Source organism: Lemur catta, chromosome 8 (assembly GCF_020740605.2).
Source record: "Lemur catta isolate mLemCat1 chromosome 8, mLemCat1.pri, whole genome shotgun sequence".
In the NCBI taxonomy this organism is placed as follows: domain Eukaryota; kingdom Metazoa; phylum Chordata; class Mammalia; order Primates; family Lemuridae; genus Lemur; species Lemur catta.
In genome coordinates this window covers 5969262-6246404 of record NC_059135.1, presented here as the reverse complement: position 1 = coordinate 6246404, position 277143 = coordinate 5969262, and the positions used below count along the sequence as shown (strand labels likewise).

The 277143-nt window shown below is 44.0% G+C and overlaps 6 protein-coding genes across 18 annotated transcripts; 5 read left to right on the top strand and 1 right to left on the bottom strand.

Moving 5' to 3' along the window:
- Positions 1-8111: 8111 nt before the first annotated feature.
- SAG (S-antigen visual arrestin) lies at positions 8112-35718 on the top strand. The gene is made up of 15 exons (XM_045559610.1): positions 8112-8205; positions 13057-13117; positions 14960-15004; positions 16638-16831; positions 18446-18505; positions 20894-20970; positions 22102-22237; positions 23051-23135; positions 23867-23939; positions 26580-26717; positions 29410-29487; positions 30898-30921; positions 32568-32623; positions 35087-35096; positions 35470-35718. Exons 1-15 carry the CDS (start codon positions 8134-8136, stop codon positions 35576-35578), a joined length of 1218 nt encoding a protein of 405 aa, XP_045415566.1. The 5' UTR covers positions 8112-8133; the 3' UTR covers positions 35579-35718.
- Positions 35719-42418: 6700 nt separating this feature from the next.
- On the top strand, positions 42419-146195 carry DGKD (diacylglycerol kinase delta). Of its 7 annotated transcripts, XM_045559597.1 has the most exons (30): positions 42423-42579; positions 70648-70758; positions 72622-72702; positions 111578-111682; positions 111987-112119; positions 113516-113622; positions 113922-114047; positions 114981-115083; positions 115771-115933; positions 119265-119373; positions 122670-122809; positions 123686-123767; positions 125518-125612; positions 125718-125817; positions 125898-126171; positions 126667-126816; positions 127575-127703; positions 128313-128409; positions 130973-131083; positions 132985-133081; positions 133259-133366; positions 134225-134338; positions 135431-135565; positions 135861-136012; positions 137668-137779; positions 137864-137956; positions 138804-138923; positions 141551-141668; positions 142714-142844; positions 143658-146195. In XM_045559597.1, exons 1-30 carry the CDS (start codon positions 42424-42426, stop codon positions 143745-143747), a joined length of 3642 nt encoding a protein of 1213 aa, XP_045415553.1. In that variant the 5' UTR covers position 42423; the 3' UTR covers positions 143748-146195. The 7 variants fall into 7 exon arrangements, with proteins under 7 accessions (XP_045415551.1, XP_045415553.1, XP_045415552.1 ...); XM_045559595.1 differs by having other exon boundaries at positions 42419-42579; positions 142714-143746; XM_045559596.1 differs by lacking the exon at positions 130973-131083 and having other exon boundaries at positions 142714-143746.
- A 3029-nt stretch (positions 146196-149224) lies between these two features.
- Positions 149225-232719, bottom strand: USP40 (ubiquitin specific peptidase 40). 6 transcript variants are annotated; one of them, XR_006736934.1, is made up of 33 exons: positions 232624-232719; positions 231268-231485; positions 229042-229109; positions 227698-227811; positions 224904-225068; positions 222887-223033; positions 219680-219823; positions 217318-217446; positions 213390-213485; positions 211476-211583; positions 203986-204286; positions 201371-201452; positions 199350-199521; positions 197424-197508; positions 196456-196526; positions 195412-195734; positions 193165-193285; positions 191781-191838; positions 185863-185916; positions 185038-185126; positions 183698-183784; positions 171589-171625; positions 170476-170540; positions 168784-168858; positions 166047-166173; positions 163747-163841; positions 162341-162459; positions 161554-161619; positions 159722-159932; positions 159488-159583; positions 154289-154383; positions 153067-153230; positions 151235-151322 (listed from the first exon to the last, which is right to left on the bottom strand). XR_006736934.1 is itself a non-coding variant. In XM_045559590.1 (32 exons), exons 2-32 carry the CDS (start codon positions 231464-231466, stop codon positions 151211-151213), a joined length of 3711 nt encoding a protein of 1236 aa, XP_045415546.1. In that variant the 5' UTR covers positions 231467-231485; positions 232624-232719; the 3' UTR covers positions 149225-151210. The 6 variants fall into 6 exon arrangements, 5 of the variants coding, with proteins under 5 accessions (XP_045415546.1, XP_045415547.1, XP_045415549.1 ...); XM_045559590.1 differs by lacking the exon at positions 153067-153230 and having other exon boundaries at positions 149225-151322; XM_045559591.1 differs by lacking the exons at positions 153067-153230; positions 232624-232719 and adding an exon at positions 232297-232339 and having other exon boundaries at positions 149225-151322.
- A 10871-nt stretch (positions 232720-243590) lies between these two features.
- On the top strand, positions 243591-253210 carry LOC123643805 (UDP-glucuronosyltransferase 1A8-like). Of its 2 annotated transcripts, none has more exons than XM_045559557.1 (2): positions 243591-244548; positions 253016-253210. In XM_045559557.1, exons 1-2 carry the CDS (start codon positions 243694-243696, stop codon positions 253187-253189), a joined length of 1029 nt encoding a protein of 342 aa, XP_045415513.1. In that variant the 5' UTR covers positions 243591-243693; the 3' UTR covers positions 253190-253210. The 2 variants fall into 2 exon arrangements, with proteins under 2 accessions (XP_045415513.1, XP_045415514.1); XM_045559558.1 differs by having other exon boundaries at positions 243593-244548; positions 253163-253197.
- Positions 253211-264042: 10832 nt separating this feature from the next.
- On the top strand, positions 264043-265130 carry LOC123643804 (UDP-glucuronosyltransferase 1A8-like). Its single transcript, XM_045559556.1, has one exon. It carries the CDS (start codon positions 264209-264211, stop codon positions 265088-265090), a length of 882 nt encoding a protein of 293 aa, XP_045415512.1. The 5' UTR covers positions 264043-264208; the 3' UTR covers positions 265091-265130.
- A 10955-nt stretch (positions 265131-276085) lies between these two features.
- LOC123643803 (UDP-glucuronosyltransferase 1A10-like) lies at positions 276086-277094 on the top strand. Its single transcript, XM_045559555.1, has one exon. It carries the CDS (start codon positions 276113-276115, stop codon positions 276992-276994), a length of 882 nt encoding a protein of 293 aa, XP_045415511.1. The 5' UTR covers positions 276086-276112; the 3' UTR covers positions 276995-277094.
- Positions 277095-277143: the final 49 nt, after the last annotated feature.

Below are 277143 nucleotides of genomic sequence, written 5' to 3'. Positions count from 1 at the left end.
CATCTGTGCCTCTGAACCCTTCCTGACATATTTGTTGGAGATACTTCTCCCATTCTCTACCTTCTCCAGCCATTGCTGTGCCCCTCAATACTCCCTGTTCCTTAGTGGATCTTCCCCTGGGCTGCTGCCCTTGTGTTCTCACCCTCGATTGGCAGGCACAGTGAGAAGGTCCAAGTCAGGATAGACCCAGAGCCAACCTAAGGAGGTAGCCAATGCTGTCTGCAGTGAGCCCTGATGTACACCCACTCAATTGTGCCGGCCTTGCTTATCTATTCCCCTTAGTGCTTTTTCCCAAGAGTGTTTCGTAGCAAGCTCCCAGCATGCCATTTTACCCATAAATCAGCATGCATCCCAAACTGATGAGGATACCAGGCCATAATTATGCCTACTGGAATTATTATAACCATAGCTCATTAGGATCACCCACTATCCAGTCTAGATTGTCTTGACTGTTGGAACGATGTTTTTTATGATTGGTGAATCTGGATCCAGTTAGCTTTGGCTGTGTAACAAACTGTTAATACTTCAAAGTTTCATGGCTTAACACAACCATCATATCTTATGGTTGTGAGTCAGCGGGCCTGGCTGGGTTGGGGATGAATGGCGGAGGGTGGCCTCTCATGCCTGGCTGTTGACACACAGTCAGCTGGGGCACGGTGGCCCAGCAAGAAAGCCAGCATCAAAGTGTAAGCCCTCGTCACTCTTGGCTCACCTTAACATACTATTGTCAAACAAGTGGGTGGCACAGGCAGCCGTGCCACAGTATGGGGCACTCCCCAAGGGTGTGGGTGCAGGGAGGGGCACCGGGGTGGCCATCTTGGTGATCGGCCCCAGTAGGGTCTACATTCTGTTCTCCCATCACCTGAGTCTATTTATTCTAGAACAGTACCTCTTGCCAACGTTTATTTAATGTCCCACACTGCATTTGGTTGACTTTCCTCCATGGGCAGACGTTTATGTCTCAAGTGGGAAACAGCCGACACGTTACTGAGTGCCAGGCTTCTGTGGACTTGCTCTAGCCCCAGGACACAGGGAAAAGACAGCAGGTGAATTCGGGCCATGGGCTTTATTTTTTCAGAGAACTAGTGAGGATGGGATAGGTAGGTATGCTTGTGAGCCTGGCAGTAGGAGGACAAGCTGTAACAGTCGGATTTCCAGTTACTTATAAGCCGTCAGCCCTGGTGGTTCCAAGAGTAAGTCAGGAGATCTCAGGGGCCACCATATTCTTAATACCCCATACGGTGCCTGGCACAGAGTGGGTGTTTACCAGTAGAACTGAATCAGTGGAAAACAAACCCAACAGCCTCAAGATGGTTCCAAACCATACCCAGCTGAAAGGAGGAAAGAGAGGGAGGAAGTCATTTAAAAATGTAAGAGTAACAAGTGTAAACATTTCATAGAAATTTCACTTTATATACATGTGTATGTCCTGGGTTGTGTTGAAAGTATATTTTTTATTTTTCAAGTTATTGAGTTGAGAGTCATGTAACATAACCTTTGTAAAGTAAACAATTCAGTGACGTTTAGTAGATTCACAATATTGTGTAACCACCACCTCTAATTCCAAAGGAAAAAAAAAAAGGGTACCAGTGCTGTTCAAACTTTTTTGATCTATAGCAGTGGATCTATCTGAAGAAAAGTATAGGCCTCTCCCCAGGAAAAGGCATGTCTACATAATTTTGCATACAACTTCAGAGGTTCACAGGGCCTGAAGCCCATCTGTGGATCCCAGGGTGAGGACCCTTGCTTTGTGGTTGTTGGCTCCAGATTGTTTTGTTGAAGCAGCCTCATCATCATCAACACCCCCTTGAGGGTGGGGCCCAGGTGGCATGACTGAGGGGTAAAGAAGCGCCCAGGACAGAGAGCCTCGCCTCCGGTGGAGGACAAGAGAAAATCTTGATCAGAATCCTTCTGCCTCTACCCTGTACAAGACTTCAGCTTCCTAAAGAACTCATCTGCGCATCTGTGAATCTTCCCGACCTGCAAGACATGACAGGCTGTGGGGTCGCCTTACACAGATGGAGAAAGGAAATAGGCCAAGCTACTTTCTCACGGTCGCAGTGGATTCATCAGTGGGCCACAGAACCCAGGACTCCAGCCTGGGGCTATTTGTACAAAAACGCTCCCACTACACAGAAACCTAGAGCGCTGAGCACCAGTCTTAGCATGATGCCTCCAGACAGACATTTGAAGTCTGTCCAGGGGTAGGACCCCAGGGTGGTGAGAGGGTTTTGATGCCCATGGAGAATGAGCACCTTTCTGCTAATCATGGAAGAATTCACAAGGGAAAGAGATTAACCTGGAGCAACGGAGAGAAGTAGAAGGGAAGCCAATTCCAGCCTAGCCATACTTTATACTGTTTCAAAGAAAAGTGGATATACAACAAGGTAGTGATTTCCCCATCCTTAAGAGCACTCAAGAACTTGTTGGGGATGTTACAGAGGAGATCCAAGTAAATGACGGAACGTGGGTGAAGTGATTTTTTAAAGGTCTCTCAATGTCTTGAGAACCCACGGGATTGCATTTATGATTTCAGATACTGCTAGCCAGCCCAACCCAAACAGTGCCTCTGTTCTTTACATTGATTGACTAAGAGATACACGTTGGAATTAAGGCAGCTTATAAAAGCCCCGATTCCCTGGCACTCTCCATAAATACCAGTTGCCTCAAACTTCTCAGGTGGTCTCTGCTTCAGTAAGGCAAAGAGAACACAAGGTTTTCATTTAGTAGCTGATGCTTAGCAGAGTGTGCCCATTTTCCTGTGTATGTGCCCTAGTAAACCCTTAAGATGACAACCCCAAAGCCCATAAGCCTCTTAGCCAAACGTCCCCACCACACCCCTCCTCCCTGCAAGCTGTGATTAGTGTTTGAAGATGAAACACGGCCTGTCGCTTTATCTCTCTGGAGGCCAGCTCCAGAGAAACAGGTATTGCTCTAGGCAGTGGTTCCTGGACCTCGGCAATTCATAGACCAGTACATTTTGAAAAGACAACGCAGGGAAAGGTTACCGACTTTTTATATTTGCCAAGTAAGGCCTTTTTTCTAAACTACTAAACACTAATTTTATTAAAAGAAAGGACATTTATGCTGCATTCTGAAATATTTGTGAGTGAAGTGTCCTGATGTCTGCATTTGCTTTCAGATAGTTAAAGAGGAAATCGAGGTAGACACAGATGCATGCATGCAGCAAAATGTTCATTGTCAAATCTTGGTGTCAGCTGTGGGGATGTATTATTCTTCCAACTTTTCTGTATTCTAAAATGTAATAATAGAATTCTAGAAATGCAAAACTAATGACAGAAAGCAGATCTGTGGTTGCCTCGGACTGGAGAGTTGGTGGAGCAGTTGACATAAATGGGTGCCAGGAAAGTTGTGGAATGTTCTATGGCTTGATCACAGTGGTAGTTACACAGCCGTGTACAATCACCAACACTCATCAAGCTGTGCACTTAAAATGGGTGGATTTTGTTGGATGTAAAGTTTTTCTCAATAGAGGGGAAGAAGAAGGACGTTTCAATACCAAAACATTGAGAACTTCCTAATCTTAAAAGGGAAATCCTTTACATTGAATAAATTTGGCTCTTAGAAAAAATTCACAAGACTGTCCTTATTTTTCTCATTTCTTCACCAAGAACAGAAAAAAGTCACCACAGCCCAAGAGTTGAGAATGGCATTTCCAAAAAAGGTGAGATCTATCCATCATGCAGTCCACCCCCAAATGTCCTCAGCTGCAAGGCACTGGCAGGTCAGTGACTTAGCTCTGCCCATCTGGGCCCTTTGGTGGCCTGGCGCCCTCGAGGCAGCAGGGGAACAGGGATTCCAGGAGTGGCCCGGGCCCTGCAGCCACAGCTCAGGCAGCCCTTGATGGGAACTGAGAAGAGCCCTAGTTACTTTTCTTTCTTTTATCTTTGTTTTGTCAAGGGAAAAATTAGCTACTCTAACATTTCCACTACACAGAGATATTGGTGAATGTTTGCTCCTTAGTGCACAGGTATGTGAACATGTGTGTGTATGTGTGTATATGTACATGTGAATAAGCATATATGCATGTGTAAGTATACATATATGTGTGTCTGTACATAACGTATACACATGTGTATTTGCAAAATGTGATCATATGACACATGGCATTCTACAACCTTCTTTGTTCAGTCACAATCTCTACCTTCCTATACCAATAATTTCATCTTAACTGTATTCAGATTTTCCCAATGGACCCAAAATGTCCTGCACATCCTGTTTGTCTAATTAAGTATCCAATCTGGGGCCACACATTACACCTGGATGTTGAGTCCCTTAGTGTCTTTTAATCTAGTACATCCCTTTTCTATGGCATTGACTTACCGATTTGTCTGGCAGCTCTCTGCTGTCATTTAACTATTCCTTGTATTTCCCATAAACTAGAGGTGAGGTCTGAAGGCTTGTGGATTCACGTTAACCCAGAGGAAACACATCACGTGTGGCTGACACTCCTGACGATGCTCAGGTTAACCCCTGGATCTGTGATGCACCTTTCGATGAGACCAGGATCCATGTGGCATCACTTTCATGGTGCCATAGGGACAGCCGTTTCCTCATGACTCTTCACCTGATGGCTTTAATACCAATGAATAATCCTTGTGTTTTAAAATATAGGTTTTGCTGTCATTCAGAAAAGGCGAGGCCAACAGACCAGGAGACAAGGGCCGTCATACAGTTTGCTCCATTCCCATGAGGAGGGACAAGCCATGCCCCACAGCCCATGGTGAAGCACTGGGGTTGGTGGAGGAGGGAGGGGAATGTGGGCCAGATTCTTTCTGTGGTTTCTGTGGGAAGGAATAGGCCAGGCAAGGGAAGCAGGCTTGAGGTGGCTGATTTGAGTAATTCGAGCCGGCTGGAGTGTAGCAGGCATCCAGTTGTCGGATACCTGTCCCTGAGGGGATTAGGTTGGCATGAGAGGGGCCCGGAGTGGAAGAGCCTGGGGAGGGAGGGTGGGGGCGTGGGCTCTGGAGGGGTTAGTTGTCACAAGGCCAGTGGTTCACTGTCGCTAGGAACTGGCCAGCCTGGGGGGTGCAGTCTCTCCAGGGTCAACAGGGCCCCAGATGCCAAAGCGTCAGAAATGCAAAACATAAAAAGGCATGATTAAGACAATCAGTTTGTCAGATGATGTTTTTCTAATTTCATCATTCCTTTCACATGTACTAGCTGGCATTCCTCTTTTTAAAATATTTTTTCCTTTGGAAATAAAACAGTTTTACCAATTTTAGGTAAAATTGAGGAATAATCACCAGCTATTACACTGTTGGAATCCAATGACTTGATTTGCTCGAAGTACATATATTGAGGATGGTGTTCTAGAACGCTGGAGATGGGATACGTACAAAACAGTGAAAAATCTCTACATCCCTGGAATTTACCTTCCAGTAAGTGTTGGGGGTCGTGGTGCAGAGAATAGACAGTAAACAAGGCAAGAAAACTGTCGTGTGGTGACTATTGCTACAGAGAAAATCACGCAGGGAGGGATAGACGTGTTGGGTGAGCTGAGTTGGTGACACCAGGGTGTATGATGGACACTAGAGTGAAGACTCAGGGAAGCTGAGGGAGTGAGCCCCTGGCTACGTGCAGGAGAGTGTTCTGGGGGAGCAAACAGAAGGGCAAAGGCCCTGGGGCAGATTTCAAGAAAAGCAGAGAGGCCAACGGAGGAGCAAAGCACGTCGTGAGGCAGAGAGCGGTGGGAAATGCGGTTGGAGGTTACTTTACGGGGCCAGCTCACGCGGGACCTGGCCGGAGCTGTCCAGCTTAGATGGAAGCCATGGAGTGTTTGGATAGCTGCTGACACCCCAAACATCAGGGGAGGCTTTCCATATCTACTTGCTTAGCTCCCAGGTCAAGTCCACCATGTGAGTGTGGCTACAGCGTCCCATCCATTCATTCCCCGGATGTTCTCGGGAGCAGGTGTTGTTCCAGGCACAGTGAAGGCAAAAGTGAAGGGCACAAGGTGACTTGGGCCCTGCCCTCATGGGGCCTGGAGTCAGGCAAGGGCAGAGGAACTAGAAAAATCTCCTAGGCAAGAGTGAAGTGCCACTGGGCCTCCAACCTGGTCCTGAAGGTTGGGGACGGCTTCCCTGAGGAAGTGACTCCCAGTCAAAATCCCAAGGGCCAAGAAGAATCAACAAGGTGGAGAGAGGAGAGGCTGGCTCCAGGCAAAGAGGACCGCAAGGTGGGAGCAGGATGTGGGCGGGAATGCAGGTGGAGCTGGCCCATTTCTGCCCGCGTCCTGGGAGCAGTGGGCGAGTGTCAGCAGGGGTGACAGGTCAGGGCTCGGAGGCTCTCTCTGCCCAGGTGTCGAGAAGGGCCTGGCGGGTAGAGAGGGATGTAGTTGGACAGTGGAGAGTCGCTGTGGTCCAGGGAAGCACAGGCGACCGTGTGGACTCACAAAGACTCAGGCTCCAGAGACGCGAGCCGGGGTGGGGAAGCCAATAGACAGGACTGACGCCATCAGTCGGACCGGGGCTGCAGGAGAGGGATGCACCTGGGTGCTTTGCATAGCACATCTTGAGGTTGACACTTCTCCTTGACCTTTTTGTTTATGTCCCCACACCCAAGGTCGCATTAGCGGCCTGCTGGGTTTAATCAAGTTTAATCAAGTCACCTGGTGATGCCAGGGGGTGAAGGGATAATCGGTCTATTTCCAGAACCCAAAGAGGTTTAGGATAAAAAGTAGCTTTGATTAGTTCTTGTCCCTCCCACCAGCCTCCCGCAGGCGCCGGATGACTCATGCATCCATGGGACTCTGTCTGGAGACAGGGGGGGTCTTGCTTAATGCTTAGAACTGCTGAAACCACCAGTTCACCATCTCAGGGTTAATCCAACCTGCTCCTTAAATGGGATTTGGCTCCTAGACATTGAGACCTGGGTGCCGGGTCTCCTCGCCAGATCCTCTACAAATCCCCGACACACGTCAGCCGAGGCCCTTGCCCGAGCCTCCGGGGGTTGCCTGGTGAGACAGGGCCAGCGTGCCTAGGACAGGGGCTGGCCGCTCCTCATCCAAGGGCATAGGGACCCTCCCCTTGCCACCCATCCCATCCCACCTGGTTGGTGACAAATCACAAGGTACGTGACCACCACGGCGTAGGGCAGGTGCGGGAAAGAGCAACCACGGGCATTTCCACATGGACAGTCTGTCCCTGTTTCACCTTTTCTGTGTGGTTTTCCGTAAGACGTGGCTGGTTAAGGGAACTGGGAATGGACTTAATTCCCGACCACTAAGATGGCCTCTGCGTTGTCTGTGAAACTTGGGAGCGGGGAAGGGGGAGCAGGAAAGGAAAGCCCTGCTTGGTGTGAATCGCAGAATAGAACTTGGGGGGTTTTAATACATTCTTGAAAACTCTATTAGTGAAGTGGTCCTGTTGTGGCTTTCAGGAACGTTTTCTGTTTAGTTGCCATGAGGCACAGTCACAATAGAACTTTAGATTCAACCTGGCTAAGTGTGACAACACCAAAGGTGCGTCAGAAAGTAAAACCTTCTCGTTGGAGTCTAGCTAGATTCCCTGCGAAATGTTTGAGGTTTACCAAGAAACAAGAAAGACTTTTCAAAAAGCACCCCACTGGCCGGGCGCGGTGGCTCACGCCTGTAATCCTAGCACCCTGGGAGGCTGAGGCGGGTGGATCGTTGGAGCTCAGGAGTTCGAGACCAGCCTGAGCAAGAGCGAGACCCTGTCTCTACTAAAAATAGAAAGAAATTATCTGGACAGCTAAAAATATATATAGAAAAAAATAGCCGGGCATGGTGGTGCATGCCTGTAGTCCCAGCTACTCGGGAGGCTGAGGCAGGAGGATCGCTTGAGCCCAGGAGTCTGAGGTTGCTGTGAGCTAGGCTGACACCACGGCACTCACTCTAGCCCGGGCAACAGAGGGAGACTCTGTCTCAAAGAAAAAAAAAAAAAAAAAAGCACCCCACAGTCAAACAGTCAAATACAAACTAAGCAAAGACTTTCTTTAATAAAACTTGGATGTTGAAGCAGGTAAAAGGAAATGTCCAGTGGCTGTACCCAGGATGTTCTCGACTTAATATTTAGGATTGTTTTACCTTCCCCAGCCCTCTAACACCTGACGTGCATCCCAAGGTGGAAGAAGTTGCCGGGGACAGGTGACATGGCGGCCAGCGGGAAGACCAAGTCTGCGCCAAACCACGTTATCTTCAAGAAGATCTCCCGGGACAAATCGGTAGGTGGTGCAGAAGTGAGCGGCTTGATGGGAATCACTGTAACAAAAAAAAAAAATGGAGTTTGTTCGAGTATAATATAGACGGGATCAACATCCAGGCCCTGTGCCGGCCGGGGAAGCTGTGCGCCCACTGTCCATCTGTGTGAGCCGGACGGTCAGGGAGATGTAAATGAGTGAGTTGCCGAAACACAGCTTCCCTTCAATCTCACCGAGACTCCGGTCCTGTGACCCTCAATTTTCTCCTAATTTCAGTCCCCACTCTCACCCCTACCTCCACTTCTTTTCTAAGCCGTGTGAGTCCGTCACTTACCATTTCAAACTATTTTGTCAGTACCTGTGGCTCACTTGGCCCTTTGTCTGTCCGTCCAGCCCCTGCCCGAGGAAAGCCCAGGTGCTGGTCAATGGGACACTCTCCTCTCCTCGCCCTGCCCCACCGCCAGCCTCTCAAACCTCAGCCGGCCCGCGGGGCACTGCGGAAGGGAGCTGCCCAATTCACTCCTTTTCCACCACTCTCCGGGGGCCCGTTAGAGGGTCCCAACATGCCCGTGACCTTCCCGGCCTGGGCCTCTGGGGACAGAGTCTCCTTGCCCCACTCGATGGCTCTGTAGGGGTTGACAGTCTAGCTCAGCACCCTCCGATGCAAGCCACAAATATAATTTTAAGTTTTCTAGTAGCTGCATTAAAAAAGAAAAAAGCAGCAGGTGGAATTGATTTTAATACTATATTTTATTTAACCCAATAGATTAAAAAAACTATCATTTTAATTTGTAAATAATATAAAAACTACTGATGACATATTTTGCACTCTTTTGCCAAGTCATTGAAAGCTGGTGTATATTTCATGTTGACAGCGCATGTCAGTTGGAACAGCCCTATTTGAAGGTCCAGGAGCCACCTGTAACTAGTGGCTACCAGGGTGGATCTAGATCATTCTAGATCATTCTTCTGGCTGATTTCTGAAGCCTATACTGGGCCCAGAAGAAACTGTCCATCCTTACTGTGCCACCCAAGAGAACTGGGCTTTGCACGTACTCTCCTTCTGCCCTTTCCTCTCCTGGCAGAGGAACTGTCGTTTTTATCTAGCCCTCTGACAAGTTGGGCCCCTCAAACTTTCATTCTTTAAACTCTCCCAACTTGTGTCTTTCCAGTCCACTTTATCTCAACTTCTGGCAGAAGAGGAAGCCGTTTGTGCTGGTTTCTTATGTCATTTCCCACTTTCCCCCCCTCACACCTAGACACTCTTTGAACCAAGAAATTTAGAATTTTTTGTATATAGGTGATCAAGAGGGAGGGTAGAATTTATCGATTCGTCACGTACTGGGATCATTTGAGCGGCAGCCACTGTACAGCTCCAGGCCTGGCGTGCCAGGGCCCTGCCTCCGTTTCTCTGCCATTCTCTTGACTCTGCCCTCGGCTGTGATCTTCACCCCCAGCTGGTGGGAGACACCTGCCCCAGCTCCAGGCGTCCCACCCTCACTTGACAACATCCGGAGGAAGGAAGAGGTTGTGGCTTCCTGGGCTGTCTTTTAAGGGTCAGAAAATCTCTCCCAGAATCCCTCCAGCAGACTGCTCTCACATCTCTTTGGTCAAAACTAGTCACATATCCACCCTAAACCAACCCTGAACCAAAGGAATTAGATGATCACAGTTGGATCAGGCCTTTGAAGAATCATCCCCTGGGCTGGCCTCCTCTTAGCATTCCGCCTCGTGGAGGATGACAGACGTTGAATACAGTCAGCCACTTCTATCTGGGGAGAAGGGGCGCATGGCTGTTGGGTGGACCCCCGTAGGGCTGGCTGCTGTCTTACATCATTAGGGCCCACTTCCCTGCCTGCCCCCGCCCTTCCCCTGCCCTTCCCGTTGTAGCCGAGGAGGGCCTTTGCTGCCACCTGAGGGTCACTGCTATTTACACCCTGGGTCCCACGGCCCACACCTCCTCGGGGTCCCCACCATCAGTCCCTCCCAGCCTGGGCTGCGTCTGCAGCCTCTCCCTCTCTGCCAGTACTTGGCCAGAGCCTTAAAACAAGTGCTGACCTCATGCATCTTACAAACAACCACCACCAACCCCCCTCGACCGTCTGTGGTTTCTCGCTCTCCTTCCCTTGCAGCCAAAGCTTGAAAGAGAAGGGGGCACTCTCTCCACCTACCTTCTGCCCTCTCACCCACTCTTCCATCCCCCTCCCCCCAGCCACAGTCAGGCTGCCTAACTGGCTGGCCCCTTGCCAAGCCATTCTCCACTCTGCTGCTCACAAGATCCGAGCCTCAGTGTTCCCCTCTATACAGTGGGGTTAATTCCTGTCTCACAGAGTGGAGGATTAAGTGAAAGAATGTGGCCCGAGCACTCAGCTTGGTGCCTGATACGTGATAAGCTCTCTAAACGCTATTTAATTCTTCCAAATCTTTTTCTCTATTTAACTCAGCTCTTTCATTCTGCTTAAGATGCTTCAGCGTCTTCCTAGAGATTCTCCAGGGTCAGGGCCTGTAAGACCCTTTCTTGTATCAGCCTGCATCCCCATTTGGTGGCCATTCACCTGAGATGGAAGCGTTGGCAGTTCTGGAGGCATTCTTTCGGCTCTGGGCTTCGCATATGTTAATCTTTTTTGCCCAGAGAGCAGCCCTCCCCTTCCCCTGTCCCCTGTCTGTCCTTCAGGTCTCCACTTAGGTAGAGCCTCTCTGAAAGGAGGAGGCTTCTCTCTCTCCGTCCCTCCTCACGCCCCTCCCTGCCTTCCTTTGCCCTGGCATTTGCCCCAGGGCTGCAGTTGCCAGTTCACCTGGGGGGTTCCCAGCCAAAGAGCAGGGCCCTCAAGGACCAATGGGGCGTCCTGTTTGGTTTTTATCTCCAATGCCCAACAGAGCTGCCGGGGCCTCCATAACTGTGAATGAGAGACGCATTTGCCTTATTTATGGAGCTGAAAGTCTAGCAGAGGGGACAGAAGCAGCCACAACACAGTGTGGCCCCCGCAGGGTAGGGTCGCAGGCCATGTGCTCCTGGGGCACCCCAGGCCAGGCTTCGTCGGGCAGAGGAGGGCTAGGGACTCTGTGGTGTCCCCTGAAGTGTGGACAGGATTTCTCCCGGTGGAGACGCAGCAGGCGGCCTTCCCCATACAGAAACACTCGGGGCAGGGCACACATCTGTGGTGGGTGGGGAACGAGGACAGAGCCCAGGGGAGGAGCAGGGCTCTCAGGGTGGCTTGGCACCAGGAGGTAAATGGCCCTGTTGGCCACGTGCAAGGGACTGGATTTTATTCCACAGGGAGCAAGTGAGCAGTTGCTGAGCAGCAGAGTAGCAACGCAAGCGTTAGGGTTCCTGCAAAACACCCCCCAAATAGGTGGATTTGATGAGAGTTTTTAAAAGAAGCTATTTACTCAGGTGTGACAGGCATGGAAGAGATCAAAAGAAAGAGCTCAACACGCCAGAGCAGGGCCAGTAGCAGCTGGGCACTGGTACCTCCCTGGGCCTAAGGCATGAGGACTCGAGCAGGTACCGGAACCCAGAGGCCGGCAGGGCCACTTGCCAGGAACAGTGACCCCAGGTAGACATCTGTGCCAGCCCCAGGCCAGTGGGGGACAAACACCTGCTTACCTTCTTCCCTCCCACCAACATCTGGCCCACCTTGCCCAGAAGCCAGAGACGAGGGCATCCACGGGGGTGACTCACCTGCGTCAGCACCCCAGGGTGCAGTGTGGATCTGCAGGGCAAAGCCAAGACTCCCAGGGTGTTTAGGAGGCTGGTGCCCACTGCAGGCAAGGGGCACGTAGGACTGTGTCTGGTCAGCCCCTTCTCTCAGATGCCTCCTCCCACATGTGCCCAGGCCACCAAGGCCTCCGTCAAGCACTTGGCGCTGAGTTTATGAGGTTTCCCATGGAATCTTCTCTGCGAACCAGGGTTCTGGTGGCATTTGCCTGAAATCATTTCAACATCAATCATGCGAATAATCTAGAGGGCACAGGGACCCACTTTGGGACACCCGATTTGGGGTGGAAGGGTAAAGTGTAGGGGATGATTTAACACCAACAGAAATGATTTGGGCTGTTCATGGAATTACAAATGTGCCTTAGAAGCAGGGGTGGCCAGGGTGTGTGCCCTCATTCACCGGCACACTCAGCAGTCACTGAGTGAACTCCTTTGTGCGCAGACACAGGAGTGGATACCGTGCTGGCTTAAAGATACTTGGCAGACTCCGACTTCTTACCATTTACCGTGGGTTAATGTGATGAGCTGGGGGACCCAGAGCCTGCTCTCCCACAAAGCGGGTGAGGAGACCTTCGCTGCCCAGGACCGTGGTCATCCCCTCCCCAGCCAGCTCCCCCCACCTTCCTCAGAGTGGGGGTTCAGGGGTACCTGTGCAGAAACTCACCTGGTAGGATTTCAAGGACTTCTCCAGAACTCCCACCTCTTTGCTCAGTCCAGAAATTCTGTTAACAAGGAGAGGAAACCTTTTATTCCACAGTGAGAAACAAAAGATTTAACATGAAAGTGAATGATAGTAGCCTCATTTGCATAGTTATAACTTTCAACTAAAGTGTTATCAGGTAACTTAACAAGTTTCCTCGTTGATATCAGACCTGGGCTCGATGGGGAAAGGTGGAGAGAGCAGGGAGCCCCCGACCATCCAAAGAGGTGGGAAGAATTCCTCAGAGCAGATGTGTGAGGACTGAGGCTAGAGCGCACCTTGCCTGAAATCCCTCGTCTCTGCCCGCAGCCCAGCCAGGAGAGAAGGGGGCGACGGACACGCTGCAGAGCCTCCTCTTTTCAAGACTAATGACAAAGTTTGTTTTTTGCTAGTTTTTAACACGGATGCCTTAGCTTAGTGTTCTCTGACCATTTAGAACCTACACCTCTTCCTGCAGGTGACCATCTACCTGGGGAAGAGAGACTATGTAGACCACGTCAGCCAAGTAGAGCCTGTGGGTAAGTTGTTTGGAGTAAAATTTTAATTCTGGTTTTCCTTTAAGTCATCAGACAACTGCTAGTTTTGTATTTTTAAAAATCGGTCTTGCTAGTAATCTAATTAAAGAAATGCAAATTAAAACATCAGTGAGGTGCCGCTGGCTGATTAGAAACAGTTTTAGAGTGTGAAGAGACAAAGGACTCTTCTAGAATATATGAAGAATGCTCAAAGCTTAACAGTAATAAAAAAGCAAAATCCAACGAGCAAATGGGCAAAAGACACGAAAGACATTTCACCTAAGAAGATACAGGGGTGACAAATAAGCACATGACAAAATGTTCACATTGTTAGCCACGAGGGAAATGCAAATTAAAGCCACAATGAGATATCATAATATGCGATCAAAATGGCTAAAATAAAAGTGACAATAGCAAATGCTGATGAGGATGCAGAGAAACTGGACCATTCACACATTGCTGGTGGGATGTAACATGGTGCAGCTACTCTGAAAACTAGTGCAACAGCTTCTTACAAAATGAACCATACGCTCCCCGTATGACCCAATGACTGTATTCCTGGTCATCATCTCAGAGAAATGAAAACTTATGTCCTCACAAAGACCTATACACGATTGTTCATAGCAGCTTTATTTGTATGATAATAGCTCCACACTGGAAAGAACCAAGGTGTCCTTCAAAATGCGCCATGTCAGCTTCCTAGTTTTGATATTGTCCTATAATTAAGTCAGATGTAACCACTGGAAGAAAGTAGATGAAGGATACTGTACTATCTTTGCAACTTCTTCTGCATCTATAATTATTTTGAAACAAAAACTTTTTTTAAAAAAGTAGAAAAACTGGCAGTTTCAGGCACCGAAGATGAAAATGCTTTTTGGCAAAACCCTTTTTTGGAAGGGTATTTGGCAGCATGTTATCAAAAAGCCAAATCCAATTCTATAGTTTTTTTTTAATTTATTTTTTATTTTATTTTATTTTTTGAGACAGAGTCTCGCTCTGTTGCCCGGGTTGGAGTGAGTGCCGTGGCGTCAGCCTAGCTCACAGCAACCTCAAACTCCTGGGCTTAAGCGATCCTACTGCCTCAGCCTCCCAAGTAGCTGGGACTACAGGCATGTGCCACCATGCCCTGCTAATTTTTTCTATATATATTTTTAGTTGGCCAGATCATTTCTTTCTATTTTTAGTAGAGATGGGGTCTCACTCTTGCTCAGGCTGGTCTCGAACTCCTGACCTCGAGGGATCCACCCGCCTCGGCCTCCCAGAGTGCTAGGATTACAGGCGTGAGCCACCGTGCCCGGCCCTATAGTTTGTTTTTTAAAAGTCATGGAGAGACATAAAGTTTATGTCTAAAGTTGTTCATCACAGTGTCATTATGATGGGAAAACTGGAAACAACCCCTAACAGCAGCAGGTCAGTTAGGTACTGGATGGCGCATCCATTCGGTGGAGTGATATGTAGCTAGCAAAGTGATTAGCATGTATTTTATATATGTGCATGTGTACATATGTGTGTGAACATGAACAGATGATTGCAATGTACAGTTGTTTGAGGAAAGCAGTTAACTGAACAGTATGTATAATAGGATCTTTTTCTATAGTAAAAATACTCATATAATTAAATGCATAATTGTGGGAAAAAATTCTGCACCAGTATCTTGACAATGGATATTTTTGGGTAGTGGGAATCTGAATGACTTTGTTCTGTCTTAGCTTAACTTCTCTTTCTAATTTTCCTGTAATGAACATGGATTATATGTGCAATTAAAAAACATACATAGTTTTTAAAGTAGCATCTGGTTTCTTTGACCTCCTCCACCCTCACTGTTCTCTCCCTCTTTTGCTTTAGATGGTGTCATACTGGTTGATCCCGAGCTCCTGAAAGGAAAGAAAGGTGAGCTGGTGCTCCTTGTCCTCCGTGGAGGGCTGGGCGGGTCCCCGGGCTGGTGCTGGGAAGGGGCGTTCGTGCGCAGGGATGGGTGGGAGGGCGGAGGGCAGCCCTCACGCACATGCAGTCTGCGCCAGGCCTGCGTACTCCCGCTCCCCTGCGTGATGCCCGGGACAAGGGTCCTGGTCATGCCAGAGCTGGCAGGAATCAGCGAAGCCATCGTCCAGGGCAGCAGATAAGTGGATGGTGGACGGAGCCCAGGTCTGTCGCTCTGTGTGCTTGCCCCTGTAGTCTGTGCTAGGGGCAGCTCAGGGCTCCTTGGTGGCTTTATCCAAAAAGCGGGAAATCACGCCTGCTGGGAGGCAGGGGGAGTAAAACCCGGAATTTATTTCTGTGCCTCCTTCCGTGGTTCTGAACCGCAGTGTCACGGTGCCCTTGAAGATCTCTGGCATTTGTGATGTGTGGGGCAAGTAACTTGTTACTAATCACAGTTGCGTAAACTAAATTAGAACAGATTCAAGCTATCCTTATGATAATGTCACTGACTCAGTTCCATTCTAAATATGCCTTTTTGAGTGGTTGCTACTGGCAACCACAGGGAATTGTTCTGAGCCCTAGATGTGCCAACTGGAACATGTCAGCTGTGGGGCTCTCAGCATCGAGGGGGCACGGCCAAAATGGGGTCCCAAGATGTCCCCTGTGTCATCTCCACCTTCCTCCTGGGTGCCCTGCTTCTGTCTGGCACCAGGAGGGGTCTGGTTGGAGTCCTAAAAGCCCTTGCCCTCGGCCAGAGAAGGGTGACTGCTTTCAGGACAGGCCACTCCTGGTGAGGGCAGGCGTGAGGCCGGCCATCTCTGGGCACCTGGAATGAGGGGTGGGCGAGTGGTCAGTGGTTCTTCTGAGTTGGTGGCAAGGGCCAGTTGCCCTTGGGGCTGACATGGACAAAATCCTCAACCAACAGCCAGGAAGCCTCAACCAACAGCCAGGAAGCACTCAGAGGTGCCACTTCTGATGTGCTTTATATTCGAGAAATATGTGCTTTGTGTCTTTTTCAAAAACTGTGCAGTGAGCTTTCCTACAGTTCTTTGGTCCACCGGGGGCACACTTTCAGTCTGTTTAATGAAACGAACCTTCAGAAGTGGCGGTTTGGAGAGTGCTCCGTGAGCGTGGGAGCAACGTGAACACAAGGGGGAACTAGTCTGTGCCCAGCAGTTCTCCTCTGCCTCCTGCCCCCGCCCTCCATCCCGACAGCCTGTCCCCCAGGACCCAGCAGCCGCGCTGTCTCAGAGCCTCCTGAGGTCACTGAGCTGGTGGATGAAGGGACGGAGGGCAGGATGGGGACAAGGGAGTCAGGTGGACGGGGATTCACATTCTCTGCTGTAGATTTCCACCATTTTGGCAAAATGATGCGGTTGGGAGAAAGATGCTTTCAAACCCTCTCACATACCCGGTAGAGTAATTAACAGTCACCCTCGGGCAGGTGCCAATTCTGCAAAACTGCGTGGACCAGCTGCATAGTATGGCTTCCTCAAGCCCCACTGCATCCAGATGCTAACAGCTGGAACCCCACTGCCCATGCCGCCTGCTGGTGGACACCCGGCCAAGGGCACACGTGACACTGTCTTTGTCTTCTTCCCAGTGTACGTCTCTCTGACCTGCGCCTTCCGCTATGGCCAGGAGGACATCGACGTGATGGGCCTGAGCTTCCGCAGGGACCTCTACTTCTCTCGGGTCCAGGTGTACCCTCCCGCTGGCGCCGCGAGCACCACCACGAAACTGCAGGAGAGCCTGCGGAAGAAGCTGGGGGGCAACACGTACCCCTTTCTGCTCACGGTGGGTGACTCCTGGCCCTGGCCCTGGCCCTGCGTCCTGCACCCACTGCACCGCACAGTGTGAACACGGGCACAGGGAAGGGGACAGAGGAAGGAGCTCACTTCTGTGGGCCTGTAAATTGCACCCTTGGAAGAAATTCTAGATTGCACGGTCTGTGATTGTCTTTTTTTTAAGTCCTTCAAAATAGCCTCTCGGCGTTTGAAGGCACCGCTTCAACCCACCGTTTGGATATATCCCTTCGCCCGACCACCTAATTACATGAGCACGTGTTCTCCTTCGCTTGCTCTGCCATAAAAAGAAAGGGCACAGAAGTGCCCCTTGGTTGGCCCTGGGGAGTCCTAAGCAGGAAAGTGTTCCCTACAGGACAGGGGATCTTCGTGAAAAGACGTCATCTTTAGCCTTGCCCACGGTTTGGGGGTCTCAGGACCTCTCTGGAGGGCTGTGTCTTGCCCAGTGAAACCTGGTGACCGTGGTGCCGGCGCACAGGCTCTCTGAAGTTTTGGGGTGAGCTGGATGTGGGGAAGCTACCACCACCCTCTTTACCAGCATGTTTAGTTGCCTTAAGAGCATATCCTCCTCCAAAGCTATATGGTTCAGCCTTAAAAAGGAAGAAAATTCTGACACGTGCTACAACATGGATGAAGCTTGAGCGCATTATGCTCAGCGAAGGAGCCAGTCACGAAAGAACAAATACCGTGCGGTTCCACTCACGGGGGTACCTGGAGTGGTCAGTTCACACAGACAGCAGAACAGAGGCTCCCAGGGGCTGGGCAGGGGCACTGGGGAGTTGGGGTTCAGCGGGTACAGAGCGTCAGTTTGGGATGATGGAAAAGTTCTGGAGATGGATGGTGGTGATTACTGCAGAATAATGTGAATGTCTAGCACAGGATGCCAATGAACTGTATATTTGAAATAGTTTAAATGATAAATTAAGTGGTAAATGGCATTCTATTTGACTACATCTTTTTTTTTCAAAATTGCATTTTATTATTTAAAAAAGTGATATGGTCCTGGGTGCTCCCATGCACCTGTGCTGGGAGTTTGAAGCACCATAACCTTTTGGGGACAGCATGTCAACATGTATTGAAAACCTTAAAAAATGTGATTTCTCTTCCTTGCCATATAGCTTATGGAATTAATTGGCTGAAACTGTGCTAAGGTATAGAAAGAAGGATATTTATTTTGGCATTGTCTATAAGGGCAAAACGTAAAGACTGAGCAGCCAATAAAGGGGATTGGCCATGTTGGGTGTGTGTTTCGGGAGCCCTGACAGTGATGGTGCAGAACTGTATTTCATGACGTGGGAAAATGCTCTCCGTGCTTTCTGCATAGGGTCAGGACACAGCAGACTAAGGCTGTGTTCATCACTCGGTTCTATTTCTGTAGAACATATACACACATGTGTACATCCTTATTTGTGCATCTGTGCACACGGAGAACATTGTGGGAAGGTCATGTTAGCAACGCTACTCTGGGTGTCGGCAGCTTGGGTGAATATGTTTTTTCTTTTTTCTTGCTTAACATCTTCATTTTCCAATTTCTGTGTGAGGATCCTATATTACCTGTGGAATAACCCCTCTGAGAGAATGATTTTTTATCTGTTTCTTTCCACAGTTTCCTGACTACTTGCCCTGTTCAGTGATGCTGCAGCCAGCTCCGCAAGACATGGGGAAGGTTAGTTCGAGAAGAAATGCCACGGATTTGTTCATTGCTTCGATAGACTTTTAAAAACAGACTTTTATCACGGAAAACTGTAGACGTTGCAGGGACTTGGAGTTTTGCTTGCGTAAAGTGGGAGCCGTCGGTGGGCTCTGAATGACAGGTTCTGACTTAGGTTTCCAGAGGGCCACCACAACTGCTGTGCTGAGGACGGGGTTGGGGCTGGAGCTGGCTGGGCACGAGCTATGGAGGGGCTGGTGTGTGAGGGAGGGGTGGCGGGACGGACCAGGGACCCCAGGCACGGAAGGCGGGTTGTGAGGACGGGAGCAGAGTGAGAGGCCCTGGGACCCATGGACTTCAGGCCTTAAGGCCCGAGTCACCCGTGTCTGGGATTCACAAGGGAGGGGGCTAAAAGGATAAGACGTGAGGGCAGACAGTGGGTTGTGGGGATGGGGGCGGGGGGGGGGGTAGCGACGGATGACAAGGGTTATAGCAGTGTTTTTCAGTGTGGGGGTCCTGACCCTTTAGTGGTCTGTGAAATCAATGCAGTGGATCAGAAATGGCATTTTAAAAATGGGATGGAATGGAATAGAATAGAGTAGGATGAAATGGAACGGAATGGGAGACCTCAGAGTGCTTCACACATAGCAAACCTAAATATGGTGTCACGAGAGTTGTTTCACACTCGCGTGTCTGTTCCGTGGGCCACATCGGAAATCTTACTTCTGAAACACTTGAAAGCCGCTGGCCCAGGAAAACGGGGTGTGGGCAGACAAGCTGGGGGAAGCTGAGGGCCCTGAGGAAGGGGAATGCAGTCGGCTTTGGCAGGTCTTACGGTGCTCTTAAAGAGAGGCCTGAAATTCAGAGTTTTTAGCAAATTTTCTTGATTTTTACAACACTGTACAGGCCAAACAAAGCACCACCTGTTTCCTCTGTTCTAGCAGAGGAGAGGGTAGGAAAGGGGTACGCCCTGAGCCCGGGGAGCCTGGGAGCAGCGTCCAAGTGCCTGGGGACCTGGTGCTCTGCAGCTGAGGAGTGCTTTGAGCTGGGGCTTGAAGGATACATAGGACTTTGCCAAATAAATATTAAATGTAAAGAGAGAGAGAGAGAGAGAGAGAGACAAGCGTCTCAGGAAGGAAGAACACCATGCCAGGGCTGATTCGTGAGCTAGTGTGGCCCATGCAGGGGCACTGGGTGAGTGGAGGGCAGTGGGTGAGCGGAGCGGAGCTGGCGTGGGGAACTGTGCGTATTTATTCTCAACCCAGAGCTTAGGATTGCTGTGATTCCACAGTTGCAGAACCAATAAATCTGTGGCTTAGATGCCCCTGTGGACACAGCTGGGTTCATGTACTTGGCTGCCAACTCCACTTCCCCTCCAGGCATTTGGTGCAGGGCATGTGGGCCCCCCATTCATGTGAATGTGCAGAGATGAGCGAGGCTCTGCAGGGTTTGTGTGGGAGGCCCAGGGAGTCACATGCCGGGGCTGAGAGCGGGAGGTCACTGACAGCTGTGTGTGTTTGGCTCCTGCAGTGCTTCAAAGTTTTTTTATTTAATTTAAAAATCAGGTGATTTCACCCCAATTTCCATGTCCAGTTTCTTTTTGAAATTCTAAGAACTGCCAGCATCAGGTGCTGTTGCTGCCTGTCCACGCTCGGCTGCAGCTGAACAGCCAGTGACACTGAGGTCAGGTGCAGACATCCCTGCGGGGTACTGTGCTGGCCCTGGGAGCACCTGTGCCTCTGGCCCCTGCTCTAGGCAGCAGGAAGCCAGGGCCATACATGTGGAGTCATGGTGGAGGACAACGGAGTCTGGGAGGTGGTGGGAGGTGGGGACCAGCCAGCATGCAAGTCACCCTCCATGGTTCCTGGCACACTAGGAGGCTGACTCCCCTTGCTTGGGGGGCTCTGGGTCCATGGCGCACTCCTGATGCTAATGTCATTATTTTGTTATTAGTATACTTTTTTTTTTTTTTGAGACAGAGTCTTGCCCTGTCACCCGGCTAGAGTGCTGTGGCATCAGCCTCACTCACAGCAACCTCAAACTCCTGGGCTCAAGGGATCCTCCTGCCTCAGCCTCCCAAGTAGCTGGGACCATAGGCGCGCACCATCACGCCTGGTTAATTTTTCTATTTTAAGTAGAGCTGGGGTCTCACTGTTGCTGAGGCTGGTCTGGAGCTCTTGAGCTCAAGCAATCCTTCCGCCTCGGCCTCCCAGAGTGCTAGGATTGCAGGCGGGAGCCGCCGCGCCCGGCCTAGTACACTTCTAAATGTAGGCTTCGTGGTGCAGCCTTGAATAGGATATGGCTAAGACAAAGAGAGGTTGTGCCCTGCACGGGCTGTGACCCTCTGTCCCTGTGTCCAGGAAGCGGGGTGCTGACTGCCTGTCTGCTCTCTGTCTCCAACAGTGCTGTGGGGTCGACTTTGAGGTCAAAGCATTCGCCACAGACTGTGCCGATGGCGAAGAGGACAAAATCTCGAAGAGGTGAGAGAGTGTTGTTGTGGGAGTGGGCGAGCCTGCAGGGCGTGGGGGGAGGTGAGGAAGTGCCCCACTCTGTCGCTGTGTGGCGGGACTCTTCCCACAGAGCCAGCGTGGCTGGGTGAGGGTGCCGCTCCAGGTCAGGGCAGTTAGGGACTGCCTGCCCACCGACAGTGACAGGAGTTCGCAACCTCAAGGACCCATGCAAGTCCCTAAAAGCTTTCAGACTTCCCCTTTCTTTAGTTTTCTTCTTTTAAAATATTTTTATTGTGGTAAAATATATAAAACATGAAGTTGATAATTTTAACCACTCTCAAATGTACAATTCAGTGGCATGAACACATTGACTGCCGTGTGAGTTGTATTTAACTCACGCTAGTTTCGAGCCCGGGGCCTTGCGAAGTGTATGTAATTCACATGTCTCTTCACCTTGGGAGCCGCGTGAACTATTTTTCAAGTTGCATATCACTCACGCATAGAAAACAATACACAATAACACATTTTTCATTAAATGAGAAAGGATTGTTTTGTTTTTAAAGTTTTTATTCCATTTTCGTAATAAAATACTGTGGCCCAAGGAAAAAAATTTTTTTCTAGTGTGGCAGTCAATGTGTTAAGAACATTCACCATGTCCTGTAACCATCACCACTGTCTATACCCGAAGCTTTCCCACCGCCTGGAACAGCAGGTCTGGAACCGCCAAGCAACAGCCCCACTCCCCCAGCTCCCAGTCCCTGCGCTCGGCTCTCCTTTTGTTCTGCGCCGTTCACGTTTTCTCCTCGTGCTCCACACACACATCTCTGGGCATTTACGATAACGCATGGTAGTAATAGTGCATCATGTGTCACATAAGGGACATGGTGCAGTCACACATCAGCCTCACCCAGGAGGCAGAGCCAGAGCCAGAGGCCGTAAGTGGCCCTCGAGGGCGTGGCCTGGCCCTGGGCCACCTGGCCATGGAATACCAAAGAAGGGACTGGAAACCAGATCCTCTGGCTCAGCCCAATGTTCTGTCCGTCTTCTGGTTCGTCCCATCTCTTGCTTCCTGAAGCATCCCGGCGTGACTGTGGGGACAGACCCGCGGCCCCCTGTGGCAGCCAGGTGCTCATCCTGGGTTATCCGGGACTTTCTCTGCAGGAGCTCCGTGCGGTTACTGATCCGGAAAGTACAACACGCTCCTCCTGAAATGGGCCCCCAGCCCCGAGCTGAGGCGTCCTGGCAGTTCTTCATGTCTGACAAGCCCCTGCACCTCACAGTCTCCCTCAGCAAAGAGGTAACACACCCACTGTTGCCACGCCCCATGGGGGAGCAGGCCCAGTACCCCCTCTTCTCCAGCCCCAGCCCCTAACTGTGTGGGGGCGTCGCAAGTAACCTTGTTTCTAGGATAACTGAAAAAACAATGTTTTTCATAATTCGGAGCTAGTCACTGTGACCCTTGGAATAGAGTCAGATCGGCTTGCATTCCACCCAGGAGCCGTCCTGACAGATGGGGACAGGACGGGGTGTTTTTCACATAACCGCCACCGCTGCCCCTGCCCTCCCTCCACCCCGTGGGCCTTGCTGGCTAGTGCAGCATCGCTAGGTGTGGCGTCCCAGGAAATTTAAGTTTCACAGAAGCCACAAGGGCGATGTCATCTATTAGAGGTGTCATGGTGGGAGGCTGTCTCTGGTCCCTCTGGTCACCAGCAGTCAGTCGTGTGCACACTGTGTGTGCATCTGTGTGTGGGTGGGTGTGCCCACACACAGGGTGTGCTCACCTGGGGCTAGACTGCACGGCGCCATGCTGGAGGATTGCTTTCCTGTCACTCGCCCTGTCCCTCATAACCTCATGACTCCACTGAAGAGCCCCTGGCTTCCCCCAGTGTGATGCTCAGAACTCTGTTATCCTCCCCTGGCTCCCACAGACTGGGCACTAGTGTTCCGGACCCTTCCCTGGAGGGTTGGCCGTCACTTCCTCTTCCTTAAGAGTATAGGAATTCAGACAGTTTTACTCTAGCTGAGGGGGTGGAGATGGACTGAGAAAGCCCTGAGAGTAAAGGTGCCACCACACTCTGTTCTTTTCTGACTTGTCTGCCGACTTTTCCAGATCTATTTCCATGGGGAGCCCATCCCTGTGACCGTGACTGTGACCAATAACACGGAGAAGACAGTGAAGAGGATTAAAGCACTAGGTTGGTAGGACCTTCTTCTCAAAACCAGAGTGCAGAGTCTTCTAGAATTTCTCAGCCTGACCATACTTCCTAAGGGGCACTTCTCTGGCCCAATAAGGCCCCTCTGGGTCCCTGGAACTGCCTGTGTGTCTCTGTTGTCATCAGCAGCAGGACAGCAGAGGCAGGAAAAGCTGAAAGGGCATCTCATTCAACCCCGTGCCCGCTTAGGGCTGGCCTTTCTTTGTCTTGGGACAATATCCCTGACAGGTGACCTTCCTGCCTTTCTGTGGTCATGCCCTCCCGGAGGGGCCCTCTGTGCCCGATGGTTTCTTGGAGAGCAGAAGGGAAGATGCTCATTAAATAAGACAGAAGATGTTGGAAGGGGCTGGGTTTGGGGCAAGGGAGCAGAGGGTGAGTTTTGGGACGCTGGCAGATAGTGTGGCTTTGAAGGACACCAGGAGTACAGCATGGGCTCCCAGGAGAGGAGGCGTCTCCCGGAAGCTGCGGTCTCAGGAGACTGAGTCACGGGTGGGAGATGACACAGAGCCAGTTACGGGTGACCAGAAACGGGCTGAGGACAGAACTTGGAAACTGCAGCCTTGAAGGCGTGGGCTGAGGGCCAAACTGGGGAAGTAGACTAAAATGGTCATCTGAGAGGCGAGAGTGGCATGTCTCTGGAAGGCCAGCAGGGACCAGGGACGTGCGTAGAGGGACCTGGGGCCGATCACCCGACTCCTGTCTTCCCTTTGCAGTGGAACAGGTGGCCAATGTGGTTCTCTACTCAAGCGACTATTACGTCAAGCCGGTGGCCACGGAGGAAACACAGTGAGTAGCTGGTTGGGCTTCCATTTCCGGGGCCGCCCGGCCTTCTTTGTCAAGTTCCTCTTTTTTTCATGGTTGAAGAGGGAACTAGAATGCTCAGCGAGCCCGCCGGCCTTCCACTTCCTTCCCCTTTCTCCCTTCAAGGGCTGCAGAGTGAGTTAGCATCTTACCCTGTGTTCGCCTTACACCTCCCTTGCCCCTCTCACGGGGGTTCCGAGGCTCAGGCCAAAGAATGACGGAGAGGAGAGAAGCACAGTCGGAAATGTCACCATGGGAACAGCAAGGTCTTTCTCTTTGTCCTGGGAATGAGTAGCTAGGAGTGGGTACTGTTTCTGCCCCCCACCAGACAGTCAAACGAACTATCCACCCAGGCTAGGGTTCCTCATCATTTGACCTTCTCAATTTGAAAATCTTGTACCAATAACAGCTAGATTAGAATGATATATCTATTCTTTCTTAGCCCGTTGCTGTGAATGACTTTCCTCCCTTTATTAGAATCAAAACCCAATAAGAATCCTGCAATGGCTCCTCCATGCTGGCATGAGAGCCCTGCCCACCTTTGCCCTGTGCCAGGAAGTCAGACAGATTTATTTACTACGCGGGCTTGGCAGAGGGTGGGAGAGGCACCCTGAGAGGAGAGCTCGCGCAGGTCTTTCTGCTTTGCCTAGCTGGCGTGTTCTAAGCACCATTGTATGTAACAAATATTTACCAAGGTTAGAGGAAGGTTGGGGTTGGTGGTGAGGAAAGACAAACTGATTCACTAAGATACTATTACATAATATTAAAAATGCAACTTTAAGAAAAACTGTTACTATTTACTCAAAACAGATTCAGCTTTAAGTTGCAAAACAGGTCCGCAGGGGAGGAAAGCAGGAAAAGCTGTCACTCACTAACTGCCTCCTTTTCTGCCAGGCCTGGGCTCTGCCCTCCCTTTTAGGGTCATCCCTGTGCACCCTGGTGCCCTGGGGGTCTTGGCCCTGGCTCACCTTTTGGCATATGCTCACCAGCAACAGGGGCAAATACTCCTGGCTAAATTTTCCTCTAACATATAGCCCACTATCTGGGCCTGTTTTAAACTCTTGGGTGCATTTTGGGCCAAATGATTCCCAGGAAACTGGAAATCATTCCAGGGTCCCCCCCAAGGGGAGGGTAGGCTGGAAGCTGGGCCAGATCATGCTAGCAGGTCTCAGGCTAGCGGCCACCAGAAGGCTGCAGAGCATGAGCCATCGTCCCAGAACCCTGTGGCTTCTGGGGCTCTGGTGGGCAGGCCTCCTTGGAAACAGGTCAGACCTGACTCCCAAGCCACTTCCCACCACCCAGTCCCAGATCCTGAGCGCTCTGGGAAGTGGCCCCAGGGCCTTGGCACAGTCCTCTGGCAAGCTCTGTGGCAGGAACGGCTCTCGTCTGAACCCAGCCCAGGGCCCCCTTCCTATTCCGGTCACCTTTATGATGCAATTTCTGCCTTTGTCAATGCTACTGCCCAGTTAAGCTTATAAAGAGAGGTTCCACCCCGACCCAGATGGGAGGACAGGCTCAAGCAAAATTCTGTAAAGAGCTGCCCATATACACTAGAGGCAGGTTAAGCTGCAGCTGCTGTAGACTCCCCAGGAAAATCAAATAAGGCAGTCCTTCCAGAAGGAGGCAGTTCAGACTTTCAGCTCTCTTGGAACAGGCGCAGGAAACAGTCCTGATGCCAGCTCCTGGGCAGGGTTTTCAGGCCACACCCTGCCTTCTTCTGGTGGCTATAGGATGGAGGGCGTGTTGCTGGCACACAAGGGCTCTGCCGTCAGAGAGTGTGCAGCCATGTGACCATGGGCACACTTCCCATCTGCAAAACAGGGATCTTGAGAGCACCTCCTTGGTATGTGGCTGTGAGAGGACAAGGTAAGAGGCTGCAAGGACAGGCCTGAGACCCGGCCTGGCACAGGGTGTGCACGCGAGTGGGACAGCCGACCTCCCAGCCTCAGAGGCTGCACTGTGACCCCAGCGATGCCGCCAGGCCCTGGAGAAACGCTCGCTGCTGTGTCCCCAGCTCAATCCCAGACCCACCTTTTGGCATGGGGTCCCTGCCATCTGGCAGCTCTTGGGAAACCCACAGCCCGACTGATAATCAAGAAGATCTGGTAGAGAAGGGCATGTGCTGCTTTGAGCCCAGGCCGGTCCTGTGTGGGGTTCACAAATGGAGGGCCCCGTGTCGGCCTTCTCCTCCACCCACCACACAGTCACGCTCGGTCCCCCAGTAGCGACAGTGTTCAGCGGCAACAGCCCCTCCAGCCTGGGCGTGTTGCGGACAGTAGCCACAGTGCTCTGCAGCCCACTGCATTGTTCACAGAGTCTCAGGAAGAGATTGACTCTTGTGCCAGTTGGTCTCATTTAATGCCATAGAATGTTCTAGAAATTCAGCAATTCAGAGCAGGTCAAGATGCTTGAGGAACGCCCTACTGTTGCTGCCAGCCCACTCTGGGATTTCAGTAACACTGTTCTGCTCCTCGTAAGGCAAGTTCATAGGCACCTGAACTGATCTTCCTAGTGGATCGATACGGAAACTTTGATCCTGGAAGATGCTAAATGGCAAATAGGGTCTGGTGGGGTTGACGGTGGCTTTTATGGTTATAAATCTCCTCCCTGTTTTTCTTTCTCCAGAGAAAAAGTGCCACCAAACAGCACTTTGACCAAGACGCTGACGCTGGTGCCCTTGCTGTCCAACAATCGAGAAAGGAGAGGCATCGCCCTGGACGGGAAGATCAAGCACGAGGACACGAACCTCGCCTCCAGCACCATGTGAGTCCTCAAGGCTCAGGACAAGAGCCGAGCCTACGGGTGGCTCCCCTTCTCCCTGTGCCCCCGGGGCTCACAGGCACGCACGGGCAGCACGATGGCCTGGTGTTTGCAGTGCGGAGTGCAGACTTAGGGGCCCAAACAGCGATCCCACTCCCACCCGGGTACGCGGTGGGGTTTACACCTGTGGGCTCTGGAGACAGCCCTGTGCTAACCCCAGCTCCACCGCCTGCCCTCCGGGTGACCCTGGGCCAATGACTTGAGCTCTCCGAGCACCTCAGTTCTCTCGTCTGTGAAGTGAGGGTGATAAGAGGCCAATCTCATAGAGTGGCTATTAGGATGAAGGGACAGTCCATGTAAAATGTGCTGCTTGTCACACAGTCCGTGCTCCAGAAATGTCAGCTACTGCTTTCCTAAGCATCAGAGCTAGCGTAGTACAAACTGGGCAATGCAATTGGCTACATTCATCCATTTGTCCATTTCCATCAGGAGAGGGGAGAACGAGAGGTCCTGATGGCTACAGCTGTTGATTGAATGCAATGCAAATGGGCACTGAGCTGCCGAGGCTGACTCAGAGAAGCACCGGCCAATTCAGGCAGCACATCTAGCGAGGACTGTGCAGGGAGGCTCCAAAGGCAGCGTCCACTGCTGCTCCAGGCTGCCTTTCAGGCCTCTGCTCTGGGGAGCATGTCTGGTGGTGAATCCTGAGTGTCTGGGTAGGAGACCCAAGCTCGAGGCCCGTTCGTTCACTGCCACCTCCCCGAGTGATGTGCTGGGGGCTCCCTCTGTGGCCCCAGGAGCCCACCTCTGAGGTGATGCCGGTGGGCAAGGGCACCACCTCTCCTGATGGAAATGGATAAATGGATGAATGTAGCCAATTGCATTGCCCAGTTTGTACTACGCTAGCTCTGATGCTTAGGAAAGCAGTAGCTGACATTTCTGGAGCACGGACTGTGTGACAAGCAGCACATTTTACATGGACTGTCCCTTCATCCTAATAGCCACTCTATGAGATTGGCCTCTTATCACCCTCACTTCACAGACGAGAGAACTGAGGTGCTCAGAGAGCTCAAGTCATTGGCCCAGGGTCACCCGGAGGGCAGACGGTGGAGCTGGGGTTAGCACAGGGCTGTCTCCAGAGCCCTGTTTGGCCCCACGGCCCCGACACTCAGGTTCTCTGAGACCAGCAGGGTGGACAGCAAACATTTTGGCATAAAGCAGACAGGAGTCAAAGAATAAACATATTTTGTCCTCTTTAACACATTAACTGCCATGTGAGTTATATTTGACTCACGCTAGTTTTGAGTCCGGGGCCTCGTGAAGTATGTGTAACTCACATCTCTCCACCTTGGGAGCCACGTGAACTATTTTTCAAGTTGCATATCACTCACGCACAGAAAACAAAACACAAATTAACAAGTTTTTCATTAAATTAGAAAGGATCGTTGTGTTTTTGAACTTTTTATTCTATGTTCCTAATGAAACACTGTGGCCCCAAGGAAAATTTTTTTTCTAGCAGGACAGTCAACGTGTTAAAGGTGCTCTAGGGCCCAGTGAGCCGAGGGAGTTCTTTGGGGAGCACGTGCCCAAGGTGCCTCCTATCAGAGGCACAGCACCTGCCCGGCCTCAGCTCCCTTCCCAGAGCTGTCAGCACAGCCTGCAGCCTGCAGGGTTATCCAGCACGTCTCCATCATCACTCACGGCGTCTTAGCTACATGTTCACGATATTCTCTCCATAGCTTAGTTCCTGCTGCTAGCACCCTGCAATACTCCTGCCTTCCGTGTTGGATCCCATGCGATAATAACCTGTGATGAAATGCCCCACACGGTGCCTGTTGGATAGTAGCAATTCAGTCCATATTAGTGGCATCCAAAATCAAGTTTTTGTCGAGGAAGGTCACCTTACACTGTCCTTGGGGCACACCTGAGGGTCTCATGCACCCTGTTCATTCACTTACACATTGACTGAGCTCTCCCTGGGTGCCAGGCCTGATGCTGGATGCCGGGGACAGAGAGCTGTCAGGTATGGCCAAGAACAATCAGGATTCCCCGTGCTGAGGGCTGTGACAGAGGGTCCACATGCACAGAGCAGGGAGACCCAGTGCTGCCTGCAGGTGTCCAGGAAGGCTTTGCAAAGGGGGGAGTACCTTAACTTGAGGTCCTGGGGCACAGGAGCAAAGGAGGGCGTTCTGGGGCAGGTTTGTGTTTGCCAGGGGTGGTGCACGGGGGGAGGGGGGGCTCTGGGGCACCGCCAAGGATGAGGGGCAAAGGCTCCCTGCGAAGAAGGAAGAAGGCGAGAACCTGGAAGATGTCTCAGGAGGAGGAGCCTGGGGTGTGGGAGATAAGTTGCTGAGATAACCCAGGTGGGCAGAGCCTGCAGGAGGACGGATGCCTTCCAGGGATGGCAGTTTGCGCAGGTGGGGAGGGAGGAGCCGAGAAGGACGAGGTTTCTAGTATCAGTGGAGGCTGAGCATGGGGGAGGGGAAGCACGCTCCATCCTCTGTGAACTTCTCAGGGGAAGACACCGGAGTTCCTCCAATGACCCAGACATGTAAAGTTCTAGGACTTTGGCAGCTCGGTTGAGTTCACCAATTCCTGGAGAAGACGCCCCCACGCCTGTGTGCCGGGATGGGAGGTTAAAGGCTTACTTTGCTGCTCTCCTGCATCCTTCTCCTTTTCCCTTCTCTCTGGGCAGCATTAAGGAGGGCATAGACCGGACCGTCCTGGGGATCCTGGTGTCTTACCAGATCAAGGTGAAGCTCACGGTGTCGGGGTGAGTGTCCCAGAGCCGAAGCTCGGTCTGTTCTGTCTTGGTCGCTCCTTTCCTGAGTGATTGGGAGGCAGAAAGCAAGGGAACGCTGCAGCTTCTACTGATGACCAAGTAGAGTTTGGGAGAGATTTTATTTGTCTAATTTCACAGTTTTGTTCAATATAATGTCATGTGGAAAAAGGTAGAAAAGCAGACTATGAAACATGTGTGCTACTAGCACCACTCTGCAAAAACAGGTGTGCATATGCCCAGGTGGTAGAAGTTGACAGGCAAGAGTGAAAATGAGTTGAAGTTATATTGTGCTTCAGAAAAAAACCGCTGTAAAATGAACTCTCAGTAAATCTTCATTTATTTACATCTTAGGAGGCAAACATCCATAAAGGGAGGACCTTCCCTTCCCTTCCCAAACGTGTAACCACAGGATTTGGGAGTCTCCTTTTCAAACAAGAGCGCAAATATCTGAGTTCTAAGAAAACAGATTTCCATTTTCCTGTGAAGCCAATTTCTTTCATTTCTTTAACCTCATAAAAAGAGAAAAACTTTAATCCCAGCACTTTGGGAAGCTAAAATGGAAGGATCGCTTGAGGCCAGGAGTTTGAGACAAGACTGGGCAACATAGCAAGACCCCATCTCTAAAAGAACCACAAGATTAGCTAGGTATAATGGCATGTGCCTATAGTCTTAGCTATAGGGGAGGCTGAAGCAGGATGATTGCTTGAACCCAGGAGTTTGAGGTTCTAGTGAGCTATGATCTCATCACTCCACACTAGCCTGGGTGATAGAGCAAGACCCTGTCTCTGGAAAAAAAAAAAAACCAAAAAAGGAAAAACTTGAATTCTCATTTTCCTTTCAAATACCATTGCCAATGGCTCTGGCCTTTTACCTTAATGAGCCTTGGGCAGTTCAGCCATCAAAGGAGAGTCTATTCATATGTTCCATATTTCCAAGTAGATAAATAATTCCCCAAATTTTGGTTGGGGGCAACAAAGTAGAATGCAGGTCTATTCTGCGTATTTTTTAGCACAATGTTTGTATTTGTTATATTTTTCAAAGTGGATAGTGCTTTTTTTTTTCTTTTCTCTAAGAGGTTCTAAAAACAGGGTAGAGTTTCTTTTAGCAGTCAAGAAAAGTGACTAGCAGGTATCTCACAATGCCCTCTGTGGCTTATTCTTGAATGTTATGGCTTGAACCTAAGTGAGTCCTCATTTTAACTAATCCTCTTGAGAAACAGATGAACTCACAGGTGAGAGGAGGAGTGAAGCTGAGCGTTAAAGGATGCAAAGATCCTGGAAGCTGTGAGTTAGGGAGCAGGGGCCATGAGAACTGGGCTGTGTCCTGCCCCTGAATAACGGGAAATGAAGTCACGTTCCCACTGTGGACAGTCGCCATAGCCATTTGTTTTGTGTTTTCTAGCTTTCTGGGCGAGCTCACCTCCAGGTAAGCCTCTTCACCTCCCTTCTCTGCTTGCTTCTCGGGGTATCAAAGACAACAAACCTGGGGATCCCAAATAGTAACCTGCAAAAGCTGGTTTCTTGCAGTCCTGCTGAGAGGTGTTAGAAAATGATGCCCACTGCCTTTGGAAGCATCCCCAAAACCCTGGCTAATGGGCGTGAGGCTCAGATGTTTCTTTGAGACCACAGCTAGGCCTACATCTGGGCAAGGACACACACATACACACACACCCAGAAAACGGGCACACTGCATATGGCCATTGTGTGTGTGTGGGGGGGGGTAAAATACACATAATATAAATTTTGCCATTTTAACCATTTTAAAGTGAGCGATTTAGTGGCATTAAGTATGTTTACAATGTTATGCAACCATCAACGCTACCTAGTTCCAGAACCCAGATAGTTCCTACCACCTGAAAAGGAAACCTCATACCCATTAAGTAGTCACTTCCGTTTCCCCTCCCCCCAGCCCCTCGCAACCACTAATCTGCCCTCTGTCTCTATACATTTGCCTATTCTGGATATTGCACATGCATGGAATCATGCAATATAAAATGTGGCCTTTTGTGATTCCTTTTTTTCACTTAGCGTAAGGTTCATTCATGTTGTAGCATGTACTGGTGTTACATTCCTTTTTATGGCTGAGTAATATTCCATTGCATGGAATATACCACATTTTGTTTGTCCATTCATCTGTTGGAGGACATTTGGGTCGTTTCCACCTTTTGGTTATTGTGACTAGTGATGGCTGCCTTTTAAATCATACACAAAGAAGCAGCAAGTTAAGAAAGGTTTGAGACAGGCATTGACCCTGCGTGATCCTTCACCCTAGCTCTCCTCACTTCCTTCCCTCCCCTGGAGCCCCGGTTTCACCTTCTCTCCCAGACCCTGAGGAGGGTGGCTTCACTGTAAATAGAGGTGGCGGGGCCCGAGGTAAGCCCTGGGGAGAAGGCCCCGGGCCTGGGCGAAGTGAGGAGCAACCCTGGCTTTCTCACTTTCCCTTCCCACCTGCCCACTTGTCCCTTCTCTGCCTTTCTCTCCCACTTTCCTTCCTGACTTCTTTCCCTCCTTCTTTTTGTGTAGATCCAAGTCACCCCAAAGCCCTTTAGCTTTTGGGATTTGGTGGTTCCTGCTCATCTCTGTTCTGTTCTGTAGCAAGGGAGTGTGCCCAGCCCACAATGCACCAGCTTCACAGAGATTTCAACATATTAAAAATGGTGTACCTTGTGCCAAAGAATATTTTTAGAAACTATCCTTTCTCCAGGATTTCACCTCTTCTTCACCCACAATATCACGTCACTGCAACCAATAACCACGAGTAAGAGGAACCTAAACATACTAGCTGCCTCAGTCATGCGTACGTGAGGTTTCTAGACCACATTCCAGGGAAGACATTTAAAATTCCTACTTGATCGCTTCCTGATTTCTGTTTTGTTTTGTTTTGATTTATTTATTTTTTCCCCTTGGTCAATTTGCATTGTTTTGTTTTCAATCCCACTGAATTAGTCGTCTTTCAGCTTGGGCCTTGGGGATCTTTCGGGAATCTCAGTAGCCACAGCTCTTTGCTGTGTGATTTACACCTGTGCATGTGCATGTGTGTTCTCACTAATCAGCGTCCTTGTCTTCCTCCAGTGAAGTGGCCACTGAGGTCCCCTTCCGCCTCATGCACCCCCAGCCTGAGGACACAGGTCAGTCGTGCCCTTCCCTGGCTTTCTCCAGCTCTGCACTACTTGCAGATTTATGGATTTTAGTCTTTCTTGACCACACCTCTGAGCATGGGCGTGGTCAGGTGCGATTCCTCACCTGCTCCGTCCTGAGCTCGCCCCCCTCTAGGTGGGGTGTGGAGGATGGAGCTTCCTTGCCTTGGAGGGGCACAATCTGGTGAGGTTTTACCAGGAATGATTTAAAAGTAGATGCTCTGCTGTCAATTTAGATTTAAAGTTGATTTAGGTAAAAAATAAATTTGAGAGCCTGAGTTTTTTGTACAACGAAAGCCCTCGTGTTTCATTTGGGAGCATTAACAGGCATTTAGAAGATGATAAATATTTTTGACAGGGGTGGTTGTGATGAGAATACAGAAAATACGAGAAAAGAGGGTCAGGCTTGGTTCCTGACACCTCAGCTCATTGGAACTGTAAATCCATTGGCTCTTGTGTGGATGTTAAGGCACTAGTTGTACAACTCTGTGCACATACTAAAACCACTGGACTGTACACTGTGAAGAGGGGAACTGTGTGGTGTGAGTTTTATCTCCATAAAGCTCTTTCTAAAAAGGTAAATGAAGCAGCAAAAATAATATAGTTGCAACCTCAGAAACTGTGAAAAAAAATTCTCCACTGTGTGTTAAGGCAGTTGAGTTAACAGGAAAGAAAAATGGACCTGTCTGAATGAGAACTCTCCATAGCTATAGTAGCAAGGAATATTTTAAGTAAAAGTGGTATAAACAAGCAGGGTTTATTTTTCTCATACTTTATAAATGGCTTTTCTACGTTGGTAGTGAAATGCCATTTAAACATTAGAATGAGCCCTCGTGTTCATTTTAGGTTTCCTCTCAAAAATATTTTGCCTGAAAGTGTCTTTTCCAAATATTTTGGATTTAAACCCTCAGTGCACTTTGCCAAAACCTTCCCTTGGAGAAAACTACAGTCTAGCCATACATTTTTCATTCATTTATGCTTATATCATTAGAAGACTATTTTTTAACTGTGTGAGATTAAGATGCCTTGTGGTTCCTTTCAAGGACACTAAAAAAGTGGTCACCTGAGGAGATGCCATAGTTTATATTGGGTTGTTTTCTGGAGTTTTGAACAGACTTTGTGACTTAATTTGGGAGAAATGGAGTTATTCTTCCTCCATGGACAGTTTCATATTCCAATCATAATGGCCCTGACATTGAACTTATCACAATGTCAGGACAAAACAATGATCTTTTGTACCATGAGACAAAAACCACATTTTCTTTGTCCATTCATCTGTTGGTGGACCTTTGGGTCCCTTTGCAGGGAGCAAGGATTAAGACAAATCACCCCATGGTCACAAAACTCTGATTTCTAGAGATCCATGAGTCATCAAATCTCATATCTTATATCTTCTCCGCCTAGTTCCTAGATTCTAAACAGAGAAACTCTGAGTTGTAGTTAAGCCCTCCCGGAGCCTGAGGCCGAGTAATTTGTAGGTAATAAGTGCCGTGGAAAGGCTAGCAAGTTTTTGTCTTCCCCTGTCAGGAGCACCTGTACCAAATCCTGTCAGTTTGATTCTTCCCGTCTTCTACCTCAAGGCAATGGACCCAGTTGGTATAATCTGATCCCTTAGCACTGTGGGCTGCAGGTTGTTTCTTGCCCAGGGGGTGTTTGGATGAGCCAGCCTCTCTAGGTCCCCTGAGCCTAGCGACCCTCCTAGACACTTCCCTCACAGTGCTGGGGATGAGACACAAAAGCTCTGGCTCACCATCCAGCCACTGCTGTGCTCCCAAACAGCGGCAGGTGCGGTTCTTTACACCAGTGCTTTACTAGGTGGGCAGAAAGCTACGAAGGAACAAAAACCACTCAAACCAATAGCAATTAATCTGGGGACACAAAACATACGCAAACAACCCAACAAAAAGAGATCAAGTGTTAACAGAAGTTGAAAACAGAGAGTGGGGGGTGGCTCTCAACCTTTAGCACACATTTCAACCCTGGGGTGCTGGTGAACTGTCCAGTCCCAGGTCCTACCCCTCCGGAGCCCAGCAGGGTGGAGGTGCCTGGACCGGGCACCCTAAGGGCACCCCGTGCGTCTGAAGGGCACTTAGGGAGAAATACTTCGAAAAGAGAAGCAACATCGGAGGCAGTGAGGATGATCAGGGCAAGTGTCCTAGGGGTGAGATTGCGGGGGTTTCCTTTGAGGCGAGAAGGTCTGTGGACATCGAAAGGGAAGCAGCGGTTAAAGATGCAGGGAGAAAGGGAGTGGGATCGGCAAGAAGCAGGAAGCTCACGTGGGTATCATGAATCACATGTATCTAGGCTGGATTATCCCTCAAACTATAAAGTCACCTAAGTAAGGTAGGAATTTTCCAGATACAAGTATGAGACAGAATTTATGCTAACAGATCTCTCTCTCTCTCTCTCTCTCTCTCCCCCTGCCCCCAACCCCTCCTTGCTGTGGGCTTCCAGCTAAGGAAAGGTAAGCCACTGGAACGCTGCCCTGGCTTTCCCTGTGGCCTGGGACCTCCCTCTCTAGCCGGAACCCCCCTTTGAGTCCTTGTGTCCGTGCTGTGGCTCAGGGCAGCCCAGGCGGCACAGCCCACGCCTCCCTCCCTCCCGTAAGGCCCACAGGGCGCGCTGGGTCTGCCAGCTGGCTCTGTGTCCCTCACGTGCTCTCGTTTGTGCTTGTTAATGGGATCTTAGCCGAAAGCCACGAGGAAACGGCATGCTCTCGTGTTCCATCATTGGCAAAACCTCGATCTGTTCCTTTGTTGCAAAAAGATCAAGGATCTTGTTTCAGCTTCAGCTTCAAAGAGCGTGCAGTGATCAAAATGTTGTCTGTTTTATTTCAGTTTCCAGGACGAAAATTTAGTTTTTGAGGAGTTTGCTCGCCAAAATCTGAAAGATGCAGGAGACCCTGAGGAAGGGAAGAAAGACAAGGATGACGCCAATGATGAGTGAAGACGTCGGCTCAGGACGCGTGAAAGTGGCCTGTAGTTATCAGTGCCACGAGCAAAGCCCCGCAGTGGGCCCTGCAGAGTTATGCTAAATACAAGATAACCGTCTTCTTCCCAGAAATAAAGCTTGTCCCTTCTCCCCTGTCACGAGTCAGGCTGACTTGTTGGGGAGGCCAAGCTGATGCCACTGACACAGAAGCTGCCACTTTCAGAGTCCCTGGAGTTGGGGGTGGCGGGCAACATCTACAGTGATCGCCAGCCTTCCATGGAAGGGCTCAGCGCTTGCCCATCAGGGTGAGAAGGTGACCAGAAATCAATGTGCTGACCCGGCGGGGACTCGGGCACCCAGGGGCTTTCCCAGGGGTCCTGGTCTGAGCTGTTTCTCTGGAAACACATAGGGGCGCATGTGTTTCTAATTACCTGACCAGTCCTAGCTCCAGGGCCCCTAAAGAGCCTCCTGAGATAAACAGGGCAGAGAATGAGTGGGCAAAAATGCTCTTTATTCCCGATTCAACTTTTGGTTCCAAGTCCCTGTATCTTGGAAGCAACAGAATCAGATTTGGTTCACTAAGTGGGGAAAAAGGAAGGAAGTGGAAGAACCCTGGAGCAGTGAGAGAACTGAAGGAAGACCTGGAGCTGCTACACCTGGGGTGGGCAGAGAAGCTCCAGGGATCTCAGCCTGGGAGCTCAGGGACCTGCTGTCTGGGGCCACCATACACGGGGCTCAGCGCCAAGCCCTCCCCATGCCTGCATCTCCAGGTCCCCGTCTGCAGCTCCTGGGAAGGAGAATCCGACAGGCCCAGCTTCAGCCAGGTGAATCACTACCCCATGGCCAGTAATGGTGGAACCCAGCCTGGGAAAAGGGGTTCACTGTGGGCCAAATGGGCTTCTTGGTTGGAGCGTGCCTCACTTGAGACTGGGCAGGGATGAGGGTGGGGGGAGGATGCTTGGTGTCAGGGAGGCAGGTGGAGCTGCAGGTGGAGGAGGGATAATGGAGGTGATACCAGGGCCCTGTCCTTCATGAGGTCCCTTCCTGGCCTGCGGTACCCACCAGCCTGGGGCCTGCTGCCGCTGGCACAGAGACTGAACAGTGCTTGCGGTGGCCGTGGAGGGGCTTGGGATGCGTAGGCTCTGGTCCACGCTTTTGGGGACAGCGGAAAACGGCTTTGGTGATTTCTCTGCCATTTGACCCACCCACAGAAAGCAGTGGGTTGAATGGACAGGGGTTTTGTTTGGGGTGTACTCTTGGATCAGGTTTCTGGGACTGAACACAGGAGCAGAGGGCTGGCCAGGGCATGGGTTCCTTGCATATGAAGCCTCCCAACATCTGGGGTTTTTTAGCAGGATTCCAGGCTGGTTTGGAGCCTGGGGACTGTGATTTAGATGAGGAGGCTCCACTTGGGAACCTTGGATGGGATCCACATAGACGAAGCAAGGTGTGGACCTGTGTGTTGTCTTTGAGGCATCCTGGTATTGGCAGGGATGAGGATTCATCATCATCATCCAGGTAGAAGATTCGTCCTTTAGCCTGTGGGTTAGCAGGGTCAGACAAAGTCTGTCATTCTTTTTTCTCCTGTGCTAAGGGAACAGCCTGTTACCCTTCCAGCCTACACCCCTCTCTCACAGGGCACCCGGGCAAAGGGACAGCCAAGGTGGCATGTTCCACTGGGGATTTCCCGTCACGCTGAGCCCTTTTTCTGCCCTCTGCCATGGCATACCGCCTGCTGTGGCTAGCTCCTGCTGCAGCTCTTGGGCGAGCCAGAGCCTGGGATTCCACCCTGCAGTGCCTGGTGAGAGGACTGGCCTATTGGTTCTGCATTGCTTGACCCTTTGGAACTGCATGGGTGGGAGAGCCATAGGGAAGGGCTGGAAGACCAATCCCTGGAGACCGGAGGTCAGAACGGCCCTTGCCCTCCAGGTTATTTCAGCATCCAAACATCCTGATACAGACCTCTAGGGGCCAGATAGCTTGTGGCCCGCAGCTGGCCACTGTGGGGAGGCAGGGGGGCAGGAAAAGAGCAGCCCACTGTCCCGAGTGGGATGTGGAATCTCAGCTCAGCTCTGCCTGCACATTTGTAGCATTGTCTCTCCTGGCGTGCAGACCCTCGGTGTCAGGAGACAGGAAGTCTGTGTGCAGGTTGAATGTGTGGCCCAGGGTTTGAGGGGCAGGTGCAGGGCAAGAAATAGGGTACAAAGGAGTTGAAGGTGCTGCACAGAGAAAGTGGTGGTTGAAAACTTGGGGCAACATTCTCCAACCAGCAACCAGAGGGCTGGAGAAGTAGGAATCCCTGCCATTTATTGAGCACATATGACATCTAATCATTCCACCAACACCTGGGAGTCAGTCCTGTTATTCCCATTTGTTAGATGAGGAAATTGCAGTTCAGAGAGCTTATGTACTTTATTCAAGGTCACACAGCTAGTGATAGTCAAGACTTGAATGCTGGTTTCCCTGAGTCTATAAACAGACCGCTGCACACTGTATGGTGCTGAATGGGAGTAGGAGAATTTGGAGGGTCCGAGGAGAGAGGTCAGCATTTATGATTCAACTATGTCTGCCCTTAAGTTCTTTTTATTTGGTTGAAATTTTTGAGATAATTGCGCATTCACATGCCTTTGTAGGGAATAATACAGAGAGATCTCCTGTGCCCTTTACCCAATTTCCCCCAATGGTAACATCTTGTAAAACCATAGTACAATATCACAACCAGGGTATTGACCTTGGGTACAGTCCACCCATCTGATTCAGATCTCCCCAGTTTTACTTATACTCGTGTGCATATTTAGTTCTGTAAAATTTTATCACATGTAGTCAACTGCTTTTTAGGGTGTCTGTTTTCCTACTCCTTTAACATTTTTTTTATTGCTTTACTCCCAGTTTAATTTCACAGGCACGAACAGTTCAATTAATTGATCCTTGGGGAGTGGGCAAGGTGGGGGTGGGAGTTGGCATGTTTGGAAATGTATGGGGCAGTTTTTGGTTGTCACGATGCCCAGGGACCAGGAAAGCTATATGTCACATGCAGTGAAGAAATGTCCCGCTTCAAATGTCAGTCATAACCCTAGTTCAGGGTAAAACAGGATTATTCCCGTGTTTTCAAGTCCCGCTTATATATTTCCACGGGAAGCAGTTCTTGACAGGAGTTGTGCCTCTTCACTGACATGTCAGTGAAGGATTAGCTTGGATGTGAAGTGTGCTATTACTGCCACCTTGATATGCCCTCAAGGTGGGGTGAACTCAGGGAGCAGCATTATCGTTAGAGATGATTCACAGCATGACTCATTCAATAAAGAGGCGCCGGAGGGAATGTGCTCTTCCAGGCCAGCTGCTCTGGGGGAGTTGCTCTCCGGAGTGACAGCATTGTGCATTCACCGGGGAACAAAAAGGCTTCTTCACTCCTCAAAGAAAATTTATGCCAGAGTTATGTTTCTCTGCTTTAACAATACAATATAACTCTTAGCAACCCTAATACTCTTTTTTGAAGTGCACTTTTTATTTCGAATAGTTTTAGATTTACAGAAAAGTTGCCAAGATAGTACAGAGAGGCCCCCAACACCCAGATTCCCTGTTATTCACAGCGCACATTCGCTTCGTAAATCAATACTGACACATTATTACTGAACCAAAGCCCATACTTTACTCAGATTTCCTCAGTTTCTATCTAACGTCCCTTTTCTGTTCCGGGATCCCATGTAGGGTCCCACATGACATTTAGTCATCACGTCTCCTGGGCTCCTCCTGGCTCTGATGATCTCTGATACTTTCTTGGGATTGCAGATGTCCTCCTCTCTAGCCATGGCTTCAGCCTCCCACCTGTCACTTGTACTCACGTTCTTGTCCTTGCCTTTTTGCCTCTAAAATGATGAGCCCAGATGTCCCCTGAGCTTCTAACAGGTGTAGGCAACAGTACACCAGATACCTCAAACTCAGTTTATTGAAAAGCAGACTCCTCTTCTTCATTTCTAGCTCTGCTCTTGCTTGGTGACGCCATCATCCTCTAGAAAGCCCAATATCTGGGAGGCACCCCGACTTCCCCCACTCCCTGATCTCTTGACTAGGAGCCGCTGGTCCCTTTTCTTCCCTCTCCTGCTGTGTCTCCCACCTGTCACCTCTGTCTCCATGACCACCACCTTGGTTCTGGCCCAAATCAGCACTGCCTGGCTTGGTACTATCATTTTTAATGGCCTCCCTGTTTCTAGTCTTTTCTCCTCTGGATCCTACTCTGTCCAGATCTGTGAGCTGGTGAGTGTGGCACAGAGGCTGCTCTGGGTCCAGCTGCCACTGCTCATTCCCCGCCTCCCAAGCCCACCCTGCCATCGGCTCACCAAATCCCTTTTCACCCCCTCAGCTCACCTAGTAGCTCCTCCTTTTTGTGTTTTCCTGGAAAACTCCCTTCTTTTCATTCCAACCCCAAACCCTGCTCAGATTACCCTGCTCCCTTCTCTCTTCCCATGCACACCCCCTTTCCCCCTCCCCCCTCGTACACCCCTAGCTTCTTGCATTTATGAAACACACTATATTGTAATTAATTGATACAAAAGACCAAACTCTGAGGGGAGGCAGCACACCCTTCGCACCTGTATTAGTTTCTTAGAGCTAACAAAGTCCTACGGACGGTGGCTTAAACAGACATTCATTGTCTCACAGTTTTGGAGGCTGGCAGTCTGAGCCCACGGTGTCGGCAGGGCAGGGATGGTTCCTTCTGAGGCCTCTTCTTGGCTATAGATGGCTGTCTTGTCCCTGTGTCCTCACATGGGCTTCCCTCTGTGTGTGTCTCTGTCCCAATCTCTTCTTCTTATAAGGACACCAGTCATATTGGATTAGGGACCAGCCCCCCCCCATGACTTCACTTTAACTTAATTACCTTTTTAAAGACCCTAACTCCAAACACAGCCCCATTCTGAGGTATTGGGGGTTAGGACTTGAGCATGTGAGTTATGGAAGGACACATCAGCCCATGGCAGTGCCCTTCTCTCCTCTTTCCTACTATGAGATCCTCCTGGGTGGGCTAGCCCCGCAGCATGGACTGGGGAATCCAAGGTCTGACTTCAAATCCTGCCTCACTGCCATACCTCGGGAGAGGGGTCAGAACCTCAAGTTTCAGGGCCCTCATCTCTAGGATGAGACCATCATGCTGGCTCTGTGGGGCTTGTATGAGGAGTAGTATCGCAGCCCAAGTGTCTGGCATGTGCCCAGTGCTTGGTACTCGGAGCTGTCACTCTCCTTGTGTGTTGCAGACCTTTCTGCGTGATGGTAGTGTTCTATATTTGTGCTGTTAAGTGTGGTAGCTGCTAAGCCACATGCAGCTACTGAGCACTTGAAATGTGGCTCATGTGACTGAGGAACTGAAAAACTCAATGAATTGAAATCTAAATTTAAATCGCCACATGTGGCTAGTGGCTACAGCAGGGCCCGTGCAGCCTGGTCAACCTAGGGGCCTTCGGCTTGTCCCAGACTGCTCCTGCATTAGGCCCAGGCCTCCTCTGTCCTGGCTGTGGGGCTATTCCCCTGGCCACATCCCCATGCCATATGCTACTCTGTGGCCCTGGGGGGTGCTCGGTGTGTCTTGCCTCTGGGAAGCATTGCCCAGTGCAGCAGGGGCCACAGCAAACTCACTGGCAGGCTGGCTCTAGTGCCAGCCCTCAGAAGGGCTTGGGCAGCCCCCTCCTGCTTTGTCCCTTATAGCAGCGCAGAGAGGTGGACAGCATTTCCTCCTTCTCTACCTGGTCTCCACAGGCGCCCAAAACTCAACTGATCTCATCTCCAAGTGCACCTCCCCCTCTTCTGCCCAGCGGAGGGCTGGACCCCCATCCACTATGGAGCAGGCCCCATGGAAGACATGGTGCTCATTCAGGTCACCTCCGCCTCCCTCCAGCCTCTGGTCACTCCTCTCTTGCGTCTCAGTCCACATCCTCCATGTCTCTGTCTCTCAGCCCTTCCCAGGGATCCAGGCGCACACCTGCCCAATTACTTCAGAGCCTGGATCACAGGCCCCAGCTTTGTGACCCAGTCCTGCCCCGGTTTAAACCCCTCAAGGGCTTCCTGCCCCTCTCAGGCCGCAGCATAAAGGCCAGCCCCTTACCTGGTTCACAAAGCCGTGTTTGACCTGCCCACCCCCAGGCTCCAATCTTACTGCCACTTTCCTCCCTGTAATCGCCAGCTTCCCTTTCTTCTTTCCGGACACTTGTTCTCTCTCGCCTCCTGGCCTCTGCACAAATCGGGTCCTACCTAGAACAGGGTCCCCTCTCTGGGGATAGCTGCTGCGCTCCTTTTCCATCTCTCGTCCTATACCTTTTTCTCCAGGAAGCCCTCCCAGATGGAATCGCTCCCTGTCTGGCCTCCAGAGGCCCGTCCAGGCACTTTCTTCTTTCCTTCCCTCACTCCCGCACGCACCCACCCACTCCGCATACTGGAGATGCTGGCGACACCACGCTGGGCTAGACGGACTCTGTCCTGGGCCTCCTGGAGGTCACTTAATTCTGATGGGGAAGATTAAAGATTAAAAAGAACATAGAAGCAAAAAATCACAAGTTATGTCCCAAGAAGAAAACAAACCGAAGCCCAGCCAGGGTAGGGGTGGGGGTGCCTCCCCCCCCCCCCCACGGACTCCTCCAGTGGGGCGGGGAGGGGCTCCGCGAGGCGCCGTCTCCGGCTGCGCGCACGGCCGACAGGGGGCGCAGCGGGGGACGAGCAGGAGGCCGCCGGGCCCCGCCCCCGGCCCCGCCCCCGGTCTCGCCCGGCCCGGCCGCCCCCGGTCTCGCCCCGCCCCTCCACCTCCCCCGCCCCGCCCCCGGCCTCGCCCCGCCCTGCCCCGCCCCCGCCCGCGGTGCGCGCGCTGGCCCGGCAGCATGGCGGCGGCGGCGGGTGCTCCTCCGCCGGGTCCGCCGCAGCCGTCTCCGCCGCCGCCGCCCGAAGAGTCGTCCGACAGCGAGCCCGAGGCGGAGCCCGGCTCCCCGCAGAAACTCATCCGCAAGGTGTCCACGTCGGGCCAGATCCGTCAGAAGGTGAGCCCGCCGCGCGGCGGCCCGGTCGCGCGCCCCTCACGCCGCGGCAGCCCCGGCCAAGGCCCGTGGCCCTGCCCGAGTGGCCGCCCAGGCCCGGGGTCCCGCAGGCGCCGCCGCCCGGCCGAGCGCCCTCCGCCGCCGTAACGGGCCGGCGCGCCGGGCCGAGCGCGACGCCCCCGGGCGGACGGCAGGCGGGCGGCCGGGCCGGGCCGGGCGGGGGGCGCGCAGGTGGGCGCCGCTGGGGCAGCTCCTCGGGGGCCGCGCGCTGGGGCGAGGGGCGCGCGCCGCGGTGGGCCTCGAGGAAGCCCCGCGCGGCGCTGCAGGGACCGGGAGGAAGGGGAGGCCTAGAGGCGGGAGGCTGCGCTGGTCCCACCGAGCGGATCAGCCTTGGGGCTCCCGGCTGCGTCCCGCAGGCTGCGCGCGCTCCCCGAGCCCTCGGTTCTGCACAGTTCGGAGGGGGACGGGTCAGGTTATTTGCCTCCAGCTGCTCTGAAGACTTACTTGTGCGGCCCTCAGAAGTCCGTTCGGACCCAGGCTTCATGCTTTTTCCCCTTCGTCCCAGAAGGAAAGGGATGCGCATTCAGTGACCGTCTCTCCCCCTCTCCTCGGGCCAGAGGGGACTGCGCACCCGCTTGGCACCCTGCTCTCCATGGAGAACTCCAGACGCTAAATACTAGATGCAGAAAGACGCATGTCCTTTTTGCAGGATGAAAGTTGCACCTTTTTTTCCCCATTGTAGTTACTGTTGAAAACTGCTTATGGTTTTTGCTACAGGTGAGCCCTCCCCGTTAGAACACGGCTTCCTTAGGCAGGTGGCCGGCCAGGTGGCTGAGAGCAGATTGTGTCCGTGGGGCAGCCCCACCAGCTGGCACGGGTGTTCTCCTGCTGCTGCAGTGCGCTTTTCCTCCAGGGCTGGTCAGTTTCGGTTGGTCCCTTCGCTATGGGAGCCATTTCTTGCTTTCTCTTCTGTCAGCTTTTGATGCCAGTGATGGGAGACCTTAGGTCCTAATATGTTCAAACAGGTTTGCTGTAATGTGCTGCAGCCAATAGGTGTTGAACACCTACTTTGTTCCAGGTATAACAGTAATATCGATAGCTATAGCAGATAACATTTCTTCAACACTTACTACGTGTCAGGCACTTCTCTTGGGTTGCCTTACAGCTCTTGGCATGGGTTAGCTCATTCAGTACTGGTGATAACCCAGTGAGTTGGGTGTTAGATCTATCATCGCTGTCTTATGGAATTGGAAATTGAAATAGGTTATATGACTTGCCCAGGCTGTCACAGGTTGTAAATGTGGATCTAGATTGGAACCATGGGGTCAGGATTCTAAGGTGGAAGACAATTTCTCCTCTTAGGGTTTCCCAGTCTAGTGGGAAGATGGAACCTGTGCAGGTGACATTACAACATGGTAAGTGCTGTGGAAGCTCAAGGGACAGAGAACTGCCCTGGGGGAGGCAAGGATGAAGAAGTTCCCTTTAAGGTGGGATCTTGAGGGATAGAGAGTCTGCCAGGCTAAGTGGGGGAAAGAATGGCATTCCACCTGTTTGAACATTGTGTTTAAAGGTTCAGGCACACCTGGGAATAGTCAGAAGTTGAGCCAGAAAGGAAATCAGGTTGAGTGGAATTAGAGGCTGGAAAGGAAGGTCAGGGCTGGATTTTGAAGGGATAGCCCGTTTGAAGTGTTGGCTTTTGGGTCTAGGGCAAGAGGAAACCACAGAGGATTGATAAAGCATGGGAGCGATGGATCTGATGTGCTTTGGGGAAGATCTCCAAGTAGCTCTAAATGGTGCTGATAGGAGTGCTCAAGCAAAGTACTACCCAGTGTTGGGTAGATCATGTGATTTCCAAGTATGATTAAGATCAAGATTGTGTTGAGAGATTTGATTCCTCTGAGATTCCAGTGGTAGTCCACATTTTGTTCTTTAGAAGGTGTTTTGCTTTCTTTTCTTCTTTTTTCTCCTAAAACAATAGCTGCTGTACCAGCTGTTCTGGTTGAGGAGGAGTGATGGGTAGAGTGTTAAAAATACACCCCGAGGACTTGAGTTTCTGAATGCAGTCACATCTGCTGTACAGATAGCTTAGGCTGATTTTCTTTTGGGTTGTTAGAGATTGTCAGAATGTGGGAAATGTGAGGTTTAAAGTGTATGCAGTAGCTCCCCCCCTTTTTTTTATAGCAGATAAGCCATTCACAAAATTTTTCTGGTATATGTGGTACATGATAGAAATATCCAAAATGATAAAGGATATCATTCTGGGTCCAAAAAGAAAACATAACCCATTTTAAATATTTAAAATGGAGGGAAATGTAACACAGGGCAGTGGTTGCACAGGAGATGAGAGAACTGAAAATGCAAGCTGTAGGCAGTGAGGCAAGATGGAGATGAAATAACAGGCAGGAAACCACTGCCACCCCTAAGCTGGAGGGGCAGAAGTAGGAGAGGGGATTTCAAACTCCAGGGACAGCCATCACCCACCAAAAAGTGGAACCACAGGGCCCTGTCTGGTGGGGCTGGCGTCTAGAGAGGGCACAGCTGCTGTAGCAGACATACTGTTCCCCTCCTGCCAGGGAACCCTGGCCTGCAGGGGTCACCTCCTTCACAATTTGGAATAGAGCAGAAGAAGAAAGAATGGATCTGGGTACAAGCTGGCCCAGGACCAGAGCTATATGTATGTCAAATATTAAAAATATTATTCTTTTGCAAGCTAGGGCTGTCTTAATGAAGAAAAAAAAGGGGTGGAGTATTTTATGACAGTGCTTCTCAAACTTTAATGTGCAGACACATCCCCTGGGGACCCATTAAAAGGCTGATTGTGGTTGAGTAGGTTTGAGATAGGGCCTTAGGATGTGCATTTTCTTACATGCCCCCAGGAGATTCTGCTGCTTCTCCATGAAACACACTTTGAGAAACAAGACCTTATGACATACATGTAAAGAAAAAGAAAAGCCTTACCAAACTCCAAATAAGTCTTTTGGTTGTAAGGCTTTTAAAGAACTTTCCCCCAAGTCTTTAGCATGCTGAAAATTTGATGTCTGTAGATTTGGGATGACCATTTATTAGTTTAGCATTTCATGCATGTCTGATATTTTCATATGTTTGAATTCATTAGAGTTGAAACTATCTCCAGCAAACACATTACTTCATTTGTATTTCTTTGTCATAGTGCACAATAATGACTCTATAGGACTACATAGCTATAATGGAAAAAAAGAAAATGGAGCTTAATACGCTGACCAGTAAATTCACTAGCACATTATAAGGTATTTTGAAATTTGAGTAAAGGACAGTGTATTTTTGTGAAGCTATTCATTAAGATAAAGTTTAATTTATTTAAAAGTTTCTAAAAAGTTAACATTTTGGGGGATATGTGCATGAAAATGTTTGTATTCCTGATTTTGAATTTAAACAAAGTATTTTTTTCATTGTGAAATGAAGACTAGTAGAAATTAGGTAAGAGGTTTTTTTTTTTCTTTTTTTCTGTTTTTGGAGACAGAGTCTCACTGTGTTGCCCTGGCTAGAGTGCCATGGTGTCAGCCTTGCTCACAGCAACCTCAAACTCCTGGGCTCAAGAGATCCTTCTGCCTCAGCATCCCAAGTAGCCACATCCAGCTAATTTTTTCTATTTTTAGTAGAGATGGGGTCTCACTGTTGCTGAGGCTGGTCTCGAATTCCTGAGCTCAAGTGGTCTTCCCTCCATTTCCTCTCAGAGTGCTAGGATTACAGGCGTGAACCACCACGCCTGGCCTAAGTAAAAGGTTCAAGTTGTAAAAAGCTTAAATCTGCCAGCTTTATGAGATATAATTCACATACCATACAATTCACTTAGTTAAAGTGTATAGTTCAGTGGTTTTATTATATTCACAATTGTGCAACATCACTACAGTTTTAGAACATTTTCATCACCCCATTTCCTCCCAATTCTTTCAACCCTATTCAACCACTAGTCTGCTTTCCACGTCTATGTATTTGCTGATTCAGGTCATTTTATATAAATGGAATCATACAGTGTGTGGTCTTTTGTATCTGGCTTCTTTCACTTAGCCTAGTATTTTTAAGGTTAATCCATGTTGTAGTATGTATTGGTACTTCCTTTTTATTGCTAGATAATATTCCACTGTGTTGATATGCTGCATTTTATTTATCTGTGTATCAGTTGATGAACATTTGGATTATTTCTACTTTTTGGCTATTCTGGATAATGCTGCTATAAACATTCATGTACATGTTTTTGTGTGGACATGTGTTTCATTTATCTTGGATTTATACGTAGGAGTGGAATTGCTGGGCCGTGTGGTAACACTGTGTTTATCTCTTTAAGGAACTGTTGGACTGTTTGCCAGAGCTACACCATTTTACATTCTCTGCAGTAGTGTATGAAGAGGGTTCCAATTTCTCCACATCCTTGCCAGTGTTTGTTATTGTCTTTTAATCAAATATATAATCAACAGCCATCCTAGTAGATGTGAAATAATGTAAAGGGTTTTTAATGCTAGTATATTATAGGATTTTGGAGCCTAAACTTTGGTCTTAGATGAAATTGTTTCAGACCCTGCTCTCCTACTTATGAAGCATATAATCATGGATCGGTTTTTAAACTTCTTTTGAGACTTGGTGTCCTCATCTGTAAACAGGGAAAATATTAGTTCATGGGTCAGTTGTAGTGACAATAAATGTTAGCTGTGTGTTCCTGAGCCTCAGTTTCCATATCTGCAAAATAGAAATGATAATAATAGTTCTCATATCCATAAAATAGTAATGATGCTGATAACTCATAGAGTTAAATAGGATCTATGTAGAACACCCAACATAGTATATAGGAAGCAGTCACTAGATGGTTACTTTTGATCATTTTTGTCTTTCTAATTGTTTACTTTTTGTATCCGAAATAGTATTCATTTCCCTGACTCCACCTTTCTCCAGCTGAAACTGGTCTGGGTGAGTCTCCATCTCTGGCATTCAGAGGAGCAAATAAAAACAAATCTGGCTGAAAATTAGCAACAAACACCTTTTAAAGATATTGTTAATTTATTGAATACTAGTGGGAATACCGTGGGCTAGGTATTATTTTTCATATTTCACTAATTCAATTTAACTCAGTAAGTATTTGAGATCTTAACATTGTTCCGTGTTGTGCTAGGGGTACCTTATTGAACAACAACAACAACAGAAAAGACTCCCAGAGATAGTAGTATAGAAGACAAGACATTAATAAAGTAATCACCCAGTTACTGTAGAGTTGTGATGGGGATGGGTGCTAATCAGGAGAGGGCCAGAGTGCTTTGAGAGGACATCATAGGTCCTGATGTCAGGGAGGTGTGGGAAGGGCTTCTTGAGGAAGTGACTGTTGGCCAAGGTCTAAAAGATGAGTAGGAAAGAGTGACTTCTATTTCTGAGTAATTCTGAGGAGCCATTCTGCCAAGCACAAACTGCTAATAAGGTGATGTTGAATTATGGGACTAGGATATGGGTAGGATGAAGGTCTGTGGAAGTGAGTGCAGCATTTGGGGCTGCTTTTGACTGTGGAATCAGTAGTGGGGTCTGTAGTGGGTTTTGTGTTCCTCCAAAATCCAGTCTACCTGGAACTTTGTAATATGTGTGACCTAATTAAGAAATAGGGCTTTTGCAGATATATTTAGTTAAAGATCTTGAGATGAAATCATCCTGAATTTAGGATGAATTCTAAATCTAATGTCTGGTGTCTTTATAAGAGAAACAGGAGGGAGATTTGGATAGAGAGAGACATATAGAGAAAAAGGTCATGTGAAAACAGAGCCAGAGCTTGGAGTTACGGGGTCACAGACCAAGAAATGCCTGGGGCCACAAGAAGCTGGAAGAAGTAATGGATGGAATCTCCCCTAGAGCCTTCAGAGGGAGCATGGCCCTGCTGACCCCTTGATTTCGGACTTCTAGCCTCCAGAACTGAGACAATAAATTTTTGTTGTTTTAAGCCATGAAGTTCATGGTACTTGGTTGGGGCAGCTCTAGGAAACTAGTACAGGGCTATCTACTGGAAGCTGAGAGGCTGAGAGCTCTGTGAGAGTTCCAGAATGCTTTGGATGGGCTGGGGTATCAAGTTCTGCCAAATGACGGGAATCCTGGGTAACGCCTTATCTCTCCCCCCCACCCAATTTGGGTTGAGATCCCAAAAAGCCACTTCCAAGGAATGGGGATGAGCTAGAAGTAAGACTTTGGAAGGACGTCAACCCTGTTTCAGATCATGTCAGTTCTCCGAAATTAGATTAAAATAATCCCAGAGTACTATTATCTTCGGGTTCTCAACGGAAGCAAACTTTAATCCTCTCTAGAGGGAGTTAGTATCATCTTAGGCCTCCAATTACTTTCACAAGCCAGTTTTTAAATTCAGGGTTACACATACAATTAAAAAATAGACACACACGGAGGCAAGGCATGTAAGTTAAAACCAAAAGAAAGAACAGACTGTAAAGACAGATCATCAGCAGGTCCTCTAAATATCAGACACAGACTTGAAAACAACTATATTTACTGTGTTCAAGGAGATAAAAGACCAGATTGAGAATTTTGGCAGAGAACTAGAAAGTATAAAGAAAACCAAATGAAAGTTCTTTTTTTTTTTTTGAAAGCGAATCTTGCTCAGTTGCCCAGGTTAGAGTGCAGTAGCCTCATCATAGCTCACTACAACCTCAAACTCCTGGGCTCAAGCGATTCTTCTGCCTCAGCCTCTTGAGCGGCTGGGACTACAGGTGCATGCCATGGCACCTGGCTAATTATTCTGTTTTTTGTAGAGACAGGGTCTCATCTTCCGCAGGCTGGTCTTGAACTCCTGAGCTCAAGCAATCCTCCCGCCTTGGCCTCCCAGAGTGCTAGGATTACAGGTGTGCGCCTCTATGCCTGGCCCCAAATGAAAATTCTGAAACTGAAAAATGTAATAATCAAAATTAAGTAACCAGAGGAAGGGCAGATTAGAGACACGTTGAAAAAAATTTAGTGACCCAGAGGATAGCTCAAAAGAAAATGCACACAAGGAAGATGCCTGAGAATTTCCCACAACTAAAAAAAGGTATACCACCCACAGATTCGATAGCCCCGTGAACACAAACACTTCGTAATACAGTCATATACTGAGGAGCTACATTTCGGTCAGTGGCCCACCACCTGTATGATGGAGGTCCCGTAAGATTATAAGGAAGCTGAAAAATTCCTATCGCCTAGTGATGTCATAGCTGCCTTAGTGCAACACATTACTCACAGCTTTGCGGTGATGCTGATGTAAACAAACCTACTGCACTGCTAGTTGTGAAAAGTCTAGCACTTACGGTTTTGTACAGTATATAATACTTGATAATATTAACGAACTGTGTTACTGATTTATGTATTTACTATACTTTATATCGTTATTTTAGAGTATATTCTGTCTACTTACAAAAAAAAAAGAGTTAATGGTAAAACAGCCTCAGGCAGGTCCTTCAGGAAGTATTCCAGAAGAAGGTGTTGTTATCACAGGTGATGACAGATCTATGATTGTTATTGCCCCTGAAGATCTTCTAGTGGGACAACATGTGGAGGTGGAAGACAGCGATATTGATGATCTTCTGTAGGCCTAGGCTAATGTGTGTGTTTGTGTCTTTGTTTTTAACAGAAAAGTTTAAAAGTAAAAAAAAATTTTTTTTTCTAAGTAGAAAAAAGCTTATAGAGTAAGAATATAAAGAAAAAATACTTTTGTACTGCTGTACAATGTGTTTGTGTTTTAAGCTAAGTGTTATTACAAAACAGTTAAAAAGCCAGAATAAATAAAATAGTTTATAAAGTAAAAAAGTTACAGTAAGCTAAGGTTAATGTATTATTATTTTTTTCTGTACTTTAATGGATGCAAAGTTTAATTTATTATTGAAGAAAGAAAAAGTATTTTTAAAAAATACATTTTATAAATTTAGAGTAGCCTAAGTGTACAGTGTTTATATAGTCTACAGTAGCATATGGTAATGTTGTAGGCCTTCACATTCACTAGCCACTCACTCACTGACTCACCCAGGGCAACTTCCAGTCCTGCAAGCTCCAGTCATGGTAAGTGCTCTATATAGGTATATCATTTTTAATCTTTTATACTGTATTTTTATTGTAGTTTTTTATGTTTGGTTATGTCTAGATACACAGATACTTACCATTGAGTTACAATTGCTTACAGTATTCAGTATAGTAATATGCTGTAAAGTGTGTAGCGTAGGAGCGTATACCATATAGCCTAGATGTATAGAGGCCATACCACGTAGGTTTGTGTAAGTACACTCTATATTGTTCACACAATGACAAAATCACCTGATGACACATTTGTCAGAACATATCCCTCTCATTAAGCAACTCATGACTGTAAAACTGTTGAAAATCATAAATGAAGAGAGTCCTAAAAATAGCCAGATACAGATTATTACGCTCAAAGGAGCAACCACTAGATTGACTACTGTGTTCTTAACAGAAAGAATAAAAACCAGAGGTCAATTGAAATTTAAATGCTCAAAGGAACTGACTGCTAACGCAGAATTCTTTTTATGCAGCAAAAAGATCCTTCAGAAATAAAGTTTAAATAAAAGACACTTTCAAACAGATGAAAACTATGTTTTTTTTGCCAGCAGACCCACACTAAAGGGAACATAAGGGGTTTTTTTGTGTGTATTTGTTTTGGCTAAAGTAAAATGATCTCAGGTGAAAGGCTGGAGTTGCAGGAAGGAATGAAGAGCAACAAAAAGAGTATCTGTGTTGAGGAGACCAAACGATTATTGACTGTAAAAGTTAATTATGTCTTTGGGTTTAAAATATATAGAATTAGAACATATGACAACAATGTTATGTAAGTCAGAAAGGAGGCAAATGGAGTATAACCATTCTATAGTCCATTTAAGTCACGGATACGTTTTGTAGTCTGTGTGGTGGCCACTAAAATTGGGATAGACTACATGTTATTTAAACTAAAAGAAGAGAAAAATAGAAATTCTAAATCTGAAAGAAAGCAAGATAGGAGAGAAAACATTGAACAAGTGGGGACAAATAGAAAGCAAACAGTAAGTCAGTAGACTTTAAATGCCAGTACATCATTTTTTTTTCCTCTTTGAGGCAGAGTCTCACTCTGTCGCCCTGGGTAGAGTACAGTGGTGTCATCGTAGCTCACTGCAATATTGAACTCCTGGGCTCAAGTGATCCTCCTTCCTCAGCCTCCCGAGTAGCTGGGACTACAGGTCCCAGCTGGCTGGGCCACCATGCCTGGCTAATTTTTCTATTTTTGGTAGGGACAAGGTCTAGCTCTTGCTTAGACTGGTCTGGAATTCCTGAGCTCAAGCGATCCTCCCGCCTCGGCCTCCCAGAGTGCTAGGATTACAGGCCTGAGCCACTGTGCCCGGCTCTAATACATCATTAATCACATTAAATGTAAGTGGACTTAAATGCTCCAGTTAAAAGACAAAGATTATGAGATGGGATCCAAAAGCAAAACCTGACTAGGCTATTTGAAGAGACACTTTAAAAACATAAGGATATAAAAAGATTGAAAGTAAAAGAATGGGAAAAAATACTGTGCAAACACTAACCAAAAGGAAGTTGGCTTAACTATTTTAATATCAGGTACAGTAGGCTGTGAGGCCAAAATTATTATTAGAGATAAAGATATACTAATAAATGATAAAAGGTTCATTTCAGATGTAATAATTTAAAATTTGTAAGTACCTAATAACATAACTTCAAAATATATAAAAGAAAAATAAATACAACTGTAATGGAAATAAATACATAATCATAGTGTAATATTTTAACATACCTATCTCACATGCTGTTATAACAAACAGACAAAAACATTTGCAAAAATGTAGGCGACTTGAACAATATGACTAGTAAACTTTCTGTAATAGACATGTGTAGAACATTGTACCTAACAATTGCAGAATCTAAGTTCTGTTCAAATGCACAGGCACATTTGTCACAATTCACTATTTGCTGGCCACAAGGGAAATCTCAACAACTTTCAGAGGACTGAAATTATACAGAGTATGTTCTTTGACAACAATGGAATGGAGCCAGAGATCAATAAAAAGGGAATACTAATGTATTTGGAAATTTAGAAATCTATTTCTAAATAACTTACTAGTCAAAGCTTGAAAATATTTTGAGTTGAATGATAGCTAATGGGATACAGCTGAAGTCATATTTAGAGAGAAATTTGTAGTTTTAAATGCATATATTAGAAAAGAAGACATGCTAAAAATTGATGAAAATTAGGTAGAAGAATAGCAACACATTAAACTCAGAGAAAATAGAGGAAATATTTTTTTAAAGGATTGATAACAGAATGAGGAGGAGGAGGTCGCTGATCGAAGAGGTTTGCAAAGGCCTTGTGGTAAGAGGGAGCCCATGGTTAGAGCTGACAAGAGGAGGCTGGAGAGCTGGGTTGGAGGCTGTGTTAGGAAGCAAGGCCCCCCCCAGTGTAGTGGGATACTATTGCTTTAAGATTTTAGGAAGGAGCATGGCATAATTGGATCTGGGTTGAAAGAGGCTCTGGCTGTGTTGCGGTTGCCTGAGTGGATGCTGGCTGACCCAGTGTGGTGAGAGATGATGGTAGCCTGGGCCAGGGCTGTGGCGGTGATGATGGAGAGAATTAGTGGGATTTGAGAGATACTTGGAGGGGGTGACACTGTGAGAACTTGGTGATGGTTTGGTGTGGGTGTTGGGCAGGAGGAAGTTTGTGGTTCTTACGACGAGCTGGATGGTGGAGTGCTTCTCTGAGATAAGGAGCCATAGGACCCAGCTTTGGGCATTTTGTTCTTTCTTAGCCCTGCCATGTGCTATCCTGGATCCTGTTATTCTCAACTACCCCAGTTTCACTGATGAGCGAAACAGACTCAGCAGTTAGGTGACTTGCCAGTGTGTCGTGAAGCCATCTAGGTCTCACTGATTCAGATCCTGCCTCTCCCCCTAACCCGACCCAGCTGCCAAACCGTGCTATGGCAGCAGTAGAAGTGGTTCATCTGAGCCTGAGAGTGAGGGTAGTCTGCAGTGGATTGGGGCCTCCATTAGCTTTTAGGAAGTGGGCAGTGGCAGAGGACCAGTCAGAGAAGGAAGGACTGGCAAGGGAGGAGAGGGATAGAGGAGGGGCTGTAGAGGAGTCCCAGGAAGAAGGTGAGTCACTGTGATTTCAGCACCCAGAGGTAGACCAGTGTGACAGTTTACCCCTAAATATCTCAGCATGCATATCCTAAAAGTAAGGATATTTTCCTATATAACATATAACCATACCAATATTACACCTAAAAAATAAATTATAATTTCTTAACATCTAATATCCAGACCATTTTTATTAATAGATTTCTCCAATTGAGCCAAAAATGTTTTTTATGGCTTCTTTGGGAACAAGGAGCAGATCAGATTTTATGCCTGGTGTTTGGTAGTTGTATTTCTTTTTTTTTGGAGACAGAGTCTTGCTCTGTTGCCCAGGTTAGAGTGCCGTGGCATCAGCCTAGCTCACAGCAACCTCAAACTCCTGGGCTAAAGCAATCCTTCTGCCTCAGCCTCCCGAGTAGCTGGGATTACAGGCATGCGCCACCATGCCTGGCTGTTTTTTTTCCCATATGTATTTTTAGTTGTCCAGCTAATTTCTTTCTACTTTTAGTAGAGATGGGGTCTGGCTCTTGCCCAGGCTGGTCTTGAACTCCTGACCTTGAGTGATCCTCCCACCTCGGCCTAGCACTCGGCCTCCCAGAGTGCTAGGATTACAGGCGTGAGCCACCACGCCTGGCCCTGGTAGTTGTATTTCTTTAGCTTCTTAACAGAACAGCTCCCTCCACTGACCTCTCTGCTTGCTGTCCGTTCCCCATACCCCTCTGAGGTCAATTTTTTGAAGAAACGAGCAGTTGTCTTGTAAAATGTCTCTTTTTGGATTTGTCTTATTGTTTCCTCATGGTTTCTTTTACATTGTTCTTTTATCCTCTGTATTTCCTATGAACTGGAAGTGAGAGGTCTCAAAGACTTGATTAGGTCTAGGTTGACATTTGGGTTGCAGCTCCTAGATACGGGATGCTCTGTGCCACATCCCATGGGGTGTGTCCTGTTGGGTTGTCCCCCTCTGCTGTATCATCGTGTGGTTTCATTGGAGATGTGGATTCCCTCTTTGCAATCAGGAAGTAATTTGTGAGGTGATTCCTGGGCACTGTGCAAATACCTTTTCACCAACAACCTTTTACCAAGTGGTTTCCAGCATTGATACCTAATACAGTACTTGCCTGAATCAATTTTATTATGACAGTTTGCAAAAGGGAGACCCCTCCACCCCTCCAATTCTGTCCTTTATTCTACATTTATTTGTTGCTATTCTGTAAAGATATTTCCCCACTTCAACTGAGGAAGGACCACAATTCCTCTTAAAAAGGCAGAGTACTTGCTGGATTCTTTTCCTTCAGTTACCAATTTCAAAGTAAGGATTTGGTATAATAGTCATCCCCAGTGGAGGCGAATGTTTCTTACGCTCTCTCTCTCAGTATCACTATGGATTAATGGCTATTTTTATTCTGTGTTTTACAGTCACTTACAATCATTCTTTTTGATGCTCAGATTATACACATTTTCCCAAGGGAGCCTCTTCATCCTGGTTCTTTGGTCTTTGAGGCCTTGCTTGCTGTGTTGTGATCTGTCTTTTCATCTTCTGGACAGAGCCCCAGAGCAGGGGTTCTGGGGCAGAGGAGACAGTGTGCTTCCTGTGGCTGAGGTGGCTGTCCCCTGGCATGCAGTGCTGCCCATCTCCCCTCTGTGCCCAGGAGAGGAGTGCCCAGTGGGTTCAAGACATCAGGCTGGCAGGTCTTTGCTTTCTTTTTTTGGACTGGATTAGGTTTGGGGTTGTATCGGCCTCTCAAAATGAGTTGGGTAGCTTTCTGTTAGGAAAGCTTTTGTCTCTGCTACCTCTCATGTTGTATCTCCCTTTATTTTGTTTTTCTTTTGGGTGGTTCTTAATATTTGTAGGTTCAATGATCTGTCCCCTCACCACTCTGTCCATGAGCTTTTCTCTCAGTGTTTTCTCCTCTCCACTTTATCCTGCAGCATGCTGTTAGCCTCTCAGTTTTGTCTTCTGCCACCAGTGGCATTTTCGGCAGTGTGTATTTTTCCCTTTCGCCCCTTCCAGTTGGATTTTAATTCTGCCATAGTGTGATTATTTCTGCTTCCTCCTTGAATCTTGGACTGTATTTTAGCTGGTTGTCTTTTAATTTCATTCTTTTCTCATTTTGGTGCTCCCTGTCTTTAACAATTTTTTTAATTTTAATTTTTTAATAGAGGCCATGTCTTTCTGCATCTTACTAACACAAATCACATATTTTCTAAAGTGGCCTTCCATTTTCTGTAATAATGCATTTCAGATTTATGCATGTACTTTATGGAATTTTTTTCCTTCAGCCTCCCAAACCCCCTTTTTGCTTTGATTTATTGTTCCCTGAATGGTGCTTGCCAGTCTGCGGGTTTGAACTGCCATTAGCTGTGTGCTTGGCTGCTGGAAGAAATGTCCAGTGCCATCTGGGGCTGGCCGCAGGGGAGTCGGCCCCGGGCCAAGGCTGTGTCTCCTCTGTGCTGGGCGGGCTCTCCCCTCACTCCGTCTGATTCCTGTGAAGTAGGTGGGCAGTGGCCCCATTTTCTGGGTCCTTCTGTGCAGACTGTGTATTCCTGAGTAGTTGGTGCTTCGAGATCACCTGCCATCCACTTCTGCTGGCTCTGCTCTTCCGTGTCGGAGGGTGAAGGTGTCTGGGTTGTGGCAGTGATGGGGAGGTGTGCCCCGCCTCCAGGATGGGCTTGCCTCTCGTCTTCTGCTGAAGGTGCTTTGTCCTTGTGGAGAGATGGAAGAGGGCCACTCTCTCTCCTTTTCTTTTAAACGTACCATTTTAAATATGTTGAAGTGTACAATTCAGTGGATTAAGTACATTCACAGTGGTGTGCCAGTATCACCACTATCTAGTTTCAGAATGTTTTTATTCCCCGTGTCAAAATCCCTCTCCCATTATGCTGTCACTCCTCATTTCCCCTTCCTCCCAGCCCCTGGCAGCCACTAACCTGCTTTCCATCTCTATGGATTTGCCTATTTTGGATATTTCATATAAATGGAGCCATACAATATGTGGCCTTTTGTGTCTGGCATCTCTCACTGAGCATGTTTTCAAGGCTTATCCATATTATACTTGTTTCAGGACTTTATTCTTTTTTATGGCTGAATAATATTCCATTGTATGGATATACCACATTTTGTCCATTTATCTGTTGATGGACATGTGGGTTACTTCTACCTTTTGGGTATTGTGAATAGAGCTGCTGTGAACATTCATGTACAAATTACTATTTGAATACTGTTTTCAATTCTTTTGGGTATATACCTCTGAGTGGAATTGCTGGGTAATTCTTTGTTTACCTTATTGAGGAACTGCTAAACTTTTCCACAGTGGGTGTGCCATTTCATTTTTCATTCCCACCAGCAGTGTATGAGGGTACTAGTTTTTCCACAGTTGCCAACACTTGTTACTTTTCATTTTTTTTTTTTTATTATGGCCATCCTAGAGGGTATGAAGTGATATCTCATTGTGGCATTGATTTGCATTTCCTCAGTGAGTAACGATGTTGAGCATCTTTTTATGTGCTTGTTGGTCATTTGTATATATTTTTTGGAGAAATGTCTATTCAAATCCTTTGTCCATTTTTAAATTGGGTAGTCTTTTTGTTGTCGAATTATAAAGAGTTCTTTATATATTCTGGAATACTTGATCCTTATCAGATACATGATTTGTAAATATTTTCTCCCACTCTGCGAGTTGTCTTTTTACTCTCTTGATAGTGTCCTTTGAGGCACAAAAGTTTTTAATTTTGATGAAGCCAGTTTATCTTTTTTTTCTTTTGTTGTTTGTGCTTTTTGTATTATATTTAAGAAACCATTGACATATTCAATAATATCAAGATTTATGCCTATGTTCTTCCAAGAGTTTTATAGTTTTAGCTCTTATATTTGGTCTTTGATCCATTTTGAGTTACTTTTTGTCTAGTGTGAGGTAGAGTTCCAACTTTATTTTTTCCTGTGTGGTTAATGCAGTTGTCCCAGCACCATTTGTTGCAGAGGGCAGCTGGAATCTGCCTCTTAAGCTAAATAGATAGCCGTGTAATTTAAAAACCAGCTGACGAACTTTTCAGGAGTGGTTGGTCATCTCGACCATTTTGGATTGGTCTCAGTGGAGTTCATAAAATCCTGTGGATGGTTATGAGACATATTATACATGTAAAAGATTTAAAAGGAAATATCTGCATTTCAGAATTTTTGCTGCCACAGGACTCTTTTACATTTCACATCTGAGAGTATGGACTTTATTTCAGTTCTTTCTAGTTTGGTAAAGTTTGAAGTAACAGTAATCTCAAAAATCTAGTCCCCTTTCACAGTCTCTGTATTTGAACTCTGATAAAAATAGACTAGTACTCAGAAGCTGCACAAAATGGAAGTCTGGAGTTGTTCTCTATCTTTTTTCTGTCTGTGTGGTGGCTGAAAGTTTTCAGGTACTTTTAAGAGGCATGTAAAACCCAGGTTTGCCAAGACTGTGAGGTAAGAGTCTAATTAAGTGTATTTTTGTCATTAGTCGAAATTGTCTAAGTGTATTTTTATATCTAGTATTTTGTGTAAGCGGAATTTTGCTGCTTATAGAAACCCCTTGGTAGTTAATGCAGTTTCCCAGCCCTCTGGCAGCACAAATGGGTATAACCATTTGGGAAAGTGATTTGCTGAGTCTGAATAACTCCAAGAGATTACACAGTCGTGATCCAGAATTCCACCATGGGACCCTATCCTGAGGAAATAATCTCAAACATGAAAGAAAGCATCACAGGCAACCTGTTTATTGCACCATTAAGTATAAAAGTTGCAAACAACCTCAGTGTCCAAGTCCTGGTTAGAAAAAAAAACCTGCCCAAACACTCCAGTGTAATGACTCAGTAGTTAATGATAATAGCTGGTAATGACAGGTGTTGAGTGCTGGTCTGTGCTGTGCCCTGTGCCTGTACCGCCTCACTTCCCCTTCACAGCTGTGTTGAGGCTGCACCCGAGGACACAGCTGGGAAGTGGTGGAGCGTGGAAAGTGGCGGAGCATGCTGCCTGCGCAGTGCGCTGCCCTCAGTGCCTGAAGCAGCCAGTCAGCCAGCCAAGTAATTGACGAAGGCAGTAACAGGGACATCACTTTGTGATGCTGGAGAAATAAAGAGGCAAAACTGTGTTTACAGAGTGCATGTCAACTGTGTGTCAAACACCGTGCATAGGAAATAAGGTGGAGGACATTTGCCAAATGGTGTTAGGGATTGTGTTGGGTGGTGAAATTTATATTATTTTTATTTTTACATCTACTTTCCTGTAATTTCTAAAATGAGCATGTGTTATTTTATACGAAAGAAAACAAAAACAAAAGCATAACGTGTTCCCCTTCAATGGAAGATTCCTGATGGTAAGAGCGGTGTGTCTTGACATCAGATGATTCTGGATGATTAAATGCTCCACTAGTGTCCTCAGCTTCTTCTCTGAAGTGTTCTAAAATATAGCTGAAACAAAACTGTTAGATCAAAACAGATTGAATATAAGAGTCAAGTATGCAAAAGGGTGTGACTTAGAAAAACATAGGATTTAAATTTCATAATCTCCTAATAAATGTGTACATTATATGGAACAATTTAGTTATGTTCCCCTTTGTTTAAACTTTTAACTCTTATGTTGAAAATAAATCTAAACTAAGCAGAGAGTTCAAGGTCTTGATATAAATAGGATATGTTTTAGCCTGACATTCAAACTATTTGATGCATGCAGCATTGTCAGTTTCTTAGCTGTGCTCATAATGATGTCAGCATCCTTAAACATTTGAATACATGAAATAGAAATCACGTCGAGAGAAATAACATACACAGTAAAAGCGCATCTGGTCACAGTATATTGTTTGGAAAAGCAGGTTGTTAAATAATTTGTGCATTCTATAACCCCACTTTTCGGTTTTATTTACACACTTGAAAACAGACTGGAAGGATTTTATCTCAGAATATGAATAGTAGGTGTTAACAGTGGCTGAGCTCTGGGTGTTCTTAAGGAAATAAACAGTAACCTCTGACAAACAAATCAGCCAAAAGTTGGGCTGTTTAACACAGGACTTTATTTCCACCTAATGTCAGTAAGCCTGGGAGGGAGCGGCTGGGTGAACGTGTGCCCTGGGGAAGAGGGATTTGAGTAACGGTGGTGGCACTTGTGCCCCGCAGTGTCACAGGTGTTTTCTGCGCCCTGTGAGGGCTTCTGGGGTGGGATGGACAGGCCAGGAAACTGGGGAGATGGCTTCTAGCTCAGGCAGCGCCAGCTTCAGGCCTCTAGTGTGTTTCACTGACTTAGGAGTTTCCAGAGCGCCCTATCCACGCCCCCTCCCATGACACTTTAACACAATTTATGGAAATTTCCAAGCAGACGCAGGAGTAGAGAGAGGAGTTGAATTAATCACATCAGCGTTGTGTCTTACTTGTTTCATCTGTCTCCACTCCCCCACCCCCTTGCAGGCCTTTTATTGGAGCATTTAAAGCAAATTTTTATGGTACTTTTTACCATGCAAAGTATCCCTCTACTGGAGCACAGTTTCCTTAAGGGTCAAGGGTTGCACCCCTTTCATCACCGTGTTCCCGGCAGTGCTTGGCGTGTAAGCGTTCAGTAAATATTTATCGAAACATAGAGTAGAGTGATTTCATTCCACAGCTTGACAGGGAGATGGATTTTTTCCATAGGATTCATAGAAGTTGAGTTAGTCTTTCCTACCTTAATTGACCTGCAAATAGTGTGTGTATATGCAGGATGTTGCTCTAGCTGCTGGTGGTTAAGATTAGTGGACTTCTTGTGTAGTGGAGGTGGGTCTGTGCATAAACTCACCCCCAGAAAAAGCAGCATGATTAGTTATGGCCATAGTTTCGTCTGAACTTGTAAAAACAAAAATAATGAAAAGTAAATCTTCCCCCAATTTTTGTGTTTGCTATTAAAGCATGGAGAGAGTTGAAATCAGACAGCCCTGGGTTTGAATCTCACATCTGTCCCTTCTCTGTTGATGTCCATGTCCTCTCTGGACCTCAGTTTCTTCATAAATAAAGTAGTAACTAGTCACAGGCAGTTTTTAAATACGATTTTAAATAAGTTCCTGGCACATAGTAGGCATTTCACAAGTACCGATTCTGTCCATCTTCTCCTGGCCCCTGTTTCTATGAAATGGGAATGTTTACTGTCCCTTCCTTAGGAGGGTTGTTGTGTGGGTTGAATGGGATGATCTGTGAAAAGTGCTCAGACATGGGCCTGGAGCAAGGTCAGAGCTCAGGGAGAGCTCCAAGGGCTCCTAAGTGCTGGTGCTGCGGAGGCTGCTCCTACCGTGGGAGCCCTTTTAAAAATCCTGTGTGTTTCGAGAGGCCTGGCATCCTTTGCTGTCTCATTTGCCCTGTTCCCTTGCTTTCCCTAGAGGTGACTGTTTACTCATTTTATGATTATTTTATCCTTATCCTTTCATCATTTCCTTTTGAAAATTTAAAATGACATATATTTTTAACTTTATTCTCTCTACACACACACACACACACACACACACACACACACACACACATGCATACACACTAATGTCCTCCTTTTTACACAAAGGTAGCATGCTCTGTGCATGTTCTGTACCTTTCTTTTTTTACTTACTATAACCTGGAGACCATTCCTTATTTATAAAGATATCTTCCTCAATCCTTGTATGGTTGCGTAGTACTCCAATTTTGGAATGTATCCTAGTTTATTCAACCACTTGCCTGTTGGTGGACATTTGGGTTACTTTCATTCTTTTGCTATAATAATTGTAGCAAATACCCTTGTACAAACTTTGTATTTTGCCAGGGTATCTTTTGGGATACCTTCCTAGGAGTGGGCTTACTGGATGAAAGGGTAAGCGCAAGAATAATCTCGCTGGGTTTTGCTAACTGCTGAGCGCAGGCCATCCCATTTTGCTGCCAGTGTGGTTGAGAGTGCCTGTCTCCCACAGCCTTGCCAACAGTGTGTTGCCTCTTTGTTTTTTTTTTTTTTTCTGTCAGTCTGGTGGTGAGAATAGTGTTTAGTTTTGTTTTTCCTCTTATTATTAGCTAGGTTGAGCATCTTTTCATGTGTTTGAAGGTCATTTGTATTTCTTTTTCTGTGAAATGTTTGTTCATATCTTCACCCCTTTTTCTACCATGTTGTTAGTCTGTTCTCAATTTTTAGAAGTCCTGTATAGATTAGGGATATGCCTCCTTTATGGTATTTTGTAAAACTTCCCAAGGTGTTGGGTAATTAAGATAAATACTACCATCTGAATACTACCACGAAGCCTCGGCGTTCTTGGTCTGGTGAGGGAGACAGCCTTGTAATGGAGGGTCATGCACTTATAAAGCAGACGTCAACCAGCTCTGCCTGGGGAGCGTGGACTTTCCAGAGGTGGTGGGTGGCATTTGACTTTGGACTTGACCGGTAGAAGAGGAGCTGAGGCTTTCCGGGCAGAAGAAAGAGTGTATTTAAAGTATGGTGATATAAAGGAGTCAGTTGTGTTTGGGTCAACTGGCTGTGGGCTGAGGTGGAAGGGCCCTGGGAGGGGTGGGAAGAGTCCTGTGGGCCATATGGAGCTTTCCTGAAAGACAGGGAGAGCAAGGAGAGGTTTGTGGGGGCCCCAGGCTCTCAGGTCTGATGCTTCTTCCAGTTCCCTGGGGAGCTTTAAACACTGGGGCTCCCTGGGCCCTCCCCCACCGATTCTGGTTTCATTGGTGGGATGGGGTCCATGGTCAGTGTTTCTCAATGCTTGCCAGGTAATTGTAGTGGCAGTCGAAGTTGACAGAACCGTGGCAGCAGGCTGCAGCAAGGATGGTTGAGGACACCCTTGGTGTGCTTAGGAACCACCTGGGCTCTTGGCAGAAATTCACATTCTCAGGTTTCAGGAGGTTGGGAGTGGAACAGTAACTTGCTTTTTATTTATTCATTTATCTTAACTTTTATTTCTTCAGTAATCTGCATTTTTAACAAGCATTCCAGGGATTCTGATGCAGGTGGTCTGGGTCACACTTTGAGAGACACTGAGGCACAGAGACAAGAGACAGAATAACATAAGCCTGAGGTGGGGATGTGAACTAGGGATCACAGAGGGGCAGAATCTGGAGGTATTTTGACAATGATCAATGATACTGGCTAGCCAATTAGCAAAGGGAAGTGGAGGAGGGGCGTTGAGTGCACCTGATAGTTCGTTCAGCTTTTTGTTGATGCTGTTAAGATTAACTAAAGAGGAAATACAGGGTGATCGGAGCAAGTTAGAGTAAGGGGTAAATGAAGAGAGTGATTTGAGGGTGAGGTGCATTTCCAGCGTGGAGACTTGGACCTTAGGGACAGCAGCATTCAGTACTATTAGAGTAGATGGTGACACCAAAAGAGCAGCCACCCTGTCATTACCAGATAGGAGTGCATTTGGCTGCTGATGTCATCTGGACCTGCATTTGCTACTTCATGGCCTCAATATGGCTGCTGCAGCACTAGATGTTGCATCTGTGTTCAAAGCAAAAAAGGAGAAAAGGAGGAGTTGAGGCCACATGTGTTCCCATATACCAGCAAAGCAACTCAACCCTTTCCCTGCCAACAGGACCTCTGTTTAGGTCTCTTTGACCAGGACTGAGGAAGTGGAGATCAGCACTGTGATGAAAGGCCATCCTGGGCACCACCACCCTATTCAGAATCTAGGTCCTGTTCGCATCAAGGGGAGGAAATCAGTGTGTGGGGGGTGTTAACAGTGTCTGCCATGCTGCAGTAAGAGAACAGTGCCCCTGAATGGAGGGAAAGTGAGTGTGAACTCCAAATGAAGGGAAGATCTAGGAGCAACTGTGTTAGGGATTTGAGCATTTCACTTTGGGGTCACTTTTTGGCTTCTTTTCTGGTTTGCTCCTTCTTCACGTTAGTGGGGACAAGAATGAGGCCTCTCTCCTTTCAGTGGAACCTTTAATGACATGGGGCTTTGGGACATGGTCACTTTTAATCTTGGTGGCAGTGCACTGGAGGAGGAAAATCAGGGTGGTGGCAAAGGAGGTATGGGATTCTCTAGAGTGCTAAAAGGATGACTGTCCTATTCCCATGAGTCGGTGTTTCGGGGCCCTTAGGAAATCTCTGTCGGGTTCCTTTCTGCCAGCCCCAGGCGTGGGGCTTAGCTCTGCCGTGCAGAGAGGGACACCCCAGCAGGGCAGCAGGTGCCTCGCTTGCCCTCCTGCTGGTTGTCGGTGCCGTTGGTATGTTGATATGGAGAAAGCGCCTTTGTGGCCCCAGGTGTATACACTTGGCACATTCTGACGGGATTGTTAAGATTAGGTGACAGGTAGGGGGGTTGTGGTAAGCGGGAGGTAGTTCTGAATCAGGGTGAATTGGTAGGTCATGTTTTGAATAGGTGAGGGAATTTACCTTTGCCTAATTGGTTTAAATCAGTTATCAGCAGACTTTTATGCTAAAGTTTTATTTTGCCAGCAAGTGTTATTGGCCTGGCTCTCTAGGTCTTAGGTTTGAATCTTTGGTCTGCCATTTACAAGCTGGGTGGCCTTCAGTAAGTTATTTAATTCCTCTGCTTCTCAGTTTCCTAATCTATAAAATGGGACTATTACTACCTCCTTCCAAAGTTGGTGTGAGGATTAAAAGGTAAAAATGGCTCGTATGTGGTTAGCAGATATGGTATGTATATTAGGTAAGCATTTAAATAACCTGTATGGCTTTGAATATATTATATACCCCTTATGTTTTGTGAACAGATTATTTCCTGTTTGTTTTCTGTTTATGAATTATAGTATTCATCAACTATAAACTGTAGAAGAAGCTTTCAGATGGGAATAGGGAGGCCAGAGATTCCTTTGTGATCTGTCATTATCTATTTAACCCTGGAAAAATGACTCAGTCTCTCTGTTGACCAGTTTTCTTATTTGTTAATTGGAATATTAGTATCTGTCTCATAGACCACAAGTGTTCTATTAAGAAGGCAAATAAATATTAAAATGCTCACAAAAATGTAAAGGGATATACATATTGATAATAATAAGTTTTACTAGCTTCTTCCCACTGAAATATTTTAATAGTCCTTTTATGTATTAATTTCTTATGCTAATATTCCCACTGGTTTTTGGACTTTGTGAATTTGGATGGTGTTGCCTAACATAGGTTTAGGTAAATTTGTTGAAGGAGTAAAAAGATTTAAGGACATATAGATGGCTGAAGTGAACATTCGGCTAATTTTGACTCCTTCCTCCTTTTATTTTATTTTTATCACCCCTACCCTCAACCATTTCCCAGCTGTGTGTCCACAGCCCCTGTCCTGGTCCCCTTGGGCAGGGTGGTGGCTCACTGAGAGCAGCCTCTGGAGATGCATTCCTGGAGTGGCTCCCTTGATTCTCTTCGTTAGTTGGCTACCTGGCGGCTCTTACTCATTTGCTGCTTTTACCAAGGTAAATGTGGAAATTCTCACACTTAAGTGCACAAGACACTAATAGCCTGAGAGTCTACTTCTATCTTTTCTTGATTAACTTTGCTTGTCCCTTTGCCATTTTACATACAAAATAATGCATGCAGTATTCACATAAGTTGTGAAGCACAGGCATGAACTGTGTATGTGGGGCTGCGTCCACGCATGGGGCGCCAGGCTGTTGGCCATGGGCTCTCTCCTGCCACATCCCCCAAGGTTAAGCATCCTTTCAAGTTTAGTCACCATTCAACTTAACTCTCCTGGTAAATGCTGGGTCATACTTTCTGCTGACTTTCTTTTTGATGGCTTTGTTTTTTTTTTCCTTTTTTATCATTCTGCAGGAGTTTTGTATGTCCTGGTTACTGACTCTATGGCTGTCAGCAGTAGTGCACATAGTTCTCCCAGACCGAGGCTTTTTTTTGTTTTTTTTTTTTTTTTCTATTTGAGGTATCTTTGATGAGCAGAAGTTCTCAGTTGTAATGTAGTTGAGTTTAGCAGTCATATCTTATGTTTAGTGTTTGTTTCTGATCATATTTAAGAAACCCTTCCCAATTCTGAAGTCGTAAAGAAGTTCTCTACATTGTCTGCTGGAAACTTTACAGTTTTGTCTCTCGCTGCATTATATCCGGATCCACCTGGAGTTCCTGCGAGAGGGAGGGAGCCAGTTGTGTTAGCCTCATCTTCTCCCTGGTCTGGTCCCCCCAATGCCACCTCTGTTACACGTCAAACTTCCAAATCTCCAAGATCTGTTTCCGGGCTATCTTTGATCTCCAGATTCCACTTCTAGAGGTTTGCTGTAAGGAATAATTGAGGACATATGCAGATGTTTAGTTACAGGAATATTCGTTGAGGTGTTGTTGATAGTACTGAGTGGGAATCATTCTAAATGTCCCAGCAGTGGGAAGCAGTTGAATGATGCAGGGCACATTGGTACAGTGAAATACTCTGTAGCTGACAAAAACCATGTTTACTAATATGGACATATGTTGACAATATATCATGACAAAAAATAGGAAGTTAAAGTCCGATATGTACAGTATGATTCCATGTTTATAAAAAGTTAAAAAACATGCAAGTTAAAAAAACCCTATAATCGTTGCTTCCTCCTGTCCATGTCACAGTGTGATTTGATCTGGCTTTGGCCTCTGTCAAGCCACCAAATCTGCTCTGGGACGGCCTTCCGGGGACCTCCTGTGGCCAACTCCTCTGGTCTCTTCCCAGGTCTCATTTGTGACATTGCTGCTGTGTCCCACATCGCTGCTGTGGGCTTCTCAAGGTCTTCTCGTCTCACCTGGGTTTCTGCCACTCTTCTCATTCTCCTTTCTGGCCTCTCCTCCTCCTTTCTCCCCCTGAGGTGGGTGTCCCCGGGTCCCGCTCCTCTGGGCCTCCTCGCACTCCCGCCCCCCCCTGCACCCCGCCTCCTCCAGTGGCCCTCAGCTAGGCATCTCCTGCGTTACACCTGCTCACACCGCACACCCACAGGGCTGGCTGTCACCCTGAACACCCCTGATGCTGTCAAGGCCTGCAGGTTCTACATGTCCCAGATGAACCCCCCTCCCCCCACCCCCAGGGTTTCTGTCCTGTCTCCTCTTCTTCACCCCCCATCAATCACCACATCTTTTTCCTGAACATCTCTCAAACCTGCGTCCATATCTCTTTTCCCCCAGACTCTTGTGTTACTTGCTCCCCCCCTTACAAAAGTTTCTGGAGTGTTCCACCTGCCTCCAAGTTGCACCCCCTTTCCCTTTCCTCCACACTGTGGCCACAGTCATCTTTCTAAAGTATGTTTCTGAGCCACCACTCCCTGATTTGGGCCCCCTGTGACCTACATGATAATGACCAGACAGTGATCAGGGGTGTTCCCCCATCTTCCTGCCTCTACCGGGCTCTGTCTTTGGCCCTGAGGGGCAGCTTATGGGCTTCTGAGGGCACCCCCTCCTCTCCTGCCTGTTCAGTCTCCTGAGACTGCGGTCCCCAAGCCCTAGACCGTGGACCAGTACTACTCCGTGGCCTGTTAGGAGCTGTGCTGTACAGGCTCTGTCCCCCTCGCCCCCCCATCTGTGGAAAAATTGTCTTCCATGAAATCGGTCCCTGGTACCAAAAAGGTTGGGGACTGCTGTCCTAAGAGCTGCCATGTGCAGCCTCCGTCTCAGGGCATGGTGACTCCCCTGTGCCCTGTGTCCCAGAGCATGCCCTTGGGTGCTTGTCCATCCTCCTCTGATTTGAGCTCCTTTCTGTGTAGCCCTCAGAGGTCAGCATAGTGTCTGGCACCTGGTGACATGGCTGCATGTTTGAGGAAGGAAAGGGGTCCCCACTGACTTACCAGAGGGCAACCTCACCCTGTGACTGGCCCCTTTCAGGCAGGGAATGCCTGGTGGGTGGGTGTTTGACCAGGCAGGGCTCAAGGAGCCTGTTTTGGACTTTCTCCACCCCCTGGTTGCAAGCCACTTTTCAGGGGCATTTCCAGAGCTGTCTTACTCTTAAGCAGACCACTGGGTATTTGTCCTTCCCCATAGCAGGTGCATGTAGCGGTCTCCAGCCTATGGGCTGGGCTTGTGTTTGTCCTGTCAGTGGGTGGCATGGCACTCAGGGCCATGGTTAGGCTCAGGCTTACTGCTTTTTGCTGGGCTTCCTCGCTGAGTCCAGCATCAGGATTTGTTTCCTGCCTGTGTGTGTTTGTTGGCAGGCGAGCGTTCACTTTTCCACTTGCTGCTCTTTGACTGGCTGCTGAACGTTTTCTCAGTGCCTGGGTGTGTTACAAATTTGTTTCTGATCTTAATATGGGTCCCCTAGATGGCTTGAATGACTGTTAGCCCTTTTGTTTGTGCACGGAACCTGACAGAGTGACTCAAAGCCCTGCATGCCCTGAGCAAGCCGTGCTGGGTCTGGATCTCCGACTCCTGGTTCTGCTCTGTGGGGTAAGGAGGGGCCTTGCCAGCCGAGCAGCGTTTCCTGTGGGTGCCTTTCACAGGCTGCCAAATGCAAAACACACAGATTATTTAGGGGTGTTATTTTCTTGACCACTTTTAGTTCATTGCTTTTGACAGAGTGTTTAAAAATATTCTGAAGCATATCTATAGTATCCACGGGCAGCGAATCAGGAGAAGAAATGCAGTTTCTGAGAAAGCTTCAAAGAAATAATGGTCTTTATCTTTTCCCCAGCCTTTTCCGCTGAAACCCACCAGAGTCTTTTTCTGAGCACTCTTGTTCTATAAATAGAGCAGCAGCTCTCCTTGGGCAGCCCAAGATCGCAGCCTCTCATCCGCCTTCTGAAAGATGTGTGTGTGTGGTGTAGTGGGCTGTGTTTTAATTTTGCTTTTTCTTTTATGTATGAGATGGGCAGCAGGAGATGCAAGAAAAAATACTCTAGCATCTGTCCTTTAAAGATAACTTATAACTTTTCTGGATTTTGGCTTCTTGGTTTTGTTGTCTTTTTTAAAATTTGCATTTAGGAAAGACGTGGAAGTGATGACTTCCCCTGCAGAGGTAAGGAAGATGAGTGGGGGGAGGAGAGGTGTCTTCACAGAGTGAGTCCTTTGAGGTCAGCATAGAAGGGGTCTCATGGTGTTTGTTTCAGGCTTTTGTGGCTGGCATTGTTCTGTACAGATATATTTGAAATGAGTGTCATCCATGTGTACTGGGGTCTGAAAAGGATGTTTGGAAACAAACCCGTCACCAGTCCATCCACACTGCAGACTGGTTTATATCCTAGCTACCAGGCTTAGAGGGTGGGTCTTTCTCTCTGTCCGGTATCATCCTTGTTCTGTTCACAGAGGACCCGGCTGCCAATGACAGTAGCTTGGGGATCTCTACTGTGAGTGAAGATGCTTTTGGGGGTGGGGGTGGGGAGGCCAATTCTGGCAAGCAAGCCTCACCGGAATACTTGATCATTGTATAATATGTTCCTCTCTTCTTTCTTCCTGCTACTCTTTAATTACTGGGGAGAGAGGGAAGGTGCCCTCTTCAGAAGTTCGAGGTGAAGGTATAAGCCGCAGAATGAATAAGTAGATTTTTTAGCAGTTTTTCCCTGGGTTGATCCAGTAGAGTTGGAAAATGCTGCTGTTTGTACCACGAGGCCAGCGTTGAAAGCACAGAGTCCATCCTGATTGGCACGTGGTGGTGGCATGTGCAGCCAGCCCACGTTGCCCAGGGGGCACCATGAGGATGCCCTGTGGTGGCATAAGGGGAGGAGACTCTGGGGTGCTGTGTGCTGGCCTGCACTGTGCTACCCAGGTGGGGGTCCTGGTGCCCGTCCATGTGTGTGTTGGTGGGATGTGGGGCTGGGGCCTTTCTGCAGCCTTTGTCTCTGTTCTCCTCCCCCCGCTGCCATGAGTAGGCTGATGGAGGGTCCTGACAGCGCAGTCAGTGTTCTGCTCTTGCATTCTGACACGATTGGGAGACATGAGGTTTCTGTGTCTTGTTCTTGGCTGGTTTTATCTTGGGTAGTTTTAAGTGAACACAGTTGTACTTCGTGCTTATACTGTTTTAAAAAAATTACTAAGCATGCAAAGCTATATGAGATTAGATAATTAAACAAAAGTTTCTCTGAACCAGTATGCTTGTCCTTGAACAGAATGTTTATAAATTCTCCCTCCATTTGCATGCTGAGACTCCTTGTGGAATGGCCCTTTCTGTTAGGTGGGGTGTAAGAAAGTGTGCAAATGCTGAGAGCCAGCTTCTTGTTTTCATGTGTGCTATTTATTCGTTTTGACCATGTTAGTGGCTCTGAGCAGTTCAGAACATCTCATGCCCAAGTAGTTCCTTGAGCATTTGACTTCTGAGTGGTGGGGGGGCTCATCATCCCATTAGGAGTCCGGCCCATGGGGAACAAGAGGAAGGCACAGCTCCTGGAGAAGCCATGTCCCCTCTGCTCTTGGCTTTGATTGAGCCAAGACACTGTGTCCACTTCTGGATTTTCTGAAGAGGACATCTCCTGTTGTGGGGTAGACCCATCAGATCTCGGGATGAGAGGAGTTTCAGTGCTGGTGGTCGGGGCACTTCTCTCTCCCAGTGCACACAGATGCACATGCCTGGCCTGTGAGTGGCAGGGCAGGCTGCAGAGGGCATAGGACTGGAACCATGCTGAACCCCAGAACCCCAGAGCAACTGACGTGGATAGTTTTGGCAGCAGGATCCTGAGAAATGGCAGGAAGCCAGAGAACATGGAGACGGGGCCAAGAATAGCTGAAAAATACCAAATGCTAAAGTTGGAGAATGTGCTGGCATCTCAGTTGTCCTCCCGGCTGTCGATTACTGCTGTGATCCTGCCAGCCTCAGTGTCCCCTTCTGCTCATGTGCTGGGCATGTCCAGGGCACACCCTGGGCCTCTGACACCCCTGCCCCACATAGGCACCACCCTCCTTAAAGAACTGGTGCACCCCTCCCCCGGTGACACGCTCAGCCTGCGCATAGGTCAAGGTCTGGCCAGAGTGTGAGAAATGTTTCTCTGTGGAGACCTGAGTGTGCATCAGCGGCAACAGGGTACGTTTCAGCTGCAGGAGCAGAAGGGCACCTTGCAAATAAATGCAAGTTCATGAATATGTTTCTGTACTTTCAGACCATCATCAAAGAGGGGATGCTGACCAAACAGAACAATTCATTCCAACGATCAAAAAGGAGATACTTTAAGCTTCGAGGACGGACGCTGTACTATGCCAAAACTGCAAAGGTGAGGCCCCGTGCAGGGAAGCACACAAGAAAGTGTCCCTGGAGCTGCAGGGGGTTGCTTGAGAAGAACTTTGATTCTCAGATCTGTGATTTTCAGCTAGATTTGTAATGCTCTAGGCAGTCAGGTTTTATTTGTCTCAAAGCATGTTTTATTTCTTATAAAAATTAATTTTTATTCATTTTCCTTTAATGTCATCACCAATGGGGAAAGGAAAAAAGGGTCACAGAAATAACCACAGTTGGATCTCTTTCTTTCAGAAAGATGGGGGATCACAGGCTTATAAATCTCTTATTATGGACTAAAAATTTTTTTGAAGTGTATTGGGCTTCTTGGTATGTGAACATAGATGTGAAATTCTTTACTTCTAGGCTTTCTAGCAATTAGCCTTCTTTCTGTGTACTCTGTTGTAGGTAAGATTTAAAGCTAGAATCACCAGGCAGATGCTATCGGAGGAGGAGCCAGTGAAAGTTACAAGTTACTGCCTGTTTAAATGAATATGGTGTTAGACATTTGAAACACTAGTGTGAGGCTGGGCGCGGTGGCTCACGCCTGTAATCCTAGCACTCTGGGAGGCTGAGGCGGGTGGATCGCTCGAGGTCAGGAGTTCGAGACCAGCCTGAGCAAGAGTGAGACCCCGTCTCTACCAAAAATAGAAAGAAATGATTTGGACAGCTAAACATCTATATAGAAAAAATTAGCCGGGCATGGTGGCGCATGCCTGTAGTCCCAGCTGCTGGGGAGGCTGAGGCAGAAGGATCGCTTGAGCCCAGGAGTTTGAGGTTGCTGTGAGCTAGGCTGACGCCACGGCACTCACTCTAGCCCGGGCAACAAAGCGAGACTCTGTCTCAAAAAAAAAAAAAAAAAAAAAGAAAGAAACACTAGTGTGTTGGCTGGTGTTCTGAATACCTATATTTTTGTATCAGCATTGGTGCCATTACTGATATTTTGATATTAAAACTATGGAATCCGAATCATTTACATTTTGAGATATATGCTTAGAAAGTTATTCCATTAAAATTTGAAATCCAACAAAGCAGCTTGTTTAGGAAGGGTTCTGACCACATCTCTCACTTAAAGAAAACCCCTTACTATTATTTTAGTTCTGTTGGGAGGGGATGAAGAGATTACTTAAAAGTTTGAGTCTCTTTTCTTAGTATTTCCTTCAGGGCTTCAGCATAGAGTCATCTTAAAATAGAGGGAATGGCATGATAAACAGGAGGTGTGGGATTGGGAAGAGAGGCAGGCAGTGGGAGGAGGTCCCCAGGCCTAGTTCCCAGCTGTGCTTTGGGGCCTGTCTGTCTCTGCAAGACTAGATTCCTTCTGCTCTGCTCCCTTGTTTTCTTTCATGGCCAGATCCCTTCTATTTGGGCCTGTCTGTCTTCCCCCAGTATAATTTATTTCAGCCAGGACTTTTCCCCCTAAATGTGCTAGCTGGAGGAACTAAAGCTGGAAGGACAGAGAATCCTCAGTCCAGACTCTCTCAGGTGGAACACTATGTGAGGACATATTGCACATTTAAAAGTGAGTGCTGGTATTAATAGTAGTGTTTTGGTGTTACAAAAATATAAATACAGAAATACCAGTATTAGATTTTCTTTCCCCCTCCACTAATGCAATCTCTAGTGAACCCCCTAGATTAAAAAAAAATCCTGGTACTATACGTGTGAATCTGATGCTCTTGGTTAGAAAGAAGCAGGTGGGTGATTAATTTGGTTTGGCTTATTGATGAGATGCTACAGTTTCAAGGTGTTAGGTGCCTGTGGGTGCTTGGTGGGGGCCAGGGGAGTGGCGGGTGGCGCTGGCCAGTGCTTAGGGACGTGCCTGTCCTGCCGTGCCTTACTCCCTGTGTTTATCTCTCTCCAGTCGATCATATTTGATGAGGTGGATCTGACAGATGCCAGCGTGGCTGAATCCAGCACCAAAAATGTCAACAATAGTTTTACGGTAAGATTCTTAAGTCATACCTTTCTTGATTCTTTACCATGCTTAGCTTTCTTTTTTGATTTGAATGAATACAAGCAAACAGTTCAAGCTTTTTCGTCCTTTTCTTTCTGATTGGAATGATTCCTGATATATTTTGAATTTAACGCAGAAAATAATACTGTACTTGGAGAATAACTGAGAATTTGGTACATGTAAGCACAAAAGAACAAGAGGGCCAAATGAATATTTTAATGTGTTATGGTTTACATCTTAACAGTTCTGTACAGAACTTTGTTTTTTTGTGATTATTCTAGAAAATTTGGAAAATGCAGAAAAGTATGTTAAAGAAATTAGCAACCATAAGTCAACCACCTGAAAACATAGAATATTAATATTTTGGTTCATTTCTTTTCTTTTTTTCTTTTATATATATATATATATTTTTTTTTTTTTTTTTTGAGATAGAGTCTTGCTTTGTTGCCCAGGCTAGAGTGAGTGCCGTGGCATCAGCCTAGCTCACAGCAACCTCAAACTCCTGGGCTCAAGCAATCCTTCTGCCTCAGCCTCCAGAGTAGCTGGGATTACAGGCGTGTGCCACCATGCCCAGCTAATTTTTTTTTCCTATATATTTTTAGTTGTTCAGCTAATTTCTTTCTATTTTTAGTAGAGATGGGGGTCTCACTCTTGCTCAGGTTGGTCTCAAACGATCCACCCGCCTTGGCCTCCCAGAGTGCTACGATTATAGGCGTGAGCCACTGCGCTTGGCCCATAACTTTTTTTAAAAATAATTTACTGATGGGCTTATTCTTATTTTCATTTTTTTATATATACACAGAATATATATAGATAAATGAAAACATGAGGGACTCTGAATTTAGCTCTGAGTGCCTTTCTGTTCACATTCCAAAAGTTGTTTTTTCTCCAATAGAAAAAATGTATTATAGACAAATTACTTTTCTGATTATCCATGTTATTGAAGAAAATTTTAAAGTATATAAATATAAGTAAGGAATTTTAAACCATCCATATTTCTGTTACCCAAAGATACCCAGTAATGTACAGGTTGAGTATCCCTTATTCAAAATGCTTGGGACCAGACACGTTTTGGATTCCAGATATTTTTGGATTTTGAAATATTTATATTATACTTACCAGTTGAGTGTCTCTAATCTAAAAATATAAAATCTGAAATGCTCCATTTCCTTTGAACATCATGTCAGCACTCAGAAAGTTTTAGATTTTGGAGCATTTCAGATTTTGGAAATGTATTTTGGTTAATATTCTCATCAAATATTTTTAATAAAAATTTTTAGTCTTCTTCACTTAACAATGGGCTATTCCTAATAATATCCTTCAAAATTTTGTTTATTAATGTTGCATAATTTTCTGTCATAGGAATGTATATATTTAATCAGTCTTTATTATTGAACATTACATTTTTTCCTCTCATACATAATATTTTGATGCACACTTATACACAGATCCTTTTGTGCCTTTCTGATTATTTCCATAGTATGAATTCTTAGAATGGAATTCCATTTGAGGCAACAAGTATGAACTTTTAAAAGGCTTTTGAAAAATAAGGGATGTACTGACACATGCTACAACATGGATGAGCCTTGAAAACATTATGCTAAATGAAAGAAGCCAGACACAAAAGGCCACATATTCCTTGATTTCACGTATATGAAATGTTCAGAATAGGCAAATCTATAGATTCAGAAAGTAGATTAATAGTTGCAGTGAGCTCTGGGGAAAGGAGGAGCGATGGGTAATTGGTATGGGATTTCTTTTTGGGCTAACAAAATGTTCTAAAATCTTTGCACAACTCTGTAAATATGCTAAAAATGATTGAATTATACACTTTGAAAGGTGAATTATTTGTGAATTATATTTCAATACAAAAATATGGAAAAAATAGTATGGCACTATTGTTCTGGTACTATATGAATTATTACACGAGCTTTGTCAGCCTGGTCTGAAAATGAGCCTGCATCTATATATTGTCTCTGTGGGGAAATGTGTGCAGAGTGCCAAATAATTAACTTCCAGATGTAGAACCTGCCCTGCACTGGGGGGACCTCTGGAGCACCTCTCCGACTGGGACTCGTTCCTGTGGTGTAGTCTTGGATGATTCCCAGCCCGCAGGCAGAGGCACTGATTCCTCCAGATTTATTTTAAATTTTCTTATTGCTCTAAAAGCCGGCTTTTCATCTGAAGACGTGCTGAAAGGACAAGGGCAAGATTAAAACTGAGGTTCCCCAGAAACATTCCAGGACAGAAAGCCTCATCCCATGAACAGTCAGTGATGACGTATGGAGCGTGGGGTAACGGCAGCATTTGAGTCAGCTGACGGGTGCCCCGTCCCCCACAGTTATGCCCCGACAAAGAGTCAGAAAACTCTGGGTACTGGGGCTGCAGTTGATGCTGGAATTTTCTTTGTTTAAAATTCGTTCTTTGTAATCTTTCACATTTCTACCTTCTGTGCTGCTCACTGTCTGAACGCAGAACCTATCACTTACCAATATGGTGGGCTGCAGGAATCTGTGCACAGGTCTCTTCAATTGGCTGTGTCCTCCTGGAGGGCAGGGCCCAGCCTTGGACTTTGCTTCCTCATTCCCAGAGCCTAGCTCAGATGTGCTCAGGGAGTAAGTGCAGAGTGAATGAGTGTTTTTGCCCTGGAGTATCTCACTTGGCTTTCTAGCTATTCCAGTGGTAATTTCCAGATTCCACAGCTTCTGCTAAAATTGCATGCCTGATGCAGACAATCATTTGGTGAAAACTGCTGTATGATCATGAGTCAACCAACAGATGGGAGCCTTTTGTAGCTGGGCTGACATGAATAAATTGGCTCCACATTAGAAAAGACAACTAACTCCCACCCCCAAATAGACCAAGAACTGTCCCATAAAGAGGCGAAGATCATACTTCCAAGGGAGATGGGAGGAGATATTTAGGGGAGAGGGTTTTTAGACAGGTATGCTGGAAGAAACGGTACAAGTGAGATTTAAAAGACTGGAGAGGGGTCTATCTGCTAGTGTTCCTATTTGTTAAGAACAAAGTGAAGCTGCAATAAAACTAAAGACACAGATACGGGTTTTGGATTCGCAACAGGTGCAGCCCTGCAGTGGGGACTTTGGGAGAGGGGAGTAGAGGAAACAGTGTCCTCTGCATTCTTGCCTTCATGTGGGGCCACCCCCTCACAAGGCCAGACACAACAACATGAAGAGAAAAAAGGGCATTTGCCAGCTTCTTGTCCCAGCCTCTGCAGTAACACATGATGTTGTATGATTTTGGTGATGAAATGTGTCAATAACAATATTAACCCATGAAAACAAAAAGTCTTTGGTATTTTATTGCCAAATTGCCCTTAGAACTTACAGTAGTTTATGTTTCCAACAAGACTTTCTGAAAATATGTTTCTCTATCCCCTTAGAAACACCATGTGTTAAAATTTTAGAACATCTTTGCTATTTTGATGGAGTAAAATGGTAATTTGTTTAAATTTCTTTGTTTGTCAAAGTGAGGTTGAACACTTTTCACAGTTCATTGGCCATTTGTATTTCTCTCTTTATATATATACTATATATATAAATAAAATAATGTGGCTTTGCATGTGCTTTCAGATCATCAACTTGTGTGTTTTTAGGGCTTAAAATTATCTATCTAAATATGCCCTTATTGGCTACCATAGTTTTAGTGTTTTTTGTTTTTTTTTTTTAAACTAGATTTACACTGAAGGGGGGGCTAAAATTATCAGGTAAAAATGCTTCTCATTTTTCATTCATATATCTTTTCTTTCCACTATTTACCATATTTTAAAATTATTTTTAGACTTATCACAAAATTTACAAATTTGTCGTGATGGTAAATTTTTACTACCGTAACTTATCAAAGGACTTCATCAGAGCAACATTTCTACTTTACTGAAACTTTATGTATTTTAAATAAACTTTTTATTGAACTATAACTTTCATATCAACAAGTACACAAATACAAGTACAGGGCTTCGTGTATAACCACCACCTGGATCAAGTGGTGGAACATCCAGGCCTACCTTATGACCTCTCCCTGTTGCCCCTCTCCAGATGTAGCCACTCTCCTGACTTCTGATAACTGTAGGTTAGTTCTGACTCTTTTAGGTCTTAAGTAAATGGACACATATTCTTTTGTGTTTGCTTCTGATCTGTGCATTTCCTAAGTTCCCAGCATTTGGGGATTTTTTTTCTAGTTATATTGCTGTTATTAATTTCTATCTTAATTCCTCTTTGTTCAGAGAACAATGATTATAATACAGGCATTGAATATTTTCAGCATGTTTATTTTAAAGTCTTTGAAAACTCAAAAATTTGGTTCTTCTATGCATCTTTTTCTATTGTCTGTTTTTTCTATTGTCTGTTTTTCTCTTGGCTTTTGTTCCTTTGGTCTTTCTTCCTGTTATGCTTGGTAGTTTTGGTTGACAGATATTGTCTATTAAAAGTTGTCAAGATAATTTTGTGCTCAGGATAATGATGCGTTCCTTCAGGGAAGATGTACTTTTGCTGCTGGTAGACACACAGGGTAACAGGAAGTCGTCTTACATCCAGTCTGAGATAGAGCTAATTTGAAGGTAGCTTTTACTTTTTCTCGTTGATTGGTCTGTTTTCACTTCCTCTCCTTTTATGGTATGTTCCTTTGGGGTCTCAGCTGTAAATTTGAGGAATTTACTCTCTTTTCGGCTCTGAATTTCAATTTTTGTCCACTAGTTCTATGATACTAGCACAAGCTGTGTTCAGCTTTTTAGCCTCTTTGGTTTCTACTTTTGAATCAGTAATTGTCACTAGATTAAATTTTTTTGTGTCTCGTTTACAAGCATCTGACATTTAAGATTGCTCATTATAAAATGTATGCAACGTGTTAGATACCATTTACTTGAAAGATAATGTATTTACCATAGGGAATACCAGTAAATTTTTTTATCTGTTGTAACTTATGAAATTTATTGCTCAGGGCTTCTTATTGTCTTATTTTTTACCTACTTGGTCTTACAGGGGCTGATAATGAAGAGTTAATCTCTTTCAGGCCAATTGTATTTGACACTTTATTCATGTATTTCTAAAAATTTTCACCTCTTCCATTCTGAAGCCCTGTTAAGTGTGTGTTTAGAAAAATAATTTCATCGTTTTTGAGTAATCATTTATTAATAAAGTAACATCTTTTCCACACTGAACAGTTTTTGTGATTAACTGATATTAATATTGCCAAATCTTCTTCACTTTGTTCGTTAATTGATTTACTTACTGCTTTAATTTGTTCCAAACTAACTTTTACACTTAGTTTTACTTTAAACAGTATCTTGTTAGAATCTGTTTTATTTCAGTTGGAAGCACTTTGCCTTGCTATATTGGACTTCAGCCATTTTCTGCTGTTAGGATTTTTGTGCATCTGATTCCTGTGTTTTGTGGCTGTATTGTGCTTTGTTGGTACCTCTCTTTTGTATTGCCTCTTTATGGGCAGTGTATGCACTCTTTACTTTTATATTTTAGAATGATTTGAAATGAAAATTTTTTTTTTTTAATGTTTACAGTTCCCAGATTTTCCTGCCTAGATCTGCTTGTAGACAACCCAGATGGTGATGTCCTTCTTTTGGTGGAGCCTTGTGCCTGACAGCGTTTAGTCAGAGAGCGTGCAACTCAGTGCTTTGTTTCATTAACTATTCAGTTGTTTATGTCAAACTAATGAAAATGAGAAAGGAGTGAAGAACATGGAAGAAAAATAATGTAAAATGTTCTGTTTTTCATGAAGGAATCAAAATATGGTGTTTTTGTTAGATAGCTTTAAGAACACCTTGTTTTCCAGCGTTGGTGTTACAGGGAGGCGACCTTAATGTTGTTGCCATCTAAGGAAGGCGTTTGGGATTGAAATCTTGTAAGAGCCCCCTTTTCTCTTCTGTGATACATTGGGTTTTTTGCTTACTAGTTTGGTGTGTAGTCTGGTTTGGGTTTTCCAACCTTGCAAAAACACTTTTTTCTTTTCTTTTCTCTTATACTTAAAAAAAATTATGATTCACGTGTTTTGTCTTGTTCATTGGGAACTTTGCTTGTTTATTCATTCATTGGTTTGGCAAGCATTTTTTGAGGGTCTTTCCCGAGCCATGTACCGTGGTTTAAGTGCTCTCTTTCAATGGTGAGCAGAAATGGAGAGGACCTCCCCTGCATCAAGCTTGTATCTAGTGGGGGCTCAGATAAGCGTGCACACGGAGGCTTAATACGCAGTAACAAACAAAACCTTCCGTGCGCAGAAACCCTGGCACCGGTGGCATAGATGAAGGTGTCAAGGTTTCGTCTCAGGCTGAGACAAGCGCCAGGGAAAAACCACTCCATGGTGCCCACAATGAGGAAGACTCCACCTGGTCTTGGGGAGGGGCTGGGGCAGTCTTCCCTGAGGAAGTGAGGTTTCAGCTGAGAGTGAAGAGTGATTAGCGGTAAATCACTGGAGGGAGCCTGCGCCTGGGTGTGTGCGCGGGTCTGTGAGTGTCTCTGTTTGTGTGTCTTTTGCAAGTAGGCACTTTGAAGTGCGGGCAGGTGGTGAGACTAGGTGTGCAAAGGCCTTATGACGGGGACACAGCACAGAGTGTGTGAAGATGTGAAGGAAGGGTCAGTGTGGCTAAAGGAGGCCAGAGGGAGAGTGACCCCGAGGGGCCTAGGGCAAGGGCTTGGGACTTAGTCCTTAGAACCTGGGATGCCACTGAGTGAAATTCTCAGATTTGCAGATGTTGTTAAGTTTTACTCTGGCTGCAGTGTGGATTGTTGGGACTTGGGGTTTGCCTTAGAGGGGTAGAGGGTGTTGTGTCTGTGGGGCAGTGGGCAGGGCCAGGGGCTCAGGTCGGCTGGGTGGCATAGATGAAGGTGTCAGGGTTTCTGCGTGTGGAGCAGCAGCTGGTTAAGTGAGCTGAGGGGTCCAGAAAAGGACCGGGACGTGGGGTCAGGGTTGGGGGGGGATGTCTTCATCTTCCAAGTCTGTTGCGTTCTTTGCCTATCTTTGTTGAATTTTTTCCCCTCGTTCTAATTTATCAAAGTTTTGATTTTGTTTGTTATTGCATTAACCCTCCCTCCTTTCTGGCATACTTTGTTCAGTTTATTCTTATTTGGTAGGTAAAATACTTTGAAAAATGTTTTCTGTTTCACAAAGTCATTCTTTCCCAGGGAAAGATTTTCCTTTGAGCACCTCCATTTTCTTATGGGTTTTCACGTGTTTTCATTGACTTAGGATTTCCCCCCTGACTTACTAACTTCTGAGTGCTTTAGTGATTTCAGTTGTTTTCTTTAAGTCCTATGCTGTCTTCTTTTTATAATCTTCCCTTAGCAGCTGAGGGCTATGGAGCAGGCCAGGAGTTGTAAGGTCATTAGGTTTAGTGCTTTTATTTACTTATTTCTCCAAGTCGGTGTTTTTCGTCATTTTTAACTTAAGTCCTATTTTGATAGAGATTCAATGACTTTTCATCACCTCCTTTAATGTTATTTGAAGTTTAAAAATGCAGTGAAAAGGAATAAAAGCAATGGGCCATAGCATGGCTTTATTTTCACACTCCCTCATGCCTCCCTGAGAGCCACCTGTGCCGAGTCCATTTGGTCTTATTTATTTGATTATAATGTTACAGTATATGTAGTGAGACCAAGGATTTTTGTCTGTTTTGTGAACTGCTTTATGTCAAGCCCAGCACACAGTAGGTGCCCATACTTTATTGAAAAGAAGAGTGGTTTGGTCACCACCAGCTCCAGAATGATTTGGGGTCCTGCTCCTCTGTTGATTCTGCTGAGCAGAACCTGAGACCAGACACTGGACGCAGCTACAAGATCTCATCTTGCTTCATGCAGCAGACATGAGCACTGTAGCAGCAAGGGCAGGGCTGGGAAGGACCTAAGTCACGGGTGCCATGTGGGTGGGTCTGTGGGGGTGAGATTCCGTGGCCTGCGGCAAGGAGTGTGGCCAGGTGGCTGTGGGATGGGAGGGGTGCTTCCTACTGGAGGGCTGGGGCACAGGAGGTGGGTAGAGCAGGCAGCCTTAGAGGTGAAGTGTTTTCCAGGTCAGGGGAATTTGGTCTTCTTTGTTGAATGTTTGGGAAGCCATCAGGAATTTTAAAGCTGGGTGGTAGAATTGGATTTCTTTGTTATAAAAATTTGGCTGATGCCGGAGATTAGGTCTGCAGGAAGGAGGTGACCAGGCGGATGTGAGGAGGTGGAATGGAGCCTTTGCTATGCCTAGATGGGCTCGTGGAGGTGAGAGAAAGGGCCAGACAGGAGCAGCACTGACCTCAGGCAGGGTCCACGTGCCTCTCTCTGTTATTGGTACTTGGCTTTGTTTTGGGTAACTCCAGGAATTAAATAATAGTATTGAGGAAAAATGGGGTATTGCTGTGATGCTTCCTAGAAAGCAGCTCTGTACACAGCAGCACCATCATAGCGCCCAGCCCGGGACTTGGCGGCTCCGTCCCTTCTCCTTCACTAGGAGTGTCTTGGTATTGCAACCCTTCTGTCTCTAGAAACGTCCCCTCAGAGACTGACTTCATGGTGGCCAGTGTCAGAGTCTCTGTCCCTTTTGAGGGGGACAGAATCAGTACTGAATTCAAGTTAGTGAAGATCTCTTAGACTAAGCAGGTCAAAAGGACTCGTCACTTGAGGTGGGCATGGGTGCTCCTGATGGACAGACATCCTTCACAGGACAGTGGACAGCAGGCGAGAGCTGAGCCTTGGCCCCTGTCCCTTGGAGGGCAGGGAGCCCAGAGCACACCATCATTTCTGGGAGAGCATGGGAATGCCTGGTGGATGGCCCACTCCGTGGGGACCCAGCACCTGCCGCCTGGCCCTTGACACCTGGTGCTGCCCTGCCCCTGTGCTTCCCTGGCCACCTGGTGTCATGCCCTCTCCTATTTCAGGGGGTGCCACTTACCAGCTGCCTCTCCTCTTGTGGCTCTCTGTCCTTGAGAGGCCTTCCCTGCTCCTCTGCTTCAGGCGGCCTGCACGTCGAGTCTGTGCTCAGGCCCTGGCTTTGCCAAGCACACCCGTGAGTCCCTTGGCAGGCAGTGGGGTGGGTGCTCCAACTCCCTCGCTGGGTGTGGCTCTAGCCCCTCCTTGCAGGCAGTCACCTGCATAGCCAGAGGGCAAGGCCTGAAGCCACTCTTCCCTCAGAGCCAGAACTCAGAAAAGCCCAGATGGGCCAAGAGACCTGAGGAAAGGCTGGTGTTTCTAAATTATTCCGGTTGTTATGTTTGTGGCCTCGTGATGCAACATTGCGTTTTACTTCATTCATAGAGGAACTTATGTGCTATGTGGTATTTCCAAATAGTAGGCTTCCCAGAGGGGTCAGGGACTCTGTCTTTGAATGTCCAGGGTCTGTATTTTCTCCACCAGATGTAAGACCCTAGACTGCAGGACTAGGCTCTATTTCTTTCTTTCTTTCTTTCTTTTTTTTCTTTTTTTGAGACAGAGTCTCACTCTGTTGCCCGGGCTAGAGTGCCGTGGCGTCAGCCTAGCTCACAGCAACCTCAAACTCCTGGGCTCAAGCAATCCTACTGCCTCAGCCTCCCGAGTAGCTGGGACTATGCCCGGCTAATTTTTCTATATATATTTTTAGCTGTCCATATAATTTCTTTCTATTTTTTTAGTAGAGACGAGGGTCTCACTCTTGCTCAGGCTGGTCTCGAACTTCTGAGCTCAAACAATCTGCCCGCCTTGGCCTCCCAGAGTGTTAAGATTACAGGCGTGAGCCACCGCACCTGGCCTCTATTTCTTTTTTTAATGTCTGAAAGTACAGGGCCTTGTGGGGTAACATAAATCTTAAAGGCAAGGACTTGGAAGCTAGGGTGTGCATCCCAGCTCAGACTCTTGCTAGCTGATGACCTTGGGCAAGTCACAGAATGACTCTGAGCCTCAGTTTCCTCATCTGAGAAATGGGGCTAATAATAGTACCTGCCTTGTGGGGTTGTGAGGATTAAATGAATTAATACAATGTAGGCATGATATAAGTGTTTGCTATTATTAACATTGTGATTATAGGCACTCAGTGATTATTCAACAAATGAATTGAAAGCAATAAATTTATTATGTCAGTTGGTACTTGGAAATTTTTCTCTAGTTTGATATACTTAATGTTTCACAATTTATCTGTTCACCGAATAATAACTTCTAATTGAACAAAATCACTGTGAGTCACTCCAGAGTTCACCAGACCTGCAGTAGCCTGGCTGTATTACTATTACCCCTGGGGTCATGGCAGCAACTTCAGTGGAGTTGAACTTTAAAGAGGAAAGACAAGTTTTACTGGAATATACCTGAAATATAAAGTCATTAAAAAGAGTCATATTCTGCCCATTTTTAAAAGCACTGTCAACCGTTGAGGGCCGCTCCTTACCTAATAAGGTACAGGGATCTGCTCCCCACATGTCCTCCTAGCCTGGCCTCACCCTGAACAGACCTGCTCCAGCCAGGCCTGCTCCTTCTTAGGGAGGGCCCTACAGGCACCTGCTGGCCCTGGTCTCTGGAGGCCCCTCTTCTCAGATTCTCCGTAGACCCTGTTCATTCCTCACACGAGTAGGAAAACCACCTCCTAAGTGAAATCTTCCTGTTCACACTGCGGTCAGGAAGCTGCCGCCTGCTCCTACAGGGCAGTGGGTCCCAAACTTGGCTGGACCTGAGCACCCTTTGGAATTAAAAAAAAAAAAATTCCTTGCAAAATACCCAGGGGTTCTGATGCTGATTTACAAGTGGGTGATTTCTCAAAGCTTTCCAAGATTTGGGGTACAACCATATATTGGACTTACTTTCGAGGATACATTGTACCATTCATGTGATGCTAAATTAGCATAGGCTCTTTAGTAATGTGTGCACTCGGCCACACCTTGAGCTCCAGGCCCGGGATTCTCTATGCAGCTTAGGATCCCCAGTGCCCTGCCCTTCCGGGTGACTGTGTGTGTACAAACTAGAAGAAGTAGGTTCTGTTGCTCCTTTTTTGTTCAACACAATGGAGAGGATATTGAATTGTCTCTTCCTTGTAAGTCCCGCTGAAGAGACGCTCGCTGTTGAGGACTTGGCCATGGGCCAGGGTTCCCTTTGTGTTTCGGTTACCTACCTCACATTTGTGGGCAGCCTTGGGATGGGGCCAGCCCTTTTGCTCTGCATGTGTGCTTTTAGCAAGTTTGACAGCTTGAAAATGTCTTGTTTACCCTGGAGAATACAGGAATCATTTGACAATAAGTGAGGCATTACTCTGGCAACCTGATTTCTGAAATTAAACTGAAATCAGTTGGAAAGGCTGGGTGCTATAGGAAAGCTTGTTTTTCCTTTCAACAATCCTGTATTGTGGCAAACTCTATACTGGGTGCTTGAGGGCGTACGGGGTGGGTAAGTGTGTTCCCTGCTCTGGGAGACTTCTCCCTACGTATAAATAAGTAATTATAGTGGTCCGTGCTGTGCAGAGTAGAAGAAAATGCAAAATACATCCAGAGTGGTGAGAAAGAAGCATCTCAGTCAGCCGTGGGAGTAGAAGCTTCTGTGAGGAGGGACTTGTGGGCGGGTCCCTCCTACAGAGAGAGGGGTGGGCAAGAGTCAGGGACTTGGATGCGTCGACGGGGCAGGTGCTCAGGAGCATCTGCTCACATGGCAGACCAGCGGTACCTGCCTCCCGCGTACCAGGCTCGGTGTGTGGGTCAGTTTGTTCACTTATTCCTTAAAGTGTTTAAATTGTAAGAATGATTTTAAAGGAAATTTAAAATGAGGGGAAAATGCTCACACAGTAGCCCAGCAGCTGTTTTCTTTTTTCATGTTTCCCTTCAGACTTTTTCATACGCAAACATAGAATTTGACAAGTGTTATGCATGCCTATTAGTATATGTATAATTTTGTATTTTGGCTTTATTTACTATTTTATTATAAGCTTTCCCATATCGTGAGTCTCTATAATGATCGTTTTTACAGTGGCGGATATTTCATTGTGTAGGTGTGTCATAGTTGATCTGTTAAACTTTATTTACTCTTGCAGTATAGGAACTGAGAATGTTTCATTTTTTTCCTGTTGAAGCTATTGCTAGAATAAACATCTTGGATCACAGGATGGATGTTGTGGGAAATGAGTTTGGTCTCCCTTGCAGAGAAGCATCCATGCTGAGCCCGATTTGTTCAGGAGAGGGTGCAGTTTGCCCTTAGAGAGCTGCCTTTGCTTTGTCTTGGGTCCTTTTCTGTTAGCTGCCCTGAAGGTTTATAAGATAAAACTTCCTTCCGATTTAGGTGATTCTGGTTTGGTTCTGGTTTACAGCTTCAGTTTTGGACACAAATACTTCTGTGTTTCAGCTTCTGTCTACTTTACATCATTTCAGATGAATCATAATTGGAACTTCAAGGTTTCCTAACCCCCAGAATCTCTGATTAGCATGTCATATACCTTTGAAAAGGAATAGAAGAGAACAGGCTGGGTTTGATGAAGGGAAGTGGACAGAGGAGGTTGCTGACTTCCGTGACCATGACTGAGCTGTTGGGGACATCTGCTGTCCTGGCAGCCTGGCCCAGATAAGGCTTGGTAGAGGGCAGCCTCAGGGGCGGAGGGTGGCAGAAGAGGCATTGAGAACACACTTGTGTGAGGGATGAGGGGCTGGTTGGAGGGAATGGAAGGAGCTTAAAAAGAGGACAGAAAGTGAGAAGAGTACTTGTTGGTGTCACATAAGAACAGAATGAAGAAAAGGACGGGCCCTTGGTTTATTTTTAAATTTCAGGAAAATGGACTGGCTGACTGGCCAAATAATGGGTACTGAAAAGAGTGTTTTCATAAAAATTTAAAAAAAACAGAAAAAAATTAAAATTTAAAAGTCAACTTAAAAAATGTTTTCAATGTAAGTTGAATGAAAATTATATTTAGGACATACATGTTGTTATAGTCTGAATGGGTCCCCCAAAGTTCACATGTTGGGAACTTAATCCCTGGTGTAACAATGCTGACATTTGAGAGGTAGAACCTTTAAGAGGTGCTGATGTCATGGGGGCTCTGCCCTAGTGACTGGATTTATGCTGTTATCAGGGGTTCCTGATAAAGGGATGAGTTTGCCTTCCCCCCACCCACCCTTGTTGTCGCTCTCATTCTCGCCCTCTGTTGTCCTTCTGCCATGGGATGCTCCAGCATGAAGTTCCTCACCAGATGCAGCACCATGCTCTTGGACTCCCCAGCCTCGAGAACTGTGAGCCAAATAAATTTCTGTTCTTTATAAATTACCTAGTCTGTGCTATTCTGTTATAGCAGCACAAAACAGACTATGATGCAGGTGTAGAGAGCTGCTTCTGCATAATACCACATATAATACTGCGTGTATAAAAAGGCAGTTTATATTTAATTCATAGTATTTCTTGTTGGCAGAAAATCGTAAAGGTGGTATATATTAGAATTAAGTTTGGCTGTGTATTAGATTCCTGTGGCTTCCTTAAAAATTATCACATAGCTTGAAACAACAGAAGGATGTTCTCTCACACTTCTGGAGGCCAGAAGTCTGAAATCAAGGAAGGTATTGGCAGGACTGTGCTACTCCTGAGGTTTTAGGAGCGATTCTGTGATTTGCTTCTTTCAGCTTCTGGTGGCTCTAGGTGTTCCTTGGCTTGTGGCTGCATCACTCCATTATCTGTGCCTGTCTTCACACGGCATTTTCCTCCTCCTGTGTCTTGTCTTCTCTTTTATATAAGGACACTTGTCATTGGGTTTAGGGCCCACTCAGATAATCCAGGATGATCTCTTCTCAAGATCCTTAACTTAATTACATCTCCAAGAACTGTTTTTCCAAATAAGGTCATATTCACAGGTTCCGGGATTAGAACATGAACATAGCTTTTTGGAGGCCATCATTCAGTGCCCTACAGCTGCTTATAAGAAAAAACACCAAAATAAGAATGGAGTGAACATGTGAGGTTTTATTCATCCACACAAAGGAAAGTGGTCCTTGGTCAGTATGGTCACCTGAGCCTTTCTGGAATGTGATTCACCTGGTTCAAGAGGGCTGCCAAAGTGCTAGTCACTACTGTGTCTCCTTTTGGGAGAGGGGCGGACAGAGGAGAGAATAACTTGAGTCTCCTGGCAGGAGTTCATAATCTGTATTCTTGCCCCCCTCAAATGAGTCTGTGGGTATGACTATATTTTATTAAAATTGGTTTCCATTGCAATCGTAAGTATTTTATTTTTGGCACTTTATAGACATTCTGAGAAGGAGTTTGCAGGCCTCACCAGACTACCAAAAGGGGTCCACGGCACAGAACAGATGAGGAACTCTCATGTGGCTTCCTCAGAGTATGACGTGGCACTTCTGATATCCGACGCGCCAGCACCTAATCCTGTGGTCACGCCTCATAGCTATTGGGATCGAGATCTCCAGGCTTTGCTACTTGTGTCAGCCTAATGATTCCCTTGAAATAACTGTGTCAGAACAACCATGCTATGCAAAGGGAGGAGTGATTTTTCCTGTGTGTATTTGTAATTTCCTTTTCCCCAAGAAATGTTGAAATAGTTTATGGTATCCAGAAGTTTTACAAGGAATGCTATAAAGAAGATCTTCCTTGTTAGCTGCGTGACTAGGGCAAGCTACTTCATCTTTCTAAACTTTTTTTTTTCTTACTTATGAAATGGGGATACTACTAGAGTCCATCTCATAGGCCACTGGGTTAGCACAGAAGCACACTCCCATGTTTCCTAGTTTTTGTCTCCACCACTACTCATCACTACTAGTAGGAAAGTAATAGGGTTTAACTTGCTGATACATAGCAGTTGTTCTGATTTGTAGGAATTTCAAAGGATTTCAAGTGAGGCCGCCTTTATAGATATATTAAAAATAGCATCTGTAGCTGAAGAGTAGCTACATATCAGGAAAGAGTTATTATCCTTAAGAGTTATCAGGCAATTCAATAAAAACAGGAAAAATAAAATTTGAAGGAAAACCAAGTATAGTTAAACATATAAGATACCTTTGTTTAATTGCTAGCTAAATAAAAAGGAAATTATGTGATGGGTCAAAGTAACATTTTTAGTTGTTTTAAATATTATCTATTTGGCATTCCTATCTGTTGAATGAATGAACGTTCCCTAGTAGGCCTGCCTAAAGTGAAACTGTGCTTGAGTTTCTCAGCCTTTTCCAGCAGACGTCAGCCTGGGGGGTGGTTAGGGCTGCTCCTTGGGTGAGGAACCATGACCTTTATCCAAATTTCAACATCAGTTTTCATTCTCAGTGTTTTCAAATCTCAGACATTTCCTTGGCAAAACCCCTAAGTCAGTCACTTTGGCTCAGAGAGAGGAAAAACTATATAATTGGCGAATTTCCCTGCACAAAAGACTCTTCCCAATTCCTGTGACTGCTGGCCTAGGTCTGGAGTGGGCAGAGTTGTATTTGTGGGTCCACTAAGTCCTCTCGAGTGCCAGGTGTCTTCGCCTGTTGGGAGGCCCCATGCTGGTCAGCAGCTCCTGCCTCCTGGGCTCACTGCTGCGGCAAGCCTGTCCCCTTCCTGCTCCAGGGCAGGGTTCCAGGAGAAGCTGACCGCGTGTCCCGGCTCTGCCAAATCTTGGCGGTGGGATCTCGGGCACCTTCTTAACCACCTGTTGCTTCATCCCCCCCCCATCCTAAAACTAGGGCAGCACTACCCAGCGCGGTGGTAGTGGGGGTATTTAGGCACCTGGCACAGAGTAGGTGCTCAGTGAATGATATGCTGTGATTGTTAAAATGTGCCTTGGAGAGCAATGCAGGCCTGGGGAAGCAGGTGCACAAGGGAGTCAGTCTAGTGAATTCCATACTTTATAATCTACGTTGTGTTCTCAAGTCAAGAAGCAGGAGGAAGCAGGCATTGAGCCACATTGGTGGTGGCTATTTACCAAGTGAAGGTAGCACCTGCTTCTGTGGCACAGCTGGTCTGAAAGGCCAGGTTACTCCACGTGAGGGCTTAGGGTTCGGTTTTTACAGTCACTCCAGGCAGACATACGGAGAGAAGACACTGTCCTCTTTGGGCAGCCTGGCTGGTGAGCGATGGAACCGATTGTGTTTCTGTTCAGTATGTTTAAAATCTGGGGTGGGAGAAACACCGTTACTTGTCTGGGCTGTGTGTTTAAATTATCAGTAGGGGTTGCATCTGTGAAATCTAAGCCATCTTCACAATATTATTATGTGTGTATGTGTGAAAATATGTGTGTATATTTGCATGTTAATTGTTAACACTTATACCTGTTAATTTTTATTAACAAGTGCAGTGTACTTGCTAATTGTCTTTGTTTATAAATTACAGAGAAAACAAAAAATGGACAGTTGAGAGACTGTCATTGGACTGTAGTACTTTTTTAAGGGAAAAAGACATGGTAGGAAGGTACATGGATTTGATTGAATTTTTTCTTAGGATGCCTAGGAAATTAATAATTTTAGCTGTTCTTTACCCAGTATTCTTTGGTAAATGTGCCAGGGGTGGGATCAAGGCAAGTCCTTTCTGTTTGGTGTTTTCCCTTGAAAATTATGAAAATGGTATCATTCACTAGGAAATTATGTTAAAAAAAAATCTTATGTTCCTGTCCCAGAATAACCTGGTATTTCAGAGTACATAGAGTGGTAGGAGCTCTATTTCCTTGAAATAACTTGTTATCAAATTAAGATAATTCCCTGCTCTGTGGTCGGGAGCCTGCTGTTTATTGATTCAATCATTCCTGTTCCTCTGCAACTGAAGAACCTGGTTTGAAATGTTAAACTCAAAAGTGAAACATGTGACCCCTCTCCCCCACCACATTTTTAAGACAGGAGGGTGGCTGTAGGAGCGGTTGTCACTAGACCTGTCAGGAGGGGTGGCCCTCCAGACTTGGCCTGCTGTAGACTGTGCCCTGTGTGGCTCCGCCCAGGGCTGAGGCTGGGTGCACTTCCATCCCTGTCGGACTTTGTATGAGAGAAGTTTTCTCCGTAGCCTAATTGTTCACTGGACGCAAACTCTCTAGAGGCTGGATCAGGATAGTTAGACGTTTGGAATAGTTAGGAGTGGGAGTGGCCATACCCCATCCTTTTTCTTCTTCTTCAAAAAAAGAGGGGGTGAAGGTACATTGACCATGGAGGCGGGAACTTGGGGGTTTGTCCTGTGCCTGACATTGACCAGGCGCTGGCACTACTTCCTCGTCTGTAAATCAAGGGTGCGGGTGCAGCTCATTCACCAGGGCTGTTGCCAGCACTACTCTGCCTTCCAAAAGAAGTGTCTAATCACACCAAGGAATAGATTGGGTATTTGTTGTTCTTAAAGCCCTAAGTGCTGGTTTTTCCAGTGCCAATTCATGCAGCCTGTTAATTATTTTTAGCACCCACTTTGACTTGCATATGTTTCCTGGCTTGGATGACAGGCTCTCTGGGCACCCCGGTCATTCAGGGAAAAGTTCATACTGTTCTTCAATGAATATTCCGGTGCACTAAAATATGTTGATATGAAAAAGGTTTTTACAGCTTAATTGAGGCATAATTGATGTACAATAAACTGTAATATTTAAAGTATACAGTTTGATGGGTTTTCTCTTGCTCTCTTTCCTCTCTCCCTCACACACGTGTGTACATTGAAACTGTCACCACAGTCAGGATAACATTTCCGTCACCCAGAAAATTCCCTTGTAATCCATCTCTCTCTTTATGCCCCTTCCCAGGCAAGCATGGATCTGTTTTCTGTCATTGTAGATCAGTTTGCGTTTTTTAAAGACTACTATGGAAATTGAATAATGCAGTATGTACTTTCCTTTTATGTCTGACATCTTCGACTCAGCATAATGGTTTTGGAATTTATCGTGTTGGGTGTGTCAGTAATTTATTCCTTTTTATTACTAAGTAGTATTCCATTGTATGGATAGTCCACAGTTTATTCTGTTGTGTTGGCATTTGGGTAATTTTTAGTTTAGCTGGGAACATTTGCATATGAGTCTTTATGTGGACACGTGTTTTCATTTCTCTTGGGTAAATACCTAGTAGCAGAATTGCTGGGTTGTATAGTAAGTGTCTTTGACTTTTTAAGAGACGTCTAAACTGTTTTCCAAAGTGGTGGTACCATTTTACATTCCCATCAGCAGTGTATGAGAGTTCCTGTTGCTCCACACCCTCACCAACACTTGGCATGTCAGTCTTTTAAATTTTGGATGACCTAATAGATATATAGAGGTATATCATTGTGGATTTAATTTCCATTTCCCCGGTGACGAATAATACCAGCATCTTTTCATGTGCTTATTGGCCATTTGATACCTTCTTTTGTGAAGTGTATGCTAGAATCATTTGTCCACTTTTCTATTGGTGTTTTTTTATCTTATTGAGTTCTAAGTTTCTGTATATATTCTGCATATAGTCCTTTGTCTGATATATGTGTTGTGATTTTTTTCCATCTGTGGGTTGCCTTTGCCTTAATGACATCTTTAGAATAAGAGAAGTCTCTCTTTTTGGTGAAATTGAATTTATCAATTTTTAAAAATGGTTCATTCTCCTTGCATTCTATCAAAAAAAATTCTTGTCTACCTCAGCTTGCAAAGATTTTCTTCTGGAAATTTTGTAGTTTTAGGTGTTATAGTTAGAATTATGATCGATGTTCATTTTTTCCCGTAGGGTTGTTCAGGTTTTCCAGGAGCATTTATTGAAGATACATTCCATTCCCCATTTAATTACCTTTTGTCACCTTTGTCAAAAGTCAATTGACCTTTTTTTTTTTTTTTTTTTAAATATTTTTTATTCTTTTTTTTTTTTTTGGAGACAGAGTCTTGATCTGTTGCCTGGAGTAGAGTGCCGTGGCGTCAGCCTTGCTCACAGCAACCTGATACTCCTGGGCTCAAGCAATCCTACTGCCTCAGCCTCCTGAGTAGCTGGGACTACAGGCATGTGCCACCATGCCTGGCTAATTTTTTCTATATATATTTTTAGTTGTCCAGATAATTTCTTTCTATATTTTAGTAGAGACGGGGTCTCACTCTTGCTTAGGCTGGTCTCGAACTCCTGACTTCAAGCGATCCTCCCACCTCGGCCTCCCAGAGTGCTAGGATTACAGGCGTGAGCCACCATGCCTGGCCTCAGTTGACCTTTTATTTGTGAGTTTCTTTTCAGACTTTCTTTCTATTTTGTTTCATTGGACTATATGTCCACCCTTACCCTAATACTATACTTTCTTGATTATTGTCATTTTATAGTGAGTGTTGAAATCAGATAGGGTAAGTCACCTAACTTTTTTCCCCTGCCCTTGGTGAACAAAAGGTCATCTAACTTTGTTCATTATTATTAATAACATTGCTGTGGTTATTCTAAGCTCTTAGCATTTTCATAGAAATTTTAAAATTAATTTGTCAATTTCTATAAGTAAGACCTGCTGGAATCTTGATTGAGATTACATTGAATCTATAGACCAATTTGGAGAGAATTGATATCTTCTTAACATTTAAGTCTTCCAGTACATGAACATGATCTCTCTATTTAGGTTTTTTAAAATTTCTCTCAGCAGTGTTTCACAGTTTTCAGTGTAGATGTCTTTAATGTCTTTTATTAGATTCATTTCTACATAGTTTATGTTTTTGTTTTTATTAGCTAAATGGAATTAAAAATAATTTCCAATTGTTTGCTGCTAATATATAAGAATACAGTGGATTTTGTGACTTTGTATAACAACACATAGTTCTAATAGTTGTTTTGTAGATTCCCTAGAAAATTCTGTATAAACAGTCACATATCATCTGCAAGTTAGGAACAGCTTTCCTTCTTCCTTTTTGACTCAAACGGCTTTTATTTCTTTTTCTTGCCTTATTGCAAAGGCTAGGACTGCCAGAATGATGTTGACTAAAAGTAGTGAAATCAGGAATCCTTTTACTTTTTCCAGTCTTACCAGGAAACGGTTGAGGTTTTCATCAAATATGATGTTAGCTCTAGGCATTTTGCAGATATCCTGTATCAGTTTGAGGATGTTATTGTTTGTTGAGAGTTTTTTCATTATGAATGGGTGTTGAATTTTGTCAAACACCTTTCTGCATCTATTGAAGTGGTCATATGGTTTTTCTTCTTTATTTTGTTAGAAGGGCAAATTAAGTTGGTTGATTTTCATATTGATTGATTGAGACAGAATCTTGCTCTGTTGCCCAGGATAGAGTGCCATGGTATCAGCCTAGCTCACAGCAACCTCAAACTCCCAGGCTCAAACCATCCTCCTGCCTCAGCCTCCCAAGTAACTGGAACTACAGCATGCACCACCATGCCCAACTAATTTTTTTCCTATTTTTAGTTGCTTGGCTAATTTCTTTCTATTTTTAGTAGAGACGAGGTCTCACTCTTGCTCAGGCTGGTCTCAAACTCCTGACCTCAAGTGATCCTCCCACCTTGGCCTCCCAGGGTGCTAGGATTACAGGCATGAGACCACGCCCGGCCTGATTTTCAAATTTAAACCAACCTTGCATTTCTGGGATAAAATCGATTTGTTCATGATGTGTTATCTTTTTATTTATTGTTGGATTCAATTTGCTTTTGTTAAGGATTTTATATCTATATGCCTGAGGGATATTGATCCGTCATTTATTGCCCTTCCTCCCTCCTTCATTCTTTCAAACTTTCTCTTTGACTTTCTTTTCATCTTTGTCAGGTTTTGGTAGTTGGGTTAAGCTGGCTTCATAGAACACACAAACCACATCATAAAAAAGGGTCAGTGTTCCCCCTCTGTTTTCTGATAAAGTTTGTGTAAGTTTGGTTTTCTTTTTTTTTTTTCCCCCTTTTCTTTCATTTTCTTTTTTTCTGTCTTTTCTCTTCTGGCATTTACCAGTGAAACTATGTATGTATGGAGTTATTTTGGGTGCAGTAGAAAGGTTTTTGATAATGCCTTTTGATATTTTTGATAATGAATTCAGCTTTTTAATTGGATATAGTCTGTTCAGATTTTTTGTTTCTTGTGTCTACATTGACATTTCATGTGTCCTCTTCCATTTCCTTCTGACTTGTGTCTGTTGGAGGGAGAAGTGGAAACTTTGTGAGGGTAGAGACGTCCTGGGACTTGTTGACCTTTTTCCAGCCCAGTGCCCCAGAGCCATGCCTGGCACCGAGTAGCCATTCAATAAATAGTTGTTGGGTTAATTGCTTTGTTGTTGCTGTATCTCTGTTCCTCGGCATCTCTGAGAAGCTGTTCTGTCTCCTCCATCCACATGAAACTGTGTCATAGCCATGCCATGACAAAGAGAGATGGCTCCTGAGTCAGGCCAGCTGGCCTCAGCTGCCCCGCATGCCATGCCCTCCCCTGGTGGCCGTTCAAATTCCTAGTGATACATAGACCATCTGAGTCAGGACTTGCCAATGAAAAAGATACTTTTCACCTTTTTCTGTTTTGGTCTTCTAAAATGTTGGCATTACTTCTTTTCATTTTGCAATATACTTGAAATACAAGAGGAATAAGGGAAGCCTTTGTGAGCTTGGTCAGAGGAAAGGGATAGACCATTTCTGAACATCCAACTAAAATTAGGAAGGGAGTGGTTGTAGATGAGGGAGGAAAATTCCAGCAGGTACTTGGTCTTGTACATGATTACCTGCCTGAGTGGGAATGTGGTCTGAGATGACAGCCCCTGGACCAAATACATGAATCAGTGAGGGAGTTAAAGGAAACAGGGTAAATTGGACTAGACATCTCTCTTTGAGGATATGACTGCTGTAGCTACAGACTACATTTAGGTTCCTACTGTCTAGAAGGGTCTGTGCCCAGTTATCCTTTCTATCTTAAGGGGGCTGGGTCTTTGGGCACCTGTAACACTACAGAGGTTGGCTTGAGAATCAGGGGTTCCCTCGTCAGAGCTGGGAACTTAGAACAACAGCTCTGCTTCTCATGGTCCTGTCCCCTTCCTGGGCACAGTGTCATGTTAATCAGAGTACCAAGTTCACTTGCAGAACACACAGCTCCTTTAGACCATGAGGGTCACCAGGCAGGCACTCTGTCCCCCATGGACCTTGATGTGCCCTGGATGAGATGACTTGGCCAACTGTCTCCTGGCCTCGGCTCTCTCTTGTATGAGCGGTATGGCCTTGATGGTCCTCTCTGGGCATCCATTTCCCAGTGTGTGAAGTGAGGTTAGGGCAGATGGACATGGCATGTGCCATGAGTCTGTGAACTCACCTTCAGATGTGTCCTGAGCAGGACCGTGTGACACCTGTGACACTTTGAAATGTCTCAGACATCACGGTCCTTGCCTTGTCTCTGCAGTTCTGTAGCTTTGCTTTAACTGTGATCAAATTTGGAACCCTCACATTGTGGTATATTTTTTTCAAGAAATGTGATAGTAATGTGTTTGGAGACATTTTCTTTAGAACTAGTTTTTGGGGAGAAGAGATGACTGTGCCTTCTATCTTGCGTGATGGATTGGCTTGGGGGGATAAGGCCATCTCACTAGAGTGAGCAGCTGACCATTTTTTTGTACACTGACCTGGAGCTGATTCGTCACCCGAGTTCCCTGCCTGAGGGAGTTGGTAAGGGCTGAAAGGACCCACACTTTGGATTCTGCCCCTGGTGGCCTGGTTTTTTGCCAGGAGCAAGACTTGGGAGCACCCTCACACAGGTAGCAGTTTGACCTCAGTGGGAGACATGGTTGCTTTCCCAGACAGCTGAGCTCTCAGACTAAAGCACAGTAAAGTTGGAGAACATGGGAATCCTCAGCTCACAGAATAAACTCTGTTTTAGTTTCCAGTGCAAAATAGGGATAAGGGTATGCTAGAGAAGTTATGTTGAAGTATGTATTATTGTAGTATTTTTTAATCTTGTAAGGTTTTTCATTCTAAAGTACTTATTAAGTGTGAGCATACACAGAGTTTTGAGATGTGACACTTTGGGTAACAACAGGAAGTGTTTAATTCTGTATTTATTGAGCAGGTACTAACCACGTGCCACATACTCAGGGATTTATCTGGGAACAGAACAGAGACCCTTTAGTTGTAGATCCAGAAGCAGAGAAAAAGGGATAAGGCCCACATTCCTTCTTTAATGCAGTAAGTTGTATTTAACTTCTCCAAATCAAATTCTCTCTATATTCTTCCCAAGACATACATACCTAATAACTTATATAAGAGGTTAGCAGCAGACTTCTTCTACATAGGGCTAGATGTTTTAGGCTTTTTGGGTTATGGGGTCCCTGTGGAAACTGCCTAACTCCGTTGTTGTAGCCTGGCCATTTGTAGCAGCCGTGGACAGCATGTAAATGAGCAAGTGTGGCTGTGTTCCAATAAAACTTTATTTAAAAAACAGGTGACAGGCCATAGTTTGCTCACCTTGGATTTGATTTGCAGTGTTGTTGTTTCAGCTGTATTAAATCAGGCTCCCTTGGTGCTGCTGCCTATTTGAGTTGAGTTTTCAGTGCTTATCTCATGAATTAAATCCATTTATTTATTCTTGGCACCTGGAGGATAAAGAAGACTCCATTTCTGTGCCTTGGTTTTCTTCTCTGTGTGAAAATGAGGATGGTGTCTCAACTTAGATTAGGTTTGGGATGGTTAAAAGAAAGCCCAAGTAACAGTGGCTTAAATAAGGTAGAGATTTATTTTTCTCTCATAGAAAAGACCAGAGGCCAACAGTCTCGGGCTGGTGTGGCAGCCCCTGCTGGGCGGAGACCCAGGCACCTGCTGTCTTTCTGCTCAGCTGTCGTTAGAAAGAGGTTCTCCTTTGAAGGTCACCTTGCAGATACAGGCACCAGCGGCATGGCTTCTGGCTGAGTCATCCCCCTTACAGAGCTTTCCTGGAAGCCCCTCCCTGGTGATGCCGGGTCCTTGGCTCCTTGCCTCCTTTGCTATCCGAAGCTGCAGGGCTGGTGGGAGACAGCATTTTAGCTATGCCTGGCTGGAGGCCATTGGGATGGCAGGGTCAGTTGGTGAAGGGTCAGTTGGTGTGTAGGCAACTGGGGGTAATTATCTTAGGTGTTGATTTTTGCAGGGAAAAAAAGCAGCATAGATAAATTTACAAACACCTTTTACTGTAGACAATTTGGAAAATACAGAAAATCATAAGGAAAAGAAAAAAATCCCTCAGTCCCACCACCTGAGATGTGGACGTCCAGTGTTCCAGGCTATGTGTGTCTTGCCTTTTAAGTCTTTTTTTTTAAACACAATAATATAAATACACCCCATTTTCCCCTTAATTTTTTTTTGTGGTGGAATACACATAACATAAAATTTACCGTCTTAACCATTTTTAAGAGTACGGTATAACTATGCCCTTTTATAAGTTCTTTGTAAGCCTTGTTTTCACCTCCTTGTGTGGCTTTTTATTTTCTACTTGGTAGTTATTCCATGGTTTACTTAACCACTGGAAGTGTTGAACATGAAAACAGCCTTGAATCAGTTCATAAAGGTGTGGACAAGACTTTGTCCTGAGGGCGGACACCTGGCCCGAATCAGCAGATGCGGTGTTCTTACCTTGGCCTCTTTGCTCTGGGAGATTTTATTGCTTTATCAGGTTGACCTTTAGTGATCAGAAAAGTGGACGATGAGCTTTCAGGCTGCAGGGATTGCTTGTGAGCCTTTTTTTCTTCTCTGATACTTGCTGACTGTAACATTATTGTATATGTATTATACTTGGGTATGTGCAGATTTACCATCAAATAATCCCAGAGAAAAATGGATAAATTATAACAGTGTGGTGGCTGTCATTATTAAGATGCCAAAGCATTGCGATTACTCACCCTCTATCCATCCTTTTAAGACCCACTCCCAGGGAACTTTGGTCTAGATTTCATTACCACTGAGACTCCTAGGTGTTTGAGCTAATCACGCCAAGCTCCTTTTCCCCTCTGTGCAATAGCTGAGGCATGCAGGTTGTGGTGTGTTTCTCTAACGAGAAGTATACTGGCCCAGAGGCTGAAAGTTGAGGTCACCCGCTGCGGGACACAGCCAGCCCAGGAGGAGCACAGCCCTGGACACAAGGCCTTCTTTGGCCTCACTTCTCCCTCCTCCCTGATGCTGTGTGCATTGTGGCCACAAGCTCTGCCTTGGAATTCCTTATTGCATCTTAGCTCTTTGTGCATTTTGCCTCTTATTTCCATAATTCACTTGCAGCAACTCCCATCCATCAACTCCTTCACTTTTTTAAAAGTTGAAATTCTGGACGGGTGCAGTGTCTTACGCCTGTAATCCTAGCACTCCGGGAGGCCGAGGCGGGAGGACTGCTTGAGCTCAGGAGTTTGAGACCAGCCTGAGCAAGAGCGAGACCCCATCTCTACGAAAGATAGAAAAATTAGCTGGGAGTCCTGTTGCATGCTTGTAGTCCCAGCTACTTGGGAGGCTGAGGCAGGAGGATCGCCTGAGTCCAGGAGCGTGAGGTTACTGTGAGCTATGATGTCGCCACTGCACTCTTACCTGGGGTGACAGAGTGAGACTGTCTCAAAAAAAAAGTTCTATATTTACTGCATTATTTCCTTATATAGTTCTTTAAATTGCCCGAATTTTTTTTAAAATTAGGACTGCTGTTTCATTGCTGCTTGGTTACACATTTGCATAGGTTGTGAGTGTCCTGATTCGGCTTGCCTTTTCCCATGAGACTTATTTTTATTGTGCACTTTTGCAGAATGTGAGGGTTTTGGGAACTCAAAAGTTATGTTATAGCAAGAACACCTGTGATGTTTTACTGTTCTAAGATTTTTTAATTCCCTTTTTAATACAAATAACATGCTCATTATAGATAATTAAGTATGGATGACCCAAACAAAAACCACTCAGAAGTCTTATCACTGAGATTCTAGATATAAACATTATTATATAGACCTGTGATTCTCAAACATGGGTAGGGATAAGAGGGTGGGGGAAGTGAGATTCAACTAAATAGAACATTTGGGGACACAGTGTGTTGTCACAGTTGCGGGGGTGGGGGTGGCATGCACGCTGCTGGCATCTGGTGCATAGAGTCCAGGGATGCTGCTCAGTTCCTTAAATGCCACCTGTAGTGTGTGCAGACAGCCCCCACAAAAAAGAATTATCTGGCCCCAAATGTCAGTGGTGCTGAGGTTGAGAAACCCTCATACAGACAAATAATTTTCAGCCTTTTCCTTTGAATATCAGTGAATGTACTTCAGTTTTACAGTTGGCTCAATTATACATACTGGTTTGTGACCTGATTTTTCTGTTACCTCCTGAACATCTTTCTGTGTTCATAAACGTGCATTCTTATCACTCTTTTAAAAATTGCCGCATGGCATTCTTCCATATGAGCATGCCATAACTTACTTTGCCAGTCCCCTCTGTTTGGAGGCCTAGGTTATTTCTGGTGTTTTGCTGCTAGAAGCATGTTTGTTTGTGCGTTGCCTTCTGCATGCTGGTTTACAATTACCAGCCCACTGTTGGGAAGGTGCACGCTTGGGGTACCTCCTCTAAACTTGAGGTGCCTTTCATGGGTAACAATATTCCCTTCATCCCAGAGGCTCTCACACTCCCCCAGCCCACCCCCAGCTCAAGGCAGTCACAAATCTCTCGTTTTCCTGCAGTGGAACACATCGCAAAGCTTAATGAAGCACTACCGAAATATTGAATGGATAAGTAACACCAAATATTGCTGTCATGTTTCATTTTTAGGTAGAACTTTCCACTTTTTGCTTCATTTTACTTTTTTTTGTTCCTTTAAAAAAAAAATCTGTCTTATAGATTACGTGTGATTTTAGCTCTCGCCAGCTTGGCTTTGCTCTATGCCAGGGCTTCCTGAGTCCCTGGGGAGGCGGGAGCTTTGCTCTGACTGTGCTGTGGGCGGCACCTGTCAGCTGTGAAGGTGGGGACCCCATCCTTGCCCCCAGAACTGCCCTGAGACTGGGGGTGAAGAGCCACCCAGGAGAGGAGGAGGTGCATGGCAGCAGTCGGGTGCAGGGCACAGGTAGCGCAGCGTGCAGTCGTCGGGCGTCAGGGTGTTGGCATGGTACTGTGCAGAGGTCTGGACCTGGACCCTGGGTTCTTTCCGCACAGGGCTCCAGGAGCTTGTTTGTGTGTGGTGGTGTCTATTTTTGTGTTTCGTGCTGTGCTCCGTGAGGAAGTCTGCTGTCTACGCACATCCCAGCTGCTTTGAATGGTCTCGGGGCTTCCAGGTAGGGAGTTGTGCACGGGGAATCCAGGGTTCGGGGATGTGGAACAGCAGGATGTGAGTAACAGGAAGTGACAGCAATTACTGAGGGCGCCAGATGCTTATTCTCGGCCACCTTTCCAAGCGCCACAGAGTGGGAGCTATATTTAGCAGAGTGTTTCCGACCTCCTAATCCTGCCCCGACACTGTCCCTTTGCTTCTCTCTCGGTCAGTGGCTGAATTGTGTGGTGCTGATTTGTTATTCTGGCATCTCTGATCTCCTTCGTGACCCACAGGTTCCCGTCAACTGATTTTAAAACTCATTTTTTGTTTCTGCTGGGTCACTTCAATTCTGATACACGCGGAGCACTTGGAGAATGTTCTGAGAGAGGGGAGGGAAGCAGGTAAGAGATCCAGGTGATGGTGTGCGATCAGACCACGGGAGGCTGTCTGGGTAATGAGTTAAAGTTAAGGGTTTAAAATGAAGTAAATGGAAAGACTTGTGTGTTATCGGGAGACGCTCCATAGGGTTGATTCTTGGATTGTATGTCTCAGAGGTGAAAGGCTGGGGGATTTAAAGCTATAGGCCCACATGCTAGACACATTCTCTGGTCCTCACCTGGCCAGACAGAAAGACTGCAGGTGAAAGAAGCTTCTCTGTGTTGAATTCCTATCGTCTGAGTTTTTTCACAGTCTGAGTTTTTCCCCTCAAGGCCCCAGAACAAGCACTACAGAGCCTGGAAGTCGGGTCTACTGAGATTTGTGCTGCTTTGGGTGTGGGTGATAGTGTCTGTCCACCCCGCTTGGATGGTGCAGGACATGTGTCTCTATGCTTTGAGGAAGTTTCTAGGGTGTGATGTCAGTTTACGGTGGCAGCCGTCCTACTGATTCATGGAAGAGGGTATGTTGGGAGAGAGAAGGTGTTTTTGTTGGTCTCCTCCAAAGGCCTCCTTGTGTGAGGTCCTGCCAGTACCTCCCCCTTCGTCCCTCGTAAAGCGTCAACCTTGTTTTCATGCACTCAACCAGCTATTTAGGATTCAGGAATCCATTCTAGGACGAGAAATTTGAGAGGCAGACTGAGAACAGTTGTGTCTGCCGCGCAGTGTCCGGCGTCAGCGGTGGCCTGGCCGGGGTGTGTAAAAGCTCTGGGAGCACCAAGCAGCGTGTTAGAGATGGGGAATGAATGAATTCCAAGCTCAGGCTGGCGGAGACCTCCCCCCACCCCAGTTTTATCAGCAGAATCCATCTACTGGTGCGGTTTCCGGCTAATCCATTGCCTTCTGTATGGCTAAGCTATAAACACAAGGCACGGTCATATTGTGTGTCTTTAGTTCTGGCTTGAGTATCTTAGCATATTTTTTGTGCCAAAACATTAAAACATTCTAAAGGCAACACAATGAAGAACTAGGTACACTTTCCAGCCTGGAGAAATAGACATCACAGATATAATGGAGGCCTTTTGAATTTTCTTTCCTATCCTAGTCCCCTCCTGCCCTCCCTCCCTGGGGGTTGCCACCATTCTGAGTGTGCGTGCTTTTATACTTTCTCTACACGTATATGTAGGTATAAACCATATTAGTATTGTTTAACCAATTTTAAAATGCTGAACAAATTTCAACATTTGACATCTCTTGCAGCATTGTGTTTCTGAAACTTATTCATGTGGATACATCTGTCTTTAGTTAAATGGTTCAAGGTTTAAAATGACTGATTCCTGATTCCTGGAGTTAAATCAGAGTTCCTGGAGACTGGGATGTGAACCTCAGAGCTGCTTACAAGTAAGTACAGCCTGAGCTGAGGTCCGCGGTGCCAGTTTTCATGGCTTATTCAGTGCTCCAGTGTGTACAGTGTCCCACTGTTGACTTAAGTTTTCCCAGATCTCACCATTATAAACAGCCCACACAGACATTCTTACCCTTGTCGTCCTGAACACGTGGCTAAGAGTTTCTCCTAGAATGTTTTTAAGGGTAGATTGCCAGGTGTGTGCACCTTTAGCTTGAACAGATAGCATCAAATTCTTCCAAAACTGTGTATTTTTAAACTATCACCAGTAGTGGTAATTTATGAGTAATCTCATTATTTTAGTGTCTTAAACTTTTTTTAATATACCAAACTGATAGGAAGATGAAGACCTCGTGGATGAGATAAGACATTGGACGTGGTTAAGATTTAATAGACACCTCATCCTTAGCATGGCCAGAGGAGAACTAACAGTCCCCACCTGCAAAGCCTGCTTCACCGAAGCACCTGCTACACCTCACCAACTGCTGGAAGGTCACTGTTGACTCCTCTCTGTCTCACCCCGTCCTGCCTGCACACCCAGAGCCCAGCCACTCTCCTTGACTTCATCTCTTGATAGGTTACTGAGGAGCTTCCCAAAGGCTTCCTGACTTCCACCTTGCCCCTACTGTCGGTTTATACCAAAGCAACTGGAGCGATGCTTTTTAGACTCAAGTTGGACGTCAGCCTTTTACACAAAGGCTGCCCCAGTTCCCCATTTCACATGGAGTACAAGCCAAAGTTCTTAAGGACACCTGTGTGGTCCTTGGTGGCCCCATTCCTGATGCCAGCCCCAGCCTTGCGCCTGCTTCTACCTCCTCCCTCACCTCTTCCCTGTCTCTGCCTCCTTCCTCACCTTACCGCCCTCGCTCTGCCTTCTCCCTGTCTCTGCCTCCTTCCTCACTGCCCCCCCCCACCCCACACCTTCCTTTTCTGGTCTCCTTTCCCCCGCCCAGCACTCAGCACCAGCCACTACTGTCTATACATGTCTTTCACTTTGACCTCTTTATATTAAAGTGTTTATTGCCCACATTCAAATGTAATCTCTATGGGAGTAGGGATCTTATCTGTTTGTTCAAATGAAAGACTATCTGAGTTTATTTCTTAGGAAGAAAGGAAGAATTTGGAGCTCGAAGATGAGGGATGCGTGTAGAGCGGAGGTGATGTTGGGTGTGTGGGGTTTCTGACTTGGGAAATAGGGTGGATGGTGGCTCTGGGGGCATTCGGTGGCAGAAATGCCTTGAGTTTCCCTGGGTGTGTAGTGGGACCCCTGAGGGGCTTGTCTGGCGGGGCCATGGGGTTGCTAGGGCTAGGGAGGCAGCACCTTTCTGGGCTCTGGTCTTGGTGGTGTCTCTGGGTTTACCCATCTGGAGCACACTCTGGGGTTGACATAGTGTCCCACCCCTCCCAGGAAGTGCGTTTCTATTTGAGACAGGAGCCTGGGGTTCTGACATCCTCGGTTCATGGCTGAGCTCTGCTGGTTACATAGCTTCACCAGTTCCTTAAGCACTGTTGTGTTTAGAAACCAATCCTGCCACTTCCTGGGCTCTGTCTTGTACCCCAGCCACATGTTGCAGCCTGATAGCAAAGTGAGCAGCTCAGCCAGAGGGCACAGTTCATGGCGCTACCAGGTGTGCTTTGACTCAGATACCCACTGACATAGGCAGGGCAGCCCGAGTTTCTACCCAGCCGCTGGGATGTAGAGGACTAGGTTGGCTTTTTCTTGAGAATGTGTACTGAAGGTGTATCTGCATAATGTTTTCTTGGTGGCGAGTCAGATGTTTCACACCTTGTACTACCTACAAATATAGGACTTTAACAAGATAAGATTACATCTTTACCTCATGCTGACCATATACGCCCTTGTCCTTAAGAAACACAGTATTGTTCTGGAGTTAGTCCTTGGTTTTCCCAGTTTAAACTTAAATATTGTTGATCTTGGTTACTTATGTTTAATTAAACTTTTTATCTTGAGATCCTTTGTAACCTTTATTCCATTTCCTGCCATCGTGACCTCTTGCACAAATCTGGTACAATATCACACCCAGGATGTTGACATTGTTACAGTCCAGAACACTCCATCTCCGCAGGGACCCCTCCTGGTGCCCTTTTATAGCTACACACACTTCCCTCTGTAACCTCTGGAAGCCACTAGTTCTCCATTTCTATAATTTTGTCATTTCAAGAATGGTATATAAATTGAATCATACAGTATGTAACCTTTGGGATTGGTGTCATTCCCTGAGATTCATCCAGGTGGGTTGTGTGTCAGTAGTTGTTCCTTTTCATCACTGCATAGTACTCCATGGTATGGGTGTACCACAGTGTGTCTGACCATTTATCCATTGAAGGGCATCCAAGTTGTTTCCAGTTTTTGGTGATTAAGAATAAAGCTGCCATAAACATTCATGGAGAGGTGTTATATGAACATAACATAAATCTTCATTTCTCTGGGATAAATGTTGAAGAGTGCTGGTCTGTGGTAGTTGCGTGTTTTTTTTTTTTTTTTTTTAGAAACCGAAAAGCTGTTTTGCAGAGTGGTAGTGCCGTTTTATGTTCTAACCAACAGCGTGATCTAGTTTCTCTACATCCTCTCCAGCATTTGGTGTTATCACTAATTTTTATTTTAGCCATCCTAATAGGCATGTAGTTCTCTCTCATCATGGTTTCAATGTGTGTTTCTCTAGTGACTAATGATGGTGAATTTCTTTCCATGTGCTCATCTGCCACCTGTATATCCTTTGACACTCTGGGGACTGGGGACTCATTACTGCTGGCAGGAAGAAAAGTCCCAGCTCTCTTCTTGGCCTTCTCTGGACACCCTCTGGGAGGCAGGTGCTGGGGTGCCTTGCTGCAACCTGTTGAGGTGGGGTTGGGCCACAGTTCCTTCTGTGGTGTTAGCTGGTTGTTGACCACTATTGTTGATTTCTGTCTTGTCTGGCTGCCCCTTTCCTGGTCCCTTGGCTGGAAAGAGGAGGCTTTCGTTGGGGCTTTTTTTCCCCCCTTAAACCCATTGGTGTTTCCGGCTGCCATCTTCTGTAGCTCCAAGTCTAGACTATACAAGGCAAAAAGAAAACCCAGAGAACTCGCCACCGTGTCATTCCTAGTTAAGACCCTAGTCAGTCTGCTGCCTTCTCTCACCTTTCAGAGTCTTCTCCTGTTTGTTTTCTGATGTCCAGGGAGTTTTGTTGGACTAGTAGAGGAGTAGTCCATGTAATCTGAATTTGAGTCCATGAAATCTGAAGAGTGAGGACCTCTCCCTCCAGGCTGAACGTTCTGCCCCCACCCATCCTGTGTTCGCTTGTGGCCTTTAGACCATCTTGGGCTCAGGGCCTTACATTTACTACTTTCAGGGCTATTTGGTTTGTCCTGTGGTTCCTGTGTGACACAGTTTGCAGGATCTTGATATTTTTGTCATTTAAAGTGTCATTTACAAATGAGATTCACAAGCAAATCCGTGGTTAGAAATGGTTGGACGAGATGTGGCTATTGGATGAGGCATGGCGGTGACTCAGCCTGATGGTGAACCAGATGACAAACTGCCTTTGTCGTCATCTTTCAGATCTTATTTCTCCACCTTCTATTTTGAACTTTTGGAGAACCTGGTTGGAAGCGAGGTGGCCGCCTGTCAGATGACTCAATGAGGTGTTGATTTTGTCCTTGTTATGATCCTCCATGCCAGTCACCCTACTGAAAAGGACATGAAATGCGCCAGATGCACTGTTTGTTCTGAATGCACCCAGGAGAGCTCCTGGTGAGTGCCAGTTCCTCCCGCCTCTGCCCGCTGTCCCTGGCCAGGGGAGCTGTGCAGTCCAGCCCACAGTCCAGGTGAGAAGCAGCTACTGGGCAGAGGTCTGGGGCCCGGCCCAGAGTCAGCCTGCCTGCTGTCCTGGCCGCACTTCCTCATTTGCTGTGGGACCTCAAGCAGGCCCCTTGGCTGGTTGTTTCCTCTCCTGATACCTCTTCATCAGGTGTGGAGAAGCAGAATTGAGCGGATACCTTTCAGACATCAGGCAGATTGCCCCAGTGTTCTGAGTGCCCTATCTGTGTTAGCCGAAGCTGTCCTTGTATCAGCTACTGTGTATGTAAATCAGAGTCAACCTTCTCCATCTAAGAAATTACTTCTTTATGTCTCCAGCACGTCGTCTTTTTCACTGTGATTTCTCGAAGATCATTGCCCATGATTTATTAACCCCCTTGGCTAATTCTTCCCAAGACATTGGAAGACATTATGTCTCTGGCTTGGGTGTCTTGAACTCATTTGGAAGAGCTAGACATTTTCTCATCTCTCTTGGAAGATTGTATACTTGGGTGAAAAGATGGAAGCAAACGTTTTTATTTCAAATGGAAATTTTAACACTTTTTTTTGTCCTTAGCATTTATTATAAACTTAAGACTTTATATTTTTTAAACAGATAATTTTTGAATAGGTAATACATTCACATGGTATCGAAATCATAAGAAAAAAAGGTATAAAGTGTTTCATAGCCACTCAGAGGTCCCCTTAGTAGAGGTAACTGATATTGCTGTTTGCTCTACACTACACTCTTGCCGCAGTTGGCTTTTATCCTGTAGCAGCATGTCTAGAGGTTGTTCCTTGTAAGTACATGAAGAGTAGCTTCAGTCTTTTTAATGGCTGTGCGGTATTCCATTATATGAATGTACCATAATTACTATACTGGTCTCCTTATATTGATTAGTGTTTGGGTGGTTTCCAGTCTTTTGTCTTTACAGTGAATGCTGCCATAGATTACCTTGTATATACAGTATGTGATTTCTCATGAGGATATACGAGAGGATACATTTATAGAAGCACTGTTGTCATAAGGACAGGTGTATGTTTTAAAGTTTGATGGATTTTACCAAATATTCCCCATAGAGGTTGTTTTAATTTATGCTCCAATGTATGGGAGTCAGTAGACCATGTTATTAAACTTTTGATCTTTGTGAATCTGGTAGGTAAAAAAAAGGCATCTCATGATCTTAACTGGCATTTATCTTGTTAGTATGACTGAGCATTTTTTCATATATTTAAGATCCATTTCTAACAATATTTTAACACAGCTCTCCCAGTCTTCCATATTCATTCATATACTTCCATCTTCCTCTATTTCTTGTATATTTAGTTTTCCACCAGATTTTTTCAGAGTCTGGGTGGCTGTGCAGTTTTCTTTTGAGTTATATGGTTAGTTTTATATTTCTGAGAAATTCCAAGTTCTGTATCCTTTTTACTGAGGTACAGCTTATGTATGAGAAGTATGCTTGTTACAAGCATACGGCTCCATGAATGTTCCAGATCAAGGGGAGAACAGTAGCAGCCCCCAGAAGCCTTCCCGTGTGCCCTTCCCCTCAAAGCAGCTGCTAGGAGTAGCTAGCTTCTGACACCATAGATTAGTTTTGCTTGTTTTTTTCTAAACCTTATATAAAGGAAATAAGGAAATTATGTAGTATATGTTCCTTTGTGTTAGGCTTCTTTCTTTCAGTATTGTAAGATCTATCGCACGATTGCATGTAGCAGTAGCTGGTTCCTTTTCATTGCTCAGTGTTTTTCCGTTATGTTAATATACTACATTGTATTTATCTCCTCTGCCAATGCTGGGTATTTGAGTTGTGTCCAGTGTGGGCCTATTTACAGTAGTGATGCTGTGAGCGTTCTTGTGTGTGTCCTGAAGAGGAAGAGGTGTGTTCGCCTTTCTGTTGGGCGCATGGGTGAGATTGCTGAACTACAGGGTATGTATAAGTTGAGCTGTTTTCCAGAGTGGTTGCATCAAGTTGCACCGTCACCAGCACTCGATAGTGTCTGTTTTGGTTCAGCCATTATGAAAGACTTATCACACGGCGGTTTTAATTTCCACTTCCCTGGTGCCTGATGATGTCAAACACCTGGTCATGTGCTTTGCTGGCCATTTGTGAAATAGCTGTTCAAGTCTTTTGTCCGTTTTTCTGTTAGTTGATGTGCTTTTTTTTCTTACTAATTTTTAAGTTCTTTTATCTTCAGGAGAATTCCAGCAAGCGTCTAAGAATTCAAATCCATCTATAGCTTTTCTGTCCTGCCTCAGAATTCTGTGAGAAACACATCCACCATTCATTTTCTCTACCTTTCCTCTATGATATCCTTTCTGTTTCTCCCTCTAGTCTTTCCAACTAAAAGGTCTAGGGTGTACTTTCTCTCTCTGGTTTGTGGGTTTCCAAGCAGCCACCTGTCTTCTTACTCTCCGATGTAACTCTGCTCCTTCCCTTGGTACCACATCATGAATCCTGGCCCATGGAATCTCTTTGATGTCATTGGTTTGTCCTAGTGAGTTCACTTTATTGCCCTACTTTTAATTTGCATTTATCTTTTAAGTTGATTTAGTTATGTGAGCCATTTTTCCCTCATAAATTTGCTTGAAAAATGTGAGCATCTTCTGGTATCCAGTCTTTTCTGTGTGAAGGCTGGATTTTATAAATGGCCCCAGCTTTTTGTACCATTCCTAAGTTGCCAGTAGTTGTGGTATTGGCTGCAGTCCAAATACAGGGACACTCTTGTATTCCTTAGAGTGTGTCCCTTGCATCCTCCTCCTTCCTGCCCTGGTGGACAGGGTGAGCAGCCAGGAAGACGTAGCCTGAGGGCTGGTGTCCAGCCCTTGCTTCCTCACCAGGGTCCTTCCTGCCCATGCCATCTCCCACATCCAGGGATTGAACAGGTGGTGCTATCCAGAATCAACCTCCTGAAGAGGCCCACCCTCACCCCTGCCAGGTGTCAGGCTGGGCTGGTGCCAGGGGAACAGGAGGTAAAGGCAGGGCCCCTGCCTGAAAGGAGCCCGTTGGCTGGTGCTGGGGGCTGTGAAGGCTGTCTGGGAGCTTGCCAGGAGGGGCGTTCCAAGGAGATGGAGACGCAGCACCAGCGTGAGGCATGACCAGTCACATGTATGCAGGTCGGGCCAGCACAGAGAGGCCGGGTCCGGCCATGACTGCTCTGTGGGCAGCCAAGAAACATGGATTCTGACTCAGAGGTGGCAGGGCCTGACTGGAGAGAAGCAGGGATTGTTTTTTGTTTGGTGGGACTCTTCTGTGTTGATGCTCGTGATTTGGAAGGGTGGACCGTTGACTCCAGCATGGTCTCAAGGAGGGTGATGTCCACATGGGAATCTCATCTCTTGACTATATCAAATGATGATACCTGAAGCTGAGGGCTTTGAGCCTGAGGTAGCACTGAGCATGGCTTGTGCGTGACATGCTGTCCCATGACTTTATGAGGTTGCGATGACCCACACCTCACAACACTAGGATGTGACGTTGCCATTAACAGCCCCGGTTTTCAGATGGGGTAATGGAGGCACAGGGCAGACTCTCCAAGTCACATAGCTAGCAAGGGCTTCAAACCCAGGGGCCTAACCACTGCGCCAGGTCCTGTGCACCTTTGATTCCTTTCAATCCCACCCCAGCCCTGCCAGGTGGCTTTTGCCCTCCCCTTTCCAGAAGAGAAAGAGTCTGTCCACATTTCCCAACCAAGCAGTGGCTGGGTGGGACTCAGATCTGTGTCTGTCTCAGGCTTCTTCGTAACAGAACAGGCACAAGTAAGAATTAAAAAACAAAAACAAAAGCAAAAAAAGCTCAGGTTCTTGGACATTTATCTGTTGCTCAGTGTTTATTCCCTGTAAGCAATCACATAGATTAAGGAAATGATGCCATTTATCATTTGTTTCGTTGACTTTAAGCCTAACGGTTTTGCCTGCAGTTGGCTGCCCAGGCGTGCCTGGCACCCACTCTGCTCATCCAGTAACCCCCTCCTTTCCGTGCATGGAAAGTGTGGCCCAAATGGCACAGCTGAGTTCTAGAATGACCTGGGCACTCCGTCATGTTCAGGCTGTCATGGGAGTAGTTGTCATAAAACCTAAAGTAGAATCAGACATAAAAAGTCTTGTCTTCTGTAAATATCCTAATTGTATGACTCCTCATATAATCCCTGAGTTATGTAAAGTATTACCTTCCTTTTGCTGTATTTATTCTGACAAAAATGTGCGAGTACTAAAGCTCACCCCGGAGTGAACAGTCAGGGAGTGCTGCTCAGCTGCTCAGACTTGACAGACAGACGGTGGCGACACACGTGACGGATGCACCTGCTTGGCCAACCGCTCCTGGCTCTCTGTGGCCTTCCCAGGCCCCATCCTGAGCACCGCCAGCTCTGCCCACCGGCCCTGCCCTTGTTGTCTTCTCAGCCGGGTCGGCATTGCAGGTGGCTGGCTGGCTGGCTGTTTCTTCCCAGTGTAAGTCACGTGAGAGCGAGCCCTGGTCCGCCGTGGTCTGGAAGAGACACTCAACAGGTTTGCCGAGCCCACGGGCATTGCCTGGCAGGAGAGGGTGGGCAGTTCATGTGCTCTTGAAGCAAGAGAGAGAGCAGAGTGGTCCCCCAGTCCCTGGTGTGCTCCGTGCCCCGCACCCCCCCACCCAGTTCTATTTATCCCCCTGTGTGATGAAACTTAATCACGGGGGAAAGAATCTCTGTGAAACACTGTCTCTATTTTCTGAGCCAGAAACGTGATCATCTAATAATTTACATTGGGTGTTCCTTAATTGGGTCTTCTGAATGTAAATTAAAGCTATAAGATGGGCAGAAACCCAAAAGTTAAATAGCACGCTTTATTGATGAATCCACAAGGAAGGAGGCATTTTCCCAGCACTGCTGGTGCCAATGCAAAATGGTACAGCCCCTGTGGAGGAGAATTTGGCAATAGCAAAACTACATGTGCATTTACTGTTTGTCAGGGCATAAGAATTGATCCCAAAGATACATTGGTAAAAATAGGAAAAGCTCTATGTGAAGACAGTTCACTGCGGCACCATGTGGAATAGCAAAGGATTTTAAACAGCACTGAATTCCCATGAATAAGGCACTGGTTGACTGGACTATGGTACTTGTATCCAGAGGGAGTAGGACAGAGTAAGTAGCTTTGTATCTCTGTATATTGCTAAGGAGTGATGGCCAGGGTGTATAGTGAAATGAAAACTCAAAGGTGGAGAGAGAACAATGTCTGTGCCATGTTTAAAAAGGGGAGAATATGAATATATACATGTTTTCATATATCTTAAAATGGAAGGATAAGCCATTACTTTTTTCCTAGAGCTACGTATGGGAGCCAGGATAGAGGGGAGAGATGTCAGAGCTAGACTTCTGACTCTACCTTGTTTTGTAGATTTGCTTTGGAAATGTGTAGATCTTTTACCTCGTTTATGACTTGTAAACATTTTAATAATTGTCAAATTTTTCTTTAAACAGTTTGTACCCTGTTCACTTCCTGTCAGTACTTGAGGAGAAAACTTTTCTCCCATGACTTTGCCAACATTGGATTATCTTTTAAAACTTTGCCAGTCTAATGGGTGAAAAGTACATTGCCATTTTCATTTGCGTTCTCTGATGACTGATTAAGCAGCTTTTTATTTGTTTATTAGCCATGTTGTATTTCTTTGGTGAAATGCAAGTTCATAGCCTTTTTTATATCGGGAAGATTTTTTTCTACTGATTTATAAACTCTCTATATTGTGGCTATCATTTTCATTTGTTTATTAACAGGTTCATGGCCTCATCTCCAGTTAAGTTGTTCAGGCCCTGACTACAGTAGCTGTTTTTTTCCTCTGTTGTTTTATATTGATGTTTTCTGTAAGAACATTGATGTGCGATACATGCTCATGTTATTCTAGAATTAACTGTGGCCCAGACTCCACTGAAGTGTGCAGGTGCTGAATGGCAGCATGTGGGCTCTCTGAAGCAACACAGCTGTTTTCCTCTGTTTGCTTCTCCACTTCTCCTTTTTGTTTTAAATTTCCTAGGGCTTAGTACCATGTCTAAGTAGTGAGTAGTTATAAATGTCCACTTAAGTTGATTGCCAATAAACAAATTTCATTGTCATTTTGGTTTGAGATTGTTCTTGATTTTTAGTGATCGAGGGCAACTGTTTTTCTGTTCTGTCCAATGTGAATACTTGAATGAAACAGTAATTTTTCATTACATGCACACATACATGCATATATTTTGGAGGTAGATTTTTAACAAGTGTTTATAGCTGTTAGCATTTGCCCTTTGGTCACGGATATATTGAACATGTTTCTTTCTGTAGGTCATCACTCCATGTAGGAAGCTCATTTTGTGTGCTGATAACAGAAAAGAAATGGAAGATTGGATTGCAGCTCTAAAGACTGTCCAGAACAGGGAGCATTTTGAGGTTAAAGAAGAAAAACATCCTTCTGCAAATGCTTGTTGCCTCTGTGGCCCCTACGCTACTGTCCTACCGTCTGATACCTCCCATGTGCAGACCAGCAGCCTGGAACTCACGTTCTCAGCATGTTTTAAGTATAAAATTAAGGCTGCTGCTTGTCCTTTCTGCAGACCTTCCCACCATGACCCTGTCCTTTGTAAACCTTCCTCCTCCCCTGTCTTGGGTACTTTGTTTAATCCTGTCTAAATTGCCACACTTAAGAATTTCAAAGGGACATCTTATCTTTGCCATTTTTATTCCTTTCTTCCAGCCCACCCAGTACAGCATGGACCACTTCTCAGGGACACACAATTGGTATGCCTGTTCCCACGCGAGGCCAACCTACTGCAATGTGTGCCGGGAGGCTCTGTCTGGGGTCACGTCCCACGGGCTGTCCTGCGAAGGTGCGGATGATGTGTTTGTTATTCTGTTGGGAAAGGTGGCCTGAGGTTTTACTTGGTAAAGCTTTGGAAATCCAAACACAGTCAGCATAAGTAAGCCGTGGCCCCCTGGTCAGTGAAGGGTAAAGTGATTTCTGTGACTCCATTGTTTATTTTACCTACTGAGGAGTCTTTGTTAAATCATTTTTTTTACAAGTTCTGTTTATACACCAGTCAGGATCAATAATCAAATTAGGCAGATAATTTCCAAATTCTCCCTTCACTTACTGCCAAGTGGTCAAGTCAATAGTGAAAGATGAAAAGTCCAACCAAGTCACTGAGTCATCCAGGCCACATAATCTTCTACTCTAAGCCTTATGAGCTTTAGCACATAATTTTCAAGTTCATACTGCAGATATACATGAAGATTTCTAGGTGTTTTCAACCTGTCTTTTTTTCCTTTTTTAAATTTTTTATTTTTTTATTGATACATAATAGTTGTATATATTCATGGAGTATGTCATATTTTGATACAAGCATATAACATATAATGATCAAGTCAGGGTAATTGGGACAAGATTCACCTGAAACATTTATCATTGCTTTATGTTGGGAGCATCTGAAAACTTCTAGCACCACAGCCCTTTTTACTTTGAGCACTGTATAAAATGACTATAGTGCTCAAAGTAAAAAGAAGGGCTGTGGTGGTAAGGAGAAACAAAGAGGAAGTGTAGCGAATACAGAGGGAAAGACGTTTTTAAAATACTGCTTGGCCCAAGGTAGTGATGTTCCCCTCTTCGGGTAAACTGGGTCGTGGTTATATGGATTAAAAGTGTCCTACAGACATAGGGGTCAGGGCCACATGTTTGAGCAAGGGAGCCTGATGTGGGGCAAGGCCAGTGGTCTAGAGCAGGGATTCCAAGCTATGGTTTCCGGCCAAACTCTGCCTTCTGCCTGTTTTTATACAGCTCTCAAGCTTAAGACTGGCTTTTACATTTTAAAATGGCTGGAAAAAAACAAAAGAAGAATATCTTGTGACACTTGGAAATTCCATGAAATTAAAATTTCACTTTGCATGGAAAAGGGCTGCCTTTGGCTGCTTTCATGCTACGTGGACAGCAGAGTTAGTTGTGACGGAGGCCGCAGGTGGCTTGCGAAACCCAAAATACTCTCTCCCTGGCTCATTACAGAAGTTTGCTGACTCTTGGCCATCCCTGATGCCTGGTCTCAATTCTGCCTCTCGTGCCACTGCCATTAGCCTCTAAGCAGGTCACAGTGGTTCAGTTACAAAGTGAGGAGTGCTGTTGTTTCCTTTCCTGACTTTTCTAGGCCTGGACAGTTCTTATGACCCTGTCTGCTCAGCACGGGAAGCCCTTGTCAGAGATGAAGCTTGCAGGCTCTTACGTTCCTTCTCTTTCAGTGTGCAAATTTAAGGCTCACAAGCGATGTGCTGTGCGTGCAACCAACAACTGCAAGTGGACCACGCTGGCATCTATTGGGAAGGACATCATCGAGGACACAGATGGGGTATGTCAGAGGGCCCCGCCCTCCCCTGCCATTTCATTCAGGATGGCCACCCTGGGACCAGGTGTCACATGGACAGTATGGGGGGGCCCTGTGTGGTTGCTGTGCCTCTGGCAGGCGTGTGGTGGGATGGCACTTCATAGGCCCTGCCCTGTTCTCCCCTCACTGGCCGGCAGCAAAGGAGCTTGTTGGGAAGAATGCGTAGTCTGAGTTCACAAAGGGCGTTTCTGCCCCTGGGCTCCCAGCTGGCCTTGGGAGCAGAGCTCTGGGAACGTCCCCACCGTGTCTCTGCTTGGTTGCAGATTGCCATGCCCCACCAGTGGCTGGAAGGAAACCTGCCTGTGAGCGCCAAGTGCACGGTGTGTGACAAGACCTGTGGCAGCGTGCTGCGGCTGCAGGACTGGCGCTGCCTCTGGTGCAAGGCCATGGTGCGTGTGGGCCCTGTGCCCAGGCTGGGGGGGCTGGGTCTGCTCCCCACAGGCCCTCGAGGGCCTTGCACCCCCATGTCTTGTGCTGGGGCTTCACCTTCCTCTGAATCCTGGTACATTCACCCCGAGGCCCCTCCAGCTCTGAGAGTCTAGGTGTTGGACTGTTCGGTGACTTGACCTTCCCTTTTCTGTCTGGTCATTCTCATTATTGACTGGTTGTTATGGGTGTGTGTTCCTTTCTTTTGAGTTTAGTACTGCGTTGCAGACACATGCAAATGTCTGTTTTCATGACACGTCACATCTTCCTCATACAGCACCATATCCAGGCGCTGCAGGGGTCATTTGGGACAGGGTAGCTGACGATCTCTGTGGTTTGGGAGCAGGGAAGCAGGAGAGGCTTTTCTGAGAGTTTCACTCTTGGTTGATGTTTACAGCAGCCACAGCAACGTGTGAGAGGGAGGAAGAGCAATGGTGTCGCCCATGGGGCTGCTCTGAGGTTCTGGGTGTGGTCACTGCCCTGCTGGGTGGGACGGGCTGCAAGGGAGGGGCATGGGGAGTCTCCGTGCGCTCACTGCTGGGTCTGTCATTGGCAAGCGCTGCTGCAGCGACCTGATTAGAATGCCTGGCTGCCAGGAGGAAGCCTGGCACGTAAAGCCATCTTGCCCCAAGGGCCCTTAATCCCGTCCTGAAAGTTAACGTTAGCCGTGCCTGAAGGGGCCAGGGGTCAGGCCAGGACTGTAGCTCACATAGTGTGAGCCACGACTGGCTCCCACCCGGTGTTTCCGTGTCATGCCTTCTCCAGCGCAAAGCCAGGACGTGGGTGTCCTGCTGGGAGCAGGTCAGCCCCACTGAGGCTGGCTCATCAGCTGCAGGGCAGGGGGATTTCCGGTGTGTTTGAAGGTGACCCTGGTGGCACATGGATTCTTGTTTCAGGTGCACACGTCGTGTAAGGAATCCTTGCTGCCCAAGTGCCCGCTGGGCCTGTGCAAAGTGTCGGTCATCCCACCCACAGCGCTCAACAGCATCGACTCTGATGGTGGGTACCAAGTGCCGTCCCCCTCGCCTGCACCCGCGCACCTCCTCCGTGCGTTCTCTCCTCTCCCGCTCCAGAGTCGGCTGGCTTGGAGAGGTGTGGTCAGCATGAGGGCAGGCACTGCTGCGGGGTGGGTAGCTGCGCAGAGGTGGTAAACGCTGCCCTGGCTTTAGGGCATTGACATTGGAAGCACTCGAGACCCGAGGCTCGTCCTTTGCTTGGAGGTGAAGACCCTGGGCTGTCTGTTGGCTGTCGGGTGGACAGAGTCCAAGGCTTCTCTGTCTTCCATGAGGCAGAGCAGCTGGGCCTGTCTCTGTCTGGCAGATGCTACATGCTGGCTTGTGGCCACTCTCACCACCACTGGGACACATGTCACGTGTTGACAAGTACCAGTGGAGGAGTAGGAGTGCTGGGGTCTGTGGCTGAGGAGAATCAGCTCTATCAGACTAGGGGCCAGAGGAGACAGCAGCAAGGTGGAACTTGGACTCCTTGTGGCGATGGCTCCCTTCCTCGCATGTGGGGAATGGCCCTGTGGACCTGTGTTCACTTATCTCTCACTGACTTGTGGGGTGGGCACGTGTCAGGTGTGTGTCCCTTGGGGTATCTGTGGTTGCTTGTTCTATCAGCAGTGCCCCTAGCATCTTCTGTGGCTTATACATTTTCCTCTGTCCTGTTCATTCTTGCATCCAGGGTTCTGGAAGGCCAGCTGTCCTCCATCTTGCACAAGCCCACTGTTGGTCTTTGTCAATTCTAAGAGTGGGGACAACCAGGGTGTGAAGTTCCTCAGAAGATTCAAACAGCTGCTGAACCCTGCCCAGGTCTTTGACCTCATGAATGGAGGACCACACCTCGGGTAGGAAGCTTATAAAATATATCTTTCTTGGAGTTTTAAAAATTTTATAGATAATGTGCACTTATGAAAAGAACAGCAAAGCCACAAATTTTTAAATAAGAAATAAGGCCAGGTACAGTGGTTCATGCCTGTATAATCCCTGCACTTTGAGAGGCCAAGGCGGGACGATCACTTGAGGCCAGGAGTTCAAGACCAGTCTGAGCAACATAGTGAGACCTTATCTCTACAAAAAATAGAAAAATTAGCCGAGCATGTTGGCTTATGCCTATAATCTCAACAACTTGGGAGGCTGAGGCAGGAGGATAGCTTGAGCCCAGGAGTTTGAGGTTGCTGTGAGCTATGATGATGCCACTGCATCCTAGCCTAGGCCATAGAGTGAGACTCTGTCTCTAAATAAATAAAAGGAAAGAAGGAAGGAAAGTTGGTTGGTTGAGCCACCTCCTCCCCAATTTGCACTCACAGAGGTACCCACTCTTAGTTAATAGAAGTGCATGTCCATCAACTTTCTACACACACACACACACACACACACACACACACACAACATGCACCTTTTAAACCAAACAGGATCCTACTTTACCTGCTGTTAGGCAGGTGCTTTCCACATGTATCAGCATACAACATTGTGGGTATGTTTTCACGTCAGTATCTGCAGATCTGCCTCATTCTTTTTAATGGCTGGTCAGTACTGAGGAAGCAGCTTTTTCTTCCAGCGAGGCCAAAGGGGGGGGGTGTGTTTCCATCGGGACGTGAGAGGCCCCTTGGGTGCCCATGCCGCGAGGCAGGAGACATGCCCGGGCCTGGGTGCTCAGGGCAGAGGGATTGTGCTGTTCATGTGCTCTCTGGAGAGCTGGCATGGGTTCTATCTAGTTTCGTACTTTCCCTAGGTTTGTAGAAAACATTTGCGTCTGTGAATTTTGCCGTTTGAGTGAATTCCTTCTTCCCTTGGAAGCACCAGTTCCAAGCAGGAGCTCTAAGAGACTCGCTAGCACTGCAGGGAGATTGCCCAGGTTGTGGGGACAGTGCTCGAAGAACCTGTTACTGAGTGTGTGTGTTCCTGGGAGGAATCTAGGGAGGGGTTGTGTGTGGAGCCAGGTGCTGTCATGATGTGACCCTGGGCCAGCTCTCTGCCTGTCCTCAGCTGACATGCTTGGGGCTGGGGAGGAACACGCTGCCCCTCGCTGGTCCTCTGGTGTCTTCTAAGTTGATTTCCCCCTCACAGCAAAGCGCTATTGGAGAACAAATGGTAGCACTTGAGCCTGTTTCCTCAAAGGCAGCATGCCCAAACTTTCTGCAGATGGACATCTGATCTGCATGACACAGTGCCACATTCACCAGCAGGTTGATAAATAATTTTAGTTAGAAAGTGGGGAAGTGGAGTTGCCATACATCCCTTGTCACAACACACCGAGCAGGCTCAGGTTATGAAACATGGTGCCAGGGGTGTTGGATAAATGCCTTGAAATGGTTGGGCAGGGCAGACCACATAGCAGAACCTGGGAATAGTGCTAATTTGGGCATGTGTGCATAGCGCCACGATTCGTGGTTGGAATTAAACATGAGATGAGATGACTTAGGGAGCCCTCAGAGACATAAGGGGGTTTATCTATTATAGTCACTTCCTGTGTCTGGGGAGTAGCTTGTCCCAAACGGTTCATCACAGGGCCTAGAGCTGCCGCTTTGTCATTGAGATTCCCAGCCTTGACCTTCACCTCTCCTCTCGAGAGCAGGGCTGCACCAAGGCTGGGTTCTGTGCAGACCTGGCCTGGCGCCGCGTCACCATGCCTGCCTGTGGGCTGAGCGCTCGCTCTGGTCAGGCGCTGAGCTCGAGGCAGGTGTACAGGCCGGTCAGGTGGGGGCATGGACACATGTCAGCTGTCAGGAGTGTGTGGCAGGGTGAGGGTGGTCTGTCATCCAGTGGGTGATGTAGAACTTCTTTGGGAACCCAGAGAGGGGTCTTATAAATCAAACTGGGGGTCTGTTAGTCTCCGTGTGGAGCTAGCATTTGAGGAGCACCAGTGTCCCGATGGCTGCAAGGGAGGTCGGGAGCCTTCCAGGCAGAGGGTGCTGCCCGTGCAAATGCACAGCAGGGGACAGCGCCATGGGCCACTGGGCCGGGGAGTGGCGGGCACTGGGCAGAAAGCTGTGGGTCAGGGAGGGCTGCAGGGGCTGGCCGAGAGGTTTGATGCTTTCCTGACGTGAAGGGCAACCTCATAAAGTGAGAAAGATCTCACTGGGAGCACAGGTGGGAGGTGTCCAGGAAGAGTGACAGGTGGATTGGGAGGCTCCTGTGACTCCAGGAAAGCATGGTGGGGCCCAAGCCAGCTGTGGCGTGTGGGAGTAGAGGAGAGGCTGCTAGGAGGGCAGGCTGAGAGGAGGCAGGTCCGGCCTACAGACTGTGTCGGTGGTGGCACTGCCATTCTTAGAGGAGGGACATGTCCTAGTGGAGGCGCTGTAGGACTCCACAGTGGTGTGTTCTGGTGGACAGTTGTACATGTCAGCCTTCAGGAGCAGCCTGGGGGTCAGTTTAGGGTCATTAGCACCTTTGTGGTCCTTGAAGCCAAAACCTGGGTGGGGCCATGCAGGAAGAGGGTGAGGAGTGAGTGGCCACAGCGGTGGGGCTCGAGTGGGGCTGCTGTGGGGGAGGGCAAGGGTGGCAGGAGACCTGAGGAGCCAGGAGGGGAGCAGGCAGGGGTCCCCCAGCCCAGAGGACCCGGTGGCCCAGGCCTTACGTGCTACAGAGGGGACAAGGCATCTGTCAGCCCGGGGCTCCGAAGTAACCAGAGCAAGTGCCGGATAGGACCTGACTGCAGGCCTGGGGACAAGTGGGTGCTGGGGCTGCGGGTGCAGGGCAGTCCAGAGGGCATGGTGGGAAGGTTGGCAGAAGCTGTATGTGGATGGGGCAGGTGAGGGACAGTGACGTAGGCTGGGCTTGTGTGGCTGGGGCTGGGGCTGCAGAAGCTGTGCTCCCGAACCCGGCAGGAGCTGGCATCTGAGCAGGATGAAGCGTTGGCACACCCTTGAGTCTGCAGTGTCTGCTCAGGATCCAGTGGCTCGTCGTCCACCATCATCTCGGGCTCGTGTGGGCTGGGGCCCTGGGTGGAGGGGCTCTGTGGGCCCCAGGGCCTCTGCTGTCCACCTCAACAAAGCAGGCCTGAGCACAGGGGCTGTGTAGACGGTGTCACATGTCAGAGCCTCTGTACACCTCCCTGCCCTCCAGCTCTGGCCCAGGCCAGCCGTGAGGAGCACGGATACAGCTGGCCCAGACCGACAAGCCTGTCTGTGTCTGTAGCATGCATGTCGTTCCACCGACTTTCTCTTTTCTCTGCAGCTTACGGTTATTCCAGAAGTTTGACACATTCCGGATTCTGGTTTGTGGCGGGGATGGCAGTGTTGGCTGGGTCCTTTCTGAAATTGACAGCCTCAACCTTCATAAACAGGTACCTGGACGTGAAGAAGCCCAGCCTAGGGAAGAGGGTGCCAAGGTAGAGAGGACATGCAGTCTCAGCTCCTTTTCATCTCAGGGCACCTGTTCCCAGACGGGCCAGCACAGGTTGTGTGGATTGTGGCCAGGGAGGAGAGTGTGGAGGCCCAGGGGCTCTGGCCATGGTGCGTGAACGGGAACTGCACAGGCAGAAGTAGGGGAGCTACAGAAAGAAGAGCCCTGGAGGAACCTAGGTGGGGAGCAGGTCTGAGGGGGCTGTTGCCCTTCCTGTCCCCCTGTTGGCTCTTTATTGGGTACTGACTTATGGCTTGATGCATCTTGCTTATGAGTAGGGGACAGAAATATACTTTTCTCAAGTCAGAGTTATGGGTCACTGAACTCTGTATTAAATAAAAATAGACTTTCCTGATTATGTATAAAAAGGTGTTCCTACGTTCATTGAATTTTCACTCCCAGCCACTGCTCTCCCCACATGATTAGCCACAGCTGACATTTCGCTGACTCTCAAATGTCTGTTACGATATGTGCATGTGATGCGTAGTGCAGCCGAATTTACATGGGCCATATTACCCACGCTCTGCTGTTGCTGCATTTTAAAAATCACTAGTATGTGGACACCTCGTGCTCTGCATCTGCTAGTTAGGGGTGTGGGTGGTCGTTCACCGCTGACGGAGCTGGGCGCCCTGGGCTAGACCACCTCCCCCAGGGTGGGCGCTTGGACGGCTTTGCAGAGACAACTGTGGCAAAACCAGGTATACGCTTCCCAGTTATTTCCTCTTCTGAAGCGCACCCAGACTTACGTATTGAGGTGCATCGCCACACTGCCCCGTCAGGGCTGCGCCAGTTTACGTTCCTAGTGCCCTGTGGCCTGTCCTTTCCTACACACTGCCCATGTGTCACGTCTTCAGTTTTTGCCCAGCTAAGTAGACAATAAAATGTCTTATTTTGATTTCTTTAATTACTAGTGAAGTTGAACATCTTAGTTGATAATGACATTTTAAATGAATTGCCTGTTGATTTTTTTTTTTTTTGCCTCATTCTCTCTTGGGAATACACTTTCCTTTTTTTAAACAGTTGATGTCTAAGGATTATTGTTACTTGAACTCCTTACCTGTCATTGCAGATATTTTTTTTCCTGATTTGTCATTTGTCTTCAATTTCCTGGGTTTTTTTTTTTTTTTTTTTGTCTTCAAGATTTTTGTCATATTGAGAGACCCATTCACCAGCATTATGAAGATTTTTGTATTTTTTAATGCTGTTTATTATGGTCCATTTAAAAAAAATTCCAATCTTCTGTGAGACTTGAACGTATTTTCCAGTGGCTCTGGGTTCTCTCCCCAGCCCTGCCCACTTTTTGGTGTTTACCGGGGTGGTGGTGGCCGTGGGCGGCTGCTCAGGAAAGAGAAATAGCGCCGCCTGGTGGTGGGTTGGAGCAGTCCACGCCGGTCCAGTTTCAAGTTTTGTTGAATTTGTGGATCATTCACAAGTTCACTATGGCTAGTTAGGAGAACAGTGAAACCTTGTGGTTCATTTTCACCCGTGAACGTTATCTCCTTTGATTTTTGTGTGGCACTTGATGCTCCAGCCACTCCCTCTGTGGGACCCCAACCCCCTTGGGGTTTCTTCTCTTCCTGGCTGTCCCATCTCTGTAGGGGCTTCTCCCGCCTCGCCTTCCCTTTAAAGGCTATGTCCTCAGAGCCTTGCCGGGCCTCTCCTCCTTCACGTTCCTCCTCAGGGGACAGCTCAGCAACTCACAGGGTTTTTGCTGCCATCTGTGTCCTGGGGGCCCCAGTTTACAGCTGAGCCCTGGGCTCAAGGCTGTCTCGTGGTGCGGTGAGCTTCCAGCACCAGCTGTCACTCAGCCTCAGCCTCATTCCTTTCCTTGGAGTCTGGGGACATTGCCATGCAGATGTCTGAGCCAGAAATCTGACAGTGGTTCTTGATTTCATCTTCTTCCCCCATCATTTCTCGCTAATTGCTGGGCTCAGTCCTGTCATCCTGCCCACTGACATGTCCCCAGTCTGAGCCACCTGCATGGTGAGGAGCGTCTGTGCTGAGCTCCTGGCCTCTGTCCCCCCACCACTCAGCCGGTGACCTTCCTGGGGCAGTTGTGCTCGCACACCCCCCTAGCTTTCTGCAGTGGCTTCCCTGGCTTTGGGAAAGGTTACCAGAGCCCCAGACTTGGCTCCTTCTTCTTTGCTTCTGTCTTCCTCTTTCCTCAGTGCCCTCCCTGCAGAGCTCCAACTTGCCCCTTCACAGGTGTGTCACCTTGCTACCTAGAACACCACCTGTACCTGTACACGCCCCTCCTCTTCCTTTAAGCCTCTAGGAAACCTCACTGAGGCCCCAGCCCTTCTGGGCGCCTGTCAGTGCTGGGCCCTCTCCATCGGTGTGTCGGGCTCTGCTGTCCTGCTCGCTCCTGCCCGCTGCCCTCCCAGACCGAGCTCTGGATGAAGTGGTACCTTGCATTGTGCTTGCCGTCCCCGCACAGTGGCAGGGCCTCGTGTGTGGTCACTTGCAGCTGGTGAACAGAGGGCTGTGCAGTGCTGCAGGGAGGACTGCAGGCCTGATGACTGGCTGGTTGCTGCACTGTCAGAGTTGAAGGCTGGAGAGTTCTGGGGCAGCCAGTGTGTGGGGGCCTCCTAAGCACTCAACTGGCATGGTTGGGATTCCCCGAGGACTCTGGGATGGGACTTCCACGTGGAGGGTGAGGCGTGAGCAATGCACAGAATCTGTTTGGGGAATGGCAGGTAGGTGGGGGTAGACTGAGCCCTGGGGCATACGTGCCGAAGTATGATGTTCAGACTGGGTGGTCCTGGCCCCCTTTTTTGATATAATTTAGAAGCCACTGAAGATGTTTTTAGAGGAGTGAAGTGATACTAGTGATATTTTTGGAAGAAGTATTTGACATTAGTAAGATATTGTAGTGGATGGAGAGATAGGTGGTGGGGACTTACAGAATGAGCCTTCAGGGTCATGGTCATTGCAGTGAACATGGGAAGGAAGGGGATTTGGGGAATACGGATCAGAGAGGTTGCAAGGGGTTGATTGTCAAGCTGTGGCCACAGCCGAGAGATATGGGAGAGGGAGGGGTCGACGACCCTGGCATTTTCTGTCAGATTACAAAGACCATCTGTCCCCTCTGGTGGGCTCTGCCTGTTACCACGGTTTTAGATGAGATCTCTCACACCTCATTGAGGTGTCATTGTAGGTAACCAGGAGGGCCAGTGGGCTGGGAGGTGGGTCTTACTCCCAGGTGCTTGACTGCCTCCTCCCCACTGTTTCTGTTAGTGTCAGCTGGGAGTGCTGCCACTAGGGACAGGGAACGACCTGGCACGCGTGCTGGGCTGGGGCTCGGCCTGTGACGATGACACCCAGCTGCCCCAGATCTTGGAGAAGCTGGAAAGAGCCAGCACCAAGATGCTGGACAGGTGAGTGGGGACGTGTTCTAGTGCCACATGAGTGGAAGGTTTCTGAGAGATGGGCCACCTCGCCCAGTGTTCTTGACCTGGGATCTATGGTGAAGTCATTTGTAAAAATTTGACCTTGAGCATATATTATTTTTTTCTGATAGTCTTTGATTTTTGGTCAGGTTATGGAAAGGATAAAAACAAACAAAACAGGTTAAGAATCATGCCCTAGAATGGTCAGGTCTTCTCATGAGGCCAAACCTAAATCTGTCAGGTGCCTCAGTCCAGCATCTAATACCCATCGGCAAAGTACTCCATGTCACGTGTTCGAGCAATTCCATTTTCTTATATCCTATTCTCAGAAGTAGTTTTGGGGAATTGTCCTCTAGTGCCTAAAGATACCCCTTGGTCCCCCCCCCCCCCCCCGAGTGAGATACTTGTAGCTCTGAGCTAGATGCGTGACACTCTGCAGGAATCTGTCAGACACAAACCCAGCCGCCCCCAGGACCCTGGAGCTCTGATTACAGGGGGGCTTGCAACGCCCCACCTCTTCAGGGCCTCCTCCATGTGCCTCTGGGACCCGAGAAGAGCTGGTATGGACCAGCTCCCTGAAGGAGGGTAAACCGTGTCTCCCAAAAGCAGCATCTCAAAGGCAGCCGTTTACAGGGTGTATTTCTCCCTTTCAATGGAGCGGTAGTGCCCTGTTGCCTGTGGAGGGGAGACCTTTGTTCTCAGCCAGGTGAAGAGCTGGGTTACAGGTGCAGAACCGAGACAGAGGGCTTGAAAATGAAATTTCAAGGCCCCAGGCCACGGAAGGGAGGGTGCAGAGTCTGCCCTTGGGGGTGGCCTGTCCCGCCCCTGCTCACGGTGGGTGGCACCGACCTCGTGTGTGTGCAGGTGGAGCGTCATGGCGTACGAGACCAAACTACCCAGGCAGGCCTCCTCCACCGTCACCGAAGACTTCAGCGAGGACTCCGAGGTATGCCAGGCAGCTGCACAGCCTGCTCAGTGACCTCACTGCCCTGCCTAGCCGTTCCCGCTGCCTCCCCGCCCTGCAGAGGTTCTGCGTGAACCCCAGGCTGAGTTGGCGGCGAGCGGATTCTCACTCCCCTTGGCAGAGGATTTTGTGCTTTGTGACATCTAGGGGTCCCCTGAGGTTACCACCAGGCCTTGGGGGGCTTCCCACAGGCCTTTCCCGTGACTTCCCGCTCTCAGTGCATCCCGTCAGCTCCGCAGCACCCCTTGCGAGGTCTGCGCTTGTTCCTTCCCCTGCCGTTCCCGTGTGCCTGGAATGCCCAGTCGTTCCTCAGTCCCCAGGTGCTCACCTGTCCCACTCCCCTGTGACATCCCAGCCCCTCCTGTCAGCCTGCTCTAGGTCAACTTTCAGTTCTTCTCTTTGTTGAGTGGTTGTTACTGTTTTGGTTTAACTCTCTTACAAGTCCCCTCGGGGCACAGACTGACGTTGCCTTCTCTTTTCATACCCTGCTCTGGCAGTGGTGGGGCAGTCCTGGCCGTGCCCATGCCCACTGGGCGAGCGGCCGCCAGCTGCGTGTGAGCCGGACTCTGCCCAGGGCAGTCCCTGTTCGATGCGGTTGGGGCAGCGGGAAGGGGGAGTTTTTGTCAGGGCCGAGGGCCTGCCCAGGCCGCTTCTACACGGCCTTCTGAGCCGGGAAGGGGGTGGGTGGTTTGGGGCTTTTTTGTTTTTTTGGTTTTATTTTTGAGAGGACAAATAACTGTGCGTGGAAAGACCAAAATATTTACTATCTGGCCATTAGTTTGCTGACCCCTGGGCTAGGTCCTAAAGAGAGCAGTTATCAACCCACACAGGATAGAGCTCTGCAGGTAGAGGCAACTGGTGAAGAGAGCCATTGGCACTGAGAGAGACGGGGAGAGAGAGTGGGTGCGTGTGCACACACACACACACACACGGATACATACGCACACACATGCATGTGCATATACACGCATGCACACACATGCACGCATGCACATGCACGCACATTCACACGTGCACACACGCACATGCATGCAGACACACGGACACATACACATGCATGTGCACATACACGCACACACATGCACGTGCACAATCACGCATGCACACATGTGCATGCATATGTGCACAGACGCACATGTACGCACACACGCACACACGCATGCACACGCACACGCATGCACGCATGCACACGCACACACACGCATGCACACATACACGCACGCACACATGCACATGCATGCACACGCGCACACACACACTTGCATGCGCACACGCACGCGCACACACACACGTGCACGCACGCTAGTGTTCGCAGCCAGGTGGAAGATGAGGCCTCTGCTGTGAGCAGAAGCTAAACCAAGGAGCCTGCCTAGCAGCAGCTCACCTACCGTAGGATGAAAGGGGAGTAAAGGCTGACGTTCCTAGCACAGGCTGGCGTGGTGATCTCAGACTGAACACTTGTGAGCTGTTCGTACATTTTTACGTCTTTTTCTTCGTTGAGATCCACTCTTTCCGTTTGTCCACAGCTTGATGAAGCTTTTGAAATCTCTTACAAAGCACTGGTGAATCTCGGGTTAGGATTTGGAGTTGCAGCTTTGCTGGGCAGGGCAGTGTCTGTGAGGGGAGAGTCAGGGTTATTTGCCGCCAGGGAAGCTGGTGAGACATTCGCTGGGGCTCAGGAGCTTTGGGTCAGAGGCTAACAGGCCCCCGCTCTGTTTTGGGGAGATTGCAGGTGCAGCAAATTCTCTTCTATGAAGACTCGGTTGCGGCCCATCTTTCTAAAATCCTGACCTCGGACCAGCACTCGGTGGTGATCTCCTCTGCCAAGTGAGTGCCTGGCGGCAGCGGGGAAAGCAGAGCTCAGGCGGGCGGGCACCCGGGTCCCAGCCAGGAGCCCTCTCTCTAGACGTGTCCTTCTGTGTCCCCTCCTAGAGTGCTCTGCGAGACGGTTAAGGACTTCGTGGCCCGGGTGGGGAAGGCCTATGAGAAGACGACCGAGAGCTCAGAGGAGTCGGAGGTCATGGCCAAGAAGGTCCGTGCACGGGCGGGGCGGGCGGGGGGTCGTCGCGGTGTGGAGAAGAGCGCTCTGCATGCCGCTGCGTTCCTGTCTAGTGCTCTGTCCTGAAGGAGAAGCTGGACTCACTCCTCAAGACCTTGGACGATGAGTCCCAGGCCTCATCCTCGCTGCCCAACCCACCCCCGACCATCGCCGAGGAGGCTGAAGACGGTGACGGGCCAGGCAGCGTCTGTGGCTCCACCGGGGACCGCTCGGTGGCAATGGCCTGCCCGGCGCGGCCGCAGATATTCCGGCCCCGGGAACAGCTCATGCTGAGGGCCAACAGCCTGAAGAAAGCGATTCGCCAGATCATCGAACACACAGAAAAAGGTAATGGTCTCTTGCTGAGAGGTGGCTTTCTTCAGGCGTTCTCGGTGTGCCCTGGAATGTGGTGACAGAAAGGCACACACTGGGACACCAGCCTGGCCTGTGGGCTTCAGAGCCCAGGTCCCTCTCCTGGCCCTCCTGTCTTCACTGTGAGACAGGGACTGCTCCTCCCCTTAGCGGGAGCCCTCAGGTCACAGAGTGCCTCTCCCGCCTCTCCCGCCGCGGCCCCCGGCTACTCGGCGCCCGTCTCCGGCACTTGCCTCCCGTCCCCGTCATCTTTAGCCCCTCAGCCTCCTCCTCCCAGCCTGTGAGCACCGATGCCCCGGGGCTTCGTACTGACCATGCAGGGCCAGGAAGAAGGTGGGTGGGGTGGGGACTTAGCGGTCTAGACCTTCAGCCAGAGGACATTCGATGGAAATGGGGAGGGGACTCCCCAGCTGATGTTGTCCTTACCATAACACCCACGTGCTCAGTTGCAAACGCCCTTTCCTTGCCCAGCTGTTGATGAGCAAAACGCCCAGACGCAAGAGCAGGAGGGGTTCGTGCTGGGTCTCTCTGAGTCGGAGGAGAGGACGGACAACAGGGTGTGCCCGCCGCTGTCCCAGAGTGAGAGCTGTGGAGCCACGAAGGGGAGGAGCCAGCGCAAAGGTACCAGCCTGTCCCTCTTCCCTCGGTGCTGCCATTAGGGCTTGGGTTGTGGTGAGACCCAGCGCGCCTGAAGTGGAAGTTTTAGGGTGCTTTAGGGTGCTTTCTCGTGACTGCTTTGGCCACATGGCCGAGTAGACTCACAACCCATGGCCTGTTTCCATGCATCACCTGCGGGTGCACCGAGGTTTATCTGGTGGCCGCCGGGAGAACCAGTGGGACCTCCTGCCAGCAGGGAGAGGACCCTCCTTGCTGAGGAGTGCTTGGTGTCTTGCCCTTGCTTGCTGTCCTCAGAGCCTCGCCGTGCCTGAAGAACTGCTCAGAAGGGGCTGTGTCTAACAGGGCCGGACCCTTGCCCCTCCTGGAATCTGTTTGTGTGGAGGGCACCGTCAGGCCACTGGGAGGAATCTGCTCAGAGTTGACACTGTGGCCATTAGAGCGCTACCCCTCAGAGCTCTGCCATGCATGGACTCCATCTTCCATGGCCCAGACTGAGATTAGGGGTCACCCCCTCCCTCCTGTGCTGCCATTGAGGCCCGTGTCACCCTTCAGATGAGCCCAAGCCCTTAGCGTGTCACACGAGCCCCATGCTCCCCTCTGCCCCCTCACTTGGGGCCTTCTCTATCTCACACGCTTCCCATGGGCTGAGCAGGGGTCTGTCACCTGCCTCCCCACTCCCTCACCCCCCGTGCATTTTGCCGCAGGGTTTCAGTAGCGTTCTGTGTTGAACGGTGGTCAGGTTTTCTGTTCTGTTGTCACAGTGTCTAAAGCCCCCTGTGAAAAGCTGATCAGCAAAGGAAGTTTGTTGCTGGGCAGTTCTGCTTCTCTTCCTCCCCAGCCGGGAAGCCGGGATGGCCTGCCTGCGCTGAACACCAAGATCCTGTACCCAAGTGAGTGTCCCCTCCCAGCTGGGCCAGTGGGAGGGCCAGCCAGGGGACCCTTAAGCAGCGTCTGGACACTGGGAAAAAATGAGTAAGAGAGAGTCACTGCCTGTGGGGAGTCGCCAGGCCCATGGGAGAGACTGTTCCAAGGTGTGCGTGACCGTGTGAGAAGTGCCCTTTCTAACAAAGGGGGTGCAGCGCCCAGGGAGCGACCTGGGGAAGCCCGGACGGCCTCACTGGGAAGGCAGCGCTTGAGTCAGTGAGCCGCCCGCCTGGAGGGTGGGCGGGCCGCCGTCGCGATGCGGGAGCCGCGAGCGAGGGTCTGGTCACCGCAGTGTTCCTTGACGTTTCTGTCTCATGAATTTAGCACCATTTTTAGGTGTCTCGTAGGTGTTGGTTTCTACTGCAAGTATGTTTTGGTTCCACAGATATGGTCGATGTTGGCAATTTTTGACCTGAGACTATTAATTGTCAAAATTTGGACGTGCTTATACATAATTTTGCACATGTCTGATTGTAATGATGTTCTGTAGACTACAAGTCTCTTGGCCTCAAAGACATGGGTCTGTCAGGTGTGTGGATCTGACCAGCATCCCCTCCTGCTTGTGTCTCCTGCAGGTGTTCGGGCCGGGATGTCCGGGTCCTTGCCTGGGGGCTCAGTCATCAGTCGCTTATTAATTAACGCTGATCCCTTTAACTCCGAACCAGAAAACCTGTGAGTATCAGGGTAAATGAAGCAGGCACAGTGTTTTGAGAATGCTGAAGCGTGGAAAAGGGCTCAGAACTAACTAGGGACATGAGCGACCAGCTGACCGGCCGACCCTGCTCCAGCTGGTGTTGGCTGAGAAGGAGAGTCTAGAAGCGGGGCGGGCTCAGCTGAGGAGCACGACTGGAAGCCACAGCTGCGAGTCTCGAGGGCAGCGCCTCCTCCCAGGGCCCCTCGGCTGGCGCACAGCATGTTGTCTGAATCTGAGTCACCTTCTGCCACCGTCCTAGGCTGTCGGCGGGCCCTGATGTGCCCACTGGAAGCCACCTTTGCACTGGCTGTCCGTGCTGTCCTGACCTCGGCTGCCCCATGATGATGGCTTTCCCCATGGCCACTTCTCCCTCGTGCCCTCCCTTCTTTCCTTGTCGTGACGCAGAATGACAGATTCTGGGCTGAAAAGCCCACCGTGTGCTTTTCCTCTGGCGCCTCACAGCCCCCCCGGGAGGCGCTGTCCTGCGTTTAGACTCCAAGGAAGAATTCGGGGCTGCCAGCCTGCTCCTCTGGCTGTTTGCGGCCGCCCTTTGGGGACACGGCCTTCTCCCTCTGCCCAGTTTCTCAGGCAGGGAGGACATTCACACAGCAGTTTAATGGAGTCTTCTTGTGCATGAGAGACCATTGTGGAGACAAGTGGCATTTTGAGAACCCCTTCTTCTAGACTTTTTCTTCTGGCTGATTGCATGTTCTGGGCAGCTGGTGGCTAGTGACAGTCGAAAGTTGCCAACCATTTGTCTGGGTTGGTCAGGGACAGTGACAGTGAGCAGTGTGTGGTTCACAGAGGCTCTGCGGCTTGGGGAAGTGGAGCTCTGGATTCCAGGTGCTGGCCTGGGCTGGGCTGGTCTGCCGTGCGCCCCCCGCCTGAGCCTCCAGGCCTCAGCCTCCCCGATGCCGTTTTCCTCAGTAAGGCCGGGGCCGCAGTCCTGCTGATCCGGATACTAATACTTTCTTTGGCTCCTTCATCTGGGATTGCTGAGGTTCCACACCCGGCTGAGCCCTTTGGTCTCTTTTCACCTCTCTCCTCTTCACGTGGGGAGACAACGCTGTGCTCCCTCGCTTTCACCCTTGATGGTGTGCTGGGGCCATGCCGTGTGGGCCCCACGACTGTGGCCAGGGCAGCTGGGCCTGAGGCACCTCCAGCCTGTCTCCCCCTGCCCGGCAGCTGCCACCCCTTTTCCCCTGGCCCCTGAGCCCAGTGTCTCCACCTCCTGCCCTTGTCCCTGTGCCCTGTTTCTCTGGCTTGGATCTCTCTTTTCCCAGGATCTATAAATACTGGTCAGTCACATGGTCTTCAGCTTAGTAAACAGTTTTGCTCTCAGCCAGCTATTAGGCACTTGAATTAGATACATCACAAAAACACTTACAAGTGCTGATTGGTTCTCAGATCAGGCTGCCAAAGCTTAGTAAGCTAAAATGTGTCAGAATCTGGGTCCAGGCAGCATTCTGGAGCCCCTCCTCCCTGCTGAGCCTCCACGGGAGCTTCCGGCAGGTGGCTCTTGGTTGCTGCTCCTCCCTTCCCCCCGCCGGCCCTGGGCCCTGTGGCTGTGGACAAGGCTCGGCCCTGGCGCTGGGCAGGGTGAAGGCGCTGGGGCCTGCAGCTGGGTGTGGGTGAGAAGCCAGGATGAGACAGTCCCGTCAGCAGAGCATCCGGGGAAGGGGAAGCTTTGTTGCCATGGGCCTGGGATGGACGTTTTCAATTCATTTCCCTTTTTAATTTGGTGACTACTTTGATTGGGTCTAGGGAAGTTTGAGAAATGTTTTGTGATCTAGAGTTCAAACGTTTGTGTTTATGTGCCATAAAGATATCATCACTTTGGCACTGCTGGTGGGAATGTAAAATGGTTTGAGCTGCCCCAAAGGTTAAATCTGGAGCTTCCATGTGACCCAACAGTTCTGCTACTGGGTGTGTATACCCCAGAGGACTGAAGATGTCTGTGCTGGAACTTGAATACAAATGTTCATAAAGAATAACCAAAAGTGAGACAACCCGCATGTCTATCAGCTGATGAATAATAAAATGGGATATTACTTGGCAATGAAAATGAGGTACCAACACGTGCTACAGCACGGATGAACTTTGAACACATCCTGCTAAGTAAGGGAAAGCAGCCAGACACGAAGAACACATGTTTTATAATTCCATCATGTGACACGTCTGCACTGGGCACAGCTGTAGAGACAGAAGCAGATTAGTGGTTGCCAGAGGCTGGGGAGTCAGGAGCTGAAGGTTAAAGGGCACAGACTTTCTTTTTGGGGTGATGAAATGTTCTAAAATTGATTGTATAGTGATGGTTAAATGACTGAATATACTGAAAAATCATTGCATTGTGTATTTTAAATTGGTAAATGATACGATATGTGAATTGTATCTCAGTAAGTCTCTTACAAGAAAAAAAAAGAAAAAGGTATCAGTGTTGCCTTAAAGAAGAGAAATGCTGAGAGGTTGGGAGTCTGAGGTAAAGCTGCCAGCAGGGCTGCTGTGCGGCTGTTGTGACTGATGTAAGATTCGCCTTTGCAGAGAGTGTTATACAGAGAAATGTGTCATGAACAACTATTTTGGCATTGGCCTGGATGCAAAGATATCCTTGGACTTTAACAACAAGCGTGACGAGCACCCGGAGAAGTGCAGGTAGGGGACAGACTTCGCATCTGCATGGCTTCTCCTTCCAGATGGTAGGGAATGGCTGGAGTCAGCAGGTTGAAGACGTGCAGAACACTAGGGCAGAAGGTGGAAATGGCCCGCATCGGCTGTTGTCAGGAGAGGAGCAGGAAGCAGTCCAGGAAGCCAGCCTGGAAGAAGCTTCCACCCTCAGGCTCGGCCAGGTTGGGGCAAATTCCACAGAAGAAAACCAGTGACGGTGGTCATTGGAGTGGGCCGTGTCTCTTACTGAGGGTCCCATCTGTGATGCTACCATGAAGGGGCAGGTGACATGAAGTGTGCTAGGAAGTTACAGCACCTGCGACATGGTTGTGGGGCAGTCCATGTGCGCATCAGCAAACCGAGGGGCCCTGCCCCGTCACAGGCGGAGCCGGGTGGCTTGGTGCCACCCGCAGGCCGGGCCAGAGCCTGCCCGTGAGGCCCATGAGACGTCACCTCTCCCAGAGGCAGCCCTGCTGGAGTGCGCAGTCTCTTCCCTAACATGCCCATGCGTTCTCCGCCCTGGCCTGGGCAGAGGATGGAAAAAAATGGAAAAGGTCCTTCCTAGGCTGAGGTGGAAATTCCCTCCTCTCAGCAGAAACACAAGAAGTGGGGGATAAACGTCTCCCACACCACCCCAGAGTAATGACCGGGGAGGGACTGTTCAGCGATGACGTCTTAGGAGCAGCAGGGAGGGGCTCCGGCAGGAGGCCGGAGCCGTCGGTGTGGACAGTGTCACCGGCACAGTGCCCGACGCCCTTGCTGGAGTCCCCGTCTGCTGGGTCAGGAGCGGCCCGAGCAGACCGAGCCGCGTGATCCCCGGCCTCTGTCCTCCACGGGTGTCACCGCCACCCTGAGGGAGGCCACACTCACACCTGAGGGGCTGCCATTAGCTGTTGCTCAGGTCATATGTCGCTGGAAATTTCTAGGGAAACGAAGCATAAGGCCGCAAAAGACCTTTGGACTCTGGGCTCTTCAGTGGAGGAAAGTGGCTCGGGGGGTCCTCAGGGACACATCCCTGTTACACAGCCATGATGGTGGGGTCAGATCACTTAAAAATCCTTGTTAGTCCAAAAATAATTGAAAAAGTATTAAAATAATATTAAAACATAATTTAGAGTAAAATAAATAGTTGAACAGAGGCATGTGTGATACATTCTTCGAGCCCTGGAACTCTGGTTTGACCTTTCTTGAGTTTGTATTGAGAGCTTTGAAAAGGTCTCTAGAAAAATTCCATTTCTATGAATCTGTCCTAGGAGGTAGTTGGGAATGTTGGTGAAGAGGCGGGTACAAGGAAGGGCTCACTGCCTTGGAATTTACAGAGTGCAGGGTGGGCGCCCCGGGGGGCCCGTCAGCGTGGGCTGGGTAGGTGACTGCAGAGGCAGGCCCAGCGGGGGGCAGTCCTGTCTGCGAGGAGCGCATGGGGCCCGGCGTGGAGTGGACCGAGTGAACCAGGGAGTCCAGCCGGGAATCAGCACCTGCAGCAGGCGGGGAAACACACTAGAGCAGGTGTCACTGGGACATGTGGAGGGAGGTGTTGCGATTATGAAGATTAGTTTCTCCTTTGTGCTTTTCTGTATTTTCCAAATTTTCCGTGGTAGGCATAATTTTATAGCCAGAAAAAAAAATCATGATATATAAAATTTTGTGCTTTTCAAGGTTCAGTTACTCTCTTGGCAAAATTTACTATTTAGCAAAATTTCCTGTTGGTAAATATATCTGTTTATGCATATCTGGGAAAATGAGAATGTGTCCTCCTTACATTCAGGTGTCGCTGCTGTAACAGCTGCTGGGTTAGCCCGCGCGGTCGGCCGCCGCCCAGCGTTACGGCATGCCCTGGCCGACTGCAGCGGGGAGCCAGGCCCACGGCACGGCTGTGTTTCTGTTTCTAGGAGTCGAACCAAAAACATGATGTGGTACGGAGTCCTCGGCACCAAAGAGTTGCTGCACAGAACCTACAGGAACCTGGAGCAAAAGGTCTTGCTGGAGGTGAGCAGGAGGGGTCCCTGGCACGGACGTTAGCTGACCACTAGGCCCATCTGTTCTCCTGGTGGCTCTCTCCTCACTGCATGGGGACTCCCTCAGGGAAGCCCCGGTGCGGATGCTGGAAAGAAGGACCGGCTGATACTGTGCATTTCTCTTCTCTTCTGTGTTTCTGCTGCTCAGTGCGATGGACGACCGATCCCACTGCCCAGTCTTCAGGGAATTGCCGTCCTCAACATTCCTAGCTACGCTGGAGGGACCAACTTCTGGGGTGGCACCAAGGAAGATGATGTACGTATGGGTGTACGGGCCCAAGCTCAGGGAGGGGAGGAGCAGTGGGGGTGGTCTTTTGTGACTTGGGCGACTCAAACACCGCCCTGTGCTGACACCGGGATGCCATGGAGAGCCAGACAGACAGGACAGGGCCCTCGCCCAGGGGCTCATTGTCTAGAGGGCCAGGCAGAGCGGCATTGGCAGAGAGGGATGGGATATGATGGGGATTGGAGGGTGGGGTGGGTCAGGGGAGGCTTCTGCGAGGCTGGGACCTGAAGGATGACTTGAGTTGGCCAAATCAGGTGGGCAGAGGGGAGAGGGAGGCTGCTCTAGCACATGTGACGGCTCGGAGGCAGGACAGGGCAGGGCGCATGGAGGACATGGAGGAGGGTCCCCTGACTGCAGCGTGCAGCAGGTGCGTGGTCTGCAGGGCCCTGGATCATGTTTGGCTGTGTAGCTGGGGAAGAAGTTGGAATTTGTGATAAGGACTATGGGAAGGTGTCGATAGGTTTTAGCCAGGAGGATGGCTCCCTTTGCACACAGTGGCCAACGGCGTCAGCACTGCACATGTGATAGTGCTGGTCCCTGTCCTAAGCACTCTGCAGGCTAACTCAGTCTTCATAGTGAATCCCAGTATTATCACCCCCTTTTAGAGAGGAGGAAACTGAGGAAGAGAGAAATTAAGTAACTTGCTGAGGTCAGGGCTGGGATTTGGCCCCAGGTAGCCCCTCAGCAGTGCTGTGCCTGGTGGCTTTGGTGCCAGCCTTGCTAGCTGCGTGGCAGCGGAGTGAGGGGCCAGCCCCACCAAGAGAGTGAGCGCAGGGCCTGCGCGGGGAGGTGTGGGGCGGCGGTCGGCTCTAACGCTGGCCCTTTCAGACTTTCGCAGCTCCATCATTCGATGACAAGATTCTGGAGGTGGTGGCCGTGTTTGGCAGCATGCAGATGGCTGTCTCTCGAGTCATCAAGCTGCAGCATCACCGAATCGCACAGGTAATGGCCGTGTCCGAGAGGTCTGGCTGGCGCCCTGGCTGAGAACCGGCTGCATTCACTCCTAGCGCGGGGCCCGGCAGAGCGGCCGCTGTCAGCCTCTGGACAGCCCTCGGGCCTGCCACCCCGCCAGAGTCCTTTCCCTGGGCTGTGTTTGACAGTTAAACTCCCAAAATAACTTTCCCAAAACTTGTATCGCACCCGAGCCCTCTGCACCTTGCCTTCCTCCGGCTGAGGCGACGGGAGGGGGCACAGACCCAGGCTGGACCCCTCCGGGCCAGCAGCTGTCAGAGCAGGAGCCAGAGTGTGGGCAGAGCCCACACGTCCCTGGCAGGTGGGGAGTGATTTCCATCCCAGGGGCCCCACACGGTTGCTCCGAGGCCCAGCTGGGGAGGGGAGGTGGGACGGGGCGGCCCGTGACTTATTTCTGACAGCGGTGACGGGCTGGGCAGGGTCTGTCTGCGGGGCTGTGGGGGTGGGGAGGCCTTGTTCGCAAGCACAGAGACTTGGGAGCAGCGGGTGCTGCTAACCCCAGCCGGGACTGTGTGGTCTCTTCCTGCACTCTGTCCACCCTCGCGTCCATCCCCAGCAGTAGGCTGCCGGAAGTTCACGTTTTTAACTCTTCAGTAGCATTTCTCATTGAAAAGAGGAGCAGGGTTTCATCACCCTTTGTCCACTTGCTCTGTTCTGAGAGTGTTTGCATGTGGCAGGGGCCCGGTGGCTGGTGGTAGCCTGACCCCCTTCCCCACCTCCCCTCACCCTGACTTCTGACACCCATATCCCAATGCCAGGGTCTCCTGCACTGACTGACCCCAGATGCTGGTCACCTCTTGGTGGGGGGCAGTGGGGACAGGACAGGGCGGGAGAGCTGAGGAGAGCAGACCCTCGGGCTCCGTGAACGGCCTGTGCTGGTGATGCTCTGACAGCAGACGGTCAGCTGTGGGCCATGCGTCACCCCAGAGAGGGCTGGTTGGGGTCCCTTGAGGTGGGGCCAGGGGTGTGTAGAGCAGGGAGATCACAGCGGTGCTGACAGCACGTTAAAACCCCCGGAGGCTTGGGCTCTGCACACGGGTAATCATTGTGCTGTTCAATCAGTGTCGCACGGTGAAGATTTCCATCCTGGGGGATGAGGGCGTACCTGTGCAGGTGGATGGAGAGGCTTGGATCCAGCCCCCGGGGTACATCCGCATTGTCCACAAGAACCGGGCGCAGACGCTGACCAGAGACAGGGTAAGAACGGCTGCCTGCGATGCCCAGGGCTCTCTTGTGGGCTCACCTGTGCACTTTAAAAGAAGAGCCAGAATTTTTCACGTCTTGTTTGTAGAATTTTTTTTTTTTAAGACACCAGATTAAGGTAATAGAGCAATAATTTCTAGGACCATCTCGTACCCCCAGTGTAAAAAAAAAAAGTCTGTGTCTCCCCTTTCCTGGTGATCTCGGTGCCCGGCACATGCGTCAGGTCAGACGCACGCTCGCCCTCTCGAGGGAGCCGCGGGAAGTACAGCTCTGGGCTCTGGCGTCCTAGGCGTTTGAGAACACCTTGAAGTCCTGGGAAGACAAGCAGAAGTGCGAGCTGCCCCGCCCGACGTCCTTCTCTCTGCACCCAGAGATGCTGTCTGAGGAAGAAGCCACCCAGATGGACCAGTTTGGGCAGGCGGCCGGGGTCCTCATTCACAGGTGGGCTCCGCCTCGCTGTACCCCACTGTGGGCCCCTCTTGATCTGTCTGCTGCGCCTGCGTCCCCCGTGGGGGCTGAGCCTGTTTCTGCTCGCCGTGGTGTTGGCGTTTCCCCAGATCGTCTTTCAGAGATTCTTGGTGTTTACGTGGATGGAAACCTAAAAGCCACAGTGATTTTTAGAGCCACTCGCAGATTTGAAAACCTGCCCTGGACTCCTGAGAATAGTCCACTGACGGCCGCCTTCACTTTGCGTTCACTTTATCCCAGGGAGCAGGTTTGCACTCTGCTCTTACTGAAAAAAGGCAACTGAAAAAGACATTTCCTCTTTCCCCGCTTTGAGAAGCGGCTCCTGCAGCCACTGTGTCCCTTGGGGCAGGCGGTCAGCACTCTGTCCTCTGTTCTCCCCACCCGCCTATGTGGCCACTGCTGCCTGCTGACCTGGGACCCTCTGCAGCCGTTGCCCGATTCTGCCAGCTATGTTCAACCTTCCTGCCCCCACACTCTCCCTCCCTGGCTCCTGGCCACCCCTTGCTGGCTTCCCCTGGGCTCTTTCGTCTTCTCCCAGCCATGGGCAGGACACCCTGGGTTCTGGGCTGGCCTTCTCTGTGCCTGTCCCAGGCCGCCCTGCCTGGCCTGGCGTGTGTGTGGAAGGACCACCCGTGTCAGCCTCCAGCTCCTGCCCCTCCCCGGCACCAGGCTCTTGTCTAGTAGGTTGGCGTCTCTCCTGGTCGCCCACGGGTGTGTCTGGCTTGGTATGTCTGTACGGGCACCTTCATTCTCTGCATGGCAGTTGGTGTCACTGCCCTCTGGCTGGGCCTACTGTGCTCCCCCCTCTCCTCCCTGACCAGATCGGTGATGGGGCTGGAGGGCTTCACTTAAGCATTCATCCAGCTCCTTGCTCTGCAACGGGCCTCTGCTGGCCTCCTATCTTTATTGATGTCCCGGCAAAGCCCATGGTGGCCTGCCTGGAAGGTGTGCGTGCCATGACAGCCTGTGGGAAGCCGTTAGCAGTGGCCCATTTCCCCCAGGTCTGGACGGGTGGCTCCCACGGCTTTTGCCTGCACCTCTCCCCACCCCCCAGCCCACCTACCAGCCCCCCTGAGGCCTGCCCTGGCCTGTGCTCTTGCCAGCTCCCCCGCGCCCAACACTTGGGCTGTGTGTGGGCCTGTCTCAGCCCATCGGTGCATCGGGGTTGCCCCTTTGGGGGAGGGTCCTCTGTCCCCATGTATGGCATGGCCTGGTACAGGTTCCAGGAGGGCTCTGGGCTTGACAGGCTGTGTGCTGCACTGAGGGCCCCTCCGCGTCTGCCCACCTGTTACTGCAGGTCTCTGTGCAGCGGGCCCAGTGCTGCCCTCTGGCTGTCTTACAAGGCATAAGCCTCGTTTTGTACAGTTTCCTCCCTGGAAAACTTGGATTTTGGTGTCAGATTTCCCATTTTAAGCTCTCATTTGTCTGCTGTTGGTCAGGAAATGATCTTCAAGGTTGTCCTGTGCCAGTGACCACCACTGAGTGGTTGTCATGGCCAAGCCACGGTCCCTGTCACCCTGCCATGCCAGCCCTCCGCCTTGGCCCTGTGGGCAATACTGGGGCAGACAAGTGACGTCTCGGCCCTTTTACCGGGCCTGACGCCTGCCTGTGTTTCTCTTTCTGCCCAGTATCCGGGAGATCGCTCAGTCCCACCGAGATGTGGAGCAGGAGCTCGCGCACGCCGTCAACGCCAGCTCCAAGTCCATGGACCGAGTGTACGGCAAGCCCAGGACCGTGGAGGTACCTGGTCTTGTCAGTGCTGGCTCCTCCCTGGTCACAGAGCCTTAGGCCTGTCACAGAGATGTATGTTCTGGTTTCTCGCAGGGACTGAACTGCAGCTTTGTCCTGGAAATGGTGAACAACTTCAGAGCTCTGCGCAGCGAGACGGAGCTGCTGCTGGCCGGGAAGATGGCCCTGGTGAGCCGCTGTCCGGGGAGCAGGCCCTGGCTGTCTCTGGGCAGAGGGCGGCACGCTTTGGTCGGGTTTTGGGCCTTTAGGGAGGGCCTCCCGGGTTGTGTGGTCTGACGGTGGGGCTGGCGGCTGTCTGTAGCGTGTCAGAGACTCCTGCAGCAGAACATCTTTGTTATAGACAAAAGATGTGTTTCCACCCCAGAGTGCTGTGGGTGCAAAACCCTCCCCTGTGGCTGAGGCTCGCTGAATCCTCACGCCCAGCGTCTTCCTCACTCAGCCCCACAGAACTGGCCAAGTCGGCCTGGGGGAGCTGCAGTCACAGGACGGTCCCTGAGTCTTAGAAGCTGGAACGGGGAGAGCCCGAGTGATGGCCTGGCCAGCCTTCTGGTTTCAAAAAACGGGGGTGTAGAAGGGCCTTGCTGAAGGTCCCGCAGCTGGAGAACCGCCCCAAGTCTGGCATCTGGACTCTCCACTCACTGCACACATCATGCTGCCTCCTGAGGTCACACTTGCTGCCTCTGCTGCCGCTCGGCATTTCCTCTGCTTGGCGCAGGCCGATGGCCCTGTCCCCTTGCTGCCAGCGAGCCCAGAGGAGAACAGAGCAGGCCGAGTGTCAGTCCTGCTAATTGTGGTTTCATTATTTATATTCTCTCATGTGGTACTATTTAGAAAGGGAGGTTCTGGGTTTGGTGTCTTATCCGGTGCCCTGTGACTTAGTTTCTAGAAAGTTTTTATAAGAACTTTCTGAGAGGAGCTCAGCCCTAGGGCAGACTGCACATCTGCCAGGGCTTTACTGGGCCTGGTACCTCGCTGCGATCAACAGCTCTCCCTCCTCCCCCCCTGCCCGGAGCAGCAGTTGGATCCCCCCCAGAAGGAGCGGCTGGGGAGCGCTCTCGCCGAGATGGACCGGCAGCTCAGGAAGCTGACGGACACGCCCTGGCTCTGCCAGCTCATGGAGCCCGGTGACGATGAGGTATGTGGTGACAGGTTCGGCGCCTGTGTGCGGTGGGGCCTGTGCAGCTCGGGGATTAGGATGGTGTCGGTCTGGCAGCTCGCCGTACGCCTTCTGGAAACTCCTCCATTAAAAAGCCCTTCAAGGCAGGGAGAGACTTTGGCAGGTAGGAAGGAGTTGGGGGTCGGGTCGCCAGTGCCCCCTGATAACCAGGCGCACATCGCCCTCTGAAACAACCGAGGGCTGGCCGGGAAGGAGGGAGAAGGAAGGTGAGCCCAGGCCTGCAGCCGGCCCCAGCGTGGAGACACACCGTTTAGACAAGTGGAAGCTTCTTGGGAGCTCGTTGTGGGCGGGACAGACTTGGTGCGCTCTGCTCCCCACCCACACTCCCTCTGCATGTACTTAGCGACCCCAGCGTGCCACAGGTCACAGCTGGGAGGGACAGGGCCCTGGGCGGATTGCACCCAGGTGGAGTCACATCCTACAACACGGGGAGAACAGGCAGGAGCACCCAGGAGAGGGCAGCGTCTGGACAAGGACAGACCCTAGACTGCCTCTGGGCTTTCTCCTCGGGGACGGTCAGGAGGAACGGGGAGAAAAGTTCACTTTGGGCAACACAGTGACAGAAGCTAAGTGACTGCTAGACGCTAACCGTGGGCAGCTCTGCCCAGCTTAGCCTGTGAACCTGCTGGGGCGCTGGGGCGAGGGCACGGAGTTGGGCAGCAGCCGCTCAGCGCAGTGCTCGGCGCTCAGGTGTGCGCAGGTATTTGCAGACCCCTCGTGGGAAGCCAACTCGGAGGCCTCCCAGCCCACTGACGAGACTCAGCAACTTGAGAATGAAGGTGGTTTGGTATAAAACGACAGGCAGGGCAGGCTCATCAGGATCATGGGTTAAGTAGTTAATTGTAAATGTGATAGAGAATTCACTTAAAATGACGGCAGTAATAACGTGACCTATTCAGCAGATGCACAGTAACATGGCCCTGTAATTCCGGGTTCCACAATGCTGGGGAAGTGGCAGTAAGGCGGGTGGCCGGGAAGAGGCATGGGCGGGGATGAAAGCACGTTACCTTCCTCCGCTTAAGGGGGAAGAAAGTTAAAAACATTCTTGACTTAGATAATTAGAGAAACGTAGAGTCAGTAGTTTTAAAAGCTTAAAGGTAGTTTCTAAAAGAATTGAAAATATTAATGTCTTTCTAAATCACCACAAAAGGAAAAATAAAATATAATCTGTATTATAAAATAAAGTAAGGGGGAGTAGCAAGGATATGCTAACAGCGTAAATGTGACAGAAAAATGGCATGGCTTCCTCTTAAAATCAAGTCATTCTCAGATCACATTAAGTGAGAAACCTAAGCAGATACTGTTTTCTTTCCCTTGCCCCTGATAAAAACTAATGACCCAGAAAGATTAAAATAATTACAAGAAAACACAATAAAAGAATCCAAAATAACAATGTTAACATAAAAGTGGAATTGCATACCTATGACAGTAAGTGGTAAAAAGAAAATCACATCATAATTGATAAAATATAATAATTGTTACTATATATCGTCTTAAACTTATGATGACTATAATATTCAAAAAACTCTGTGCCAAGTGATAAGCACCTAGATGAGTTATTTAAAAGTACGTTATTTATTTTCCATTATATGGGATAACTGATTTCTAACTTAATTCCACTGTGTCCCAGCACAGTGGTCTGTATGTCACCGTCCTTTGAAATTTATTGAGACTGGCTTTATGGTCCAGCAGGTGGTTGGTATTTGTAAATGTGCCTCGTACGCAGTTGTACTGTTTACATCATTAAGTCCCTACAGAAATATGTTTTTCTCTTCTTGATGTTATCACTTGTTAACTCTTTTACCGTGATTGTAGCTGTCTCAATTTATCCTGTGGTTCTGTGTGTTTTTGCTTTATGTATTTTCAAGGCTGTTATTGGGTACACGTAGGTTATCATTATGTAATAACCCCTTTGTGTTTAGTAATTCTTTTCATCTTCAAGTTTACTTGCTTGGTATATTTTTTTTCATACTTTTACTTTCAAGCTTTATTTGGGGTGTCTCTCTTATATAATTAAACAGCATGTCACAAAGGGACGCACCGTGGCCTGCACACTTCCTTCGGGGTGCTCTGGTGGCTGCTGAGGACGGCTGCGGAGCAGAGGCTGCGCTCCTGTGTCCCTGCTGCTCACCCTGCCTCTGCTGTTCTGCCCGGGAGCGTGTCCCTAGGAAAGAATGCGAAGTGCGGGAATAGCTTTATTCAGAAAGCTGCTCATAATACAAATCGAAGCCTAGAAATCCAAAACTGGAAGATTGGCTAAATAATTTATTTTAATAGTTTTCATTTAATAGAATATGATACTGATATTTAAATAATATTTACTAAAAGTTTTTTCATCACCTAAGAAATGCAAATGTTAAAAAGACCCTATGATCACTTTTTTTTAAAAACCATTTTTAAAAGGTATTAAAATCAACAATAAATACAAGAATAAATAAGGGGAAGAAACCTTTAAGAAGCAAGTGTCTCTTCCCAGCTCCCTTCTCGTCTTGCCCCTCCCCCTCCCACCCACCACCCGGCCCCTCTCATAGGACCGAGGCCTTGATAAGTCGAGGTCTGATTCTCAGTGTTTGTCTCCCCAACAGAATGTGATGTTGGACTTTTCCAAACGCAGCCGCAGTGGTAAATTCCGCCTCGTGACCAAGTTTAAAAAGGAGAAAAACAACAAGAACAAAGAAGCTCACTGTAGCCTGGGCGCCCCGGGTACCTGCCCCCCTCCTGTGTGTCTCTCTGGCCGTCCACGCCCGCTGCCTGGGCCCGGTTCTCCCGGTCTCTGCTTTCTCCTTGGCCTGCGGCTCCTCCCCGTGGTCCCGGTGCTGTAGCCCTGCGCGCTCGGCTGCAGAACCACACCCTTGCCCGCCCCCCATGCCACCCCGTGCCCTGGACGTGCTCTCCACGGAGACTCTGGGTGGTGGGCCTCCGAGCTGTCCTGCCTGCCCTGAATTGGGGGTTCAGGGTGGGGAGGGAGACTGCAGAGGTGACGAGACAAACTTGGAGACGCAAACTCTGGACTCGGGCCTCGCCGGCCGCTGAGCCTGCTTCCTCTGATGGGCTGCTGTCCCCGGGTGATCGGGTCACTGATCAAGGTTCCCATGGGAACCCCAGGCCACCAGTGATTGTGGATGATGGAATCAATATCAAATGGCACTAAGGGACATTTTTCCTTTGGGTTAATAAATTTGGGGCTTAAAATCTCTGTCTGAAGTATCAGCCCTGAGCACCAAGGCTGCGTCTGGCACTGTTGGGTGCTAGATGGGCCTGGATTTTGGGCATGGCATTTGCCGCCAGCAGGGCAGCTCCTTTTGATTTTTCTTTGCATGTTTATCCAAAAATTGGGTTTCTATTAATGGTGGTGGCTTGACTGTGTGAAATCTAAATCTCTGCGTGTCTCCCTTCCTGCTGTGGCCCCAGAGTGAAACGTAAGCCCTCTAGGAGCCAGAGGAGAAGCTGGCTTTGGCCACACAGTCACAAGGATGTTTCCCTCGTGTTTGGTGGTGTTTAATCCCTCCTGGGACACGGGGGAATGTCCCAAAGGCTGGTGGCCCACCTGGCAGGAACAGATGCCAGCTCTGCGGCAGCCCATGCCCTCGAGTAGGGGGCTCCCCCTGCTTCTGCATGGCGGGGGGTGCTGGCTCCCAGGTGTGTCGGTGCCACTGCTGGGCTACCTCGGGCGCTGGGTGCTGGCTGCCACCTACCTTGCGCTGGGCTCTGGGCACTCACTGCACTCATGCTTTTCCGTCTCCGACAGTTCACCTCTGGGGGACAGAGGAGGTTGCTGCCTGGCTGGAGCACCTCAGTCTCTGTGAGTATAAGGACATCTTCACGCGGCACGACATCCGGGGCTCTGAGCTCCTGCACCTGGAGCGGAGGGACCTCAAGGTACTTCCACAGGCATCTCGGAACCTGCACCCGGGCTTCCACGCAGCTCCTTCCGGCTCTGTCCTCTGCCCCGGCCTGGCCGTGTCCCAGCATCACGATTCTTTTTATTCTTCTCCTCAGGCTCAGGCCTTTGTGTGCGCCATGGGTGGGGTGGCCCATGCCCTTGGCGTGACGGCCCCACCCACCACAGCCAGCCGAGGCCAGGAGCAGACGTAATGGGGGGAAACCTTGATTTTCTTGGCTTAGTTAGACAGGGAGCTATTGTTACGTTGAAACCTTGCTGGGGAGGCGGCCCCTGCCGGCGTCCAGCTGAGAGGGCCCCGCCCGCGGGTCTCCCCTGGGCTTCTGTGGGGACTGCAGGGGTCGCAGGCGGCTGTCCCCACCTGGCAGGGAGCAGGGGGAGGGGAGAGGCTAGGCCCGTGTGTGGCCCTGTCTGCGCCAGGCCTCAGCACCGCGCCTCGCGGGGCCCGGCTGCCTAGCGTTGAGCTGCTGGCCAAGTCCTGAGGGCGAAAGGCCACCGTGGGTGTCTTGGACAGTGGCTGTGCCGAGGTCATCTGGCATCCCTTGCTCTCAGGCCTGTGTTTTGTCTTTGTCTTGGATTTGTCTGTGATGACAGCAGTGACTTTGTAGAAGGCAGGAATGATGCGTCAGGCGTCTGCATGACTGTCACTGGTGCCATTTCCATCCCATTTCCATCCTCATTTGTGTTGAGAAAGTTGGGTAGGAAGGGCCGTTGGTCGCCGGCCTATCTGTGCAGCCCTTGGGCCCAGGCTTTCTTCCCGGCATCCACGGTGGCTGTCCTCTCTGTTGTAGGACCTCGGCGTGACCAAAGTGGGCCACATGAAGAGGATCCTCTGTGGGATCAAGGAGCTGAGCCGGAGCAGCGCTGCCACCGAGGCCTAGCCTCCGCCTTCTCGGCCTGCGTCCCCCGCTCCGCCCGCCACTGAGGCCCGGCCGGTGCTGCCGCCACGCAGCCGCCCCTCCTATGGTGCTACTCCCTCCGCCAGCCCCCCGCACCCGAACCTAGCAGCTCCGGGCTCGAACACACCAACACAGCTACCTTCGAGACGCCGCCTCCAGCTCGGAGTCCCCTGGGGCAGACGCGTCACGCCCACCCTGGCCCTCGCTGACCTGCATCGAGGGCCACGGGGGACCCTGGCAGGGTCTGGCCTCCCGGGCACCGGGCACTCCTGCAGAAACCGCCTGGCCACGTGCTTGAGTCACCCCGGGGCCTCCTCCCTGTGTGTCCTTCCACGGCCGCGTCGCAGGGCTCTGTCTCCTGGCCCCGCGGGCGCAGAGCGTGGTTAGGGCCCAGCCGGCGGCCGTCCCATGGCAGACCGGCCCGTCCTGGGCTCTCCCTGGCGCCCCGCCAGGCAGCCCCGCTGTCGTCCCTGTTCATCGATAAGGTGTTCTTGGAAACAAAGTCCGCCTCTTTCCCGGTTTGAAAGTGGCATGGATGTATTTCCAGTACTGTCTATTTTAATTTGACATGAAGAGAAAGAGCAAAATCTTTCCTGTTGAAGCCAAGTCAGTGGTCTCCTGTCCCTGAGCTGCCGAACCTGCCTCCCCGTTTGCCTCAGGGCCCTGTGGTCACCTCGCTGCCTATTCTGAGCTGTGGGCTGGGGACACGCTCCCGCGTGTCCCGCAGGATGCCACAGGCTTCTGGAGGCCAGCTTGGGGCCGTGAGTGACACAGGTCTCCAGGCCGTCTCCGCGGAGGGAGGGTGTGCGCGTTAGTTGTGTTTCCGTGTGGAAGCGGCTTCCCGGGCTCCGGGAACCTCTGCCTGTCCTGCGGGTCCCAGGCCGAGCCCCGGGGGCAGGAGGCATCTGGGCCCTCGTTCCCGTTGGGTGGCCGGGGGCTGGTGCTGTCTTGAGAGTCTCTGCCCCTGTGGTGGCTTTTTGTTTCCTGCTGCCAGGCCTGCTGTCCCTGGAGGTGTTGGCGGGGACTGTGACCCAGTGCCCACACTGCTCCCGCTTTGCCTCTGTCCCCAGGTGTGAGCTCCAGCCCGCCGGCAGGGCCAGCAGATGGCAGTGCCAGCGGCCGGGGAGCACCCCCAGGGAGAGGGCTGCACCCCGGGGACCGTCCCCAGGTGGAGGGCACCCCTGGGCGTCACAGGCCCTGACCGCCCTTCCCTTTCAGAGGTGGCTGTCCTTCACAGGGGCTCGTAACGCGTCTCAGAATGTGTCCCATGCCCAGCCCTGGTGCGGACGCGGCTGTGGCCTGGCTGCCAGGCTGGCGGAGTCAGGAGCGTGTGTGGCCGTCCGGCCCTTCCATTTGTGTCGGCCCAGCTGACACGAGAGGAAGCCGCGGAGCCACCCGGGCGTCACACACAGGCGCCTGCAGAGCCTCTGGGTTCGGGGCTGGGGCTGGGGCTGGGTAGCGCATCAGCTCCACTTCCTTCCCGGCCGTCTCCGTTCCCGTCCTCCGTGTGCACCGGGTGGGCCCCGCCTCTGTGGCTTGGGGGCACGTCCCAGGCCCATCAGTCCACTGTCGCGGCCACCTGTCCCTGCATGTGAGGTGTTGGCGTTAGGATTTTTGGGTGAGAGAGTCTCATCCTCTGTGGACTTTGCTGCCTCACTGGAAGTAATGCTGGGTGGGGGATGGTGTGTGTCACCTTCCCCCTGGGATTCTGTGTCCCTCAGCCCAGCCATTGGAGGTGGCGGAGGTGGAGGAAGGGAGAAGCTAGCCACAGGCCACTCGACTGCCAGGTGGGGAGGCCGAGGCGGGTGTGGAAGCCTGTCTCGCAGTCCCAGCACGGCCGGCAGCCTGGGGCTCTGCAGTGCCCAGAGCAAGCCCTGGGACAACGTGGGACTTGGGTGAGGAGGGGACACGAGGAGGAAAGCTGCCAGCGGTGGCTTCTGGGGCACCAGGGCCACCCCAAGTCCTTGGTGTCCTCTTGGGAAAGTTTTGGGTTTGGGGCAAGGGTGGCATTGAAAATTAACATGTTGTCAGTGATTAAAACGGCACTGTTTACATAAAAAACATTTTTCTAATTCTAACAAGTTAGAAGTGAAAAGGAATGAGCATGAATGTTCAGGAAACCGCCTGTCGGGTGCTGGGCTGGCATCCCCACACTGTGGTGGTGTCCTTCCTTGCCCTGTGTCCCCTTGCGGAGTTCTGGATGGGACTCAAGGTCCTGTCCACGTAGAGGAGGAAGGAAGGATTCCTGGAGAGTCTCGGAGAAAAGGTTTTGTGCCCTCAGGTGGGGCTTAACCCTCGTATTTATAACCTTAATTTATACAGTGAGCGCCGTGGAAGCAAATGCCTCTTGTATTGTTATGTACATAGTCCACGCCTGAATGCTGTACATACGTTCTGTGTATAAATAAAACAAGCCTGTTTTTGATCTTCCATTGTTAGAGCCTTTGTCATCATTCCTTGTGCTTTGACGTAAAATGTCAGTTGGCAAAATCTTTCCAAACTGGATTCAGAATTATTTTTTAGCTGCTCTAAAATGGGTTGAATTTTTGATGGCTGAAAAGCCAAACAGGATGCCATTGAATTTTTTAGGGTGTGGCTCTGTGATCTGTTGGGTTAAAAATTCAGCAAGGAGGTGTGGGGCACTGGGTGGTGCCGAGGTTCTCAGACTCCAAGGCTGCGTGGTCACATGGATCTTTTCTATAAAGCTGCACACCTGGCGCTCTCCTGTTTGGTCTCAGTACCTTTATTCCAAGGGAGCTGCCTCTCTGAGATCAAAGTCACTTTGTTATCCCTGGAGTTCCTGGGGTGAGGCGTGGGCACTGGGTTCATGAAAGACAAAACCAGGCTGGTGGGATAAAGAAGGGTTGCACGGGCTTTGGAAGTGCCGGTCAACTCCTTGCAGCTCTTTGTCCCTGCTTCCCTGCTAACAGAGCCCCATTTTTTTTTTTTTTTTTTTTTCCTGGTGTGCATTTTCCATGTGGCCCGTTCAGGACCTCAGGCCTCATGGTTGTAAGATGGCTGCTGTAGCTCCAGGCATCACATCCAGACATGCGTATGTCCAATGTAAGGTGTGTAGGGGCAGATGCTGCCTCTTGTACATGTCTCTTTAAGCTAAAGGAAACCTTTTCAGAAGCTGTGGTTTCAGGCCAGGCACAGTGGCTGATGCCTGTAATCCTAGCATTTTGGGAGGCTGGGGCAGGAGGATGGCTTGAGCCCAAGAGTTGGAGGCTGCAGTGAGCTATGATTGCGCCATTGCACTCTAGCCTGGGTCTAGAGTGACCCTATCTTAAAAAAAAAAAAGCAGCCGTGCCTTCGGCTGACTCCACTGTTGTCTCTTAGCTAGATCTGCATCACACACTGACTGAACCAGTCAGTGCGAAGGGTACAGGACTGTCACGATGCTGACGGCTGACACATTTATATTTTATGCCGGGCATAAAATACAAATCTTACACATATTAATTCCTCTAATCCCCTGACAGTCCTTCGTGGGGGGCATCTCTCTTTTACAGATGAGGAAGCAGGCTCAGAGGCGCCACATCTTGCCCCATGACACAGCCAGCACGTGGCCAAGATGGGAGTCCCAGGGCAGCCGGGCACCAGAGATCACACCTTTTCGAGTGCTGTGCTTTCCTGCGTCCCAGACCTCGAGTCAAGCCCAGCCCACATGACAGGTGAGGAACGACGGCCGTGTCCCAAACTTCCTGGCACAGAAGCTGCAGCACTAACTTCTTGCTGGTGGCACCTCGATGACTGGGCAGGAGCTGGCCTGGGGGTAGGCTGGCATGGGCTCCCTGGCCTGCCCCCCGCACCAGCGTGGCCTGTCTCACACTGGGCCTGCTCTGTTGTTGGCAAGTGGTCAGGAAGGGCTTCTCCAAGAGATGGCATCTGGGGGCAGGGGGGAGGCCAGATGGCAATCTGAAGGAGAGGGGACAATTCAAGTGCAGTGTGACTGCGAAGTGGAGAAGTGTGTGGTCTGCGGTGTTGTCACACTGAACCTCTGGAGAAGTCCCACCAGTCAGAAAAACAGACTGAGAAGTGCCCCATCCAGTTTCAGCTTGGTCTGACCCAGGAATGTCAGCTGTGTGTTGAATCTGCTCTCCCTTCTGTTTGCTGGAAGAGTGTTTTATTGCGGCCATCCCACCCCTTTGTCACACTTTTCACTTAGCTGTAGGCTACTGAACCAGAAATTCCATCCACTGGACCCGACCAGAGCTCTGACCTGGGCTGGGAGCAGGAGTGGGTCGCACCTCTGGGTGCCTCTCTGGGGGTGGGGGCAGGTGTGGCTGGGTCGTAGGTAGGATGGCCACATGAAGGTGGGGGCCCGGCCACCTTTGAAGCACACACAGGGCAGGCGCGCAGACACTTGGAGGTTCTTTTGGCAACCTGCCTTTGCCTCTCCCCCACTGTCGTCTGAAGGGAGCTGAAGACACGTGGGAAAGTTGCCCACTTCAAGCCAGGACTTCCACATGTTCCAGGAAAATGGCACTTGGTAGCTGACAGCGTGTCATGGAGCTGCTGGTGTCATCTCAGCACCTGGGAAGAGCCTGCAGGAGGATGGAACCAACAGAGACTAGGGCCTGGCGCAGGCTCCACTGTCCTCTGGGCACTTGTCTGACCTTGGCCTGATGCAGGCACGCGTTGGGGGGGTCTAGTTTTGTGAGCCAGGAGACCCCCAGTTTTTGGTCCAGCCAGGCTGAGCTGGGGCCAGTTACCTGCAACTGAAGGGTCCTAGCTGCCACACTGTGGCTACTGACACAGGGGCCTGGGACACAGCACTTGCCTGTGTGCAATGGGGCGGAGGGACTTGGAACAGTGCAGGGAGCTGGAGACGTTCTCTAACTTCACTCTGGTAGGGAGCGAGGTCGCTGCTTTGCTTTGCTCCTGGAGTGCAGTGAATCTGCAGACTTAGTGTCCCTGTGCTGCAGTTACCGTGTGTGTTACCACCCCTGCATGCCGAGCTCTGGGCTCTGGACGGCTGACGATCAGGAACAGAAGGAAACGTGAACCGTCAGTCCCCTGTCCAGACAGCGCAGAGGGGCTGGGGCTCTTGTAATCTGGTCATTTGCAGTGAAGTCTGTTCCAGAGGGAAACTGACATCTGTGAAGCCACAATTGTGGATTTTCAGGGAATTCTTGCCTCCTTTCCTTTTTTTGGCCAGAAAAACATTACTGCTGAATCAATGTTTTCTGCAACTCAACCACCTCTGCCAACCCCACTTCCCTGGAAGGAAAGGAGAGCCGGAGTACTTCCAGTTTCCTCCAATACGACTTTGCCCAGGAGTCTGTATTTATTTAAAACCAAAACACAATTCTGTTATTTCTAAAGCAGCACTGATACAGTATTTCTAAATATAAAGCATGTTTATTTAGCATCTGAAATATGCTTGGGGAAAAAAAGCCACAAAAGTTCATCTCTTAAGCAAGTAAAACATGAAGCAGTCAGCAGACACTAAGGACTCCAACGTTAAAAATGGTTTATTTTTTCTTTAACAAAATTTTAGAGCATTTCCCCTGTATAGCCCAGTCTACTGCAAAAGTAAAAAATAAAACAAAACAAAAAGGGAAGAAAGAAAAAAGGAAGGGGAGAAAAATGAAAGGAAGAAAGAAGTAGAAAAGAAAGGAAGGAAGGAGAGGAAAGAAAAAGGAAGGGGAAAAAAAAGAGAAAGCAAGCGAGCCGACCAGCAGAGGCAGCGCCCCCGGCTGGGCAGGACTTCAAGGCACATCCCCCGCCCCCCCACTCCCTCAGTACTCGCATTAACAGAGACGTTCAGAGGCCTCTGGCTTCCACAAGCAGAGCTCTTCAGTTATCACATTAATATTGTCTTACCCTAAGATGGGCTGAAGGAACATACTAGGAAATATGTCAGTCAAAGAAACGGAACGGCTTGTACACAGAAGGGCAGGGCTTCCGGCACAGTCAGTCATGGCGCTTACGGTTTTGGTATCACAACCTGTCCACGTGCACCTGCAAAGACAGGCGGCAGCCACGCGAGAGTCTCCCGAGGCTGGTTAGTGTTTGGGAACTGGGAGGCAGTGAGGCAAAGTCCAGCTCCTCGCATCCTAAGTGCCTCCACAGAAGTGGATGCGAACCTTGTGACGCAGAAATGCTCAAACGTACACAAGACATGAGGCTTTCTCTCCGGTCACGGTTGTGATGTTGTTGGAAGGAGGACAGAGAAGGACAAGCTTGGCCACCTGCTTAGCGTCAGCTCTGCAGAAAAGGTGACATGAGCAAGACCTGAGCGTGTGGGCAGAGACACTGTGCCAGTGTCACTTCTCTGCCATCTCAACACAGTTCTGGTTTCATATCCGTGACACGAGGCTGATGAGAAACTGAAATCCAGATGACAACCAGGCTAAGAACATACGACATCTTAGGAATGCTGCTTTCCACTCAGCTGGTGTCTGAGAAAGTCAGCCATCCCACTGTCCCAAAGCAATTCAGTGACACAGGTGCCGTATTTCTCACAAATACCAATTAGATCCTTTAAGTTGAACAGTGATCTGTGTTGAATTAAGAGGAAAAAATCTTTATTCTTCCTTTTTCTGATCTGTTCTAACTGAGGCTACTCAGGAATATATCAACTCAACTGGCCGGGGCAACTTCAGGCCCACAGACTGTGGCAGGCGTGTCGGCGTGGCCTGCCGCCCGGCCCCCAGCCCGCAGAGGCCGAGGCAGAGGCGCTGTGGGCAGCAGCAGCCGCAGCAGTGAGAATGTTCTGGTCACAGAGCAGCTAGGTCAGACCGAGCCCTCAGCGCTGGGCACCCCTGAGGCTGCCTTTGCTCTAGCAGAGCACGTGCAACTGTGGAGGGTGCCCCACGTGTCTCCTCATATGGGAAGAGCGCTAACACTTGAGTGTCTCAGTTCCACCTCAGTGCAAAGGGGGAAACAGGACACACGTGAGGACCAGACAGCGTGGGGGAGGTGACGTCCGGAAAGCAGACCACCCTTTCCAGTAAGGCACAAGCCTGGCCAGCCCAGCAGCATGAGATGAGATGTCGGAGCCTTTGTCAATGCAGGTGACTGAGAGAGTCATCGAAACAGTGACAGAAGTGATTGAATACATGCGCATTTTACACAGATTTATGCAACATGCCATTTTATCCATACCTGTGGGTTAATGCACAAGTAGTAAATTTTCTGGTAAAAACGGCAGCTGGGGGCCAGGTGTTGTGTGAGGTCAACACCCGGTTGGCACCTGTGTGCAGGGTATCTAGGTCTGGTATGTGTCACAGAGCCGAGCGACCAAGTGTACCTGCCTGGCCTGAGAGGAGATGTCCTGTGCTTGTGACGAAGCAGAGGATTTGGGACCTTAGGCTCCACAGGAAGCAGCTGGTCCATCCACAGACTGACACCACTCGCTTTCGTGGAATCGACCAGATGGCTGTAGCAGGGGCACAGAGCCTGGGCCCCGTGTCCCGGGAGACCTGCTGTGGACGGTGCTATCTGAAACTCCCAACATGGATGGAAAGAGAAGCTTCTTGTCCTTGGGGCCGGCCAGGTGTCTCTGCACTGGAGAAGATGTCACTGCTCTGCACGTGGAGGGCTTCTTGGCTGTGGGAGACACAGAGGCAGTCATGGATATGTGGGGGTCACTGTGTTGAAGGGTTTTAGAATAACTCCAAAATTCATTCTGATTCTCAGGGGCCAAGTTAGAGTAGGCTTTGGGGACATGTGTTGATAATTTTGACAGCTATTTCCAAACCACCCACCTAAGGACCCCCGGTTACCCTCCCACCAGCCCCATGTGCGAGAATGGTGGGTCTCCCACACCCTGGCCACGTGGCCTGTCAGACTCTGGGCTTTTCCAGTCTGCTGGGTGAAAATGTCTCACAGCAGAATTATCATTTTTTCTTTAGTTTTAAAACTGAAATATAACGTTCGCAGAGTGCACACAAATCGTAAACACAGAGCACCATGAATCATCACACAAATACACCCCTGGGTGACACAGCACAATGGCTGCCTTTGCCCCTTCAGTCCCCAGCCTGAGGGACACACCCCTCTGACCCCCACCCGGTAGACTGGCTTTTGCTGGCTGTGACCTGCACACGGATGACGTGACACTGGGTGCTCAGCACCACTGCCCTTGCCGCCGCTGGGCAGTCTGTCAGCCCCCACCCCCCCGCATCCGGCTGGAGGGAGTGAAGCTGCCGTGTGTGTCTTTGTGGAGAACGTAACTTCAGAGCAGGGTCGCGGGCTCTGGGAGGTGCACAGGAGACACCGCCGGACGCAACGCCACATTTTCCACAGCGGCTGTTCTAACCCCAGCCCGGCAGCAGGGAGGCCCAGTCACTCTGCATCCTCGCCACGCTGGTGTCTGTCTTTGCCATGCCAGCGTCTTGAGGGTAGGCAGGGATACCAGAGAGTGGCTTGAATTTACATTTCTCTTCCCATGAACAGAGTTGGTTGAGCATGTTTTTATATGTTGGCAAGCAATCTGCATTTCCTTCTCTGTGAACTGTTCATAACCTTTACCTGTGTTTTTATGGGATTGTTGGTCTTTTTCTTATTTACTTGCAGGTTTTGTTTCCAGAATTACAAACAGCCAATTCCTTTGATCCAGCAATTCTACTTGCAGAAATTCTTACAGATGTACCCATGTCTGCATTGCAAAATGGTGAGTACACGAGGTTATTCCTGCGACAGGGACAGGCTGGAGAGAGCTGGAAAGTCAGGAGGTGGGCACCGTCCCGACGCTGCGGTCTGCTCGTGTGGCAGACGCCAAGCTCCAACCACGTGACGTGGGTAAGTGAAAACCTCAAGGTATGCCAAGGAAGTTCTTGTGTCAAAAAAGAAGGAAAAGCACGTGCCCCTGTACACAGAAGATCCGACAGGATGTGCAGGTGACAGCCATGCAGGTCCGCCCGGGAGTGGCTGTGGGTCTGGGGAGGAGACTCTCAGTGAGCCTCATGGGTGGCTTTTGAATTTAGAAGCATGTGACTCTATTAACTCTCCAAAAAATAGATAAAATAAATGAAAAGCAATACAGTAAGTGGTGACTTCGTGGTGCTCATAAAGACACAACTGTTCTATCACGCAAAGGAGGCACCTGAGGCTGAGATTTTGGTGACAGCAACACGAATTTTAAAAATGCCCTACCTGAAACAACACAGGTGGAAATGAAGATGACAGGCTTGGAAAACTGCTGGATGACTCAAAGTGACAGCCCTGATAGCTAAGGCTCTGACAGAAGATGCACATGAGAAGTCAGAAGGAGACAGTTTTCATCACTTTTAAATGTGGAAAAAGGCAACATTTTAGTGTGTATGAAATATTAAATATGTGAGACACATACAGAATTTTGTGTGTGACTTGCGAGGACAACTCCAAAGCAGCCGGATCCCTCGCTCCGAGGGCACCAGGCCTTGCGAGGTGCAGCGTTGTAACGGGGGGTGTAGACTGTCCCTTGGCCTCATGGGGATCCCCGACACGGCTGGGAAGGTGCTGCCCAGAAGTCACCTGAGGAAGAGCCCTCCAGTCAAAGGGCGCGCCCTGGACGAGGGGCCCACGGGAGAGGAACAAAGGGAACAGAGCGTCGTGGTCCGAGACACCACAGCAAGGATGACATCTGGACGCTGTAGGTCCAGGTGTGACTCCAGAACGAACTCACTGAACATGTCTCTACTGAGCATCAACAGAAGCACTGTTTTAAAATAAAGTCTACCAAGGCAGGGGCAATTAGAACATGGAAAGGCTGACTGAGGAGAGAGCCCGAGTTACTGAGATTGGGGGTGGGAGGACGGTGACACCCCCAGGCCTCTGGTCTGGCCCGTGTGGAGGTGGTGCTGCGGGCCAGGTGCTGGGGCTGTTGGTGTGAGTTGGCTGTGCAGAGTGGTCTGAACTTCACGAGTTCCTGGGGGCCGTTCCAGGAGAGAGCCTGGCGGTGAGCGAGCCCAGAGGCCAGGAGACGGCCGGCTGTGCACAGAGGTCCTCGGACCCCCCGAAAGGAAGTGGAGAGAGCTCCCCAGGTGGCGATGGGCTGGGCAGCGGGCGCCGTGGGGAAAGCGCAGGCACCGGCAGCGGGAGGGCGGGCGGAGGGCAGGAGCCCTAAGGTAGGCAGAGGAGAGCACCGATGGTGGCGCCCTGGAGGAGGAGGTTGGGGCACTGAAGACCAGCATCCCCTGTGTAGCGTGAGAAGTGGGGGTGCGGCAGCTGGATGGGGTGCCTCTCGGGAGTGCGTACGGTTTTAGGTGCTAGAGACTGAATGAAAAGCCGTGACCCGGGAAGTGCAGCGAGGCTGCGCGTAGGGGGAAAGGAGGACAAGGGTGCCGGGGGAGGAGGACCGGCCGAGGCCTCACAGTGCCGCTGTGGTCCACGTCGCCTTTACACGTTCCCCAAAAAGCACCAGGACCAGGAGGAGGCAGTCTAAAGCCGAGATGCCATGTGCGTAGAAGAGAAGAATCCCACATTGTGCTTCTCCACGGTGTAGTTTCACAGGGGAGTTCCCTGCTTCAGTTTCCCAGCAGGAGTAAGAAGAAGTCAGAGAGTGGAATGTTGGTGGCAATCCTAATAATTACCTTTTCTTTTTCCCCGGAGCGAGTTGTTGCTGTTTTTCTTTTCCAGTGTCATCTCTGATTGTACTGAAATCGTCGTCGTCATCAACCAGGAGATTCTACATTTCAAAATAATTAATGAGCAACATTTTCAGAAATTTTTTTAGCCTATATTTAAAAGAGATATGTTTTAAAAATTACCTAAAGTGACAAAAGGAGATATTCAAGTTTACATAAACTAGGTTAATAACCGCTAAAAACTTTCTAGTGCTCAATGAAAACAAATTCAGGGGGTGGCAGGAACAGCCTCATAAGGAAAATTAACTTTCAGCTGTCCGACCTTTGCCTGCAACTGTTAAGTTATTAAGTGTGAAATGTCCGATTTCCTTAAGTGCTAAGTTTGACAATTGTTATCACTGACATTCTTATTTTATGTTTATTGTGAAGCTACATCGTCACTCTTGCAAATGCCCAGTTTGGCTTGTGATTATCTTTTAAATATTTTTTTAGAGCAATTTTTGTGAAACTATGGGTAAGTAAAAAATGAGGGTTATTTTTGAATATGAGTTCGGTCATGGAACCAATGCAGCACAGACAGCTTGAAATATCATCAACGAAGCGTTTGGGAAGGACGTGGCTAATGAAAGCACAGTACATCAGTGGTTTGAGAAGTTCCATTCTGGTGATTTTAATCTTAAAAATGAGCCACATGGGTGACCTGAGACCAAGGTGGATAATGATAAGCTGACAGCTATAGTGGAAGCGAATCCACCTTAGCCTACACATGAGTTAGCGGCAAGGTTTGATGTTACTATTCCAACAATATTGGACCATTTAAAACAAATCGGCAAGATAAGGAAGCTGGAAAGATGAGTGTCACGTGAATTGAACATCAGAAGAGAAATCGTCTCCAAGCTTGCCTTTCTTTGCTGTCACGATATAAAGGGGAATCATTTCTACACTGTACTGTTACATGTGATGAAAAGTGGATTCTTTTTGGCAGTCACAAGCATTCAGCACAATGGCTGGATGAAGATGAAGTGCCAAAACAGTCCAAAACCGAATAGTCATCAAAAACAGCTAATGGTGTCTGTCTGGTGGTCCAGCGCTGGTGTTATCCACTACAGCTTCATGAAACCTGGTCAATTACAGTGGATGTCTACTGCAACCAATTGGATGGAATGATGAGGATGCTTGTGATTAAGCAGCCGAGATTGGTCACTAGAGACAGACCAGTCAATCCTCTTGCAAGACAATGCTTGACCACATGTCGCACAAACAATGCTGCTCAAACTACAGAAGCTGGACTTAGAAACTCTCTGTCACCCACCGCATTCACCAGACCTTGCACGGACTGACTACCACTTCCTCCAGGCTTTAGACCACTTGTTGCAAGGACAAATATTCAATTCTTAACAACCCGTGGAAAACACCTTTCGAGATTTCATCACCACTCACTCTCCAGGCTTCTTCGCTGCTGGCATAAACAAGCTACTGTTAAGATGGCAAAACTGTGTTGATAGTTTAGGTGCATACTTTGGTTAATTGTACTGCTTCTTGTTTGAGATACAATAAACTATACTTTTGACTTGAAATCGATATTTCATATTTGATGACCTAATACAAATGCTTCCCCCTAGCTAAATGTGAGCTTGTGAAAGGCATGGCCCATGTCTTTTAATTGCTCAGAATTTCCCTTAAGCTTTAACTGTGGGGCTTTACAAACACAGGCTGCTCGGTAAGTTCTGCTGAGTGAGCAAGCCTCCTTGCCGCCCGATATCTGCAGTTGGTTTTCGTTTTTCCTGTTTTACTTACTGTAAATATTGGCCTCTCTCCTGGCTGCCCACAGGGAGGCTGCCTCAGTGAGTGCTTGGCATGTAGTAAAATGCTCAGTAAATGTTAGCTATTAATAGTATTATCCTTTTCCCGTATTTGCTTCATTTCTAAAGGAAAAACTTAAGTTTCTGTTGATGTCCCTCCCTTACCCTATTGCTCCCACCTTCACTTTTATTCTGTGATTCTTTAGAGACATAATCCTCTGTGAAACCCAACATGGTTTTATACTGTACATAAATGCTCTTCCTGTGAGTTTGTTTTCTTTTTCAACATTCAATATTTGGGTGTATTTTCATATTGGCATATGTAGCTCTGGATTATTCATTTTAACTTCTGTGTATTATGCCACTGTATCAATACATTTTTTTGTTTATCCCCTTTTTGAGGGTCATTTAAGTTCTTTCCACTTTATGCTATTACAAATAGTGCTTCACTGAACATGTCTGTATATCTCTGCATACATCTGTGTGAATTTTCTACATATCTAGGAGTAGAAGTACTTGGTTGTATTATAGGGGCATCTTTGTACCAAACACTGCCAAACCGCCAGCAGAGTATTACACCCCTGCGGGGCGGGCACGGAGTTCTGCCAGTCTTGCAGGAGAGGGCAGCTCTCTGCTGCGTTCTGCAACCCCTGCTCACCTACGGAGCTGGTCACCTTTTCACGGGCTCACTGGCCGCTTAGTTCTCCTCTTCTGTGAACTGACAGGTGATAACCTTTGCTCATTTCTCCTCTATTGGGTTATCTTTCTGCAACTGATTTGTTAAAAGTATGATACATATTCTGGATAACAACCTGTTAGTTATATTACTGCATGTATTTTTCCCCTGTTTGTAACTTTTCACTCTTTTTATGGTTTCCTTTGATAAACAAAAGCTTCTATTTTTAATGCAGCTAAATTTATTAATCCTTCTCTTTATGGTTTGTGTTTTGTTTCTTATTTTAAGAAATCCTTCCTTCATGCCTGTAATCCTAGCCCTCTGGGAGGCCGAGGCGGGTGGATCGCTCGAGGTCAGGAGTTCGAGACCAGCCTGAGCGAGACCCCGTCTCTACTAAAAATAGAAAGAAATTATCTGGCCAACTAAAATATATATATAGAAAAAATTAGCCGGGCATGGTGGCGCATGCCTGTAGTCCCAGCTACTCGGGAGGCTGAGGCAGTAGGATCGCTTAAGCCCAGGAGTTTGAGGTTGCTGTGAGCTAGGCTGATGCCACGGCACTCACTCTAGCCCGGGCAACAAAGGGAGACTCTGTCTCAAAAAAGAAATCCTTCTTAACCTGAAGTCATAAAGACTTTCTCGTATCTTTTCTTCTAAAGGATGAAATGACTACTTTTAACATTTAAGTCTTCAACTGAAATTGACTGCTGTATATGGTGTGAGCAGAGGTAGACAGGCGTTTTATAGGGCCTGAAGCCTACACAAGTTGAATATCCCTAATCTGAAAATACAAAATCCAAGATGGTCCAAAATCTAAAACTTTAAACGCTGATATGATGCTCAAAGGAAATACTTATTGGAGCATTTCAAATTTTGAGATTTTCAGATTTGGGATTAAGGATGCTCAACCAGTAAGTACAATGCAAATATTCCAAAATCTGAAATCTGAGACACTTCTGGTCTCAAGCATTTTAAATAAGTGATACCCAACCTGTATAAATTTGGTAACCCTTTTTAAATAAAAATTATGAACACAATTTTCCTATATAGATAACCAATTCTCCCAGTACCACTTACTAATTCATTTTTAACATTGCCTCAGATATCTGTCCCATTTCCCGTGTGTGGTTCTGGGTCTGCACTTCCTGTCCCTTTGCATTTGCCTGTCTGTCCCTCCCTGCCTCGAAACACACTGTCACCACAGCAGTGGATCCGTCTCAGGGCTCAGTAAGGCAAGGACCCTAGATTTGTTCTTCTTTAAAAATATCTTAGCTCTCTTTGCTCCAGCATATGAATTTATTCTGTTTAGTTGCTTTAGCGTAATCTCTATGGATTATCACTGGAATTATATTAATAGTAAATGTATACATTTGGGAAGAATTGACGTCTTGCTGTTGTGAGGCTCCCTGACAAAACATGATGGCTCCATGCCTAAACGTGGCGCCAATACTGTTCAGTAATATTTTTCTAATAGTCTCTAGAAGGTTTTAGAAATCTTTTGTTGGATGTATTCCTAGGTCCCTTGCAGTTTTATATATTGATCCTGGAACCTTTAGAACTCTGTCAGATCCAGTGGATTATCTGGATAGTCTCTTCAATCTCCTTTGTAAGAAAGTTTTGTATTTTCCTTTTTAAGTTTCTTTTACCTCCCTTTCAATTTTTAAATATTTACTTTTCTTTGAGGGGAGGGAGGTCACATTACATTGGCCATGTGTTTAGTACAATGTTGAATAAAAGTGGTGATTAAGGGAATCTTTATTTTGGGTCTGACTAATAAAAATACTTTTGAAGTTTTTGCTATGTGTGTTGCTATAGGTTTTTAGTAGGCATCTATGTTAGGTTGAGGTGTTTCCATCTATCCTAATTTGCTCTAAGCCCTTTTTTTAAATAGGCATGAACATGAATTTTTAATATTAAATTTTATTCTATGCTTTTTCTGCATCTGTTGGATTAGCCATACGATTTTTCTTCTTTAATCTGGCAGTATGGTATACAACATAATATATTCCTGACACTGCTATCCCCTTGCATTCCTTGGATAAACCTACCCTATGGTCACATAGTAGTATTTTTTTTTAAAACATACTTGCTGGTTTTGACTTGCTAGTATTTTACATTTATGGTCATAAGTGAAATTAGTCTAAATTTTCCTTTATTGTCTTTGGCAGCTTTGGTACTGGGGTTCTATTTGCCTCATAAAACAAGCAGGCTGGCTTTCCCTCTTTTTTGTCCATTCTCTGAAACAATTTGCATAAAATGGGATTATCTGTGTCTTGAAGATTTTTTTTTTTTTTTTTTTTTTTATTTGAGACAGAGTCTCACTCTGTTGCCTGGGCCAGAGTGCCGTGGCATCAGCCTAGCTCACAGCAACCCTCAAACTCCTGGGCTCAAGCAATCCTACTGCCTCAGCCTCCCGAGTAGCTGGGACTACAGGCATGTGCCACCATGCCCGGCTAATTTTTTCTATATATATATTTTTAGCTATCCATATAGTTTCTTTCTATTTTTAGTAGAGACGGGGTCTCGCTCTTACTCAGGCTGGTCTCGAACTCCTGAGCTCAAACAATCCGCCCGCCTCGGCCTCCCAAGTGCTAGGATTACAGGCTTGAGCCACCGCGCCCGGCCTGCGTCTTGAAGATTTGATAAAACTTTTCTATAAAATCATTTGATCGTTATGGCTTGTCCAAGTGGTAAATTTGCTATTAATATTAAACAACTTCAACTTACCTTAACACCAATAGTATCTCCATCTTTCAAGTAATAAGGTGCCGTTTGCAAATTGTCTTGCTTTTTCTTCTTTTTTCTCTTGGTAATTTGCTGGTTCTGTAGGAAAATGAAATATCTTAAATAAAACTCAGCCTCAAATTCTTACTAAATTCCCCATCACTGTGAAAAATTGTAGTTAACCTAATCGTTAGGCCAATAAACCCCAACTTCTCTGAGAAAGCCCCACAACTTTACCCAGCTAGATATTGGAAGCCACTCGAACTTTTCAGGGAAGTATTTGGCAATTTCGATTTTCTCCACAGGCAGAGAATAGAAATGGGCAACCCTCTGCCTCAGGGAGCCGGCAGTGCAGCCTCGGGCGGCGTCCCACACCAAGTCCACGGCTGGAGCGTAGGCCCTCTCCCCCGGGATGCGCATCTGAGTCCTTAGCAGCATGTCCTGGGGGCTGCACCAGAAAACAGTCAAATGCCAGACGTAACACAAGCACAGTGAAAAGCACACGCGGTAATGCTGGGGCATGGTGGGCAAAGCTTCCCCTTCGACTTTTCTGGTTTTTATAAGGAGAGATTTTCCTTAAATCCTGAATACTAGTGGGAAACCTTTATTCCCCACTTTGATTTTCTTCAATCCTGACGAAGAGGAGTGTGAAGATTGCATTCTGAGTCTGCAGCGGAGTCCCCTGGAGAGGGCGGGGAATGAGAGGCTGGTCTGAGCAGATGGCCGTGCTCTGGATTTGGGGCACTGTGTGTCTGGGTTGTGCAGGGTAGCGGGGAGAAGAAGCCGGGGGTTACAGTTGGGAAGAGAGACGCGAGGTGGGAGACACAGCACTGCAGGAGCAGAAGAAAGAGAAACTCGGCAATGGGGAGAAAAGTGAGACGTGTAGAGACTATTACAGGACACGAAGTAAACGCTACAGACAAGAACTGGAAGGCAGAAAAGGGGAAATAAAAACTGTTAGTTTTACGACGCGGGGACGATGAGTGATTTCAAATGCTGTATTTCTGCTACACTACCGACAGAGTGAGTGACACTGCCGAGAAGGACTCGCTGGAGGATGTGGGCGCGGCTGACACAGCCTCACAGACTGAAACGTGGGGGGCTGCTGGCCAGCAGCAAAGCTGAGGGGGTTGTGGGCAGAGATGCCGAAGTTGCCAAGGTGACAGAGGCTGCTGAAGAGGAAGATGAGGGGCGGAGACCTCCTTGAAGGGCTGGAGAGTGCCCTGGAGGTTGGCCAGGGACAGAAGAGCCGAGGGAGGCCCGAGGTGGTGCACACCTGCTCTTCAGAGCGAGAAAGGGCACTGCTTACGACAGATGTGACAAAGGGTCAAAATCATTCTTATATAAAGTGTTCACACACATTACATTAGATTTTTTTCCTAAGACCCCCATTAGGAAAACAGGCAAAATAATATGAAACAATTCATTCACCCACTCACAAGACACAAATAGTTTATAAGCCTTTGAAAAAATGCCAACCTTAGTAGCAATCAAAGCACCGGCGCAAATGAGAACGAGATTCCATGTTGGTTTGAGGGTGAGGTGACTAAATATTCAGAAACTATGGGGAACATACAGGGGGACAACTTACCTGAAAGGAATTTAACAATTTATTTTAAGAGGTTTAAAATGTCTATACCTTTTGATCCAGGAAACTACTCCTGCTCATACAATTTGTATTTAGACTACATTTTTTAAGAGACAGGGTCTTGCTCTGTCACCCAGGCTGGAGTGCAGTGGCACGATCACAGCTCACTGCAGCCTTGAACTCCTGGGCTCAAGTGATCCTCCTGCCTCAGCCTCTTGAGTAGCTGGGACTACAGGCACACACCAACAGACCTGGCTATTTTTTTTTCTATTTTTCGTAGAGATGGGGTCTCACTATGTTGCCCTGGCTGGTCTCAAACTCCTGACCTCAAGCGATCCTCCTGCCTTAGCCTCCTAAAGTGCTGGGATTACAGGCATGAGCCACTGTGCCTAGCCTAAATTGTTAAATTTTTGAAGAGAAGAACTACCCCCCTATGATAACATGTGTGTATATAACCTATATATGCAGTAGAATTTCTTACCCCAAGTTTTCTTCTTTCTGAAGGGGCTCTAAGCAGATCTCTGTTCTCCGTCCTAGTTTATATTCCCTGATAAGTGAAACAAAATAACATAGAGTGACATGCCATTTAATTTTTTAAAACAATTTTTTACCGATTTTAAGCTTTTTTCTTAGGCAAACGATTGTTTTCTGATGTTTTCTGAATACCATATAACAACACTCAAGCTTTTAGAAAAAGAGGAAAACTAGGATACTTCCTGTGGTGATTACATACTTGGGTCATTTCTTAATAAATGCGGAAGTCTGGCTCTGTAAAGATGGCCAAATTGCTAAAGAAACTTCCCTTTGTTGGGCCAGGGTTTGGATTCTCCAGCCAGTCACCTGTGGGTGGTAATCAGAACTGAAGTGAAAGGAGCCCTCAGGGCTGCTTTCTGCAAAGGAAACTAACAACTAGTCCAGGCCCAGCTTGCCCGTGAGTTCAAAGTTCCAGGAGGGCCAGCAGAATCACACCTTCCTGAGTGAGAACCCGCTCACTCCACTATCTACTTCACTCCAAATACTTTTAAGTTATGATAATGTCAGTTTCTGGAGCACAGAAAAAATACTCAAAACTACATTTATACTTAATATGGAAAACTGAAATCATACTAGGGTTTATGATAAAAAGCGTCACCCAACTCACATTCCTAGAATTACCAGAAATGGGGTGTCTTATTATCTGATACAAAAGACAGGTCCCCCTCCACCAAGCCCTCTCACCGCCCAGCGCTGCGGCGGGAGGGACGGCTGCGTGCCCCCCCCCAACCTACTTGAGCGGCTGCCGGTTGCTTCGTAAAAGCCTGCCTGGGCGCTTACTCTCCACCGTCCAGGCTCTGAGGAAGGCTGGGGACGGAACACCAGACTCCAGGAAAGGGGGCAGCGTCATGGCCTGGAAAAAGAAAGAGACATTTCTCCAACGGTTTTACAAAGCACTCTTAAAAACATACTGCTTCAGAAAAAAAAGCAGCACTGCACAGTGACACTGAGGGAAAGAGTCCTAAGTGATGATAATGACAAAAATCTATTTTGATCACAGGAATATCCATCTCTTAAATGAAATTAGTCCTGAGTAATTTTTGTACTCCTCTCCACTGAAATCAGCTTGAAAAACAAGTTTTCTATTTCTAAATATGAGCCAAAAGCTCATTTTTAATCATTATGTTCCAAAAATGGAACTTTAGAATTAATTTCCATAGGACTATAATTCACAAGAGCAGAGTCTGCTCTAACAAAAGCCAGGGCTTCATCTTCAACTTTCGTCAGCGCTAATACGATTCTCCAATGTTTGCTCTGCCAGTGAAGTAACTGTTGATTCTGAAATATTTCAGAATCTTTGGCTCTAACCAGGAGGCCCAAACTGCGTGTTCTAATTCTGCAGGGATGGATAGCTTTAAGCCCCTATTTATATTTAGGTTGAAGCATATAAAGTTGACAACATCCATCCATTTTTTGATCTTAAAACAGCATCTTTCAACCTAATACAAGGAAAAAAAGTATCTTCCCACTTGTTCTCACAAGGTTATTTCACATACTGAGGACACACAGAAGCCAAATGTCAAGTGCCAGGCATAGATATGCCTCCACATTTTTGCCTTTGAGAGAAAGAGGGATGTTCATTTAAGCCCAACAATGGTAAGATGCTTCTTCAACATTGTGTTGTACTTAATCCAGCCTTTCCATTTGGACAGAACCCTCCTCTGTGAATATTAATGGATAAGAAAACAATACAATATCTAGTTTAGGATCCTAACATAAAAGCTGATATTCTGACCTCCTCGGAAACTGATAACACAGCTTTTCATAACAACATTTAACATGGATCACAATGGTACAAAACAATGTAAATAAAGGAGTAAAGTGAATGCTTTACAAATGTTTCAAGAAACCATGTTTCCCTATAAAATAAAAATGAACAGAAGCTGCAAGTCACTGAGGATAGAGTCAAACAAAAGCACAGCATGCCTGTCAGAGTGGGGTCAATGAGGGCCACGAGGAGCTGTCTGCACCATGGGCATGTGCTGCCTGCTGGGTACTTACCACTGAACATGGCATATGACAAATGCCATATCAGAACAGACTGTAATTGGGGGAAAAGGAGATAGAAGAATATATTAATATCTCACTCTTTGGAAGAAGCCATATCACCACTAAGTTATGCTGCAGGAAGAAGTCTGACCTGAGACTTCAGATCCGCCAGCACAGCGTCTTCTGAGATCTCTACGTCTCCCACATAGAGGACAGAACCTTCCGCAGGCACATTCCCAGGAACACCTTCCAAAGGACAGAGGTGGATGCTTAGAAGGAACTTTAAACTTAGTTATTTCACATTTCTGAAACACACTGCCATGTTTTGATACATAAATAGATTTATTATTACATTCAGGAACCTGTGACTCTGGGTCCCTCACGACTTCGGGGGGAGGGAAGCACTGCCTGGCGGGGGAGCAGTCAGGGGCATGCTGTTGGCAGAACACCACAAGGAACTTTACACTAATGCCATCGACCGAGAATGTTCTTTCCCATATTCTTTCCTTCTTCAAAGATTTCGTTGGTAGGATACTCTGCCTGTATCCTTTATATTAGCTTCCTGTTTCCTTCTCGTAACACTGATCCCAAGCTGTTACTCTTTTGTCCGTTTTCATGTGTGCATGTGTGCATTTCTGTGTGTGTGTTTAATCAGCCTCCTCAAAACAACAGGATTTTCGAGAGGGGGCAGGCCATCTATCTCGTTCATCTCCTCAGTGCCCGCTGTGGTGGGTGCCACACAATGAATGCCCAATAAATGTTACTGAATGACGGAAATCTTGACAATAAGACGGACTTTCCAAGTTTGTTTAAAAAAGGGGAGAAATGAAATGATGGGTCATCAAAAACTCTGAATATAAAAAAGCTGGTAACAAAATTTTAAATTTGGAATATCTTTACTCATTTTTGCTTTAATTAAATATCTTTGTCACTGAGCACACTAATACATAATAAGTTACAGATAGATCATAAGTGAATTAAGTGCATTAATAGTTCTTCTTGTGTCTTAAGCAAACTACCCTAAAGACACTTTTAGGAAATTCTGCAGAATGAAGTATACAGTCATGTGACACACAACAAAGTTTTGGTCAAAGATGGACTGCATATATGACGGTGGTCTCATAAGATTATAATACTGTATTTTTACTGTCCTTTTCTATGTTTAGATATGTTTAGATACACAAATACTAACCACTGTGTTACAGCTAACTACAGTATTCAGTATAGTAACATGCTGTAAAGGTCTGTAGCCCAGAAGTAATAGGCTGGACCACACAGCTAGGCGTGTAGCAGGCTAGACCACGTGGGTCTGTGTAAGTGCACTCTGTAATGTCTGCACAATGAGGAAATCACCTAACTACACATTTTACAGAATGTATCCCCATGGTTAAGCTACACATAACTGTATTTCCCATTTGTTATAATATAGAAATGCTACCAAAAATGAACCTTCTTCTTAACTTTCATGGAGAAAATACTGATTAAAATGCTTTTAAAATCTGATATGTAACTAGTATTCTATCACTAAAACATTTTTAAGAATTAACATGAACTAATATAACCCAACAACAAAATAACTTTAGCTAATTTCATAGCTGATTCAACATATTTTATAACTCTACACATATAATCCAAACTTCAAAGAATAAGGAGATAGGATTTGACTCATTTATATTAATTCCATTACTGAGGTTTAAACGATGAAAAGAAATGTAAGTATATAATACTCCAAGGCAACAGAAAAGATAATTAAGTATAACATGATAAAAAGAAAACATATAGCTAACACGTTGGGCCTACTAAAAATATATTCTTTTCATCTACAGTTATGAATACAAAAGAGATTAAATTGTGTTTTCTTTATAATGAAGTAGAACTCTTTGTATTATACAAGGGAAATTCATCTCACTTCTAGCAACTTCTGCCCATTGTGATGTGTATACTGAATTTTGAGTAAGACAACATGTTTGTACTCTGTTTATATTTCTTCTCAGAAGTCATTGAAAAGATTCCCTAGCAGTTCCTGAGGGTTTGGGGGGTTGAGGCAGAAAGACCAGGAGATGTGCAGGATGGGGACTCCTGCCTTGGTCTCTGCCCCGTGGCTGCAGTGAGGTTAGTGGAATTGGTTGAAGCCTCAGTACCCTGGTACAGGATAATAAATGGGGCTGCTACTGCCCTGAGGATCTGGCCAGATGACATAAAAGATCTTTGAAAAAGAAGAATAGATTGATATAATAATAAACAATAAGATATATAGTGTTTTACAGAGGTTACAAAGCACTGTATAAAAATAGGATAGTGTTATTACTATCAAATGACTTACCTTAGAAACAGGTTTTAATTTCCAACCTTACATTTTTAAAATAAATATTTCAGTTGCCTCAGAGCAGAAGCAGTCATTTTACTTTTCTTTATGACAATCTGGCAGCTGAAATTCCTTTCTGTCCTCACCTTGGGTGGAAGCAGCTCTGCACACGCTGCCGTGAGAAAGAGTACTGCTGGTCTGGTCCCGATGGCTCTCCCAGTGTCCTGAGGGACCCCGAGGCTGGTACCACCAGATGGGCACCATCAGGAAACCCTGAAGAATGAAGCATTTTTAATGAGGTGATTAAATGAACCTCCACTTTTACTCCCATAGAGAGAAGTTGTCTTGATGGCATAAAATATTCTTGAATTTACTATTTTTCCTGTTAGATTTATTAACTGTCATAAGTTATACTTGTTTATTGTTCTTGTAATCAACAATTTAAAATCAGACTTTGGGGTTACTGGACTAAATATGTTCTTTGCTTAGAAGTATCTTAGTAGAAAAATAAATGAGAGACATAAACAGTAATAAAACATTTGCCTGAAACACTGCACCAATATTTCTAGGCACCACAGAGCACTGCTGGCACAATACACCAGTCACGGCAATTCCATTTATTATAAAGAAGCAAGAGCCTATTGATCTAAGTTGGACTCCTATATACAAACCACATGAAATAAACCCATTGCTTTATACATACCCTGTAACTTCAGTTTTACTAATTTAGCTAGTTATTCCCATCTCTTTTTTTTGTTAGTAAAGGACCTTGATAGCTTTGTTAAGAGAGTAAAGATGTTATTGTTACCGTGCTCAATTTCCAACAACAGAAAATAAGAATGTGAAAAATAATCATGTAAAATATTTTAAATATATAGTTGAAGAAATGCACATTAGAATATTTTTCAGTTATCACACTGGGGAAGATTAATAAATACTCAACCTCCATTCAGTTAAATAAATGTAACAACAGAATTCCATTTTTTTCACCTGGTAGACTGTCAAAAACCAGGAAGTCTAATAACATTCTATGTTGGTAAAAGTATGAGTAAACTTGGACTCTTGTAAGTTGGTGGCAGGAATATACACTGCTGCGAAGTTTTCAGAGAGTAATTTGGCCACATCTCTCAAAATTTAAAATGTGCAAGTCCTTTGACCTAGCCATTCCACATTTAGGAATTTACCTTCTGATACACTAGTGTATTACAGAAAGCCATGGATGCAAAGACATTCATGCAAATTGGTTATGGGAGCAAACCCATGACCTAACCTCAAAGTCCCTTTTTAGAAGAGTGGTTACATTATAGTAGGCCATAACCATAGCTCGGTACTTTTGACCAAGCAATTTCAGTTCCAGGAATTTATCCTATAGATCTACTCATATACACACAAAATGGCACATATACGGTTTTTATATTACATCAGTAAAAGATGGGAAACAACCTACATATTCTTCAAAAAGAGACTGGTTGCTAAATTATAGTATCTGTATATTGTGGAATATTATGTACCTACTAGATAGAATGAAATAGCTTTATATGTCCTGACACACAGCATATGCTTGGGAGATAAAATATTAATGAGAAAACCCAGGTACAGAATAGGGTGTCTAGCATATCATCTTTTGTGCAAAGAAAAGGGAATATATGTGTGTGTGTGTGTGTGGCCATATATGCTATGTATATACACATACACAAACACGAGCATGTGCATATGTGTAAAATAAAAAGTACAGACCTCTGGAAGGAGACAGAAGATACCAGTTTTCCATGGGGAGAGTATGCTGGTAGTTGGGGGTCAAGGATAGAAGGAGGGATGTGTACTTTTCCTGGCCCAGCTTTTTATATACTTGGAATTTGGTATCATGAGTATTACTTATTCAAAAATTAACTTTAAAGATCACTTTACAAAATACAATAGAATTCTATGAAGTCATGAAAAGGTAAACAGTAGGAGGTCTGTATGTGCAGCATGTGGTCTGTGAGAGGAGATCCCCAAGATATAGTAAGTGAATAAAATCAAACAGCAAAACAGGTATATAACAATGTGGAGAATATGATCTCTTTATCTAAACTTTTAAAAGGACATTCACATATTTACCTTCAGCATACAAGTGAAGTAATATTTTTCTAAGAGATAAATACAAGGAAAAATAAGTTAACTGTCGTTCTCTCTAGAGAGAAAGATGTAGGAGTGACTTTTGCTTTTTGTTTCATAACTTTCTGTGCTGTCTGAATTTTCTAATCATATCCTTGCAAGTGGTTACCTGAGTACTGGAATTTTGGGCCACTTTTTTTCTTTGATCTTTATAGATATCCACATTTAAAAGAAAGAATAAATATTGGTTTTAAAATATAGTAATATGCAATGTTCATGAAAGAGTAGTGAAATGAGCCCTTTCATATACTGCTGGATAGGACTGTAAATTTGGTACAACTTGTTGGGAAAACAGTTTGGCAATGTTTAGCATCAGGTCTTTAAAAAGTTAATGACTTTTGACTCGGTAATTCTACCTTTGGAACTTTAAGAAGGATTTATACTTAAGTACTATTTACTATTTATAAAAACAAACTAAATTTCCAACAATGGGGATATAGGTGAATTAAACTGTGATAAATCATTACCTTGGATATAATGATTATTTTTGAATTTTATGATCAATTAAGATGTTAAATGTAAAAAGTAGAAAATAAAATTTTATATACGATTTTAATTTTGTTTAAAAATATTTATAGGAAGAAAATATATCTATTGGTAGGACTTAGATACTCTCTTTTGATTGTCTGTATTTCTCCATTTTCCCACAATGAGAATACATCATCTTTGTAATCAGAAAACAGTAACTACTACTTACAAAATGTCTATTCAGAAGCAAAATCTTACCAGAGGAGGAAGTTTTCCTTCCATTAAAAGCAAAGTATCTCCAGAAGATATCATAAGTTCTTTCAGTGTTGCATCCTGGGAATACAGAAATTCTTTTTTGTCACTTATGACTTCTGAAAGGAACAAACAGAGCATTGGACCTTTTTTTAACCCTATGCCTCTATTACCTTTTCAAGAAATAAATGAATAATAAAGCAGATATTGAAGACATAGGAAATTAGCTAAGACTAGCAGTACAGCATTATATATTAAATTGTGGGGTTTAAGATGTAAATATCATAAAAGATCTGAGGAAAGGGAGATGGATGAGATGAGAAATGATGAGAGACTGATTTATGGAAGATGAAATTTTAGTTAAGCCTAAAAAGATAGGTTGGATTTAGAAATCTAGAGGAAATAAGAGAAGAAATTTCTCATGAAAAAAAAAGAACAGGGGCAAAGTCAAGGTTGACAGTATATATGGCTTGTTTTGTAAAGAGTTAAGAGACTAGACTGACTAGAATGGGAAGTACCAGTGGGAGAGCAGCAGGAAATAAAGCTGGACTGGAAGCGTAGCTGCAAACCCAAGGGATGTGGAGTAGAAATAAAGGAGCCAGGCAAGATTTCTGAGGTTTTTTTAAAGACCAGTTTGGCTGCTCCAAGCATGACATACTGACGTGGGAATCACCTGTGCCCAGGGGAAGCCGATGTGGTAATTTAGGTAAGGGGCAAAAGGCGGCTTGAACTCAGAGTTCAGCAGTGGGAATGGCCAGGAAAGGAGTGGAAAAGCTGACAGGCCTTTGGAGCAGAAAGGAGACATGAAGAACCAAAGGTAAGCAGAGTAGGCTGTGTTTTAGTGAGAAAGATTAGGGTGGGAAAAACAGATGGCAAATCTGGCAAGAGAAGCCAATTTTGAGGGTAATGAGTTTGCTTTTAGATGAGTTGTTTGATATGGACTTGGGAATTAGAGAAGAAAATGCTGAAGGGATTTGAGATAATGTATTCTTCTGACAGCCACACTATATGGTCTGAAGATTCTTTGAGGTTCACCTCTTGTCACAGGCAAACTCCTTGAGTCAAGGCTCAAAAGGAGCCTGTTTCTGTTGAATTACTGACTGCCAGACAGCACAGAGTATTCCAAGGGAAGGCCCCAGCACACTTGCTTAAATCAACCTTTTGTTGACATTCAATGCCACTGTCTTACTGAACAGAAAGCAGGCAGGTAAAGACAGGGGAAAAGGGCAGCTGACTACAACTATCCAAGCTTTCTCACAAAGCTTCACTTTGGGTCTACTTCTAAGGCCATGGGTTTAGACTGGGAGGTTAGATGGTTTGATGCTAGCTGAACCAACAATAAGAAGACTAACCAGATCCCAACTACCCTGTGATAAAATTATTCCTAAGGCTACCTTAAGAGTTCGACTGGATCTAGAGTTTGCACCAGAGCCTAAGTGATTGCTTGGTAAGATGAATTCTACCATCATTAACTTAGAGAAACTCTGAGATTAAAATATTCAGGGGTCAAAAATTCAGAATGTATCTTCAAATTCTTTCCTTAGTTCAAATGTTTATTCTCTGAAGTTCTCTGCCTTCTAATGAACTACTCCTCCCAGGGACATGTTCTCATGAAATAGAGGAAATAAGAGAAGGAATACATGAAACACAAAATACATTCAATCATTTTAAGAGTAAAATGTGTAAACATAATCTTACTTCTTCATATAAAGGCTCCCCAGCTTCATAGCACCAATCCATTTTTCGCAAATGCCATGTATCTCCTATAAAGGAATTAAAATCAAGATAAAAATAAAATCAGAATATGTTCTAAGAGTTTGTCAGGATGGCCCTTATAGATAAATGAATATCAAACCCTAGCAAAAGTTAGAAATCTTAGTTATTAAAAATAATAGCAATGTTTATAAACCCAAAACTCCCCCCACCTACCAAAAACATCTGATAGGAATAAACATAGGTCTCATATTTATGTCCACAGGCCACAGTTTGTGAATGCAAATACTCTTCTTTGCAGATCCTCTTTGTCATTAGTTCTAGTTTTAAGTACAGTAATATTTATAATAATTTTTAAATTTAAGTACCTTAAAAAAATCACCAGTAAGTTAAAAGTGAACACTATTATTTGACAGTATCCCAGGGTGGAAAGAACTCAGGTTCTGAAAGCAGAGAGACCTGGCTACTTGCCATGTAACTCTGGGTAAGCCATTTAACCTTTCTCAGCCCTTGTTTCTTTGTCTGTAAAATGGGAATGGGTGGTAACCCCTGCACGGTGGGACTGCTGTCAAGATTAAATGAGACACTGCATGTACACTTCTAGAAGAACACCTTGTACCCAGAGCATGTTAACTTCCTTTCCAGATAACAAAGCCATAGGCTTCCACTGTCATGAAGTTTGAGAACAGCACAGTATTCTACTGAAAGCAGAATGGTGCCTCATCTAGCTTACTGACATGATCCAGAAAGCTACTTCAAGTTATCCTGGATTTATTTTTTTCATTCATATTACATTCCTAATGCACTGAAATTCTGAATCAGTGAGATTCAAAAAATAAATGAGTGAAGTGATAAAAGACCTGAGTGATTCCAAGTGCTACAGATCTTCGCTTTATTTATCTTGTACCTTTAAACCAGGAGAATTTATTATGTATATACAGAAATACTCATTACTTTTTTCCCCTCCACAATCCTGTAAAAAGTTTTCCCCACAGTCCTGGAGGGGGAAAAATTTGAAAAGTTTTCATTAGGCTTATAGATAATTAATTTTAAGTAAAGGCTGCAGATAAGATTATATCTTTGTGGTAAACAGCTTACCAGGTAGGCCAGATTTTTCCAGCATTATCTTTAAACACTGTAAAAAAAAAATATGTCCAATGTTAGTTTTCCATTTCTGAGTTATAGTTCTAGAAGAAATACTCTTTGTGGACGCTGGACCTATTTAAGTCCAACTGTATTTAATAATTGTTGAATAAAGATATAGACAGTTAAGAAAATGATACGCCAGTCAGCTTTCCTTTCTTAGAGCTGGGTGGGGCCCATTCAGGAGGGGAATAAAAACCACAACAGTTTCTAGTGTTTGCAACCAGGACTTAGTTCAAAGTTTCATTCACTAACTTTCAGGTCTGAACCATGACTTTCTTCCTATGAGGATTAATTGTGTGTATTTAACCAGATATGATTAATTAGGCTGATTTCATAGACATGCATTAAACTCTGAATCCTATAAAAGGAAATTAGCCTTTATTTAGCATTCATCAAACACAACTGATCATAGAAGAACTCACACAGAAGAATTGTGCAAGCTGTGATCTCATGTCACAATGCAAAAATGAGACAATATTAACAAAACTTTAAGTAAAACAAAAATAGTAATTAAAACATTCACCTTTTTGAGGGAAAAACATTTCTAAATAAATCTTGGGCAAAAAGTAAAATTAAATTTCTCTGGGCGCAGTGGCTCAAACCTGAAATCCTAGCACTCTGGGAGGTCAAGGCAGAAGGATCACGTGAGCTCAGGACTTCGAGACCAGCCTGAGCAAGAGCAAGACCCTGTCTCTACTAAAAATAGAAAAAATTGGCCGGGCATGGTGGTGCATGTCTATAGTCCCAGCTACTTGGGAGGCTGAGGCAGGAGGATTGCTTGAGCCCAGGAGTTTGAGGTTGCAGTAAGCTATGATGAGGCAGGCCACTGCACTCTAGCTGGGGTGACAGAACAGGACAATGTCTCAAAAAAAAAAAATTAATTTCTACTACACTAGAGCAACAGGGAGCAAAAGTAAGGATAGTCACTGCTACACTGTTTGTACAAAGAGAAAAATGGCAAACAATCAAAATAGCCATTAATGGGGGAATGTTTTAAAAAACCAGGAAGTTTCTTAAAGCAGTTCAAAGAATAATATAGATTTAAATGTACTGGTCTTAAAAGATCTTTAAACTATTTCAAGTGAAATGTAAAGTTCTAGTACAATACATGCAGCCTGATCTCATTTATGATTTAAAAGAAACCACACAAACAAATCAAGCTCTTTGTTTCTATACGTACACTCTCAGGCACCTTCTGATAGGAGCACAGCAAAGGTCTGAAAGCACACATGGGCTACTGAGATGGACAAGATTATAGCAACTGACTGCCACAGTGACTTCTAGAGAAGGGTCTAGAATAGGGTGTGACCAAGGAGGCAGTTTAAAAAGTGAGAATAAATCTATGCTCACTTATATGATTAAAAATAAAATTAAAGAAGGCTATAAAGTACAATTATAGATTGTTTGGAAAATGATGGAGATGAGAACATAATGTATTATTAATAAAATATGGGGAATGGGACCAAAGCTGTATTCAAAGAAAACTGCAGTCTCAAAGGCTTTCATTATTTAAGAAAAACAAACAATGGACTATTCAACTTAATTGTGTTCTAAGTAGGGGAAACAGCCAGCTTAAAGGCTTTGTTTCAAGAACAGCAAGGATGGGGGATGTGTGCATGTTATCAGATCAAAAACAGCAAGGAGGCCAGTGACTGGAACAGAGTGACTGAGAGAGGGAAATAGTTGGAGGTGTGAAAACAAAACAAACAGTACCAGGGGGCCAGATTACATAGGCCCTTGTGAAGTCATTCAAGGCTTCAGCTCTTCTTCTGGGAAACCATAGGAGGACTGTTGAGTATAGGACTGACTAATCTCACTTACATTTTTAAAGATCACTCAACATCTTTGTAAGAACAGACTCTGGGAAATCCAAGGCTGTAAGGAGGGAGATCAGGTAGGAAGATGCTGAAATACTCCAGATGAGAGATGATGATGGGTTTGACAGGATGGTAGCAGTGGAGGGAATGAGATAAGGTGAGATCCTAGATACATTTTAATGATAGAACCAAAACAATTTCCTGCAAAACTGGACATGGAGTAAGAAAGAGAAAAATCAAGGACACTTTCAAGGTATTTGGCTTGAGCAAGGAGAAAAATGGAGCTGCCGTTAATGGAAGAAGAGAAAACTGTGAGTGGGATGTGTTTCAGGGAGAAGAACAGGAGTTCTGCTGTAGATGTGTTCTCGGGTGGAACAACTAATTAGACAATTAAATGACAGGTGGAAGTTCTGGGGTGAGATCCAGTTTAAGTATGGAGTTCTGGAACTAGGTCCAGTGTCAGAACTGGGAAGCAGAATGCTCAAAAGGTAGAGAGAAAAGGAGGCAATGGCAAACTGAGAAGGGGTACACCAGTGGGGTGGAAGGAAAACCTGAAGAGTTGTAGTCTTCTGGAGCCAAGTGACAAAAGTATTTCAAAAAATAGAGTCATTAACTATGCTGAATGCTGTTGATAGAGCAAATAAGATGAACAGGAAAAACTGCTCACAGGACACAGCAACATGGAGGCCACTGATGACCTTGATATGAGCTGTTACAGTGGCATACCAAGGTACAAGTTTGCCTACAAGGGGTTTGAGAGAGTACAGACAAGGGAATATATAAATCACTTTTTTGAAAAGTTTTGTGGTTTCTTTCTTTGAAATTAAAAAATTAAAGTTAAAAGGCCAATGAAAAATTGGAAAATATGTATAGCATGTAATAACAAAGAGTAAAAAAATGTTTTATCATGGAAAATTTCAAACACATACAGACAAAAGTAAACTGATCCTCAAGTACTTATCACCCAGTCTCAATTACAGGTTGAGTATCCCTTATCTGAAATGCTTAAGACCAGAAGTGATTTGGATTTTGGATTTTTTTTTTGGATTTTGGAATATTTGTATTATACTTACCAGCTGAACATCCCTAATCTGAAAATCCAAAATGTGAAATGCTCCAATGAACATTTTCAGTGTCATGTCAAAAAGTCAAAAAGTGCTAAAAAAGTTTTATGACCTAGTGGCAGCTCTGCTTCCCCAGAGAGAGCACTATAGTTGTCTGGCCCACATGTGCCCATGCCTAGCCTGACAGCCAGTGCGGCAGCACCCCTCTGCCCCCAGAGAGACCAACACACAGTCGTGCTCATGTGTTCTTTGCCCAACAAACAACCTGGCACCTCCGCCTCCAGCAAAACCATACCACCTTCATCACCCACAGACTAGGCCACTGAGGTAACAGCAAACATAACTGATGAAGATTATAGCTGAAGACTGTATGGAGATCATGCTACTGAGTACACCCAGAAACAAAGCCAACACACCATTCCCAGCTAACAGCCTAGGACTCATCTACAAGAAAAAGCCTTTCCCTGTGAAAGCTATTCTAAAAAATTAGAAAAAGTAACTGTTCCACTAGATGTGCAGGTATCAATTTAGGGACAAAAGAAACATGAAAAAACAAGGAAACATGATACCCTCAGAGTAACAAAATAAGTCTCCAGTAATAGACCTCAAAGAAAAGGATATTTATGAAATGCCTAAAAAGGGAATCAAAATAAAATAATGATCTTAAGGAAACTCAGTGAGACAAGAAAATACATACAAATAATTTACCAAAATCAGAAAAACAATTCATGATCTGAATGAGAAATTCAACAAAGAGATCAATACCATAAAAAAGAACCGAACAGAAATCCTGGAGTGGAATAATTTAATGCATGAAATAAAAAACACAATTGAGAGCTTCAACAACAGACTAGATCAAGGAGAAGAAAGACTTTCTGAACTTGAGGAAAGGTCTTTTGAAATAACCCAGTCAGAGGAATAAAAAGAAATAACAATAAGAAGAAATTAAGAAAGCCTACAGAACCTATGGGACACTATTAAATGAACAAATTTCACATTATAGTAGTGGAGGAGGGAGAATAAATGGACAAAGAAAACCTATTTATTGAAATAACAGCTGAAAGTTTCTCAAGTCTTGGGAATGATGTGGACATCCAGATCTAGGAAGCTCAAAGGTGCCCAACTAGATTCAACTCAAAAAGATCTTCTTTGAGGCATTCTATAATCAAAAGACAAGGACAAAGAATTCTAAAAGCTACAAGAGAAAAATGTCAAGTCACATAGAAGGGAATCTCCAATAGAGACTATTAGCAGATTTCTTAGCAGCAACTTTGTAGGCCAGGAGAGAATGGGATGATACAGTCAAAGTGCTGAAAGAAAAACAAACAAAAACTGTTGGCCAAGAATACCATAGCCAGCAAAGCTGTCTTTCAGAAATGAAGGAGAAATGAAGACCTTCCCAGACAAGAAAAAGCTAAAGGAATTTATCACCACTAGACCAGCCTTACAAGAAATGCTTAAGGGAGTGCTACAACTGGAAACAAAAGGATGATAATTACTATCATAAAAACACATAAAAGCATAAAACTCACCAGTATAAATAAATTCATAATCATACTTAGATTTACATAGCACCATTACAGCACTGGAGTATTCTATCAATCCTCTAGTAGGAAGGTTTAAAGTCAAAACAGTCAAAAACAACAATAGCTACAATTAGTAGCTAAGTAACACACAACAGATAAAGATGTAAATTAAGGCAACAAAAATGTAAATTGTGGGGGAGAGGGAAAAAAGTTTAGTGTTTTTATGTGACAAAAGTTAAGCTATTAAATAGTCTATTATAACAAAAGTTAAGCTTAAAATAGTCTATTATAACCACAAAACTGTTTATGTTATTCCCACGGTAACCACAGAGAAAGAAATTACAACAGATACACAAACAAGAAAAAGAAAGAAAACAAAGCTTACCACCACAGAAGGCCACCAAACCACAGGAGTAAACAACAAGAGAGGAAGAAATGAACAAAGGATCTACAAAACAACCAGACAACAACAAACAAAATGGTAGGAGTAAGTCTTTTCCTATCAGTAATAACCTTGAATGTAAATGGGTTAAATTTGCCAATAAAAAGATATAGAGTGGCTGAATGGATAAAAAAAAAAGACCCAACTATATGTTGCCTAAAAGAGAATCATCTCACCATTAAAGACAGACAGACTGAAAGGATGAAAAAAATATTCCATGCAAATGGAAACCAAAAGTAGCCATATTTATATGAGATAAAATAGACTTTAAGTTAAAAATTATAAAAAGAGACAAAGAAGGTCATTATATAATGATAATGGGATCGATTAAACAAGAGTATATAACAATTATAAATATATATGTAACCAATACCAGAGCACCCAAATATATAGAGCAAATATTATTAGATCTAAAGGGAGAGAATGACTGCAATACAATAATGGAGGGTACTTTAACACCCCACTTTCAATAATGGACAGATCACTGAGATAGAAAACAAACAAAGAAACATTGGATTTAACTGCACCACAGATCAAATGGAGCACACTCCATCCAATAGGTGCAGGATACACATTCTTACCAACTGCACAGGCAACATCCTCCAGAATAGATCATACGTGAGGCCACAAAACCAGTCTTAACAAATTTAAGACAGAGATCATACCCAATATATTCTCTGACCACATCAGTATAAAACTAGAAATCAACAATGAGAAAAACTTCAAAAAAACATACAAATATATGGAAATTAAACAACCTAATCCTAAATAACCAACAGGGTCAATGAAGAAATTAAAAGGGAAATTTAAAAATTTCTTGGGACTAGAAGAATGGAAACATATCATACCAAAACCTATGGGATACAGAAAAAGCAGTTCTAAGAGGGACGTTCAGAACAGTAAATGCCACATCAAAAATGAAGAAAGATTTCCAATAAACAACCTAACCATGTGCCTCCAGGAACTAGAAAAACAAGAACAAACCAAATCCAAAAGTGGTAGAAGGAAGGAAATAATAAAGCTCACAGCAGAAATAAACAAAACAGGGGCTAAAAGAGCAATTCAGAACATCAACAAAGTTAGTTTTTTTAAAAGATGAACAAAATCGACAAACCTTTAGAGTAGAAAAAAAGAGAGAAGACTCAAGTAAATAAACTCAGAGATGAAAAAGCAGACATTACAGCTCATACCAAAGAAATATAAAGGATCACAGGAGGTTATTATGAACTATATGCCTACACATTAAAAAACAGAAGAAATGGGTAAATTCCTGGACGCATACAACCTACCAAGATTAAATTATAAAGAAACAGAAAATCTGAACAGAACAATAACGAGTAAGAAAATCGAATCAGTGATAAAAATTCTTCCATCAAAGAAATGTTCAGGACCTGAAGCTTCAATCCTGGATTCTACCAAACATTTAAAGAAGATGTAATACCAATTCTCCTCACACTATTCCAGAAAACTGAAGAAGAGGGAGTACTTCCAAACTCATTTTATGAGGGCAGCATTACCTTGGTTCTAAAACCACACATGAACACAACAAAAAAAGAAAACTACAGGTCAATAGCTGAAAGTTTTTCCTCTGAGATCAAGAACAAGACAAGTTCACCACTTCTGCTGTTCCTATTCAACATATTAATAGTACTGGTAGTGTTAGCCAGAGCAATTAGCAAGAGAACGAAATAAAAGGTATCCATCCTGGAAAGGAAGAAGTCAAATTGTCCTGGTTTGCAGACGGTATGATCTTATATATAGAAAACTCTAAAGATGTCACCAAAAACCTGTTAAGACTAATAAAACTCAGTAAAGTTGCAGGACAAAAAAATCAACATACAAAAATCAGTAGCATTTCTATGTGCTAACAATGAACTATCTGAAAAAGAAATCAAGAAAACAATTCCATTTAAAATAGCTACCAAAGACATAAGATACCTAGGAATAAACTTAACCAAAGAGGTGAAGGATCTACACTGAAAACTATACACTGATGAAAGAAATTGAAGAGGACACAAATAATGAAAAGATATAACCTATGTTCATGGATTGAAAAAATTAATATTGTTAAAACAGCTGTACTATCCAAAGCTATCTACAAATTTAATGCAATCCACATCAAAATACCAAGGACATTTTTCACAGAAATAGAAAAAACAATTCAAAATTCGTATGGAACCACAAAAGACTTCAAATAGCCAAGGCAATCCTAAGCAAAAAGAATAAAGCTGGAGGTTTCATGCTACCTGAGACTTCAAAATATACTACAAAGCTACAGTAACTAAAACAGCAAGGCCCTGGCATAAAAACAGACATACAGACCAATGCAACAGAATAGAGAGCCCAGAAATAAATTCACGTACTTACAATCAACTGATTTTCAAGGAATGTACCAAGAATACACACTGGGGAAAAGCTAAGTCTCTTCAACAAATGGTGCTAGGAAAATTACATATCCACATGCAGAAGAATGAGATTAGACCCCCTTGTTACCACTTAGCCAGGTTCATTTGACTGCTGCCCAAGAAGCCAATACGCGGAGTCAGCAGGTTTTATGGCAGAGAAAGTGTCTTTATTCTGCATAGCGCTAAGCAGGGAGATGGGAGAAATTTCTCAAATCTGTCTCCCTGAGAATTTGGAAGACAGGGTTTTTTTTTTTTTTTTTTTTTTTTTTTTGAGACAGAGTGTTGCTTTGTCGCCCTGGCTAGAATGAGGGCCATGGCATCAGCCTAGCTCACAGCAACCTCACACTCCTGGGCTTAAGCAATCCTACTGCCTCAGCCTCCGAGTAGCTGGGACTACAGGCATGCACCACCATGCCTGGCTAATTTTTTTTTTTATATATATATATATATTTTAGTTGGCCAGATAATTTCTTTCTATTTTTAGTAGAGACGGGGTCTCGCTCTTGCTCAGGCTGCTCTTGAACTCCTGAGCTCAAACTATCCACCCGCCTTGGCCTCCCAGAGTGCTAGGATTACAGGTGTGAGCCACCGCGCCTGGCCGAAGACAGGGTTTTTGAGGGTACTTTGATAGGCAAGGGATTAGGCAGTTAGGTTTGTTAATTGGGGCAAAATTATAGGATATAGAAATCATCTTCTTGTGTTGCTCTAGTCCCTGGGGTTGCAATTCTAGTTAAGTCAATTTCTTGGTATGGGCCGGTGGTCTGGGTGGGCCAGTTGATCCACTGGAATATGGGGCCTGGAATATATCTTAAAATCTATCTTTAGGTTTTGAAAAGGTGATATTAACCACAGAGAAAGTTAAGAACCTTTATTGACACCAGCTATGGGGAGAAGTTAAGAATCTTTATGGCCACTAGCTGCATGGCTCTGGAGTGGCAATTACAGGGGGACAGTTACTAATTATTATCATTATTTTTAGGTGGGCCCTTACCACAGTTCTCACCTTGTATCCCGTTATTGAAGGGTGGTTTCACCCTAATTTCCACTATATACAAAAATCAACTCAAAATGGATTGAAGACTTACATGTAAGACCTGAAACAATGAAACTACTAGAAGAAAACATAGGGGAAGTACTTTATGACATTGGGCTGGGCAAGAATTTTTAAAATAAGACCTCAAAAGTACAGGCAACAAAAGCAAATATAGACAAATGAGATTACATCAGACTAAAAAACTTTTGCACAACAAAGGAAACAACTAACAGAGTGAAGACACAACCTACAAAATGGGAAAAAATAATTTGTAAACTATATATCTGACAAAGGGTTAATATCCAGAATCTATAAGGAACTTAACAGCAAAAAAATAAACAACACAATTAAAAAATGGGCAAAAAACCTTACTAGACATTTCTCAAAAGAAGATATACAAATGGCTCTCAGGTACACGAAAAAAAACGCTCAACATCACTAATCATTAGGGAAATGCAAATCAAAAACTCAATGACATACCACTTTACTCAGTTAGAATGGCATTATCAAAAAGACAAAAGGAAACAAGCTTGGCAAGGTTGTGGTGAAAAGGGAACACTTACCACACACTGTGGGTGGGATCGTAAATTAGTACAGCCATGATGGAAAGCAGTATGGAGGTTCCTCAAAAAATTAAAACTAGAACTACCATATGATCCAGCACTCCCACTACTGAGTATATTTCCAAAGGAAATCAGTATGTCCAAGAGATGTCTGCACTTCCATGTTTACTGAAGCATTATTTACAATAGCCAAGATATGGAATCAACCTAAGTGTCAGACAACAACTGAGCGGGTAAAGAAAATGTGGTATATATACACAACAGAGTAGTGTTCAGCCATAAAAAAGAATAAAATCCTGTGACAACATGAATGAATGAACCTGGAGGACATCAAGTTAAGTGAAGTAAGCCAGATACAGAAAGACTACAGAAATACCACATGATCTCTCTCATATGTGGAATCTTCAACCAAAAAAAGAGAGTTGATATTTAGGATAGCAGTTACTGGAGACGGCAGAAGGGAGCCAGGAGGGGTGGATGAGGAGAGGTTAGTCGATGAGTACAAAGTGATAATTACATAGGAGGACTAGTTCTGGTGTTCTATTGCATTGGTAGGGTGATGACGGTTAACTGTTACAGCCTAGCTAGAAGAAAGGCTTTTGAATATTCTCACCCAAAAGGAATGTTAAATGCATGAGGTGATGGGTATGCTAAATATCCTGATTTGATCATTACAGAACATATATACGTACCAAAATACCAAATTGTACCTCATAAATGTATACAATTACAATGTCTCAATCAAAAAAAATTTTTTAAATAAAAATAAAGCGACAAATTTTGGATTTTAGATTTTCAGATTAGGGAAGCTCAACCTGTATTGCGGTGGCCAGTCTTATTTGTCAATAGTCCCACTCACTCCCCTGCCCTTGCCCCAGATTCTTTTGAAGCAAATGGCAGATATATCATTTCATTTGTAAATATTTAGTATGCATCTATAAAAGGATTCTTTGGAAAAAAAAAACCCTAAAATGATTGACATCTAAAAAAATTAGGAATTCCTTAATATCAACAAATATCCAATTAATATTCAAATTTCTATACATTCTCTTAAATTATTACTAAAGTTCTTTTGGCTTGAATTAAGGTCCAAATAAAGTTCACACATTGCAATTGGTTGCTATTAATATTTCTCTTAAGACTCTTTCGACATATAGGTTGCCCCTGGCACCTGTGATTTATCTGTTGAAGAAGAGTTTTCCAATCTGGATTTTGCAGACTGCAGACCTGTGGTGCATTTTACACGTTCTTATGTCTCCTGAATTTCTTATAAATTGGTAGTTAGACCTAGAGCTTAATCAGACTCAGGTCCAATTTTTTGCTTTTTTCAAGAATGGCATGCATATTGTTCTGAGCTTCTATCATGTCTGAGTGTTGTTCTTTTTTTGGGTTGTTAGCAGTCTTTTGAGGATCATTGCCTAGGTCCATTAATTTATTAGGAGTTGAGGCCAGGCGTGGTAACTCACACCTATAATCCTAGCACTCTGGGAGGATGAGGTGGGAGGATCGCTCAAGGTCAGGAGTTCAAGACCAGTCTGAGCAAGATTGAGACCCCCCCATTTCTACTAAAAACAGAAAGAAAACAACTAAAAATATATATAGAAAAAATTAGCCGGGCATGGTGGCGCATGCCTGTAGTCCCAGCTACTCGGGAGGCTGAGACAGAAGGATTGCTTGAGCCCAGGAGTTTGAGGTTGCTGTGAGCCAGGATGACACCACGGCACTCTAGCCAGGGCAACAGAACGAGACTCTGTCTCAAAAAAAAAAAAGGTGTATTAGGAGTTGAAAAATTGTGATGTTCTAGAATTCCTTATTCATTTATTAGCTGGAATATGTCTATAAGGAAAAACTTCTCATGCAAAGGAAAAACAGAATAAATGCTTGATTTTTTCCATTTATGGTTCCTAGCATCAGCTATAGGTAACCAATAAATATTTTCTTTTAGGATCATTATGAACTCATAGATTTTATGTATGTGTTTTAATTAATTGTAATTATTATTCTCACCGATGTTCAAATTATCTCATTTGACTAGTGGGCTCCTCAGTTTCTTTGATGATTCCAGTAGTCTTTGTTAGTAGCTTCACTGCTTTTTATGATGACAAAATGTTCCGGCCTTATCTTATATATTTCCTGACCCAGATATAAAACCAGCCACTATTCCAAGATGCCCTGGTTCCTTTTAGTAAAAAAAAAAAAGGTATTTAGCAACCATAATTTAGGTGCTAGGGGTGCTTGCTGCTACCAGGTTGGTTACTGTTTCTAAGCTATATCAGGAGACCAAGCTAGAAAAAAAATTTTTTTAAAGAAAAAATATATGCAGCTGGCCGGGCGCGGTGGCTCACGCCCGTAATCCTAGCACTCTGGGAGGCCAAGGCGGGTGGATCCCTCGTGGTCAGGAGTTCGAGACCAGCCTGAGCAAGAGTGAGACCCTGTCTCTACCAAAAAATAGAAAGAAATGATTTGGACAGCTAAAAATCTATATAGAAAAAAAAAATTAGCCAGGCATGGTGGCGCATGCCTGTAGTCCCAGCTACTCGGGAGGCTGAGGCAGTAGGATCGCTTAAGCCCAGGAGTTTGAGGTTGCTGTGAGCTAGGCTGATGCCACAGCAGTCACTCTAACCCAGGCAACAAAGCGAGACTCTGTCTCAAAAAAAAAAAAAAAATATATATATATATATATATACACACACACACATGTATATATATATATGCAGCTCCTTCAGACTCTTCTAATTCTTGAGTACAGGTTTTTATTTAACCACACTGATTTTACCTGTCTCTCTGTTTTCCAATACTGAAGCTCCTAGTTTTCAATAATAGCAACATAATTATGCATTTATATTATCATACACACTTATATATAGAAACATTCATACATGTGTTTATATATAAAGTAAATACTACAAAAATATGCCAAAATGTTAATATTGGTGGGATGAGGGATGATTTCATTTTTTAATTCATTTCTGCATATTCCAAATTTCTATAATAAATATTGATAATCAGAAAATTAAAAAATAGTAATCTTACTTAAAAATTCCAGTTGGTTCACCATTCTTCAAGCTTCCAAAACTATTCCTTTAGTGGGTACACATAATTCTTTGAAGTATATTATATAAACCCTAGCCTTAGAGCTCCAAATCCTACCATAGGATACCACTGCTCCCCATACCAAATACCCACAGCCCCTAAAAGTAAAATTACTCACATCTCTCACAGATACTGTTTCTTCTACTGTGATCTCCATCTCAGTACCAGGTTGAACATCACTCCCCATTGCAAAAAACAGGAACAGCTAAGATCAAGACAGAAGTATGAATGCAATTTAATCTGAATTTAAAAATTCAATAAATGTATTATTTACTTTCAAGAAAGTAAAAGTAAAGCCAAGGATCCATGAAACTTTAATAAAAATCTCAAAATATGTAAAAATAAGACCATGTTGAGTAATTTAATTTTACAGCTGAAACAATAATTTTGTCTACCTCCAAATGTAAAATGCTTCATCGTCGTTTTTTACTAATAAATCTCTCTCACATACACTATTTCTTCTCTGATCTCCATCTCTGTCTCAATCACTCCCTAAAGCAATTTTCAATTAATATACAGTTAAAATTAATTGTGTTTTTTCTCTGAGCCACTTGATTATGATTTTATTCTGCCTAGGGATTCCGTATAATTCCTGAGACCCCAAAGGAAAAATGTAAATTTAATCTCTTGTCAATTCAGTTCCTTATAGCCCTGCTTCTTCTAACTCAACATCACTTGTCATGTTTTCCTTCCTATCAGCTTCTTGCACTATTATTTGCTAGAGTTCACGGGAAAGCAAATTAAAAGCGAAGTAGTTGGAAAACTAATTAAGTGAATCCACAAATCATGGGAAACCTGATATGAGTCCAGATTACTCTGATACAGGGTATTAACAATAAGAATATCATTATGAATTTTATACTGAAATAAGTTGATTAACTAGGCAGGGCTTCTGGCAAGGTAACCTGACAATATTGAAAATGAACACTGATAAAGTCAAGGGGAAAGGGAAGCTGCCGGGAGACTATTATATTATTGCAGAGTCATTAAGTCCAAAATCAATATACTTTATTTCATTAAATCTAAAATGTTACTGTTAGATTCATTATTTTATGTACCACTAAAAAAGAAAAAAAAAACAGCATAGCTATAACTGCAGAATGCCACGACTATAAGATACAACCTAATCTCACAGATATTAAAATGTGAAGGAAAGAAGGTACATCTCAGAATTTATGCAATACAATGGTTGAAAGTGGTGGCACTCAACTTTAAAGATCCTTCTTAACAACAAAATTTTCACAGAAAAAGAACCTTATAAATATGGTTTGGCATAATATTTTATATTTAAACACAGAGAACCATAAAGATGTATTCCTAAAATAAAATTTATCATTTAAGGAAAAAAATTTTTAGAGAAAAATATTATTACTGGAGTGCTTATGGTACTAATTATAAAATTAAGACGTTCTGGTTATGGAAAGGTTGATTTTATTCTGACAGGTGAACTTATTTTACCTGAGAGGAAGTTGGTGCTTTTCCAAGACACAGGCCCAATGAACTCCCCATCTTCAATTCTGCTTCCTTCAAAGTATAACAGTCTGGCACTATAAAGAATTTTGATAACAGGATGAATGCTGTTAATTCCTACCTCTCTAAGCAAAATAATGAGCTAAAATCAGTCATTCTTTGAAAATAGAGAATATCAAGAAAGCACGCACTATAGTTATGCTTGATTTTCTATCTCTGTACTCTCATATTTATTCTTGTTCTCTGTACAATGCTAAGCAGAAGCTATGAAAGTTCTAGTTTCCTACTCAATAAAAACGACTTGTTCAAAGAGCTGCTGTTAATATGGACTAAAAGACAGATATTCTGAAGCGACCCATGAACGGTGGACTAGCTTCTTCCAAGTAGAGATTGTGATTACCATCAATAATTAGGCTTGTACATAACTAAATGAAGTCTAACAATAAGAGGTGTTACAGAGGTGAGAATCAAAGACTTTATTCCATAACTGGTATCATAATAAAATTAGCAAAACAAACAGAAAATCTTTGAAAATAAAGCTAGAAAAATATAATAAGAACAAAACCATGACTAACATGAGGATCAGATAATCAGAAAGATAGGTGTTTCATTTAGAAAACCAAAGTGTTTGTTTCTGGTTAAGGTTTTCTGTAACACATGAGTAAGACACCTGGATGGAAATACATCTATAAATCAGTTTCTTAAAAGTTATTTAAAGAATGTTAGGTATTGGAAGCCATTATTTAAAGCAGAAGTCTTAAGGAAGACGGGTATGAGTGTAGCCAGCTTCTGAAAGCTTCCAGAAAGACTTACCTGGGCAAAGCAGCTTCCCGTTTCTATCAATAGGTCTCAAACAGCTGTTCTCAGCTATGAATAAAAGGAAGCTGGTCAGGGCACCAAACAAAGAAAATGAAAGAGAGATACTCTATTGTGTTAATTAGCAAAAAAAGCTACAGTAAGCTAAAAAAAACAAAACAACAACAACAAAAAAAACCAGAAACAAAACAAAAACAAAAACCCCAACAACAACAACAACAAAAAAATACCCCCAAAACCAAGCACAGGCCCTCTTTGCTCTTTGCACAGTAGTGCAAGACTGTAAATATATAAGCTGAAACTGCAAAGAAATCTTAATGGAAAAAATTACAATTGTTCCATGAGTTTTAAAAATTTTTGTCAAAACATTTAAAACTGTTACACACGTATTGGGAAAAGAAAAAAATAGTAAAGCTAATATTTACATTGTAATTTTTTTTTTTTTTTTTGAGACAGTCTCGCTCTGTTGCCCAGGCTAGAGTGAGTGCCGTGGCATCAGCCTAGCTCACAGCAACCTCAAACTCCTGGGCTTAAGCGATCCTACTGCCTCAGCCTCCCGAGTAGCTGGGACTACAGGCATGCGCCACCATGCCCGGCTAATTTTTTCTATATATATTTAGTTGTCCATATAATTTCTTTCTATTTTTAGTAGAGACGGGGTCTCGCTCTTGCTCAGGCTGGTCTCGAACTCCTGAGCTCAAACTATCCACCCGCCTCGGCCTCCCAAGTGCTAGGATTACAAGCGTGAGCCACCGTGCCCAGCCTACATTGTAATTTAAAACACTAGAAACTTTGAGAATTAAAATGCTTTCTTTGTAAAACACATATGAAGAGTAGTTTAAACAGGCCTTGCTTTCTTCTCGTTGTACAGCTTTTTCCTATCCCCTGGCAAACTGTCATACTTCTTTGTAAGTTTGGATCAGCTTCCAATAATTTACATTTTGTGTGTTCAATGTCATGAAATATTTTTGAGAGCTCCTTTAATGTGAAGTTTCTACCAGCATCACTTCTGCTGGGATGTCTTCATCCTTTTCATCACCACTTTCCTCACTTATGTTGGTAAGTTCACCTTCATCAAATTCCTCAGCTGCATATCTAGAGTCTCTCAAGTGACAACAGTGTCAACAATTCCACAAGCAGCTGCTATTTTTATAATTCCATACATCTTTGTTTCTTTGTGCACCTTCCTCTTGGTTGGCCAATTCTCTGTTTCAATTATCCATTCTGGTAAACTGGCATGTGGGTTCATTGCTTGGAGAAAAGGAGGCAACACAACTGCATGCTTTGCTGTCTGTGCAGTGAGCTGCATATGCAGTGACCAGCCACCAGCAGACTTGAAAGAAGTGAGGTGCCTGGTCACTGCTCATGGTGCACATCTGTTATCTATGTGGTCATCTGTGCACTGCAGCTAGCAGCCAAGTGGGTACTTTATTCAGTTACTCATGGTTAACATGGTTACTGAAATTTGAACCATGTTGCTGGGGGACCGATGTTATATAATTAAACCATGGTAACTAAACCTTGTGCATATCAGAATGCATGTCTTTAAAATATGTTGGCTGATTTTATGCTTATTAAATGGATTAGGGCCAGCATGCACTATTTTTGAGCATGTAGATTCCTACTTTGTGGGAAGAAGCACACATTTTTAGTTCAAACAGAATTCTTGCAAAGTAGGACATAAATTAAGGGGTAGAGAGGGAGGGAGGATTGAGCTTTCTGAACTGGCAAGAATGTCATAGGCCTTAGAAGTTCTAATTTTATTAGATCATAAAAGAATCTCTTTTTGCTACTTCTGAGTTCAATATCTTATACTATGGTAATATGAAGCTAGCATATAATTCTAATGTAAATTTCTTGTCAACTGGAAGAGTTTATGAAAAGAGTTCCCCAACTTAAAAGGTGCTTTATAAATGCTGTCTCCTTAAAATCTTTGCACCTTCATTCAACAGGCACTTACTGTGTATCTTCTGTGCCAGGCACTGTCTAGAAACTGGCAATACAGCAGTAAGCAAAGCAGTGTGGACCTGGCCCTCACAGATCCTTGTCTAATGGGGGAGGCAGATGTTAATGACACAAATAAAAAGGCAGTTACAGTGCTAAGTGCTATGAAGGAAAAGTACAGGGTGTAAAGAGACTACAACATAGAGATTAACTGGGATTGCATGGTCACGGGTCAAAGGAGAAGTAACATTTCAGCTGAGACAAATGAACAACTGAAGTTAATGGATAAAGAGTGAAGGGAAGTTGGGCACGGTGGCTCACATCTGTAATCCTAGCACTTTGGGAGGCTGAGGCAGAAGGATTGCTTGAAGCCAGGAGTTTGAGACCAGCCTGGGTAACATAGCGAGTGAGACTCCATTTCTACAAAAAATAAAAAAATTAGTCAGGCATGGTGGTACACGCCTGTAGTCCCAGCTATGTAGGAGGCTGAGGCAGGAGGATTGCTTGAGTCTAGAAGTTGGTGGCAGTAAGCAATGATGATGCCACTGTACTCTAGTCTGTGCAAGAGTGGAACCCTGTCTCAAAAAAAAGAGTGAAAGGAGAGAGTTCACAGCACTAAGTCTCAGAGCTTGTGCACTGAGAAACTCACAGAAGTCAGCATGGGAAGTGTGTTGTGAACAAGCAGAAAAGTGGATCTCATTGAGGTTACAGGTATAGAGGGGTTAGATTATGCAGGTTCTTGTAGGCTAGGTTAGGGAATCAGCCTAAATGCAATGGAAAAGCACTGAAGGGTTTTGAGTAGAGGAGTGACAGGATCACATGTACTGAAGATAACTTGCTACATGAAGAATGGTTTGGAGGAGAGCCAGAGCAGCAGAAAGGAGACCAATTACAGGGGAAGACAGTGAACCACTCATTATTAATAAACCATAGGCTTTTAATGAATTTTATTGAGTTATAACTTACTTGTAATAAAAGACATTCAGTTCATAGAGTTTGACAAATAAAAACACCTGGAAACCAATAGCAAACAGATAGAATTTGCATCACCCACTAAAACTCCTGTGCCACTTTGTAGTTACTCCCTTACCCTTCAATCTTGATCTGCCTCCTGTAACTACAGCTGAGATTTTCTTTTTCTGAAATTTTGTATGAATGGCATCACACAGTATGTGCTCTCTTTGCATCTACTTTCTTTCACTTGGCATAATGACTCTGAGATTCATCCATGTTTTGCTTGTGGTGGGACTAGCAGTTCATTGCTTTTCAGTGGTGAACAGTATCTATTGTTTGGATACACCACAATTTTCTCACCCATTTTACCTGCTCATGGACATCTGGATTGTTTCCAGTTTTGGGTTATGAACATTTATGTCTTTATAAGGGCATATGTTTTAACTTTAGTAAATATTTAGAAGTAGAACTGGTAAGTGAATGTTTAAATTTGTAAGAAACAATCTAACTTTTCTGAGGTGACTACTATTTTATAATCCCATCAGCAATATATGGGAGTTCCTGTTGTTCCATAACTTCACTAGTACTTGGTTTTGTCAGTATTTTAAATTTTAACTGTTCCATTGGGTGCACGGCAGTGTGTAATTATAGTTTTAATTTGATGGCTAATGATACTGAGCATCTTTCCTTTCCCTAAACTTACTGGTCATTCACGGGTAGGTCTTAGTTTGTAAAGTGTCTGTTTGATCTTCCCAATTCAGGTTCGGTTGCTTGCCTTCTGATTAGGTTACAAGAATTGTTTTATATATTCTGTATTTAAGTCCACTGTCAAATAGGTGTTTTATAATTATTTTCTCCCAGTTTGTGGCTTGCCTTTTCAAATGCTTTTTGAAGAGCAGAAGTTTTAAATTTTGATGTAGTTTATTAGTTTTTTCTATTTAAATTTAAATTTAAAATACAATTTTATATTTTTAAATATAAAAATACAAACCTTTCCTTATGGTAAAGTAACAAAGATTTTCTCATACATTTTCTCCCAGAAATTTTATAGTTTTAGGTTTTAACATTTATCACTATGATCCATTTTGAGTTAATTTTTTACATCATGTGAAGCAAAGCTTGGGGTTCATTTCTACACATTTGGCTATCCAAATGATCCGGCACTATCTGTTGAAAATACACTATCTTTCCCCATGGAAATACCTTGGCACATTTGCTGAAAGTCAACTGATTATGTGTGCACCTATTTCTGGATTCTCTACTTAGTTTAACTGTAAATATTTTAGGCTTCAAGGGCCACATATGATCTCCGCTGCCCATTCTTCTTTAACCAGCCTTTTTAAAGTGCAAAAACTATTCTTTGTTCACTGGCTGTATAAAAACAGGCTGTAGGCCATAGTTTGCTGACCCCTGCTCCATATGTTTACCTGTATGCCAAAACACACTGTCTACAGTAAGTTTTGAAATCAGATAGTGTAATTCTTCCAACTTTGTTTTTATTTTTTTCAAAATTATTATAACTACTTTAGGTTCTTTGCATTTACATATAAATTTTAGAATCAGCTTCTTAATTTCTGAAAAAAGTGCTAAGATTTTGAGTAAGAATGCACTGAATCTACAAATCAATTTGGGGAGAATTACCCTCTTAACTATTGTGTTTTCTGATCCATGAACATGGTACATGGCTCCATTTATTCAAGTCTTATTAATATCTCACAGCAATGTTTTCTAGTTTTTAGTGCACAGGTCTTGCATATATTTTGTTAAACTTATCCTAAGTTCATGACAAGTTATGCTATTAAAAATGTTTTCTTAATCTTAATATCCCTTTTTTGTTGCTAGTAGATAAAAATACAGTGGATTTCTGTAAACTGATTTTGAGTTCTTGCTAAACTTACACATGAGATACCAATTCACATTCAGTAGAATGGCTATAGTCAAAATGACAATCACAAAGATTGGCAAGGACTTACAGAAACTGCAACCCTGATACATTCCTAGTGGCAACGTAAATGGTTCAGCCACTTTAGAAAATAGTATGGCAGTATCTTATAAAGTTAAACATAAATTTGCCATATTTGACCTAGCAATTCCAGTCTTATATATCTACCCAAGAGAACTGAAGACATATGTCCACACCAAGTCTTATAAGCAAATGTTTATAGCAGCATTACTCATAAAAGTCCAAAAGTGGAAACAATTCAAATGTCCATCACTCATGTTTGTCCATGATAAACAAAATGTGATATATCCATAGAATGAAATACCAGCCAACAATAAAAAGGAACAAGCTATTGATACAGGCTAAATCATGAGTGAACCTCAAAAATAGTATGTTAAGTGAAAGAAGCTCGACACAAAGACTATATATTACACAGTTCCATTTACATGAAATGTTCAGAAAATTAAGTTTATAGAGACAGAAAGTAAGTAGATTAGTGGTTGTCAGGAGCTCGGAATACAAATAGGTCTAGGGATCTTTCTGGAGTGATAGAAGTATTCTAAAACTGAATTGTGGTGATGGTTATACAATTCTATACACTGATAATCACTGAATTATACACTTAAAATGAGTGAATTTTATAGCATGTAAATTATATCTTAATAAAGTGGTCAAAAAAAACCTAATGCTAAATGAATAGTGAGTTTGCAGTTATATTCAGTATGTTAGAATTTATGTAAATATAAAAAATAATATATACATATACACATATGTAAGTATAATATATATAGTACATTAAGAATACTTGGACTAGATACACACTACACCCCAATCAGGCACACTGGTCCCATTTGGGGAGGAAGAGAGAATAGGTCTGAGAAGGAGGACACAAAGGACTTTATTTGCAATGTTTCAAATGAAAACAAACACATGGTAAAATGTTAACATTTGTCCATTTTGGGTGGTAGGTTCTTGAGTTTTCCCTAAATTATTTTTTGTACTCTTCCATATTTTTTTCAATTAAAAACCAAAACCAAATTAAACCAAGGACCAAAAAGCAAGTGTAAATGATTACCTAGTTCCTTCATTAATTTTAATTCCTTTATGGCTGTAATTCGAATATCAAACACCACCTAAAATAGAGAAATAAACTAATGACTGTGTATAAGTTGAAAACAATGGGAGGAGATGAAAATGAAGATTATTAGTGTGTGCAAAGATTATCTGAGACATTAATGACTTGACATTTAGTAGTTTTTGCCTACTTGAAAAAATTTTTCCATCCCTGAAATTCTTTTATAAAGTCAAAAGCAAAAACTTAGAATAGATCCTCATACTTAAGTTTTATCAAATTGATGTTAGTTGGGACAGGAAGGACACCTACAGAAAACTAAAGAAGCAATTCTAGCTGGAAAGGCAACAAGCTGACAAACCACTAACCCTCCTGATGAGAGCAAACAAAATAAACTTCAGGCAAACACATTTCTCTATGTTAGGAATGATGAATTTGGGGCCAATAAGCATAAATAATATAAATATGCATAATATTAGTTCAAGAGCATTATTTAAATTATTTTATTTTAAATTTTCTTTTTTCTCTTTTTTTTTTTTAAGCTTAAGCTAATTTCCTCTAGGGGATAAAATCTTGGAAATTTAGGGGTTAAACTGATGTCAGAGATAATCTATTCTAACTTTCCACCAGTACCCCACATTGTACCAAGAAAAAACAGACTGAATAAAGGACTTCACCAAAGTCTCCCACTTAGGGCCAGGGTACTAGGTCTCCTGAGCTTTAGTGCACTGATCTTACACTGCCTCCTTGACTGTATCAACAAATACTAACATACCTTAAGAAATTACAATATTTACATAAAAGAAAACAACATTCTAGTAACTTTCTTTTAACTTGTTACAGAAAAAAACTTAATAAATCAGAACTGCATAAATATGAAAAGATGTTTCCTGAGATGATATTTAAGATAACCAGCATTGTAGTCTTTGAGAGATAGCAGCTGGCTCTATACACAGAGACTATAAGGTAGAGCAACTTAAGATAAACTTAAAAAACAAAAACCCACAGCACAAAACCAAAACATATACTTGTATACCTGCTTTAAAAAATACAGAAAATAGCCTTGAAAATGGCATTTTCAAGGAAGCCAGAGAATTTTGTTTTCTGGGAGCCAGAGGATTCCATGAACTAACAAAATAAGTAACTCTCACATTCTAATTCTAGGCTTTGGAGGGGGAAAAAAAAAGGCACATATTTTTCTGAAATATGCCAAAAACTAATATAGATAAATAAGCAATAATCAAATGCCAAAAAATAAAAAGTTGATTTCTTCAGAGATTTAGACATCTGTTGAAACAACTGTTCTGAAATGTTAAGGTATTGCTTTCTAAATAAAATTCTGTTAACTGAAAAACTGTCAGCCAAATTTTATTTATCATCAACTCACCGTGTTACCTGTTGCTGATACTTTAACTTGCTTCTCTTCAGATTCTAATTGGCATAAATTTTTAACTTGGAGCCAGTTGATCTCATTTATACTAGTCCATTTCCCTTGTTTGGTTAACAAACTGTAGGTAAAAAGAAAAGATCAGAAAAGTAACAGTTTTTGTTAGGTTCCACTTACAAAACTCTACAGGTGACCCTTAATGCGACTAATTAAAGGCGATCAAGTTCTACTGAGTTGTCTCTATGAAAGTTGGCTATCTTTCTAGGGTGATGTTAGGCAGTAGATGGATTCTATATTAATGACTCCAAATATTCCTTGATTTATAAGAATAATTTGTTGCCACATTTCTGACAGACAACTGCTGTAATTGAACAATCAGTTGTTGACTTCTGCCTGCACGCTGGAATCACTCAGGGAGCTTTAAAAAGAGTACCTATGCCAGAAGCCCACCCCATAGGATTTGGATTTAGTTTAACAACAAGGTAGTTGTGTTTAGTTTGCAGATTGACATTGCACAAAAGTGCCACATCTAAGGAGTGTCATATACATCATACACATTGTATATTTGTATTTCTTATAGAGTTTCATTATACGATAGCAGCTAGGAGTAGAGTATCTTGTTCTAACAAAATTTTCCCGCAGATAGTAGTAAAGGGTCTTGAGGAAGGAGTGCCTTTCTTCTAATTCGCACAGAAGCACTGAATGGGCTAGCAGAAGTCCTCTTTGGGAGTGTATATCAGAGCCCTAATACACAATTCTACTCTTTATATCAGTTTATTACACTCTAAGACCACCTTAAGTTAGCAATCCTAAATATAAGAGTTTGAAGTGCAAGATGTTAGTGAAAAACTGGATGATGACAATGACAATGATCATGTCAGTGAAGACATTTAGCAATTACTATGTGCAAACACATTGTAAGCACTTAACTCTTTCAATCCTTTCAACTTGATGAAGTTGGTACTAATTATTATCTCCATTTTACAGAAGAAACTGAGCAGAGAAAGATGGAATAACTTGCCCAGGGTCACACTGTTAAAGTGGCAAAGTGGGGAAACAAACCCAGAGCCCGTGCCCTTGCCCACTACATGGTACTGCCTCACCTAGGAGCGAAGTGAGGCCAACTATAATGTCAACATAGATTACTATGTAGCTGTCAAACGAAGTTTATAAAGAGTCTACAAATATGGGTGAAGGGGAGAGAGCAGGATACAACTATTTATCTACAAAATAATCATTATTATGTTTTAAAAGAAAAAGGCTTCAAAACAAAAAAACAGTAACTTGAGTTCAGAATAAAAGGAAAGCCATCTAGATGCTAACAGTGATTGACACTGCATGGTCAGTGAAGGGATGCTATTTCCCAAGTCCTAAAAAATGTATATTACCTTTTATAGAGGAATATATAACAAACTTTCTTATAAACAAGGTGAGGAAACATGTCTGGGAAATCTCTGTCCAAAAGGTAATGACTGATAAATGTAATACAAAATAAGCACAGTGCACAAGTGCGCTGCTCCTCTGTGTCAGAACTACTGTCACCAACAATACAGAGGTCCTGCAATCTAAGAAGATTCACAGCACTGATATAGCAAGAAACTCGAAGTCTTCAATTTATGGAAATGTGAGGGTTATAGTTTATGGCACACTGATTACAGAAATGTCCTGTCACAGACATAGATGACAAAAGCAGAGAGATGTAGCACCTCTGAGCTTTGAATGTGAACACAGGATTCAAGGGGGCCGTAGGTAACTAACTGCCCTATTTGGGCAGCTGCGTCTCTCAAGAGTCACAGAAAGAATTACACGGAAAAACTGAACTGTCTTGTGGGTCTCCAGTAACAAAATACCCAGACACAATTTACCCATGATTTTAATACCCCTCTCAAGTAAAATTTCAGGAATTTTCTTTGTGAGAACATGGCTTTGGTTATATAATTGGTGCTAATCAGAATTCATCTGATAGGATTTTGCTTTCTTGCCAACTAATTTAGACTATATCTAGTCTATAAAACCAAGGATACTTATATTATTTCGTCACCATGGTTACCAAAATATGACTTTACAACATTTTTTCCTCTAAGTTGCATAACCTAAAACATTCCTATATGTAATATTTAGAACACAATGTCTAGAAATAAAAGAACATTTAAGTCATCATTAAAATAAAGCTTTAGAGTTCTACTAGATGATACTATAATTAAAATGACTTAAAAAATTTTTCTTTTTCTCTCTTTTGTGAGTTACCTGTTATTGTCATTATTAGAATCCTGAATTAAAACTGAGCTTCCGTTTCTGAGACCTTGTTCTCTGAATGTTTTCTTCATGTCTTCCTTGGGAATGGCAGTCCAGCTCTCTTCACCTGCACACTCAGCACTGTTTATGAAGACAACACCTGCTGGGATTGTTAAGGCTGTGAGGACAGTGCCCACTTCTGCATTAGATGGAAAGACGTGTGGAGATTCTATCACCTGCTGACACTTTTCTCCTTCACTGCTTGTGTCTAGATGAAGAACATTTAAAAGCAGAGGTTCGCAGTCAATACCAGTTTGAATCTGGACTCCACCAACCTGCAATCATATCAAGACAACCATTAGTATAGTTTATATTTGCCAAATTAAGTCAACGTAATAACATAGAAAAAGATTACTATTGTAGAACAATCCTCATATTTTTCAAGTAAATTAAATCCTCACAAATGTCTTTTAAGTATCAGCAGAACAACTTTAGATTTATATTTTGAAACTTTCTCTTATCCACTTTTTATTTTTTAGGAGAGAAATCTGGACTGACAGTAGAAATTTATGAGTTATCAGTGGTAGTAATGAAGCCAGATGGATCACAGCCAGTTCACAGAGTGGCTGAGATGCTCTTCGCCGCCCTCTTAAGATAGAAATTCACTCTTTACCTCCAAACCACCTCCATTCCCTAACTCGGTACAGCTACTCAACTCACTCCCTTCTGAATTCCCACAGGCACTGCACACAGACCCCGACTCTAGCACACAGAGTGCAATTGTTCACACTAATTACTCACACTAGCAATGCCTGAAGGACACAGACTGACTGACTTGCCTTTGTGCCTAGCATTTGACACACAGCCTGGCATAGCAGAGGTGCTCAATAAATACCTCCTTAACACACAACCAACACTGACTGTACCTAACATCTGTTGAACATGTCAGCATTGTTCTAATATCTAATTGCCTTCACATGTGAATAAAATTTTCTTACAATGGCTTTTTAAAAATCCAAAATTATCATAAATATTTCTTCAGTATTTTTTTTTTACCTCTACCCCATTCCATACAAAGATATCTTCCTCATCAGCAATTTCAGTTTCACACAGTGTCAGTTCGTCTCCTAGAAAGATGAGATCACCAGTGAGACCATTCGTCATGAGTCATCAAAAACAATTTAGCTAAAGAAAGAGCTGAGACATTTAAATATTTGTTAGAAAAAGCATTCTTATTAAGGAAAATTAAGAAAAAAGCTATAATTATTTTTATTATATTGATATTATTTTTTATTGTTTTAAAATTTTCTTTAATATGTCACATAAGCTTTGTGAGCATGGCAGCAGGACAAGAGTAGATACAAAGGTCAAGTGTACTTGAGGTACCTGACATTCTGAACAGGAGTTAGGGTTAGGCCCTTGCTCTACCACTAATTAGCTGTATGTCCTGTGCATGTCAAGTCTCTCAGCTTCAGTTTTCTCATTTATGAAATGGGGATAAAAGAATTTTGTGAAAATTGAATGAAATAATTTACTTAAAACATTTATTAAAGTATTTGGCATAGTGAAGCCCAAATTAAATGTTACTCTTGCTACTGTTGTTATGTTTTGTTGCTATTTAAAGGCAGTAAATACTTTTAAACTTTCAAATTATTTTTCAAAGTCTGAAGCTGAGGGTTGGGCAGAAAACCAAGTCATATAAATAAGATTCAAATGGTTTCCAAGTATTTTGCTCAACAATTTGTGGTAATATAAAAAAAATTCTAAAGACTTTAAAGAAATTTTTGGTAGAGAAGTTACTTTAATTTCAGAAAATATAAAAGGTTTCCATGTTAGAAGAATTTCACTTATTATATAAATTGGATAAATTATTTCTTTTTGAAAATTGACAGTGTGAAGACGATCTACATAGTTAAGAAAGCAGTAGATGAGGGAAGCACTGGCAAAACGTAGAAAATCACAGACAAGCCCCATAAAAACATAAATGCATAAAGCAAATTGCTGTGGTTTCATCTTTATCTTACCTTCAAGTGTCTGGTAAATGTGAAGTCCTGCAGGTACAAGCTTTGCAATGCTAAGAACCATATCTCCTTCCCAAAATTCTAACAGCTACAGAATATTAATGAAAGAAAAGAGAATAATGAAAGTATTACACATACATGTATCTACAAAGATAGGTAGACTGCACCTTTGCAGGGTAGGTGAGAAGAGCACTGTGCCCATTCACACATGCAGGTGAAGCAGGGAGCAAGCAAATGAACACTCCCACTCCTGCCTAACAACAAAAATGTGGAAATAAGACATCGCTCGTTAAATTAGTCAAGTCCAAAATGGCTAATCTCAACCATTCCTGACTGAAGAACTCTGGCATACACAAGGAGCACAACTGTCTAAACAGTTCTACTTAATTTACATGAAGACCACTTTTATCAGAAAGCAAACTGAACAGCATGCCAGCTTAGGAACTTTTCCCAAAAGAACTTATTTGTTTAATCAGCCCTGTTCAGGGAAAAGCAGCACTAACTCTAGCACACATTACTATTCTAGTTCCCTGAAAGGAATGTAAATTTGTAAATTTAATAAGTGGCATTACTAGTTTACTTAATAGATTACCACGAATTTGTTCTAAGTTTCTAGATCTGAGACTCTGGGCACTGCGGTAACCTCGCCAATATATCACCCATAAAGGTCATGCCTAGTCTTTCTCCACAACACCAGAAGACATTTCTCTTAAAAAGAAATTTCATATTTATAAGTGATTAGTTTGTCGTGTCAGTTTCTTAACCTCTTGCCAGTGGCTTACTTCTAAGATAATAGTAGATATGTACACTTAAACAAAAAGAACAGGCTGGAGTGTATCTAAAACTTATGAAGTAAGTAAGGTATTTTCCATTTGAAATGTCACCCTAGGCAGGTTCAGATCCCCATGTCCACCTATAGCAAAAGTGTCAGAATTGGCTCAGAAATAAACTTTTAATGAAAAAGTTCAGAAGCATTAGACAATTTTAGAAATCTTGACACTGATCCAACATTTAAATAACATTCAAATCAGCTAAAGTTTAAAAAGAAATTGGTTTGCTTTTCTTAGAAGAAAAAAATCAAAAGGAAGCTAATAATATTGGTGATACAATTTTTCAGAAAATTCATTTAAATTATTTCTGGGAAAAAAGCAAAAAAGCTTACATTTTCTATCTCCCTTTCCTTGGTCAGGAAGTAGTGTGATCATGAGGAAAGGACCCTAGATGGAGAGTGGGGAGACCATGGCTGGAGTCCCAGTTCCACTATGACTAGATTTCTGACCATGGGCAAGACATTGGGTCTCTTTAAATCTCTAGGATCTCACCTTCAAAATGGGGCTAGCCTGCCCTCCTTAGGTCAGAGAACCACATTACACAGTTTATACAAAAGCAGTGTGAGTAAAATAAAGAGCACCACTGTTGCTATTACCATCATTACAACACAGCTGGATAAATTATTTGGAGACAATGATTACAACGTTTGTTTTCACTATAGTCTAGTACATACTTTTCTTCACTTAAGAATCTTATTAATAAATGCTGTCTTATATTGGAGGGTACTAAATTAGTTGCTTTTACTTGCTTAGTCGTTCTGTTTTACGCAACACGCTCATCTTTATCTTCTCACTCCCTTTGAAAAGTAATTGTCTTTATTTTCCATAAAAAGAGACAACCATATTTATATTCTTTTTCCCCCCAAATAAAATGTGCCAGGCCTGTTTCTCCACCTGAAAAGCTGCTGTTAGGAGCTGTGCAGAAAAGTCTCTCTAAAAGACTTACAAGTAGGGGAGAACATTTAGGTCAGTTCTCTATGAAGGGGCAGATGTAAAATTTCCCTAAGCAGGTTTGAAAAACAAAGTTATATCCTAAACAGGATGAAATGCTCGCGATGGACCTTAATGTCTAAATTAAGAGGAAGTAAGGCTAAATTACCTGAAATATTGATTGTCGGAGATCTCCTAAAGTTTTCCTTTTATCAAAAGTCAACTCCCACACGCTTTCTGTTTGAGAGGCTACTGGGTGCAGAGCCCCATTGAAGAAACGATATTGAGGGCCCAGGTGGAGATGCAATTCAAAATTATTGTTTGCAGAATCACATTCTGCCCTTTAAAGAGGCATAAAAAATACATAAATACTATGTTTTTATATGACACTATTTCATCTCAAACCAAAAATATTTGATTTATAATACAAATAAGGTCTCCATTTCACCTAAATAACATCCTTTTCCTCTATGTGCCAAATGATTCACTTTAGTTTTTCAATAAATAGCAAAAATTCAGCTCTGTCACCATGAATTCCAAGGTTAAACTGTTTTAACATAGACTATGCCACATTAATCACATTTCTCTGAACATGTGAAATCTTTTTTGTTTTTATTTTTTTAGAGATTACAGTGGTGCAATCATAGCTCACTGCAGCCTTGAACTCCTGGGCTCAAGTGATCCTCCTGCCTCAGCCTCCCAAGTAGCCGAGACTACAGATGCGAGGCACCTCCATGCCCAGCTAATTTTTAAAAAAATTTTTTTGTGGAGATGAGGTCTTGCTATGTTGCCCAGGCTGGTCTCGAACTCCTGGCCTCAAGCAATCCTCCCCCCTTGACTTCCCCAAATGCTAGTATTACAGGCATGAGCCACCATGTCCAGCCACTAAAAATCTTCTAATCCTGAGGTTGTAATTATGAACAAAATGCCAGAAACCTGCAGTGGCAGGTTTACCAACTTCTATGTCATCCGTCATCCTTACTTCCACTAGTCTCCATAGATTCTCCCATAAAATATTAAAAGTTGCTAGCATGAACTTCCTTAGTCTATATTCTCCAGGTTAAATGTCTTTAGTAGCAGCTTGGTGCTAGCTGTTCTTTTCTGAATCCACTTACCTGACTCAGCACAGTGCCAAACACATTATGCTACCTGTTCTTTTCTGAATCCACTCAGCTGACTCAGCACAGTGCCAAACACATTACCCTAAGTGGACTCTGACCATTTAGAGTTAGAATAAGGATTATCACCATGACTCAGGTACATGAGATACAATTCTATTGATATTAATGTGGTCAGAGAGCACGATTACATTAAAGAACTTAGGGCTGGCTGTCTAAAACCTCTCCAGTTGTTCTGGTTTTCTAAATTATTTTTAATACCAACTGCTAGTCTAGACCACTCATGCAGGTTATTTTTTGTACTTATTGCACTCTGTTAGGTTTTCATGTTTTTAGTACCTTGGTTTTTGTTGAGAGTTCATTTGATCTTGGTGTGTCATTCACTATACTTGCTACGTTTTTCCCCAGCTCTAAGTCAGTGATAAAAATGGTGAACACATCCCTGCTATACAATCAGCCCACTGGGTCCTAACCTAATATCCTACTGACCCTGTCAGAGCACAAATAATCAGTTCTTCAGGGTCCAATGTTAGGCCCCAAAAGAGAATACTGAGATCATCAAGTTCTCACAAACCATCCCTTTAAGAATCCATGATAGGCACTTTCCCAAGATTAACATTAGACCCAACAGTTTGTAGAGTCCGTATTTCCTTTCTTTTGAAAATCTGCGCACCTCTGGTCTTCTGTCACGACGTGCCAGTTCTCCACAATTACTTAAATAAGAGGGGTCATTTTATTGGCAGGTTTTCTTTGTACCCAAGGAAGTAATATGGCCGGGCCAGGATGCAATTCATTTAACCCAACTGTGTGCTCACCGGTTTCTCTAATCTTCTTAGGCTTTCATACCCCTTTAGCGATGGCCATTTTATATGTCATTATTTAGTTCACAGATAAGGATAATTTAAAAGGAAAAGACACCCTCACTATAAAAATTCAGCAGCCCAACAAATATTGGCATTAATTAGTTGACTATTTTTTTCTTTTTAATTTTAATTATTAAACGCTTAAGGCCTAAATTAGATCTTCAGTCTCCAAAAATACTACTTAAACTCTAAAAGTAATTTAAAACTACCTTTTTGTTTTCAGTTCAATGTTAGCTGCATCCATTTCATTCAGCAAATGACATGGAACTCCATACCTTGGATTAGCTTGAGCTGTGAACAAAACTTTTCGTTAATTTGTGTTGGCCAAATGAAATCTGGGTCATTAATTTGTGTTGGCCAAATGAAATCTGGATGCTGAAGAGGTAGCATGAAAACCAGAAAGGACTGTGCTGGGAGCTGGGAAAAGTGCTACTAACTAGCTGTGTGAATACTAATTTTCTCTGGATCTCAGTTTTTCCATCTGAAAAATGAAAAGGTTAGAACAAATGAAAGGTAAATAGTTCTTTAAGCCAAGCCAGAAGAATTTCATTTCTTCAACTTTCTTTAAGTATACTTTTTAAAAAGAGTATCCACATTTTCATCCTGATTGCAAATGTAATTACTTACTGTAAAAATTCTGAAAATTATTTTTAAGAGTGTAAAAGGAAAAGATACTACCTGTAATTTCATTCCCAAGAGACACAAACACATATACACACTTTTTTTTTAAACTGGGATCATATTTACCAAATTTGTAACTTGCTTTTTCATTTCATATGTTGTATTTTTCCAAAGCCTTGAATAAATGATTACATAGTAGTCCATTGTGTAAGTAGCATAATTAGTCATTCAATCTTTTTCTGTTGGACATTAAGGTGATTTCCAGCTAGTCACTATTATAAAACAATGGGACCAACAAGCATCTTTGAACATAAATACCTATCCACAGCTCTGATTATTTCAAGACAAACTTGTGGAAGTAGAAATACTGGTTTAAAAAGCTTGCTTGTTTTAAGGCTTTTTATATACGTACACCCAAACTGATTGTATTAGTTTACACAACTACTAGCTGTGGAGGAAGCATCAACTGTGTTTGACTTGGTAGGAAAAAAGTGGCACCTCATTGCTGTTCATCTCATTGTGATTCACATTTTTCTTATTATGAGTTAAGTTGAAAAATTTTTTGAAGAAATAGGAATTCCTTCTTTTGTAAACTGCTTATTTATATCCTTTCCCCACTGTACTACTGAGCACAATGGAAGAGCACTCTACAGATAAGGGAACTAGTCATATATTTATTTTACTGTTTTCCACTAGTTTGTCATTTGCCTTTTAACTCTATTTAAGGTTTATATCACTTTCCTTAATTTTTTCCTTTATTTGCTTTTAAGCTTAGTAAAGTCATTTCTACCTTAACATCAGATAAATATTTAAGTTTTATACATTTTAAGTTTCCTTTTTTATGTAAACATTAAAGGAACTATCATTTAAGTGTTTGGTATGATAGGGAAAACGCCTTAGTTATTTCCCTAGCAACTGAACCAACTTCCCAGTTGTATTTATTGAGTAATTCACTTTCCCCCCATTTATCTGAAGAACTACCTTACCATGGATTAAAATCTCAAATATGCTTGGATCAATTCCTGGGCTTACTGCTCTCTTTGAATGATCTGTTCATCTCTTTACATTATTATCACTACACTGCCTTCATTGCTATAACTTCATAAATATGCTTTTACTGGTACAGTAAATTTCCCCTCAGTAGTCCCTTCTTCAATTTTCATTACTTTATGTAAATGAATTTTAGAATCATTTTATAAAGTTCTGTCCTTTCATCCCCAAAAAAGTGCATCAGGATTTTGGCTGGACTTTTATTTAATTCCTAAGCTAACTGGAAAATTGTCATTCAGTATATGGTCTAGTTATGCTCATACTAAAAATCAATTCCATGACAAAGACTAATATTCCATCTGAAGACATTCTTTTTCTGTTAATATATCTTTCCATAACTGTGAATTCCGGTACACAATGTTTTTATCAGGCTTATTACTATATCTTTTTTCTCCCAGGACAATGCAAAGCCTTTCTGATTAACAGCATAGTTATGTAACTGTTTCAGATCTAGAAAATTAATTTCTTTTGATTCACATGAAAATTAGTAACTGCTTTATCCTAATTCTTTATAAAAATGATCACTATGCTCATTCTCTAAGAACATTACCCTCATCTCTAATCACAGATATGACTCAATCTACAAAGCTTTCCTAATTAGGGTTTTTTACTTTTGAGCAGACTTTGGGAAGTGATCAAAAAGTCTTACTGACTTATTCATGTTATTAATATCAGCTTCAATTAAAAAATTCTCTTTATTATTATGGGTCTCAATGGTTAACCCCCACGGTCTGGGTTCTCTTAGTAAGTTCAATGAAGAGTGCTTCAAAGATATTTCAACTGCTCAAAGAACACATTACCTTGAGGAAAAAGATAAAAGAAAGAGAAAAATAAAGGGGAAGATATGAAAATAAGACCAAGGCCACTTACAACTCAAAGGCAACATAATGCTCAATGACAGAGCCAAGTCTGAGCATGGGACAATCACACTCAAGTTTGCCAACACAATAAGAAGATACTATATTATGTGACCAAGAAAAGCCAATTTTGAAAATCTAACTATGATCTCATATTATCATAGGAGAGAAAATTAGGTAGAAATATATAATCTTTATAAAATGACAAATTGTTAGGGTGAAAACTCAAACAGCACTTGATGTTTATCTTCTAAAGTCATTAACTTAAACAAATAGGTAGATTTTTCTTTTCATACCTTCAGGGGGTCTCTGTAATCGGGATTTCCGATAAAACAACATATAGGCACTTTCTTTACCCTGAAATTGCTGTTCAATATCCTTTTCCTTGATTGGTTGGACTTTGGAATCATTTATATCAAACCAGTGAGGACAGGAGGTATTATTGCTTAATCCCAAGGATTCTGAAGTAAGTGTCTTGAAAATCTGTTGATCATTCCTTTGGAAACCAGACTCAGCCTGAAGAGAACAGTTCTTCAATAGACTAACTGTACTTTCATCTGAACTTAGTAGAAATATCTGAGAATGGAGCTGTAAGAACTATACAAAAACAAAAAAACAAATACTAGGTTAATAAAATTTTTTAAAAAATTAGACATGATAAAAACAATGTTTTCTTCCTTTCTGTGATTAGAGCATTTAACTTCATTTTTAATTTTGGCCTGGCCAGCTGGGGTGGGAAGAAATCCATTTGGGTATAATAAAACATTTAATAAAACCAGAGTGTCTATTCAACAGTCTAATATTAATAGTTATGTCAAGAGAGAAAGTTGCCATGGCACAAGCTAAAAAGCACTGTAGTTATACCTTATTAATGCTTTTTCAAAAAAGTGTTTAACTAAAACAGATTAGGTAAAACAAACACTTTTGAAATATTTAAAAGCAGTCTAAACAAAACACAAAACAAAGGCAAGCACACAGTGCATGACTGTAAAATATAATTTGAAAACTAGTGATCCAGAAAGACTCTGTTGGGATAAAGTGGTACTGTAGGCCTACATTATCTTTTAACATTAACTAAATTGAATGTTGTCTGTTCTGGAAGCTGACAGGTAAGTTCAGAAAATCAAAACATAGAATGGCTTAAATCACAATCCCAAAGACTATTTCTCAAGTTCTTCTTGATAAAGGATTGGAAGGAAAAAAAGTCTCTCCCCATTGCCTATCCTACCTCCTCATCCCCTACTCTTCTGCTCTCTCAACACCCTAATCTCTATGCGGCTGCATCACCTCCTTCTCTCTCAGCAAAAACTTACTTTATATAGAAAATCACTTGCTTACCTCATCAATCACCATGAAAAGGTGATTCTCTCATTTTTCTCTTGGAAAGAAAGTAATTTGTGGTAATGTCAACTGTCTAATAAAAACTATTATTTTATCACAAACAGAAGAGCATAGGCCTATGCCATGGGGCATATGACCCAAAGACAATATTGTTAACACTGTGTATCACAACAGAGGGTAAAATAGTTTTGCAGCTAATTTGTTTTAGATACAATAAAGTATAGACAATTTGAAAGCTCTGAGTAGTGAAATTCCTTTTTTTAAGTAATGAACTTTCTGTATACCCAAGTTTTTCTTTATTTGATAGTTGAAAATTCACTGTTTTACGCCTCAAATTTCAGTGCAGTCTAGTACTAGTAATGGCAGAGAGCTTTTATTAGATTAACCTTCCTGATGAAAATGATAAACTCTAGACAAAATGATGAAAACAATTGTTGGGAAATTAACCAAAAATAGACATAAAGTGGATAGGACTTAATACTTCAAAGTCTCAGTTCATAGCAGTGCATGGTAGAATCGAGTTTAAGAAGGCAGGAGTCTTATTGGACTGAGGACCCAGAAGTTGAGAATACCAGAAATGCAAGAAAGTAAAAGAAAACATGCCATAAAGGAGTCCAAATCTGTATCAAATCCCCCTAAATCCTTGGCTAATTCCTAAATGGTGGATCCCAAAGCACCCAGTGGAAAGCAACAGCTAGGTTTAATATCTGAGCAGAGTTGCCTGCTGCCAAGTAGAAAGAACATGGAAATTCAAGTCCTGGCAGATTAGAAGAGGATGGCAATCTTTTTCTTAAACGGCCACATGGTAAATACTTTAGAGGTAAAATTGAGAACATTATGTAGGTGCTTGTAGAGTCTTTTAAAAAGTAACCATTTAATAATATAAAGCTTGTTCTTAGCTAAAGACTGTACAAAAACAGGCAACAGGCCACATTTTGCCCACAGGCCATAGCTTGCCAGTCCTACCTTAAGAGGAAGGACCATGACCCAGGACTAAGAGCTGTTTCCCAGGACTAAAGGCAAAATTGCAACAGACCTACCCTACCAAAGCCCAAAATGAAGCTTCCAGAGGATTAAAAAGATTCCAAAGTAATTTATGGGCTTGATAGAGAATGCAATGGAAAACTCTTTAGAGAAAAGTAGTATCATCCAGAGTCTCTAAAATACATCATCCACAATGTCCAGTAGATAACAAGATTAAAAGAGAGGGGGCTGGGGGGTGACGGTCAAAGGATACAAAGCCCTAATTAGACAGGAAGAATACATTTTGAGGGCTTTTTTTTTTTTTTGGATATATTGCACAGAGTGGTGAGTACAGTAAATATTAGGTCATTAGATATGAAATGTTCGATTTTGAATCAATAGTTTATTATATCTCTAACAAGAAGCAGCACAATTAATCAATGTATGTGCCTACACTATCAACACACTTTTGCCATCTTAATGGCAGCTTATTTATGCCAGCAGCGAAGCGGCCTAGAAAGTGAGTGGCAATGAAATTGTGAAAGACTTTTTCCACAGCTTAAGAACTGAACATTTGTCCTTGCAACAAGTGGTCTAAAGCCTGGAGGAAGTGGTAGTCAGTCTGTGCAAGGCCTGATGAATAGAATACAGTGGATGACAGAGAGTTTCCAAATCCAGCTTCTGTAGTTTGAGCAGTGTTGTTTGCGCAACATGAGCATTGTCTTGCAAGGGGATTGGCCTCTAGTGACCAATCTCGGCTGCTTAATCGCAAGTATCCTCATCATTTCATCCAGTTGGTTGCAGCAGACATCTGCTGTAATACATTGACCAGGTTGCATGAAGCGGTAGTGGATAATACCAGTGCTGGACCACCAAATAGACACCATTAGCTATTTTTGATGAATATTCGGTTTTGGACTATGTTTTAGCACTTCATCTTTATCCAACCATTGTGCTGAATGCTTCCAATTGTCAAATAAAATCCATTTTTCATCACACATAACAATATGGTGTAGAAATGGTTCACCTTTATCTCGTGACAGCAAAGAAAGGCAAGCTTTGAGACAATTTCTCTTCTGATGCTTGTTTAATTCATGCAAAACCCATCTAGCCAGCTGCTGTACCTTGCTGGTTTATTTCAAATGGTCTAATATTGTTGGAATAGTGACGTCAAACCTTGCTGCTAATTCACTTGTAGGTTGAGATGGATTCGCTTCCACTACAGCTTTCAGCTCATCATTATCGACCTTGGTTTCAGGTCGCCCAAGTGGCTCATTTTCAAGATTAAAAACACCAGAATGGAACTTCTCAAACCACTGACATACTGTGTGTTCATTAGCCACATCCTTCCCTAATGCTTCGTTGATATTTTGAGCTGTTTGCACCATACTGGTTCCAGAATGGAACTCATATTAGAAAATAACATGAATTTTTGACTTATCCATGGTTTCACAAAAATTGCTCTAAAAAAAATTTGAAAGATAATCACAAGCCAAAACATGCGTTTGAAAGAGTGAGGACATACCTTCACAATAAAAATAAAACTAGAAGTGTCAAAATGAAATGTCAGCGATAACAACTGTCAAACTTAGTACTTAAGGAAATCAGACATTTCATACTTAATAACCTAACAATGTACATTTCAAAATCACTGAGAGTAAATTTCAAAAGTTCTTACCACAAAAAATGATAAGTATTTGAGAAAATGGATATGTTAATTAGCTTGATTTATTAATAATTTTCTACATTGTATTCATAAATCATAACATCACTTTGTACTCCATAAATATTTATCTATAATTTGATTTATAATTTAAAAAATAAAAATACACATTAAAAATATTGTGTAACATGCAAAGAAACAGGACAGCATGATTCATAATCAAGAAATGAAATAGCAAATTCATAAGAAAAAAGAAGAGTCAATAGGAACAGACCCAGAATTAATCTAGATATTATAATAGGAAACAGATATCATAAATATATTAAAGGATTTATAGGAAAAGATGACAGACTGGGTAAATAAAGAGATGGGAAATTTCAGCAGAGAAATGTACACATTAAATAAGAACTAAGTGGAAATCCTACAGCTAAAAATTACAATGTCTGAAACACAAAGTTCATCGGTTGGGCTTAACAGAAGAGTGGCTGAGCAGAAGAAAAAAATCAGTGAACCTGATCAATGGAAATTATCCAAATTGAAGCGGGAGAAGACTAAAATGAAAAAACCAAACAAATAAACACTCCAGAACATCCAAGACCTGTGAGGAAATATCAAATAGTCTAATATATACAGTCGGCCCTCAGTATTCCTAGGTTCCACATTTGCAGATTCAACCAACCACAAATTGAAAATATTAAAAAAAATCCAACATAAAAAATAATACAAACTTAGTTATAATATAACAACTATTTGTACAGCATTCATATTGTATTAGGTATTGTAAGTAATCTAGAGATGGTTTAAAGTATACAGGAGGATGTGTGTAGGTTACTGTGCATACTACACCATTTTACAAAAGACATTTGAGCATCTGCAGATTTTGGTATCCTCAGGGGGGTTTGGAACCCATCCCCCAAAGATACTGAAGGACAACTGTATGTAATTGGAGTCCTAGAAGGAAAAGCGAGAGATAATGAGGCAGAAAAACAAACTGAAGAAATAATGGCCAAAATTTTTCCAAAACTAAAGAGAGACTTGAGACCAGAGATACTAAAAGAAAAAAACTTAGCAAATACAATGCAAATAAGCAAAAAGAATGATGATACCTAGACACATTATTGTCAAGATGCTGAGAACCCAAGATAAAAAGAAAATCTTAAAGGTAGACAGAGAAAAAGAAACATTACATTCAAGAGAACAAAACAAAAAATGACAGTTGACTTCTCATCCAAAATACTAGATGTCAGAACACAATGGAATGACATCTTTAAAGTGCCAAAAGAAAAACAAACAAAAAAACTATTAACCTAGCACTCTATATCCATCAAAAATACCTCTAAAAAATGAAGGCAAAATAAAGATTTTCAGAGAAAGAAAAGCTAAAAGCATTTTTCACCAGCAGTTCATCAGAATGGATAAATACAAAACTATTTTTTCTTTAATTTCTTTAAAAGTCACTTATGTGTTTAAAGCAAAAATAGTAACATATGGTGGAATTTACAACATATGCAATGGTAAAATATAAAAAGACAATAGTAAAAAGGATGGGAAAATAGAATTATACTATCCCAATCATCGTACATTGTACATGAAGTGGTTTAATTTATAATATTAATTTATGGATAATGTAATCCCTAAATGAAATTAAACAAATATGTAAATCTAAAAAGTCAATAGAAGAGATAACAATGGAACACTAAAAATTAATCCAAAACAAGGCAGGCAAGGAAGAACAAAATAGCAAAGAGTAGAGGAGAAATAGAAAACAAATAGCTAGAAGGGAGATTCAAACCCAGCCATATCAATTATTACATTAATGCAAATGAACTAAACATTCTAACAAAAAGGAAGAGATTTTCAAACTGTCATCTGACAGAAAATAGATGAACAGTGGAGAAAATCAAGCAAGGCAAAGTTATTTTCTGGAAAAGTTTAATAAACTTGATTAACACTTAGCAAGACCAATGAAAAAGAAAGCTAAAAAGCACAAATTATTAATCAATATCAGAAATGAAAAAGGGAACATAACTTCAGGTTCTATAGACATTAAAAGAAAAATATGGTGATGTTTTAAAAAATTTTATGCAACAAATCTGACACCTCAGATAAAAGAACAAAATCCTTAAAAACCATAATTTTCCAAAATAAATAAAAATCAACTTGATACTGAGACACACTTGCATAAGAAAGCTTATATGGCTACATTAATGCACCAGACATGGTAAATTTCAAGGCAAGGAATATCAGCAGAGACAAAGAACGGCATTTCATGCCAGGAGGCCCTAACAATCCCAAATGCACCTAATAACATAGCTTCAAGATACACGAAGCAAAAATTGTTGAAACTAAAAGGAGGAAGGGACAAATCCACAACTATAGCGAGGAAATTTTAAAACTCCTCTCTTGGTAACTGATAGAAAAGAAAAAAAATTTAATAAGGATAGAGAAGAAATAAAGAATACTCTTAGCCAATTTGACCTAGTTGACATGTATAAAACACTATACCCAACAACTGAAGAAAACAACTTCTCCAGTGAACACAGAACATTCAGCAAGACAGATCATATTCTGAGCCACGAAACAAATCTCAAAAAATTCAAAAGAAATGAAGTCATACAGAGTATGTTCTCCAAGTACAATCGCGTTAATTGTAAAGCAAAATATTAACATAACAAAAAGATAACTAGAAATCCCCCAAATATTTGGAAATTAAGTAGCACATTTCCAAAGTACTTGTGGGTCCAAGGAAGAATCATAAGGCGAAATCACAAAATTATTTTGAACTGAATGATAATGAAAGCATGTTGAATATAGCTGCAGCTAAATTAGTGCTTAGAAGGAAAACTATAGCATTAAGTATTAGAAAGGAGGTTTAAAAACAACTGAGATATCAACCCAAGAAGCTAGAAAAAGATGATCAAATTAAAGCAAGTAGAAGGAAGGAAATAATTAAAAATAAGAACAGAAATAAATGAAATAGAAATAGATAAGCAATAGAGAAAATCAATAGAATTATATCTAATTATACCTAAGGCAAAAGTTGGTTTTTTGAAAAGTTTTATGAAAATAAAGTTGATAGCCCCTAGACAAGACTGATGAGGAAAAAGGTGAGAAAAACACAAATTATTAATATCAGAAATGAAAAGGGGGATATAGCTTCAGGTTCTACAGACATGAAAAGGACAATACAACATATTTTGAACAACTTTATGCCAATAAATTTGACACCAGAGATAAAAAGACAAATTCTCTAAAAAACACAATTTTCCAAGATAATGTAATAAGCAACAAAAAAATCTATTTTTTTGTGGTCTAATTAAAAGATATACTTAAACACTTATTGATGTGGGTAAGTGTTTTGCTCCTATAGGAAACAGCTTCAAAACGTTTACTAAATGTTCTGCTGCTTTGCTTGTTTTCAGTCAAGTTGTTAATTCTGACAGTTTTTTCATCTACTCTTACAGCTTAGGTTCTAGTAAACACCAAATTTACTAGAATTCTGTATAAAAGAAAGATCAAGAACCTGAAGGCATTTCTGTTAGTAAAATGACAAGCTTTAGTATTTGAACTTTGTGACTTTTTTTTTTTTTGCTGTTGTGATTAGGAGCCACTTCCCCCCATTTTTTTTGCTTGCTTCTTATTTCTGTAATCAGTAACTTTAAAAATACTTGATAAGTAACTTGGCAGAATTTTAACCATTAAACAAAACTACTGAATTTATTTTCACATATTTTAAGCACCTTCATGCAGAGAAATTCATGTTGGTAGGATCATTAAAATTTCCTGGGACTAGGACTTCTATTATGATGCCATTATTACCTTTCGCAGTGGTCCATGCTGTTTTCTGTATTTCTTGTTCCAAGATACTCCCGTCTTTTTCAAGAGTCTCTGGCCCAGCTGATCAACAGTAATTAAATTATTCTCCTCCTTATGAAAGAAATACAAAATTACTGAAGAAAACTTGATGAGAAATAATTACCCACTTATAAATTCAAAGGGATAGACTGGATTACATCTAATTAAACATGCCTAGGACGGCAAACCTATAAGTGGATTAATCATCATTATTTCATTATAAAAAAGTTTTTTTAAAAAGTAGATTAAGGCCGGGTGCGGTGGCTCATGCCTGCAATCCTAGCACTCTGGGAGGCTGAGGCGGGACAATCACTTGAGGTCAGGAGTTCGAGACTAGCCTGAGCAAGAGCGAGACCCCCGTCTCTACTAAAAAAATAGAAAGAAATTAGCCAGACAACTAAAAACATATATAGAAAAAAATTAGCTAGGCATGGTGGCTCATGCCTGTAGTCCCAGCTACGTGGGAGGCTGAGGCAGAAGGATTGCTTGAGCCCAGGAGTTTGAGGTTGCTGTGAGCCAGGCTGAGGCCATGGCACTCTAGCCCAGACGACAGAGTAAGACTCTGTCTCAAAAAAAAAAAAAGTAGATTAAGCCTCAGTTTAGAAAATTTGGAGTTTTGCCACTTTTCATGTGCCACAGTTTAACCATTTAAATAGAAATATCCAAACAATAGCCTGAGGTTTGGCAATTTTAAGAAGAAATATTTAAGTGCCAAAAAGAAAGCTTAATGTCTAATCTGAATGTTTCAAAGTAGAAACAAGTTCTAAAAGGGGGTGAGTTGTGGCTGCTATAGGCTGAATTGTATCTTCCCAAAATTCATATGTTGAATCCTTAACCCACAATACTTCAGAATGTGACTGTATTTGGAGACAGGGCCTTTAAAGAGATGATTAGGTTAAAATGAGGCCGTTTTTCATTGTAGGGTAGGCCCTAAACCAATCTGACTGGTGTTCTCCTAAGAACAGAAAATCCGGACACAGAGAGAGAGAGACACCAGGGATGCACACGTGCAGAAGAAAAACCATACGAGGACACAGAGTGAGGGCAGCCATCTGTAAGCCAAGGAGAAAAGCCTTAGAAGAAATTAAAACTGCTGACACTTTGACCTCAGACTTTCAGGCTTCAAAACTGTCAGAAATTTCTGTTGCCTGTGGTCCCCAAACCCCGGGTAGAGGCCCAGTACCAGTCTGTGACCTGTTAGGAAAACAGGGCCACATATCACCGCCTGAGCTCCACCTCTCCCCTCCCCCCATTCGTGGAAGAATTGTCTTCCATGAAACTGGTCCCTGGTGCCAAAAAGGTTGGGGACTGTTGGTCTAAGCCACCCAGTCTGTGGTATTTTGTTATGGCAGGCCTAGAAAACTAATACAGTGGCCACAGATCAACACAGTTAAAGTACTCAGCCCAGGTCCCTAAAGGAAAGTATAAAAAATCACTTATTAAGAATGAATGAATAAATGAAAGGAGACCTAACATCTTTAAAACAGGATACTAAATAAACATTAAAAGTCATATACTTGAGGTAAAATTCTGTTTAAAATGACAATAACCAAAAAAATTGATAACCCAACCCCATATACAAAGAAAACAGAATGTAAAAAATATAATCAAAGTGTTAACAATGACTGTTGGTATATGGTCTATTTATGCTTTTCATTTTCTTTATATATTGTCTGGGTTTTTCCCCTTGAATTTTCTACCATGATAATGTATTTCTTTTCTAACCAGAAAATCCCCGACAAAATCTTTAAAATGTAGACATGGAGAATGTCCTGAAGGAAAAAGACTATGAATGGTAACAATATTATATCTTCCAACTGAATCTCATGTAAATATGATATATACATACACAAAAACACATACACATACATACACTACCTGCAATAAGATTGCTTTTAGAATCATCAATGGATCGTCAACCTCTCCTCCATCCTGAAGATCTTTCAAATTCACATCTGGTTTACTTTTTTCCTCCTAGGAAGGAAAACAATAAAAGAGTTTCTGTTACTAATCCCTTAAAAAGTACTTAACAAAACTGGAATATCTATGCCATGGGAGTTTCAAGATGGAGAAACAACGATAAAAAACATCATAATAATCTGTATACGATGTTTTGGAATCAGGTAAAACTGGCTTTGAATTCCAGCTTGGTTGAGCAATACTAGACAAGTTAATCTCTCTTGCTTTCTCTGTAAATTGATATTATGAGATAAGTAAAGTTTCTAGCACAATACATATGATGGGTTCCAACATTCTCTGGCTTAGCACTACTTTAGCTGCATCCTGCGTAATTTGGTACTTTAGGTTTTCATTACCATTCAGCTCAAAATATTTTCTGGTCTTCATCCAGTATGTTCTCACTCACTTGTGTTGGCCTAAGGAAATCCTAACCATCATTGCAGGCTCAGCTTAAACACTCCCTTCTATTTCGGGATCATCCAAGTTTTTGCCCCATCCTATGAAGGTATTGGGGAACATGTCAAAATTATTAATTACCTGGTAAGCTATTTTTATTGACTTTTTTCATACATGTCATCTTGCAAAAGTATTTTAAATTATCTTAAAAACATAAATACAAATAGACCTAAACAATTAACATGGGCCAGGCGTGGTGGCTCATGCCTATAATCCTAGCACTCTGGGAGGCCGAGGTGGGCAGATCACTTGAGGTCAGGAGTTCGAGACCAGCCTGAGCAAGAGTGAGACCCCATCTCTACTAAAAATAGAAAGAAACTAGCTGGACAACTAAAAAGATACAGAAAAATTAGCCAGGCATGCCTGTAGCACATGCTGTAGTCCCAGCTACTTGGGAGGCTGAGGCAGAAGGATAGCTTGAGCCCAGGAGTTTGAGGTTGCTGTGAGCTAGGCTGATGCCACGGCACTCTAGCCTGGGCAACAAAGCGAGACTCTGTCTCAAAAAAAAAAAAAAAAAAAAAGATATCCAAGAAACTACAACCCAAAAAGTAAGACATGAAAGAAAGAATCATTACTCTTGAAACATACTGCCTCACCAGAGTACGAAGCTGCCTCTGTACATGACCTCAATGATAAACTTGAAGATGAAATTGCAGATAGATAATGTATGCATCAAAAGACTGAGGATAAATGCTACAAACTAGAAAAATGCCTGAAATCTGAAACTGGCTGAGCAAAAGCTGCAGCAGGTATCAAGGAACATAGAATACACTCCCAGAGGCTGGGAGCCCTTTCTAAGTCTGCAGAGAGATATGGTGGTATTGAAAAAAGGTTACAACAGATGGAGGCATAATTGGAAACAAAAAAGCCAGGAACTGCAGTGGGAATGCTCAAGGCTTCAACGTCATCTTAGAGAGAGAATGAAATAAAGCTAATATCATTGTTTGAAAAGTATGTGTGTGTGTGTGGTGGGGGGGGGGCGGGCAACGGCCACTCCAAAGAATAAGGATTCTCTACCACAGGAAACTGAAGATGCAAGGAAGTGGGGAAGGTAATGTGATAAGGATCAGCTCAACCTAACATGGAGACACTCAGAGATGAAACAGACCAGATGAGGATAAGAAGTGATTCACTTCATCTGACTGGGAAGGTGCTCAGCAAGCTAGTGTCTTGGCAAATGTGGCACAAGCATTTAAGAGTGACGGTTGTGTGGCGTTCTCAACCCAGAACCAGAGTTCTAGCCACTGCAGTAAGGTAAGTAAAAGAAATAGAAGGCAAAGGATTAGAAAGAGTGAAAGAAAACTACCTTTTCCACAGATGCCTACACCATAAGAGAATTCAGCGAGATTACTGGTTGTTAGTATATATATTGTTTAATTTACATCGTAAAATATGTATTTTCGTACATAAAATCAATATACTAAAGATAATTGCATTTTAATACACTAGTTATAAACAGTCCAAAAAACACAAAGTACAGGCACACAGAACATCTCCCTGGTAAACATTTTCTTGGCAGAACATAGTTTGACTTTTTTCAAATCCAAACTTAGAGTATATATCTCTCTCAATATATTCCAAACACAACTGATAGAATGTCAGAAATATAGACAGTTCTGGCCATGGGATATGTAAAAAAAAAAGAAAAAAAAAGAAAAAGAAACACAGACAGATATTTTGAAAAGCAAGTTGAGTGTCAACAAAGGGAATATTTACCTTGGATATCACTGGCACCACAAGAAACCGTGTTATGATTAATACATGTGGAGCAACTATTCATCAACAACCATATTAAGTGTTTGATAGAAAGCTATGCTTTAAGCATTTTATAGTCTAACATGATGATTTGTGACTTACATGTAGATGTTTTATTGTGTTTTAGTTTCATTTTAGGAAATTTGGTGAGAGTTTGGGGTTGATGTGTAATACATTATAATTTCATAGGAACTAGACTCAGTGATTTCCCTCAGAACATCTGTAAGTTCTGTTTGAAAGAAAATTATAGAACTTTTTTATAAGACATTAAAGGAGTTTTAAAAAATTGAAAGATATATCTTGGTCACATATGAAGACTCAAAACCTGAATACATGTATGTGTACACATGCATACGTGCATGTGTGAGAATGTTGACAGGGTGATTCTAGAAATATACACTGAAGCATAAAAATCCAAGACAGGCTCAACACTCCTGAGGAGTAACAACATGTAGAGAGACTTGCCTTACCAGATATTATGACTTCTTATATAAAGCCATGGAAATTAATGAGGTGGTATTTGCCCAGAAGGAAAAAAGAACGATAGAATAGGGAGCTAAAAAACAGACTCACACCAAAATGAACAACTGACATAACAGAACTGGCACAGTAGATTAGAGGAGAAAAATGGATTATTCAATAAATGGTAATGGGCAATTTTCCCAAATGGAACAAAACAAACAAACTTCTTACATCATTCACAGGAAACCACTCTAGGAAGATTAAAGTTTTAAACATAATTCAAGCAGTGGTTATTGAGCACCATTTTAAAGAGTTACTACAAAAGACATGAGTGTATAGTCATAGTATATTAAATAGGACAAAATTGACCTTGGTTTTAAATCCTACTGGGAAAGCTATAGGCATGGGATTTACTGTTTTTAAAACATTTTTACCTATAATCTGCAGAATACAAAATTGTTATCATGTGCTATTCAAATCAATGCTCATTTTATTTGTCAGCAAAAATTCAGTAACTGTCAGCTATAGGAATAGTGCTATTTCTATGTCAAAATGGAGTAACCATAAACTGAGAAATGGCTCCATATTTAAAAGAAACTTAAGTGATAGCTAACTAAATATAAGACTTGACACTAGAGTGGGGGAAAAACTGCCATAAAGGATGTGAATTGGACAACTGGTGGACTCTGCATATTAGACAATTGTTCGAATATTAGACAATAGCATTATATCAATGTTAGAAGTTCCTGATTTTGATTAATACTTATGTAGGATAATATCCTTGGTTTTACAAGATAAACACTAAAGTATTTAGGGGTAAAAGAGCCTGATGTCTACAACTTAATTTCAAATGGTTCAGCACCAATAATGATGATGTTAATAATGTGTGTGTGTCTGTGTATGCATGTGCACAAATGTGGCAAAATGCTAACTGGAGAATCTAGGTAAAGGGTATACAGGAGGTGTTATTACTATTCTAGTAATTTTTCTGTAAATCTGAAATCATTCAGAAATAAAAATTTAAAACTTACATCTATATTAACTTTCACTGCTTATCAAAGCTTTCTACAGAGTAGATATATCATAAACGGTAATAAATTATCCTCAACAAAATAATAGAAATAGAAAAGCAAAGAAATTACAAAGATATTTCTAAATGAATTTCTATACTTACTTGAAATTGCCAGTTTCCCAAATGATCAACATCTTTAATATATACATGATAATGTCCTCCATAGCAGCCACCTTTGTGTATAATAACTGAGAAGAGGTCATATATATATTCTAAGTCATCCAATTCACTCTAAAAGAAAAAGGAACATAAACATTGATATAGTTTACATAAAATGATAAGATACATAATCAAAGGGCACAAAATTTCAACTACTGAAATTAATAAGAAACTTCACTGTTTATTCTGTTGCTTAATGGTAAATAAAGATGAATTTAAATAACTTGCTTTAAATTTTAGAATTCTTAGTTCATTGATCTAATACCAACCATACTAACGAATCAAATTCTGCCTCTTAGTTAAACATGAACACATGTATCTGAAAGGGATATTATTTTTACATACTTTGGCTAAGATCACGTAAGCCATGAGACAACGAAACACCTTACCCTATTAGTGAGTCTGTTGTAGATACTTTTAGCAAGAGAAACCCATCACACCTATTGCACTGTTTTATACATGTGTTTTTTACCTGTTTAAATTGTCCTGTATTTCAACTACTGTGTGCCTCAAAGTCAAAGCCAGATCAACTATCACCCCTCATGACACTTCAGTTCTCTACATAGAACAGAAACTTAGCTGGTCTTATTTAGAGGCAGTTTAGTGGAATTAAGAGGTTCTTTCTTACTTTATTAATTCTATGATCATCCTTTTCTATAATTATTATGTTCTATAATCATGAGTGACTCAACTGATGAGCTTCTACACTAGCAATTAAAAACAAAACAAAACAAAAAATTACTTTAGATTATGAGGTACTTTAAAGCTGTTTATTTAAATTCCCTAGCCAGATATGGTGGTGCACACCTATAGTGCCAGCTACTTGGGAGGATGAGGTGGAAGATTGCTTGAACCCAGGAGTTCGAGGTTGCAGTGAGCTATGATTGCACCACTGCATTCCAGCCTGGGCAACAGAGTAAGACCCTATATTTAAAAAAAAAAAAAGTTGATTTAAATTCCCAGTGCAGAAGAAAAAAGAACCCTTAATTTTCACATTCAAGGAGTCTGAACTACATGGTATAAGCTCCCTTCCAGTTTTGATGTCTAAACTCAGTATTCATCTGTGATGTTAAAATGTACATATGGGTGCCAGTTATTTAAAGACTTTATCTGCTTAAAATATTATACTTTTAAAGTGTGAAACATTTTAAAATGTCTGGTTCAAGCAGAAGACAAGAGGTACACACAAAGATGCAAAGTGACATTTTATCCCATTAATACAGAAATCCAAAAGTAAAATTAATGTGGATTTCCTAGATAAGTGCTCAATTTCTTTACTTATTTCAGTTTTGTTATATCAAAGTATACTAAAATCATGTGACAAACTATCTTTTACAAAAGGAAGGGAAAGTATATTAACTAACTCTGGGAAAATTATTTATTCTGGGTATGCCAATAACAGGTTCAGGATCAACAGAAAATTAGAACCTTTGATTGGTAATTTAAACAATAAAACAAAAACCAAAAAGCTCAGTAGTTAGGCTTGAAGCAGAGAAGGCTCCTGTGTGAAGAGTTTGAATTTTAAAAACATTTATAAAAACATTACTTTGTTAATAAAAATTCAATAACTAGCTAATAACTATTCTGTTCTTAATACAAAAAATAATTTGTGATAAGAAATACAATCATTTTCCTCACTCTGATCTTGGCATGTATAGCAATGATATAAAAAATATTTGAAAGTGGGTTATAAAGCAGGTTGATTTTGTAATTAATTTGTTTTCAAAACTTCATTTCCTATGTCTTGAGGATTACAATTTTAGACCAGTATAGTTCCATTCGCCTCTTCACTTTCTAGATGCGTAATTAATGATTTCATCTAAAACTAAATCCAAATAGCAAAGTACCAATTAGTGGCAAGTTTTCTAAATGCAGGGTCATTTCCAATTCTGTTCTTAAATTCTCATTTCAAAGATTTTTCAAGAAGAGTTTAACAAAGAGAACTGAGAACAAATCCACAATTTGGAAATTCAAAAGGACTGTAAATACATCAGTGGTTCTCAACCAGGGGTGATTCCGGTTAGCATGGACATGGCCATTGGCCTTGTCTGAAGACATTCTTGTTTGCCACACCTGGGGGAGGAAGAGCGTGGATGCTGCTGTCGTCTAGCAGGCAGAGGCCAGGGATGCTACCAATATCCTACAATGCATGGAGCAGTCTCCCACAACGGAGAATAATTTAACTTAAAATGTTAATAGTGCCAAGGTTGAAAGATTCTGCAATAAACCAACTGAAAATCAGGTAAACAAAATATTCAATCTTGGGAGGGGTAAAGAAAGAATTTAAAAATAAAACAGTTCAAACCTGTTCACAAAAAGGCTTGAGATTGATCCGGAGAGGGAACGTGTAACAGCTAGTTTCCTTGTAGCGTTCACATTTCACAAAATCAAAATTAAATCTTAGCAATGAAACAGTAAGAAAGGGAGGCAGCTTACGTAATTTGGCCGACTGTTAAAAGAAAAATTCACAAAGTTTTTAAAAAACAGTTATACAAAGGGATACACAATGTTTCTTAAGGTAGAAAGAAACAACCAACAACCTATGACAGTTCTGAGAGAAATATGTCCTTAGATCACATAAACCCGTTAACATGGATTCAACATAATTCTTGATATAAATTCATCTATTTTATGGGTCTGAAGGTGGCATCACTCATTTATGCTTGCGACTAAAAAAAACCTAGAAGCCTGTTTTATGTTTTTAGTGTTGATATCCTAAAATATTATTTCGTGGGCATGTTCCCTCTTTAATGGTGCCATTTCCTGCCCAATTCCTGGCCTTTTCCTTGGTGTCTCCATACACAGTTTTTTTTAATTTAGTGAAGAACTGCAGCTCTTAACCTGGGACCTAAGAAACTGTTTCAAAGGACCTGAACTCATGAAATGATAAAAAAATTTTATGTGCATATGTATTTTTCTGGGGAAAAGATCCATAGCTTTCATTAGACTTTCAAAAGGATTCTAACTCCCCAAAGGTTAAAATCTACTGACTGGGGTTTTATAGTCACTGTTTTTATTTATTTATTTATTCTTTTATAGTCACTGTTTTTAATTTGAAAGCACATAAAACATTTTTTGTTTAAGAGTCATCAGTTGTCCCCAACCCTCTTGAATTAATGGTCTGTGAGGAGAAAAAAAAATCCTTCCCCTATGTATAAAATTATCCATAATGATATATAACATCCCTAAAAATATATTTAAAATAATAGTTCCACAAATCTAGTGGGTAAAAAATAAATAAATAAAAACAATCCCAGAAATATATTAATAACAACATGGTAGATTTTCAAACAAGCTCTAAAAATTCATCTTAAAAAACTGAGTAACTCAACTATATGTAGCTGAGAAGAGACTGCTAAGGACAAGACAATCTGCATTTATTTAGGCAACATAGCCAAACTAAACTTAGAATGCAATAAATCCAATGCAACTAGAGTAGAATGCAATTTTTAAAAATACCTAGATCAAAACACTTTCATTGAAAAAGAATTAAACCAATGGTATAAAACGTATATAAAGAATTGGATTTGTTTAGTAAAAGGTTTTTATTTCATTAATGGGCAAATTAAGCCTAACCAAGAACTAAGAATGTATAAGTATCTAAGACTTTTCCAAACTTTGAAGTTTATACTTATTTGCTAGATTGTAGTTTTAACAACAAAGGTGAAATAGAAAATAAATAAGCAAATGATAAACATCTCTTTGAGTTTCATAAAGAGGCAAAAGCTAGATGGAAATATACATTAAACAGTATAAAATTCACCCTGGTTTTAAATCTTATTGTGAAAACTACAGGCATAGAGTTTACTGTTTTTATTATATTTTCATCTATAATCTCCAAGATACAAAATCAGTATCAGATGTTAGCTAAATCAATGCTCATTTTATTTGTTGGAAAAACTCAATAACTGCCAGCTATAGGAATAGTGCTAACTCTTCATCATAATGGAGTAACTGCATAAATATGTCTTTTGTGGTAGCTATTTAAGACGATGCTCAGTAACCACTGATTGAATTGAGCTTAAGCTGATGACATTTATGAATAGCATATCATACTATCCAGCAGCAGTGGGATAGTTAATGACGCAGACGATAATGACAGAGGCAGAGTTGATGCCACATTGGCCGTAGGTACAAGGAGCTGAGAAGGAAGGCCAGAGAGGTTAGAGATAGCACATCCAAGCCAGAGGAATGGGAAATGGCATTGATAATTTTATACATATATAGACAGAGACAGTTATGAATTATCTATAATAATTTTTATATTACTATTAATAGATTACTAGTATTTAGCAATTTACTAGCATTGGTAATGCTTTGGGTGGAAATTATCTGTGTGAAAAATACATTAAAGAACAACTCCATAGTGAGAAATCACATAGAATTGTGAAAGAATGGTGAAAAGGAAATATAAATGAATGGTTGCTAGAAGATAAAGTGAAAAAAAAAAACTCTACAAAATGTTTTCCTAAAATCTGTCCCCCAAAGAGAGTTATTCAGATGCCAGACTCTTTTAGAACAAAAGATATCTTGGATCCAAAGGGCTCAACCAGTAAAGCATGGAGACCTTACATCAAAACTGGGATAAAACACTAATATGTGGCAGATTTTCAGAAACGCCAAAGTACTCATATAATAAATCAATGCCACATCATGAAGGAGCTGGAATGTGCAAAATTTACAGGCATGAAAGTAACATTGGGGAGGTGTTCCATTAACCTAAATGGGAGTTGTCTCTTATTTCTCTTCTTGAGAAGTTTATCTTCTTTCCTGAAATCAAGTATGAATTATAGCTACAGGAATGGTTATTTATATATGAATATGATGAATAAATTTGAGAAATATTAGAATTCTATGTTTATTGATTTGTTTTACTTTTCTCTCTTAGCTCTCACATGGCAAAAGAAATCAGTTGCTTTAATCCTGCCTTTCTTTCATCTTGTGTTTTGCTTTGCTGTACAGAAAAAAAACCATAAGTATTCTCTGTTAAGCTGCTTACTTAGTAAGTTACCTACCTGGTGAAAGAGGAAAGGGCATACTGGATATACCAGAGTGAGGGAGGACATAGATCAAGATTATAAAATAACTGCATATTAAGAAAATCAAGAGAGCCATCTATTTTCATAGGAGTAAACAAGGAAAGGAAAAGTTCAACAAACTTCTTGGCTGGCAGGAATAAAAATATATACGTTTACACAATAGTAATTTGCAAAAGGCAGCATATGGGGAGTTTATCAAAAAAAGGCATACTTAAGAAACACTGAGGTACAAATAAATTTTTCCTGGGAGAGAAGGAAGTTGAGTAGGCTTTAAAAAATTCTTTATTGTAAAAACTTAATACAGATAATAATGTAAATGTCTTTTCAATCCCTAGTGTTAAGGGCTTCAAGTCTCTCTTCCAGACTTTTTCATGTGTGTTGACTTAAGTTGACAGACCTCCCTGCTATTAAGCACTAAGTACATACTGTGTATTAAGTGGGGACCCTGGAAATAGGCAGGGATTTATCTTTACCTTTGCTGCTTTAACCAGCCTGTCACAAGTTCCACAGTGGTACAAGTTGTCATAGTCAAAAACTTCCTCTTCTACGTACATGTTCCAGAGTGCATCTTCCAAACTAGATACATTTTTGACTGCTACTGTTAGATCTAAGAAGTCTTCCTGAAATATACATGAATATAATGTTAAAAAAAACAAACAATTTCACAGAGGTTTAGAAAGGCATCTACCAGCTCACACATATATTGGGAATAATCAGATACATTTTTTCTAAAACACCGTACATACGAAGATGTGGATCTCCTGATTAGGCAATGTGGTCATTATCTTTCCTTCTAAATCAAACAAGAATTTAGCTTAAAATATATTAGAAAAACTGTATAAAGGAAGAAATTTAGGAGTTTACTATAGATATAATCAAACCTATTTATGAGGAAATCATATAAACCGCAATAAAACACATCTGAATTTAGAACTGTATATACAAGGTTTATACCGTTTTTAGTCTCTATACTAGAATATAATGGCAGTGGTAGGGCTAAATTTTCTAATATAAAACTCCATATCTTCATACTCTTTTGCTAGAGCTGGTTTAAGATATATTGAAGAAGTTATAAGAAAAAAAATTCTTTTGAGCCAGGATCAGAAAGTATTCTATGAAAATTAAGAGGAGGGAATTTGGCAAAAAGGGAGTTTATCAATTATACTCTAGCTACATTTAAATTACAATATATTTCTAGTAATAAATGCTATTACAATTTGGAAAGTTTAAATCATATTTACAGTTCTGTGCATGTGCAACAGCATTATTTTGAGGAATTAAGGGGAATAGAAAATAATAGGGCACTAATTAGTTTATGGTGGAAATCCTAAGTAATAAAAGTAACACATGTGAAAAGTTAATGTCTTTAATTTATATATGACTTATATCCACTGTTTTGAAATTACTTTGTGAATTATTATATCACAGCTAAGTCAATCATACAGTAATTCAAAAATAGACACAATATCCTTTTCATTAAAGGATTACTGTTCATTGACGAAATCACTGGCTGTATTAAGATTTGTAGGGCAAACAGAGATTATTATATTTACATGAGCAAATTTCCAATTTCTAATTCCAATTTCTAAATTCCAATTAGATTAAAAGGGCAATCTGGCCGGGCGTGGTGGCTCACGCCTGTAATCCTATCTGGGAGGCCGAGGCGGGTGGATTGTTTGAGCTCAGGAGTTCGAAACCAGCCTGAGCAAGAGCGATACCCCGTCTCTACTAAAAATACAAAGAAATTATCTGGCCAACTAAAATATATATATAGAAAAAATTAGCCGGGCATGGTGGCGCATGCCTGTAGTCCCAGCTACTCGGGAGGCTGAGGCAGTAGGATCCTTTAAGCCCAGGAGTTTGAGGTTGCTGTGAGCTAGGCTGACGCCAGGGCACTCACTCTAGCCCGGGCAACAAAGCGAGACTCTGTCTCAAAAAAAAAAAAAAAAAAAGGCAATCTACATCACTACAAAGAACTGAAGTATACACTAATTAAAATATTTATAAAAGCTTTGTACATAATATATATGGTTTACATAAAAAGAATAAACATAAGTACAGACATGTAAATGAACTTTCTAAGGAAAGTAATAAACTAAATCCAATATTTAATTACAGATGTTTGTCAATTTAAACATTCCTCAGTATTCTCTATTTTTATTACCTCCCCAATTAACTTTCTTGACAATATTCTAACCATAATGACATTGGCTTCTCTCATAAGGCCACAGTCTTCTATTTGTAAATATCCCCCAAATCCATTTTCTAAATATTAGAGTACTGAATAAAAGATTAAGTTTCAAGATATTTACTTCTTTTAGTTTACATGGAGAACTCATGATTTAGGTGTATGGTAAAAGAAAAAGGCCCAATAAATTATTTCTAGTAATAAACATTTTAATCCTCATATAATATTACAGCTCCCATGTTTAATTACAGGAATTATAATTTATGATATAATTTATTGTTAAAATATTTTGGCATATTCACCTGCTTCTCACTGATGTTCTTACATTCTTTACAAACAATCTGGTTAATGATGGTTCCGTGATACAGACGATTGATGAGGTCATGGCCAGAGGTCCCAACTAAAGAAGTTTCCAAAGCACTGAAGAGAATTCGATTCAATTCCTGCACATCATGTTGCCTCATCTCCTATAAAACAGATAACTTTTAAATGTGATCTTGTGCTTCAGATTTTTAAAAACATTTAGAAAAATATTAGTTAACAAAACACAAGATTTATCATGTAATCCAAAGATAAGCCTTGATAAGGACGACTAACGCAAAATAAGCTAAGAGCAGGTTAAGAGCTCACCATCTATTTTTACTGATACTGGGAAATGAAAATATGAACAGGCAGTGTTCAGTGTGCACATATAACTCAACTCCCCTGACAATCAGAAAATGTATCCATTCTTGTGGAAAACCATACCACACAAGTGGCCATGCCACAGAAAGGTGAGAGGAGGAAGGAACACGATAGGCTCAGTGTCTAAGAGCTGGCAATGTCTGCACAGGAAAACCTCACTTAGTGGTGAGTGAACTGTCTGAATTATCCACATGAGAAAAGAACTAGAATTTATTGCTTTGAAGAATAAACCACTAAAATAAGACTGACATAGTGCTACTGAGGAAAAACTCCTGATGGATCTTGCTTTACGAGTCACGTACCTGTGTGTGAACTTCTCCTTAAGAGCAATTTATAACCCAAAGCCCAGGGGGCACAGCAACACTTAGGAGTGGAGAAGAGGAGGAAAAGCAGTGGAGGGGAGATCTCGAAGAGTGAAGTTACCCCAGAACCAGGAGAAGCCAGGGCTTTAAGGGGGGTGGTGAGTGCTACTGAGAGCCCCTTCAGCTGAGGACAGAGCGAGCGTGTCTTCTGGACTCAGCACATGGTTGACACTGTTGACTTGGACAGGAAAAGCAGAAAGGTGGCCAAGGAACAATGCAGGGTACAGATGTAGCGGCAGTGAGAGAAGACAATTTAAAAATAAGTTTAGTGTGAAGAGTGGCAGATAAAGTGGATGAAAGCTGGATCAAGATGTGGGACTTGGGGTCTCTGTCTTGTCTTTTAAAATGTAAGACACTAAAGAATGTAAATTTCTCCAGGATCACTGGCTCTGATGGGACAGAAAACTTGTGGAAGTTTTCAAGCTCTCTTTCCGAACAATCCTACATTTGGTAAAGGTACCTCACAGATTTTCTCCTACCACTGCAGGTCCAGTCCTAGAGGGTTTCCTACAAGATTTTATTTAGAAACAATAAAATAAAAAAGGTTTTCACAGCTTTAAGAAGTATGAAATCAGCAACTCAGTGGAAACTCATGATCAAAAACAAATGGAAATCCATCAACTGATGACTAGATTAAAAAAACACCAATGTGGCATATTCATTCAATACAATCTTATGTGTCAGTAAAAAGGAACGAAATACTGACACATACTATAACATAAATGAGCCCTGAAAACATTATCTTAAGTGAAAGAAGCCAGTTGCAAAAGATCACAAATTGTATGATTCCATCCCTATGAAATGTCTAGAATAGGCAAATCCATAGCAAGAGAAAGGAGGTCAGTGGTTGCCAGGGGCTAAGGAAGGTGGATGGGGAGTCACGCTAATGGGTATGGGGTTTCTTTTCGGGCTGGTGAAAATGTTCTAAGATTGACTGTAGTGATGGTTGCACAACTCTGTGAATACACTAAAAAAAACCCACTGTACCCTTTCAAAGCATAAATTTTATGGCATGTAAATTATATCTCAAAAAAGTGGTTATTTTTTTAAAAGGGAAGGAAAAAGGAGTTAACCCCAACTACCAGCCCTACATCCAAAATTTAACATACCTGTTTAAGGACTGTATTATTACCCAATTTTACTTTAAAGTCCATGCCCTACCTCTTTAATCATGTAGTATTGCCTAGTTAAAAAGTGTTCCAGGTTAGAAGAAGACAACTGTTCAAACTTTATTGTTAAAGGCAATATAATATTATTCCTATCATTGCCTCTTTATATTCTGTGACAGTTGCCCATGCTTGTCTTTGCAGGAATACATCTAATCCACAAAAAAATGGAAGACCTGGATGCACTTGAATTTGTATAGCTAACAGCTGATCGATATTGACAACAAGCACCTTTACTCATTGCTGACAAGAGTGTAGTGTTTGTGCAGAGTTGAATGCCTTTCAGGAACTCAAACAGGAAAGTGAGAGAAAGCCCACGCACAACAGGATACAGGAAAAAAATGAAGCAACTCAGGAGAAAGTCAGAACAGGGAAAATGAAAAGACCTGAAAGGAATGGTTTCACTGGTTTTGTCTAAAGCAAACGTTACCCGGATTCAAACACAAAGCTTATCACAAAGGCAGACAGAATTTTAAAAATTTAGTTACCATTTACTTTCTCCATTATTGTTAGTCAAAGACTAAAAAGCTGATCAGCAGTTTGCTTTACAAATGGTAAATAATTTCCAGGTAATAGGTGTTGTATCTCAACTAGACTATATAAAGATTCTTGGAGTAGAAATTGTAAAAATCCATTCTTGTATGTCTCCCTGTAGTCACAACCTTCTCCCCAACCCCAAATCACAGCCATTCATAAAATCCTGTATATAGCAAGTGTCTACAAAACATATTTCTGGTTTGCAATTTTTTAATGTGAGAAGGAAACATTCAAACAATACGTTGAGACCCTAAGATAAAATTAAAGGAAGTTAGGTAACAGTAAAGCAGCATTTATTCTTTCCTCTATTGCTGGCAATATTTCCTTAGCGAAGCTGACCTTCGTACCTCATTACTGGTCCACCCAAAGCTGTCAGTGAGGTCTGCTGTGGATGCAGCTTCCTGGTCCAAGAGCAGAAGCTGAGCAAACAGGCGCTGTAACTGTAAAGGTATGATTCGAACCTGAATGAGAAACACACGTTTCTAAATGAACTCTTTTAATGTGATTGAGGCTTTTGAAAACAACTGCATACTAGTTTTTGCATATCTCCTAGTTCATTCAGGAGAAAGTTTACAAATATATTATCATAAATGGAGAACTGATTGTGATTCAGTTATTCTTTAAAAATTCTAATTCAATCCAAAAAGTTTTTTTATCTGGAGTTTTCTACCTTGACACAGTTGAGATTAATGTTAAAGCTCAAATAGGCCCTAATAAACCACCCAATTGATTACAGACTGACAACAGTTTGAATCTCTAATAGCCCAATCTTCCTCTCAAATACCTCAGATATACATATATCCCTCTGAAGAAATATTCCAGGCACTCTGGAGTGTGTCTCACTCTGGAGTTCTGACACTTTATAAGGCCAGTCACCCCTGCCTCACTTTCTGCTGGCTCCACACCTGTTCCTGTCTTATCAGATGTGGTGAGGGCTGAGCCAGACTAAGCAATGGCCAGTAGGTCTGGTCTGCAGGCCAGATTCAAAAGGGAGAATAAGTATTTAGAAACTTTTATGGCAATTTGACATTCCTATGACATTTTCATTAAACACTATGAAAGTACTGATCTGCAACAGACTGGTAATAAAAAAAAATACACAAAAACTAGTCCTTTGCCACACAGGTGGCTTGAGAAGCACTGGGCTGGATCACAAAAGACTCCTATTAAGTATAGATTTGAACCTGAAAGTGATAAGAAACTTCTGAATTATTTTTAAGCAGAGAGGAACATGATTACATCTTCACTTTAAATAAAATTTCATCACAGTAACATATAAAATAACAAAACAATTTCTTACCTAATTTATTTCCAGAGTACCACATTGAAAGAATACAGGTCTCTATTTTTTTATTTTGGTATTGTTGCAAATAAGTGATTTAAATAGATTTTTTTTGATGGGCTAGTGTGGAAGATGTGCAAATATTTTCTTCACCAAAAGAAAAAAATAAACATAGTAGAGAGCAAGGAAATGTATATAAAGCAGTAGGTGTATTATGTTTAACATTTGGAAAATTAATTTTTTTGGAAGGAAAACTATTGCCCATAGGGTTAGGCAAATAACTTTCTGAAATTAAAGACTATATTTGGCAATTAATAAGATTATTGTTTTCTATGAATAACTTAATTCTTTCCTTAAAAAAAATTTCCTCAATATTTCAGAACACCCCGGCAAATCACAGATTTAATACCTTTGCATCAGGTTTATCTTTATCTTCGAAAGAACCAAGTTCTTCTGGACCAAGAGAGAATAAAGCTTCTAAACAGAAAAGTAGAATCAGAGATATAAATGACATTATTTCATTCAATAAAATTGTTTTAGAAAGCCAAGACCACCACTAAGTAAAACCAATTAAAGATTCAGAAATATTATTGTGGCAATATTTATACCCTTACTCCACACATTCTACTTTCTTGTAACATTTTTAACCACTGACCCTAAGGAAATAAAGTGGCGTGCTAAAGTCTCAGTATGGATCTATAGAAGGAAAATAATCTTTAGTTTATGCATGTAAAACTAAAAACAGTAACATCAGAAATCTTTAGTGGCTTCCCATTGCCTATGGCAGTGGGTCCCAAAAGCAGTGAGTAATCTTAGGAAACACAGTAGTGAATTACAAACTGCAAGTTAAAGCACAAAACCATATAAGAACTTTTGTAGCCACCTCCCACTATACTCAACTACATTGTACCAGGCCTACTCCATTGTACTAGCCCTACTCCTTAAAATACTATTCTAAAATTTTTCTCCCCCAGTTCTCTGCCAGTCCTTATCAAATTATACCTCTCCCTTTCCAAATTGTACCTCTCCAACAATCAGCATAAGGTTCTTGCTAACCTGTACAAGGAGAGCACATTTCACACTGAGATGTCAAACCATGTACTTGGCCAGCGATTCCCTTTGCTGGAGAGGAAGCTGCCTGGGGCTCTCGTCCTACTCTTGCCTAGCGGCACTCTCCATGACCCACTCCACTGCCTCACCTCTTCCTCAGTCTCTCCGAGGCTAATTTTCTACTTTAAGTTGCCCTTTAACTATGTTAAAACCTGGAAAAGTTTTATCCCTTTTAGGCATCTGCTTATTGATGCTAAAAATTTCTAACGGTGGAATTACTGACTGCATCAGGAAGATATTTTTATGGAGGGGACAGAGTCAAGGATAAGAGGCAGCACTCTTAAATCCCACATACAGTCCAATCCATTAGAATGGCCCTGGGAAGAGGACAATGGTAAATATTTACTAAATCTCTGGAGGCAGGAAGTCTTCCTAAGCTTAGAAGCAACAGAAGACATCACAAGATTTGATAAATTTGGTGATGGTGGTGGGAAGGGAAAACATGGCAAACCAGACACAGGATGAGTCAGGTTGTTTGTGCTCAGAATATGGAGACACTGTGGAGAGCTGAGCTACAAAGCCCTGTAGTGCTAGGGTCCCCGTCAGGGCTATGTGAAGGCAAATTAATGTTCACACGAAGATCAAGGAAACACAGATACTAAGACTCTTGCAGATGAAAACAGTTTGCAGAAAGGGGAATGGGAAAAACACAGAGAAAAACAGGGGCAAGAAATCAAGGGTCCAATTACAAGCTCAATTCTTGTAATTGGTCTCAAGGAGATTCCCCTATATTCTTACAATAACCCCCTTTTTTAATGTAGCTAATTTGAGTGGATTTCTGCTCCTTGTACATAATCCCTTACCTAAAAATCCTTGGGTCTTTGGAATTCAGAATTTCCACATTTTAGAAAAGAAATATAAAGAAAGGGTTATGTACACTCCATTCCATTCCCAGGAGGGCCTGGGACACACTATCCATTAATCAAGCACATTAATATTCTTGTAATGAATGTATGAATATTCATCTAAGTGAGAAAACTAAAGACTTAACAACCTTACATCAGGTTAGGTTGTAAAGCCAAATAAGTTCAGGTCAGACCAAATCCGAGTGAGAACTTTTTAGATTTCAGGAATGCAGATGAACATTTGTGGACCCCTATAAGTGACAGCCCCCCCCCCCACTCCACAAGGCAGAAATAATTGTTAGATAACTCTGGCTTAAGTGTTTGTTATTTTGGATAAGTCTTAAAGCACAAAAATACAAATGGTATAACAACAATGAAAGCTAATACTTGTGACAGACTTGCCTTTATGTTGTATTTTAAATTGAAGGAATTAGAAAAGAAATATATTACCTTATTTTTTAATTTTGCTACCAAACATTACTGAAACCACACAATAGATTTAAGATAATGTAAGCTTCAAATTTCTCTGTAGAATTACAATTTATATCTTACATTTGCAACAATAAACACATACTGTGCAATACATCTTTAAGATGCTTTGTCTCTGTGATTTTGCATAATTAATTACATGTAAAGATGATAGTACTTATTACCAATCAAATGTATGTAACATAGCATACCTCTGAATTCAGGCGTGAAATGAAGAGTCTGAAGAAGGGAATTGAGGTAACAGGTTCCACCCTGATTTCTGATTCCGCTTAAATTGGTGAATTCTCTAGGAGCAGGTGGCTCCAAAGTTTTAGTCTTTAATTTCTTCCCTTTTCCATACTGGTTATTTGACACACTGGAATAATCCTCTTCAAATAGGTCCCCAAACATTGTGAAACTAAATACAACCCTTAAAAAAACATGACATGTTATATAAATGCTTTTATTTTTAAAATATTTTTTTCCCAAATCTCCTACCTTACACTTGGGAGTATCTATTTTGTGAAGTTGTTCCTTAGAAAGTATGTACAGTAGCTTGGGTTTTGGAAGTGAGAAGATCTAGATTTTTTTTTCCCATCCCTGCCAGGATCCTAACTACCTGTGTGACCTTGGGCAGGTTATGAACCTGTATTCTTATGTATAAAATGGGATACCGTCTGTTCCCTAGGGTCACTTAAACAGTCAGATGACATAATGAAAGAAAGGCATTTAGTACACAGAGTCTGGCCCACGATAAACGACAGCTGTTTTTCAAAAAGGCATGTTTACATCACTAATTAAAAAAGAAAGAAAACACATCACCATGCCTAATTCACTACTAGGGTGGCAAAGCCAATCCTAGATTCCAAAGGTTGACAGGAATCTTGGGACCATCACTCACTCATTAAAATCTCTGCTTCTCACACCCCCTCCGTACCTTGTACCAGATTATGACATTTTAATTAATTAAATGAATCAAATTCATCTTGATAGTGGTTTAATACGGAGTTCCAAAGCTCGAAGGCTGAGATGAGAGGAGGTTCATGGGGGGGGCCGCGGGGGGACGGAGGGGCAAGACTGCAATTAAAATTATGGCGCCTAAAGGCCCTCCAATATGTTTTCACTAAACCAAACATCAGCCCTGGGGACCTAGGGTCACCTGCTCAAGATTTCCTATCGAATGTAGCGCGGGGTCACTTGAAGATGAGAAATGTAAAGCGCCTAGCACAGTTTCTAATTACCAGGAAGCGCTGAAATACACTCCTCAGAAGCAAAAAAAAAAAAAAAAAAAAATGGTCTAGCCTCGAGCTCATCTTCTGGATTCCCGAATCCCCCACTTCACGGCCCGGCCCGGGGCCCTCGGGCCCTCCACGCCACCTCCGGGCCCAGAGGCGCGACGAGGCAGAGATCTCCGCGGCCGGAGACCACGGACCCCACGTCAGAAAAGCGCCGAGTACCCCGGCAGGCCCGGACCACCCCTCGCCTAGCCCTCCTCAGGCTGTGCCGCCAACAACGTTTCTACGCTTCCCACGACCCCCTGGGGATACCCGGCGGCCAGCCCGACTTACTGCCTAAAGCCCAGACCCCGGCCCCGGCCAAAACGCGGGGCAGACGAACCCGCCCCAACTGGGCACCGCCATCTTGGCGAGGGCGGGTCTTCAGAATGCGCTCTGCAGAAAGCGGACTACGCCTCCCAGGATGCCCCGCGGGAGCGCCGGCCCGTCGCGAAGGGCCTTATGGGCCATGGAGTTCCTCTTCCTGGAGAGTTTGGAAGATGGAGCGGGAAGGCTGCCTCAGGTTCTGGATCTGCTCGTGGGTTTGAGCGTCCGCTTGGCCAGGTAGCCACTCCTTCATTCACGTTTTTTAAGTTTGTGTTTATTGCTCTCTATAATCTATACTAGCTGCGGCTGGGTATACAAAGATCACTTGTGCTTTAGCATGGCTAATTGCCAAGTTTCCTGAACATGGGAAACAGTTGTGTAGGGCTTGAAGTTTGCCAACACCTTAAAGACAGTTTCCAAGTGTATCTTCAGTACAAACCCTGTGAAAAGTGTTCCACATTCGGAACCTTTATAACATCTTCAATGTTTATTTTGTCTTCACCAAGTATAAGTAGCATGCGTAAGAATACACTTAAAATATCTCAAAATTATCTCCTTTCTCACTTGAGCACCTTGGGTGGACTATCTCAATAGCCTACTTAGGCTCTCGTCTGGTATCATCCCTGTCCAATCCAGCTTCCATACAGGAATGAATGAGGGAGTCAGGGAGAAAATAATTTTGACTTCAGCTAAAAGTTTGGGAAATTGAGAACGGGGATAGTGATAGATGAAGCTGGAAAGGCAGGAGCTAAAGTGAATGCCAGACCAAGGAATTTGTATTTGGAACATCTGAAGGAGATCTGTGTGGTAGGAAAGTTCAAGAAGTGTTGATAGGGAAAGAACTGGAGGCAGAGGACCACCTAGGAGGCAAAAGGTCTACATTGGGAAATGACAGTGGGAATAGCCTGTGTTCAGTTCTCATCAGGCTTGACTCTGCTATGTTGCCTACTCAGCAGCTTCCTTTGTATGCCTCTCTTCCCTGGCTCCACGATATCTATCCTCTGCTTCTCCTATGCCTGCTGTGCTTCATCCTCCCTCTTCCTAATAGCAGATATTCCTCAAACTTCTATTCCCTGACCGAGAATAACCGCTGGAAGTTTAGCTCCACGAGGACATGGGCTTTGCCTTGTTCACAGCTGTATCCCCAGCAACCTCAACGGTGCCTGGCTCATCACAGGATCTTAATTAATATTTATGGAATGAATGAATGGCCTCTTAACACCACCATCCTTTCTCTCATCAGAATCAAAGTCTTGGAGCTATATTTGAAACTTTGCCTTTTGTGCATGAATCTAACTAGTGGCAACTCAAAGTATTGCGTGGACAATGTTCTTCCATTTTAATGGCTCCCTCTCCTCCTATCAGACCCTCCTTAAGTCTCACCTGCGTTAGGATGATAGCCATTTAAGTGGACTCCCATTTTACCCATCCCATCCTGCACATCACTCAGCTCAAAATTCTCTGCCGAAGAAGCTTCAATGATTCCTCAGTGTCTGCTGTAGAAATGCTTCATTTTGATGTTTTAGTCCACTCATGGTCCCAACACTCTTTTCATATTGCGTTTCTCAGTACTCACCTATTCTCCAGTCAAGTGTTTCCAAGTGTGCCATATGCCTTCCTACCTGTGATCTTATTCATGTTGTCCCCTCTGCAAAGGATGTTCATCATCTCAGGTCCTCTCTTCAATCCTATTTAGCATAAAAGCCCATCTCAAATTCTAATTCATCTGTAAATATTTTCCAGATCTCTCTAAACAAGATATGATCTTTTTTTTCTGTAAGCCTCCAGGATAATATGTACCTCACCTGTAGTACCTGTCTCTGGCAAAGTCATATCTTTTCATTTTGTTAGTGTCTCCAAGCCAGAGGTTATACCTTATCTGCCCTGTACCCCCTGTATCAGTTAACACTAAAAAATATTAGTTGCATTATCTTGATAATACTGATATATTGCTTTGTGTAATAGTTTAGAGTGAAATTTTAAATCTTTTATTTTATTTGCTCCACAAAAAATTAGAGTCAAATCTATAAAGATGTTGACCATGCTCTGTACCCATGAAGGTTTCACCCAAATATTCCCACCATGTGAGGGGCTGCACAAGAAAGATTAATAATGCTTTTTAAAAGTTGTGAGCATTTACTCTGTGCCAGCCAGATGCAGAGGGTTTCCAAGCACTATCTTATTTCATTCTCATAAGAATCCCACAAGTTGGGAACTGATACTATTCCCATTTTACACATGAGGACGTTGAGGTACTGGGAGATAAATAATTTTTACAAGGTTACACAGCAAATAAGTCTTAGAAATAAGATTTGAATTCTGGCGATCAGACTCCAGGTCTTCACTCTTAACCACTGTTTCCATCCTCCTCAACAAAGCCAAGCAACTGCTTTCCTGCCTGCTATCCTTCCTCCCTCCTTCTTTCTTTCCTTCTTTCCCTTCTTTCATTCTACAAATTTGTTTTAGCACTTCTCATGTGTCTGGCACTGTGGTATTACAAAGAGTGAGACAGATTGTGGCCAACACTGCCACCTGCCTACCCAATATCCTTCTCTCCTCCTTCCTTACTAACAGACCCTCAATTTTATAGGGTGCAAAACCTCCCATTCAGCTCAGGGTGGTCATGTGACACAGTTCCAGTCAGTGAATAATAATGATAGCTAACATATACAGAGTGCTGGCTGTATGCCAGGCACCATTGTAAGTGCTTTTATACATAGGAACTCATTTAATTAAAAGCCTTTAACAACCTTGTGAAGTAGATGCTATTAAAAGTAAAAGTCACTGGGTGAGGCTTCTGGGAAACTTCTTTAAAAGGAAACATTAGTTGTTTTCTCTTTGCCCTGCTTTCTTTTCCACTTGAGATCTAGACATGATGGCTGGAGCTCTGGCAACCGTTAAGAACATGAGGATGGGCCAGCCGCGGTGGCTCACGCCTGTAATCCTAGCACTCTAGGAGGCCGAGGTAGAAGGATTGCTTGAGCTCAGGCATTGGAGACCAGCCTGAGCAAGAGTGAGACCCCGTCTCTACTAAAAATAGAAAAACTAGCCGGGTGTCATGGGCATACCGGTAGTCCCAGCTATTTGGAAGGCTGAGGCTGATCACTTGAGCCCAGGAATTTGAGTTTGCAGTGAGCTCCGATGATGCCACTGCACCCTACCCAGGGCAACAAAGCAATACTGTCTCAAAAAAAAAAAAAAAAAAAAAAGAAAGAAAGAAAAGAAAAAACAACATGAGAGTGCAGATTACTCTATAAGGATTGAAAGAATTTAGATTCCTGATGGCATTGTAGAACTGACATGTCAACCCTGGAGTATCTACCTCCTGGCATTTTTCCTGCAAGATAAAAAGTATTCTTTCATTTAAGTCACTACTTGATGGGGTCTCTTTTGATGGAGGGTTCATAGATGAATATAGTTCCTAAGTGGGACACAAGCACTGCCTTTGAGGAGCTCAAAGTGGGTAGAGAAAAGAGAAATATAAAAAACAAAAATACAATGAAATAAGTGTCATTATTCTTTCCTTGCATGCATAACTTGTATATGAGGGATCTTTAAAAAAAATCATGGAAAATGCACATTATGAAAAAACTATGCATGGATTTCGGGGGGGGGGGGTTGTACCAAAATGAACTCATACTAACTTGTTATAACATATTTGAACAGGATCTAGTTTGAGGCACTAAGAAGGATAAGACATCAGCTTGAAAAGAACCCCTATCAGAGTACCGTGAATTCTGCTAAAATTGAAGCAGGAACAAATTGAAGCTTGGGTGGGAGAATGGTGAAATTATTGATACTTTATGAAAAGTTTATAGGGACAATGCCCCAAAGAAATCAGCAGTTTACAAATGGTTAACTCATTTAAAAAAGGGATGAGACTATACTGAAGATGAAGCCTGCAGCAGCAGACCATCCACATCAATTTGCAAGGGAAAAATTAATCTTGTTTTTGCCCTAATTGAAGAGGACCAACAATTAACAGCAGAAACAATAGCCAACATTATAAACATCTCAGGTGGTTCAGCTTCCACCATTCTGACTGAAAAATTAAAATTGAGCAAACTTTCCACTCGATGGTTATCAAAACTTTTGGTTTTTTTTCTTCTGGAAACATTATCTTCCCAGCTGATGGTTGCCAAAATCGTTGCTTCCAGACTGGTTGCACATGAGAGCAGAGCTTTCAGGCAATTTTAAGCAAGTGAGATCAGAATCCTGAAGCATTTCAAATAATTATAACAGGAGTTGAAATGGCTTTATCACTAAAATCCTGAGGACAAGGCACAATCAAAGCAATGGCTACCAAGGGGTGCACATGGGCCAGTCAAAGCAAAAGTGGAGCAAAGGTCATGGCAACAATTTTGGGGGGTTGCCCAAGGCATTTCGTTTGTTGGCTTTGTGTAAGGTCAAAGAAGGATGTCATCTGCTTATCATGAGAGTGCTTTGAGAAAGTTAGCCAAAGCTTTAGCAGAAAAACACCTGGGAAAGCCCCACCAGAGAGTCCTTCTCCACCAAGACAATGCTCCTGCTCACTCCTCTCATCCACCAAGGACAATTTTGTAAGAGTTTTGTTGGGAAATCATTAGGCATCCACCTTACAGTCCTGATTTGGCTCCTTCTGACTTCTTTTTGTTTTCTAATCTTAAAAAATCTGGAAAGGGCATGCATTTTTCTTTGGTTAATGTAAAAAGGACTGCACGCATTCTTTAGGGATAGACTAAATGGTTGGTGTCGTTGCTTACAAAAGTGTCTTGAACTTGATGGAACTTACATTGAGAAATAAAGTTTATATTTTTTATTTTTAATCTTCCAATTTTATTTTCTATGAACTTTTGGAAGCCCCCTTTTATAAATTAAACAGCAAACAAAAATGGTGAGGCAGCTGGTAAGAAGTTTTAGTCCCCAGAGATGTGGATGCTGTTTCACAGAGGTCACCTCAGAGTCAGGGGGAGAGACTCAGGAGGTGACACCTGCCAGGATATAATCTTCTTCTTCTTACAATTCAGGGCACACAACCCAAGGGTCCATCGACAGGTGGCTGGATAAACAAAATGTGACATATGCATTCAGTGCAATATTATTCAGCCTTAAAAAAGATCGAAGCACTGATACATGCTACAAAATGGACATAAAAGGACAAACACTGTATGATTCCACTTATATGCGGCACCTAGAAAAGGCAAATTCATAGAAACAGAAAGTAAAATCGTGGTTACCAGGGGCTGGGGGGAAGAGAGGGATGGGGAGTTATTTTTTGTGGTTGCAGTTTCAGTTTGGGAAGATGGAGAGTGGTAATGATTGCACCAGGTGAGTAGAGTTAATGCCATTGAATTGTACATTTAAAAATGGTTAAAATGGTAAATTTTATGTTACATATGTTTTATCACAATAACTTTTTAAAAAAATTCAGAGCAGTTCATGAAACCTTCCCACAGCAGCATTCCTGAATCCTAATTGGTCTCTGGGCGTTCACAGAAGGAACATTTGCAGAGTCAAGAACACGTTTGCAGATTTGCACCAGATTACAACTATTATTGGAAGAAGAAACAGGTGGGCAAAGAAAATAAAACAGGTAAAAGTTATATGTCAAAAACAGAACAGTTGTTGGCATGGAGGCTGAGATGTCTCCAAAATGAGCGGAGCAGCACTGGTTAATGCCAGGAGGTGATCGCAGCATGCATTGAAAGAAGCCAGACAGATCAGACAGGGAGAAGGGCTAGATCAGAGAGTCACCAGGCTGAGATCCAGCGGTTCCTGGGTAAGGAGGATGAGTTGCTCTTTATTTGTTGATTCATTGATTGATTCATTCATTCAACAAATATTTTGAGGATTGTACTCTGACCACTGTGTTTTTTGCTCCATGTTCCTTCCTAAGAGGCTTGGACAGAGTCACATCTGCCAACCATCAGTTTTGCTTAACACATCCCTTTGCCCCGGTGTGTTGTGTCTTGCTTTCACAACTCAGCTCTGGCATAACACCACATAATGATTAGCAGACTTCTTAACTACGTTAAAATTAAACTTAAACGTTTCTTTCTGCTGACTCCAAGTTGCTATACAAAAGCCTTGCTTCTTTAATCCATTGCAAATTAAAGAATCTCTGAATCCACCTATGACCTGTAAGCCTCTGCTTCAAGATATCTCACTTTGGGGGCCAAACCAATGTATAACTTCCATGTATTACAACTTTGCCTGTAACTCCTGCTTCCCAAGAGAGTCAGCCTGTCCTTTGAAGCTTTGAAGCCAGGCATTGACTTTTCCTCTCTATCTAAGAAAGAAGCTAAATGTTATCTTCTTCCAATCAAAGGCTATGTCGTCTACATTGAAAATCTGTTGTTTAGTGTAGCCACCTTCATCGATGTCTTAGCTAGATCTTCTGGATAACTTGTTGCAGTTTCTATATCAGCACTTGCTGCGTCACCTTGCACTTTTATGTTATGGAATGGCTTCGTTCCTTAAACCTCATGAACCAACCTCTGGTAGCTTCAGACTTTTCTTCTGCAGCTTCCTGACCTCTCTCAGCCTTCATGGAGTGGAAGAGAATTAGGGCTTTGCTCTGTATTGGGCTTTAACTTAAGGGAATGTTGTGGCTGATCTGGTCTTCTGTCTAGACCACTCAAACTCTGTCCATGTCAGCAAGAAGGCTGTATCACTTACCATTCGTGTGGTCACTGCAGTAGTGTTTTTCATTTCCTTCAAGAGCTTTTCATTGGCTTTCACAACTTAGCTAACTGTTTGGCACAAGAGGCCGGGCTTTCAGCCTGTCTCAGCTTTGGACATGCCCTCTTCACTCAAACAAATCCTGTCTAGTTTTTGGTTTTAAGTGAGAGATGTGCAACTCTTCATTTCACTTGAACACTTACAGGCCATTAGTTGGCCTTATGTAAATATTGTGTCTCAGGGAATAGGGAGGTTGAGGAGAGGCAGAGAGATGGGGCGATGGTTGGTTTGTGGAGCAGTCAGGACACACATAACATGTGTGAATTAAGGTCGCCATCTCACATGGGCAAGCTTTGTGGTGCCCGCAAACAAGTACAATACTGATATCAAAGATCACTGATCACAGATCACCATAACAGTTATAATAACAAGGAGAAAGTTTGAAATATTGTGAGAATTAGCAAAGTGTGATACAGAGACAGGAAGTGAGCACGTGCTGTTGGAAAAGTGGTGGTACCCACAGACTTGCTCAGTGCAGGGTTGCCACAAACCTTCAGTTTATAAAAAAAAACTGAAGTGCAATAAAGGAGCACAGTAAGACAAGGTATGCCCACATCACTATGGCACATTCATCACAAGTCACCTACTGATACTGGTACAGTGTGATGATCTAAAGTCTATATTTTATTCAGATTTCATTAGTTTTTACCTAATGTCCTTTTCCTTTTTCCAGATCCCATCCAGACACGACCTGGCATTGAGTCATCGTTTCTTCTTAGGCTCCTCTAGCATTTGACAGTCTCTCAGGCTTTCCTTGTTTTTAGATGACCTTGACAGTTTCGAGGAGTACTGGTCAGATGTTCTGTAGCTTGTTCCTCATTTTCCCTTTGTCTGGTAGTGTTACTGTGGTTAGACTGAGGCTATAGGTTTTGGGAGGAAGACCACAGCGATGATGTCTTTTCTTGCCTTCTTGTGAATGGATACCCACTAGTCGAAAAGACTGTTCTTTTCTGCACCGAGTTACCTTTGCACCTGTGTAAAAACTTGGCTGTTCATACGCCTGTGCATCCATTTCTGGACTTTGTATTTTGCTCAATCGATCTACTTGTGAAGTATTTGATTACTGTAGCTTTGTAATAAGTCTTGAAATCTGGTGGTGTTAGCCCTCCAACTTTGTTTTTCAAAGTTGTTTTTGCTATTGGAGGTCTTTTAAGTTTCCATATGAATTTTAGAACCATTTTGCCAGTTGTACAAAAAAAATCCTGTGGCTTCGGATTTTGGTTGGGATTTTACTGAATTTAGAGATCAAGTTGGGAGAATTGATGTCTTCATTTTGAGTTTTTCAGTTTATGAACATGACATAGCTACTTATTTACGTCTTTCACCAATGTTTTACAGTTTTCAGTGTTTAGTCTTTCACATCTTTTGTCAGATTTATCCATAAGTATTTCATATTTTTGATGCTATTTAAGTGGTATTTTTATTCTAATTTTCAGTTGTTTATTGCTGGCATATAAAAACAAAAGTAAGTTTTAAGTATTAATTTTATATCTTGCAACTATGTTAAACTTGCTCATTCATTCTGGAGAATTTTGTAGATTCAGTTGGAAATTCTACATAGATGATAATGTTGTCTGAATGAGATCGTTTTACCTTTTCTTTCCAATTTGCATACTTTTTTCCTTTTTCTTGTTTGGCTCCACTGGGTAGAACCTCCAGAGCAATATTAAATAGAGGTGGTAAGAACAGCCATCCTTGACATGTATCTGATCTGAGGAGAAAATTCAGTCGTTCACCACTGAGTATAAAGTTAACCCTGGGCTTTTCAAAGATGCCCATTATTAGATTGGAGAACTTCTCTTCTTCTTCCAGTTTGCTGATAATTTTTATCAGAAATGGATTTTGTATTTTGTCAAATACTTTTTCTGTGCCTATTGAGGTGATTACATTTTTAAGTTTATTTGTATGCTGCATTATCTTGATTGATTTTATTTTTTTTTATTTTTTATTGTGGAAAAATACACATAATATAAAATGTACCATCTTAACCACTTTTACGTGTACAGCTCAGTGTTGAGTGTGTTCACATTGCTGTCCGTGTGTTACCACCATCCATCGCTAGAAGGCTTTTCATCTTCCCAAACCGAAACTTTGGATCCATTAAACAATAACTCACCATTCCTCCCTCATCCTAGCCCCCGGCAACCATTTCACTCTTTGATTCTATGAATTTCACTATTTTAGATACCTTCTGTAAGTGGAATCACATAGTATTTGTCTTTTTGTGACTGGTCTATTTCACTTGGTAAATTTCCTCGATGCACATATGTGTGTGTGTGTGTGTCTGTGTGTACTAAATCACATTTTGCTTATGCATTTATTGGTGGATGGACACCTGGGTTGCTTCACCTCTTGTCTGTTGTGAATAATGCTGCTATGAACATGGCTGTATAACCTTGAACATGGAACCAGGCTTGCATTCCCGGGATAAACTCCACTTGATTATGGTATACTCTATTTTTATATATTATATATTTTTATATGTTTTTGGATTAGATTTGCTAAAATTTTGTTTAGAATTTTTGCATCTAGGGACTTGAGGGTCTGTAGTTTTTCTTTCTTGTAAGGTCTATCTGGTTTCGGTATTGTGGGGATGCTGGTCTCATAGAATGAATGTGGAAATTCCCTACACTCCAATTTTATGCACTAGACAGTGAGGAATTGGTATTATTTCTTCCTTCCATGTTTGGTAGAATTCATCAGTGAAGTCATCTGGACCTGATATTTTATTTGTGGGAAAGGTTGAATTATAAATTCAATTTCAACTTGAAAAAATATAGGTCATTTTTATTTTGATTATTTGTTCTTGGGTAAAGTCTGGCAGCTTGTGTCTTTTAAGGAATTTGTCCATTTCACTTTAGTTCTGGAATTTTTTGGCATAAATGTGTTCATGATATTCTATTATTATTTACTAATGTTAGAATATGTGGTAATATCACCTCTCTCATTCTCGTTATTGGTAATTTATTTCTTCTCTCCCTCTTTATTTCTGATCAGTGTGGCAAGAGCATTGTCAAGTTAATTGGTCATCTCAAAGAAATAGCCTTTTGTTTTAATGATTTTCTCTGTTGTTTTTCTATTTTCTATTTCATTGATTTCTACTCTGAAGTAAGCCTCCGAGGAAGATCACTCAATGCCATTTTTATTTTTCAAAGACAATCATCTGAAAATACTCCTGTCAGCAAGGTAAATGGTTACTAAGCAGGTGTCTAGTAACAGAAGGAGCCCTTTTGTGTTCCTGACAAGGCTTATACTCCCAGGTTGGCTGTAGAACCCCTCATTAAATGCTCCTCCAGGTGTTACCTGACACACACCAGCGGTCTCACCCATGAAGGCATATGGAAAATCTTCATAATGCAGTTCAGTCCAATGCCACAAATGTGCCTGTGTACTTTCTCTGTGCAAGGCATAGTGTGGGTACTGTGGAAAGAGACTGAAACATGAAGAATATATATCTCATGACCTCAAGGAGTGCTCAGCAGCGTGGGGGAGACCAATACACCTTTCCTGAAGGAGGGTATCATGAGGTGATGCAGGGAGCCCACAGCAGAGGTCTGTACCTCTGGCTAGAATGTGGAAGAGTGGCGGACAGAGGGAGGCATCTCAGCAGAGTGCTTGGGCAATACAGGGCAGGTGACCACCCACTGCATGCAGCATACCTGAGGGAAGCAATTTGAAATACATACATGCCAGTCACTTTCCATCACATTCCTGGATTGGTCCATGAAGAAGGAGTTGTCCATCTTATTTCAGCATTTCAGAGGCCTCAGAGGGTTGGAAACAGAAAAAGACAAGCAGCAGAGATACTTGTGAACCACAATTTCTTGCCAGTTAGGAGGTCAGTGCTAAGGACCTCGCTGTGCTTCCTTGGAACATGAATGTCAATTTCTTTCTGGGTAGAGAGCCTTTGGTAGTCTGAAGATAAAATTCTACATTTTGCTTTGGGACAAATTCCAAAAATACAAGCTTTATTCAAATTTACTTTTCTTTTTATCTTTCTGAGTTGTCAAGTTTCAAAAGTATTGCTTAATAAATCTGTTTCTAAACTCACATTGTTGTACTGGCATAATCTGTCCCCAGAGCAAAGATCACAAGCTACTTTTGTCTGGAAACACGTAACTGGGCATCTCAGCAAATGCTAATCATTTATTATTGTGCTTATGAGTAAATCATTGGCAGTGAGTGTAATTTTTTTTAATGAACATGTGACTACACGCCCTGTGTCGGGTGCAGGTTTTGTGCCTGCACTTTTTCTGCCTGCTGCCTTGCAGGAGCTGAGAATCCAGCAGTTGGTTTGCTCCGGGCTGCGGTTCTGCCATGGCTCCTGCAGCACTTCCCGGGCTCCTTCCCCTGTGTGCGTGTCTGCTGCTGACGCCTGGCCTGGCCCAGGCAGGCAAGCTGCTGGTGGTGCCCATGGACGGGAGCCACTGGTTTACCATGCGGTCGGTGGTGGAGAAACTCATCCAGAAAGGGCACGAGCTGGTTGTGGTCATTCCAGACGTGAGTTGGCACCTGGGACAATCACTGAATTGTACAGTGAAGACTTATAAAACTTCTCACACCCTGGAGGATTTGAACCGTGAGTTTGTGAGTTTTGCCGACGATCAATGGAAAAGTCGGCCACAAACTTTATATTCTTTTTTAATGACTTCAGCCAGAGGTTTTTTTGAACTTGTGTTTTCACACTGTAAGAGTTTGTTTAATGACAAAAAATTAGTAGAATACTTAAAAGAGAGTTCTTTTGATGCTGTGTTTCTGGATCCTTTTGACATGTGTGGCTTAATCGTTGCCAAGTATTTTTCGCTCCCCTCTGTGGTCTTCAGCAGGGGAATATTTTGCCATTATCTTGAGGAAGCCGCGCAGTGCCCGGCTCCTCTTTCTTATGTTCCCAGAATGCTCTTAGGGTACTCGGACGCCATGACTTTCAAGGAGAGAGTACGGAACCATATCTTCCACTTGGAGGAGCATTTAGTTTGCCCCTATTTTTTCAAAACTGTCTTAGAAATTGCCTCTGAAATTCTCCAGACACCTGTCACAGAATATGATCTCTTCAGCCACACATCAATCTGGCTGCTGCGAACAGACTTTGTTCTGGACTATCCCAGGCCTGTGATGCCCAACATGATCTTCATCGGTGGCATCAACTGCAAGCAGGGAAAGCCGTTGCCTGAGGTGAGTTGTCTCTCTCTTAGCAAAATAGGCATAATTTGGCTTTGGATTTTCAAAAAAAGATTCCTTACTGAACTATGAGTTGTCATTTACATTCACCAAATTTGGAATTTCTTTCTGGTTTAATGAATTATTTTGTGCTAATACACTTGTGGATTAGCAAATTTTGTAATTTTTATATATATATACATATATATATATATATGGTGTAATTATACACACACACAATGGATATAGTTGTACATTATTTCCAAGCTGCATTTTTAAAAATAGAAACGGGGTGTCACTATGTTGCCTCGCTGGCCTGGAACCTCTGGGCTGAACCTCCCAGCTCAGCCTCCCCACTGCCTGCGATTATAGGCTCATGCCACCATTCCCAGCTACCAGACTATATTTTTTAATATTGTTTATGGGAAAGTAATGAAAAACACAGTAAGAAATGCAACTTCCCGTTTTTGCTAATCCTATGCTACCCCCTATAGGAAAACTGCTCTTAGAAGTTTTGTATGCATCATTTTCAATTTTTGAAGTCATTTTCCACGTATCCATATAGCTAATGTAAATTCTATGGTGGGTATATGTTTCCCTTTTTAAGAAACTATCAAACACTATCCTCACGTGACAGGACCATTGTGCAGTCCTTCCAGCAGCACATTGGGGTCCTAGCTCTTCTCCCTGCTCCTGGACACTAGGCTTGGTCAGTCTTTTCACTGTAGCTGCTCTACTGGGTGTGTAATTACATTACACTTTTAATTTGATTTTTGTAGTCAAAATGATGCTGAGCATCTTTACATGTGTGTATTTTCCATCTGCATGTCTGCTTTGGTAAATGTCTGTGGAAATGTTCACCTATTTGAAAAACATTTGAACTGTTTTGTTTTGTCCTTTTTGAGTTTTAAAAGTTCTTTATATATTCTTGATGTAAGTTCTTTATCCGATATATGCTCTGCAAATGTTTTCCCCCAGGTTGCAGATTATCTCTCTCTTTTTAATAAACTTTTTATTTTGGAATAATTTTAGATTTATAGCAAGGTTGCAAAAAAATGTTACAGAGAATTCCCATGTGCCCATTCCCTATTTTCCCTATTGGTAAATCCTATTTTCTATGGCACATTTATCACGACTCTGAACCAATGTTAAACACATTGTGATGAACTAATGTCTATAGTTTATTCTGAGTTTATTGATTTTTTTCCTAATGTCCTTTTCTTTCCTGGGATCCCATCCAGGACACGACATGACATTTAGTCTTCATGTTCTCAGGCTCCCCTAGCCTGTCATAGTCTCCCAGACTTTCCTTGGTGTTGGTGACTTTGATGGTTTTGAGGGGTAGTGGGTCAGGTATTATGTAGAATGTTCCTCAGTTTGGGTTTCTCTGATTTTTTTAATCATGATTAAACTGGGCTTATAGACCCCAGAGGTAATGTCTTTTCTTGCACCTTGCTATGGCTATGCAATTGTGGAAAAGACTGTCCTTTTCTCTACTGAATTGCCTTTGCAACTTTGTAAAAGCTTGGTGCCCATATGTCTGTTCATCTATTTCTGTACTCCCTATTCTGTTCCACTGTTATATTGATGAAATATTAGATTACTCTGCCTTTGTAGTAAGTCTTGAAATGAGGTACTACCAGATGTTTAATATTTTTCTTCTTTTCAGAGTTGTTTTGACTAGTGTAGGTCTTTCACATTTCCATGGGAGTTTTGGAGTCAGTTTGCCAATTTCTACCAAAAAGCCTGCTGGCATATTAGTCAGGATTGTGTTGAATTTATTGACCAATTAAGGATAGTAGGCTTCTTCAGAATCTTATGGATTCCCATTTATGAACATGGTATATCTCTGAATTTATTTAGAACTTCTTTAATATCTCTCATCAATATTTTTGTACTTTTCAGTGTACAGTCTTTCACATCTTTGGTCAGATTTGTCCCTAATATTTCATATTTCTGGTGATATTTAAATGCTCTTTTGATTCCAATTTCCAAGTGTTCATTGCAAATACAGTTGACCCTTGAACAGTGTAAAGGTTAGGAACACCAACCCTGCTGTGCAGTTGAATTCCACATGTAGCTTTTGACTCCCCAAATAATTAACTTCTGCTGTTTACCAGCAGGCTTACCAGTAAGAGAAACACTCAATTAATACACATTTCTTTGTGTGGTATGTACTGTATTCTCACCATAAAGTAACCTAGACAAATGATAATATTAAGACTATGAGAGGGAGAAAAGACCCATTTACTCTCCATTAAGTGGAAGTGGACTATCTTAAAGGTGACATGTTGATTGTCTTGAGGTGGAGTGGGCGGAGGAGGAGGAGGAGGAAGAGGAGGCGTTGGTCTTGCTGTGTCAGAAGAGGCAAAGGGGGAAAAGGCAGAGAGGCTGGAAGGGGAGGCAGGAGAGGCAGGCACACTTGGTTTAATTTACAGAAATACATCATCATTTCTGTCTGACTGTTTTGCTTGTTCATTCCTTAAAATGTGCTGCTACACACTACTAATCCTTCTCCCACTGTTTGCTTCCATTGCAGTGAGTGTCTGTAGCACAGAAGGGTCCTTGTCATAGAGGAGGTGAAAAGCAGTCTGGAGTAATTGCCACTCTTCTGCCATGTTGTCTAATGTGCATTTGGTTTGGGCACCGCTTCCTCTTCACCTTCTCCCTCAGCGTCTGGCCCTGGTCCAGAGCACTCCTCTCCAGCAAGTCACCCTCTGTGAACTGCTCAGTGTGCTGCGCACGAGCTCTTGAATTCCTCCAAGACCCATGTGTTGCAACACTTTATGCCCCAACTTTTTTTCTCTTTACTTTGGCCACATCCACGGTCTTCTTCGTGATTTCCCTGTACAACAGCTAGACACAGTTTTCTATAGCAGGAACTATTTCGGGCTTGATGGCTTTCACAGCTTTTTGTATCACAACAACCACATCTTCAGTGGTGAAATCCTTCTGCATTTTCCTGATGGTCTCTCTGTGGGGACCATGTTCCATAGTGTCAACAATACTTTCCACACAGTGCTTGGTGCAGTGAGCCCAAAAGGTCCTTGTGAGCCCCGATCTAGAGACTGAATTAGAGACATTGTGCTTGGGGCACGTAGAGCACTTTGACGCCTTCCATGTTGAACTCCTGGGGTTGTGGGTGGCCAGCGGCATTGTCCATATCAAAAGAACTTCGACAGGTGGTCCCTTACTGGCAGGGTCGTTTCTGAGTTTGGGGACAAAGCATCGATGAAACCCATCCAGAAAAAGTATTCTTGTCCAGGGCTTGTGTTGTACAACAAAAAGACTTATCTTTTCCTCAGGGGCTAGCAGCTTTGAAGAGAAGGGCAGTCCTGATCATAAACCCAATGTCATTTGCACAAACAGTAGAGTTCGGCTCTTCCTTCCTGCCTTAAACATTGGTGCTCTCTTCTCTTCCTTAATAGTAAATTTTCTTTTTGGCTTTTTCCCCCAGAATAGGGCATTTTCATTTGCATTAAAAATCTGTTCAGGTGGATATCCTTTCTCTTCAATGATTTTCTTAATGGCATCTGGAAACTGCTCTGGTGCCTCTTGTCCAGCAAAAGCTGCCTCTCCTGTCATCTTGACATTTTAAGAGTCCACCCTCTTTCATGAAATCATCTTTGCTGGCATTAAATTCTCCAGCTTTAGATCCTTCACCTTCCTTTTGCTTTAAGTTGTCCTGCAATGGCGTTGCTTTCTCTGGCATCATAGAGAGTCTACAGGTATTTCCTTCTTGTAGCAATCCTACATCCACATAAATGCTACATTTTCCATAAAAGATAAAAACATATTTCACAACAAGTGCAAGGTCTCAGTACTTGCTGGAGTAGCTGCAGTGATGGCTGCTCAGATTTTGTTTTTGTTTTTGGCAATGTTCCTTTTGCTGGAATCATTCAGTGGAAATGGTGGGCAAGCAGAGCTGCAGGCCTCAGTCTATGGTACTCATCAAGCTATTCAACTTTTTCTTGAAATGCCATGACTTCTCTCTGCCTATTGGGAGAACTTCCAGCATCAGTGGTGGTACTTTTTGCGTCACATGGTGTTAGTCAAGGTCTATAATATTCCTGATATTGCACCAAACAGTGGAAAAATACGTGAGAACCATGAGAGATCGCTATTTAGTGTGATAGGCAATTTACTACAGAAATGGACTGCTCACGAGGAGAGGATTGGCATCACAGGGCATTTCAAGCTGATACTCCCTGCACTTTAGCTCCCCGCAGTGGCAACAGGAGGTGGCTGTGAAATTATCACAGTGTATAGCACTGTTACTTGTATGTCTAAGGATTTATTCAGCATCTTCACATGTTTTACATTTCTCCTCAGGGAGAATGGCACCTTTTACAGTCTGTGTTTGTGGGTGTAAATTTTGATAAGTTTTACCCTTCTACAATAGATTTGTATATATTTTAGAATAGTTAATGATAAAATAGAGTGATATGCACATATATTTTATTCATTCATGACTTACCCAACTTAAAAAAATTTTTTTTTGATATTTCTAGATTACATAATTTATCTGCAAGATTTTTCAAATGCTTGCAAATCTCCACGAAGTTTTTTATATATTTATTTTGAAAAATCTGCCTGTAAATGGACCCCTGCCATTCAAGCCTGTGTTGTTCAAGTCAGCTGTAGATACAAATAGCATTAATTTTTATGTATTGTATTTTGCAACCATGCTGAACTTACTTGTTTGTTCTAGGGGATTTTTGTACAGTTCCTTGGAATTTGTAAATAGACGGTCATCTTGTCTGTGACTGAGATCCTTTTACTGTTTCTTTCCAACCTGACAGTTTTTATTTCTTTTTCTTGCTTTACTGCACTGGAGAGAATCTGAAGAACAGTTTTGAATAGAAGTAGTGAAAGCTCCCACCCTAGACATGTGTCTGGCCTGAGGAGTAGAACATTCAGTCATTTGCCACTAAGTAGGATGTTAGCCGAGGGTTTTTCAGGGATGCCGTTTGTTAAGTGGAGAAACTTCTCTTATTTACCAGTTGTGCGAAGACTTTTTATCAGGAATGGATTTTGAATTTTGTCAAATACTTTTTCTATGCTTATTGAGATGATTGTATCATTTGACTTTTTCAGTGGATTTATGTGGTATGTAGCCTTGATTGATTTTGTGTTTTTAATTATTTACTTCGTTTTGAATTTTGGAAAAATGCTCATAATGTAACATTTATTCTCTCAACCATTTGAAGTGTACACTTCAATATTGAATATATTCTCTTTACAAATAACACCATTCATTTCCAAAACTCTTTTACCTTCACAAACTGAGCCTTTGGACCTCTTAAACAATAACTCCCCATTACCCGTCCTTCCAGCCCTTGGCAGCCACCATTCCACTATGTGGTTCTATGAGTTTGACTATTTTAGGTGCCTCATGACAATGGAATCATTGTATTTGTCTTTTGGTGACTGGCTAATTTGATTCAGCAAAATGTCTTGTGAGTTCATCCATGTTGTAGCATGTGTCAGAATTTTCTTCCTTTTTAAGGCTGGATAATATTCCATTGTGTATGTATCTGTCACCTGTTGCCTATTCATTCATCTGCGCGTGGACACCTGTGTTGCTTCCACCTCTTGGCTATTATGAATCATGCTGCTATGAACTTGGCCCGTCAACCTTGACTGAGTTTTAACGTTGAACCAGCCTTTCATTCTTGAGATAAACCCCAGTTGATTATAGTGTAGTAGCTTTTTATATATTATAGATTTTTATATATTATAGAATTAGATTTGATAAAATTTTGCTTAGAAGTTTTGCATCTACGGTGATGAGGGTCTGCAGTTTTTCTTTCTCTGAATGTCTTTATGTGATTTTGGAACTGTGAGAGTGCTGGTCTCATGGAATGAGCTAGGCAATTCCTCTCCTCCTGTTGTATGGAATAGACAGTGAGGAATTGGGATAATTTCTTCCCTCCATATGTGGTAGAATTCATCAATTTAAATTAGAAATTCAATGTTTATCCAAAAGATTTAGGTTATCTCTCTGTGGATTATTTATTTGTTCTTATGTAAATTGTGGGATCTTGTGTGTTTTAAGGAATTTGTCCATATCATTTAAATGGTAGCATTTATTGTCATGAACGTTCATGACATTCAGTTAGTATTATTTTGATATCTGTGGACTCTGTGGCATACCACCTCTCTCATCCCCCCCTTTGGCAGTTTATTTCTTCTCTTTTTTTTTCCGATCACTCTGGCTAGAGCTTTAGCAAGTTACTTGAGCTCAAAGAACCAGCTTTGATTTCATTGCTGTTCTCTGTTGTCTTTCTGTTTCTAGTTGTCTAATGTCTCTCTTCTGATTTATGACTTTAGGGAAGGTAGATCGCTCAGTTACATTTTCATTTCTCAAAGACGATTACGTGAAAGTGCCCCATACAACAAGGTAAATGGTGACTAAGCAATTGTCTAGGGACAATTAGGGCGTCCCCCCCAAGGAGCCATCTTTTGTTCCTGACAAGGATTATACTCCTGGTGCCGCTGGCAGGGCTGAGGAAACTGTGGCCTTGTGATTTCAAGATTTTTCTGTTTTTAAGCAACGAAGGGCACAAGAAAAGCTTCATCTTTCTCTGCTGCACCACGTTTAATAAAACGATTTATTGTGTAAAATTTGGATTCAGTCAAAAGGTGGCACTTACTGACCTAGAAGCCCACATGTGGCCTTAAGACGACAGGTTCCCCACCTGTCTTACCTGACACACACCAACAGACTCACGAGGAAGGTACCTAGGAAACCTGCACGGTGCAGTTGAGCCCAGTGCAACAACATTCCTGTGTACTTTCTCTGTGCAAGGCACAGCATGGGTACTGTGGAAGGAGAAGGAAACATGAAGACATATCCCCTGACCTCAAGGAGTGCTCAGCAGAGTGGGGGAGACCAATACGTGCTGGAGAAGGGCACCCGTGGTGACGGGGTGAGCCCACAGCAGAGGTCAACACCTCTGGCTGGAATAGGGACGTATGGAGGACACAGAGGAATCTCAGCAAGCTGCTGAGGCAGCACTGGGCAGGTGACCACCCCCTGCATGCCACGAACCTGAGGGAAGCAGGTGAATATAGATGCCAGTCACTTTTCCATCACATCCCTGGATCAGTCCATGCTGGAGGGGTTGTCCACCTTGTTCAGCATTTCAGAGGCCTCAGGGGTTGGAAATGGAGAAGGAGAAGCAGCGATGTCTATGCGTGGCCAAGACACTTGAGAACAACAACTTCTTGCCAGTCAGGAGCCATTGCTAAGGGCCTTGCTGTCTGTCCTTGGACCAAGAGATGCCAATTTCTTTCTGGGCAGAGTGTTTTTTTTTTTATTTTTATTTCTGAGAGTGTTTTGTAGTCTGAGAATAAAATACAAATTTTGCTTTGGGACAAATTTCTGAAACACAAGGTGTAGTCTTGCATTTATTTTCTCTCCTGTTTTATTTTATGTATTCATTTTCTCTCCCTGTTATCTTTCTGAGTAGTCAACGTCCAAAGCACTGCTGAATAATTTTGTTTCTAAAGTCACACTGCGGTACTGAGCACGGTCTATTTCTAAGGCAAAGGTAATAAGCTAGTCTTATCCAAAGAACATACAGGTGTGTATCTCAGCCCATATTATGGTCCTTACGAGTAAATCATTGGCAGTGTCTGTGGCTTTTTAATGAACATGTGGCTACACGCCCTGTGTCGGGTGCAGGTTTTGTGCCTGCACTGCTTCCGCCTGCTGCGTTACAGGAGCTGAGAATCCAGCAGTTGGTTTGCTCCGGGCTGCGGTTCTGCCATGGCTCCTGCAGCACTTCCCAGGCTCCTTCCCCTGTGTGCGTGTCTGCTGCTGACGCCTGGCCTGGCCCAGGCAGGCAAGCTGCTGGTGGTGCCCATGGACGGGAGCCACTGGTTTACCATGCGGTCGGTGGTGGAGAAACTCATCCAGAAAGGGCACGAGCTGGTTGTGGTCATTCCAGACATGAGTTGGCACCTGGGACAATCACTGAATTGTACAGTGAAGACTTATAAAACTTCTCACACCCTGGAGGATTTGAACCGTGAGTTTGTGAGTTTTGCCGACGATCAATGGAAAAGTCGGCCACAAACTTTAAATTCTTTTTTAATAACTTCAGCCAGAGGTTTTTTTGAACTTGTATTTTCACACTGTAGGAGTTTGTTTAATGACAAAAAATTAGTAGAATACTTAAAAGAGAGTTCTTTTGATGCTGTGTTTCTGGATCCTTTTGATCTGTGTGGCTTAATCATTGCCAAGTACTTTGCGCTCCCCTCTGTGGTCTTCAGCAGGGTAGTATTTTGCCATGATCTTGAGGAAGCCGCGCAGTGCCCGGCTCCTCTTTCTTATGTTCCCAGAATGTTCTTAGGGTACTCGGACGCCATGACTTTCAAGGAGAGAGTACGGAACTATATCTTCCACTTGGAGGAGCATTTATTTTGCCACAATTTTTATAAAACTGGGTTAGAAATTGCCTCTGAAATTCTCCAGACACCTGTCACAGCATACGACCTCTTCAGCCATACATCAATCTGGCTGCTGCGAACAGACTTTGTTCTGGACTATCCCAGGCCTGTGATGCCCAACATGATCTTCATCGGTGGCATCAACTGCAAGCAGGGAAAGCCGTTGCCTGAGGTGAGTTGTCTCTCTTTTAGCTCATGAGGAATTACCTGACTTTGGTCATTAAAAAAAGAATAAAGATTCCTTCCTTAGCTGTGATATTTCATTTGCATTTGTTTGATTTGGAATGCTTTCTATTTTAATGAATTATTTTGTGCCAGTTCACTTAATTGTGGGTTAGCGAATATTACAAATCTGCCCTGTTGTTATGTGTATGTATACAATTGATATAGTTGCACATAATTTTTAGGCTGTATCGTTTGTAAATAGGAATGGAGTCTTTCTCTGTTGCCCAAGCTGGCCTCAAATTCCTGGACTGAAATGATTCTCTTGCTTCAGCCTTCTGTGCAGCTGAGATTACAGTTTTATGCCACCATGCCCCACTAAAAGGCTGGAATTTTTTTTTTTTTTTTTTGATACGGGGTCTCATTCTTTTGTCCCGGCTAGAGTGCAGTGATATCATAGCTTACCACAACCTCAACCCCTGGGTTTAAGCAGTCCTCCTGCCTGAGCCTCCCAAGTTGAGAGGACTACAGGCCTGTGTCACCAAGCCCAGCTAATCTTTTTAAAATATTCTGTAGACACAGGTCTGGCTCTGTTGCTCAAACTGGTCTCAAACTCCTGGGCTCAAGGCACCTTGGCTTCCAAAGTGCTGGGACTACAGGCATGGGCCACTGCCCAGCTCAGGCTGCAATTTTTAAGTGTTTTTGGAAAAGTAAAAAGAAACACAGTAAGACAAGAAAATTCCCTCTTTTGCTAGTTCTGTGCTACTCCCTACAGGAAAATGCTCTTATCAGTTCTGTATGTATTGTTTTCCATTTTTGAAATCATTTTCTATAACTCCATATGGCTAAGGTGAATTGTCACATCCATATTATTAAAATATAGTCTGTTAATAACATCAGGCTACACATGTTCTTTACCTTGCACTTTTTACTTGTCAATAAATCGTAGAATCGTGTGTAGCTGCTTTAGTTTTCACTTGTTATTTTCATAGATATATCGGCCATTTGCATTTCCTCTTTTGTGAAATACGTCTTGACATTCTTTATTTATTTTTATATAGCTATTTGTCTTTTTATAAGTCATTGTTACAAGGCTCTTGAGTGTTAGGGATGTTAATCCATCGCTTTTTATATGTGCCGCAAATATTTTTTCCTTGGCTTTTCTTCATCTTTTGTCATGCAGGGTTTTCACGGCTGGGTAGTCACTTTAGTTACCTTTTTCTTTAATGGTTTCTGGATTTTAACTTGCTTAGCATTCTAAGCCTAAAATATATAAATGTTTTCCCCATATTATGTATTAATGTTTTCAGTTCCTCTAATGGTGATAGTATTATTTGTTTTTACAACAAGCACTTCAATCTATGCAAAGGGAAGACTTTTATGTCTTCTCAATGGATACTCCATTGTCCCACTCACTGGAAGTGAAATAGTGCTCTGCAAAGCGGGAAGACCATAGTTTCAGGCCTTTCACAATTAGGCAGGACTTTCTTGGGGAGAGCAGGCGGGAAGATGCACCTTACAGGACCCTTAGGACGCTGAGCCTGGTCAAGGGCTCCTCTCACCTTTCCCTTCCATCAGCCACAGCAGGGAGCACCACCCAGGGCCTGCCTGCACCCTGCCCTCTAGCCAAGGGTGGGGCCCTGCAACTTCCTGGGTCACCCAGAGTGGTTTAGAGATACAGAAAGCTGTATATAATATCATAATTTTATATTGCCTATCATATAGCTGTGTCTATAAAATGTGAAACAAGGAAGAAGACATGGTTTCATATACATTTGCTATATATACCTATAAAAATCTATATCATAAATGAATTTATATATCTGTTAAGGGACATATAAGTATACAAGCTCTTATACATGCGGATGGTTATATATGAATGCATCTATGTAGAATTATAATTATAAAGCAAGCTGAGTTCTGACAGAGGAATTGAGAGCTCAAGGAGGGCTCTTTGACAGAGAGCCTTGAATGCAGCACGACTACAAAAGTCAGTTGTCACAGAAACAGCTACGGGTGCTGTGCCACCGTCCTTCCTTGTTTCAGATGGACAGCCTGTGTCTGGGAAGAGCGTGCAGTGCGTTGCGAGTGCTGGAGAGCAGGAGTCAGAGTCTGAACCTGTGTGTGAAGAACAGGGGACATGCTTGACCATACAGTAACACAGTCATTGTGACCAAGTCATATTGTGTGTGTGTGTGTCCCTGTGCACATGTGTTTGAGTGTGTGCGTGTGTTTGTGTGTGGTGTGGCAGGCCCTACGTGGTAACAAAATATCACGGAGCTGCCCAGGGCATTATATCCAGAGATGTAATTGGATATAGTACTTCGACCAGGATGACAGACCATCACTCCAAAGAATGTTAAGATAGGTTTCATGTTCCAGTCTTTTTCAATATTTGGTGAGTTCCAGCAGAATTGATGACTGGGACTGGATGGAAAGAATTCAGGTTCAGTGCACATAATGCAGGGCAGCTGTGGGAGACCTGGGGTGGGACGTGGCAACACAGCACTAACACATCTGTGCTTCCTCACTTCTCTCAGATTCTGGTTCCCATTTAAATTCAAATTTAGCTGTTAGTGGGTGAGTCCAAGTCCTCCCATCAAGATTATGTCTTTCAACTTTTTATTATCAAGGTTTTCAAACTTGTTTGAAGGAGAGAGTACGTGTGCTGGACACCCATCGGTCCCCCCTTAGGTTAACTAATTTTCAATATTTAGCTGTATTGATTCATCCATCCTGTATTTTCTTTCCCTTTTAAGAACATTTTTGGCTGTCATCTTTTAAAGTGAATTCTTGACGTGTCATTCCATCCCTAAATACTTCACTAAGTATAAAAAGTAAGGACAATTTGTTAAACAGCTACAATATCCTCATCACACCTAATACAATCATTAATTGTTCAACATTCTCTAATTTCCAATCCATAATTAAATTTCTTCCCATTGTCTGGCAAAAAATGTGTTGGTGCACTCAGATCAATGAAACAATTCAGAATCGAGAAATAAACCAACACATCCTTGGGCAATTGATCTTTTGACGAGGGTACCAGGACCACGCAAATGGGACAGAAGAGTGTCCTCTACACGTAGTGCCGGGACAACTGCACATCCACATGCAGAAGGATGAAGGTGGATCCTTACCCCATCCATGCACGAAAGTTTACTTGAAATGGATCAAAGACCTACTTAGAAAAGCTGAAACTGTAAAACTCTTAGAAGAAAATACTGGGGCACATTTGAATGACCTTGGATGTGAAAACCGTTTGTGCATCAAAGGGCACTTGGAAGAGAGTGAAAGGAGAGCCCACATGGGCTCACAAAGATTTGCAAATGCTCACACCTGCTTCATGCCGAGGCTCCTGCAAGGTTCTCATAGTCCAGAAAGACAGAATCCCTAGCGCCACCTTCTGAATGTTAACATCCTTGAAGATCAAAATTGCGAACAATATAATTCTTAAAAAATAATAAAAAAATTTCAAAGGGAAATTGAGAAACATAAAAACACAAAGGAACACTTCATAGTGCATTTTACACAATAATACACAGACATTAGGCAAGAATAACATGCATATTGTGCAAGCATGAACACTCGAGTATACTAATGACAGTGACACTTTATAAGAATTATGACCAGGCCGGGTGCAGTGGCTCACGCCTGTGATCCTAGCACTCTGGGAGGCCGAGGCGGGTGGATCCTTTGAGGTCAGGAGTTCGAGACCAGCCTGAGCAAGAGCGAGACCCCGTCTCTACTAAAAATAGAAACAAATTAGGTGGCCAACTAAAATATATATAGAAAAAATTATCCTGGCGTGGTGGCGCATGTCTGTAGTCCTAGCTACTTGGGAGGCTGAGGCAGAAGGATCACTTGAGCCCAGGAGTTTGAGGTTGCTGTGAGCTAGGGTGAGGCCATAGCACTCACTCTAGCCAGGGCAACAAAGTGACAGTCTGTCTCAAAAAAAAAAAAAAAAAAAGGATTATGACCAAATGAGCCATATTAAAATAATAGGTCAAAAAGGGAAACGTATAAACATATATCACTGTGGTCAGTGATTGTGCACCCAGGTTTATGAGTGCAATGATCGGAATACAGGGGTGACGAATCTGTCTGTTGATGAGATTAAGGGAAAACCAGTATGGGCCACCACAGTACATACAGTCGCCCAAAGAGCCACGATCTTGACAATTTTCACCTTTCACAAGTGCAGGTGTATAAAAAGGGCATCTCTTCCTTTATTGAGGAGGTTCCAACTCTTGGCACAGGCACAATTCTCACTAAGTTAACTTTGTAACAATGCACAATTCAGTGAAGTCTAATTTGCTACAAATGCATTAAAGCAAATTAGAAATTGCTAAGTCTCCACACAATGTACACCTTCAGTATGGGAAATTATACAAAGATGAATATACAGGGTAGTTAATCATAAAAATAATGCTGACAATTTAAGATACTGAAAAAACCCTAAAACAAAACTATCCTGTGATTGCGATGTTGGGGATTTTAGAAATTAGGGATGTCAGATATTAGGGATTTAGACCTTAGAGAGTTTGGTCTTTCACCACTCAACCTGTGGGGCTGTAGCGTTTGTGATTGTGTCTTTCAGCATTTTGAGCGGAGGCCCTTAGCGCCTTGTCCTTTAGCACATTGTGTGCAAATCTGAGAAGACACATTTCCACCACCCCATAGCGTCACGAAATTAGTCTACAGCAGAGCTTCTCAAGCTAGATGTTCTTAAGGAACAGCATAAAAAATCCTCCAATTCGTTATAAATGCATATTTTTTGTAAAATAGAAGGAAAACGAAATGGTCGAAAATGAAATGAAATCAACGAAAGGCCTCTAAAATGCAGATCTGCTGATGGTTTCTTGGATGACGTAGCAGCACCAATTGCTCTGAGACTTTCTAAGCACTTAACTGTGGGACCTGCCGTCGGGGCGGGTGGGCAGGGAACCATACTTTGAGCAGCACTGTCTTAGACCCAGGTCAGTACCTTCATAGGCGCAGTGCTTAGTGAGAAATAAAGAAAGACCAGAATCGTTTGATAAATGTGCTAAGTATAATACACGGTGACGAACACTGAATAGTAAGTTAAGGGCAGGGCACGCTCCACTGTGAACGACTTGTTTTCCTTGTAATCTTATGTTTTGGGTACGTGGCAGCACTTCTCCCTGCTAGGGTGACAACTCATGCTGGTTTGTCCAGAACATTCTCAGAGTTGGCCCTAGAAGTGCCATGTCCCAGGAGACTCCTCATTCCCAGGTGAACAGGGACAATGGTCGCTGTCACTGAAGCAGTGAAAGGTGGCCTCAGCAGCACGTGTGCCAGAGGTGGAGAGACTTCAGGAGGCTTCATCACTCTCTCATCTAGTGCCTTTGCTCAGGTGTCTGAGGGGTGACGGGTCCCTTCCACGCAGAAGCCGGGCTAGGAAAGAAAGTAGAAATAGCCTCCTGTTTATCAGAAGGCTTATCAGAAGGTGTGGTATTCTCACCACAAAGTAACCTAGATAAATGATACTCTTAAGACTATGAGAGGGAGAGATCCATTAAGTGGAGGTAGACAATCTTAAAGGTGACATGTTCATTGTGTTGAGGTGGAGTGGGCAGAGGAGGAGGAGGAGGAAGAGGAGGCGTTGGTCTTGCCGTGTCCGAAGAGGCAGAGGGGGAAGAGGCAGAGGGGCTGGGAGGGGAGGCAGGAGAGGCAGGCACACTTGGTTTAATTTACAGATGCATCATCATTTCTGCCTGACTGTTTTACTTGTTCATTCCTTAAAATGTGCCTCTACACACTACCAGTCCTTCTCCCTGTTTGCTTCCCTTGCAGTGAGTGTCCGTAGCACAGAAGGGTCCTTGTCTTAGAGCAGGTGAAAAGCAGTCTGGAGTAATTGCCACTCTTCTGCCATGTTGTCTAATGTGCATTTGGTTTGGGCACCGCTTCCTCTTCACCTTCTCCCTCAGTGTCTGGCCCTGGTCCAGAGCACTCCTCTCCAGCAAGTCACCCTCTGTGAACTGCTCAGTGTGCTGCGCACGAGCTCTTGAATTCCTCCAAGACGCATGTGTTGCAACACTTTATGCCCCACCTTTTTCTCTGTTTTCTTTGGCCACATCCACGGTCTCCTTCGTGATTTCCTCATACAACAGCTAGACACGGTTTTGTACAGCAGGAACTGACTGTTTGGGGCTTGATGGCTTTCACAGGTTTTGGTATCACAACAACTGCATCTTCAGTGGTGAAATCCCTCTGCATTTTCCTGATGTTCTCTCTGTGGGGACCGTCCTCCATAGTGTCAACAATACTTTCCATACAGTGCTTTGTGCAATGAGCCCTAAAGGTCCTTGTGAGCCCCGATCTTGAGGCTCAATTAGAGACGTTGTACTTGGGACATGTAGAGCACTTTGAGTCCTTCCATGTTGAACTCCTGGGGTTGTGGGTGGCCAGCGGCATTGTCCATGTGAAAACAACTTTGACAGGTGGTCCGTCTTACTGGCAGAGTCGTTTCTGAGTTCAGGGACAAAGCATCGACGGAACCCATCCAGATAAAGTGTCCTTGTCCAGGCCTTCTGTTGTACAACGAAAAGACTTATCTTTTCCTCGGGGGTTAGCAGCTTTGCAGAGAAGGGCAGTCCTGATCATAAACCCAATGGCATTTGCACAAACAGTAGAGTTTGGCTCTTCCTTCCTGCCTTAAACCCTGGTGCTCGCTTCTCTTCCTTGATAGTAAATTTTCTTTTTTGGTTTTTTTGTTTTCCAGAATAGGGCACTTTCATCTGCGTTAAAAATCTATTCTGGCGGATATCCTTTCTCTTCAATGATCTCTTAATGGCATCTGGAAACTGCTCTGGTGCCTCTTGTCCAGCAAAAGCTGCTTCTCCTGTCATCTTGACATTTTAAGAGTCCACCCTCTTTCATGAAATCATCTTTGCTGGCATTAAATTCTCCAGCTTTAGATCCTTCACCTTCCTTTTGCTTTAAGTTGTCCTGCAGTGGCGTTGCTTTCTCTGGCATCATAGAGAGTCTACAGGTATTTCCTTCTTGTAGCAATCCTACATCCACATAAATGCTACATTTTCCATAAAAGATAAAAACATATTTCACAACAAGTGCAAGGTCTCAGTACTTGCTGGAGTAGCTGCAGTGATGGCTGCTCAGATTTTGTTTTTGTTTTTGGCAATGTTCCTTTTGCTGGAATCATTCAGTGGAAATGGTGGGCAAGCAGAGCTGCAGGCCTCAGTCTATGGTACTCATCAAGCTATTCAACTTTTTCTTGAAGTGCCATGACTTCTCTCTGCCTATTGGGAGAACTTCCAGCATCAGTGGTGGTACTTTTTGCGTCACATGGTGTTAGTCAAGGTCTATAATATTCCTGATATTGCACCAAACAGTGGAAAAATACGTGAGAACCATGAGAGATCGCTATTTAGTGTGATAGGCAATTTACTACAGAAATGGACTGCTCACGAGGAGAGGATTGGCATCACAGGGCATTTCAAGCTGATACTCCCTGCACTTTAGCTCCCCGCAGTGGCAACAGGAGGTGGCTGTGAAATTATCACAGTGTATAGCACTGTTACTTGTATGTCTAAGGATTTATTCAGCATCTTCACATGTTTTACATTTCTCCTCAGGGAGAATGGCACCTTTTACAGTCTGTGTTTGTGGGTGTAAATTTTGATAAGTTTTACCCTTCTACAATAGATTTGTATATATTTTAGAATAGTTAATGATAAAATAGAGTGATATGCACATATATTTTATGCATTCATGACTTACCCAACTTAAAAAAATTTTTTTTTGATATTTCTAGATTACATAATTTATCTGCAAGATTTTTCAAATGGTTGCAAATCTCCACGAAGTTTTTTATATATTTATTTTGAAAAATCTGCCTGTAAATGGACCCCTGCCATTCAAGCCTGTGTTGTTCAAGTCAGCTGTACATACAAATACCATTAATTTTTACGTATTGTATTTTGCAACCATGCTGAACTTACTTGTTTGTTTTAGGGGATTTTTGTACAGTTCCTTGAAATTTGTAAATAGACGGTCATCTTGTCTGTGACTGAGATCCTTTTACTGTTTCTTTCCAACCTGACACTTTTTATTTCTTTTTCTTGCTTTACTGCACTGGAGAGAATCTGAAGAACAGTTTTGAATAGAAGTAGTGAAAGCTCCCACCCTAGACATGTGTCTGGCCTGAGGAGTAGAACATTCAGTCATTTGCCACTAAGTAGGATGTTAGCCGAGGGTTTTTCAGGGATGCCGTTTGTTAAGTGGAGAAACTTCTCTTATTTACCAGTTGTGCTAAGACTTTTTGTCAGGAATGGATTTTGAATTTTGTCAAATACTTTTTCTATGCTTATTGAGATGATTGTATCATTTGACTTTTTCAGTGGATTTATGTGGTATGTAGCCTTGATTGATTTTGTGTTTTTAATTATTTACTTCGTTTTGAATTTTGGAAAAATACTCATAATGTAACATTTATTCTCTCAACCATTTGAAGTGTACACTTCAATATTGAATATATTCTCTTTACAAATAACACCATTCATTTCCAAAACTCTTTTACCTTCACAAACTGAGCCTTTGTACCTCTTAAACAATAACTCCCCATTACCCGTCCTTCCAGCCCTTGGCAGCCACCATTCCACTATGTGGTTCTATGAGTTTGACTATTTTAGGTGCCTCATGACAATGGAATCATTGTATTTGTCTTTTGGTGACTGGCTAATTTGATTCAGCAAAATGTCTTGTGGGTTCATCCATGTTGTAGCATGTGTCAGAATTTTCTTCCTTTTTAAGGCTGGATAATATTCCATTGTATATGTATCCGTCACCTGTTGCCTATTCATTCATCTGCGCGTGGACACCTGTGTTGCTTCCACCTCTTGGCTATTATGAATCATGCTGCTATGAACTTGGCCCGTCAACCTTGACTGAGTTTTAACGTTGAACCAGCCTTTCATTCTTGAGATAAACCCCAGTTGATTATAGTGTAGTAGCTTTTTATATATTATAGATTTTTATATATTATAGAATTAGATTTGATAAAATTTTGCTTAGAAGTTTTGCATCTACGGTGATGAGGGTCTGCAGTTTTTCTTTCTCTGAATGTCTTTATGTGATTTTGGAACTGTGAGAGTGCTGGTCTCATGGAATGAGCTAGGCAATTCCTCTCCTCCTGTTGTATGGAATAGACAGTGAGGAATTGGGATAATTTCTTCCCTCCATATCTGGTAGAATTCATCAATTTAAATTAGAAATTCAATGTTTATCCAAAAGATTTAGGTTATCTCTCTGTGGGTTATTTATTTGTTCTTATGTAAATTGTGGGATCTTGTGTGTTTTAAGGAATTTGTCCATATCATTTAAATGGTAGCATTTATTGTCATGAACGTTCATGACATTCAGTTAGTATTATTTTGATATCTGTGGACTCTGTGGCATACCACCTCTCTCATCCCCCCCTTTGGCAGTTTATTTCTTCTCTTTTTTTTTCTGATCACTCTGGCTAGAGCTTTAGCAAGTTACTTGAGCTCAAAGAACCAGCTTTGATTTCATTGCTGTTCTCTGTTGTCTTTCTGTTTCTAGTTGTCTAATGTCTCTCTTCTGATTTATGACTTTAGGGAAGGTAGATCGCTCAGTTACATTTTCATTTCTCAAAGACGATTACGTGAAAGTGCCCCATACAACAAGGTAAATGGTGACTAAGCAATTGTCTAGGGACAATTAGGGTGTCCCCCCCAAGGAGCCATCTTTTGTTCCTGACAAGGATTATACTCCTGGTGCCGCTGGCAGGGCTGAGGAAACTGTGGCCTTGTGATTTCAAGATTTTTCTGTTTTTAAGCAACGAAGGGCACAAGAAAAGCTTCATCTTTCTCTGCTGCACCACGTTTAATAAAACGATTTGTTGTGTAAAATTTGGATTCAGTCAAAAGGTGGCACTTACTGACCTAGAAGCCCACATGTGGCCTTAAGACGACAGGTTCCCCACCTGTCTTACCTGACACACACCAACAGACTCACGAGGAAGGTACCTAGGAAACCTGCACGGTGCAGTTGAGCCCAGTGCAACAACATTCCTGTGTACTTTCTCTGTGCAAGGCACAGCATGGGTACTGTGGAAGGAGAAGGAAACATGAAGACATATCCCCTGACCTCAAGGAGTGCTCAGCAGAGTGGGGGAGACCAATACGTGCTGGAGGAGGGCACCCGTGGTGATGGGGTGAGCCCACAGCAGAGGTCAACACCTCTGGCTGGAATAGGGACGTATGGAGGACACAGAGGAATCTCAGCAAGCTGCTCAGGCAGCACTGGGCAGGTGACCACCCCCTGCATGCCACGAACCTGAGGGAAGCAGGTGAATATAGATGCCAGTCACTTTTCCATCACATCCCTGGATCAGTCCATGCTGGAGGGGTTATCCACCTTGTTCAGCATTTCAGCGGCCTCAGGGGTTGGAAATGGAGAAGGAGAAGCAGCGATGTCTATGCGTGGCCAAGACACTTGCGAACAACAACTTCTTGCCAGTCAGGAGCCATTGCTAAGGGCCTTGCTGTCTGTCCTTGGACCAGGAGATGCCGATTTCTTTCTGGGCAGAGTGTTTATTTTATTTTTATTTTTGAGAGTGTTTTGTAGTCTGAGGATAAAATACAAATTTTGCTTTGGGACAAATTTCTGAAACACAAGGTGTAGTCTTGCATTTATTTTCTCTCCTGTTTTATTTTATGTATTTATTTTCTCTCTTTTATCTTTCTGAGTAGTCAACGTCCAAAGCACTGCTGAATAATTTTGTTTCTAAAGTCACACTGCAGTACTGAGCACGGTCTATTTCTAAGGCAAAGGTAATAAGCTAGTCTTATCCAAAGAACATACAGGTGTGTATCTCAGCCCATATTATGGTCCTTATCAGTAAATCATTGGCAGTGTCTGTGGCTTTTTAATGAACATGTGGCTACACGCCCTGTGTCGGGTGCAGGTTTTGTGCCTGCACTGCTTCCGCCTGCTGCGTTACAGGAGCTGAGTATCCAGCAGTTGGTTTGCTCCGGGCTGCGGTTCTGCCATGGCTCCTGCAGCACTTCCCAGGCTCCTTCCCCTGTGTGCGTGTCTGCTGCTGACACCTGGCCTGGCCCAGGCAGGCAAGCTGCTGGTGGTGCCCATGGACGGGAGCCACTGGTTTACCATGCGGTCGGTGGTGGAGAAACTCATCCAGAAAGGGCACGAGCTGGTTGTGGTCATTCCAGACGTGAGTTGGCACCTGGGACAATCCGTGCATTTTACAGTGAAGACTTATAAAACTTCTCACACCCTGGAGGATTTGAACCGTGAGTTTGTGAGTTTTGCCGATGATCAATGGAAAAGTCGGCCACAAACTTTAAATTCTTTTTTAATAACTTCAGCCAGAGGTTTTTTTGAACTTGTATTTTCACACTGTAGGAGTTTGTTTAATGACAAAAAATTAGTAGAATACTTAAAAGAGAGTTCTTTTGATGCTGTGTTTCTGGATCCTTTTGATCTGTGTGGCTTAATCATTGCCAAGTACTTTGCGCTCCCCTCTGTGGTCTTTGGCAGGGGAGTATTTTGCCATTATCTTGAGGAAGCCGCGCAGTGCCCGGCTCCTCTTTCTTATGTTCCCAGAATGTTCTTAGGGTACTCGGACGCCATGACTTTCAAGGAGAGAGTACGGAACTATATCTTCCACTTGGAGGAGCATTTATTTTGCCACAATTTTTATAAAACTGGGTTAGAAATTGCCTCTGAAATTCTCCAGACACCTGTTACAGCATACGACCTCTTCAGCCATACATCAATCTGGCTGTTTCGAACAGACTTTGTTCTGGACTATCCCAGGCCTGTGATGCCCAACATGATCTTCATCGGTGGCATCAACTGCAAGCAGGGAAAGCCGTTGCCTGAGGTGAGTTGTCTCTCTTTTAGCTCATGAGGAATTACCTGACTTTGGTCATTAAAAAAAGAATAAAGATTCCTTCCTTAGCTGTGATATTTCATTTGCATTTGTTTGATTTGGAATGCTTTCTATTTTAATGAATTATTTTGTGCCAGTTCACTTAATTGTGGGTTAGCGAATATTACAAATCTGCCCTGTTGTTATGTGTATGTATACAATTGATATAGCTGTACATAATTTTTAGGCTGTATCGTTTGTAAATAGGAATGGAGTCTTTCTCTGTTGCCCAAGCTGGCCTCAAATTCCTGGACTGAAATGATTCTCTTGCTTCAGCCTTCTGTGCAGCTGAGATTACAGTTTTATGCCACCATGCCCCACTAAAAGGCTGGAATTTTTTTTTTTTTTTTTTGATACGGGGTCTCATTCTTTTGTCCCGGCTAGAGTGCAGTGATATCATAGCTTACCACAACCTCAACCCCTGGGTTTAAGCAGTCCTCCTGCCTGAGCCTCCCAAGTTGAGAGGACTACAGGCCTGTGTCACCAAGCCCAGCTAATCTTTTTAAAATATTCTGTAGACACAGGTCTGGCTCTGTTGCTCAAACTGGTCTCAAACTCCTGGGCTCAAGGCACCTTGGCCTCCAAAGTGCTGGGACTACAGGCATGGGCCACTGCCCAGCTCAGGCTGCAATTTTTATGTGTTTTTGGAAAAGTAAAAAGAAACACAGTAAGAGAAGAAAATTCCCTCTTTTGCTAGTTCTGTGCTACTCCCTACAGGAAAATGCTCTTATCAGTTCTGTATGTATTGTTTTCCATTTTTGAAATCATTTTCTATAACTCCATATGGCTAAGGTGAATTGTCACATCCATATTATTAAAATATAATCTGTTAATAACATCAGGCTACACATGTTCTTTACCTTGCACTTTTTACTTGTCAATAAATCGTAGAATCGTGTGTAGCTGCTTTAGTTTTCACTTGTTATTTTCATAGATATATCGGCCATTTGCATTTCCTCTTTTGTGAAATACATCTTGACATTCTTTATTTATTTTTATATAGCTATTTGTCTTTTTATAAGTCATTGTTACAAGGCTCTTGAGTGTTAGGGATGTTAATCCATCGCTTTTTATATGTGCCGCAAATATTTTTTCCTTGGCTTTTCTTCATCTTTTGTCATGCAGGGTTTTCACGGCTGGGTAGTCACTTTAGTTACCTTTTTCTTTAATAGTTTCTGGATTTTAACTTGCTTAGCATTCTAAGCCTAAAATATATAAATGTTTTCTCCATATTATGTATTAATGTTTTCAGTTCCTCTAATGGTGATAGTATTGTTTTTACAACAAGCACTTCAATCTATGCAAAGGGAAGACTTTTATCTCTTCTCAATGGATACTCCATTGTCCCACTCACTGGAAGTGAAATAGTGCTCTGCAAAGCGGGAAGACCATAGTTTCAGGCCTTTCACAATTAGGCAGGACTTTCTTGGGGAGAGCAGGCGGGAAGATGAACCTTACAGGACCCTTAGGACGCTGAGCCTGGTCAAGGGCTCCTCTCACCTTTCCCTTCCATCAGCCACAGCAGGGAGCACCACCCAGGGCCTGCCTGCACCCTGCCCTCTAGCCAAGGGTGGGGCCCTGCAACTTCCTGGGTCACCCAGAGTGGTTTAGAGATACAGAAAGCTGTATATAATATCATAATTTTATATTGCCTATCATATAGCTGTGTCTATAAAATGTGAAACAAGGAAGAAGACATGGTTTCATATACATTTGCTATATATACCTATAAAAATCTATATCATAAATGAATTTATATATCTGTTAAGGGACATATAAGTATACAAGCTCTTATACATGCGGATGGTTATATATGAATGCATCTATGTAGAATTATAATTATAAAGCAAGCTGAGTTCTGACAGAGGAATTGAGAGCTCAAGGAGGGCTCTTTGACAGAGAGCCTTGAATGCAGCACGACTACAAAAGTCAGTTGTCACAGAAACAGCTACGGGTGCTGTGCCACCGTCCTTCCTTGTTTCAGATGGACAGCCTGTGTCTGGGAAGAGCGTGCAGTGCGTTGCGAGTGCTGGAGAGCAGGAGTCAGAGTCTGAACCTGTGTGTGAAGAACAGGGGACATGCTTGACCATACAGTAACACAGTCATTGTGACCAAGTCATATTGTGTGTGTGTGTGTCCCTGTGCACATGTGTTTGAGTGTGTGCGTGTGTTTGTGTGTGGTGTGGCAGGCCCTACGTGGTAACAAAATATCACGGAGCTGCCCAGGGCATTATATCCAGAGATGTAATTGGATATAGTACTTCGACCAGGATGACAGACCATCACTCCAAAGAATGTTAAGATAGGTTTCATGTTCCAGTCTTTTTCAATATTTGGTGAGTTCCAGCAGAATTGATGACTGGGACTGGATGGAAAGAATTCAGGTTCAGTGCACATAATGCAGGGCAGCTGTGGGAGACCTGGGGTGGGACGTGGCAACACAGCACTAACACATCTGTGCTTCCTCACTTCTCTCAGATTCTGGTTCCCATTTAAATTCAAATTTAGCTGTTAGTGGGTGAGTCCAAGTCCTCCCATCAAGATTATGTCTTTCAACTTTTTATTATCAAGGTTTTCAAACTTGTTTGAAGGAGAGAGTACGTGTGCTGGACACCCATCGGTCCCCCCTTAGGTTAACTAATTTTCAATATTTAGCTGTATTGATTCATCCATCCTGTATTTTCTTTCCCTTTTAAGAACATTTTTGGCTGTCATCTTTTAAAGTGAATTCTTGACGTGTCATTCCATCCCTAAATACTTCACTAAGTATAAAAAGTAAGGACAATTTGTTAAACAGCTACAATATCCTCATCACACCTAATACAATCATTAATTGTTCAACATTCTCTAATTTCCAATCCATAATTAAATTTCTTCCCATTGTCTGGCAAAAAATGTGTTGGTGCACTCAGATCAATGAAACAATTCAGAATCGAGAAATAAACCAACACATCCTTGGGCAATTGATCTTTTGACGAGGGTACCAGGACCACGCAAATGGGACAGAAGAGTGTCCTCTACACGTAGTGCCGGGACAACTGCACATCCACATGCAGAAGGATGAAGGTGGATCCTTACCCCATCCATGCACGAAAGTTTACTTGAAATGGATCAAAGACCTACTTAGAAAAGCTGAAACTGTAAAACTCTTAGAAGAAAATACTGGGGCACATTTGAATGACCTTGGATGTGAAAACCGTTTGTGCATCAAAGGGCACTTGGAAGAGAGTGAAAGGAGAGCCCACATGGGCTCACAAAGATTTGCAAATGCTCACACCTGCTTCATGCCGAGGCTCCTGCAAGGTTCTCATAGTCCAGAAAGACAGAATCCCTAGCGCCACCTTCTGAATGTTAACATCCTTGAAGATCAAAATTGCGAACAATATAATTCTTAAAAAATAATAAAAAAATTTCAAAGGGAAATTGAGAAACATAAAAACACAAAGGAACACTTCATAGTGCATTTTACACAATAATACACAGACATTAGGCAAGAATAACATGCATATTGTGCAAGCATGAACACTCGAGTATACTAATGACAGTGACACTTTATAAGAATTATGACCAGGCCGGGTGCAGTGGCTCACGCCTGTGATCCTAGCACTCTGGGAGGCCGAGGCGGGTGGATCCTTTGAGGTCAGGAGTTCGAGACCAGCCTGAGCAAGAGCGAGACCCCGTCTCTACTAAAAATAGAAACAAATTAGGTGGCCAACTAAAATATATATAGAAAAAATTATCCTGGCGTGGTGGCGCATGTCTGTAGTCCTAGCTACTTGGGAGGCTGAGGCAGAAGGATCACTTGAGCCCAGGAGTTTGAGGTTGCTGTGAGCTAGGGTGAGGCCATAGCACTCACTCTAGCCAGGGCAACAAAGTGACAGTCTGTCTCAAAAAAAAAAAAAAAAAAAGGATTATGACCAAATGAGCCATATTAAAATAATAGGTCAAAAAGGGAAACGTATAAACATATATCACTGTGGTCAGTGATTGTGCACCCAGGTTTATGAGTGCAATGATCGGAATACAGGGGTGACGAATCTGTCTGTTGATGAGATTAAGGGAAAACCAGTATGGGCCACCACAGTACATACAGTCGCCCAAAGAGCCACGATCTTGACAATTTTCACCTTTCACAAGTGCAGGTGTATAAAAAGGGCATCTCTTCCTTTATTGAGGAGGTTCCAACTCTTGGCACAGGCACAATTCTCACTAAGTTAACTTTGTAACAATGCACAATTCAGTGAAGTCTAATTTGCTACAAATGCATTAAAGCAAATTAGAAATTGCTAAGTCTCCACACAATGTACACCTTCAGTATGGGAAATTATACAAAGATGAATATACAGGGTAGTTAATCATAAAAATAATGCTGACAATTTAAGATACTGAAAAAACCCTAAAACAAAACTATCCTGTGATTGCGATGTTGGGGATTTTAGAAATTAGGGATGTCAGATATTAGGGATTTAGACCTTAGAGAGTTTGGTCTTTCACCACTCAACCTGTGGGGCTGTAGCGTTTGTGATTGTGTCTTTCAGCATTTTGAGCGGAGGCCCTTAGCGCCTTGTCCTTTAGCACATTGTGTGCAAATCTGAGAAGACACATTTCCACCACCCCATAGCGTCACGAAATTAGTCTACAGCAGAGCTTCTCAAGCTAGATGTTCTTAAGGAACAGCATAAAAAATCCTCCAATTCGTTATAAATGCATATTTTTTGTAAAATAGAAGGAAAACGAAATGGTCGAAAATGAAATGAAATCAACGAAAGGCCTCTAAAATGCAGATCTGCTGATGGTTTCTTGGATGACGTAGCAGCACCAATTGCTCTGAGACTTTCTAAGCACTTAACTGTGGGACCTGCCGTCGGGGCGGGTGGGCAGGGAACCATACTTTGAGCAGCACTGTCTTAGACCCAGGTCAGTACCTTCATAGGCGCAGTGCTTAGTGAGAAATAAAGAAAGACCAGAATCGTTTGATAAATGTGCTAAGTATAATACACGGTGACGAACACTGAATAGTAAGTTAAGGGCAGGGCACGCTCCACTGTGAACGACTTGTTTTCCTTGTAATCTTATGTTTTGGGTACGTGGCAGCACTTCTCCCTGCTAGGGTGACAACTCATGCTGGTTTGTCCAGAACATTCTCAGAGTTGGCCCTAGAAGTGCCATGTCCCAGGAGACTCCTCATTCCCAGGTGAACAGGGACAATGGTCGCTGTCACTGAAGCAGTGAAAGGTGGCCTCAGCAGCACGTGTGCCAGAGGTGGAGAGACTTCAGGAGGCTTCATCACTCTCTCATCTAGTGCCTTTGCTCAGGTGTCTGAGGGGTGACGGGTCCCTTCCACGCAGAAGCCGGGCTAGGAAAGAAAGTAGAAATAGCCTCCTGTTTATCAGAAGGCTTATCAGAAGGTGTGGTATTCTCACCACAAAGTAACCTAGATAAATGATACTCTTAAGACTATGAGAGGGAGAGATCCATTAAGTGGAGGTAGACAATCTTAAAGGTGACATGTTCATTGTGTTGAGGTGGAGTGGGCAGAGGAGGAGGAGGAGGAAGAGGAGGCGTTGGTCTTGCCGTGTCCGAAGAGGCAGAGGGGGAAGAGGCAGAGGGGCTGGGAGGGGAGGCAGGAGAGGCAGGCACACTTGGTTTAATTTACAGATGCATCATCATTTCTGCCTGACTGTTTTACTTGTTCATTCCTTAAAATGTGCCTCTACACACTACCAGTCCTTCTCCCTGTTTGCTTCCCTTGCAGTGAGTGTCCGTAGCACAGAAGGGTCCTTGTCTTAGAGCAGGTGAAAAGCAGTCTGGAGTAATTGCCACTCTTCTGCCATGTTGTCTAATGTGCATTTGGTTTGGGCACCGCTTCCTCTTCACCTTCTCCCTCAGTGTCTGGCCCTGGTCCAGAGCACTCCTCTCCAGCAAGTCACCCTCTGTGAACTGCTCAGTGTGCTGCGCACGAGCTCTTGAATTCCTCCAAGACGCATGTGTTGCAACACTTTATGCCCCACCTTTTTCTCTGTTTTCTTTGGCCACATCCACGGTCTCCTTCGTGATTTCCTCATACAACAGCTAGACACGGTTTTGTACAGCAGGAACTGACTGTTTGGGGCTTGATGGCTTTCACAGGTTTTGGTATCACAACAACTGCATCTTCAGTGGTGAAATCCCTCTGCATTTTCCTGATGTTCTCTCTGTGGGGACCGTCCTCCATAGTGTCAACAATACTTTCCATACAGTGCTTTGTGCAATGAGCCCTAAAGGTCCTTGTGAGCCCCGATCTTGAGGCTCAATTAGAGACGTTGTACTTGGGACATGTAGAGCACTTTGAGTCCTTCCATGTTGAACTCCTGGGGTTGTGGGTGGCCAGCGGCATTGTCCATGTGAAAACAACTTTGACAGGTGGTCCGTCTTACTGGCAGAGTCGTTTCTGAGTTCAGGGACAAAGCATCGACGGAACCCATCCAGATAAAGTGTCCTTGTCCAGGCCTTCTGTTGTACAACGAAAAGACTTATCTTTTCCTCGGGGGTTAGCAGCTTTGCAGAGAAGGGCAGTCCTGATCATAAACCCAATGGCATTTGCACAAACAGTAGAGTTTGGCTCTTCCTTCCTGCCTTAAACCCTGGTGCTCGCTTCTCTTCCTTGATAGTAAATTTTCTTTTTTGGTTTTTTTGTTTTCCAGAATAGGGCACTTTCATCTGCGTTAAAAATCTATTCTGGCGGATATCCTTTCTCTTCAATGATCTCTTAATGGCATCTGGAAACTGCTCTGGTGCCTCTTGTCCAGCAAAAGCTGCTTCTCCTGTCATCTTGACATTTTAAGAGTCCACCCTCTTTCATGAAATCATCTTTGCTGGCATTAAATTCTCCAGCTTTAGATCCTTCACCTTCCTTTTGCTTTAAGTTGTCCTGCAGTGGCGTTGCTTTCTCTGGCATCATAGAGAGTCTACAGGTATTTCCTTCTTGTAGCAATCCTACATCCACATAAATGCTACATTTTCCATAAAAGATAAAAACATATTTCACAACAAGTGCAAGGTCTCAGTACTTGCTGGAGTAGCTGCAGTGATGGCTGCTCAGATTTTGTTTTTGTTTTTGGCAATGTTCCTTTTGCTGGAATCATTCAGTGGAAATGGTGGGCAAGCAGAGCTGCAGGCCTCAGTCTATGGTACTCATCAAGCTATTCAACTTTTTCTTGAAGTGCCATGACTTCTCTCTGCCTATTGGGAGAACTTCCAGCATCAGTGGTGGTACTTTTTGCGTCACATGGTGTTAGTCAAGGTCTATAATATTCCTGATATTGCACCAAACAGTGGAAAAATACGTGAGAACCATGAGAGATCGCTATTTAGTGTGATAGGCAATTTACTACAGAAATGGACTGCTCACGAGGAGAGGATTGGCATCACAGGGCATTTCAAGCTGATACTCCCTGCACTTTAGCTCCCCGCAGTGGCAACAGGAGGTGGCTGTGAAATTATCACAGTGTATAGCACTGTTACTTGTATGTCTAAGGATTTATTCAGCATCTTCACATGTTTTACATTTCTCCTCAGGGAGAATGGCACCTTTTACAGTCTGTGTTTGTGGGTGTAAATTTTGATAAGTTTTACCCTTCTACAATAGATTTGTATATATTTTAGAATAGTTAATGATAAAATAGAGTGATATGCACATATATTTTATGCATTCATGACTTACCCAACTTAAAAAAATTTTTTTTTGATATTTCTAGATTACATAATTTATCTGCAAGATTTTTCAAATGGTTGCAAATCTCCACGAAGTTTTTTATATATTTATTTTGAAAAATCTGCCTGTAAATGGACCCCTGCCATTCAAGCCTGTGTTGTTCAAGTCAGCTGTACATACAAATACCATTAATTTTTACGTATTGTATTTTGCAACCATGCTGAACTTACTTGTTTGTTTTAGGGGATTTTTGTACAGTTCCTTGAAATTTGTAAATAGACGGTCATCTTGTCTGTGACTGAGATCCTTTTACTGTTTCTTTCCAACCTGACACTTTTTATTTCTTTTTCTTGCTTTACTGCACTGGAGAGAATCTGAAGAACAGTTTTGAATAGAAGTAGTGAAAGCTCCCACCCTAGACATGTGTCTGGCCTGAGGAGTAGAACATTCAGTCATTTGCCACTAAGTAGGATGTTAGCCGAGGGTTTTTCAGGGATGCCGTTTGTTAAGTGGAGAAACTTCTCTTATTTACCAGTTGTGCTAAGACTTTTTGTCAGGAATGGATTTTGAATTTTGTCAAATACTTTTTCTATGCTTATTGAGATGATTGTATCATTTGACTTTTTCAGTGGATTTATGTGGTATGTAGCCTTGATTGATTTTGTGTTTTTAATTATTTACTTCGTTTTGAATTTTGGAAAAATACTCATAATGTAACATTTATTCTCTCAACCATTTGAAGTGTACACTTCAATATTGAATATATTCTCTTTACAAATAACACCATTCATTTCCAAAACTCTTTTGCCTTCACAAACTGAGCCTTTGTACCTCTTAAACAATAACTCCCCATTACCCGTCCTTCCAGCCCTTGGCAGCCACCATTCCACTATGTGGTTCTATGAGTTTGACTATTTTAGGTGCCTCATGACAATGGAATCATTGTATTTGTCTTTTGGTGACTGGCTAATTTGATTCAGCAAAATGTCTTGTGGGTTCATCCATGTTGTAGCATGTGTCAGAATTTTCTTCCTTTTTAAGGCTGGATAATATTCCATTGTATATGTATCCGTCACCTGTTGCCTATTCATTCATCTGCGCGTGGACACCTGTGTTGCTTCCACCTCTTGGCTATTATGAATCATGCTGCTATGAACTTGGCCCGTCAACCTTGACTGAGTTTTAACGTTGAACCAGCCTTTCATTCTTGAGATAAACCCCAGTTGATTATAGTGTAGTAGCTTTTTATATATTATAGATTTTTATATATTATAGAATTAGATTTGATAAAATTTTGCTTAGAAGTTTTGCATCTACGGTGATGAGGGTCTGCAGTTTTTCTTTCTCTGAATGTCTTTATGTGATTTTGGAACTGTGAGAGTGCTGGTCTCATGGAATGAGCTAGGCAATTCCTCTCCTCCTGTTGTATGGAATAGACAGTGAGGAATTGGGATAATTTCTTCCCTCCATATGTGGTAGAATTCATCAATTTAAATTAGAAATTCAATGTTTATCCAAAAGATTTAGGTTATCTCTCTGTGGGTTATTTATTTGTTCTTATGTAAATTGTGGGATCTTGTGTGTTTTAAGGAATTTGTCCATATCATTTAAATGGTAGCATTTATTGTCATGAACGTTCATGACATTCAGTTAGTATTATTTTGATATCTGTGGACTCTGTGGCATACCACCTCTCTCATCCCCCCCTTTGGCAGTTTATTTCTTCTCTTTTTTTTTCTGATCACTCTGGCTAGAGCTTTAGCAAGTTACTTGAGCTCAAAGAACCAGCTTTGATTTCATTGCTGTTCTCTGTTGTCTTTCTGTTTCTAGTTGTCTAATGTCTCTCTTCTGATTTATGACTTTAGGGAAGGTAGATCGCTCAGTTACATTTTCATTTCTCAAAGACGATTACGTGAAAGTGCCCCATACAACAAGGTAAATGGTGACTAAGCAATTGTCTAGGGACAATTAGGGTGTCCCCCCCAAGGAGCCATCTTTTGTTCCTGACAAGGATTATACTCCTGGTGCCGCTGGCAGGGCTGAGGAAACTGTGGCCTTGTGATTTCAAGATTTTTCTGTTTTTAAGCAACGAAGGGCACAAGAAAAGCTTCATCTTTCTCTGCTGCACCACGTTTAATAAAACGATTTGTTGTGTAAAATTTGGATTCAGTCAAAAGGTGGCACTTACTGACCTAGAAGCCCACATGTGGCCTTAAGACGACAGGTTCCCCACCTGTCTTACCTGACACACACCAACAGACTCACGAGGAAGGTACCTAGGAAACCTGCACGGTGCAGTTGAGCCCAGTGCAACAACATTCCTGTGTGCTTTCTCTGTGCAAGGCACAGCATGGGTACTGTGGAAGGAGACGGAAACATGAAGACATATCCTCTGACCTCAAGGAGTGCTCAGCAGAGTGAGGGAGACCAATACGTGCTGAAGGAGGGCACCCGTGGTGATGGGGTGAGCCCACAGCAGAGGTCCACACACACCTCTGGCTGGAATGGGGACGTATGGAGGACACAGAGAATTCTCAGCAAGCTGCTCAGGCAGCACTGGGCAGGTGACCATCCCCTGCATGCCACGAACCTGAGAGAAGCCGGTGAATATAGATGCCAGTCACTTTTCCATCACATCCCTGGATCAGTCCATGCTGGAGGGGTTGTCCACCTTGTTCAGCATTTCAGCGGCCTCAGGGGTTGGAAATGGAGAAGGAGAAGCAGCGATGTCTATGCGTGGCCAAGACACTTGCGAACAACAACTTCTTGTTGGAGCCATTGCTAAGGGCCTTGCTGTCTGTCCTTGGACCAAGAGATGCCAATTTCTTGCTGGGCAGAGTGTTTTTTTTTTTATTTTTATTTCTGAGAGTGTTTTGTAGTCTGAGAATAAAATACAAATTTTGCTTTGGGACAAATTTCTGAAACACAAGGTTTAGTCTTGCATTTATTTTCTCTCCTGTTTTATTTTATGTATTCATTTTCTCTCCCTGTTATCTTTCTGAGTAGTCAACGTCCAAAGCACTGCTGAATAATTTTGTTTCTAAAGTCACACTGCGGTACTGAGCACGGTCTATTTCTAAGGCAAAGGTAATAAGCTAGTCTTATCCGGAGAACATACAGGTGTGTATCTCAGCCCATATTATGGTCCTTACGAGTAAATCATTGGCAGTGTCTGTGGCTTTTTAATGAACATGTGGCTACACACCCTGTGTCAGGTGCAGGTTTTCTACCTGCACTTCTTCTGCCTGCTGTGTTCTACACAAACTGAAAATCCAAGCAGCTGGTTTGCTCCGGGCTGCGGTTCTGCCATGGCTCCTGCAGCACTTCCCGGGCTCCTTCCCCTGTGTGCGTGTCTGCTGCTGACGCCTGGCCTGGCCCAGGCAGGCAAGCTGCTGGTGGTGCCCATGGATGGGAGCCACTGGTTTACCATGCGGTCGGTGGTGGAGAAACTCATCCAGAAAGGGCACGAGCTGGTTGTGGTCATTCCAGACGTGAGTTGGCAACTGGGACAATCCAGCAATTTTACAGTGAAGACTTATAAAACTTCTCATACCCTGGAGGATTTGAACTGTGAGTTTGTGAGTTTTGCCGACGATCAATGGAAAAGTCGGCCACAATCTTTATATTCTTTTTTAATGACTTCAGGCAAAGGTTTCTTTGAACTTCTGTTTTCACACTGTAGGAGTTTGTTTAATGACAAAAAATTAGTAGAATACTTAAAAGAGAGTTCTTTTGATGCTGTGTTTCTGGATCCTTTTGATCTGTGTGGCTTAATCGTTGCCAAGTACTTTGCGCTCCCCTCTGTGGTCTTCAGCAGGGGAGTATTTTGCGGTTATCTTGAGGAAGCCACACAGTGCCCGGCTCCTCTTTCTTATGTTCCCAAAGGTGTCTTAGGGTACTCGGACGCCATGACTTTCAAGGAGAGAGTATGGAACCATATCGTCCACTTGGAGGAGCATTTATTTTGCCGCTATATTTTTAAAACCGGGTTAGAAATTGCCTCTGAAATTCTCCAGACACCTGTCACAGCATACGACCTCTTCAGCCACACATCAATCTGGCTGCTGCGAACAGACTTTGTTCTGGACTATCCCAGGCCTGTGATGCCCAACATGATCTTCATCGGTGGCATCAACTGCAAGCAGGGAAAGCCGTTGCCTGAGGTGAGTTGTCTCTCTTTTAGCTCTTGAGGAATTACCTGACTTTGGACTTAAAAAAAGAATAAAGATTCCTTCCTTAGCTGTGACTTTTCATTTGCATTTGTTGGATTTGGAATTCTTTCTATTTTACCAAATTGTTTTGTGCCAGTTCACTTAATTGTGGGTCAGCAAATATTAGA

Excerpts from the sequence above, each read along its gene's own strand:
- SAG (XM_045559610.1), top strand. The coding sequence starts at position 8,134 with ATGGCGGCCAGCGGGAAGACCAAGTCTGCGCCAAACCACGTTATCTTC. Across the intron at positions 22,238-23,050 it reads CAGTCTCCCTCAGCAAAGAG|ATCTATTTCCATGGGGAGCC; the intron begins GTAACACACCCA and ends CGACTTTTCCAG. Across the intron at positions 30,922-32,567 it reads CTGGGCGAGCTCACCTCCAG|TGAAGTGGCCACTGAGGTCC; the intron begins GTAAGCCTCTTC and ends GTCTTCCTCCAG.
- DGKD (XM_045559595.1), top strand. The coding sequence starts at position 42,424 with ATGGCGGCGGCGGCGGGTGCTCCTCCGCCGGGTCCGCCGCAGCCGTCT. Across the intron at positions 125,613-125,717 it reads GTGGTGATCTCCTCTGCCAA|AGTGCTCTGCGAGACGGTTA; the intron begins GTGAGTGCCTGG and ends GTCCCCTCCTAG. Across the intron at positions 125,818-125,897 it reads CGGAGGTCATGGCCAAGAAG|TGCTCTGTCCTGAAGGAGAA; the intron begins GTCCGTGCACGG and ends GTTCCTGTCTAG.
- USP40 (XM_045559590.1), bottom strand. The coding sequence starts at position 231,466 with ATGTTTGGGGACCTATTTGAAGAGGATTATTCCAGTGTGTCAAATAAC. Across the intron at positions 227,812-229,041 it reads AAGATAAACCTGATGCAAAG|GTTCGAATCATACCTTTACA; the intron begins GTATTAAATCTG and ends TTTCTCATTCAG. Across the intron at positions 201,453-203,985 it reads ATTACAGAGACCCCCTGAAG|CTCAAGCTAATCCAAGGTAT; the intron begins GTATGAAAAGAA and ends TTTTGTTCACAG.
- LOC123643805 (XM_045559557.1), top strand. The coding sequence starts at position 243,694 with ATGGCTCCTGCAGCACTTCCCGGGCTCCTTCCCCTGTGTGCGTGTCTG. Across the intron at positions 244,549-253,015 it reads AGGGAAAGCCGTTGCCTGAG|ACACCTGTCACAGCATACGA; the intron begins GTGAGTTGTCTC and ends GAAATTCTCCAG.
- LOC123643804 (XM_045559556.1), top strand. The coding sequence starts at position 264,209 with ATGGCTCCTGCAGCACTTCCCAGGCTCCTTCCCCTGTGTGCGTGTCTG.
- LOC123643803 (XM_045559555.1), top strand. The coding sequence starts at position 276,113 with ATGGCTCCTGCAGCACTTCCCGGGCTCCTTCCCCTGTGTGCGTGTCTG.